The 277,238-nt window shown below is 53.8% G+C and overlaps 11 protein-coding genes across 39 annotated transcripts; 4 read left to right on the top strand and 7 right to left on the bottom strand.

The window, feature by feature from the left end:
• The first annotated feature begins 1,239 nt into the window (after positions 1-1,239).
• Positions 1,240-20,103, top strand: KDM8 (lysine demethylase 8). Of its 7 annotated transcripts, none has more exons than XM_066275781.1 (8): positions 1,240-1,282; positions 5,358-5,873; positions 8,539-8,705; positions 9,864-9,996; positions 13,130-13,174; positions 17,899-18,048; positions 18,746-18,838; positions 18,923-20,101. In XM_066275781.1, exons 2-8 carry the CDS (start codon positions 5,388-5,390, stop codon positions 19,085-19,087), a joined length of 1,239 nt encoding a protein of 412 aa, XP_066131878.1. In that variant the 5' UTR covers positions 1,240-1,282; positions 5,358-5,387; the 3' UTR covers positions 19,088-20,101. The 7 variants fall into 7 exon arrangements, with proteins under 7 accessions (XP_066131878.1, XP_066131879.1, XP_066131881.1 ...); XM_066275782.1 differs by having other exon boundaries at positions 1,243-1,282; positions 5,361-5,873; XM_066275784.1 differs by lacking the exon at positions 1,240-1,282 and adding an exon at positions 1,378-1,449 and having other exon boundaries at positions 18,785-18,838; positions 18,923-20,103.
• A 4,320-nt stretch (positions 20,104-24,423) lies between these two features.
• Positions 24,424-57,846, bottom strand: NSMCE1 (NSE1 homolog, SMC5-SMC6 complex component). 4 transcript variants are annotated; one of them, XM_066275795.1, is made up of 8 exons: positions 57,755-57,846; positions 49,164-49,309; positions 33,165-33,286; positions 32,119-32,196; positions 30,754-30,900; positions 26,498-26,614; positions 25,183-25,303; positions 24,424-24,780 (listed from the first exon to the last, which is right to left on the bottom strand). In XM_066275795.1, the coding sequence occupies exons 2-8, from the start codon at positions 49,297-49,299 to the stop codon at positions 24,701-24,703; spliced, it is 801 nt and encodes a 266-aa protein (XP_066131892.1). In that variant the 5' UTR covers positions 49,300-49,309; positions 57,755-57,846; the 3' UTR covers positions 24,424-24,700. The 4 variants fall into 4 exon arrangements, with proteins under 4 accessions (XP_066131892.1, XP_066131893.1, XP_066131891.1 ...); XM_066275796.1 differs by having other exon boundaries at positions 57,763-57,813; XM_066275794.1 differs by having other exon boundaries at positions 57,662-57,808.
• A 26,642-nt stretch (positions 57,847-84,488) lies between these two features.
• On the top strand, positions 84,489-129,672 carry LOC136334897 (interleukin-4 receptor subunit alpha-like). Of its 6 annotated transcripts, none has more exons than XM_066275756.1 (10): positions 84,489-84,627; positions 111,766-111,853; positions 113,814-113,952; positions 115,685-115,839; positions 117,365-117,519; positions 118,376-118,532; positions 122,910-123,009; positions 124,752-124,830; positions 126,239-126,288; positions 127,111-129,672. In XM_066275756.1, exons 2-10 carry the CDS (start codon positions 111,784-111,786, stop codon positions 128,645-128,647), a joined length of 2,442 nt encoding a protein of 813 aa, XP_066131853.1. In that variant the 5' UTR covers positions 84,489-84,627; positions 111,766-111,783; the 3' UTR covers positions 128,648-129,672. The 6 variants fall into 6 exon arrangements, with proteins under 6 accessions (XP_066131853.1, XP_066131855.1, XP_066131852.1 ...); XM_066275758.1 differs by having other exon boundaries at positions 84,537-84,627; positions 111,763-111,853; XM_066275755.1 differs by lacking the exon at positions 84,489-84,627 and adding an exon at positions 84,813-84,928.
• A 6,073-nt stretch (positions 129,673-135,745) lies between these two features.
• Positions 135,746-136,671, bottom strand: AHSP (alpha hemoglobin stabilizing protein). 2 transcript variants are annotated; one of them, XM_066275806.1, is made up of 3 exons: positions 136,515-136,671; positions 136,319-136,397; positions 135,746-136,110 (listed from the first exon to the last, which is right to left on the bottom strand). In XM_066275806.1, the coding sequence occupies exons 2-3, from the start codon at positions 136,391-136,393 to the stop codon at positions 135,907-135,909; spliced, it is 279 nt and encodes a 92-aa protein (XP_066131903.1). In that variant the 5' UTR covers positions 136,394-136,397; positions 136,515-136,671; the 3' UTR covers positions 135,746-135,906. The 2 variants fall into 2 exon arrangements, with proteins under 2 accessions (XP_066131903.1, XP_066131905.1); XM_066275808.1 differs by having other exon boundaries at positions 136,566-136,661.
• An 8,522-nt stretch (positions 136,672-145,193) lies between these two features.
• Positions 145,194-157,545, top strand: RUSF1 (RUS family member 1). Its single transcript, XM_066275772.1, has 13 exons — positions 145,194-145,524; positions 145,718-145,832; positions 147,326-147,371; positions 149,000-149,032; positions 149,124-149,229; positions 151,701-151,802; positions 154,641-154,711; positions 154,829-155,013; positions 155,094-155,157; positions 155,930-156,000; positions 156,615-156,758; positions 156,863-156,937; positions 157,408-157,545. The coding sequence occupies exons 1-13, from the start codon at positions 145,231-145,233 to the stop codon at positions 157,503-157,505; spliced, it is 1,404 nt and encodes a 467-aa protein (XP_066131869.1). The 5' UTR covers positions 145,194-145,230; the 3' UTR covers positions 157,506-157,545.
• A 23-nt stretch (positions 157,546-157,568) lies between these two features.
• On the bottom strand, positions 157,569-163,549 carry SLC5A2 (solute carrier family 5 member 2). 4 transcript variants are annotated; one of them, XM_066275762.1, is made up of 14 exons: positions 163,393-163,548; positions 162,760-162,831; positions 162,579-162,683; positions 161,535-161,699; positions 161,116-161,221; positions 160,795-160,875; positions 160,419-160,489; positions 159,969-160,104; positions 159,647-159,754; positions 159,386-159,536; positions 159,091-159,259; positions 158,798-159,013; positions 158,090-158,222; positions 157,569-158,003 (listed from the first exon to the last, which is right to left on the bottom strand). In XM_066275762.1, exons 1-14 carry the CDS (start codon positions 163,516-163,518, stop codon positions 157,777-157,779), a joined length of 1,866 nt encoding a protein of 621 aa, XP_066131859.1. In that variant the 5' UTR covers positions 163,519-163,548; the 3' UTR covers positions 157,569-157,776. The 4 variants fall into 4 exon arrangements, with proteins under 4 accessions (XP_066131859.1, XP_066131857.1, XP_066131860.1 ...); XM_066275760.1 differs by having other exon boundaries at positions 160,419-160,648; positions 163,393-163,547; XM_066275763.1 differs by lacking the exon at positions 161,535-161,699 and having other exon boundaries at positions 160,419-160,648.
• A 3,903-nt stretch (positions 163,550-167,452) lies between these two features.
• On the bottom strand, positions 167,453-172,662 carry TGFB1I1 (transforming growth factor beta 1 induced transcript 1). Of its 2 annotated transcripts, none has more exons than XM_066275773.1 (11): positions 172,578-172,662; positions 171,259-171,374; positions 171,106-171,158; positions 170,861-171,003; positions 170,609-170,696; positions 170,393-170,498; positions 170,086-170,280; positions 169,083-169,256; positions 168,715-168,796; positions 168,315-168,463; positions 167,453-168,108 (listed from the first exon to the last, which is right to left on the bottom strand). In XM_066275773.1, the coding sequence occupies exons 1-11, from the start codon at positions 172,588-172,590 to the stop codon at positions 167,842-167,844; spliced, it is 1,386 nt and encodes a 461-aa protein (XP_066131870.1). In that variant the 5' UTR covers positions 172,591-172,662; the 3' UTR covers positions 167,453-167,841. The 2 variants fall into 2 exon arrangements, with proteins under 2 accessions (XP_066131870.1, XP_066131871.1); XM_066275774.1 differs by having other exon boundaries at positions 167,851-168,083.
• A 3,544-nt stretch (positions 172,663-176,206) lies between these two features.
• Positions 176,207-184,878, bottom strand: ARMC5 (armadillo repeat containing 5). 2 transcript variants are annotated; one of them, XM_066275749.1, is made up of 6 exons: positions 182,393-184,878; positions 180,713-180,820; positions 179,827-180,613; positions 178,097-178,593; positions 177,353-177,485; positions 176,207-177,252 (listed from the first exon to the last, which is right to left on the bottom strand). In XM_066275749.1, exons 1-6 carry the CDS (start codon positions 182,868-182,870, stop codon positions 176,442-176,444), a joined length of 2,814 nt encoding a protein of 937 aa, XP_066131846.1. In that variant the 5' UTR covers positions 182,871-184,878; the 3' UTR covers positions 176,207-176,441. The 2 variants fall into 2 exon arrangements, with proteins under 2 accessions (XP_066131846.1, XP_066131847.1); XM_066275750.1 differs by having other exon boundaries at positions 176,618-177,142.
• A 6,953-nt stretch (positions 184,879-191,831) lies between these two features.
• On the top strand, positions 191,832-192,639 carry COX6A2 (cytochrome c oxidase subunit 6A2). The gene is made up of 3 exons (XM_066275805.1): positions 191,832-191,990; positions 192,165-192,301; positions 192,512-192,639. Exons 1-3 carry the CDS (start codon positions 191,918-191,920, stop codon positions 192,587-192,589), a joined length of 288 nt encoding a protein of 95 aa, XP_066131902.1. The 5' UTR covers positions 191,832-191,917; the 3' UTR covers positions 192,590-192,639.
• Positions 192,527-220,604, bottom strand: ITGAD (integrin subunit alpha D). Of its 8 annotated transcripts, none has more exons than XM_066275734.1 (30): positions 220,490-220,604; positions 218,387-218,492; positions 217,368-217,471; positions 217,183-217,253; positions 216,949-217,063; positions 214,258-214,388; positions 213,380-213,525; positions 212,755-212,908; positions 212,461-212,611; positions 212,237-212,310; positions 210,956-211,085; positions 210,692-210,834; positions 210,377-210,517; positions 210,071-210,280; positions 209,339-209,469; positions 209,059-209,216; positions 207,932-208,086; positions 207,563-207,694; positions 206,755-206,828; positions 206,395-206,623; positions 199,672-199,785; positions 199,481-199,560; positions 199,292-199,375; positions 195,569-195,644; positions 195,298-195,405; positions 195,113-195,190; positions 194,806-194,919; positions 194,559-194,660; positions 194,187-194,297; positions 192,527-193,672 (listed from the first exon to the last, which is right to left on the bottom strand). In XM_066275734.1, the coding sequence occupies exons 1-30, from the start codon at positions 220,518-220,520 to the stop codon at positions 193,574-193,576; spliced, it is 3,552 nt and encodes a 1,183-aa protein (XP_066131831.1). In that variant the 5' UTR covers positions 220,521-220,604; the 3' UTR covers positions 192,527-193,573. The 8 variants fall into 8 exon arrangements, with proteins under 8 accessions (XP_066131831.1, XP_066131832.1, XP_066131833.1 ...); XM_066275735.1 differs by having other exon boundaries at positions 199,672-199,782; XM_066275736.1 differs by having other exon boundaries at positions 206,395-206,536.
• A 17,533-nt stretch (positions 220,605-238,137) lies between these two features.
• On the bottom strand, positions 238,138-258,616 carry ITGAX (integrin subunit alpha X). 2 transcript variants are annotated; one of them, XM_066275745.1, is made up of 30 exons: positions 258,385-258,616; positions 257,702-257,807; positions 256,772-256,875; positions 256,400-256,470; positions 256,149-256,263; positions 254,312-254,442; positions 254,043-254,188; positions 253,639-253,792; positions 253,186-253,336; positions 252,322-252,395; positions 252,020-252,149; positions 251,755-251,897; positions 251,440-251,580; positions 251,134-251,343; positions 247,735-247,865; positions 247,478-247,635; positions 247,186-247,340; positions 246,349-246,480; positions 246,187-246,260; positions 245,837-245,978; positions 242,916-243,032; positions 242,746-242,825; positions 242,572-242,655; positions 241,496-241,574; positions 241,279-241,386; positions 241,082-241,165; positions 240,768-240,881; positions 240,514-240,615; positions 240,131-240,241; positions 238,138-239,072 (listed from the first exon to the last, which is right to left on the bottom strand). In XM_066275745.1, exons 1-30 carry the CDS (start codon positions 258,419-258,421, stop codon positions 238,974-238,976), a joined length of 3,483 nt encoding a protein of 1,160 aa, XP_066131842.1. In that variant the 5' UTR covers positions 258,422-258,616; the 3' UTR covers positions 238,138-238,973. The 2 variants fall into 2 exon arrangements, with proteins under 2 accessions (XP_066131842.1, XP_066131843.1); XM_066275746.1 differs by having other exon boundaries at positions 254,043-254,173.
• Between the last annotated feature and the right edge of the window lie 18,622 nt (positions 258,617-277,238).

Below are 277,238 nucleotides of genomic sequence, written 5' to 3'. Positions count from 1 at the left end.
CTGTCTCTCCCTGTTTCCGGCTTCAGAAAAATACGGAAAAAAAAAAAAAAAAAGGAAAAGGAAGACTAATCTGTAAATGTCTGTACTCGATCGATGCAGAGTCGATCCATGGCGTGTGATGCGACGTATTTGTATTTGACATGACGATTTGTCAAGGATCAGTACAGTGCAGCAAGACACGGTTATGAGACGCACGCGCTCTACCCAGGAGACCTTGAGAGAGCACACAATATACCAAGCGTGCAAATGGCTTTGTGTACTTCTTACTGAAACACGACACGGCACATACGACATTGTGGACTCACGATTATTTCCTTCTCAGTGAATATTCAATCAGAGACAGGTAAGCACAATTCATGTTTTATTAATTCATTATCTATTTAATAATTTCCAAATACGTATAATTTTATTTACAAGTATTTTCCTGAAATTTAAGTTTTAAAGTGGAAATCTAACCTCAAGCCATATCTATTAATAATGCATTTTGATTAAACAGTTGCATAAAATACTTTTTTTAATTAGAAAATGATAAATATACCCAAATATCACTCCAAATTAGTGGTTTTGTTTCATATTTAGTTTTACTAAATGAGTACTTTTTTCTTACAGTTATTATTAAAAATTAATAGGCATGTAAGCATAATTACAATATAAAATATTACAAATGTTTTTATTATGCATTTATATTATACTGTATTATTGTTGCAATGAAATGTTTCTTTTATTTACGGTATTGTTTTCTTCAACTTATTTTTGTCGTCCTCTTCACTGTAAAAAAGTTGGTCACGTTATTAATAACCTTAACAGTGAGGCTTAGATAAAAAGGATGACTGTGAAGCCATCTATTGATTAAGCTGTCCTCGCTGCGACAGGCAGGCGGGAGCCACGTGGGAGGAAAGATCTGAAGCCCGCCCACCCAGCGGGGCCTCCGACCACCGGCCTTTTCCCGGGCTGTCCCCCGGCAGGGACATCGATAGCCCTGTGCAAGCCGCTGACAACTCGGAAGAGGGCGCCATCGTGTAGGGACGGAGAGGAACGTGTTGTCGCCTGCCCCCCGGCGACACAACACGCTGCAAACGCCAGGACGGTCAGCTTGACCGCTGTAGAGGGCGGGCTCCTTACACGCGGAGGGGAGAACTGCGCAGGCGTCCTATTAAGGGACGAATCACGAAAGGGGGCCTAGCGCATGCGCCTTGGAAAGCCTGTAAAAAAAAAAAAAAATGAGCCTGTACATGCGCTCTGAGAATGCCGGTGAGCGGCTCTCTAACTGCCAGAGCCTCAGGTAAGGGCCAGGACCTGTGCGTGAGTAGCAAGTTTATTTCAGAATTTCGTTCTGCGCATGCGTTCAGTGAGGCTATTGTGCGCCTGCGCAGTGCTGCCCGGATGCGCTTTGATGCGGTTCTAGTGCGCCTCCGCTGTATTTGGTTTCTTCCCGCGCTGTCCTGGCAGGTAGCTCCCGCGCCAATCGACCTTTTTTCTTCCGCCTGAAACTGGGTCGACTGGAAACCCGTCAGTCGTGGGGTTCTGAGTGGCCCCCGGGGAGGCACCAGGAAGGGCAGGGACGTGGAGGGTGGGTGTGGCAGGTGCAGCGGCGGGAGGGAGCAGGTGGGCCATGCGTGGACGCTGGAGCACGACAGGGCTTTCCCACCCGGTAGGAGTTACCCCGCAGGGGTATCGCGTGGTGCCCCCAGGGTGCAAAGAATCGTGAGTCACCATGTTTAGGGGTAACTGTCCCCTGAGGAAGGGGAGAAGGGTTGGGACCACACCGGCAGACACGGGGACCGCGGTGAACGAACACTGGCTGTTTTATTGATGGCTGGGTGGGTGGTGCCCTCCAGGAGAATGGGAAGATAATGCGCGAAAGCTGAATGGCGTGTAGGTGACAGATCATGTAGGGCAGAACCGCAGGACACCCGTGGATTTGGGGCTTTCCTGGTGCTGGGTGCTGATTGTCGGGAGGTGAGGTGAGGGTCACGAATCTCCAGGGCTTGAGGCCTTTGCGTGGTCCCTCGGTTCCGCCTCCTGGGAAAGTAGCCAGGGAGTCGAAACATAACTTAGGTCAAGAGGTTATCTTTGTCCTGCCAGAGGTCCACACCAGTGACCACTAGTCAGGTTCAGGCTACTGTCTCTTCTACGGGGGGACGGCTGGGGTGGGGTGGGGTCTGTGGAAAGGCGGCTGTTCCTGATTATCCAGGGGAAAGGCTTGGTCTCAGGAATGTATGGGGGGGGGGGGGGTTCTAAAGTTCGGATTTAGAACTAAATATAAAGTCATAAAGACCTTCAGTTTCAAAAGGTACCTAGTGCCAGTGAGTTAAGCTTTCGGGAAGGTTTTACAGAGCTCTCTAGAAAGCTCTCATTTTTGCAGCTTTTGTGGGATACTGCCATAATAAAATTGAAGAAATTACAAAACTCTCTGGGCAGCCTGTCCCCAGAAAGCCAGGTAGAGCTGGTATATGCTGCGCTATGTGCTGGCCGCAGCGTGGAAGGCAGTCTGGGGACCAGCTGTTCCGGGTCAGCTGTGTCACAAGGCTGGCTGGACACTCTCTGGGATACACGGTGATTCTCCAAGAAGCCGTTTCACCCAACCAGTGTAGAGACTACTCTGAGAAGTGCTTTCGATTCTTAAAGATAATTGAAGAGAATTCTAGGATGACCAGTAGCTTCCTAGAAGGATTTATCTTATATTTGACAGAAATCCATTTGGGCTCTTTACTAACAGCTAACCAATAGCCAGCTTACACTGTGCACTCTGGATGGTGTTTAATGTGACCAGTGAGAAGCCTTCTATAACAGTGGTCCCCAACCCCCCGGGCCGCGGACCAGTACCAGTACGCAGAGAAAGAATAAGTAACTTACATTATTTCCGTTTTATTTATATTTAAGTCTGAGCAATGTTTTATTTTTTTAAAAATGACCAGATTCCCTCTGTTACATCCGTCTTAAGACTCACTCTTGACGCTTGTCTCGTAAGTTCGACAATTATATACATATTTTAAAATATCACAGTTTTTACGCCGGTCGCATAATTTTATTTTGTGCATTTATCCGTCCCACCCTAAAGGCCGGTCCATGAAAATATTTTCTGACATTAAACCAGTCTGTGGCCCAAAAAAGGTTGGGGACCATTGTTCTATAAGGTTCACAATAAGCTGATTTATAAAGCCAAGGACAAGGGGCACTCAGGGGCTAGCTCCTAACTTCATCTTGACCCCCTTTCCAAGATTATCATTTCATATACCAACAAACAGACCTTTATGTGAGAAGGCAAGACACAGGCCACTGAGAAAAGCTATTTTATGCAGCCTGTATCTGACCTTCCCCTAAAAGCTGTAATGAGGCCAATAAATGTGGCCAATGTGGCAGTCTGGAAGGCCTGTTTATAAAGCCAGGATGCAAAACCAGTCGGGCAGTTTCTATAGCTGACAGCTCTTCCCCCACCCACTTTAGAAAAGCCTTCTGTGACCAATAAGGTCTTTTAAGGCCAATACCTGTCAAGCTGTAGGAGACTGACTCTTTAAGTGGAAAGACAAGGCCACTCCAACTTTTTCTTGTGGCCTATAATTAGGTTGACCATGTGGCTCAATTTGCCTAGAATAATCCCAGTTTATGACTTGTCCTGAAATTATATATAATCATAATTTTGAGCAATAGAACGTATTCACGTGTTAATACTGTTAATCTAAGGAAGGAGCTGCTATCTATATACACTGCTCACAAAAATTAAGGGATCAGGGAACGTGCAGATACTCCAGTGCTTTCAGCCTTTTGTAGAGTGCATTTTCACCAATGAAATAAAAGATGGTTTAGCATCTCATTTGCATAATCAAACAACTTTCTTTGACTTATCGTTTGCTTTTCTGATGTTCTTGTTTCATAAAAGAAAAAAATCAAATGCTTCTTTTATTGCTTCATATTCATTTTGAAATAGCCCCTAATTTTTGTGAGCAGCGTATAATGCTCAGGCTAATGCCACCAAAGGCACCTTCTGAATAGGTTTTATGTACAGTGTGTCCGTAAAGTCATGGTGCATTTTTGACCGCTCGCAGGAAAGCAACAAAAGATGATAGAAATGTGAAATCTGCACCAAATAAAAGGAAAACTCTGCTAGTTTCATACCTGTTCAGTGCAGTTCAATGTGGGCTCATGCACAGATTTTTTAGGGCTCCTCAGGTAGCTATCCCGTATAGCCTCTACAGACTCGTCACTGACTGATGGCCTACCAGAACAGGGTTTCTCCACCAAACTGCCGGTTTCCTTCAACTGCTTATCCCACCGAGTAATGTTATGCCTATGTGGTGGCGCTTCGTTATAAACGCGCCGATATTCACGTTGCACTTTGGTCACGGATTCGAATTTAGCGAGCCACAGAACACACTGAACTTTCCTCTGTACCATCCACATCTCGACTGGCATGGCCGTGGGCTGCTGCGCTGTATACACGGTGTTATGTCATCATCTGCACATGCGCACATGCTGCCACATCATCCTACAGAAACTGGAAGGGTTTCCCTTTTATTTGGTGCAGATTTCACATTTCTATCGTCTTTTGTTGCTTTCCTGTGACCAGTCAAAAGTGCACCATGATTTTACAGACACACTGTATTATAAGTTTCTTCCTGAGAAGTTGAGATCTCGCTTTTTCAATAGCCTTGATTGAGTGTCTCTGTGAGCAAGGCTGTTTATAGGTTCCAAAGGAATGTAGAGAAATGTTCTTGCCTTGGACGAGCTCTCAAGCTCTATACTAGAGAGACATGTAAGACATGTGACAACTGCTATAAAAGAAGCTGAAGGGCTGTTGGAACAGAGAACACTGTCTGAGAGAGCCTCGCAGGCTTCACCCAGGGCAGCATTGGGAGCATTGAATGTGGGCCTTGAAGGTTGGGTAAGTGTTGGCCGGAGAGGAGGGGTGTTGGAAGTATTCCAGACAAGGACCATGTGTGTTCCTCTCTGAGCAAATACTTATCCTCTGCCCGCGGCATGCCTGGTATTGTGCCAGGCCCTGAAGATAACGTGGTGACCCCAGACAGATGAGGACCCTGCCCTTACAAAGTTATGCCAACAGAGACGACTGTTGCTGAAGAATTGTCACGGGAGGGCTGTGTGTTACAAAGCATGAGTGCCAGAAGCTGTGGGAAGCCGTCGGGCCCCAAGTCTGCTTGGTCTCCCTGTCTGGGTGTATTTTACGTCTTAGTGGTTGACATTTTGGCCACTGGGTGTCATCACAGAGCTAGCTTTTTCATTTCTGTTTTATTTTTGCTTTATTTTATAAAATAAAAATTTTATTCTATAAAAATAAAATTGGAGGGGTTCAAGTGCCCGTCACGATGTTTTGCTATAAGTTCTGTTTACTCCTCCAGCAGCCCTCAGTCTGAGCTGGCAGAGGGCCGATGGCAGAGGACAGCGGCCAAGCAGGCACAGGGGCCCTGCGGGAGGCCCTGAGGGCGCTCCTGCCCCGGAGGAAGGAAGACCTGCGGCTGGACTTCGGGGACCGCGTGGAGAGGAGCGCGGTGACGCTGCTGCAGCGGGCCGCCAGCCTCTTCTACGGGGGCGCGCGGGCGGAGTGTCTGCGCACCAGCGAGGCGGTGCTGGACTACGCCTGGGAGCGGCTCAACAGCGGGCCGTGGCGGGACGTGGACAAGGACTGGCGCCGGCTCTACGCCTTCGGCTGCCTCCTGAAAGCCGTGTGTCTGTGTGAAGACCCCGGGGGCGCCGCCGGCGTGGCGGCAGCCCTGAAAGTCTGCGACATGGGCCTGCTGATGGGGGCGGCCGTCCTTGACGACGTCCTCACGAAAGTCGCCGCGGTCCTGCAGACGCACCTCCTCTCCGGGAAGCGGCCTGCCCGCGGCCCCAGCCAGGAGCCGCCCAGCGCAAAGGTATGTGGCGGGTTGTCAGCGACCACACCTGACACAATCCGGCAGCCCAGGTTCCCGAGAGGTAACAAGGTGCCCCTCCCCCGAGGTGAGGCGTATGCGTGCGGACCCCCAGCGGGAAATGGCATCTCCATGGACTGGTAAATGGACCAGCTCCATCCGATTTCTCAGTTATTTCTTCCGTTTTCTGCGGAAGCAGGGAGAGGGAGAGGGAGGCTGGCAGCCTCGTTCCCGAGAGAAATAGCTCAGAGGGGTCGTGCGGGTGACAGCTGCCACCAGCCAGCCCATTCCTTCAGCAGCTTCTTGGACAGCTGGTCGGAGCAGCGCCCACCTTTCTGGCTGCCACTGTCTCTGCCCTGCTGAGGTGGGGGGAGATACCACGGCCTTCCTTTCCCGGGACTGGCTGCTCAGGCCTCCGTTTAGATCGGCCACGGGTGCCTGCCGGCGTGGGAGTGCACGTGGCAAAGGGAACCCGAAGACACCGACGTGCTGTGCTGAGGAGGCTTTCAATCCCGTGCTGACACCCACCTCACTCACTGCCCCGGGCAAGTCTGTTCACGGAGGAAGCACATTGCTTACAGAAGTGTGCAAAAATCTTCTACCTTATCTCTGGTTTAAAAAAAATTAAAAACAGGCAGTCATTTTTAGCTATGAAATTTATTTATTTATTTATTTTGGTATTTTTCTGAAGTAAGAAGCAAAGAGGCAGAGAGACAGACTCCCGCATGCACTCGACCGGGATCTACCCAGCATGCCCACCAGGGGGTGATGCTCTGCCCATCTGGGGCGTTGCTCTGTTGTTACCAGAGCCACTCTAGCGCCTGAGGCAGAGGCCACAGAGCCATCCTCAGCGCCCGGGCCATCTTTGCTCCAACGGAGCCTTGGCTGCAGGAGGGGGGGGAGAGAGAGAGAGAGAGAGAGAGAGGAGAGGGGGAACTGTGGAGAAGCAGATGGGCGCTTCTCCTGTGTGCCCTGACTGGGAATTGAATCTGGGACTTCCACACGCCAGGCCAATGCTCTACCACTGAGCCAACCGGCCAGGGCCAGCTGTGAAACTATTGACTGGGAGTACACACTGTGCCCAGGGGTGCTGTGGAGCTAAGGACACGATAAGCTGATTGGCGTCACAGAGGGCAGGGCAGACATGCAGGTCAGAGGGCGAATAGCTGTCTCCTTGGGCCTGAGGGTTCCAGCACCTTTCCTGTGCTAAGTCTGTCCCGAAGGCATGTGGACGTGGCCTCCTGCCCAAGGCGGGACTCTTTTTTTTTTTTTTTTTTTTTTTCTGAAGCTGGAAACAGGGAGAGACAGACAGACTCCCGCATGCGCCCGACCGGGATCCACTCGCACGACCACCAGGGGCAACGCTCTGCCCACCAGGGGGCGATGCTCTGCCCCTCCGGGGCATCGCTCTGCTATGACCAGAGCCACTCTAGCGCCTGGGGCAGAGGCCAAGGAGCCATCCCCAGCGCCCGGGCCATCTTTGCTCCAATGGAGCCTTGGCTGCGGGAGGGGAAGAGAGAGACAGAGAGGAAGGAGGGGGTAGGGGTGGAGAAGCAAATGGGCGCTTCTCCTACATGCCCTGGCCGGGAATCGAACCCGGGTCCCCTGCATGCCAGGCCGACGCTCTACCGCTGAGCCAACTGGCCAGGGCCCAAGGCGGGACTCTTGGTGTGGGCAGTGTGGGGCGGTGGGCCAGCCTGCCTGGGCTCCCATTCCCACAGCACCCTCAGCTCACTGCCAGTGAGTCAGGCACGTGTCACAGCCTCTCCGTGCCCTCGCTGGTAAGAGGAGCTTTGCTCAGCAGCTTTACTGAGCACCAGCGGTGGCCGGGGGTGCCAGCTGCGAGGTGATGGTACGGAAGGGCCCAGACCCTGTCCTCCTGGCACGTACAGTGTCATGAGGCTGTGGAAGGTGGGGGCAGCTGCTTCACGAGGGCTATGGGGACGTAACTGCCTTCCACAGACGGAGGGCTGGGACAGGGAAGAGCGTAGGCGAGTGTGCGGCCCGGCACTTCGTCTGCAGGAAGGGGTGGCAGTGGCCACTGCTGCCGCTGCAGCAAACGTCAGGGACTGGTTTGGGGTCCCTCAGCGGGGACAGAGGATGCTGACACGTGCCCTGCGGTCATCCCGGGTACCCCACACATGAGAGCTTGTTTCCCGGTTGTTCGGCAGACGAGGAAACGGAAGCTCAGAGGCAGTCACTTACTCGGGTCGCCCGCTGAGAGGTGGCAAAGTGAATTATGCAGCCACTCCTGAGACCTTGCAGGGACTGGTGGCCACAGGGAAACCGCTTTAGATAAGTGACCGGGCGGAAGAGGCGGAGTTGCCGCCGTGGACGGGGTGTGTCTGGGAAGGTGGCAGAGGACCTAGGTACCGAGAAGGCGTGCTCCTCTGCGAGACGGAGGAGTGTGGACAGCGGGCTTTCCCCCACTGCTGAATTGCGTTACTTTTATCATTGAACCAACATTTGAAATGACCAGGTAAACAAAAAAGTACCTCCCGAGAAGCAAACGGTCGTAGTAGCAGTAGTCGTATCTAACGATGAGACGTCACAGTAAGTGTCGTGAGTGACCCTAAGCTCCCCCGCCAGCGGTGACCCCCTGGAGGAGAGTCTCCGTTTCTGTCTGTCCCCGGTGGTGGCCACTGTGTTTTGTTCTCATTCTAAACAGAAAGCCAGGAATGGCCCTGCTGCAGTTCCGGAGATGAGGTCCGAGGAAGCCGTGCCCCGGCTCCACCGCCCGTCCCTGCAGTGCTTCCGGGAGCGCTGCCTGGTCCCGCAGCGGCCTGTGGTCCTGGAGGGCGTGGCCGGCCACTGGCCCTGCATGAGCAAGTGGAGGTGGGTGGTCGTGGACGCCCAGTCCAGCACGCCAAACTCCACGCCCCGCCTTCCCCAGCCGAGCCCCTGGACGCTCACCGCCAGTCCCCGGGCTGGGGGGCCGAGGGCTGGACAGGAATCGGCAGTCCATGCTCTGGGGCTTCCCCTTTGGCTTGCCCTGAGCTGTTTCTGATGAGGACTTCAGGGGCCACACGGGGGGTCCTAGAAATTCCAGGCACCTATTCAGGGGCCCGGAGATGGCCCGTCCCCTCCCCCGGGGCCTGTGGCTCTGCCTCAGACTCGGCAGGACAGCTGCTGAGCCGCCCCCACGCGTGTTTGTGTTTCATCTCCAACACGACAGGCCTGCCGAGAAGGGCTGTCCGTCAGCCTGCCTGACGGCGGGAGCTGTGTGCAGGGGGCTCTGAGACAGGCGGGGTGCTGTGTGCAGGGGGCTCTGAGACAGGCGGGAGCTGTGTGCAGGGGGCTCTGAGACAGGCGGGGTCTGAGGGCGGGAGCCGTGTGCAGGGGGCTCTGAGACAGGCGGGGTCTGAGGGCGGGAGCCGTGTGCAGGGGGCTCTGAGACAGGCGGGAGCTGTGTGCAGGGGGCTCTGAGACAGGCGGGGTGCTGACGGCAGGAGCCGTGGTCCCTGCAGACCCTCAGTGTGTGTTTTCCTGGGCCCCGGGCGTGTTCCGTGTTGTACTCCATGCCAGGCGCCCACACAGGCACCTCCTGAGTTTCCTCTCTCTCTGTGGGACAGGCCTGGCCGTCACCACCATCTTGCAATGGGAACAAAGGCTCAGAGAGGCCACATGGAATTGTAAAGACCCGGTCTGTAACGGACAGGGTCTGGGGTCAGCACCAGGCCACCAGAGTTGAGACCCCAGGCGCCCGACCGCACTCTGTGCGCTGGCCATTTACTCAGCTCAGTGACAGGTGATCAGAGAGAGAAGGCGCCGGCCTGGGGGGAAATGGAGCCCCCGGCCCGACCTGTGGCGGACAGGATTTGCGGGATCTCTGCAGAGCCACAGGGCACTGGGCGGGCACGGGGCCTCCCCTCTGCGCTGCAGGTGCCCTGCCGTGGGAGACCGTGATGCCCACCGGAGGCTGGTCTGAAGCGTGTCGCATGCCCGCAGGCACCAGCAGTAGAGCTGGGATGACGGTGCGTCTCTTTCTAATAGTGTGGAGTACCTCCAAGAGATCGCCGGCTGCCGGACTGTCCCGGTGGAAGTTGGCTCCAGGTACACAGATGAGGAATGGTCCCAGAGACTCATGACGGTCAACGAGTTCATCAGCAAGTACATCCTGAACGAGGTCTGTCACGCTGACGCCTTTCTCCTAACCTTTGTCCAAGGGGCGCACGTTCCATTCGGGCAGATAACCTCCGTGCCCCACATGGAAGGTTTGCGGGTGGTCAGTCCTCGGACCCTGTCCATAGGTGGGCCAGAGCCAGGAAGGCAGGTGGGCGGGCGTGACGTGAGGGACTCGGTTCAAAAACTTTTGTTGTTGCTGTACATTTCGTACATTCTAAGATTGTGCAACAGTTAGCACTGTAGTTCCAGAACATTCTCACCACCCCGGAGGAAACCTCAGACTAAGTAAAAGCGCCCGCTACGCCCTTCTCCCCGCACGCCCAGCCCGCTGCTGATCTGCTCCTGTGTCCGTGCACTCGCCCATCCCGGACACTTCGTATAGATGGAATCAGACAGTACGCGGCCTCGGCGTCTGGCTCCTGTCAGCGGTGTCGTGTTTTCAGGGTCCGTCCATGTTGTGGCATTTGTCTTTCCTGCACTTCACTCTTTTTTATGGCTAAGTCTGCTCCACTGTGTGGATAGACCACACTTTGTTTACCCTTTCATCAGTTGATGGCCACTGAATGGTGTGCGCTTCTGGCTGGTACGGAAACGCCTGCCGTGAGCATTCACGCACAAGTTCCTGTGTGGACACACGTCTTTGTTTCTTTCAGGTACATACTAAGTGGAATTCCTGAGCCAACCGGCCAGGGCCTCCTTTTTTATTTTTTTATTTTTTTTATTTTTTATTTTTTGTGTGTGTGTGTATTTTTCTGAAGTTAGAAGAGGAGAGGCAGAGAGACAGACTCCCTCATGCATCCGACCGGGATCCACCCGGCATGCCCACCAGAGGGCGATGCTCTGCTGCAAGGGAGACATTCTAGCGCCTGGGGCAGAGGCCATCGAGCCATCCTCAGCGCCCGGGCCAACTTTGCTCCAATGGAGCCTTGGCTGCAGGAGGGGAAGAGAGAGATAGAGAGGAAGGAGAGGGGGAAGGGTGGAGAAGCAGATGGGCACTTCTGTGTGCCCTGGCCAGGAATCGAACCCAGGACTTCCACACTCCAGGCCAACCATCTACCACTGAGCCAACCGGCCAGGGCTCCGTTTTTATTTTTAAAAATCATCATGTGTGTACAACCTCTTTCTTCCCAAGAAGATATTAAATCATTTATTGATTACACATGATAATGGGTAATACAAAAGCTTCATTCCCATCTATAATTTTATTGGTACCATAACTCAATTTAGATATTGCATAGGACGTGCCAACAATCATTAATAACCAAACAAACTCCATGACTCTGTCTGCTTGGCTGGCCCTTTTAACAGGGAACTCCAGATCACAACACAGTAACTGCCAGTGCCAGTACACCAGGTTTCTGAAGACAATGGCTGCTGGGCCCCAGCTGGCTGTACATAAACTTCCCGTGGAACCGGGCATCACCCGGAGGGAATTCTCACCTCCCACTGTTGGGGTGACTCACCAAGATGGCTTCAGAGTGGACTCACTTTACAGAGCACATTTAGTGAAATACATTTATTCAGTGTCATGATTAAACTATTACATTTAATAATCAACAGTCTATGAACAAGAAAAAAATCTACATTAAAACTTTTTTTTGGAATGCTTCACACTTTCCACAGAAGAGAAACAAAAATAACCGATCATGCATTAGTCACAGATACAGTCCTCAAATGTTTTGCCCATTCACGAGTACTGTCTAAAACAGTGGGTTTCAGCCTTCTCCCGTGTGGAGTCCTATGAAAATAAGAGAATTGTTTCGAGGACCACTAAGGCAGAAGTCACCCTGAGCTTGAGCAAATTCAGCTGTGATCCCTGGGTCTGTCATCTTCCTGTAGCATCGGGGCGGTTCACTCTCGCGGACCAGTCCGCAGACGGGCGGTGGGAGAACACTGGTCTAAGCGTGACTTCTCTGGAGCCGCGGGCCGTCCACCACTGCTTGGCTGAGTTCACAGACCCATTGTAACCTGTGACCCCCAGGTCACTTCTCTGCCTCTCCTTTCCTGCTCAGCGTTGTTCCCGCCAGTAATTATGACGTCTGCCACCGCCTGGGCTCCTGCTGCTGCTGGAACTGCCACGACCACCTTGGTTTCGTGGTTTGGCAAAGTATTGGCTTCCACCACCATAGGGGCCGGAGCTTCTGCCACCAAACTTTCCTCTTACACGGGTCCAAACCTTGAAGATTGGTTGTTGTAATTGCCAAAATCATTGCAGCTTCTGCCATCTCCAGTGTTGCTTCCATCATTACCAAATCCATTGTCACCATCCCCACTGCCACCCACCCACCAGCACCACAGCTGCCACCAAAGCCACTCGGCCACTGAAGTCTCTGCCACCAAAGTTGTCGTTCCCACCAGCCTCCGAAGCTTCCAGAACCACATTGACCTCTGGCCAGACGAAGCACTGGCCACCTCTTGTTTAGATAGGGCTTTCCTTCCTCCATGGTGGCGGCCATCCACGGTCGTGGACACCCAATGTGGCATTCTGAGGGACACTCCTGTGTACAGAGTCATGGTGATCAAAGGTTACAAAGCAAAGCCTGTCTTTTCGCCACTGCCTCAGTCAGTCATACTGCTCAGACCCCAAGCCTCTGAGCACTTGGTGTGGATGTCATCACCACACAGCCTGTGTGCGTTCCCCACGGCTCACAATGGCTGCTCAGACTCCTCGGCGGTCTCAAAGCTCACACCTCTGATAAAGAGCGTCCGCAGTTATCTGGGATTTTCGGGAGGCTGGCCGAGACATGACAACCATGCGAGGGGAGACTCACTTGGCAGTGTCCACAGCACAAAGGAGTGGTCTAGCAGACACATCTGCCCCTCCGTTTCTGAGGAAGCTGAGCCCTGGGACAGGGTGACAAATCCTAGGCCACCTCGGTGGCAGAGGAGCACCCAGTCCTGAGTGTCCCCATCAGCCAGCCCTGCCCAGGAGGGGGTTGACCCCATTGGCCGCTGGGTGGGAGGAGGGGACCCGCAGGACAGAGGGGCAGGCCCTGGGGGTCCCGGGGCTGGGGCAGGAGTGGCAGGCGCTGAGAGCCAGCTGAGCAGCAGTAGCGCCTGGAGGGCGTCCTTCACCACTGATATCACCACTAACGGGCTTTTCGTTTGCCTCCGGTTTTCCTCTCGTGGATCAGCCGAGGGATGTCGGGTACCTGGCCCAGCACCAGCTCTTTGACCAGGTAAGTCAGGCCACGCGCCTCTGGCCTTCCTCTCCTCTCCCCTCCCCTCCCCTCCCCTCCCCTCCCCTCCTCACTTCCTGGGCTCGGACCTACCCCAGAGGGCAGCAAAGGGCGTAGCAGCCTTGTTTGCACCCACTGGTGCTGCCCCTGCACAGAGCAGGGGGGCCCTGTGCATCTCCCAGGTCAGCAGCAGGAGTGCAGGCCAGGCGTCAGGCCTGAGAGCCAGAGAGCTGAGCCCAGGGCCCCAGCATGGGGTAGGGCTGAGTCCGCAAGTGTCGGGTGACCTCTGGAGCATGCAGTTGAGTTCAGGAGGGAGCCCCAGGAAGCCAGGCTTGGGCAGCAGACTCTGACCTGACCCAGAGAGAGGAAGGCACTGCCCTCCATGCACCAGAGTTCCCTGGGCATGCCCTGGCCCCACCCTCACTGCCCAAGTCCAGCCCTCACCACCCCAGCCCCGCCCTCACCACCCCGGCCCCACCCTCACCACCCCTGACACCGCCCTGGCCCCGCCCTCACCACCCCTGACACCACCCCAGCCCCACCCTCACTGCCCTGGCCCCGCCCCAGTCCTGCCCTCACCACCCCTGACACCGCCCCAGCTCCACCCTCACCGCCCTGACCCGACCTGGCCCAGCCCTCACCACCCCTGACTCCGCCCTCATGTCTCCCAGGAGGCTGTCTCCCGCCCCTGGCCTGGTGCTCCTGGTGGGGCCTGTTCTGTTCTCTGGTACCCAGCCCTGGCTGGCTGGAGTACAGGCCCTCAGGACAGACTTGTTGAGGCTGGATGGGGAGGGGCTGGAGTGGAGCCCAGAGGAAGGGGGGCTCGGCAGGGCCCAGGGCACCCCCAGGGAGCGCATCTCGCACAGAGGCCCAGAGAGGCAGAGTGGACACCCGCGTGCTGGGCACAGCCACCAGCCTGAGAGGGTTTGTCCAGAATTGCGGAGCAAGGAAAGGCGAAGAGGGAGGCTAAGGCCAAACTGGGCGCGCCTGAGGGCCAGGCCGAGACCGGATTGATCTAGAAAACGTCACGAGCCCTGTGAGGCTTTAGCAGGGGTGCCAGTAGGCGTCGGTGTCTCCAAAAGACTCCAGTGGGACAGCGAGGGCCAGTGGGACGGCGAGGGCCAGTGGGACGGCGAGGGCCAGTGGGACGGCGAGGGCCAGTGGCCAGGGCGAGCAGACAGGGCCCAGGGAGCACAGGTGCTGCTCCAGCCCTCTGTCACAGATCAGTCCCTGCAAACGGAGTGCAGAGTATGGCCACTGCCAGCCATGCAAGCTCCCTCCCAGGGCCCAGGGGCAGGGCTCAAGGTCATGAGCATAGCCGCCAACATGGAGCCCCCAAAATGGCCGGGTGCGTGGACCGCCTGGCCACAGGCAGTGGGAGGGGTGTACGGCTGTGCCGAGGACGAGAATGCCACGAAAGCCCAGCCGTGGTGGTCTGTGGGCGCTGAGTGGTTCTCCGTCCCTTTTCTGCAGTCTCCATGTCGTCTGCGATGAGCACGTTCGCTCATCGTCATGAGAAGGGCTAGACGTTATTGTTAAATGGGAACAAAACGAGAGAACAAGGTCCTGTGCAGCAGGAGTCACTGCGCCCCGGGTTTTCCAAGCTGTCTAGTTAGGACACTGGAGCGGTCAGGAGGGCTCACCCGGGAAGGTCGGAGGGCTCACCCGGGAAGTACTTGACCAGTCCGGCTTCCTGTCCAGTCCCTCCCTGGTCCCACACTCCCTTCCTCCCTCAGTGCCCAGGGCGTGGCTGGGCCAGAACCACAGGTGCAGCAGGAATGGGCTTCTCCATCGGCTCCTGTGCACCAGTTGTCGGGCTCTGCCCTGGGGTACAGACTGGAGCAGTCAGAACACTGCCCTGCCCCAGGGGGCCTAAACCCAGCACATCAGATGGCGCCTTCCCGGAGGTGGTGGGCAGAGAGGGCTCCAGATCAGGGAGTCAAGGAAGGTGTCCCAAGAAGGTCACCACGTCTGAGCAGCAATCCCAAAGCTGCGCAGTGGCCAGCCATGTGAGCAGGCCGGAGAAGGGGCCGGCCGGCCGGTAACAGGCGTGAAAGTTCGCCTTCTGGGAGCGAGTGCACGAGGGGCGGGAAGCTGCCGGCGGTCAAGCAGTGGGCGGGCGGAGTGAGGAAGGGCAGTTTTCTGATTGTGATGGGAAGCTGCAGGGTGGCAGGCCCGCCCCTCTGGCCCCTTTCTGGAGGCGAAGGTCCTGTGGGCAGATGCAGTGGCCCAGAGGTGCAGGTGGCGCAAGGACGAGAGGTGTAAGGTGCACGTGGACGCCGGCCCCTGCACCTGGTGGGTGGACGGAGGTTGAGGGAAGGTGCAGTCAGGAAGGTGCCGAGGTTTGCGAGCAGCCAACTCGTCAGCTGAAGCAGAGGAGTCGGGAGAGACTGTGCTGTGGTCTCGGCCGAGCCAGAGACACTCGGGGCAAAGCCCAGGGAGGGCAGCTCTGGAAAGGAGGCGAGGCCAGGTGGGGCCAGTTGGGGTCAGGCCCACAGCCGGGCATGAGCTGGCCCGTCTGCCCCCTCACTGTGCCTGCTGCTGAGTGAGCGCCGCCCTCACTGTCTGTCCTGACGGGGATCCAGGTTCCGCTGGGGCTGGGTGGGCTTCTTTTCCTGGTCTCCCACATTAGGACTTCCAAGTCCTGCCTCCTGCTGTGTGGTCCCAAAGACCGGCCCCTCCCCTGACCTCAGTCACACTGGGCACAGCCTCCCGGGGCCCCTTGAAGCCACAGGTGAGCGTGGCTCCCTGCCCTGGAGTGGCCACCTTCCACGTGACTAGAATGAGAGGAAGCCGTTTTAAGAGTAGAAAGCAAAGTCTGCAGCTGTTTTAAAGGTGTTTTGGCAGGGCCACCAGTCTTTGCCTGGCATCCCAGAGGTGTTCCTGTTCAGAGCGCATTGGGGCAAAGTCTGAGCAGCCCAGCCCGCGGGCATCATGCCGGGGCAGAGGGGCCCCTGGCAGGCCTCTATTTTCTGGACCTCATCTGCCCACTTGAAGCTCGGGGCTCCAACTCAGTACTTCTCACCCAGAGATCTCACCGACTTTCCTCCCAGAGACCTCTGCTTTAGATTGTTTTGGCCGCTGCACTAGGTGGATTCAGCACTGAGTTGCTGGGTGGTTCTTCTGAGATCTCTGAATCCATGGCCAGTGTTCTGATTACATCAAACAGTCACCTTTCAGAAATCCTGATGATGTCATCAGGCGCCAGTCAGCTTCTCAGCCCCCCACGGGGCCAGATACGGGGTGATCCCAGAGGGAAACTGCTGTGGCAGGAGGGTCCCGGAGGACTTTAGAAATCTTGCACATAGCTCAAGGACCCCTGCCAGGACAGGGGACCCCAACCCGAAGCAGGGGACACAGCAACATTTCTGTGTCTTTACGGGCTGTTTGAGACGGTCTTCAAGTACTGAGCATTCCAGCCATTCGTAGTGCTCAGTACAGTTTTTTTCTTAATCTTTTTTTTCTTTTTTTTTTTTTAATTTAAGTGAGATGTGGGGGGGGGGGCAGACAGACAGGCTCCCAAGTGTGCCCCACCCAGCAAGCCCCTACAGGGCAATGCTCTGCCCATCTAGGGCTACTGCTCCGTTGCTTGGCAACCAAGCTATTTTTATTTTAGCGCCTGAGGTGAGGCCATGGAGCCATCCTCAGCACCCGGGGCCAACTTGCTCGAACCATTTGAGCCATGGCTGTGGAAGGAGAAGAGAAAGAAGGCAGAAGGGGAGGGGAGGAGAAGCAGATGGTCGCCTATCCCGTGTGCCCTGACTGGGAATCAAACCCAGCATGTCCATATGCCGGGCCAATGTGCTATCCATTGAGCCACTGGCCAGGGCCACCTTCAGTCTCAAAATGCGTCTTGTCAGACGCACTGACATCCGTGGGGCCCGGGGCAGGGGAGCCAGCAGCGCCTGCTCTCTGCAGCCCCCTGCGTCCTGTAAGCTCAGGTCCATCTGGGTCAGAGAAACACAGACGCCTCTGCTGACGCCGGCACTCGGTCGCGGTGCTGTCTGAATGCCTCAGCCGTGACGCACCAGCAGCCCTGCATGCGGGCGACCCTCCACCACATCCTGACCACCCCTGGGTGTTATCACTTCCTAAATCTTTGCTGTTTTTATAAGTGGGAAATAATGACATTTCACTTAGATTTCTTTGCTGATGGCACTAACCCCGCCTTTGTATCTAACTCATTTGTATTATCTCATTTTTGTCCTGGATAATGGGATCCTTGTTATTTTGTATGAAGTGTTATACATTAGCCCTAGTGTCCTAGTCTGTTGGTCTCTATAATTAATTCACTTAACAGGTGCCAGTTGTGACTGCATTACCATGAGTCAACCTGGAAAATCTTCCCCTTCAGAGATTGGATCGTTAATCCCATTTTTTTTGTTGTTTGTTCCTTTACTTGATTTTTAAAATCATCTTTTTAGAATATTACCACTGGTTTATCTTTAAGTACAAATACAAAGCACTGTTACCAGTTTTTTAGGGAAACAAAATGTGTGTAACAGGGAAACATCTGAAAAGTATAACGTTTCCCTAGTAATTATGTTGATTTTTTTTAACTGATTTTCAAGTTCCTGTACAGCAAACTGCGGACACGGTCGTGGTATCGCACAAGAGTACAGTGTCTTTGGCCCCTCTGTCAGAGAGCCCTTTGACCCCTGGGCTGGAGGGTCCCACCGTCGCTCTCGGCCTCCCTGGCCCGCTCTGACGCCTGATGCGCGCAGGTCCCGGAGCTGCGCGAGGACATCGGCATCCCCGACTACTGCTGCCTGGGCGACGGGGACGAGGAGCAGATCACCATCAACGCCTGGTTCGGGCCCGCGGGCACCGTCTCCCCTCTTCATCAGGACCCCCAGCAGAACTTCCTAGTCCAGGTGGGAGTCCTGGCCTCGGGAGAGGCGAACCCCCACGGGGCGTGGACCAGGCCTGGGGACGTGGGGCGGAGCTGCTGGGCTTGCGGCTCTTCAAGGAGCAGGCGCCCCGCCCCCGCAAGCAGGGCTGCCCCGCCCGCCCTCCATGGGAACCAGGCCTGCCTCTCCCTACCAGACCTCTCCAGACAGGAGCAGAGCCTCAGCCCCAAGTGGCTCTCCCGGGACCCAGAGGGCAAAGGGGGAGAGAGGTCTGTTGTGGAGCCGCCTCCGTTTCTCCTACGCAGCAGGCTGAGCAGAGAGCACGCGTCCAGCCAGGCGGGCCAGTCACAGGGGCCTCCTGCCCGGGGTGGACGCCGCTTGTCACCCGTCAGCTCTGTACCCTTGGCCGGCGTTCAGCCTTGCCGAGCCGCGTGCTCATCTGTGAAATGGGGCTATAGCCCCCTCCCTGTTGTGCGGGTCAAGTGCCACCCCCAACGCCCTTAGTGATGGTCACAGCCAGGTGCTTAGCCGCCCGGCTGCAGTAGCGGACTTGCTGGTTCATCATGTACCCGGAGGGAAAGCTGCAGGCGCTGAGCACGTGGGGGGATGGGCCCGCGGGGCAGGGGGGTGAGCGGGGAGGCAGCCTGCGGACGGGGCGGGTCCAGGGGCTCCGGAGGAGGTGGGCGGTGGCCAAGGGCCCACAGACGGGCGCTCTTTGCAGGTGCTCGGGCGGAAGTATATCCGGCTGTATTCCCCGCAGGAGTCCGAAGCCTTATACCCTCACGACACGCACCTTCTTCATAACACGAGCCAGGTAGGACGCAGGGCGACCCGGCCGCTTCCCCACCGGCACCTCACGTCTCTGGGGCGCAGGCCGGTGACCCCTTGCTTTCCTCAGGTGGACGTAGAGAGCCCCGACCTGGAGAAGTTCCCCAGGTTTGCCGAGGCCCCGTTCCTGTCCTGCGTCCTGGCCCCCGGGGAGATCCTCTTCATCCCGGTTAAATACTGGCACTACGTGCGCGCCCTGGACCTGAGCTTCTCGGTCAGCTTCTGGTGGTCGTAGCCAGATGAGACGGAGGGCCTGCGCTGTGCTGGCCTGGCGCTGGGTCCCGGCGTCCAGGGACAAGCTGCTGGGGCCTGTGCCCTGAAGAAGCCTGCACGGGGCCGAGCGCCGGGCCGGGTGTGTGCATAGGCCGGTGGGTGAGAGCCCTGAAGCACATTACAGGCCACACTGCGCGCCATGGCGTCACCAGGCCGGAAGTGTGGGAAGCAGCAGGCAGTGTGTGTGTGGCACAGCCTAGGTCCCCACCCATGTGATGCTGGCCAGTGGGTCTCTGTCTGGATACAGGGCGACACTGTCCTCACAAGGCTAAAGGGCGGAGCATGTGCAGGGCCTGCTGCTCCATGCACACGAGCTGCTGTCGCTCGTCCTAACAGCCCGATTGTGACACATGCCGTGACTGGGACTGTCTAGACACTGTGATCTGCAGACTCAGGAGAGAGGTGGGCACAGGACCTCGGGAGGGTCCTCGTCAGTGAGCTGGGGAGCTCGGACCTCAGCTGGGCAGTGGGAAGTCTGGGGACATTTCTGTTGCTGTCACTGCCGAGGTGTAACCTACTTTCAGAGAACCGCATGGGTGTCCTACACTTGACAGATACAGTATTGCCCACGCAGCCACCCAGGGAGCAGTTCCCAGAGCGAGAAGCAGCCGCACCAGCACCCAGAGCCCTGCCCCTCGGTCTCCGTCCTCCCGGGCCCTGCGCTGGGGAGGGGCCCAGACATCAGGCGTTCCTTATTCGTTTGCTTTGTTCATATAAAATGTGTTTGTTTGTGTAAAACGTGGTCTGTTGTTTGTATTTGCCCATTAAGACTTACAGGCGCTGACCGGTGGCGCAGTGGACAGAGCATCAGCCTGGGACACCGAGGTCCCAGGTTTAAAGCCCCAAGGTCGCCAACTGGAGTGAGAGCTCCTCCGGCTTGAGAGCAGGGTCGCTGGCTCGGCTGGAGCCCCCCTGGTCAAGGCACGTGTGAGAAGCAATCAATGAAAAATAAGTGATGCAACTATGAGTTGATGCTTCTCATTTCTCTCCCTTCCTGTCTCTCAAAAAAGACGTGGCAGGCACATCCCAGCGGCTGGCACCAGCTCGCCAGCAGTCACGATGAGTGACATTTATGCATCTTGTCGGGATTTGATGACATTCCCCACACCGTGACCGTGAGGTGTAATCTGTTCCAAACCAGTCATAAAAGAAATTTTAAAAGCTTAAAATAAACCTAGAAAAAAGTAAAATCTTAGTCATACTCAGAAATAGGCTGTCAAAACAAATCTACCAACGTAATTGTAACAACACTGTTTAAAACTCCTATGCCCGCTATGAGGGGCAGGGTGTCCTGTGCCCGCTGTGACGGGCGGGGTGTCCTGCCAGCAGCCTAGCATGACAGTCTCGGCAGGAACGACACCTTGCACATGAGGCACACCATTAGGTCTGGTGACCCCACTTCTAGAAGTCCTTCCTCAGGAAATACCAGGAAGCTGGTCTTGAGATCTACACCCACGGTGCCACCGTTTGTAATAGCAAGTGTTTGGGAAAAGCTCCCGCTGGGTGTCCTACAATTGACTTAATTCCGACTGTCTGTGAGGAGGGCCCGATCGCACAGGCCCAGGGCTCAGTCCCTCGAGGCCCCGAGGACAGAGTGGGACACCCCCGTCCTCGGCTGGGGGAGAGGCAGGGGCAGTGGCAGTCATCACGGTGCTGGAGGCTGCTGGGGGCTGCGTGGTAGGCTCACAGGGAGGGGGGAGAACGGACTGGGGGGCCGGGGTTGAGACCAGAGGCGGGTCTGGAAGGACTCGGAGCAGCCACGAGGGCCCGGAGGCACTGGGGCAGCTAGGTGCTCCGGGGACTGACAGAGGAGGCCAGCGTCGGCAAGGGCAGCTGTACGGGAAACAGGTGCACCGTGCATCGAGGCTGTGTGGGCACTGACCCCCAGGCCAGCCCAGATGAGTTGAAGCACAAACAAGGCAGGCACACTGGCTGCGAGACATAAAGGGTGCGTGTGCAGGCGGCGGGAGGAAGGCCAGGCTTGGGCCGCCTCCCTGCCCCCCACCGTACCTGCTGGGCTGGCCCTGGTTTGAGCCGTCCTTTCTCCTCCTGCAGGTCTGCGTTCCCCCAGGGGGGACGACCCAGCAGGTCAGCACCAGGGGAGACTGACGCCCCGGGCCCCCCTGGGTAACTCGAGGGCGGATGGGAAGGCCCTGGTGGGAGCTCCAACTGGCTGCTAACCGAACAGGCCAAGGAGCCTGACCTTGACCACAAAGGCCGTGGGGCTTCAGGGTGTGAGCGGAGACTGGGAACTGGGCTGGGGCAGGCGGCTGGGGAGCCGATCCGGGCAAGCTCGGGTGGGCGGTGGGCACGGAGGACAGGCCAACCCAGAGCTGTTTAGAACACGGAGTCGAGGCCTCTGAGCAGCCGCTCGTGAGTTTGTTGACTCCCCTGGCTGGCATCATTAGTAGTCATTCACCGGAGTGTTCACATGAAGAATTTCCAGCAACACCTCTGAAGGGAGTGAGGCCGAAACAGGAGCGCCCGTGACCCTTGCGGGCTGCAGAGCAGTTACATGCTGGTCCCCAGGGCCCAGCCTTCCCGGCGGCCCCGCCCCCACCTGGGGCCGCTGTGAGAACCGCAGTTCACCCGGAATGTGGTGTGACACCAAAGCCGGGGCCAGAGGAAAGCTCCTTAACACACGACACTCCGAGGCTCCGAGGCTCCGATGTTGCTGCTGGTCTGGCCAGAGGGCAGGCTTGATCCTCCTGGAATGTGTACTGAGGTCAGCTGGGAAGGAAAGCGCCAGAAAGCTGCTCCCGAGCCACTGCCCACCCAGCAGAGACACACAGAGCCAGCAGAGGGCACTGCCCTCTTGGTGGGGGACCCGGGGAGATGGGCAATAAAATGACTGCAGGGAAGACAACAGAACAGGGCCACAAGTTAAAACCACAACAGAGGAAGGCGGTTGGTGGGGACATAACTTTCGGATCGTTGAGTAAATCTGAATGACCAGGAATCCAGAATGAGCCATGAGATTTGAGGAAGGGGCTCCAAGCACAGGTGCAAGAGTCCTGAGGCAGGGAAGCCCGGGCCTTGGGGGAGGCGGAGCCAGTGCAGGGAGGGGCAGAGGGAGCCGGGAGAATGAGGGGCAGGGGCAGGGGTGGGCTGCTGAGCCAGGGAGCCGGGGCATGTGGGGGCGAGCTGCTGGGTGAGAAGAGCCCAGACGGGGGACAGGAAACCCCAAACGCGGTGTCGGTCCAGCCAGTGACCCCTGGAGTGGCTGACGGGGCATCAGAGGGAGACAGCCGTGCAGGGAGCTGTCTCACAATGGCCGCAGGGCCAGGCAAGGACTTTGGGGTTTGGGGTAAGAGTTTTGGGTGGGCTGAGCCAACAAGTCCTCAGGAAGTGCACGTTGCTATCAGCACAGGGGAGACTGGTGGCAGGAGGGCCAGTGTCCCCCAGGGGCAAAGGTGCCCAGAACTCCCTGGGTCACAGGGCTCAGCTGCACCTGCAGAGGAAACCCTGCCCCTTTTAACTGTTAGGCCACCTGCCGGCACACAGGGGCTGCCCCGCCGTGGATCGGGGGTGTTTGCTCTTAGCCCCTTGGCATCTTTCCTCCCATCTCCACTGGTGCGCTGGGAGACACTCCCTTCATCCGAGGGCACGCTGGTGACGACGCCAAGGGGTTCCTGACGCCGCAGGGCAGGGTCACTGACGGCAGGAGACAGTGGCTGAGGAACGGGCCCGCCACCCAGTCTTCTGGACCGGTTCTCCCGCAAGCTTCCTGTTCGCTTCCCAACAATCCTTTTCCAGGCTGACCGGGCTACTTCCTGTTGCCTGGCTGACACAAGACTGAACCCCTCTCCCGGTCGTGGGCAGCCAAAGGCCTTTACCGCGGGCTGGCACGTGCCTTCCGAGGGCTGGGCAGGACGCCGGGCCAGCTCACGGAGGCCCCAGCCTTCCCACGGCCTGGGGGGTTGGCATGAGGGCCCCAGAGGACCTGTGGCTGGAGGTGGACCTCCCCCCAGCAGACGTCACCACTCGCCATGTCCTGGAGGCCAGCTCCACTCCGGTTCATGGCGGCAACCCAGGCAGAGGGCCTCCCAGCCCTCCGGCACCCACAGTTCATGCAGCCTCTGCCTGGTATCAGCTCCTCACTTTGCTCCGGGAGAACCCCCTCCTCACCCTCAGCCACGCGGTTTGGGAGGGGCTGCCTACCCGGAGCTGGAGTGAGCCCAACGTGCTAACGCCAACTGGACCAGCCGATCCTTGCCTCCACAAGTATCCAGACTGGAGCTGTAAGCCACAGGGCATCTGCCAAGGAGGGGAGCCTAGAACGAGTCCGCCCGGCTCATACCGGCCCTGGGCATGGGCGTTGGAGGCCGGAGCCCCACAGCCATCCTGCTGCCAGGACGAGGGGCTGGATCCTCTGGGAGACCATCTGCAGGCCCCACACCCGAGACCAGCTCCGGGGAGACAGAGCAGGGGCAGAGGGAGGACGCTTAGTGACCGCATGGGAACCACTGGTCAAGCCTCTCTGGAAGCCCCTTCAGCCAAGTCCTTCCTTGTTTAAGCCACTGTGAGTGGGGCTTCCTGTCACAGCCTACAGGGTCCCAACACTGAAGCAGGAGACGGGGAATGAAAATAGTGTGCCGAGTGCGAGGCCCCAGGAAGTGCGGAGAAACGAGAGCTGGGAGTGGTGCCGGCCGGCCAGGACCCGAGGGGTCAACGGGGGACCCCGGCACGGGCAGGGGGACACATTGGAGGGGGCGGGCTCACTCAGCACTGAGGGGCGCTGCCTGTGAGGTGAGCAGGGGACAGGCCATGGAACACACGGGCTCAGCACCTGGCTCCGTGAGCCCTGGGCGCCTGACAAGTCATCGTTAGCGGATCACCGGGGTCTCTAGCAGGGCACACCAGGCTGGCTGGCACCGTGGGCAGGTCACGGTGGAAGGAAGATGGGGGTGGGTGGAGCTAGCAGCCCTGCTGGGCCATGGAGAGGCAGGACTGCCAGTCACAGAGCAGGACGGAAGAGCCCAGGAACGGCACACCTTCCACCCAGCCCGCCGGCCACATGCCCACTCGGGCCAGCTGCATCACGGCCCAGAGGGGAGTCCAGACTGTGGGAGGTCAAGGCCACCGGCCCTCACAAGGCCCAGTCGGACTGGCCAGTGCTGGTGGGACGAGGAACCAAAGCTGGAGACTGGCAACAAGGCCACTCTGCGCAGGAGCTCTGGCACCTTCCCGGGCTGGGACCAACCCAGGGCCCCGCTCACAGTGACCTCCAGGGGAGAAAGATGGCACGACGCCGAACCCCCCAGACGGCGCAGGACACAGACACGCGGAGGCTCCAGAGACCCCCCCGGCAAGTTTATTTCGAGCCTGCTGGTTGGTGAGGATACAGCACAGGGGAGGTGACTCGTGGGAGACGTGGGACCTGGCCTCTCTCTGCCACACGGCCCGCTGGTTGGTGAGGATACAGCACAGGGGAGGTGACTCGTGGGAGACGTGGGACCTGGCCTCTCTCTGCCACACGGCCTGCTGGTTGGTGAGGACACAGCACAGGGGAGGTGACTCGTGGGAGACGTGGGACCTGGCCTCTCTCTCTGCCACACGGCCCGCGGCACAGCCGCTAGTGCTGCCGGGAGCGCAGGGACTTCCTGCTGGACTTGGACACGCCGGTCTCAGGCTCCTTCTGCGGGTCGAAGACTTCTACACACAGAAGGGGCCGGGAGACACGAAATGCAGGGCTGGACGCACCCCTGACGCCCGTTCCCGCCCACAGCTGCCCTGGCGTGCCCGGGACCCGTCCTCTGTCTCACGCTCCTCACTAACCCTCCTTCCACCTGCGAGCACAGCGACCCCACGCACAGCCGCAAGGGAGCTGCGGATGCCACCTTCACGCCTCCTCCCCAGAGCTGCCGGGAGAAGGCTTGTTTCTATTGGGTTCCAGTGAGCCCTGAACTGTGCGAGCAAACCAGCCTTCACCCACACTTCCTCCAGAGCTGCCCGACGTGGGGTGCAGGCCGTGCCCCGAAGCCCTCAGGCTGCGCTCAGGCCTCCCTGCCCCCTCCCCCACAGGCCGGGACCCACCGGTGCTTCAGGGACACCAACCTGGGACCCTGTGAGGCCAGTAGTCGTTACAGTGGGGGCAGCGCGGCTCGGGATTTGACTGGAAATACTTGGCCACACAAGGTAAGTGCATCCTGATTCCACAGGTGTCACAGCTCTGACCCTGGAACGAGGAAGACGACAGCTGGGGGCTCCGTGCACAGCTCCACGCCCCCGCCTCACCAGGACACTGTCCAGCAGGCCACGTCCTTAGTCCTCCGTGTGCCAGACTAATAATGACAATAACTCCAAGGTCTCTAGTGCAGTGGCTTTTACTAGAGAGTCCAGACAGATGCAGCCCGACCCTCAAGGTCCGAACGGGCAGTGGCGGCCGGCAGGGCCTAGCAGAGCAGAAAGCCTGCCCTGAGCAGCGCCCGTGCACACTGTCCTTCCATCCTGTATGTGGGCACAAGGACAGAAACAACTTGTCGGAAGGCACTGGGCGCCCTATTTCAAATGCTTTAAAAAACACATGTACAGGACCTGGCCTGTTGGCTCAGTGGTAGAGCATCAACCCAGTGTGTGGAAGTCCCAGGTTCAATTCCCAGCCAGAGTACACAGGAGAAGTACCCATCTGCTTCTACACCCCTCCCCCTCTCCTTCCTCTCTCTCTCTCTCTCTCTTCCCCTCCCGCAGCCAAGGCTCCATTGGAGCAAAGTTGGCCCGGGCGCTGAGGATGGCTCCATGGCCTCTGCCTCAGGCACTAGAATGGCTCCAGTTGCAACGGAGCAACACCCCAGATGGGCAGAGCATCACGCCCTGGTGGGCATGCTGGGTGGATCCTCGTCGGGCACGTGCGAGAGTCTCTCTGCCTCCCCGCTTCTCACTTCAGAAAAATACCAAAAAAAAAAACCCACACACGTGCTCTCTGTCCTAGAAATCTCAGTTCTTGGGATTCGGCCAGAGGAAGCCCTCCCCAGGGAGCCGGTGGGAAGAGGCCAGCAGAGTGCGGTACCATCGCACAAAGACGGACGTGGAGACCTCCGGCCCTGGCTCAGCTACTGTGAAGCCCTACAGTCCACAGTGTAAGACCCAGGCCTAGAGGGTCAGCGACTGGCACAGAAAGTGGTCCCCACTCGTGTGCCATGACAGCACAGGTGCACGGCAGACTGACGGCTCCCAGGAAAGAGAGTCACGAGCCTGGGACAAGAGGCCCTCCCAGGAGGGAGCAGGTGCGTCCGTGTGGCCCTCCGAACACTTCCAAGGGCAGGCCCTCCTCCTGCTCGAGGCAGAGGCCACGGCAAGCTGAGGCCGGGCCCTCATGCGGTACCTGGATGAGCCCCCCACCTGGTACTTGGATGAGGCCCCCAGGAGGTACCTGGATGAGGAGGCCGTGGCAGATGTCGCAGATCTTCACAGCGTCGGGGTACGTCTCCCGGATGTGCTGCCCCATCTCCAGGATGGTGCGGCTGTGCAGGGTGAACTCCCCTTCCTTCTGCAGGGACACGGGACGGGCGGCACTCAGGCCACGGGCGGGCCAGGCCCTTTCCCGTGAGTCCCCCTCCTCTGCAGGGACACGGGACGGGCGGCACCCTCAGGCCACGGCGGGCCAGGCCCTTTCCCGTGAGTCCCCTCCCTCTGCAGGGACACGGGATGGGCGGCACTCAGGCCACGGGCGGGCCAGGCCCTTTCCCGTGAGTCCCCATCCCTCTGCAGTCCTCCGGGGGAGGCCAGAGCAGCACTGAGGCCTGGATGCCACCACCCACTGAGAGCGTACCCAGCCCCGGTCAGCAGGCGTCCACACAGCCCCTGGCCGAACGGCAGGCGTGCACCCGCACAGGCCCGAAGACAGCCGAGGACTCCCCGCCCCACACCTCTCACACCACACCTCTACTGCACAAGCGTGTCACAGACCGCCGGCAGCCCAGAGTGAGGCGCTGTCACAGCCCGCCTACAGCGTGGACACTGAGGCAGAAGGGAGGCAGCCACACCAGCCCCCACCCCATCCTAGAAGGCACAGTGAGCACCTCCCACACTGCTGCCCGCAGCCACCAGGGGTCACCCCAGAGCACTGCCGGCCTCATCACACACCCAGCCAGCAACATGGTCCAGACAGGGCAAGGACAGGTCCAGGTCACACCATGGTGGCACTGGTAGGGGGGCCTCCCAGTTCCCGGCACAGTCCTTATGCCATGTGACCTAAAATCCCCACAAGGCCAGGAAATGCGGGAAAACCCAAGGAAAGATAGGTCAGCTGCCCCGTCACCAGGTCACAGGAAAGCAGTGGGCTAAGGGAGAGCCCGTCCAAGGCAAATGTCACCAAAGCCCCTGTAAGCTTATTCTGATGCATAAAGTCAACCACTGAGCCGGGATGTGAGTCTGTCACCCATACCTGTCATTCAGGGAAGGGGGCACACCTGGCCAGCAGGGGCCACTGGAGCCTGAACCCTCCGAGTGGTCCCAAGAGCTCCCTCACTTACTTCCTATCTGCTGATGACCAGAGCAAGAGCCACTGCTCCCGTTCCGACACTGAGCCCCAGCCCACCCTGGCTGCTGCCCCTGACATGGCGTGCTGTGTAGCCAAGCCCGGGACGTGCATTCCCCCAGCCTGGGCCGCCCACAGCAGGCCCGAGACACCCAGAGGGAGAGACAGCCACACGGGCAGTGTCGGTGCCCACGAGCTGGCTGCAGGGTGGGCAGGGCGCCGTGCCTCTCGGGTGTGGGCGCAGTCCCAGGGCTGTTTCCTTCACAAAAGCTCCCACATCCGTAAGGGGGTGCGTGTCCTCAGCCGCCACCCACCGTCCCCTCCGAACTGCACCCGGCCCCGCCTGCCCTCTGTAACCCCTCCAGCAAGCCTATCTCTGCTGCGCAAGCCAGCCTGCCGCTCCCTGCCTCGACCCCGTTCCCGGGCTGAAGAGCCACCCCCGTGAGACCACTGTCCCCTCCAGTTCCCAGAGCGGTCTGGCCTTAGCTCCCTGAGCCCCCTCCGTCCCCCGAGAGCACAGGGCCTTTGCACAGGCTGCCCCTTCAGCCGGGGGGATCTTCCCCACACCCCTGCAGCGGCCTCCTGCACAGCCCTCAGCCGTCACTGCTCAGTGCAGGCAGGCCCTTGCTCAAGCTGGAGGAAGTCCTGTGAGCGCTCCTCGGTAAGCACGGTAGCGAGACGTCTACCTTCCCGTCCTCCCCGCCCCTGCGCCCGAGCGCGCGAGTGGTCTGGCTCACTGTCCCGTGCCCCCAGGACTCGGCCCGTGGTCAACATGCGAGACCAGGTAGAGCTGTTCCCGCAGACACAGCTCCGGCCACCTCTACCACACATCTGCTGCGTGCCCACAACCGCGCCCAGTGCTTCTCACTCACAACCCTGCTCAGTCCTGGGGGCCCGTCCCAGGGAGGGGCCGGTGGGGCGCCCGGGCCCTCTGGGCCCTCCAAGGAAGACCACACAACTGGGGCCTCGTGACACTGCCTGGTGTCTGACCCCGCAGCCACCTCAGCACCTGCCCGCCTGGACAAAGCTGCCCAGGGCCTAGGAGGAGGCCCCCACCCGGGCACCAGCCTCCGTCACCGTGAACCAGGTGCGTGGGGGCAATGTGTCCACACGTGTGAGTCTTTGGAAGATCCCACTTCCGGCAGGCTGAGGGCCACAGAATCGCAGTCCCTCCGAGCACAGTGCTGCTCTGGCAAGGCTGGTCTGGGGGCCGGCCAGCGCCCACCCCAGGCCCCCAGCTGTCCCTCCGAAATGCCACCGAACTCACGGTGACCCTCCCCACGCCAACCAGGTCTAAGAGCATCGTTTGCCACTAACTGGAGGACTCCTGACAGCAGTCAACACCCGTCTCCTGACGGGAAAGGTGCCAAGGAGCGGCAGGTGGAACGGCGGGGGCCCCTGGGGACCCCACTGTCCCCACCAGGCCCGTTCCCTCGTGCATGTGCACGCCAGGCTCAGTAAGCAGGAGGACACCCCAGGGCCACATGTTCATCTGCAGCGCCCGCACCAACCCCGACTGCGCAGGCCCGACCCTCCTCTCTCCGAAGCCCGAAGCCACCCTGGAGGAGGCAGCCCAGCGGCCCCGTCTCATGGAGAAGAAACAGCAGACGGGAGCCCCGACCAGCCCTGAGTCCCGCAGGCCCCGGGGCGCGTTCCTTCCTGCTGGCCCGCCTCCCTGAGCAGCAGAGGGCCAGGCACAGGGTGAGTGCAACAACAGCGGTGGCACATGTCCCGGCGGCCAGGACAAGCCGGGCCAGGGCTGCACACGTGGGCGAACTCCCAGCGCCGGATGGGGAGCGGTCAGCCTCGCAGTGAGGTCACAGGACTCGAGTGTGTTTCAGTGTGACCATCAGTACTTCCGGGATCACTTTCTCTAAGTTTTCGGTCAATCCTGTCCCTCTGGAGCTGCGCCCCTCTGCCCAGTCTCCCGCCAGCATTTGCTGGGCGCCCACAGGCGTGACAAGGCCCTGCGGGAGGACGGCGCGGCCCCTGCCTGGAAGAGCTTGGTCCGCGGCCAGCAGAGCCGAGCTGTCCTGCACGTTCCATCCAGCCCAGTCCCCCTGAGAGGAAGAAAACCTGTGGCTATGACGGAGGGTGAGCCGCCGTCACGGGGCCAGGGCCTCAACATGGCCCCGCCACGTGCTGGGTGGGAGACATCACCCAGACCACGGAGCTGGGCTTTGTTCAGACAGCTGGAAACAGCTGAGGGGTTCCCGATGGTCACAGGGTGGCCAGGAGGACCCCAGGACAGGCACACACCAGGGGCTCCTGCCACCCGTGACCTCCCGGCCGCCTTCCTCCCTCAGGATCTGACCACAACTCAAGAGCACGGTCACTGTGACCACCAGCAGCACGCTCTCCCCAAATGGGAAGTGAAGAACCGTGTCGGCCCCACACCCCATGCTCAGGCCCAGGTCTGACCGCCACGTGGGGACACAAGGGCCAACCTGCGCAGACCCACAGACACGGGCATCGGGGGTGGCACTCGGGAAACCGGCGGAGCTGAGCCCGTCGGCTCAGGTTTCTCAGAAACATGTTCTCTCCACGCCTATTGTGGGAAAGAACAGGAACATCTGTTCTGCTCCGGTCAGAACAAGACACGGGGTGTCAGGAAGCTTGAGCCTGTAGTCCAGTCCTCCCACAGACTTCCACACGCCTCTCAAGTCTGTCCGCCCGTCCCCGAGAACAATGACTACGGGGGCACTTCCTCTGGGAGCCCGTCTCGGGCACCTGACACACACCCCCCCGTGCCCGTCCTTCCCGCCTGAGGTAGACACTGCGACTTCCCTCAGAGACACAGAACACGGGGTCACCCAGACCAGACCGTGACCCATGCCCAGGTGTGGCACTGCGGCTGTGCTCCTAACCACTGCACAGCACCGCCCCACAGTCCAGGGACCAGGGCTCAGACCCAGGCTCCTACAAACCTGGGCACGAACCCTGGCTCTGTCACTGGATGGGGCCCTGGACAGGTCACACGAGTGATCAGGAAGCTGCCCATCCCGCTCACAGGGTCCCTGTGGGCATCAAGGCAGATAAGGGCCTGAAAGGCTCGACGCACAGCAGGTGGACACACTCCGGTTCGGGAGGAAGAACCGTTGTCACTGAAACGCACGCCCAGCAGCGGGGCAGACGGACAGATGGACTACCTCGATCAGCCACTTATTCTGCACGAACTTCTGCAGCACCTGCTCCGCCTCCTTCTTCCGCATTCTCTTGCCTTTAAGTTGATCGACCAGGTTCAGAATATTCGTGGAAGAGGCAAAGCCCGTTTCGGAGTCAACAATCAGCTCCAGCTGGAAGAAACGGCAGGACCACGCTCACCCACCGAGCCGGCACACACAAGCCTGACGCAGGAGGGCCGACTCTGGCGGGCAGAGCGGGCAGTGAACCACTCCTAGCACAGGCAGGACTGTCCGCTGCTACGACCCTGCAGGAAGTAACTTCATCACAGGCATCAAAAGCCACAGACATGGTCACTCCTAACTCAAAGTCCCAAATAACGGCTCTCAGTGCCCCCAGATCCAGGAAGGTCACCTCACCTCTTGTGCCCCTGCCTCCTTGAAGAGGGAGCAGCTGGGAAATGGATGAGTGAGTGGATGACACAGCACCCCTCCTGCTCAGAGGAGGCCAGGCCGCAGCCAGAGGGGCAGGAGAGTGGGCCGGGCCGGGCAGACAGGGAGCCCGGAGCCACAGTGGCACCGGGGGCCCAGCGAGGACAGGCTGACGGGCACGTGGCCCCGAGCCCCCCCAGGAGACAGGCTTCCTGAACACACCAGGTGTGCTTGTGCTCCCGCATCACACAGCCAGGGGCCCAGCGAGGACAGGCTGACGGGCACGTGGCCCCGAGTCCCCGGGAGACAGGCTTCCTAAACACACCAGGTGTGCTTGTGCTCCCGCATCACACAGCCGGGGGCCCGAGCCAGCCTGCAGTCGGACCAGGCCAGCCCTCCCTCCAGGCAGCCTCTGGACCTTCCGCCCACCCCAGGGCGGCTGGGAGTTCTGGGAGAGGCGCCGGACAGCTCCCTGCAAAGGGCTTTCGTGGGCAGCAGCGGTGACCCTCCAAGACTGCAATTTCCATTTATAATGATAAAGGCAAGTTTCCCATAAGAAACTCGGCTGATGGGAGTTTGTAACGCCGGTGGCCAAGGCCAGGCAGGTTCTCACTGGATTCAGGCAGATGGTAGAGAAACTGCAGAGCCGGAAAGCACTGGGGCATTCCCATCTATTGGAGGCTCGCAGAGCCAGGTGAGCGAATAAACAACAAAAGGGAAGGAGCTAACAAAGGACAACCTGCTATTTGCAGGAAGGGCAAGGGAGCAGGGAAAACCACACCTCGCAGTGGCGGGAGAGCCATCGGGGAGCATCATGCCCAGGGAAGCGCCCACAGCCGTACATAGGCTGTGCACGCACGCCTCTGCCACGTGCTCACGCACTGAGCAAGCAAAGTGCTTGCAGCTGCTAACCCGTGAGCAAGCCTAACACAGCTGCCCCACAGAGTCACTAGTACTCACAGCCTTTCTAAACAGATCCAGTTCATTCTCTGCAAAATCGGAGGCCATTTTGGAGATTGGAGTCGTTGCAAGATTCACCTAAAAAACAAGTGAGCGTTGGTGAACTCACCTGTCGGCTCTCCCTCCCTCCATCCTCGGCCCTCACTGAGTGGGCACCTCTCTCCAGGCCCTGTGGCCATGGCAACGGATTTCTAAGCAGTCTTATGTACTGACTTAAATCTTTAGCTCAGTCAACATGTCTAAATCTCAGAAATTTGAGAACTTCCAAAGGTTGTACAAAAGTTTCCAAACTCAGATCAACTTGGAAAACTTGCCTGCACGCTCACGGAGCTTCAGATGCTCACGGAGCTGGGAGGCAGTGGAGGAGTCCGCGCACCGTTTACCCAGCACTTCCGGTCATCCGACTCCATAGCCCTTTCCCCGGTACGGTACCGTAAGGCTGGGGGACCCTGGGCGGGCGTCCCTCTCTGTGTGGGCCTGGCTGGCCCGAGCCTGGTCTCCTCTGTCTGGCCTACGGCAGCTCCCTAGCCTGGGGCTGAGGCCAGGGGCTGGGGGCCTCGTCAGCTTCCCCACCTCTGCTCCACCTCACTCCCTAGAGCTGGGAGGGAAACTGCGAAAACAGGCGGCTCCAAACCGGGCCCAGCCGTTCTTCCCCCCACACATTTTCTTTCCACTGCTTCTCTGTCTTGTTCCAAAGGAAAAGCATTTAATCCCTTTGACGCTAATATTCCATATATTTGAAAACTTCTTGGAGAAAACTGTCAACAAACAAAGCCACCGTGCCTAGCGGGCAGTGGTGAGCGCGGAGTGCCAGAGTCCAGGTGCAGCTCTGGTCACCCCAACCCTGTTGATGGCGGAGGCCACTACACAGACTGCAACCACAGCGGCCCACGCAGGGAGACCGGCACGCGGGGCTCAGAGCCTGTCTCCCTGTCTCCGAGCCCTTGCGGAGGCGGGTAACCCCCTTCTTCCCAACCTGGCACTAGGCTGTCCCGGGCCCAGATCCTCACCAACGCCAGCAGAGGCTCCGGCTGGCTGGCACTTACCAGCGCATAAATGGGTCTCCCATCATCTTCGGTGACTCCTTTCTTTATCTCGATATACAAGGACTCCAAGACACTGTTAATGGTGGTGATGAAGTCCTCCAACTTCTCCTCGGGAGCGTTGGCTGGAAATAAACAGGCAAAATTGGTGGCGGGGGGTGGGGAGACATGCTTCATCAAACACGTGTAACTTGTTTTAACTCGTTTCAGTCGTTCAACCTAAACAAGACAGCAAAGCCAGCGGTGGGCAAAGGCCCCATCCTCTTGGGCAAACGCGGCTTCTTCCTTCCCGGACTGTTCAGAGACAGAGCGCGCTGTGGGGCAGAAAGGCTCCGATCCGTCTGCTCCGCTGGGCCGCCCCCGCCTGCACTCCCAGCCGCTCCCTCCGCACCGCGCACGCGCTCTGGGTGCACACGCTCCCGGGGCGCAGACCCTGCACCGAGCTCCCGCTGCGCTCACAGCACGACCTAGCTCCCCCACCTCGTCCTAGCTCCCCGGGAAAAGGCTCTGGCCGGGACGCCCACACAAACATGTCAGGTGTACTTCCTTCCCTTCCTCCCGTGACTGACATCCAAACGTTTCTCAGACACGCACAGCCCGGCATGCTGGGCCCTGGCGGGCCAGCCAGGGTAGGAACAGCCGCTCACTCAGTGCTGCCAACAGGAGGGGGACTGTTCCAGCATCCTTCACAAGCTGCTCGTGCATCTGGCCAACAGCCCTGGGAGACAGGCACTAGCATGCCCCTCCTAGACGCAGGGGGCGCTGGTGCCCCGGCACCAGGCACATGAGCAGCAGCCTCGCTGCCTGTGCGCAGTCCGGCCTCCACGGCACCAACAGGGGCACAGGGCCCAGAGACCACAGGGACGCCACAGCCACCGCCACTGCCGGGGTCCCCCGTCCATCAGAGCAGGGGATGTGCAGAACCTAGGGTGGGGTCACCCAACCCAGTGCTGTAGGGGCCTGGGGTGAATGGACAGCCCAGAGCCCGGGAGGGAGGAAGAGCCAGGAAGGAGGATGGGGCTGCAGTCCCAGCAGGAGCCAGGGCACAGGGCCCCGCGGGCCAGGGGGGCACGTGACCTCCTGTGGGCAATGAGGAGCCTTTCAGAGCTGGAAGCAGAGGAGGGTCAAAGTCACCTGCTGTCTTGGTGCCCTTTGTACTGATACTTTTTAACCAAGCATAGGTATTACTGTTTTCCCTTATTTAAATAATTAACTGATTTCAAAAGATTTCTGCCTTTAAAAAAATCACTGAAAAAAACAGCAGAAAAACATAAATATGATACCATGTATGTTAAAAACAATCATAAAACCAACAAAACGATCCTGCAGGAAAGGCCTAGCAGGTTACCCACAAAGTTGATAACCAAGGGGGTCATCCCGGGGCTCTTAAACTCTGTGTCTGACTTCTCACAGAGAAGGGCATTTCTAAAGTCCTTGTATACCTAAAGATTATTAGAGGTTGAAGAATAGATGATGCCCTGGCTGGTTGGCTCAGTGGTAGAGTGTCCACCAGGGTGTGGATGTCCCAGGTTGGATTCCCAGTCAGGGCACACAGGAGAAGCAACCATCTGTTTCTCTACCCCTCCCCCTTCTCTTTCTCTTTTTTTCTCTTCCTCCACCTCCCACAGCCACGGTTCAATTGGTTCAAACACATCATCCCCAGGCACTGAGGATGGCTCCATGGAGCCTCAGCCTCAGGCACTAAAAATAGCTCGGTTTGGAGCATGGCCCCAGACAGGCAGAGCATCGACCCCAGACGCGGGTTGCTGGGTGGATGGATCCTAGTCAGAGCCCATGTGGGAGTCTATCTCCCCTCCTCTCGCTTGGAAAAGGGCAAAGAAGACCACACTGGTGGCAGTGGAAAGCACGGCCACGTCAGCCACATAAGAGGACAAACAGGAATTGTGACAGCAGTACGACAGCTGTTGACAGACTGTGATCAGAGAGTGAGACGCGACCATGTTTCCTGCCTCTGTGCCTTTGCTCACATGTCCTTCCTTTCTGAAATGCCTCCTCCTCTCACTCCTATTTCTGCCTTCTAGTCATGGAAACCAACTCAAATGGCACCTTTTTCCACGAGAGGTTCCTGCTGCCCCCAGTGCAGAGCGTTCACCCCTTCTTCCTTTTCTGCAGCCCAGACCCTCCGCCGTGTGTGGGCCTGGCCGTGCACCTGCAATCACCCGGCTCTGGGAACCTCTCACTCACTCACTCCCTGACGGCGCTCTCCGCAGGCCGGACCCACTCCTGTCCAGCCTACACGACAGTGGCAGGCCCCATCTCCCTCTGAAAGTGACAGCTGACATTTTCCACTGAAAGGCGCTCCTGGGTGTCATCCAGAAAAAGGTCCTCTGGGGGCAGATCAAAGCATTCTGACGGCGGACTTTCCAGACCCTCGCTGGCACGGAGACAGAGACTCGCTCTCTGCCCCTCACCACCACCTCCCGCCCTCCGTGCGTCCCCTCCACACCCCTGGTTAGCTGTCCCGCCTCCTATTTCAGAAACACGTTCTTACAGTGACTTTCATTGAAGGAAAACCCACTTGCGATGCCTGTCCTCATCACAGAAACCAGCCCTGTGCTCAGTCACGCACCCGAGTCTCACCCTCTGACACCTCCCTCTCCACTGCTGACAACACAGGTGTTTGTCAGACCCTGGCTGTAAGGTCTGTTTAAATCGTCACCTGAGAATAAACTCTTATTCAGCGTCACTCCCCCCCAATTGAATTTCCTGGCGGCCACAGCAGCAGCGCGGTGCCGGGCAGCGGTGCAGGGGCTCCGGCCCGTCCTGCTCCCCACCCGGTGGGACCTGGCACGACTCCCCCTCCCTCTCCTCCCTGAAGGTCACCCATCGCCTCTCCCACTTCACGGAGTCTAGGACAGGTCCCTCCAACCCGCCTCCACTGCCACCCCTGCTCCAGCCCTCAAGCGCGGCCCTCCCGCGTCCGGGCCATGTCCCCCAGACAGGCCTCCCCGACCAGGCCGGGTGCAGCCCCTGCTGTCCTCCAGTTCCCAGGCCGCCTTCCCCAGCGCACCGCACTCCAGTCACCACACCCAGCTGCCCCACCACGGAGGTCATCTGGTGACACACAGCAGCCTGGCGGCCATGTTCATCCCTAACCAGACCTGTGTTTATTGTAGCTTTTTAAACTGTCTTCCCCCTAAGTGTGACTTTGTTGGGAGAATCCTCCCAGAGGGTGGGGAGCTGACAGGGCAGACATGGGTCTCAGGAGTGGGCCCAGAACCTATGCACAGCTCCTCAGACACTGTCAGTCTGAGGGGGGCCCAGGGGACCGCTGGCGGTGTCCCTGCCCAGCCGCGTCCGTCCAAGGGATGCTGGCTCTGGCCAGGACATGCAGCTATGCTTCTTGAGCCCTCGTACCCTCAGCTCCTGCCAGCCCCCAGCCTGGCCCCTGGCCCCTAGCCATCCGTCAGTCTTTTGTGCCCTTCCCCAAGGGCCTCCCAACACGGGCCTTTTAAGTTGCCCATAGCTGGGGTCTTTCACTTGCTAACAGGACCCCTAACATGCCCAGTAAGTGTGGCGGTTACACCCGACTGGTGCTTCCAGTCCTGCCTTCGTACCAGCTAAGCTCACTGCTCAGCGCCCCTCCCTGCCCTGTTCCCGCAGCTCACGCTGAGGGGCCACAGTCTGCTCATCTGCAGGGGCGCCTGGGCTGACGGAGTCCGAGGGGCCACAGTCTGCTCATCTACAGGGGCGCCTGGGCTGACGGAGTCCGAGGGCCCACAGTCTGCTCATCTGCAGGGACGCCTGGGCTGACGGAGTCCGAGGGCCCACAGTCTGCTCATCTGCAGGGACGCCTGGGCTGATGGAGTCCGAGGGCCCACAGTCTGCTCATCTGCAGGGGCGCCTGGGCTGACGGAGTCCGAGGGCCCACAGTCTGCTCATCTGCAGGGGCGCCTGGGCTGACGGAGTCCGAGGGCCCACAGTCTGCTCATCTGCAGGGACGCCTGGGCTGACGGAGTCCGAGGGCCCACAGTCTGCTCATCTGCAGGGACGCCTGGGCTGACGGAGTCCGAGGGGCCACAGTCTGCTCATCTGCAGGGGCGCCTGGGCTGACGGAGTCCGAGGGGCCACAGTCTGCTCATCTGCAGGGGCGCCTGGGCTGACGGAGTCCGAGGGCCCACAGTCTGCTCATCTGCAGGGGCGCCTGGGCTGACGGAGTCCGAGGGGCCACAGTCTGCTCATCTACAGGGGCGCCTGGGCTGACGGAGTCCGAGGGGCCACAGTCTGCTCATCTACAGGGGCGCCTGGGCTGACGGAGTCCGAGGGGCCGTCGGGCCCCAATATCCTCTCTCTCAGCCCACCCTCAAGACAAAGGGCACGAGATGCAGACCAGATCCCACTACTCCGAGGCAAAGCCTCGTTTCCGGTCTTGCTGCTATCACTTTAAGGACTTTAGAGAACTAATTAGCAACATCACTGCTCCCTTCAGAATCCCAAACCAACTGAGAAGGAGAAAGTTCAGTATCAAAATATCAGGGTTTTTGCAGGTGGAGCTGGATCAGAGGGTGGTCCCTCGAGCCCACCGACCGGCAGTCAGAGACCCGGAGGACCAGCCACTGGGAGGGAGGAGCAAGGCCCGGCTCCTCACACGTGCTCTCGGAGCAGAGACACCGGCCACGACACTTGTGTTCTCCCTCCTGAGCAGCTGTGTCCGTGAACGTCCCGCGGGCTGTGCTGTCCTGTTGTCAGGCTGACACTGACAGGTTTCAGGCCGGCGAATGCGCAGCTGCGGTCCACCTTCGCATGCGCCAGGCACTGCTCATGAGCCTGGCTCAGCTCATCGCTGCAGGAGCAGCGACTCTGTAAGGCGAGTTATTAGCATCCTCTTTACACACAAGAGGCTTGGAGCAGCTGAGTAACCTCTCCAGCATGCCCACAGCTTGGAAATGGAGCCCAGGCCCGCCTGACTCGGGCCGATCCCACGCTCCTGGACTGAGCCCCGGCCTCTGGAGAACAGAACCAATGTTAGAGAACATTCCCTCCCTCCACCAGCTCCACCAGGTCCCCGGGCACCCGGCACTGCGGCTTCAGAGCCACAAAGGACTCAGACAACAGAGCAAGACGGACGTGTGTGGGCAGTTCCCGGTGAAGTCCCAGAGGCAGCGCTAAGGACAGAGGGCTGCGCTCAGAGGACACACCAGGAGCGGGCCCAGGCCCACATCCACCATTGCTGAGGCCGAGGCAGGAGGTGCGGCCCTGGTCACCCGGCCAGGCCACAGGAGGCCAGCACACGCTGCTGCAGGAGGAGCTGCACCGAAGGCGAAAGGCCCAGGCAGGGACAGAACAGCACTTTCTCCGGAAGGAAAGGCCTTTCCGCCGGGGCAGTTGGACAACTGGACTCAGGGCCGTCGGCAGCGGGGGCAGCACTGAACACAACGGGACACCTCTCCGAGTAACGAGGAACGGGACTGGTTCAATCCATTCGGAGAGGTTTTTCTTCTGGCCACCCCTGTACATATTATCTCCTTTTTTTCAAATAAAATTTTAATTTAACCAATGAACCCCACCTCACTAACCAGGGTCCCTGCTTCCCAGCAGGTTCTAGAACCGAGGGCTCACTGGGTTCTCGGGCAGCAGGCAACAGGAAGTCCGCCGCCCTAACTTCTGAAGAACAATAGTCTTGTTCCAAACGAGGCATCACAGATAGGAAATGCTAATTTTAGGGAGAGGAAATGACAGCAAAGAATAAGACCCCAGGGGACCAAACCCCCTGTGGGCCAACTTCCCCTGTGACAGCCCTCCCATCTGACTGGCCAGCGGGGTGGTCCTGCTGGGTGTGGCGCTGACAGTGGGCAGGGACCCTGGACCAGACAGGGAGCTCGAGCACATCAGGCCTGAGAAAGCTGGCCCCTGGGCTGGGAGTGGCTGGCGGGCAGGGACAGTGGGCCACAGAGGTGGGGGGCCGATTCCCAGCCTGTGGCGTTCACATCCATTTCCAGGGGAGCAGGACTCCCTCGGAATTCAGGTGTGTGAATGAGGAGATGGGAGTGGCAATGGCCGGTCCGAGCATGGCCAAGTGCCGAGGGAGAGGATGGCTGTCTTTTATGCGGCACACACTCAGATGAGCAGTTCTCCACGTGGGCACAGCCGTCACTGTGTGTCACAGCCCTGCGCCCGCAGGGCATCAGACCCTCAGGAGCCGCTGCGGGTGGGCCTGAACACCTCACCGTCTGTTTCCCACAAGAGGACACCGGGGATCACTGGTGAGGCTAAGGACCTACCCGAGAGCACAGGGCCAGTAAGTGACAGAGCAGGGCAGGAAGTCCGACATCTGGCCTCAGTTTGGTGCAGTGACAAAAGGATGAGAGCACACATTTAAGAATAGAAAACTCCTACTTAGATATGCTGTGCTGCATCCTTAGATGCTGCAGATACTTCAGTGAGAAAGTCTACTCGTCGGCCTTTCTGCACATGACGTGCACACAGCTCTTTCCACAGTACTTGGCACAGTCCCTGCATCTCAGCCTCCTGCCCTAACGCCCCCAACGCTGCTGGAGTGGTGACAGGGACACACGCCGACTGTCCCTGCACGGGCAGGACACAGACCGATCGCCGACCCTCTCGCGGGCATCTGCCGGTCAGTACTCCGTGAGCAGCAGAGCAGCACCAGCTCCAGCTCGAAGGCCCGCGGGCGAGGTCAGGTTCTCAGGTCCAGTTGAGTCACCGCAGAAACGACACGCTCTCAGCAGAACTTCACTGCTGGTGCTGTTACTGCGCATTTCCTGTTTGCCTTGTTCTCTGAAAACAGGTGGTCCATCCACCTTGAGAGGAGTGGAGCCCCCCACTCCCCCCGCCACTCGGAACCTCAGGCCGCTGTTGAAGGGGCCCTGCGGGGACCGCCACCCAGCCTGCCACCAGCGCAGCTCGCTCTGTCCGTGCTGTCTGCATTCCTCCTCCTGAGAGCTCACCCGGACAGAGCTGAGACCACACACCCGGCGAGCAGGCGCCCTGATGTAGATGACGTAGGCGCAGTGGGAGGTGGGGAGGCAGAGACACTCAGCTTCCAGCAAAACAAGCCTGAGCTCAGGATTGTTACGAGAAATCTCTTGGTTGTTTTGTTTTCTTAAATAGAGCAGTTAATTTTTAAAAATTGGAAATGTGATGAGACAAACAGAGTACCTGAAAGCTAGATACTATGGACCGTCCACTAACTTTCAAAGTCCAGTGTAGGCCGGAGCCCCTGCCGGAACAAGACACGGTAACGAATGAGGCCACTCTGTCCCTGGCCCACCAGGTATGTGGCCGTGGCTTCTCACACAGGCGGGACTGTACACAGCTCACAGGAACACCTGTCACAATCATTCCGAGAGCCGATGACACAGAGGGACACGGGCTGACCACAGATAACATGTACAGAGCCCCGACCCACAGTCTGCACCAACCAGCCCAAGAACCAACCCCATTTTCTACAGCAGCCAGCCCGGAAGCCAGCCTGCCCCTGGGATCACACTGTAGGACTAAACAATAACCCCGTGACAATCAGCTCAACGCGACCAACACTTGATTAATAACTGATAACTTCCCTAAAGTGTATCACTACTTCCAACGTAGGACCAACCAGAGACAGCCAAATATGCTCCTTGACCAATCACAGATGTCCTGTTTCTGGTTGACCTGCAGCTTCCCCAACAGCCTCCAATCAGGGCCCAGAGAAGCCTCCCATTCCTTCCAGACAAAGCTTCCCCACTCCTCTGCCCGCCTTCCCGTCTGCCGTCTGTCCGCCCACACACAAGTGCAGGGGGCTGCCCCCCGCGGACGCAGGCTCTGCACAGCAGCCTTTGCCTGTTCTCACTTGGTCTTCCTTACTTCCATGGTTTCCACGTGCAGGACACGGCTCAGTGTCCTGTTCCCAGCAGGGCGTGGGAAGGCTGTGACTGGTGAGAGCAGGTCAGGATGCTGTCAGGGAGAGGACTCCAGCCTCCTCCCCGGCTCCCTACACTGCGCCCCACCACCTCGCCCTGGGTGCGGACAGCTTCCAACAGTCGTGGCATCCACTCTGGCCTCCTGCACTGTCCTCCCCGTGCCAGCAGAGCAGGGCCGGGTCCCAACCCCCCCCCCCCCACACACACACACACACACACACACACACGCCGCTGGTGGCTCGCGCCAGCCTCAGCCACACTCCCTCCCGTGTGCGTCCTGCAGCAGCCCCGACATGCAGGTCACCCTGGCTTTGTCGCTCACATCTCCGCACATGCGCTGGTGATTTCCTGCCCCTCGGAAATGCCAAGCCCACTGAGACACTCCCAGAGCCAGAATGGCAGCTCTATGGTCTAGTGATTCCTACTGTACTGTTTACCAACATGATGGATCTTCTGACAGTCACACCCTGACCCTCGCCCTCACCACCACCCTCGGGACTGCACCTAGATGACACGAGGAGGGACACTGAAGGGACAGAAGTGGCACATGCTAAGCATGTGCCAGGAAGTATCCAGCCAGGTGCTGGACAGAAGTGCCTTGATTAATCCTCACAACTTTCCTGTGATAAAGGTAAGATTTCCTTTATAAAACAGAAAGTAAAAGAACCTTCCCAAACCCATGATTTGAACCTGTGTCTTTAAGAAATGGCTTCTGGGCCCCGGCCGCTTGGCTCAGTGGTAGAGTGTGGGCCCAGCCTGCAGAAGTCCCAGGTTCAATTCCCAGCCAGGACACACAGGAGAAGTGCCCATCTGCTTCTCCACCCCTCCCCTTCTCCTTCCTCTCTCTCTCTCTCTCTCTTCCCCTCCCGCAGCCAAGGCTCCGTTGCAGCAAAGTTGGCCCAGGCGCTGAGGACTGCTCCATGGCCTCCGCCTCAGGCGCTAGAATGGCTCCAGTTGCAATGGAGCAGCGCCCCATATGGGCAGAGCATTGCCCCCTGGTAGGCATGCTGGGTGGATCCTGGTCAGGCACATGTGGGAGTCTGTCTCTCTGCCTCCCCACTTATAACTTCAGAAAAATACAAAAAATAAATAAATAAAAGATGGCTTCCCTGTTCCTGCCAATTCCTTACTCCTGAAGAATCCCTCCCCAGTCCCCCCACCTGCCCACACGTAACCTCGGGGCAGGGAGAGGGCCTGCCCACTGGGCTCTGGCTGCACAGTCATCAAGAGCAGGCTGGGGCTGGGGCACATCTTGTCCTTCATGAGTCAGAAACATGAAAGCAGCAACATTTGCTTCATCAGGACTACAGAGCTTCCTGAACCCGAAGATTGCTGCCTCAGCTTGTAACAACTTCCTTCTGTTGTGAAATTTCGTATGTTGAAAAATCCAAGTTATATTGTTTTTTTGTATGTGGCAGAGACAGAGAGAGTCAGAGAGAGGGAGAGATAGGGACAGACGGACAGGAAGGGAGAGAGATGAGAAGCATCAATTCTTCGTTGCAGCTCCTTAGTTGTTCATTGATTGCTTTCTCATATGTGCCTTGACCATGGACCTTCAGCAGACCGAGTAACCCCTTGCTGGAGCCAGCGACCCTGAGTCCAAGCTGGTGAGCTTTGCTCAAACCAGATGAGCCCGCACTCAAGCTGGCGACCTCGGGGTCTCGAACCTGGATCTTCCGCATTCCAGTCTGATGCTCTATCCACTGCGCCACCACCTGGTCAGGCCCAAGTTACATTTTAGATGTCACTTGTCAAGCTAACTCAATGCCACTTTTCAGTTATGATCAAAGACCTAACCCCCTGATTAAGTGAAACGGTGAGCAGGCCCAGACAGGGGTAAGCTTATTGGCTGTTCATCACAGCCAAAGAGGAGAACTGTACAATGAAACCATTAAAAATTATTTGGAGGCAGCTTCTAATTATCACTGAGTCCTCTCTGGAAAGAGAAGGTACTTACAGATACAACTGCAGGAAAAGATGTCAACAACGCCAGTGGCTCACCATGCCTGCATGCAGCCTGCGGGCGCGGGAGTCCTGAGGTGTGCGCCACGACAGCGCAAGCACAGGGCACGCAAGTCCCCGTGGGGACACAGGCGAGGGCGGAGGCAGGTGAAGGTCTGGCTGAGCGGAAAACGTCCGTCCTTCAAGCCCCAGCGTTCCTCTGAGGTTGTGTTCACTCATCTATTCTCGGTACAGGTTTTTAAGGTACCTGTTTCTGTGCCCAACCATCATGTTATATATTCAAATCTTAATTTTTTAATCCAAAATTTTAGAGATTTTACCTAATTTGTTCTGAGAACAATAGATAATTTTAAAGCCCACTAAAAGTTAAAATGAAACATCACATCACATGTCAGGGCTAGAGTGTGGAAGAGTACCTCAGAGCAAGTTGGCAACCACTAAAGAATGTGTGAATTTAGGGGAGAAACACCAACAGACACTACAGCTAGTGAGTAGCCATGGAGTGTCATAGCCTGCAACCTCACCAAACTCACGGATCAGTTCTGGTCGCTTTTGTGAAGACTCCACCAGACTCTCTACATAGATCACGGGCCCTGGTCAGTTGGCTCAGCAGTAGAGTATCGACCAGCATGTGGATGTCCCATGTTCAATTCCCAATCAGGGCACACAGGAGAGGTGACCATTTGCTTCTCCACCCCTCCCCCTTCTCTTTCTCTCTCTCCCTCCCATGTCCATGGCTCAACTGGTTTAAGTGCATCGTCCCCGGGTGCTGAGGATGGCTCCATGGAGCCTCAGGCACTAAAAACAGCTCAGCTGCCAGCAGCACCAGATGGGCAGAGCATCGGCCCCAGACAGGGGCTGCCAGGTGGATCCTAGTCGGGGTGTATGTGGGAGTTTGTATCTCCCCTCCTCTCACTTAAAAAAAAAAAAATCACATCTGTGACTACAAAGTTCTACTTCTTCCTTTCCAGTCTGGAGGCCTTTTTTTGTTTCTTGCTGAGTGTACAGGCTGAACAGAAGTGTGAGAGTGGACGTTCCGGTTTGCTCCCACTACTGGGGAAGCAGTGGGTCTTTCACAATTAAGCGTGATGTTTACAAAGATCCCCTGTATCAGAGGAAGGTCCCTTCTTTTCCTACTTTGCAAAGGGTTTTAATCAGAGAGCTACTGGCTTTTTAAACTCCATGCAGGTAGTTGTTGCTCTGTCTCTTGCACTGAGTCCAAAGGTCCTGTTCATCTTGCTTACTCCCTGCTCCTGAGGGTCTCCTTAGTTTTCTGAGAAACACCTGCTTCATCAGGCAGGCAGATGCAAGCAGAGTGTTTTCCTGGTATCGGTGAGCCCTTCTAGCAAATTATTGAGCCTGGAGGGAGTCGCAGAAGTACTGGTGGCCCAGGACGTGTGACTGGCATCGGAAGCAGCTGGTCTTGCAGGCGGAGTCCTTCTAGCTGTAGGAGCTGATACTGCAGCAAGACAGACAGCGCCTCCTTCTAGCTTAGGATCTGATACTGCAGCAAGACAGACAGCGCCTCCTTCTAGCTTAGGATCTGATACTGCAGCAAGACAGACAGCGCCTCCTTCTAGCTTAGGATCTGATACTGCAGCAAGACAGACAGCGCCTCCTTCTAGCTGTAGGATCTGATACTGCAGTAAGACAGACAGCGCCTCCTTCTAGCTTAGGATCTGATACTGCAGTAAGACAGACAGCGCCTCTTTCTAGCTGTAGGATCTGATACTGCAGCAAGACAGACAGCGCCTCCTTCTAGCTGTAGGATCTGATACTGCAGTAAGACAGACAGTGCCTCCTTCTAGCTTAGGATCCGATACTGCAGCAAGACAGACAGCGCCTCCTTCTAGCTTAGGATCCGATACTGCAGCAAGACAGACAGCGCCGGGCCTGATCCAAGCTGCTCGACCTCCAGCTGCTGCCCAGAGAACGGGAGAGAGGTGGTGTGAGAGAAGACAGCATGTGTTTGGAGCCAAGAGAGGGAAAAACCCTCACTCCCTAGCTGTCAGAAGACCACTGCCCTTCACTGACTAACGTCTAGTGTTTCATATTGTGGGGAAAACAGCTGTGTCAGGCTTGCTCGCTGGTTTCCCGGCTGCAAGCACTTTGCACGGTTAGTGCGGGAGCACGTGGCAGAAAGCCAGGTGTGTGTCTCTGTGAAAAGCTACGGGTGCTGCCCCTCGGGGTGACTCTCCCAGATGGCTCTCCCGCCACTGCGAGGTGCGGTTCCCTGACTCCCTCCCTGGTCACCGTGAGGGGCGGCGTTCCTGATCCCTGCCCTCCACTGCGAAAAGCTGCTTTTCCTTTGCTTCTTCCCCCGCCCGTCTCTGCGAGCTTCCAGTAAACGGGAATGGCCCGACGTTTCCTGGCTCCGCAGTTCCTGTACTGCTGCCCGCATCCAGTGCAAACCCGCCTGGTCTCGGCCTCCAGCATTACACGTATATTCTGTCGACTTTTCGTTATTTCAGACAGAAGGTAAATTGGTCCCTGTTACTCTCAGTCCAAAGTGGAAATCCTCACATCCAAGTCTTCTTTTTTTTTTAATTTTTTTTTATTTATTCATTTGAGAGAGAGAGAAGGGAGGAGCAGGAAGCATCAACTCCCATATGTGCCTTGACCCGGCGAGCCCAGGGTTTCAAACCGGCGACCTCGGCGTTCCAGCTTATCCAATGCACCACCACCAGCCGGGCTAATCTTAACCACCATCCCCGAGGCCTCCTGTACCCACTGCTGTCGGGGCCTTGCTGGAGTCATCTCATTCTGCATCTGTGTGACACACAAGACCCAAAATGAAGCATTCATTCTCTGTGTGCCACCAGTCAGTCCCTAGCTCAGAGGCCGGTACCCAGGAGAGCCTCAGGAAGTTGTGCTGGACGACCCCACACATGCACACAAGCCCTGGCACAGCATCTAGGGGCACTAAGGACTCGGGTCCCAGTGCCATTCAGAAAGGCCAAGCCCAAGGCTTTCCACCAGGACGTAAGAACAAAATCTCAATTCTTCCCTAGCCAGAAGATTCGGGAAACCTGTTTTCCCCTAATGACAGAAAAAGAGTCCAAACCAGAGCCAAGAACAGGAAGTGCTTTGATAAACTGGACAAACCCCACAGGAAACTGAAACTAGAGGAACTTGCGGTTTCAATTATTCCTTTGTTTTCAATTCTCTGAGAAGTTAACTATGTTTCTAGTTGGTAAAAAGGTGCCTCTACTGGGCATCTCTTCAGATAAAAGACTGATCATATTGGGTTTTATAAGTATTTACTTAATGTTGGATCATTTCTTTTCATCATTCTTTGTTTAAAATCTCTCAGATAAGAATAATGCTTGTGAACAACGTTTTTTTAAATGAAGGAGAGGAGAAAACAAACTACAGTTCTACCCTAATTACCCAAGCCGCAACCATACCTTGATGTGCAGACATGGTACATAAAGTGTGAGAAGAGTCAATTCCTAGACACGTTCTAGAGGACTTTCCTAAATTAGATCATAACAACTTTAAAGGTCAAATAAAGGCAAAAACACTTTCAATCTTAGTACTACGGCATCGTTTGCTTCTTTGCAGTGAGTGTGAAACTCCCCCGCCAATAGTACAGCTCACATCCCGGACATGGTGCGAGATGTTGACGAGAGAAAGAATGAATTGCTATGCAGGTACAAGATTAGGAAAAGCCTGCTATGCCATTACTGGAGAATACTGTGGGCGGGGCCGGGTTAAAGCCCCATTGTGTTTTTAAAGAGCAAGAGAAGCTAGCTTGACAGGTATACTATTCCCTTCCCAGGAAGGAGGCTCTCACCGGAGACCCTGCCCCCGCAGAGCAGGCAATTAGAGCAGCTCCGTTCTCACAAAGGAGAGTTCCCTAACACTATGTCACTTCCTGCTTCAGATCCTTCTGGAGGTCTGCCCGTCTGCAGAGTTGAGAGAAAGGAAAGGAAACCCCCACGGCATACACACTGTGGGTTTTCCAGGGTCAGTAAGCCTACACACCAAAACCCTGTGCTCTTCCCACACACCATGGATTCTGGCCTAGGGTTTCCTGAGGTACGTTATTGCAGGTTGATTAAGTTTGGTTACATGGGATTGGCAGAAATAAACAGGTTCCCTTACTGTGGAACCTGCCAAGCCTGTGTCTGGGGGCGTGCACCAAGCTCCCAGGACTTCCCAGAGACTCCTCACAGGAGCGGGGGCTTGTCCCCGCTTCCCTCCCCTGCACACTGTGCAGGAAGCCGCTCTGCGCTCTCTCCCTGCGGACGCCCCCCGCCCCCCAGGCCCTGCTCCAGCCCCCACAGGCCAACGCTGCTCTCCCCCAACGGGGCCCCGTTCCCCATCCCTCGCCCGGTACCCGAGCCCTCCCATACCTCTCCTCACCCATGGTTTGGGTCTCCTCTGTTTTTTCCACTCTCTTTTTGAAAATTAAAAATACAGAGGAAAAAAGACAAAACTATAGAACTGAAAAACCTGTATTCCCACTCACCAGAGTGACAACCATTAGACTAAACTAAGTCGCATGTTTGCTTCACATCCTTTCTTATCAATGAAAGGACCAAACAGGACCCAGACGCGCGTCCTCTGATTCCGGTGACAAACCTGTCGCTCTCCTCCTTTCCCCAGAGGCAAGTTCCCGTGAGTGGGCTGCACCTCCTGCTAGTCCACTCTGATACCTTTACATCAGGGGTCTCAAACTCGCGGCCCGCCCACCAATTTTGTGCGGCCCGCAGACTGGCCCGCAGACTAATCCATGAAGTTTGATTAGTCTGCGGGCCGCACAAAATTGGTGGGCAGGCCGTGAGTTTGAGACCCCTGCTTTACATGCAGGTGTGTGTATTTATGAACAATAAAAATCATTCAGTTTCACAAAAACAACACAATGACATCATAAACGATACACTTGTTTTTCGTTCAACAAGATTTACCCATACTGACCCTCAGCAAGGCCTGCCAACACTGACTGTATGGATCTAGCGACACGGACCCACTGCTCCCCAGCTGCCGAGAATCCAGCGCACAGGTCCTGTCTCCGAGCGCTTCACAGTGTTACCAAACTGAGCCCTGCCGGCAGCCCGCTGCGATGTGCCAAATAGCTGCGGCCGCACAGGGCAGGAAGGGCACCTTCTCCAACCGGCCCAGTTCCCGACTCCAGTTCCCGACTCCGCCCGCGGCCCTCTGCAGGCTGCGCTGACTCCCAGCAGCCACCGGGCTCTGTCCCTGCGCCAGGAGCTCTGGAGGTCTGTCTCTCAACGCCCTGAACCCCTGTGTGCCAAGTACAACCAATTACCCTACTTCGGGGGTGAAGAAACTCCAGCTGGAGGAGGTGCCGGGCCCTGGGGGACCCCTGACTCTGCTGCTCTGGAGGCCAAGTCTTCCCTCACCCAGAGCTGAAGGTAAGACTCGCTAGAGAAAAAGAGCGTCAAAGACGAGAAAGACGGGCTGATGGGAGACCGCGGGACAGCCGAACGCCCAGGTCTGGGGCACGGATGGGCTGGCTACGTGGCGTTATGCCCCGGTCACTAAGCCCCTGACCACACGGTGCCACAGCGTCCAGGGCATGGATGGGCTGGCTATGCGGCGTTATGCCCCGGTCACTAGCCCCTGCCCACACAGTGCCACAGCGTCCGGGGCACGGATGGGCTGGCTACGTGGCGTTATGCCCCGGTCACTAAGCCCCTGACCACACGGTGCCACAGCGTCCAGGGCACGGATGGGCTGGCTACGTGGCGTTATGCCCCGGTCACTAGCCCCTGACCACACGGGGCCACAGCATCCAGGGCACGGATGGGCTGGCTACGTGGCATTATGCCCCGGTCACTAGCCCCTGACCACACGGGGCCACAGCGTCCGGGGCACGGATGGGCTGGCTACGTGGCGTTATGCCCCGGTCACTAGCCCCTGACCACACGGGGCCACAGCATCCAGGGCACGGATGGGCTGGCTACGCGGCTTTATGCCCCGGTCACTAGCCCCTGACCACACGGGGCCACAGCATCCAGGGCACGGATGGGCTGGCTACGTGGCATTATGCCCTGGTCACTAGCCCCTGACCACACGGGGCCACAGCATCCAGGGCACGGATGGGCTGGCTACGTGGCATTATGCCCCGGTCAGTAGCCCCTGCCCACACAGGGCCACAGCGTCCCGGGCCCAGGGAGACAACACTCACAGCCGTGGACCTCGTGGCAGTGCTTCTGCAGGCGCTTGATGTCCCACTCCTCCAGCGCCCCGTGGGTCATCAGCAGCTGGAGGAACCGCCGGTGGACGTCCGTCATGGCCCCCGCTCTCCTCGCACTCCCCTGCATGGCGACGGGCCTGAAACACAAGGGCGGGAGTCACGTCACCTTCCAGCACGCAAAGCACCGGGCTGGACTTGCTGTCAATCTGCAATAACAAACAGAAATTCGTTATGGTTTTTAAAACCAAGGTCACCGTGCTGAATGGTACGGACATGGAAAGGACATGAGTCAGGGGCTAGTCAGGTGGCAGCGTGCAGCGGGGAGCGGTGTGGGCTCTGGAGCCAGCAGGACACCTGCGTCCACACCCGGCGACCTCGGAGAGCGGGAGGCCGGGCAGCGTCACCGCCATGCGCTTCAGCTGCTGACCCGTAAGTCAGAGCTCTGATAGAAACGTCCTCCGCACACTTACCATGAGGATTAAATAATACACATAAAAGCCTGATAACAGAATAAACACTAAGTGTTAGCTACTGGCCTGGCCAGACAACTCAGTTGGTTAGAGCACCATCCCAATACACCAAGGTTGTGGGTTCAACCCCCGGCCAGGGCACATACCAGACTCAAACCATGTATTCATAAATAAAGTAGAACAAATCAATCCCCCCCCCCCTTACTACCCCAATCCCTTCTTCTCTCTCTAAAATCAATTTAAAAAGTAAGTGTTGCCTGACCAGGCGGTGGCGCAGTGGATAGAGCGTAGGACTGGGATGCAGAGGACCTGGGTTCGGGACCTCGAGGTCGCCAGCTTGAGCATGGGCTCATATGGCTTGAGCAAAAGCCCACCAGCTTGAACCCAAGGTCGCTGGCTCCAGCAAGGGGTTACTCGGTCTGCTGAAGGCCCGCGGTCAAGGCACATATGAGAAAGCAATCAATGAACAACTAAGGTGTCGCAATGCGCAATGAAAAACTAATGATTGATGCTTCTCATCTCTCTCCGTTCCTGTCTGTCCCTGTCTATCCCTCTCTCTGACTCACTCTCTGTCTCTGTAAAAAATAAATAAAAATTAAAAAAAAAAAAAAGTAAGTGTTAGCTATTTTCACTATCAGCTTCTGGCTCTGAAACTTGGCTCAGCTTGATGGCCTAGAATAAATACATTTAACTGAAGCCCGATTTTCTCACTAAAAAATTAGAATAACATTCACTGCTTAGAGAACTGCTAGTAAATACTTAACAAATGTCAGTTTCCCTCTCTTCTCCCCAGTCACTAATAAAACTGACACCTCAGACAGCGGGGTATTTTTTACTCTCCTGCTCACTACTGAAACGTGATCTTCCCGCTAACCACGAACATCAGCCCCAATAAAAGTGCCAGACCAGCCCGGATCCGAACGTCTGCTCCCGCCCCAGAGCTCTACGGGCTGTGCGAGCCTGGGTTCAGAACCAGACGGGGCTGGGAGACCAGTCCTTGCCAGGCCTGCCTGATCTTAGGAATCACCTACCCTGTCTAATTAAAAATAAAATTCAAAAAATAAAAAAGTCCCTGACCTGTTTCCTGGAGGTTCTGACTGCAGAGGGCCCTGAAATTCTGAGGGGGTTTTTGTTTTTTTTTTTTAATTTTTTGTTGTTTTTTTTTAAGACTTTATTCAATTTTTAGAGAGGAGAGAGAGGGAAACAATGAGAGAGAAAGAGAAGGGGGAGGAGCAGGAAGCATCAACTCCCATATGTGCCTTGACCAGGTAAGCCTGGGGTTTCGAACTAGCGACCTCAGTGTTCCAAATCTATGCTTTACCCCACTGCGCCACCACAGGTCAGGCCTGAAATTCTGAGGTTTTAACATTCACTTCAGGTTATGCCATGATCCAACAAGAAAACTGCTGGTACCTAGGCAAATGGAGCCCAGAAACACTGAGCTAACACGGTTAACCCCCCAAGCCTCAATCTTTTATAGAATGGGGATAACAACACCCATGTTTAAGGCATAAGGTAAGTTTTCAGTGAGATCTGACTACCAAAGGTTGGCTACTGTTCTTTTCAACAGCACCACCAACTGGACCTCGGGGCCGGCAAGGTTCACGGTCTCAGGATCAGTTTCTCTGACTGCCGACTCGATTTCCCCGAGAATATCTCACCAGCCTCAAATCCTAACCGGGACTCCTCCTTGTCTCAGCATCCCCAGCCTGTTTTCTCCCGAGTCCGCTCTGCAACTCCTCTGCTTTAGGCGGTCCAGGCCACGCAGTCACACCCACACCACGGACCTGAGCGTCAAACTCTGGTCCTCCTCTTCCTCAACCAGACCTGGCCCGGTTTGCGTCCCACTCCTGTGATGGGCACCTCCCTTCGCCCACTCCACTGCTACGCTCCGAATGCTCGATATTTGCCAGCGATTGTTCGGGGTACAGGGACAGAATGTGTCGTGTATGGGGCTAAAGACTTGAAACGTTTATCCTAGAAACTCTGGAGACGACGGCTGTCCAAACTAAGGCTCTTTAAGTAGATAATATAGCTAGGCCGCTAGACCAGATTTTTAAAATTGTCAAATTGAATAATGAATACAATCTAGCTATATGGTTTTTATAAGAGCTGCTTCTAAAACATAAGACCATTAAAATTAAAAGTAAAAGGATAAAAAATGTACGGTATACTCTGTGAACTAACCAAAAAAGAGCTGGTGTAGCTATGTTAACACGACACAAGATAGACTCCAGGGCACAAAGCCCGGCCAGAGATCAAAGAAGGTCACCAGAAAGTGAAAAGCAGGGTTCAATTCCCTCTTAAATGTTAGGAGCCTTAGCAACAGAGACTCAAAACAGTTAAGGCCAAAATGATCCGAACTACAAAGATAAAGATACAAACCTAGAACCAGAGTGGGAGATTTTTAACAGGTCCCTATCAATAACTAATCAAATGAATTAAAAATCAGTAAGGTTAGGAAAGATTTGCACCACACAGCAAAAAGTTTAATCTGATGGGCATGCATAAAACACTACCCTGCTACAGAACACAGAATCTTCACACACACCCAGGGCAATTCTGCACATGGCCGCACACAAGGCCAGAAAACAAGTCTTACAAAAAGTAACAGAGAGCTCTTGCACAGACCACGTTCTCCGACCACAATGCATAAAGCTGAAAACCAGAAACAAAAGGTAACGGGAAAAACTCTGCTTAGAATTTAAGAAATAGGGGCCCTGGCCGCGTGGCTCAGCAGGAGAGCATCGGCCTGGCGTGTGGAAGTCCCAGGTTCGGTTCCCGGTCAGGGCACACAGAGGAGAAGCAAGCATCTGCTTCTCTACTCCCTCCCCGCCTCTCTCTCCTTCTCTCCCCACCTCACCGCCACCCCCAGCATCCATGAATCCAATTGTTCGAGCAAGTTGGCCCCAGGTGCTGAGGATGGTTCCATGACCTCCCTTAGATGCTAAAATAGCTCTGTTGCTGAACAACACAGCAGCGGCCCCAGATGGGCAGAGCATCACCCAATAGGCTTGTCGGGTGGACCCAGTCAGGATTTATGCAGGAGTCTATCTCTCTGCCTACCCTCCTCTCACTTAATTAAAAAAAAAAAGAAGAATTTAAGAAATACATTTCTAATCTGTTACCAAAAAAGAATTATTAATGGAAATTAGAAAATAACAAAATATTATACATAAAAACGGGAGAAGGCACTTAAAACAGTAGAGGGCAATTAACAGCATGAAATGTTTCTGTATTTTAAAAGGGGGAGGTGTGAGAGGCATGCATCTAAAGAAGCCATAAAAAGAACAGCAAATTAAATCGAAAGAAAATAAAAGAACAGAAAGTAATGAAATAAAAATAAATGTACACCAGAGCAGATCAAGACCAAAATTATCCTTTGAAAAAAACATAATACAAGTGACAAACCTCTGACAAGATTTTCTAAAACAGAACTTAGAAATAAACATTTAGAATGAAAAAGGAAAACTAATTAGAGATAAAACATTTTTAAAAGATATTACAAACACCTTACAGCAATTCAAAGTTGTAAAAATGTGCAAAATCACAAAAATAATTCATTCAAAAGTGACTAAAGAATTATTTGAAAACCTAAAAGGTTTTATAACCATTGAAGAGAAGACATTTTACGGGAAATCCATCTTCCCATAAAGAAACTGAAGTCCCCATGGATTTCTCAGGAAGTCCTACCAAACATTCCAGGAACAAATAATTTCAAATGTAACACAAACGGTCCCAAAGCCTGAAAAAGAGCAACCTTCCCCAGTCATCTGAGAAGGCTGACACGGGTGGGGCGCTGAGCCCTGACAAAGTCTTCGAGAGAAAGGAAACCAAATGCTGGCATCTCTCAGGAGCACGGCTGCTCTCGTCCCTCCTGGAAAAGATGTTAACAAACCACAACTAGCCGTGTAAAAGGGGGGTGCAGCGTGACCAAGGTGGGCTTACCCAGCAATAATTAACATCTGAAAATCAATGGTTATGTGTCATTTTCTCAATAACGCTGGGGGGAGGGGTCAATGTAAGCCACTGTCTTAACAGAATAAAGAAGAAAAGGCATACAATCATCTTACCATTGAGGAAATTCAACATTTATTCAGACTAAAAACTCTTAAACTTCAAATAGAAGGAAACTCCTTTAGCTACTAAATCACATCTACAAAAACCTACAGTAAACGTAATACTGAAGGACAAAATGTTGAAAGCAATCACTTTAAAATCCACATTAACCCAATGCGACTAAATAAATCAATTCCAGTCAAATTCCCAACAGGATCCATTGTCTGTGTGTGATCTGACAAGAGGATTCTACAAGTTACAAGGAAAACATAAAGGCAAAATAGCAAAGACATTCTTGGAGAAGATAAAGGCAGGAGGACTTGTCCTGCCAGGTACCAACTTATTATAAAGCTAGGGCAGTGGTTCTCACCCTTCCTAATGCCGTGACCCCGCAATACAGTTCCTCATGTTGCGGTGACCCCAAACCAAAAAATAATTTTGGTGGCTACTTCTATGATTCGGAATGTAAATACCTGATATGCATTATGTATTCTCATTGCTTTAGGCGACCCCTGTATTTTGGTCGTTCGACCCCCCTGCCGGGGTCACGACCCACAGGTTGAGAACCGCTGAGCTAGGGTAATGAATAAAATGTGATAATGGTATAGAAATAGACAGATAAGATCAATGGAACAAAACAGTGCACTGGTTTTCAAGTGCGGTCCGCAGACCAGGGCCATGTGCAAAAGAGTTAACCATCCTGATGTTGTATGAAGATTAGAGACTCAATGATTTTAGTCAAATTTGTTTATGCTCAGGGTGATTTCTGCCTTAGCAATCCCCGAAATAATTCCCCTATTTTCACCTGTCCCCCTCTGTAAAAAGGTTGCAAACCAGTGAAATAGAGGACTCAGAAACAATGTACACATGTATGGATACTTGACATGTTGGAGACATGAAAGGCAAGATCAAAGTAAACTTTTCAATAAAAGGTGCCAAACAACTGATTATCCATACGTGGGGGGAAAGTTAGACCCTTACCTCACACTGTGCACAGAAATCTACTGCTAGAGATTACGGTCATAAGTAAAGAAAAATACTATGAAACTTTAGGATGACAATATAGCAGAATATCTTTATGATCCAAAAGTAGGGAAGGATTTCTTCAAAAGATTCAAAAAGGCGCCTGACCAGGTGGTGGTGCAGTGGATAGAGCGTTGGACTGGGATGCGGAGGACCCAGGTTCGAGATCCCGAGGTCGCCAGCTTGAGCACAGGCTCATTTGGTTTAAGCAAAAGCTCACCAGCTTGGACCCAAAGTCGCTGGCTCAAGCAAGGGGTTACTCAGTCTGCTGAAGGCCCACGGTCAAGGCACATATGAGAAAGCAATCAATGAACAACTAAGGTGTCGCAACGAAAAACTGATGATTGATGCTTCTCATTTCTCTCCGTTCCTGTCTGTCTGTCCCTATCTATTCCTCTCTCTGACTCTCTGTCTCTGTAGTAAAAAAAAAAAAAAAAAAAAAAGGATTCAAAAAGGCCTGACCAGGATAGAGTGTCAGCCTGGGACACTGAGGACCAAGGCTGGAAACCATGAAGTCGCTGGCTTGAAGCCCAAAGTCACTGGCTTGGCTGAAGCGCCCCTCCCCCCGCCCCATCCAGGTGCATATTAGAAAGCAATCAATGAATAACTAAGGTTCCACAACTATGAGTTGATGCCTCTCATTTCTCTCCCTTCCTGACTGTCCCGGCCTGTCCCTCTCCCCCCTCCAAAAACGAAAAGATACAAAAAGTACAAACCATGAAGGAATATAATGATATATTCAACCTTGTTAAAATTAAAGAGCTCTGTTCCCCCAAAACACCAGCAAAAAAAGAGAAGACAAGCTCCAAACTAGAAGGTATCTGAGGCATATTTAAGCCACAAGACATTTGTATTCAGAACATACGGGGGTGGGCAAAAGTAGTCTTACAATTGTTCGTATGGAAAAAGACACACAGGTTACGATTACTATTGTAACATAGCTTTATTAACTCTGTGTTTTGGGTACTCACAGCTGTAAACCTACTTCTGCCCACCCCTGTATAAAGACCTCTCACAAATAAGGGGAAGACAACCAGAAGAGAAAAAGGAGCAACAAACAAATTTTACAAAAAGGATGCACAAATGATGAATACATAAAAAAAAAATGCTCAACCTCTAGGTCATCAGGCAAAACCACAGTGATCAGCATCTCAACCATCGCCATAGGTGAAAATCCTTAGTGGCTGAGACTGGCACTCTGACCCACCACTGGTGGAGGATAGATATCCTTAGAAATCTGTTAGATATACGCCTCAGAGAAACTTTTCCACAGTTGCCCCAGAAAAGACATTTATAACAGCACCATGTAATAGCAAAAACCTGGCAAGGGTATAAATGACCATCGACTGAAGAATGCCTACATAAAGCGTTCAAAGCAAGGAAGATGAAGAATAGCTACTCAAATCAACATGGATACATCTAACACACATTATACGCAAAAGTCAAGTCACACAAAATATACATTAGGATCCCATTTATAGAAAATTCAAAACCTAGCAAAACCACGCACTGCAATCATTAGAGATGCAACAGTAAAAACTACAAAGAAAAACAAGGGCATGAGTAACAATATTCAGGGCAGTGGTTATATTTGGTGAGGGGAGAGAAAGATTTCTTGAGGATATGAAAGTGTTCTATTTCTTAAGTTGGTGGTTCGTTTAATTTTCATTCTTCAAACACATTTTTACACGTTTTATAGGTATATTACATGTCTTAATAGAGAAAAAGATTATGTTAATAAGTAACAGCCAAAACAAATGGAAAGAAGAACGATGTATAGAACGGTTATACTAGAATGCTGTAATCTGGGGAAAGAGGGAGGAAATGGGGGTGAAAGAGCTGCAGACGGGCTTGCTGATGCAGGGAAATCAGTGGAACTCCACGAAGACTGGGGCGGGAAGGCTAACCATGGAGACATGTCCTGCCTAGCCAAATAATTTTTAAAATAGAAATGCTTGTGGAATAAGCAAGTTTCGATCATCACCATCTGTGCCACGTGCTAGACATAGTGTTAGTGCTTCTCGTGTAAGGGTCTCATGACTCCTCACCAGAACCTTACCAGGAAAGCATAACTGACTCCATTTTACAGACCAGGAGACTGAGGCTGAGAGGGCACAAGATGACACACACAGTGAACGATGGACATAGGTACGGGGTGACAATACAATAACAGAGTTCGGGAATGGTGGCATCCCCGCCACCCCGGGTCAGTGAGAAATACCAGTCAACACTAAAATTATGATCCCGGTCTCTTTATCTGCAATTCTCAAATCTTTTTTTTTTTCCTAAAAATCAAATCTTTTAAGGCTTGAACACTGATCTGATGAGGTGAGGCTATTCATGGTTCTCCATGATCCTGCTAATGTAATGACGCATACATTTAGCTGCGAAAATATAAATGTATTGGACGACAGACGCTGCCCCAGACCCCGCTGGAATGGACGGCAGACCATAGAAGACACTGCTCACAAACATTAGGGGATATTTTATGGCTTCAAATTCATTTTGAAATATCCCCTAATGTTTGTGAGCAGTGTGCTGGCACCACGTCTCCTCCCGAAAACCCGAAAATTCTGCATTCTGCACACAGCTAGCCTCGGGGCATGAAAGGAAGGCGCTGCGGCATCTTGCAAACACGTTCCTTGCACAAGACAGAGCGGAGCAGACGGCAGGGCGAGAACAAGGCAGGGGTGCTCGGCCAAGGCCGGCTTTACGTATTCAGTTCATGGATCATGTTGTATTTTGCTTTTTTACCTTAAAATATGACGTTTTTAAAATGTTTTTGTGAGGGAGCGGGAGGCAGGACTGCTCCACTTGCCTCTATAGCCCCTCTCGGAGCCTCAGTGTCCCCAGCAGGAAACGAGGAACGCCTGGGTCCCCCCGCCCCCAGCGCCACACTCGGCACAGGACGCGACCGACCACCGGCCCGACCCCCACCTTCCGCCTCCCTTCGCCTCGCCTCGCTTCTCTGGACGGCCCCGTCCCTTCCCGGGCAGCCTCGCCCGCGCGCGCCGCGCCCCAATTACCCACCACCGCACCCAAGCGCGAGCGACACGGCCGGCGGCGTTGGCAGAACACAGGCTTCGGCCCCTCCTTCCGGGCGGGGGTAAACGCGGATGCGGAGCTCCCATTGGTGGGCGTGCGTGATCGCCCCGCCCCCCGGGTGACGCACTTCCTGCTCTTCGGTCGCGCCGCATTGCCAAGTATCACGTGAGCCCGACGGTTATGTCCGGTGTTCCGCGCTTTCCGCGCGGCTCTGGGCACCTTAGTGGGAGAGAGCGTCGGTATATCGCCCTCCGCGTCCGGCCCAGCAGCGACAGCCTGCGACCCAAGGGGAGGAAGAGCGGGAGTGCAGCGTGCCCCGCCCCACCGGCCGCGACTCCGCGGGCACGGGCTAGTAGTGCCCTGCGCCTGGCCTCAGTTTCCTCACCCGTAGAACTGGTAGTGTAAGCTCCTGGCCCAGAATGAGGGCTCTGTTATCATATGTCCTGACTAGGATGTTGGCTTCCTGGGCAAGTCACTGAAAGGCGCTGTGCCTCAGTTTCATCTCTTAAAGAGGAACAATAGTCCCAATGGAACAGGTGTGATTGTGATGTTTACAAGAGGACACACCCGGATGTGCTGATGGAATGAATGTTCACTACTGTCCTACCCAGGAATTGTTCTGAGCAGTCAATGCAGTTATTAATAGAAATGAGTGGATGGACTGGTTTGAGCCTCCAGGCACTCTTACGAAGAGGTGGCTAATTACGGAACAGCGGAAAGTGCAAGGATCAGTCCCTGTGAGGATAGTTTCCAACCCCTACTTGACCAGTTTCCACTCCTGTGGCCTCGAACCTCAGTTTCCTCAACGGCTGAGTGTGAAATGCAGTAGAGTGTGGAGTGGTTAAAAGCTGAGCTCCGGAATTGAACCACCTGGATTGGAATCCCGGTTCTTAAACTCGATATCTGGGTGACCCAGGACAAAGGACTGCAGCGCTCCCTGGCCGCTGGCTCATCTGTTAAGCAGGGATAATAAGAGCACTTTGTTGATAGGATTGTGAAGACTAAATGAGTTAAGACTGCAAACCACTTAGAAGAATGTCTTGCACAAAGTATTTCCTTATAAGTGTGAGCTACCATTACTAATAAACTGCTTTAAGGGCAGTCAAATAAGGGAAGAACAGCTCTAAGGAGGACCATCTGTGTTTTGCTTGCTCTGCCCAATTTTGTACATGTTTCGGTTCATTATCAATGTTTAAAGTTGAGGGATTTCCCATAAAACTCTGAGGTCACACTTGTTCAGAGCATAGTAGAAACTACTCCTTTGTAATGAAATGTGTACTTTCCTTGTATGTAAAAAATAAAAACTGAGGCTTGTGAACAGAAAACACCAGGAACATTGATGTTGCAGGATCAAAGGCCAAGGAGAAGGTAGAAAGAGAAGAAAGGAATTCGGGACTGAGTGGTGTCAGAGGCAAATATGTCCGAGACACTTGAGAAGCAGGGTGTGGTCAGTATTGTCAGTACTCTGAAGAGGTCAAGAAAGACCCTCAGTTTCCCAATCTGCGCTTCCCAAACATCATCCCTCCTAAAAGTGATCAGCACTCCTTCATTCCATGCATCACTGCTCTTGGGGGCTGATGCCACCTTGGTTAAGAATGTGATGGTCAACTGACCAGACTATTGCACAGTGGATAGAGCACGAACCTGGGATGCTGAGGACCCAGGTTCGAGACCCCGAGGTCACCAGACTGAATGTGGGATCATAGACACGACCTCATGGTCACTGGCTTGAGCCTGAAGGTCGCTGGCTTGAGCAAGGAGGCACTGGCTCTGCTAGATCTCCCCCCACCCCCTCTCAAGGCACATAAGAGAAAGCAATCAATGAACAACTAAGGTGCAGGAACTATGAAACAATGCTTCTCATCTCTCTCCCTTTCTGTCTGCCTGTCTCTCTCCAAAAAAAAAAAAAAATTGTAATGGTTAATAAGAGCCCACAGAGAGGTAAGAGGTAAGGAAGCTACATCAGCCCCCAAGAGCAGTGATGCATGGAATGAAGGAGTGCTGATCACTTTTAGGAGGGATGATGTTTGGGAAGCGCAGATTGGGAAACTGAGGGAGCAATCAATAGATTTATAAAAAGGAGCCAGGAGAGGGTGGGGTCAAGGATTACTCTTACCCTGGAGACAAAGAGACACTTCTGAAACAGGAGGACAGGAGGTGGACAAGTCTAGCTAAAGGCTCACCGCTGATGTTTTCGATTTTCTCCATAAAATAACAAACTATCATTCTGCTGAATAAAGGAGCTGGGGAGATGCTGGGCGATTTGAGGAGGGTCAGAAGCTTGAAACAGATGTCGAAGGAAATGCAAAATGGAGCTTCCAGCTAAGGTTGAAACCATAAACCTGTGGAGAGGACAGTCGCTTACCCGATTTCCCCCACAAGCTCCCACCCCTGTGCCCAAGACCTCAGAGCAGAAGCTCAGTACGGGTTCACCTGGGATGGATTGTGGTTGGCCACGTTCAGCTGGCTCTAGAAGGCAAAGCTGCTGGATAGCATTGGCAGGAGGGTGGGCCCTTTGTGTGACATGGGTGGCAGAGATAAGGTGGGGAAGTGCGTGGAGATCCCAGCAACCAGAGGTCCCAGTGAGGTGGGTTGGGCTCAGTAGGAGAAGGCAGTGAGTGAAGACTGGAATTGGCGACAGTCCAACCTCAGCATGACTACACCCTGGGATAACAACCTATTCTCCAAGGGGCTCAGTGAGATTCTATTAGGACCTTTAATATGTCGGACACCAGACTGCCCGCTACAAGATAATTCTAACAGTTCGAGTGTTCTTCTGACAGGTGACTCTAAAATTGACAAAGGCTACATGGACATAAATTTTTTGTACATGGGAAGGTGGCCAAGGCCTTGGCTAGAGAGGAACCTTGGGCCTAAATTATAGGCTAAGGGGTTCTTTCACCTGAAGACCCCTGGCATTCGGAGAGGAAGTGATGAGATCGGTTTGTATTTTACAAAAAGAACATCAGCATATCAGTTCTTTTCAAACGTACTTGAAACATTTACCGAAATTGACTATGTACTGGCCACAGAGGAAGCTTCAATAAATTCTGAAGAATCTATAGGTCATATCCACGAACCACAATGAAGTAAAATTAAAAATCAATGACAAAAAGAGAGCAAAAAAGAACCCCGTACAATTCATAGAATATACCTTAAATTAGTAACTGCAGTTACTTCTGAAGAGAAGCCAGGAAGACAGGATGGTTGGTTTATCTTGTATATCTATGACTTACGAAAAATAAAAATTATAAGCATATGTTCTAGTTTTATTTTTTTAAGCTGGTCGTTCGTCATATTTTTATACTTTTTGTATGTTGACAGATTTTATAGTACATTTTTTAAAGAAAACATACATTTGGAACCTGGAAAATACATATCATTTAAAAAGAAAAAAATATGTCAATTATAAAATATTTAGACGTGAATAAAAATAAAAGTAACATAACAAAACCTGTGGGCTCCAAAAAAAACAAACAAACAATAATTAAAGGGGAATTTATAGCCTTCAGTGTACTTATTACAAAACAAAAATCAAAATTTAATTTGTATTCAATTTAAGAGAGAGAAAATAAATAAACCCAGAAAAAAAAACAGAAGGAAGGAGATATTAATAAAGCAAAAAAGCAGAAATGAGTAAAACAAGAAACAAAAGATAACAAAGTTGATGACAGGGAACCAGAAGCTCACACTTTTTTGGATTTGTTACAGTTTCAGTTTGATCCAGTAGAGGCAATGGACGGGTGGGTACATGACAGAAGCAGAGAGGGACAGTGGTTCCCTTCAACTCATCCGTCCTCCGAGAAGCTTGGTGACAGGCCCGAAAGTGATCTTTAAAAATGATTCCTGGGTAAAGTCTAGGGGAGATTCAGACACTGGATTGAGAAATACACTACTCAAAGCAGTGTACACCAGTCTTTCTAATGGGCAACGTCACTGGCTCTTCAAGAGCCTGGGCATAGACTGTTTGACCTGGTGATTCCACTTCTGGGAACCCATCTGTGAAGATCATCAGAGATGCTCATAAAGGTAAACGTGCAAAACAGTGCATCACAGCCTGACCAGGCGGTGGCGCAGTGCAGGGGTCCCCAACCTTTTTTGGGCCACGGACCGGTTTAATGTCAGAAAATATTTTCACAGACCGGCCTTTAGGGTGGGACAGATAAATGTATCAAGTGACCGAGACAAGCGTCAAGAGTGAGTCTTAGATGAATATAACAGAGGGAATCTGATCATGTTTCAAAAATAAAACATCATTCAGACTTAAATATAAATAAAACAGAAATAATGTAAGTTATTTATTCTTTCTCTGCGGGCCGGTACCAAATGGCCCACGGACCAGTACCAGTCCACAGCCCAGGGGTTGGGGACCACTGGCACAGTGGATAGAGCATCAGACTGGGATGCGGAGGACCCAGGATCAAGACCTTGAGGTCACCAGCTTGAGCGCAGGCTCATCTGGTTTGAGTAAAGCTCACCAGCTTGGACCCAAGGTCGCTGGCTCAAGCAAGGGGTTACTCGGTCTGCTGAAGGCCCATGGTCAAGGCACATATGAGAAGGCAATCAATGAACTACTAAGGTATCACAACGAAAAACTAATGATTGATGCTTCTCATCTCTCTCTGTTCCTGTCTGTTTGTCCCTACCTATCCCTCTCTCTGACTCTCTCTGTCTCTGTAAAAAAAAAATTTAAAAAAATTAAAATTAAAAAAAAATGCATCACAGCCTCGATTCTTTCAGGGGAAATGAATGGCAACAGCTCAGATGTCACCAAATACTGACAAAGGAAATGGTCGAAATAAGTAAAAATTCTGCAGAATCTTATGTAGCTTGAAAATCACGTTTTCAAATAATACTTGAGATCATAAAAAAAAAAAAAGGACATAACCCAGAATATTTTAAGAGAGAGAGAAAACTAGAAGACTATATACCAAAATATTATTGGTGGATATTCCTGATTGGAGAGATTATAGGTAAATTTTTCCTTGTCACTTTTCTTTCTTTTTTTTTTTTTTTTGCATTTTTCTGAAGCTGGAAATGGGGAGAGAGTCAGACAGACTCCTGCATGTGCCCAACTGGGATCCAACTGGGATCCACCCGGCACGCCCACCAGAGAGTGATGCTCTGCCCATCTGGGGCATTGCTCTGTTGCAACCTAAGCCATTCTAGCGCCTGAGTCAGAGGCCACAGAGCCATCCTCAGCGCTGGGGCCAACCTTGCTCCAATGGAGCCTTGGCTGCAGGAGGGGAAGAGAGAGACAGAGAGGAAGGAGAGGGGGAGGGGTGGAGAAGCAGATGGGCGCTTCTCCTGTGTGTCCTGGCTGGGAATCGAACCCCGGACTCCCGCACACCAGGCCGACGCTCTACCACTGAGCCAACCGGCCAGGGCTCCTTGTCACTTTTTTATGTTTTTCAACATTTACCAGATGCATGTCTTATTTTGTAATCATAAGAAATATTATTTTTTCAAAATAAATTGACTCTGTGCTCATAAAGATTTTAGATAGAATGGAATTGATGCTATATAAAATTGGGCTATGCTGACGACCACGTTTATCCAGCCTCATCAGAAAATTGTTATACATTGTGAATTCTCTATATAACTAGACTATCCCTTTAAGTACCACCATTTTTTAAAGTTTTTCTATTTTCTATATCAATAATTCTAAAATAGATATTTATCTGATGTCTTCAACAATGACTTGATGGGTACAAGAATGCCTTTGAGGACAATTCCTATATCTCAGGCTTTTTGCCTTCACACCCCAAGACTGTCATGAGTTTTTAACTGTTAATTATAGTGTTAGCTTCTCGTGGCATTTTTTTCTCCTTCCCTCTGTCAAGCTACCAGCAGTCCTGATCTCTCCTTGCAATTGCCTTCTTTTAACAACCTCTGGCCTGAGCAAGTAAATAGCCACTCTTATTGAAAAATGAGAAAAAAAGGAAGGAAGGTAGGAAGGAAGGGAGAAAGAGAATGGGGGAGGGGAAAAGAAGGAAAAGAAAACGAGCTAAGTATCAGTCAAATGCACACATTTTAGTGTATAGAATGAAACCTTTTCACTTCTCAGGACTCGGTTTTGCCTGCTTCTGTGGTTCTCAACTAGTTTCTGAAGAGATAGTGAAGTTACCAGAGAAGAGATTGCAAGAGAAGATACAAGGTCATGGTGATGTCCTAACGGACTTACAGAAAACTGATCAAAGATTGAATTCAGGGCAACTTAAACCCCCAGTGCAGTGGGGTCCCAAGTAGGCCTGTCAGGAACTCTTGAATTACAGTGATGATTCTTATCGCACAAGGAGCATCTGCACGTGTGTGTGTGTGTGTGTGTGTGTGAGAGAGAGAGAGAGAGAGAGAGAGAGAGAGAGAGAGAGAAGGACAGACAGACAGGAAGGGAGAGAAATGAGAGGCATCAGTTCTTTGTTGCAGCACCTTGGTTGTTCATTGATTGCTTTCTCATATGTGCCTTGACGAGGGGTCTACAGCAGAGCGAGTGACCCCTTGCTCAAGCCAGCGATCTTGGGCTCAAGCTGGTGAGCCTTGCTCAAACCAGATGAGCCCATGCTCAAGCTGGCGACCTTGGGGTTTCAAACTTGGGTCCTCCATGTCCCAGTCCCACACTCTATCCACCGCACCACCGCCTGGTCAGTATCTGCTCTTCTGAGGGTAGTCTGTGAACCAGCAGCGTCAGATGAGTTGAAGACCCCACCCTGACCTTCTGCAGCAGAATCTGCATTTTAACAAGATTTCCAGACCTTCCGCATGCACATGTCAGTTTGAGAAGTCCCGCTCTCCAACACACTTAAGTTTATTCCTATATCTGATATCCCATACCCTTCAAGGTTATTCCAACAAAAACACTGTCTCTCTCTCATTCGGAGCAGGTTATAAATCATTTTCACTTTACAGGTGTTTCTTTTTAAATGGACAAAAATGGGAGAGTCTCTCTTCTCTGTGGTCTTCTTTACTGGTCCAGCAGATGCCTGAGGCACTTTTTTATTGAGCTGGTAATAATTAACTTCTTCAGGAACAATAGACAAATACTTCCAAAGTGCTGCTTCTCCCTCTTCCCACACTGTGATGTTAAATATTAGGATTGGGAGTGGGGTGGGATGGGAAGAAGAAACACTAAACACCCACATGTAGTATCTATCAGGAGTCAAGAGCTCACTGAACTTGGCTATTGTTCTGATGTTTCAAAAGTATCTTACTCTTTGGCATTTAATAAAGTTTTTGAATTTATGATAATCCATCATACCATGCTTGAAGAAATATAGATATGGCCTGACCAGGCGGTGGCGCAGTGGATAGAGCGTTGGACTGGGATGCGGAAGGACCCAGGTTCGAGACCCCGAGGTCGCCAGCTTGAGCGTGGGCCCATCTGGTTTGAGCAAAAGCTTACCAGCTTGGACCCAATGTTGCTGGCTTGAGCAAGGGGTTGCTCGGTCTGCTGAAGGCCCACGGTCAAGGCACATATGAGAAAGCAATCAATGAACAACTAAGGTGTCTCAATGCACAACGAAAAACTAATGATTGATGCTTCTCATCTCTCCATTCTTGTCTGTCCCTGTCTATCCCTCTCTCTGACTCTCTCTCTGTAAATATATATATATATATAGAGAGAGAGAGAGAGAAAGAGAGAGAGATAGATAGATAGATATGCCACCATCATCATAAAAACAGAAGGGCAATCATATTTTAGAATCTCTTTTCATGAATACCCACTTGAAAATGGAATTGGAAACCAAGGTTGAACAGAAAGTATCTAGTTGACTCATCAAATTTTTCATTTTCATTCCATATTTGCATTCACCCTAACAAATAATTATTATCAAGAACTTTATAAGTGTACGGTAGTGTGATCGGATACAAAGATGAATCTTAATAGTCCCTATAATCAGGTTGCTCTCAGCTGATAAGGAAAAAATAAGACAGATGCATGTTAGTAAATATAAAAAGAAAAAACTGCTAAATGCTGTTAGAGTTTGTCAGTTAAGCAACGTTAGGGGCAAGAAACTGACTCGGGTAATTTGAGCAAAAAAATAAAGTCTATTGGAAGAGTATTGGATGTATATTATTCGAGACAGTCTAGGTTATGGTGCCGAAATAAACATCCTCCAAGTCGTTATTTCTGCGTCCTGCTACAAATCGCATGTGAGTCCACAGACTCGGCTCTGCACTCAGGGACTCCGCCTGCAGAGGACCCACGATCCTGTAGCCACATCACTCCAAACACAAACCCACGATCCCTCAGTAACCACACAGGGGTCTCTTAGAGATTGGAGGTTTCCATGGGGGGTTTTCACTGCCTCAGCCTCAGAGTGACACGTGTCGTCTGTCAGAACTAGTCACAAAGGTCCGACCTCCCTGCAAGGGGCAGAGAAAGGTAAAGCGACAGATGTAATAATCGGGGAGCGGACTATCTCCGGCCCAGGACGGTTCAGAGACTCAGAGGAAACGCTGAAGAATCAGCGCTTGCCCGAACAGGGAGCAGAGCCGCCGGGAGACCTGGCGGCAGGACCCCAGCTCGGCAGTCATCCATTAGCAGCTCTCGGTCTCCCATCTCAGGAGCTGCACTGGAGGGACAGAGCCGCTGATTGGCCCGCTCGGGTTTTATGTCCCACCCAGGAGAGAGGGAAATAGATAACTTGATTGACAGTTTCCACCAGAAAGTGGTAGGAATCATTTAGCCACACAAAGTTGGTGGGCAAAAACACCTCCGTGCTGCAGACTGGTCACAATGCCCACGCGCCCAGAGTTGACACACTGGAGAAGGTTTTATAGAAGAGGTGCCGTTTAAGAAGACCCTTGCAGGATGGGCTAAATTTGATGTGAATGAAAGCTCATCTAAGCGGAAAGGGCAATATAAGGAAAGTGTGGATCCAGAAGAGCGGCGGTCGTCTGCAGGGAAGTGAAGACTAGTTGACTTGGACTAGAAATGACTTTAGTTACTTCTGCACCCCAACTTACCCCGCCCATCTTGGCTCCGCCTGGCGTCAGCTCAGGGGCCTCAGTGGCGGAAGGTCTCTGTTCCCAGTCCCCTGGCTGGACTCCAGCGCCCCCACAGCTTCGGGTCCTTGGCCTTCTATGTCGGCTGAGATTCTCTGTTCCACTCCACGTGGCCTCCCCTGTGGTCAGGCCACACTTCCTTTCCGCGTGGTGGTCTCCGCGCGGTTGATACGCTTATCCGGTGGCTTAGGGCTCCTGAGAGGGTGCAAACGCAGGGTCTCTGGCCAGACGGCACCGTCGTGTCCTCTGCGTTCCAGGAATTAGACTATTCCCCAGGCCCAGGGTAGACGTGGGGGGAGGGGGGCTGCACAAGACTGTGAATCCTGGGCAATGGGGTTCATATGGGGCCATCTTTGGATACCAGGTACTGCGGAGGACATACCTGCGCTTGGACCTCGGAGGCCCAGGCTCCCCGTGAGGTCTGCGGTAGGAAGCGGGTGACGTTCCAGGAAAAACGAGTGGAGAGCTGAGAGGCTCAGGCCGTTAAACGCCTGCCCAGGGAGGACTCTGATGCTGTCACGGGGGTGGGGAGGAGTGAGCAGGGAGCTTTCTCTCCCTGGGTCTCTTTCCAGGTTCTTGGCCAGAACTGAACCGCATCACTGCCCCTTGCTGTAAGGGAGCCCAGGCGCGGTGGGTGAGGGCTGGTTGGGCTCCAGCTCCCTCACGGGTTTGGGAGTCTGTTGAAGGGAAGCCTCCAGGCAGAGCTGTGGCCGCCTAGGTGAAGCGGGCAGGAAGATGGGTACAACGGGGCTGGTTCGGCTCTATACTAGGGGTCAGGAACCTTTTTGGCTGAGAGAGCCATGAACGCCACATATTTTAAAATGTAATTCCGTGAGAGCCATACAACGACCCATGTACGTTACGCATTATCCAATAAAAATTTGGTGTTGTCCCGGAGGACAGCTGTGATTGGTTCCAGCCACCTGCAACCATGAACATGAACGGTAGGAAATGAATGAATTGTAATACATGAGAATGTTTTATATTTTTATTATTTTTTTATTAAAGATTTGTCTGCAAGCCAGATGCAGCCATCAAAAGAGCCACATCTGGCTCGCGGGCCATAGGTTCCCGACCCCTGCTCTATACAGAGGCTGCCACCAGCAGCGACAAGCAGGCCAGGGTGGCACCAGCAGCGACAAGCAGGCCAGGGTGGCACTTTGGTTCAGCTGGGAGGGCACTGGGGCCTGGACCGGGCAGAAGCAGCAGGGAGAGGGAAACAGGATGGACCTGGTAACGAATACTAGACGTGGAGCGAGCAGAGCGTGGCCGCTCGTGGCCGTCCTTCATGAGAGAGCAAAGGGGAAAGAGGAAGAAAGAGAGGCTGGGACAGAGGGCGAAGTGCAAGATGACAACATCCTGTCCAACTTGCTTAAATGGATGGCGACACCATTAACGGAGGCTGAGGACACAGAGAGCAGAAGGAAGTTTGGAGAAAGATGACGACGTTGGTCTCAGGCCTTTGGAGTTTGAGGGGTCTGAGAGATAGTGGGAGGGGGATAGTGGAGCGCGGGCAGGGCTGCGTGAACAGACTGGAGGCTGTTAACACTGAGCTGTAGTCGCAGCCACACCATCAGGAGACGCCTCGGCTTGTCCAGCGTCCGGAGCATGCTCACTTCTGATGACTCATTCAAGTTTCTTCTCGGGAAGAGGGATAGGGCAGAACGTAGATCCAGGGGGAGTGTCCGCCGACTTTATATATGTATACATGTTGAAGCTTTGATAATGGACTGGAAAAGAGGCCTGCACCTGACCAGGCGGTGCCGCAGTGGACAGAGCATTGGACTGGGACATGAAGGACCCAGGTTCAAAACCCTGAGGTCACCAGCTTGAGCGCGGGCTCACCAGCTTGAGCACAGGGTCGCTGGCTTGAAGCCCAAGGTCACAGGCTTGAGCCCAAGATGGCTGGCTTGAGCAAGGGGTCACTGGCTCAGCTGCAGGCCCCCCCCCGTCAAGGCACATATGAGAAAGCAATCAATGACCAACAAAGGTGCCACAGTGAAGAATTGATACTTCTCATCTCTCTCCCTTCCTGTCTTTCTGTCCCTCTCTGTCCCCCCCCCCTCTCTATCCCTGTCACAAAGAAAAAGAAGAAGAGGAAGGCCTGTGTGTTCAGTGACCTGCCATTGCTGACCTCAGAAAGTGCGTAAGTATGATGAAACATGGTCAGGGTCACAGGCACCTGGTGACACCAAGAGAAAGCACAGAAGCCCCAGAAAGTATAGGGGCACAGAGATATTTTTTAGTGACAGGCAGCCAATGATATTCTTAAAATGTATTATCCCCCCACTCGCCACTTTTTAGTTAGTGTTTGACCAGCCACAGGACCAGCAAACCGGAAAGTGTTCCACTTAGTCTCACGTGAACGTGACAGGGAGGCGCACACCAGGTAACCGGGCAACATCCTGCATCGCCACGGGACCGGTAGTGCTTGTGGTAAAAATAAGCTGTGCATTCGTCTTTCCCACGAAATTTTCTCTAGCCACAAAATTAACCAGAAATCAGAGAAACACAACCCCTTCCCCCCACCCCTTTTCTCAGCAACAGAAAGACAAGAGTCTCTGATACAAGAGAATGAATAACGCACCAAAAGTCAGTGAAACAAGGCTAGAGGACATGAAATGGTGTCTTTGCCTGCCCGCCGACCACCCCTGGGTTGCGGGAGGCCCCTAGGAAATGAACCGGGCTGTGGGGTGGGCCTGAGGATTTTGGACTATTCACCAGTGAGGGATTCCCCTCTCCCTTCCCTTCTGCACTTTTGCCACGTGCTCATCCACTTTCCTATAAGCAAACTGAAGTACTGCCCATGAGGCCGACACACATACTAGTAGACCAAAAAGCATTGCCCCATCTGTGACCTCAGCCAGCCCTCTGGCTACTGTGAGTCTGGATGGGAGGGTGGGGGCCGGAGAGTGGGGGGCACGCATCGGAAGTCCACTCAGCTGGGCCTCAGGAGCTCCGGATTTCCATCCTGGCTCTGCTGGCACTGTTGGTTTCTTTCGGGAGTTAATGAGTATGATTTTCCGTCATAACGTATTCAGCGAAGTACTTTCAGCCGCCGATACCAGAATACCCAAGTAAATGCGGCCTTTCTAATAAGGACATTCCAGATATCACTTAACAACGTGTTCTACAGTAGAAGGTCCCAGGGTTGGGGCAGCGGCTCAACAACGTTGTAGAGGCCCCTGACCCTTTCCCTCGTTCTGCTCTGCCACCTGCAGTATGCTGACTTTTATCTGCAGTTCTGCCCTCATGGTCACGAGGTGGCTGCCACAGCTCCAACCATCACCTCTCCCATGACAATGTCCAAACTCTCTTTCTATATCTCTCTGTCTTTTTATCAGGGAGGAACTCTTTCCCAGAAGACATTTGCACACTTCCATTCAAGTCTTATCGGTACAAGATGGGGCCCCCTGCCCATGCCCCAGCTGCAAGCAAGGAAGGGAAGGTGAGTACATTGCATTTTAAGTCTCCACAGTGCAAAAAAGGCGTTGGAATGACTGTTCGGTAGGCAACCAGACACCCACTGCAGGTAACAAAAATGAGAATAGAAGGGAATAATGGCAGCTAACGTTCACTGAGCTCTCAGGACATGTCAGGCAGTGCTCTAAGCTAAGCTATTAACATGCATTACCTGGGTACATCCCAACCACACTACTGCAAAAGACTGGCACTTTGCAGGAAATACATATGTTTACAGGCAAGGAAACTGAGGCTCAGAGAGGTTTAAAACACTTGCTATGATCATAAAATGAGAAAGCCCACTCTCGGCCTTTTGGAGACCAAGGTCAGCGAGACAGTCCTTGACCTCAAAAGACCCACAGTTTAGAGGAAGGCCGGGGTGGGGGGCAGGTAAATCAGTGCAGATCGGTGAGGTAAACACGATAGGGGTGTGACAGGGTGTGGGTTAGTAGGAAATTGGCTGGCCTCAGCATCCCTTGGCCCTCCCCGAGACAAGCAAGACTGACATCGTGTTTTCAATGAAAGTTCCCAGGGGCCTCGGGGTGGGGAGAGCTCCCCAGACCGGAAGGAGGGGTGCAAACATTTTCAGGCTGTGTGACAAGGCAGTGCTGCCTCACGGTGCCCAGGGAGGGGAGGACCCCTCTGGGAATGAATGTGTGATGTTCTGAGGGGAGTTTCAGCCACTGGTGCCCAAGCTGGGCGGGGGCAGCGAGGACACCCATCACAGAGGCCGGCAGAACCGGACGCAGGTGCTCAGATCGGAGCCCAGAGAGCTCTCCGTACGTGTCTGCGCTGCGTTGACTACTGCTCTACCCTGTCTTTCCCCCCGGGAGGCAGGGAGAGACTCCCGACAACCACTGAGTAATTCCTTATACTCTGGGACATGCAAGCTTGGCATCAGGCCTAATTTTATTTGGAACAACAAATTCCTCTGGCGTTTTGTACATCCGGGGGGGCGGGGAACAGGCTGGCTTGACAGCTGCATGCCCAGAGAGTTGGAAGTGCAGAAAAAGGAATCACTGCCCCTGTCATAAGGAGAAGGAATCCAGGGAAGTCTGCACAGATGAGGTGCAGCTTAAGCAGGGTACTGAAGGATGAATAGGAGTTCGCCAGGTAACGAAAGGAAAAAGTTCTTTGCAAAGGCAGAAAAAGGTACGAAAGACCTGGCTGCTCCTCAGAACGGTGAGTATCCTGGGCATTGGGCAAAGGCACAGAGGGCGGGATGGGCTGCTGAAGAAGACACTGGGTTTATCTTGAGTTCCAAGGCGGGGGGTAAGTAAAACCCACACGCGGAAATCAGTCCGAATTGCAGGCTTACAAATACAGAAATGAGTTGGAATAAAAGCTTCCGAACTTACACTTTCAAGTAGCAGAATATTTTCTCATTCATGAGTCACTTTATACATTGAAATGGACTGTAACTCCAAGGATAAATCAGGCATACTAGGAATAAATTTTTCCCTGACCACAATTGTCTTGGATGCAGAAAACATGATTTTGATCATTAATTAAGTTAAGCCTGACCTTGGGTGCCCAGCAACTTGGATGGCAGAAATCTAATCAGTGCCACTCTGGGACCCTCTCCCACCCAGGGTGCAGTGAAAATCTAGGGTTTCATCCAGCCAGGTGGTGGGGGAGGACCTGCGGTTTTAGTCCACACGGGTGACCTCCAGAACGTGGACGGCCCTGCTGTCACCGCGAGCTGGCTCCCTGATGCAGGACACGGGTCCTTCCCCTGGTCCAGCTTCTCTGGGGACAGCAGGCAGCCATTTCCTCTGGGCTGGACACAGGCCACAGCTACTCGCCAGGACCTCCAGCTGGTCCCAGCCCCAGAGCAGGGCAATCAGCCCAGCTCAGCCCACTTCTAGGGGCCCCCATTTCCTCCAGGCCCCCCCAGATTACAGTTCCAGTCTCCACCCGCTCGGAAGCAATGCTTTTCAAACTGAAGGCCACGACCTATCAATAGTTTATAAAATCAATTCAGTGGGTCATGACCTAGAATGATGGACTTTTTATGTCTATTATTTATTATTATGTACAATTCGAAGGGGGAGATGACTCACTACTTTTTAGTCAATGATTTGTTTGTTTTGGTCATGCTTACATTTTTTTTTTCAACTAGCTAACACTTTTTGATTTTTTTTTTTTTTTTTTTGCCAAACATCTAATTAAATTCTATGATTAGTGTATATATTTTTAATTTTAGATTACGGTATAATTTACATACAGTGAGGTTCGCCAGTTTTATTGTACAGTTCTATGAGTTTCAACAAACACCGTCAAATGTTACACCATGGGAAAGTTCACATAAATGAAACACTTGTATTTGAATAGTTCCTTCAATCCAAAAGATTCTCACTTGCCCTGGCCCCTGGCCACCACTGATGTCTTTTCTCTCCCTACACTGTGTCATATAAACAAGGTCATACAGTGTGTCACATTCTGAGTCTGGCTGCTGTCATAATGCATAGTGCTTTAGAGATTCTTCCGCAGTGTTGTGTGTAGCAGGAGATTTCTTTTTTAATTGCTAGGTCGTGTTCCAACATGGCAGTTTACTGCTTATCCATTCACCAGCTGGGGGACAACTGGATCATTTGCACTCTTTATCAGTTACCAGTAAAGTAGCCATAGACATTTGCAGACAGGTTTTTGTATGAACTGAAGTTTTCACTTCTCTAGTGTAAATACCTAGAAAAGTGGGCGGTGGAGTAAAAATGTGTTTTATGTTGGTAAGAAAACTGCCAAAGTATTTTCCAAATGACTGCGCCATTTTTGCATTCCCAGCAGCAGTTGTGAGAATTCCAGTTGTTTCTGTCCTCACCATCGGTTGGTATTGTCTACGTATTTAAATATTTTTGAGCCATTCTAATATGTGTCAGGGTATCTCCCTGTGGTGTTATCTTGCACTTCCCTGATGACTAATGATGTTGATCATCTTTTCATGTGCCTATTTGCTATATATGTCTATATTTATTTGTGAAATGCCTGTTCAAGTCTGTTGCTCATTTTTAAAAACTAGTTGTTTTCTTATTGAGTTTTGAGAGCTCTTTATATATTATGGATAGAAGACCTTTATCAGATACATAATTTGTAAATATTTTTCACAGTCTATGACTTACCTTTTTATTTCCTTAGAAACATCTTTTAAAGAGCAGAAGTGTTTGATTTTGCTGAAGTGTTCACCCATTTTTCATCCATACCCACATGAAGGTTTTAAAACAGCTTTATTGAGATATAGAACATGCAATTCATCCTTTTAAAGGGTACAATTCAATTTGTTTAGTATATTCACAGGTTTGTGCAGCCTTCGCCACAATCCATTTTCAAACATCTTTGTTCCCCAAGAAGAAGCTCTGCACCCCTCACCCATCAGCTACTCTTCCGATCCCATCTTCAGCCCTGAGCAACACTCACCTACTTCCTGTCTCCATAGATTCACCTGTTGCGGGCACTTCAGATAAATATGACCACACGACCTGTGACCCTTTGTGCGCAGTTTCTTCCGCACAGCATGATGTTTTCAAGGCTCCGTATCAGTATTTCATGTTTTAAATTCCCAAATAATATTTCCCTGTATGGACATGCCACACTTCATTTGTCCACTAAGTTGATGAACATGTGAGCCATTTCCACTTGTTGGCTACTATGAATAATGCTGTTGTAAGCATTCACGTACCCGTTCTTACATGCATATATGTTTTCCTTTCTACCAAGGAGTAGAATTGCTGGATCTTATGGTAACCATATGTTTAAACCATTTGAAGGACTGCCAGACTGTTTTCCAAAGGGGCAATATCATTGCACAACCCCATCAGCGGTGTCTGAGGCTTCCAGTTTCTCTACACTCTCACCGATGTTTTCTACTTTGTCTTCTTCTTTTTTCCTTGAGAAGCTGGGAGGCAGAGAGACAGACTTCTGCAGGCACCCTGACTGGGATCCACCCAGCAAGGCCCCTACAGGGTGATGCTCTGCCTATCTGGAGCCGTTGCTCCGTTGCTCACCAACTGAGCTATTTTAGTGCCTGTGGTGAGGCCATGGAGCCATCCTCAGTACCCCAGGCCAACTTGCTCAAACCATTCGAGCCATGGCTGCGGGAGGAGAAGAGAGTGAAAGAGACAGAAGGGGGAGGGGAAGGGGGAGGGGGTGGAGAAACAGATGAGCATTTCTCCTGTGCGCCCTGACCAGAAATTGAACCCAGGACTTCCACACCCTAGGCTGATGCTCTGCCATTGAGCCAACCAACCAGGACCTATTTTCTGTCTTCTGATAATAGCCATGCTAGTGGATGTGAAGTGATGCTGATGTCTTTCCTTTCCCTGATGCTGCTGCTGAGTGTCTTTTCATGAGTTTCTGGGACACTTTTATGTCATTGTCAGATTCTCTACCCAATTTGAAATTTGCTTGTTTTTATTGCTGTTACTGAATTGCAATTGTTTGCATATTCTCGACACAATTCTCTTATCAGATATCTGATTTGCAAAAATTTTCTTCCATTCTGTGGATTGCCTTCACTTTCTGGGTGGTGTCCTTTGAAGCACAAAAGTGTTTCAATTTGATGATGTTTCAAGTTCAGCTATTTGTTTCTTTTGTTGTGTGTGCTTTTGTGTCATAGCTAAGACACCATTGCTTATTCCAAATTCAGGAAGATTTACACCTGTATTTTCTTCTTTTAAGAATTTTGTAGTTTAGCTCTTCCATTTAGGTTCTTGTCTGTTTTGGGTTCATTTTTGTACATGATGTGGGGTAAGGATCCAACTTCATTCTTTTGCATATGGATATGCAGTTATCCTAGCACCGTTGTTTTTTTCTTTCTTTCTCCAGCACCATTTATGGAAGACAAAATCTTTCCTCAATGAATTGTTTTGACATGCCTTAACATTTTATCATATTTGCCTTATATCTGTCAATCTTCCCATTCCTCTATTTATCCACCAATATATCTTATTTTTTTATGCACTTCAAAAAGTGAGTGGGCTGCAGATACTGGAATAATTCCTCCTCACACTTCAGCATGCATATCAATGGCATTTCAGTATTTGTTCACAATATGAATGTAGAATTCACATACAATAAAGTGCGCCAATCTTAAGGGTACCACTTGATGAGTTTTGACAAATGCGCTCACCTGTGCAATGCAAATCCCTTATCAAGATATAGAACATCAACCCCACCCCAGAAGTTCCCTCACATGCAGTTATTTTTAATGTATTTATTTTTAACAAGTGCATGTGCCCATGTAACCACCGCCCCAGTCAGGATATAGAACATTTCCGTCTCCTAAGGAAGCTCTCGTTCACTGCTTTGCAGGTCGCCTTGGCCCACCTCACCGCGCCCCACGCCGCCACAGCTCTCGTCTCTCCCACTACAGCTGAGCTTCGCTGTTATTGAACTTCACATAAGTGAAATTACATGATGTGTACTCTTTTGAGATCAGCTTATTTTGCCCTTGACCAACATTTAAAAAAAAAAATAGCCCTGGCCGGTTGGCTCAGTGGTAGAGCATCGGCCTGGCGTGCAGAGGTCCCGGGTTCGATTCCCGGCCAGGGCACACAGGAGAGGCGCCCATCTGCTTCTCCACCCCTCTCCCTCTCCTTCCTCTCTGTCTCTCTCTTCCCCTCCCGCAGCCGAGGTTCCATTGGAGCAAAAAGATGGCCCGGGCGCGCTGGGGATGGCTCCTTGGCCTCTGCCCCAGGCGCTAGAGTGGCTCTGGTCGCGACAGAGCGATGCCCCAGATGGGCAGAGCATCGCCCCCTGGTGGGCGTGCCGGGTGGATCCCGGTCGGGCGCAGGCAGGAGTCTGTCTGACTGCCTCCCCGTTTCCAATTTCAGAAAAATACAAAAAAAAAAAGAAAAAGATTAAAATAAATAAATAAATAATAGAACAGAATTAAAAAAATTAGAATGAATGGCATGTTGCAGGGTGAAATATTGCTTTGCTGATTGTGTGTGTGTGTGTGTGTGTGTGTGTGTGATTGTGCTTGGCCAAAATAGAAAATGCATTTCATACTGTGGGTTGTAATAAAAAAAATAATTCAATGTTCCTGTTCTTTTCTTCCTTGCTTGTCTTGTCCCTCTCCCTGCCCCCTCAGCGTCCCTGATCTCATATCGGTTACCCCCATGATTGGTCTCTCCATCAGACCTTTGTGAGTCCTGTCCCTTCCCTGGGATCGCTCCCCCCCTGGTCTCACTCCCCCTCAGACTGGTGAGCTCCTACTCACCCATCAGACGCCCTTGCGGTTGGCCTTTTCTCTAGAAAACTCTCTGTTCCTGTCCTTCCCTTTTAGAACTCGTATCATGTCATACCCAATCACTTGGTCACCCTTTCCTCCAGCTGACCACAGGTCCTTGGGGACAGGACCATGTCTTATGCACCTTTGCAGTCCCCAGCTCCTAGGATGTTGTGATCCACAATAAGCATCAATAAATATTCACTGAATGAATGAATAAACCCTAGGGTTCTGGGTGACAGAGTTTTAAATAAATCAGCCCAATTCTTCCCCAAGGCCTTATTCCTGCTAATTTTCATCCTGTACGTCTCTGATTTTTTTTTAACCATCATGTTTTACGACCTCCTTAATCACCCTGAGACGTTAATCTTTCAGTTGTCTTCTCTCCGTGCCCAATGTTAGACCTTCCATCATTGTTTCTTCCTTCCAGACGTGCTGAGGCGGACAGCCCTCATTGTGAAGGTGACAGTATAGTCTCTGCTGGGCTCCCCGCCCCCCAGCCTTGCCAAAGTGATATTAATTCTGTGACAGTGGCTGTGGGAGGAGGTATGTAAGGTGTGTGTGCATAAGCGTATGGAGAGGTCTTCACCAAAATGTCACAGTGGCTACCTCCGAGACTTCAGACAATTTCCAATTAATTTTTTGTACTTTTCTGTATGACTGAACTTTCTGAGAACTTCATCCACTACTGACTGCTATAATAATGCTGCCTCCCCCCACCCCACCCCTCCCCCTCTCCCCACCCCTCCCCCTCTCCCCACCCCTCCCCCTCTCCCCACCCCACCCCTCCCCCTCTCCCCACCCCACCCCCATAGCCTGAGACAGGAAACACTTACTGCTCACAGTGGTTGGCCAGGTGACCCTGCATCTTGGCTGGGCTCTTTCATGTCTGGGCATAGACTGGCTGGTCTAGACTGCACTTGGGACGGTGGAAGTGACTCTTTTCTACACTATTTCTTATCCTGTAGGTGATCCCAGACTGGAGATAGCCTCATGACAATGGCAGAAATGCAAATAAGCCCAGTCACGAAAGTGACCGTCAAGCTTCTGCTCCCTCACAGCCGCTGACGCCCCATCGGCCAGAACAAATCATGCGGCTGAGCTTGGAGGCCAAGTGAGCGACACTTAGAAGTTACATGCACAGAGGGGTCAAGAATTGAGACCATGGTTGCAATCTCCTTCAGACATGTTCTATCTTAATATTCAGAAAAAAGCAGTAAAGCTGGTTTCAAGCAAGATGGCTGCCAGAGCTCCAGCCCTACATCCTGAGAAACGCCCGTGGAAAGGGGCGGAGACCATCTCAGCAGCCCCGCAAAAATCTCAAAGCATCTCATTGGCTCCGATGGATCACATGCCCACCTCTGACCAAATCACTAAGAGAAAGGGACCACAGTGTTCTGATTGGCCACTCCTGAGTCACCTGCACACTTTTGGAGTTGAGTGGAGTCAGTTCTGCCGGATTTATCTGGACTGAGAGCTGGAGATGGTGGTTCTTCAGAGGATTATCAAGGATGCTGCCAAGCAGGCTGACTTTGCTAGCAGGCCCCAGAAGTCCCCGAGACAAGGATGGCTGCGCACTTCATCTGCATGGGAGATGACCGCAGCAGACACTGAGAGAGTGGGGAGTGGAAGGAGGCAGAGAAGCCGGTGCAGGTGCATGCAGGAGCAGGGCAAACCAGCACTCAGTCTCTCTGGGTCCTCTGGGAAATGGCTGAACGTGTCCCAGAGCCCCCCTCCCATCCCACACTCCCCGAGAAGGGAGGAAATGAGCCTTTATCCCCCGGTTCCATCGTCAGTGCAGAGACCTGCTCTTGTAGGCACCAGCCCCGCATCCACGCTCTGCTCGGGGGCAGGTGCTGATGAGGGTGAGGGGGTATGGGGTGGGGCATCGACAGTGTCTGCTACAGTGGGAGAAACAGGTCACAATGCCAACCAGCTGTGAGGACACTGGCTCATTTTGGTCTGGGTCTTTAAGAAAAGGAAACCCACAGGTGCAGCCCCTGGATAGACTCCCAGAGAAGAAGTGTAGCAGAGTAAGAGCACAGGTTGAGGAGTAGGGCAGAGATGAGGGCTGGTCCAGCGCTCTCACGTGCGAGCTGCGAGACCTGGGGCAAGTTACTTAACCTCTCTGTGCTTCAGTTTCCTCACCGGTAAAATGGAAATATACAGGGTGGTTTGAAGATTAGATGAGACAACTGATTCTATAGCAGTGGGTACATGGTGACCAAAGATCTAACTATATGGAGAGATATTCTGTTTACAAATAGACAAACTCAATATGGTTAGGATGCCAATTTTTCCCAACTTGATCTACAGATCCAAGATGTCCCCAATAAAATCTCAAGTTATTTTGTGAATACTGACAAACTGATTCTAAGGTTTCTGTGGAAAGACAGAAGACCCAACGCAGCCATCACAATACTGCTAATGAAGAAGAACAAAGTTGAAGGACCAGCATTACACAACTTCAAGACTTACAAAGTTGCAGTAATCACACAGCACGGTATTGGCGAAAGAGCAGACACACAGGTCAGTGAGCAGAGTAGAAGCCCAGGAAAAGACCCACACAAGTCTAGTCAACTGATCTTTGAGAAAGCAGCAAAGGCAAGTCTATGGAGAAAAGATAACCTTTTCAACAAATGGAGTGTTGGAACAATTGGATATCCATTTAAAAAAAAAAAGAGAGAGAGAAGAAAAAAAGAATCTAGGAATAGATCTTCTAACTTTCACCAAAATAACTCTAAAGAGATCGTAGACTTACATGTACAATGAAAAACTATACATTTCTAGAAGACACTATGGGAGGAAATCTAGGATCTAGGTTTGGCAAGGAGTTTTTAGGTCAAGATTAAAAGCATGATCCATGAAAGAAAAACTTTGCTAACTTGGACTTAATTAAAATTTAAAACTTCTGCTTTGAAAAGAAAAACACTTAAGAGAATGAAAAGATAAGCCAAAGCCTTGGAGAAAATCTTTGCAAAAAACATATCCAATAAAAGACTTATATCCAGGCCCTGGCCGGTTGGCTCAGTGGTAGAGCGTCGGCCTGGCGTGCGGGGGACCCGGGTTCGATTCCCTGCCAGGGCACATAGGAGAAGCGCCCATTTGCTTCTCCACCCCCACCCCCTCCTTCCTCTCTGTCTCTCTCTTCCCCTCCCGCAGCCAAGGCTCCATTGGAGCAAAGATGGCCCGGGCGCTGGGGATGGCTCCTTGGCCTCTGTCCCAGGCGCTAGAGTGGCTCTGGTCGCGGCAGAGCGACGCCCTGGAGGGGAAGAGCATTGCCCCCTGGTGGGCAGAGCTTCACCCCTGGTGGGCGTGCTGGGTGGATCCTGGTCGGGCGCATGCGGGAGTCTGTCTGACTGCCTCCTCGTTTCCCGCTTCGGAAAAATACAAAAAAAAAAAAAAAAAAAAAAGACTTATATATCCAGATTCTACAAAGAATCTTAAAAACTCAACAAGAAGAAAACAAACAACCCCATTTTTAAAATGGGCAAATGATGTCAACAGATAAAAAAGAAAATATACAGATGGCAAATAAGCATATAAAAAGATGCTCAACATAACATGTCTTTAAGAGAATTGCAAAGTAAAACAAGTGTGAGCCTTAGCTGGATAGCTCTGTTGCTTAGAGCATTGTCCCAAAGCGCAAAGGTTGCTGGTTCGGTCCCCAGTCAGGGCACACACAGGAACAGATTGATGTTCCTGTTTCTTTCTCCCTCTCTCTCTCTTTCCCTCTCTCTCTCTCTCTCTCTCCCCCATCCTCCCTCGCTAAAATCAATAAATTTGGGGGGGGGGGTTTTGTAAGATATACATCTGCTAGACTGGCTAGGATTCTAAAAGCTAACAATACCAAATACTAGTGAGGATGCAACAAGGACTCTTGCTCATTGCTGGCGGGACTGGAAATGGTGCAACCACTTTGGAATACAGTTTGGGTTTCTTGCAAAACCAAACGTGTTCTTAACATACGATCCAGCAATCATACTTGGTATTTACCCATGGGAGTGGGAAACATGTCCACACAAAATCCTGTACACGAGTGTTTATAGCAGCTTTATTCATAATCAGCAAAAACTGAAAGCCCTCTAGGAATCCTTCAGTGAGTGGCTGAACAAATGAACTGTGGTGCTCCCAGGAAGGGACTATTATTTGACACTGAAAAGAAATGAGGTATCAAGTCATAAAAAGAAAGGAGGCGCCCTAAAAGCTTATGACTAAGTGAAAGAAACCAGTCTTAAGAGGCTATACTGTCTGATTCCAGCTATATGACATCCTGACACAGGCAGACATCTGGGCATAGTAAGAAGATCAGTGTGGTCTGGGATTCGGGGGGAGGGGAGGAAAGGTGAAGCCTGGGGGTTGTAGGAGGTGAAACTCTTCTTTTGTTGCCATACTGGTGAACACGAGGCGTTACACGTGTGTACAAGAGAAAGAGTGAACCTTAAGGTAAACTACAGACTTTAGTTAATAACAATGTATAAATTTGATTCACTAATTGTAGCAAACGTACCACATTAACACAAAACAGTAGTAACAAGAGAAATTGTGGACAGGGGTGGGGTATATATGGGAACTATCTGTATTATCAACTTTTCTGTAAATCTACACTTATAAAATTTTTAAATTAATTTTTATTAATTATTTTAAACCCTGAAGAATAAGGTTAAAAACAAGGGCGTGTGCTATGACATCATGTGAGCTGCGCCTGGATTGAGGCAATACGTGGGAAGCCCCTGAATCCAGGGCCTGAGATTTTATCACGTGGGGGCCTCCAGGCCCCTCTCCAAGGCCCGACACAGAGCAGCCCTGACCAAGTTCGGGCAGCCCGGGAGGGTCCTGGGTACGAGAGGACAGCTTCACATGTATTATCTCTTGGGCCTCAGGACTATGTTGTTTGCTTTAACTCCTTGTTGACATAATTTCAGACTCAGAGAAAAGTTGCAAGGAAAGCACGAAGAATTGCGCATCCCCCACCATTCCCCGTCTTCGTCTTCACAGCTGACCGCATAGGTCTTGTCCTGTCTTCAGCTCCCGCCCCCTTTCCCACCCCCGCAAGCGGGCGGAAGGAACGGGTTCTGATCTGGCTTCCTTCTCATCAACATTCTGATAAGAAAGCAATGCTCACCGATTGGGCGCCTCATACGTGCCAGGGACTGTCCCTGGCACGTGTCACGTGTTCCATCCCAGCCTCCTCACACAGCCCTCTGAGGGGTGGTCCATCGTACCTCGCTTTGCAAATGTGGAAGCGGGGGCACAGGGGACTGACCGGCTTTGCCCCAAGTCCCACAGCCAACAAGCGGAGGAGTTGGTGCGGACGCAGGCAGGCTGGCGGTGAGTGAGGAAAGAGCAGAGAGTGATGTAAAGATGCAGAAAACAGGCTGGGAGCTCCGCTTGGGGACAGTCAACCGGTGGAGCAGATGAGATTGGGCGCCAGCTCTGGGACACCAGGACTGGAGGGAAGAGAGGACGTCCCCTCTTTACAAAGGGACGCCTGCGACACTCATTCTGGACTACCCGGACTCAAATTCTGACCGCGTGCGTGTGTGAATGATGAGTGTGAGTGTGACTGCGACTATGTGAGGCAGCATGAGTGTGTAAGGCAGTGGTGTGTGTGCCAGTGTATGAGTTTGAGCCCATGTGTGGCTGTGAATGTGTGTGGGTTTGTGAGTGTAGGTGTGAACACGCAGGGTGAGTGTGAGTGACTATGAACATGTGTGGTATGTAAAGACCTGAGTATGATGAATGTGAACATAGGGGCGAATCGTGTCATGTGTATGAGTGTGAGTGTGTGAGGATATATGAGTGTACAAGCACTAGTGCATGTGTGAGTGCGCGTGGATATATGAGTGTACAAGCACTAGTGCATGTGTGTGTGCGCGAGGATATATGAGTGTACAAGCACTAGTGCATGTGTGCGTGCGCGAGGATATATGAGTGTACAAGCACTAGTGCATGTGTGCGTGCGCGTGGATATATGAGTGTACAAGCACTAGTGCATGTGTGCGTGCGCGTGGATATACGAGTGTACAAGCACTAGTGCATGTGTGCGTGCGCGTGGATATACGAGTGTACAAGCACTAGTGCATGTGTGCGTGCGCGTGGATATACGAGTGTACAAGCACTAGTGCATGTGTGCGTGCGCGTGGATATACGAGTGTACAAGCACTAGTGCATGTGTGCGTGCGCGAGGATATACGAGTGTACAAGCACTAGTGCATGTGTGCGTGCGCGTGGATATACGAGTGTACAAGCACTAGTGCATGTGTGCGTGCGCGTGGATATACGAGTGTACAAGCACTAGTGCATGTGTGCGTGCACGAGGATATACGAGTGTACAAGCACTAGTGCATGTGTGCGTGCGCGAGGATATATGAGTATACAAGCACTAGTGCATGTGTGAGTGCGCGAGGATATATGAGTATACAAGCACTACTGCATGTGTGAGGATGTTGTGAATGTGTGAGTGTGAAGGTGTTTGGGCAGGAGACTCTGGGGGTGTGAGTGAGTGTATGTGGTTGAGTGTGACCGCGTGTGGCTTTTCCAGGCAGGAACAAACCCTTCTACTTGATACAACCTGCTGGAGCTGTCGGGCACGGTCCTGGTAAAACTCACGTCCACAAATCTTGACCCAACCAGGGATTATTCATGATCGTGTACTCCTCAGCTTCAAATGCTCAACACCATAAAACAGCCTGAATGTCAATGCAGGGGCTAACGGCCAGGGCACAGGAGTGATCACCAGCCAAACCACTCTGAGTTCAGCCCAGAGGTGGGATTTTGCACCAATACCTAATTTTTGCAAAAAAATTGTTCGGGCAGAACCAATACCTAATTTTTTGTTGAGTCAGAAGACCAGTGGTCAAAATGGTACTTGTCATCAGGGTTCTCTCTAAGGTGGGCGCTGGAGTAGCAGCCCAATGTGGACATCACAAATTTACGTTCGTCTGTGCAACAGCGTATTCTAAGCGCCCATAGTAATGTTCATTCCATCCATAGGTGAAAAAATTTGATGGAACTATGCTGGTAATATTTATTTATTCATTTCATAAAACTCATTATACCTTTGATGAAATACTACATTTTAATTCCCTCGTGTTTGTTACTTCAGTAAACAAACACACAACGTAAAGAGAAGAAATGCCAAACAACCAGGGGGGTGACAACTTGTATTGTTTTTGTGTCAGGTATTATTTGATATTTTTTCATTAATATTTTAAAACTCTTTCTTATAATCTAGTGTTGTGTGCCTCTTTTATTGTTCTTATTTAAGTATTAAATGCATGAAATAATAAACTACCTTTCAGTAAATCTTTTTCTATACTTCAAGTTATCATTAGGGCCCTGGCCAGTTGGCTCAGTGGTAGAGCGTCCGCCTGGCGTGCAGAAGTCCCGGGTTCGATTCCCGGCCAGGGCACACAGGAGAAGTGCCCATCTGCTCCTCCACCCCACCCCCTCTCCTTCCTTTCTGTCTCTCTCTTCCCCTCGCGCAGCCGAGGCTCCATTGGAGCAAAGATGGCCCGGGTGCTGCGGATGGCTCCTTGGCCTCTGTCCCAGGCGCTAGAGTGGCTCTGGTAGCAACAGAGAGACGCCCCGGAGGGGCAGAGCATCGCCCCCTGGTGGGCGTGCCGGGTGGATCCTGGTCCGGCGCATGCGGGAGTCTGTCTGACTGTCTCTCCCCGTTTCCAGCTTCAGAAAAATACCAAAAAAAAAAAAAAATTATCATTAGGGCAGAGAAATGCTTGTTAAATTGTTTGAATCCCACCACTGGTAGTAAGAGTCTCCTCGTAGGGAGTTGTGAGGATTAAATGAGTTCACACAAGCCCTAGTGCAGGCCTATTAGATGGACTAGCTATTGATCGAAGGGTTGTTTTACTGTCTAAACTTTTCTGGAGCCTAACATAGTGGGTGCTCAGTAAATATCATATTTGCGGGAGGAAAGAACACACATTGGCACTTAGCTGCTGCTGGGCTTGGGGGGGGGGGGGGCGGAGAAGAGATCAAGTTGCAGTGGGAGGGGCGCAGGGACCAGCCAGAGCGAGTCGGGGCCTCCTCCGGAGAAGGGCTTTCATTGCGAGAGCACCGGGCAACTACTGCGGGTTCTCCGCGGGGCGTGACCTCGGGCTGCTGCGGGGGGAGACCGCGATCAGGGGCGCCCCCAGGAAAGGTCAGCGGCCGGGCCTGGAGGGAGCAGAGGAACAGGAACAGGGAAGCTGGACCGGAGGCCCTGGGCGGGCGGGGGGGTGCCTGCACATCTGGGGGCGGACGCGGGGGGCGGTGCCTGCACATCTGGGGGCGGACGCGGGGGGCGGTGCCTGCGCATCTGGGGCGGGCGCGGGGCGGGCACTGGAAGTCAGGAGAAGTGGGTCCCGCCCCAGGAAAGCCCCGCGCAGCGCCACCGGCCTACCCGGCCGAGGTCCCCACTTACCACTCGGGCGCCTGCTGGGCGAGTGGACCGGAGCCCGCAGGTAAGATGCGAGGCCCGCGCGGGGCGGAGGCGGGGGTTCTCCCTGGACACGCAGCGGGTGTCTGGGAAGTGCTGGGCCGCCGGCGGGGCCAGGTGGCAGGGACCTAGGACGCCCCGACACGCGCACGGGGTGCAGCCAGCTCAGTGCACAGCACCCAGGGGCAGCCGCGGCACAGAGCTGGGAAGGAAGGCTGGCCCGGGTGTCCAGAAGGCCGGCGCCCCCAAACTGGTACTGTCTCAGACATCCACGGGGACGGCCTCTGTGGGGCTTGAGAATGTGGAAAGTGTGGGGTGACACAGGTCTTGGGCCACGCGGAGCCCTTCTGTGGGCCGGCCCGCGTACAGGGATTTGGTGAGGATGGTGGGGAAGGAAAGGGTGGGACAGTTCTGAAAAACTGTCTAGTTGTTTACGAGGTCAAAGAATCTGGGGAAATAAGTCCCGTTTCACTTTTGGCCTCTTTATTTGAATATTGTTGAATGGACCCAGTACTCGTGAGCATTTCGCTGGGGCTTATTTATCTGCAGGCTCCGTTCTGAACACTGAGTGTATTATTCTGAGTTAATTAAATCTCAGAAAAACCTTCCTCGTCCTGCTGGGCATCAGGGCCGTTTTCCAGATCAGGGCACGCTGGCACAGGAAGCTGAAACAACTTGCCCAGGGTGAGGCCCACCCGGAAAGTGTGGGTCAGGACGGGCACCAGGCTGTCTGACGCTGGAACCTCCTGTCCTCCACCTGCCAGTGGTAGTTGTCAAACTACCCTATAGACGAGTTCTCCCGGCATCTGAGTGAACTGCAGATTCCCGGTTCCCCTTCCTTGAGATTCAGATTCAATAAGCTCAGAATCTGGATTTAAAACAAAGCCAAAATTTATATTTCCTGTAATCAGGAGAGACTTGGGGACCAGCAGACTGGTGGTCCATGTTGGGGTTCACGGATCGCCCCCTGGCCAACACTAATCCCGCTCGACTCCTAGTCTCTGCCTGTCCCCAGTCCTCTGTGAGCTGTGACCCCCTGCAGCTCCTCCCCGAGGGGTGGCCTCTTAGAAGCTGGAGCATTTGCTGGGACATCAGCACTTTTATTAACATCCTGAAGTCTGATGGGGAAACTGAGGCTCGGGTGTCCATTTGGCCAGGGTGGCGCACAGTCAGGGGACTCCGGAGTCCTGCAGAGGCCCCTGAACTCAGCTAGTCCGTCCACCCTGTGATTACAGAGGAGGGTGCTGAGCTGCGGACTGGGGGGGTGACCAGCCCAGCCATCGCCTCCCTCACTAGCGCGCACAGGGCCCCCTGCGCTCTGCCCCGGTGCTGTTCAGGGCACTGGTGTTTGGCCTGAAGGAGGCCTCCCTCTGGGGAGAGGGGGCACACTCGGGGTGATCAACTCTTCATGGGGCAGTGAGACGGGCTTCCCGGAGCAGGGGCCCCTGAGCCAGCCTTGGAGGGGCTGCAGAGGAGCTGGCAGGTGGAGAAGGGGAGGGAAAGGTAAGCTGAGCAGGGAACAGCGTGGGCGGAGGCTGGGAAGTGAGGAAAGCGTGGCGTGCGGCGCCTGGGGAGTGGGAGAGTCAGAGAGGACGGACAGAAAGGTGGGCTTGGCCACGTGGGAGAATGTCTCCAATGCCGTGCTGAGGAGCAGGCCAGTGCATTGTACCTTCGCCCGAGCGATAAGCGTCCCAATGCAGATTCCTGGGCCTTCGGAGCGGAATCTGGAGGGAGGCCATGGGAAGGCAGCAGGGGGGAAACCACTGTCAGTTGCCCTGGTTACAACACACCCGTTTCCCAGCAGGTCTGGGATGACCTGAGGATTTCCACATTCTGGGCGGTGACTCAGTACCGATGTGTTTTGTACTGCACGACCCCGGGTCTGCAGAAAGCCCTGGTGGGGCTGGGGGGGTGCCCCCTAAGGCAGTGGTTTTTAATCTCCGACTGGTCCACGAAAGAGTTAACCATCCTCGTCCAGAAGAGAGGAGTTGTGTGAACTGGCCCTTGGAAGAGTGTGGACCTGAGAACCCAGCAGTGGCTGGAGGGTCCCGCAGGAGCCAGCACCTGACTGGCCGTATCCGCGTTGCTTTGTTGTGTGACTTCCAGCCAGTTTCTCTGCCTCTCTGAGCTAGAGGCACAGAGGAGGGCGCGGGCTTGAAGACGGGGCCCCAGGTTCACATGTGAGCTGTGGCTTCCTCGCTGTGACCTGGAGGCAGTTGCTAACCTCTCTGAGCCTCAGTGTGCCTGTCAGTAAAGTGGGTAGTGGGGGGTCATGAGATAATTTTTATAGGCACCTTGCCGGTGGCTCAGTGACTGCAGTTTCTCTCCCCATTTAGGACAGAGTCCCTTGTCCATACCCAGCACCTGGCTTCCTCACTCATTTCTTCTTCACATATTTATTGAGCACCTACCTACACGTGCCAGGCACTGTGCCCGGCGCTACTGACAGAGCACTGGACAAAGTCCCTGCCCTCTGGAGTTTAAATTCTAGTTGAGAAGGCGAGAAGCCCGCAAACAAATGTATACCGGCAGAGCGACACCCAGATCAGTAATTCCGAAATCCCTCTGAAAACCAGCAGCTTTTCACAACCCAGTCGGGAGCAGCGCCTGTCGTGAGTGAACCAGGTGATGGTCAGGCTCTTTGGGTCTTTATTTCTCCTCCTGGGCTGTCCTGCAGAGATTCTCATATGACGATTGCAGGGGCTGCTCAGGTCACGTGGGGGTGGGGTGCTTCCAGCTGGCATTTGGTACGAGATGGCCTTGTACAGTCTGAGTGCATCTGGGTTCAGAAACATGCCCGAGCCCTGGCCAGTTGGCTCAGCGGTAGAGCGTCGGCCTGGCGTGTGGGGGACCAGGGTTCAATTCCCGGCCAGGGCACACAGGAGAAGCGCCCATTTGCTTCTTCACCCCCCACCTCCTCCTTCCTCTCTGTCTCTCTCTTCCCCTCCCGCAGCCAAGGCTCCATTGGAGCAAAGATGGCCCGGGCGCTGGGGATGGCTCCTTGGCCTCTGCCCCAGGCGCTAGAGTGGCTCTGGTTGCGGCAGAGCTACGCCCCGGAGGGGCAGAGCATCGCCCTCTGGTGGGCGTGCCGGGTGGAATTGGGCGCATGCGGGAGTCTGTCTGACTGTCTCTCCCCGTTTCCAGCTTCAGGAAAAAAAATACAACAACAACAAAAAAGAAACACGCCCGACCCCCGGGTATCACACAAGAGATCGTGGACGAGCAGTGTCCCGTCGAGTGGTGACAGTGCAGGAGGACAGTGAAGCCCGGTGCGGGGCAGGTCAGGGCCCCTCCGAAGGACGTTAGAAGTACAAGGGGCGGAGGCCTGGAGGCACCGGCCAGGCAGAGGGGCCCCAGCAGAGATCTTGTCCACCCCGCCCACCTCGCTTCCGCTGCTCACAGGCGCTGCGTGCGCAGGTCTGTCTCTGCGCGTGTCAGCCTTTCCAAGAAGTGGTGATGGCTCTGAGGTTTCAGGTTTGGCTCCGCCTGACTCATCCTCCCGCTTGAGGCCACCACAGGCCTCGTTACCGCCTCGAGGTTGCTCAAGAAATCCAGGCTCTTGGCTAAAGCATGCCTGGGCGCTGTGACTTGCTGGGCCATCACCAGCCGGGCCAGCATCCGAGTGCCCTTCTCCTCCCTTCCGGGAAGGACGGAGGATGTGGGTCGGGGTGAGGGGAGGGGCGCGTGGCCCTCCGGGGTTTGATGGAACAGACTTCCTGAGGGGAGGGTGCGCAGTTCTGAGCAGAGGATTTATTAAGGGACTAACAGCCTACAGCCTGCAGAGCAGCTTACAAGTGAAAAGTATCATAACTTGTTTTGAGTGCCAGCGCCCGGCTCGCGGCTTACATTCACTCAGCAAACATGCCAGGGGCTGGGACACAGCGGCCAAGTGAGGGCCCTTGCGGAGCTGATAGTCTGGTGGAGGAGGTGACTCCTAGGAGGTGGCTCTTGAGCTAAGACCTGAAGTAAAAAGACATGTGGTTATCTGGGAAAAGAGTGTTCCTGGCAGAGACCGGCAAGTGCAAAGGCCCTGAGGTGGGAACAGGCTTGGTGCGTTTGACCCACAACAAGGAAGCTGATGCAGTTGGATGGAATTTAGCAAGGCCGAGAGGGGCAGGAACGTGGTCAGGGAGGTAAACAGGAGCCAGATACCCGCATTACCTCATTCGACTTGTAGAATAACCCTGCAAGGTAGGAACTGCTCTTACGCAACTTTTACAGATGAAGAAACTGGCACAGAATGGTTTAGTAACTTGTCCAGGGTCACACAGCTGGAAGGTGGCAGAGCAGGGCTGTGAACCTGGCAGCTCCAGAGCCCTCAGTCTTCAGTGTTTCAACACATAACAGAAACGGGGCTTGTTACTACTACGGCCATTGCTGATGTGCCGCCTGCTGTGGGTCATCCCAGCAACCCTGTGGGTGTGGTCAGGCCAGGATTGGCCTTACAGATGATCCAATACTGTGTGAATCATTTACAGATTGTTTTACCAATGAGCGCCTTCCCCAGGGTCAGATGGTGAGGACGCGGAGGGGAACAGGTCCAGTGGAGGCCCGACCGCAAGCTGGGCACTGTGCTGGGGGAGGTACTGTGCTGGGGTACTGTGCTGGGGGAGGTACTGTGCTGGGGGCGGTACTGTGCTGGGGGCGGCACTGTGCTGGGGGAGGCACTGTGCTGGGGGCGGTACTGTGCTGGGGGAGGTACTGTGCTGGGGGGGTACTGTGTTGGGGGCGGTACTGTGCTGGGGGAGGTACTGTGCTGGGGGTGGTACTGTGTTGGGGGTGGTACTGTGTTGGGGGAGGTACTGTGTTGGGGGAGGCACTGTGCTGGGGGAGGCACTGTGCTGGGGGCGGTACTGTGTTGGGGGAGGTGCTGTGCTAGGGGAGGCGCTGTGCTGGGGGAGATACTGTGTTGGGGGCGGTACTGTGCTGGGGGAGGTACTGTGTTGGGGGAGGCCCTGTGCTGGGGGAGGTACTGTGTTGGGGGCGGTACTGTGTTGGCGGAGGTACTGTGTTGGGGGAGGTACTGTGCTGGGGGAGGTGCTGTGCTGGGGGAGGCACTGTGCTGGGGGAGGCGCTGTGCTGGGGGAGGCGCTGTGCTGGGGGAGGCACTGTGCTGGGGGAGGCGGGCAGATGAATGGGTGGGAAGTAAGGGGCGTGGTCACGGTCACAGCCCCTGAGAGCCGTTCTGGGGAACGCAAGTGGGCCTGAGGCCCTCCTGGGGCAGCCTTTTCAGAAGAGGAAGTGGGGCTTCTCGGAGAGGAGACCCCAGCTCTGGGCTGGCAGCGACCGAGCCCACAGAGCCACAGCCTCCTGACGGTCTCGCCGTAACGAAGGAGCACAGGCTTTCCAGGAGAGGCAACCCAGCTGGACCGCTCTGACTGCGCAGGCTCTTTCCTGGGGTTCAGCCAGATTCGCTTTCCAGGAGCTTTCACTTGCTGGCTCTGGTTCTGCCCCGCGGACGCAGTAACCCTCGCCCTCCAACAACAGCCCAGTGTTCCTCTTTTTCAGAATACACAGCCATGGTTCTTTTAATCATTCTTCCTGGCTCAGGGAGTTATAGAGTTCAGTCTAGCTCTGGACATGATCCAGTTGGTTAGAGTCTCAAATAAAACGCATTACTACTTCTGCAAAACCTGCTTAGTCAGAGAGGAGGGAGACCATCACTTCCTTAGATCTAGAGCCTATATCTCTGTTAATGCAACCTGCAATCATACTTTGTAGTTGCCACATCCCCCTGGGGGATAATATTGGGTTTATCAGTTAAAACCTCCAGGTTTCTCTTCTGCATGAGCTACTATCAAAGTTTCTTCCATTCTGAGATTCTTTGTTTGAAGTTAACAATTATTATCAGTCTTTCTTAATTTTTAATAGATCTACTTCAGGCTAAATGGCTATATATTTTTTTATCTGAGTACTGTTTTGACTTTATTCCACAGGTCTTGGCACACAATGTTATTCCTTGCTAATATAGTTTCAGTTTCTCTTTCTTCTAAAAGTGTATGTGCTATTAAATTTTTTTAAGTGGATGGAATTTTTTTTTTATTTTTTACTGTTGCTTTCTAAATGTATTGCATTATGGTCAATATTTGTGGTTTCTAAGATATCAAGATGGAGAATTTGTTGAGATTTTCTTCTTAAGATTTTCCGGTTAATTTTTCTGTGTGGTTCTCTTGCATTTGAAAGGAGGTATGTTTTCTATTGGATATAAAGTTTTAGAAATCTGTTTATTAGACAAGTTTGCTAACTATAGCATTTATATTGTCTGTGTTCTTGTCTATCTGATTCTTCTCCCCCTAGGATAGAGGGTCAGTTCTTTTGTCCTTGACCTTCTCTTGTTTTTTGTTTTTGTTTTGCTTTCTTTTCAAAGCTGTTATTAGGTGCATCTAAGTAAAATATATGAGTAGAAAAAGGATTCGTGATTTTTATAACTTATTGGTCAATTGCTCCTTTTATTGTGAAGTTTGGGTTCAGGGCAGCTTTTAAAACCAGAGCCCCCTTATGTAAAGTAGCGTACCTTAATTCCACGGTTTTATGTAGAGACACCAAAGCAGGATACAGAAGAATTTTTAGGAGGAGATTTATTAATAAGCCAGCTGCATATCACTTACACAGGGTATAGCTGACCCAAATCGTGCAGTGTTGAATATAGCTCTAAGGCTGGTTATATACCCTTAACTGCATACAGGTTGGGGGAAAAGGAGGAGGAGCATGATACAATCATTAACAAGCTTATAACATTTGTCTATGTTGGAATCCATGGGAGTCCGATAGACCAGAGTAACAGGCTTTATTGAAAGGAAGAAAGGAACCCTGCCAGGCACTCCTCCTGGGGGAGAAGAGCACCGGTTACAGACTAGGGGCGAGTTATATAGTGTTTGGGAGAGCCTGAGCGGATACTGAGGCAAAAGTCCTGGTATGTCCAGAATGCTCCTCCTTGGGGGGCTTCAAGCATGTGGGTGTTGAACCAAAAGTCCTGGTATGTCCGGAGCCCCTCCTTGGGGCGGGTTGTCAACTTTTTGGAATTCCTTTGTCTCAGGGGCAATAGTCCAGTAAGGGTAAGGTCTGACAGATAAGCGGAACAGCAAGAGGGCAGTTTGGAATTCACGTATCTATCAGTCTAGATCAGTGATAGTCAACCTGGTCCCTACCGCCCACTAGTGGGCGTTCCAGCTTTCATGGTGGGCGGTAGCAGAGCAACCAAAGTATAAATAAAAAGATAGATTTAACTATACTAAGTTGTTTTATAAAGATTTATTCTGACAAACTTAGTGAAAATCCAACATAAAGTACTTGGTAAGTAATTATTATTATACGCTTTAACTTGATGTAACTCTGCTTTATAAATTTTATAAAGTAAAGTGACTTCCCTACTTTATAAATCACCATTACTGTGGAACCGGTGGGCGGTTAGAAAATTTTACTACTAACAAGAGATACAAAAGTGGGCGGTAGGTATAAAAAGGTTGACTACCCCTGGTCTAGAGGATCTATAAAAAGACATTAAAACTTTCAAGGTAACACAATAGAGATGTCACTTTACATATCAAAGACATTCACAAATCTTTTAGTGTCTATCTCCCCTCCCTTTGCCTAGAGGTATATGTCACGCTCAGGATTCCAGGAAGGGAGGGAGAGTTAAAATCAGTGTAGGGTATGTAAATATTGTCTCTTATAAAAAGGGAAAGGAAGTTTTCCAGATAACCTTTATTCTATAGTTAAACTGAATGACCCAGTCATGCTTGCAAGGCAGAAAGCTTCTGCATTCTTCTCCCTCCATTCTCTAAAGAAAGGACGGGGCAAGAAGCCTGACTTTTCCTGCAATTCTTTGGTACCTTACCACACCCCTTTAAATCTAGAACTCCCCTCACCCAATTTCTTAGCCAGTCTCAAAGTTAGCACATTGTCCTCCCCTGAGGTGGTGAGGTTGCAGTTAATTGGCTTGCTAATTCTCTCGCTTAATGGCTTCCTGGCCTCCTCTTTGAAATGTAGAAATGTCAGGGAAACCTTCCATTGCTGGGAAGAGACCTGACAATAGGAGGAGTTTTAAATCACAGTAAGTGTTTGTAAAAGCCTAATTGCAGGCCCAGAGGCTCCGTCTTCTGATAGCAGATCAGCCCCCCCCCCACCCCCATTCCAAGGGCAGTGCAAACCAGTAAGGGGGGTGGGGGCTGACTGGCTTGAAATCTCCGCCTGCCTGGTGGGCCGAGACCTTGTGAACTAGCACAGGCCTCCTTTAGACGGCTGAGCCCCGAGATAAACAGTTTGGAGAAGCTGTGGCACCTCTCCAGCCCACACAGGAAGAAGGATGACCTTGTTGTACCCACAGAGGCAGCGATGTCAGCCGCCTTTTCCAAGACCCCTGACTACACTGTAAATACCTTACTCCAGCCCTCCCCCGGGGCTGGGCCGGGCCGATACAGTTTGTCTGTCTCAGCCGCCTGCACCCAGGCTTTTCGAATACATTTTCCTTCTGGAACACACCAGCCTTGTGCTTTTGGTCCGGCTCTCCCGGTGCCCATCCATAGACCGGGAAGGGGCGTGGCCGGTCAGCTCTCATACGGGATCAGGTGGTCCAGCTGGAGTCCCTCCGGGTCAGACCTAGCCAGGGGTTTATACCAACCTGCCTGTTGCCAAGAGAAGCTGAAAGGAGGCTCTCCCCCCTCCCCAGTGGACCGGCCCCCTGCGGCTTCCACCTAACGTTTATTGGTGTAAAACAGCCACCTTTCTCTCTTTAATATGTTGATGCCTTGACTTCTTCTGTTTTATTCAGTATTAATCTCCCTGTAAAGCCAGTAGCCATGGCCACCATCACAGCCACCAGGCCCATGCAGGTTCACATTTGATTCTGACAGACGGTAATGAAACAACAAAGCCAAGAACTGGTGGGCCATCATCTTTATCCTAGCTTGTACCCGGTGGCAAGAAACACACACAGTGGGAAAACACTTCCCTTTCCATTCAGGGCTCTCAAAGCCACTGACTCGTCCAAGTTTCCTAGAATCAAAGGTTTCTACTTCACCAGTCTTATTCACCTCTGTAAAGCCAGCAGCCAAGGCCAGGACCACTATCAAAGCAGCCCGGCCAGTGCAGGTTCGCATTGGATTCGGACAGTCGGTAAAGAAACAACGGAGCCACAAACTGGTGGGCCATAGTCTTTAATCCTAGCTTGCACCCGGCGGGCAAGTAAAAATACACACTGGGCTCCAAAACCCAGTCACATCCAGTGCTCACAAAGCTACTGACTTATCCGAGTTTCCTAGAATCAAAGGTTTCTAGCTCACCAGACTTATTCTCCTGTTCCCCATCTCCTTCCTTATCCCAAATACAAACTCTACACAAACTGGCATCTCACTCAGCACTCCGCCATCTTGGCTGCTTCTCCTGGCCTCCTCCACGTGGCCTCCTTCCGCTGCTGGCTCTACTCTCTCATGCTAATCATCCCAGGAACCAAGAGGGCAAACTTCCGTTTTGCCCCCACTTTATACTGTAGCTTCACAACCTCTAATCCAATATACAAAGTAGGGAAGTCTCCAACCCAAAGTCACCTTCTGAGGCATGATTGGATTGCACCACCCCACATCAAAAAGGGTAGGAAAGGCTTAATCCCAAAACCAAGCCCCAGGCTACAAGAATTCCGCCTGCCTTTTTAGCCCACCCCAACACACATTAATATCACCTGGGCGACGGCCTCTTTAACAAAGTGAGCATAATACATTTTATCTGCCCAACAACCTCTGTTCTCCATCTCCTTCTCTCTGCACAAACTCTGCACAAACTGGCTTCTCCTCCAGCACTCCACCATCTTGGCTGCTTCTTCTCTCCTCCACGTGGTCTTTCTCTGCTTTCTTAGGACATAATCACTCTTCTCCCCGGAACAACATGATCTCTCTTCTTTTTAAAACTTTTTGGTGCCAAAGCCCTCCCCCAACACATATTAACATAATCACATCCATCCCAAGTGCAAAGCCAGTAGCCAGGGCCACCATGTAGAGCCAGTAGCCACGGCCAGGGCCAGCATCAGAGCAGCCCAGCCCATGCAGGTTCGCATTGGATTCGGACAGTCGGTAAAGAAACCATGGAGCCAAAAACTGGTGGGCCATAGCCTTTAATCCTAGCTTGCACCCGGCGGGCAAGTAAAAATACACACTGGGCTCCAAGACCCAGTCACACTCAGTGCTCACAGAGCCACTGACTTATCCAAGTTTCCTAGAATCAAAGGTTTCTAGCTCACTAGCCTTATTCTCCTCAGTTCCCCATCTCCTTCCTTATCCCAGATACAAACTCTACACAAACTGGCATCTCACTCAGCACTCCGCCATCTTGGCTGCTTCTCCTGGCCTACTCCACGTGGCCTCCTTCTGCTGCTGGCTCTACTTTCTCCTCTAATCATCCCAGGAACCAAGCGTCCAAGCTCCCACTTCGTCCCCATTTTATAGTGTAGCAATCCAAACTCTTAATCCAATATACAAAACAGGGAAGTCTCTAATACAAAGTCACTTCTCTGAGGCATGATTGGATTGTACTGCCCTACATCAAAAAGGGTGGGAAAGGGTTAATCCCAAAACCAAGCCCCAGGCTACAATGATCCTGTCTGCCTCCAACACACATTAGTATCACCTGGGCGAGGGCATCTTTAACAAAGTGAGCATAATACATTTTATCCGCCCAACACACCATCACAGCCGCCTGGCCCATTCAGGTTCACATTGGATTCGGACAGTCGGTAAAGAAACAACGGAGCCAAAAACTGGTAGGCCATCATCTTTAATCCTAGCTTGCACCCGGTGGGCAAGTAAAACACACACTGGGATCCAAAACCCACTCACATTCAGTGCTCACAAAGCTACTGACTTATCAGAGTTTCCTAGAATCAAAGGTTTCTAGCTCACCAGACTTATTCTCCTCTGTTCACCATCTCCTTCCTTCTCCCTGCATAAGCTCTGCATTAACTGGCTTCTCACTCAACACTCTGCCATCTTGGCTTCTTCTCCTTGCCTCCTCCACGTGGCCTTTCTCTGCTCTCTGCTCTCTCTTCTCTCTCCTCTAATGATAATCTCAGGAACCAAGAGCACAAACTCCCGTTCTGCCCCCATTTTATAGTGTAGAAATCAAAACCTTTAATCCAATATACAAAATAGGGAAGTCTCTAATACAAAGTCACTTATCTGATGCATGATGGGATTGTACCACTCCATATCAAAAAGGGTAGGAAAGGCTTAGTCCTAAAACGAAGCCCCAGGCTACAAGAATCCTGCCTGCCCACAGCCTGCCCCCAACACACATTAATATTACCTGGGCGATGGCTTCCATGTGGGCAGCGCCATCTTTAACAAAGTGAGCGTAATATATTTTATCTGCCCAACACCAAGCAAGAAGGGCAACTAATATTATCACCTGGGTGACGGGCTTCCACGTGGGCAGCACCATATTTAACAAAGTGGGCATAATATATTTTATCTGCACAACACAAAGCCACTGACTTACCTAGAGTTTACTAGAATCAAAGGTTTTTACCTCACCAGCCTTATTCACCTCTGTTCTCCATCTCCTTCTCTCTGCACGAACTGGCTTCTCCTTCACTCCGCCATCTTGGCTGCTTCTCCTCTCCTCCATGTGGCCTTTCTCTGCTCTCCCTCAGCATGGGCTCCTCTGCCCCATTTTATAGTATAGAAATCAAAACCTTTAATCCAGTATACAAACAAGGAAGTCTCTGATACAAAGTCACTTATCTGAGGCATAATGGGAGTCCTTATGAGAGTGCACCACCCACATCATGCAACAGTCAAGGTGTGGGGAAAAAAGCTTAGCGTTGAAAAGATCTTAGTATTAAAAGGGTGGGAAAGGCTTAGTCTTAAAACTAAGCCTTACACTATAAGGACCTTCCTGCTTACAGCCTGTCCCTCACACCCAATGCAAACTATAAGCGAGCAAACATATATATCATATTTACAAACTTATTTGACCAACACCATGGTGAGCACAAGGTAATAGGCAACGGAAGGCAGGGAACGTTTGGGGTGCTGGTGCTTGGGGAAGGTGTGGGGGGTCTCGCCTGTTGGTGCTTCTACTCGTTGGGGTCCCCTGGCATCTCAGGACACTTACCCAACCACCCAAGAGGACAACGCGGTGATTGTAAGCCAAAGAAGGACCACAAATGTGGAGTATTTTTTTTAATTAAATTTTTTTTTTTTTTTTACAGAGACAGAGAGAGAGTCAGAGAGAGAGAGATAGACAGGGACAGACAGAGATGAGAAGCATCAATCATTAGTTTTTCGTTGTGCGTTGCAACACCTTAGTTGTTCATTGATTGCTTTCTCATATGTACCTTGACCGCAGGCCTTCAGCAGACCGAGTAACCCCTTGCTCGAGCCAGCGACCTTGGGCTCAAGCTGGTGAGCTTTTGCTCAAACCAGATGAGACTGCATTCAAACTGGCGACCTCGGGGTCTCGAACCTGGGTCTTCCGCATCCCAGTCCGATGCTCTATCCACTGCGCCACCGCCTGGTCAGGCTTTTTTAAAAGATTTTATTTATTCATTTTATAGAGGAGAGAGAGAGAGAGAGAGAGAAGTGGGGGAGAAGCAGGAAGCATCAACTCCCATATGTGCCTTGACCAGGCAAGCCCAGGGTTTTGAACCAGCAACCTCAGTGTTCCAGGTCGATGCTTTATCCTCTGCGCTCCCACAGGTCAGGATATTCTTTCTTGTTTTTAATTTACTTGAGAGAGAGAATGAGAGAGAGAGAGACAGGAACACTGATCTGTTCCTGTATGTGCCCTGGCCAGGAATTGAAAACCTGGAACCTCTGCACTTCAGGATGAAGCTCTAACCAGCCAGGGCACATGGAGTGTGTTTTTTAAATATTGAACTCTTTTCCAACCCTTATAAATCAAGATAACTTACAAAGAAATCTGGATTTCTGGCTTCTTTTGGAAAATGAAAAGACCTTCATTGTCCTGCGGGGGAAACCTCGGAAGCAGTGTGGAGCCGCCCCGTGGGACGGCAGGTGCTCACCGCTCGTCCCTCTGTGCTCACCGAGGCCACGCGCCCGAGTTCTCTAGGTCTTTGCGTTTACTCTGGAGGAGGTGACTCTGCCCTGAAGCAGGGGGCCCAGGGCCGGGAGCAGCTGAGCAGAGGGCAGGTCCCTGGGGGACCTGAAGTAGCACCGGGCATGCACGGAGGGCCTTTGGGGTCCTTTCGGTCCCTGGGGGACCTGAAGTAGCACCGGGCATGCACGGAGGGCCTTTGGGGTCCTTTCGGTCCCTGGGGGACCTGAAGTAGCACCTGGCGTGCACGGGGGCCTTTGGGGTCCTTTCAGCCCTGAGGACAGACGCTTCTGAGACCTCTGTTGACACACCCAGTACCCTGGATTGCACACTCCGATCTCTTCCCTCTCATCTGTCTTTTTTCTTTCCCTTTTTATTGCAACATACATGCAGACAAGCTCGCCGCTTCACTCATGTTCACAAAGTGAACACGTACATGTATGACCCAGTCCAGAAACAAAGCGTGGCCAGCCCCCAGAAGGCTCCAGCCTGCCGCCACCTCCAAGGACGCCGTCCTGACTTCTGCCCCGGGACCGCTCTGTCTCCGTTTTACTCGGTATAAATGGAGTCAGTGTCGCCCTTCTGTCGCTCAGCTCGTGCCAGAGACCTGTGTGTGCTGGTGCGGCCGCCCGTGCCGGACACCTGTGTGTGCTGGTGCGGCCGCCGGCGTTGACTCAGTGTCTCCGTGCTCTTACTTAGTGCTCAAGGCGAGCTTTTGTCACCTGCTCCATCTGCACTGTCTGAGGCCTCCTCCGCAGCCCTGGTCTCTCCGCCTCCCTGCCACCACCCCACGAAGCAGATGGTTCTGCCCTTACTTCACAGATGAGGAGACTGAGGCTCTGAGGGGACCCCAAGCTTGCCAAGGTCCCCCAGACAGTCAAGGGTGGGACCCGCACACTTAGGCCCAGAATTATGCGCTGTGTCTTAGATGCCCCGGAGTCCCTGCCAACATGAGTGGCCCCACACACCTGGGTCCCTGACTGCCAGGCAGGATTTGGGGTGAGACAACAGGAAGAACTAGAGGGAGCGCCTCCCTCGCCACCAACCCCCACGGCCTGTCTACAGGCAGGAACTGGGAGCGCTTCTCTTTGCTGACGTGTTAGTTGCTTTGGGTTGGCTCAGGGGCAAAGTCCTGGTCACTGTCGAGACAAGTTCACTGCTGAGGACTGGGCAAACAGGATGGAGGCAAGTCATAGCTTGGTCACTTCCTGCCCCGTCACCTGGGGACCCTTTCTGAACCCGTCTGAGCCTTGGTTCCCCCGCCGTGTGCCGGGGGACTGTTTGGCCAGGTCTTTCCCAGGGGGCTTGTTGAAGGAGCCAGCAGAGACGTGTGTAACAGACCAGGTTTGCGGCTGCTTCCTCTGTGCCAGGCGCTGTGCCGTGGACTCCAGAGCCAGGAGGTCTAGGTTCAAATCCCAGCCCCACCACTTACTCGCTGTGCATCCTCAGGCAGGTTTCTGAACCCTCCTGGGCCCTGGTTTCCCCATGCCGATGCGGGGATGATAATAACAGTCAGCACTTGCCACATTCTTTGGTCAGGAGGGGTAGAGCCCGTGGGCAGAAGAGCCATTAGAGACCATGGCTTCCCTAATGGCTTGGGGAACCGGGTCACACAGAGGCAGCTGTGGTGACTTGTGCACACTTCAGGCAGAAGGCCCACTAGGAACTGTGACTATCGCTGAGACTGACAGAATCTATCATCTTGGGGCCGGACGTCATGCGCCCGCCTGCTCTTCAGGGAAATGAGTAATAATCACGGCAATGCCCCAGTTACCAGCTCCCTGGAGGTGGCGGTCCCCAGCTGCCCACCGGTGCCTGCCTTAGGGCATTCAGGAGACTCCGAGCCAGAACTGGTCAGTGTTTATCCGGCAGTGAGAGCCGGAAACTCCCAGCCGTCCGGGCCCCTGCACTCGGCTGGGGGAGGGTGTCCATTCATTCCTGCACTCGGTTGGTCTCTGTGGACCCCTCCTCTGTGCAGGGCTCTGTCCTGGGCTCTGGGGCTACAGCGTGGAGGTGCGGACACAGGCTCTGGCCTGCGGGAGCCGGCGCTCCTGCGGGCGTTTGGTCAGTGACGGGCGTGCACACGGGTGCTGTGCTGCGGGCATGAGAGCGGGCAGAGAGGGAAAGCAGGAGTGAGTGGGGCTGGCAGATGGTGGAAGGGTCGGCTGCTGCTTCTGAGCAGGTGGTGTCGGACCTGGGTCCTCAGGTTAGCCTCCTCCCAGGGGCCTCCCGTGCCTTCTGCAGATGGCTGTGGCTTCCAGAGTCCTAGGTGGGGCTGCCTGGGTACCTCCCGAGGGGCCCCATTGGCCGCTTGGACTCAACGCGTCCACAACCAGCACTTGTGTACGCATTGCCGTGGCCACTGGCACAAGACGCCAGCCTGTCCCCAAGATGGTGCCTCCCTCCAGGGTGTCTGGCTGGCCGTATCCCATGAAGGAGGTCACAGTCTCCAGCCCCTCCTGTCTCTCTCAGACAAAGTTGTGTCCCTGCACAACCCCAGGCCTTCAGCCATAGCTGGTGACCCTCAAACCTGTCTCCAGCCCGAGCCTTCCCCTTGAGCCTCGGCCACTAGGACACATGGCTTCCCAATGGCTCCCGGGGCCCATGGCTGTGTGCACTCACAGTGTCTGCAGTGTGGCGGAGTGTGTGGTTCCCTCGGCAATCCCGCTTCCCTTCCCCGCACCGCTATCCGCCCAGGGCCACCTGCCCACTCCCCGCTGCCCACCCCCAGCCATCATGGCAGAGCCCTGCTGTGTCCACTGCGAATGGGGCTGGCACCTGCCCCTCCTCCAGCTCCATCAGCATCTCCCGGTCGCCCTGTGGTCGTCCGAACACACGGCCAGTGGGACTCCTAGAAGGTAGTGCCTCTCCTGTCTGATGCCCTGAAGTGGCGCCCACTGCCGGGGGTGGAGTCACAGCGCTGACCGGGGGGTGGAGTCACAGCGCTGACCGGGGGGTGGAGTCACAACGCTGACCGGGGGGTGGAGTCACAGCGCTGACGGGGGTGGGGTCACAGCGCTGACCGGGGGTGGAGTCACAGGCTGACCGGGGGTGGAGTCACAGGCTGACCAGGGGTGGAATCACAGGCTGACCGGGGGTGGAGTCACAGCGCTGGCCGGGGATGGAGTCACAGCGCTGACCCGGGATGGAGTCACAGCGCTGACCGGGGGGTAGAGTCACAGCGCTGACCGGGGGGTGGAGTCACAGGCTGACCGGTGGTGGAGTCACAGCGCTGACCGGAGGGTGGAGTCACAGCGCTGACGGGGGGTGGAGTCACAGCGCTGACCGGGGGGTGGAGTCACAGCGCTGACCGGGGGGTGCAGTCACAGCGCTGACCAGGGGGTGCAGTCACAGCACTGACCGGGGGTGGAGTCACAGTGCTGACGGGGGGGGGGGGGGGGGGGGGAGTCACAGCGCTGACCCGACCCGGGGTGGAGTCACAGCGCTGACCGGGGGTGGAGTCACAGCGCTGATCGGGGGTGGAGTCACAACGCTGACCGTGCTGGTGGACAGTGTTGTCCTCTGGGCCAGCGGCCCTCTCCTGTTGATGCCCTGCAGTGGCGCCTTGCTGCCGGGGGTGGAGTCACAGCTCTGACCGGGGGTGGAGTCACAGCGCTGACCAGGGGTGGAGTCACAGCACTGACCGTGCTGGTGGACAGTGTCGTCTTCTGGGCCGGCCACCCTCTCCTGCCCGTGGCTGCAGCCAAGGGTCCGACTGGTGGTGGGAGTTGGCTGTGCCCTTCCTCCTCCCGGTTGGTCACTCACTCCTCACCTGTCCCTCCTTTTCTTCCCTTCCTCTCTTGGGACCGTTCAGGGTCTGTAAAGTAGGTTTGGTAATTGTACTCATCTCAGGGTGCTGGTGGGGTTTAAAGCATCCGGAACAGCGCCTGGCTCTACGGGAGCACTGTGGACGTGTGACAATAAGGATAAACTGAGGTCACCTGATTACGTGCTGAGTGCCTGCCGAGTGCCAGGCACTGGGCTCCGTGTCAGGTCACCTGGACAGACACGTCCCCGCCCTCAGGGAGGCACCCATTAATCTTCCCCTTCACACCCCCCACCCCACCCCAAGGTAATTCTTGTTCATCCGCCCCTGGGACACCTGACCCTCAGGGGCCAGCGTGCATCCTCACCCACAGCTGCCGCTTATGTTTCCTGATGGTGGTGCTCCCACCGCCCTCAGCGGGCCTGTCTCTCACACTCACCCTCCCATGGCCCACGCCATCCGGGGACATGGCCACCCCACCCGTTCAGGGGCTCGGGGCTCTTTAATTTTCCATTCCTCTCGCCTAGCCCCCAATTCCATCCTGACAGCAAGTGCTTTTGGCTCCGCCTTCAGACGGGTCTAGAACCCACCCACTCTCACCAGCACTTCCCCACAGCCCTGTGTGGGCCCAGCACCCCCTCACTGGTCCCTGCTTCTGCCCGTGACCCCATAGGCCTTTCACACCACACAGCCAGAGGGATGGTTTGAAAAGTCTCATGATGTCAAGTCTCTGCTCAAACCTCCAGTAACTTCTCATTCAAATGTTTGTCAAAGGAAAGAAGGAAGAAAGGAATGAATGAATGAATGAATGAATGGAGATGCTTTACGCATCTGTAGTACCTGGCACCCAGTAGGGGCTCAGTAAACAGCCGCAACAAGAATGCACAAGGGCGTGAGCGAGTGGGTGAGGCCCTGGAGCACACAGTAGGGACACGGGAGCCTGCCGGGCACTGCTGGGCACTGCTGGCTGAGGCTACTGATTCTTGTTCCTGGTGGCAGCAGAACCAGCCTGCCACCACCCCTTCCTATGTTCGAGGGGCTGGTGGTGGGGCAGGCAGGCTGATCCCAAGCCATTTCCAGGCACGGGCCTAGCCTGCCCCACCGTCCCGGGCGGGGCTGCGGATGTGGCTGCTGGTTCTGGGAACCCCAGCCAGGCAGCGTTCCATTCCGGGAAGGCTGCTGCTTCAGGAAGCAGCGTGACCCTGTGTCCTGGTGCTGCCGGCGCCAGCCCCCCATCCTCCCCCCCCCCCCTTGCTATACCAGCCCAGCTGTCTGGAGGACAGAGCACGCTCCAGGCTGGCCTACGATTGTGCCATTTTAGGGATCAGTGCCCCCCTCCCCCAGGAGGCCACCGCAGCCGGCTGTGTCGCTGCTTCCTCTCCACATGCCTCTTATCACAGGACCGGCTGCATCCTGTCTGCCGAGCCAGCCCCCTGAAGCTGGTCTGTGGCCAGGAGTGAAAAGAGCAAGAGGCCTGCACTGTCTGAGCTCAGGAAGAGCCTCCTCAGTCGCTTCGATTGCTGCTGGCTTCTGACATTTCAGGGTTCGCCACTCACCTCCCCCCAAATACAAAGAGCGGGTTCAATGTGCTTCCCTGCCACAGGAGTGCGTTCCCATTCCAGGCGCTCCTGCTCTCTTCCTGGCTCAGGCTGTGACCACAGGCAAGTGCTCTCACCTCTCTGAGCCTCGGTCTCCTCATCTGTAAAATGGGGTTTTTGTTTGTTTGTTTGTTTGTATTTCTCTGAAGCTGGAAACGGGGAGGCAGTCAGACAGACTCCTGCATGCGCCCATCCGGGATCCACCCAGCATGCCCACCAGGGGGCGATGCTCTGTCCATCTGGGGCGTCGCTCTGTTGCAACCAGAGCCATTCTAGTGCCTGAGGCAGAGGTCATGGAGCCAGCCTCAGCACCCGGGCCAACTTTGCTCCAATGGAGCCCTGGCTGCGGGAGGGGAAGAGAGAGACAGAGAGGAAGGAGAGGGGGAAGGGTGGAGAAGCAGATGGGTGCTTCTCCTGTGTGCCCTGGCTGGGAATCGAACCCAGGACTCTGCATGCCAGGCTGACATTCTACCACTGAGCCAACTGGCCAGGGCCTAAAATGGGGGTTTTAATGGTGCCTCCCTCACAGGGCATTTCTGAGAACCGAACTGATTGATACATTGTAAGCACTGAGAACGATGCCAGGCACCATAAGCACTGTATTTGCATAGCTGTGATGATGGGCAAAGCCTGGTACGTGCCCATGTTTAAAAATAGGTGACTGAACTTGTTACTGTGGATTTGAGCTGACCATCCAATGGCTATCTACTGAGCACGTGCTTTGTGTGTATCGGGCACTGTTCAGGCTCTGGGGACAAAGCAGTGACGACAGGAGACAGCTCTGCCCTGCTGGGGCTTGCATTCTCAGGTACACATGGAGACAGAGAAATAATTTAAATGTTACAAGTTATCTTTCGCACTCCCACCCCCAGGAACTGGTAGCAGAATGAGAGGCGCTATTTCCCTTGGTGGCAGCACAGAATACTCTGGTGAACCATTTATGCCCTTAGCCTTTTTTTTTTTTTTTTAATTCAGTGAGTGGAGAGGAGGCACAGACACAGGTTCCCGCATGTGCCCCAACTGGGCTCCACCTAACAAGCCCACTAGGGGACAAGGCTCTGCCCGTCTGGGGCCCTTGTTCCGTTGCTCAGCAACAGAGCTCTTCTTACTCCTGAGGAGCCATCCTCAGCACCCAAGGCCAACTCACTCCAATCGAGCCATGGCTGCAGGATGGGAGAGATAGAGAAAGAGAGAGAGGGAGAGAGAAGGGAGAGGGAGAGGGGGTGGAGAAGCAGATGGGCACCTCTCCTGTGTGCCCTGACCAGGAATCAAACCTGGGACGTCCACATGCTGGGCTGACGCTCTACCACTGAGCCAACCAGCCAGGGTGCCTATTTTTCTTAAAGACATGTTTGTCTTATTGATTTTTTAAGACCTTTTAATATATGAAGGCCATTAGTCCTCCATCATCTAGTTTTTTTATTTCTTTTTTTTTTTTAATGGCTTTTTTTTTTTTCAGAGACAGAGAGAGAGTCAGAGAGAGGGAGAGAAAGACGGGAACAGAGAGAGATGAGAAGCATCAATCATTAGTTTTCGTTGCGACACCTTAGTTGTTCATTGATTGCTTTCTCGTATGTGCCTTGACCACAGGCCTTCAGCAGATGGAGTAACCCCTTGCTCGAGCCAGCAACCTTGGGTCCAAGCTGGTGAACTTTGCTCAAACCAGATGAGCCCGCACTCAAGCTGGCGACCTCAGGTCTCGAACCTGGGTCCTCTGCATCCCAGTCCAACGCTCTATCCACTGCACCACCGCTTGGTCAGGCTTATGGCATGTTTTGACCTAAGGAAACTGAAAAGTTTTTGCAGTCAGATCTTTCTATCTTTGCCATCTACATCCTGAAATTCACATTCACACGTGTAACCTCAGTGATATGATTAGAGACAGTGATAAGCATATGACAGAAATAAACAGGGAGCTGTGATAAGAAGCAAGAGGGGAGCCCTGGTTAGATGATGGGGTTTCTGGGTGTAAAGGCTGCCCAGGACAAAGGGGCCGGGAGTGAGTCCGAGGGCTCAGAGGCCCCTGGGACTGAAGACTTGTGGGGGAGGGAGAGGGGATAGGAGGGACAGCGGGTGGGTGGCAGGGGACCTGAGGTGTTTTTCTTTTCTTAAACTTTTCATTTTAAGGTAATTGTGGAGTCACAGGCGGTGGTAAGACATAATAGAGAGAGTCCCTGCACTCTCAGTTTGCCCCCAGGGGGACACCTGACAAGGCTAGGGCGGATGGCCATAGCCAGGATGTGGACTTCCATACAGCCCCCTGGTCTTGTTCAGGTCGCCCATTCCCTGCTGTGCTCGTTCGTGTGCGCGCAGGTCTTCAGCTCTGTGCAGGTTATCACGTGCACGGCTTGGTGTCTCCACCTCCGTGGTCCAGAGAGACCGGTTCTGTCATCACAGGGATCTGTCCCATGTTGTTTTTTAACTTTATTTTATTTTTTTAGGTGAAAGGAGGGGAGATGGTGAGGCAGACTCCCACATGAGCCCTGACCGGTTTTGACCCCACCTGGGATCCACCCAGCAACCCCACCTGGGGCAAATGCTCGAGTACCAAGCTATTTTTAGTGCCTGGGGACAAGATGCTTGGACCAACCGAGCTATCCTCAGCTCCTGGGGCCACACTCAAACCAACTGAACCATTGGCTGTGGGAGGGGAATAGGGAGAGAAGGGGGAGAGGGAGGGAAGAGAAGCAGATGGTTGCTTCTCCTGTGTGCCCTGACCAGGTATCACACCTGGGATGTCCATGTGCCTGGCTGATGCTCTGTCCACTGAGCCACCGGCCAGGGCCCTGTGTTGCTTTTTATAGCTACACTGACCTCCCTTCCTGTCTGCCCCCGCTTTACCCCCGGCCCCCACTAACCTGTGCCTCATTTCCACGTGCTGTCATTTAGAGCAGTGGTCCCTAACCTTTTTTGGGCCACGGACCAGTTTAATGTCAGAAAATATTTTCAAGGACCGGCCTTTAGGATGGGGCGGATAAATGTATCGTGTGACCGAGACAAGCGTCAAGAGTGAGTCTTAGACGGATGTAACAGAGGGAATCTGTTCATTTTTTAAAAATAAGCCATTGTTCAGACTTAAATATAAATAAAATAGAAATAATTAAGTTATTTATTCTTTCTCTGTGGACCGGTACCAAATGGCCCACGGACCGGTACCGGTCCACAGCCCGGGGGTTGGGGACCACTGATTTAGAATTTTCCATAAATGGAATCGCACAGGGCACCCTTTTGGGTTGGCTGTTTTCACGCCCGGGCTTGGGTTGTGTCCTGTGTCAGGGTGCTCCTCTCAGATGGGCCGTGACCCCCGGGAATCTGTGGTCGCTGGGTGGAGACGCCCTTCAGGAGCCAGAGGAGGATGTGCACGGGCAATTCCCGGCCTGGTTTTTTATTTGCAAATGCCTCTGCCTGCAGTGTGGAGAAGACGGGGGACTCGTGTCTGTGGCCACTGCGGACTGCCCCTGGTCCCCATCCCACTGTTCGCCCAGCCTCAGACTGGGCTCAGAAAAGCCTGCTGCAGCCCTGCCCAAGGACCCTCAACGTCTGCTCCCTGCCTGGAGGAGGGGCCTTTGACCTGGAGTCCTCACTGGGCTCCGGGGGGCTGTGAGCCCCTCCAGTGGAATGCGGACTTAAGTGTTTGCACTTGTCTAGAGAGAGGGCTTGGAGTTTGCACCAGTTGCTCAGATTGGCCTGTGAAGACTGGCTGCAGAATGACAGACAGACAGACAGAAGTGAAGGGCTGAGGCACTGGAGCCTGGCGCCCTGCTCAGACCCCAGGACTGTCACAGCGGTGCCACCACAGGCCAGTCCTAAACCCTTCAGTGCCTTTGTTTCCTCATCTGAAAATGGGGGAAACAACAGTTCCTGCTTCACGGGGCTGTTTGGAGTATTGGATGAATGAACGTGACTAAAATGTGCAGAGGGGGATCGGCAGGTGGTAAATATCGCATGTTAGGTGAGTGGAGGCTGCAGGATGTAGGAGGGTGGGGCCTCTGAGCCACAGACCTTCTAGGCTCCTGGGATTTGGGACCCTCTCTGTAGGAAGGCGGGGCCTCTGAGGCACAGACCCTCCAGGCCCCTGGGATTTGGGACCCTCTCTGTAGGAGGGCGGGGCCTCTGAGCCACAGACCCTCCAGGCCTCTGGGATTTGGGACCCTCGCTGTAGGAGGGTGGGGCCTCTGAGGCACAGACCCTCCAGGCCCCTGGGATTTGGGACCCTCTCTGTAGGAGGGCGGGGCCTCTGAGGCACAGACCCTCCAGGCCCCTAGGATTTGGGACCCTCTCTGTAGGAGGGTGGGGCCTCTGAAGCCCAGACCCTCTAGGCCCCTGGGATTTGGGACCCTCTCTGCGTCAGGCATCATCCTCTCAACAAGCTTCAAGTCAGCAGGAATTCTTCCAAAGGGATGCACAGGTGTGGTTGGGCGCTGTCACCTCTCTCATTCTGGATTTCACGTCTCTGTTAACATGGCTTTAGCTGGTGTTTTGTTTGTTTGTTTAGTTGATGCTTGGCCTCTGGCTCATCGGGATTTGTAGACAATACAGATACTCAGCTTTTTCTGCTGCTCAGTCAGGCTTTCTGGTCCTGTGCTTGGGCAGCGAATGTTTGAAGTTGACAAGCAGGATGGCCCACTTTTTCCTGGCTCCTGTCATTTATCTCGTGGGTTCAGCCTGTGGTTCTGGGAGAAGAGGTTGAAGGCATTGGGGTGTACCTTGGGCTCAGAAGCCGGGAGGCTGGGTTCTGGCTCTAGCTCTGCCCTCTCATTGGCTGTGGGATGTGATGGGCAAGTTATTTGGCCTCTGGCACCAGTTCCCTTGCGTGGGAAGTGGGAGTAACAACTCATCTTGCAGGGTTCTTGGCAGATTCGATAAGGTAGTGCTCCTACTGCACTTAGGAAAGGGTCAAGCACAGTGTGAGTGCTTGGAAAGCAGGGTTTTATCTACATAAATCCTCGGCTCGACATAAGGAAGCTGTTTGCGACAGTCAGTCTCTGGTCAGCCAGGACCGGGGATGAGCATCCCGTCTGTAGAGGAGTGCAAGCAGACTCTGGGCTGCACCATGTCGGAGATGGGTACGTGCAGGGCACCCTTGTCCAGATCAGCAGTTGAGCTAGGCAGGCGACCCCTGAGACCCCTCCCAACTCTAACAGGTCCGGGGTGAACTTGAAATTGTTTTCTTTTGCCACATGCTTGGCTGGGGTCACTTGTAATTATTGCTTTTAATTCCTTTACTTTGTCCTTCGTTCCCTTTGTCCAACGTTCTGGTTGCATCTGTGCCATGGTTTCCTGTGAAGCCAGCTGGTGTGTGCGTGTGTGTTTGTGTGCATGTGCACGCACTCACCTGGAAGTGTCCTCCAGATCAAATCAAAAGTAGCACCTCTGACTGCCGTCGGTGGGATGCATTAATCCACCCTTATCATGATAGCCCTGCTGTGTGACCTTAGACAGGCATCTTGGCCTCTCTGTTCCTCTTTATTAAAAACCAGGCCTAGTGTGACACCTTTGCCGTCTCCGCCACAGGATGCTGTGGGCACCTGTGAACTTGTGAGAGGGAAAGTTACCGGGACTTTGCAGAGGAAACCAGCGTGACAGACCCACCACCGCACTGCCACCGCCCCTCCTTCCTTGATCGTCCCTGTGACTTTGCAAGGCAGGCGAGAAGGGGCTCTTTTCAGCTCCATGGTGAGCCCATTAGGGGCCTCACGTCATGTCCAGAATGGCTTAATTCGACAGACATCAGCTGAGCACGTGCTGTGTGCCAGCCGCTGACGTGGGCACCAGAACTCGGCATGCACAAGGGAACCGCTGGCCCTCGGGACGGCAGACACATGCAAGGCCGGTCCCCCACACGCTCCGTGCCTTTCGCCCCCATGGCGTGTTGCAGGGTGCCGGCCAGTGTCCTCAGAGACTGCGCTCAGTTTAGGTCTGTCTGGCGCTTCCGCTGGACCTGTGAGCCTGGGGCGGGAACGCCGGAGACGCAGTGTCCTGTCCTCTGGGGGCGTAGTCCCAGAAAGCGTGTGGCCTTGATCTGTCCCGTTCCTGGCGATGTTAGCTTTGACCCCTCGGTTAAGGTGGTGTCTGCCAGGCTTCTGCGTATGAAGTTATGTACAGCTGTGTATATACAGAATATACAGTTATAATGTTAAGTGTTTAGACTCATTAATTAGTAAACACTCAACATAAGGTCCGTGGGGAGGTAGAGGCCGCCGTGGTGGAAGAGCTGTCCCCCCTACTCACGCTCTGTCACTGCAGACCCCTGCACCCTTGTTCTAGCCCCCAGGGTGACAGCTGGTTTATATATTTATTGTGATGCTTCAGTTGTGCACATTTGGGCCGGTGGGCCGCGATTCGAGCTGACTCCTGTGTCTTTCTGTCGCGTCCTCCGCATTCTTGGACCGGTCTTTGCTTTCTGGCCCAGGAAGGAGTCCAGGCCTGTTGTACTTGCCCTGCTCCTGGAGTCAGCCGTTCCTCTAGGGGGCGCTGGCTCCTCCCAAAGCAGAATGGTATTTAGAAGCCGAGACCAGGGAGTGGGGACCGCAGGTAATCGGAGACACTGCCCCTTCCTGGACTGGTAGAGGCTCTATTGAGGCAAGTAGCACAGTGGAAACAGGGTCAGTGGAGTAGGTGGCCGTCGTGCATCAGAGTTTATTTCCTGACTTTGAGGGTTGCGTGGTCCTGTAGGAGAATGTCCTTGTTTCCCTAACATAAGGAGAAGGGTTAAAACCCAGAGCTGCATGCTCAGCAGGACACCGTGGCCCGAAGCTTTGGGTCTGCGTTCTGTGGCGTGGAACGATGTTAAGGATACAGTGAGTTAAAAGTGTAAGTTTTCATGTGTAGACAGTGCGGCTAATTTGGTGAGTAAAATTCATATTTATCTCCCTAAATTCATAGCAGCTTCTGAAAGAACAGATATCAATGTGTGAGTGGGGTTATTGTGGGGCCTTGTGATTTGAGGGTTTGAATTGTGTTTCCTCTTTGGGTGTCTGTGCCTTCTAATTTTATTCCCCAATCCTGTCTTGTGAGATGTTGTTCTTTCAAAAAGGGCGGTTCGCGATTCTACTGTAATAACTGCAAAGCAGCAAGGGTCATCGCTGGGGTTGGGGGTCGGGGGTCGGGGTGGGGGCAGGGACGGGGAGCAGTAACAGCGCTGAGTAACAGGCGAGCACACAGCCACGGCGCCCTGTAAGGGACACTCACTCAGCTCCAGTGTGTGGGGCTGACGGGGAGCAGTAACAGCGCTGCGTAACAGGTGAGCACACAGCCGCAGGGTCCTGTAAGGGACACTCACTCAGCTCCAGTGTGCGGGGCTGACGGGGAGCAGTAACAGCGCTGCGTAAGAGGTGAGCACACAGCCGCGGGGCCCTGTAAGGGACACTCACTCAGCTCCAGTGTGTGGGGCTGACAGGGAACAGTAACAGCGCTGCGTAACAGGCGAGCACACAGCCGCGGGGCCCTGTAAGGGACACTCACTCAGCTCCAGTGTGCGGGGCCCTGTAAGGGACACTCACTCAGCTCCAGTGTGTGGGGCCAGCCGTCTGGGCGTGGCTGATCTCGTGGGCCCGCTCATGCATCTGAGGCCAGCGGGCAGCCCTGCTGCCGTGTGAGCTCACTCACAGGATGGGCAGCCTCCTGTTGCCTGGTGCAGAGGGGACTGCAGGGACTCGCCCGTCACCATCCCCCAACAGGCTAGCCCGGCGTGTCCTCAGGCAGTGGTCGTGCCAGAGCAGACCTCCGCATGCCCCACTTTGGCTGATGTCCTGCTGGCCAACGCTAGTCCGTGGTGTGTCCAGAGTGCAAGGGCGGGAAGACGCCCTGCCCAGAGCGGTGGGCGTGGGGGCACCACAAGGCTACGTGGACACAGGTGTGAAGAACTGAGGCTGTCACTGTAGTCAGTGTGACACGCTCATCAGCATTGTCAGGGGCCGCCTAACTCTTCATTGCCTGGGTTTACCACCCTTGACTTCCCCGACTCTGGACCGTTGGGTTAGCATCTCCAAACGATTTCAAGGAATGGTAAATCCTTCAGGGGTTTAAACATACACACACACACACACACACAGATGAAGGTTGGTTATTTGGTAAGTGTGGGGTTAAGTGAAGAAAAATAAATTTCTTATTGCAGGACATATCAGAACCTTTACATGCAAATGTGCATTATGAACTAACAAAAGTCTGAGGGATGCTCCCTCCAACTTAGCAGGCCATGGGATTCTTTCCAGGAAGCATATCTGGGGACTGGTGTTCTGTGGCTCTCACTCTGGGCTTTGTCCATCGGGCTGTGTTTTGTGGTTATCAACAGATCTCTGGTGAATGTGAAAGGCTCATTGTTGGCAGAGACACAAATGGTGGCCAGGGCTGGGGGACGGTTGTGTCTGGAGTGAGTTCTGAAGGTTGTACTAGGGTGACAGGGATGATGCGGACCCTGAGTTGGCACTAACCTGGCTCACTCTCTCTCAGCAGGTGCCTTCGGATCTCCCAATGGGGCAGCTTGGCTCTGGGCTCACGCTCCCTGTGAGCTGCCTGATCCTGGTATGGGCGGCAGGCTCTGGTAAGTCACCATCTCTCCTTCATTTGTTCGTTCATTGATTCATTCATTCATTCATTCAAACATATATTCCTGGCCTTGAAGAGATTACATTGTAGTGGGAGGAGACAGCTTATGACAGATGGTCCTAATTATTAGTAAATTTTGTTTATTACTCAATGAGAGGAGGGGAGGCAGAGACAGACTCCTGAATGCACCCCGACCAGGATCCATCCAGTGAGCCCACTAGGGGGCAATGCTATGCCCATCTGGGGCGTTGCTCCGTTGCTCAGCAACCGAGCTCTTCTTAGCACCTGAGGCAGAGGCCATGGGGCCCTCCTCAGCACCTGGGGCCAACTCACTTCAACTGAGCCATGGCTGCAGGAGGAGGGGGAGAGAGAGAGAGAGATGAGAGAGGGAGGGGTGGAGAAGCAGATGGGCAGATGGGCGCTTCTCCTGTGTGCCCTGACCATGAATTGAACCCGGGACTCTTGCATGCCAGGCTAACGCTCTACCACTGAGCCAACCAGCCAGGGCCTATAAGTAAATTCTAAGGACTGTTAGGTGATAGAACAGTCGGTGTAGAATAGTGGGGAGGACTGGGAAGGCTGGGTCGAGTGGAGGATTTAAAATACGTGCTCAGGGAAGTCCTCACGGAGTGACAGGCAGTCAGGCAGAGACTTGAAGGAAGGGGGCGCCGGGCAGTGAGTGTCTGGGTAGGAGGATCTCAGAGGACCCAGGAGCCCGGAGCCTGCCTGGGCTGTTGTAGGGACCACAGGGGGCTGGGATGCCGGCAGAGGGGGTGACCGAGTTAGAAAGGACCTTAGGAGGGTCGAAGCAGAGGAGCAACCTGACCTGTCACATTAAAAGGAACCCCTTGGTCTGTAAGTATAAGGTGGTGGCCGGGAGGCCGGGAAGGAGGCTCCGCAGCAGCTGGGCAGCTTGGCCCAGCCGGGGTGACCAGAGGGAGCTGGCTTTGGGTCTGTTGGGAGGGAGATTTGAAGACAGACTGGAATTGGGGGGGGGAGAGAGAGGTGTCAGGGATCACTCTGAGGTTTCTGACCTGAGCGGCCAGGAGGGACACAGTTGTCATTTCGGAGATGGGGGCAGGGAATCAGACAAGGAGAGTCTGAGGTATTTATTAGATCTCTATGAGTCTGCTCAGCATGGTGAGTCTTTTACCCAGAGGACAAGTGCAGACTGATGGCAACAGTGATTGGGCCAGTGCGGGCCACTGGGGCATGGCGCCCCCTGCCAGTCAGAGCTGGGCACTCAGAGCTGCTGGGTGGTCAGTGCTGGGGGTCAGAGCTGGGTGGTGAGAGACGGGCGCTCAGAGCTGGGCAGTCAGTGCCGGGCGGTGGCTCTCAGACAAATTGGCAGACCCTCTAGACATCCTGCCGGTTTCAAGAGCAGCTCTGCCACTGCCCGGCTGGAAGAAGTGCCCAGTCCCTCACCCCCTCACCCCGCCTTTGATATTGGCCCAACCCGATAAGAAGCCAGAGGACAAGGGCACCTGGGTGACAAGACCTTGGGGGCCAGCCTCCTGAGCTCAGAGAGGGGTGAGAATCGAGGGGGGCGGGGAGCGGGCGCATGGAGAACAGCCACCCCTCCCCCCACACCCCGCTGCAGGACAGACGGCCCCTGGGCAGTAGTCGTCCTTAGACTGGCATGCATGTTGCTTTACCTTGACCAAGGGCCGGTCACTGAGCTGCATAGCATAAAGGTGCACTTGGGGGATCCCCGGTAATGGACCCTGCACCCCGCCATTTCTTCAGCTTCAGGAGTCACCTCAGTGCCAGCTGGGAGGCCCCAAGAGCCCAGTTCCGGCCCAGTTCTGTGAAGACGGGCACATGATGTGCCCGTGACTGTGGTGTCCTTGTTCTGGGAGGGCCCTCAGGCGTGTTCGGGCTGGTTTCCGACTCTCCGGGCAGCGCCTGTCCCCGCTGCCGGGCTCCGGCTGCTCAGGGTGCTCCTTGTCCCCCAGGGAGTGTGGAGGTCCTGCGTCAGCCCACCTGCTTCTCCGACTACATCAGCACCTCCACCTGTGAGTGGGGGATGAGCGGCCCCACCAACTGCAGTGCCGAGCTCCGCCTGACCTACCAGCTGGAGTTTATATTCTCTGAGTAAGCCCATGCGGCTGGGGGGGGTGGTCTCGCTGGTCCGGGGGTGCCCTGGAGTGCCCGGTGCTAAATGTGGTTCGCTGCGGCTATTGGGCAGGGGGTGGGAGCGGGGCGCCCTAGGGCGCGGCGTGCGTGAGATGCAGGGAGTGCGCTGTGGTCCTCTGAGCACTGTCACCGAGGCGTGTGGCAAGTGGATGTGGGTGGAATACTGGACCACACCAGCGGTTCTCAAACATTCAGTCTCGGGACTCTTGCATGTTTGAAAATTAGTGAGGACCCCAAACGCTTTTGTCTAGGTAGCTTATAGCTATTGATATTTACACTATTAGGAATTAAAACAGAAAATTTAAATCTCAACACACAAGCCATCAGAGCAAAGGCATCATAACATGCCATGTAGCTTCTAGAAAACTCTGCTATATGCTTGTGAGAGAAAGAGAGTAAAGTGGAAGATAGCATCTTAGTGTGATAATGAAAACAGGTTGAGCTGGGGGGTGCCCAGTCCACGCTTGGAGACCCACTGCACTAGACCACTGTTTGGGGTGCAGTGTTAGTGGTGGAGTTCACCATGGAATGTGGCTAATCCGTGTACACGGGGTACCGTTACAGGTGTGCCCAGGACGCGGTCAGGTACACAGGGCACGCAGGGTCAGGCACACTGAGGTACAGGACAGACACACCAGGACGTAGGCACACCACAGAGGTGGCATCCCATGATGCACTGGGGTGGGCGGGCTGTGCTTCTGTGGGCAATACGTGGGCCTAGCCCGGAGATGGGAAACTATGGCCCCTGAGCCACAGCGGGCCCACCACCCGTCTGCCTAGGCCCTAGGGACAGTTTTGTTGGTCGCAGCCAGGCGCATTCACTTACATATTGTCTGTGGCTGCTTTTGTGCCAGGTCAGCAGAGTTGTGTGGTTGGGACAGACATGGTGTGGCTCTCAAATCCCAAAATATTTACTCTCCGGCCCTTTACAGAAAACGTTTGCTGCCCCCAGGCCTGGCCCCTGAGACGCGGGGTTGGCAGTTTCGGGAGGCACGTCAGGATCGTGCTGTGGTGCCCAGGGCGTGTGCCCCAGCCCTCTGTGCGCTGGGTCAAGCTGTGCCCCCAGAGGTGTTATAGAGCAGTGGTCCCCAACCCCCGGGCCACGGACCGGTACCAGTCTGTAGGCCATTTGGTACCGGTCCGCAGAGAAAGAATAAATAACTTACATTATTTCCGTTTTATTTATATTTAAGTGTGAACAATGTTTTATTTTTAAAAAATGACCAGATTCCCTCTGTTACATCCGTCTAAGACTCACTCTTGATGCTTGTCGCGGTCACATGATACATTTATCCATCCCACCCTAAAGGCTGGTCCGTGAAAATATATATTTTCTGACATTAAACCAGTCCATGGCCCAAAAAAGGTTGGGGACCACTGTTATAGAGCACACACGTGTGTCGTTACAGATTCCTTATGCCACGGGTTCTCCCCTTCCCCTGGCTTTTCGGGATACGCTGAGTCCTTGGACCACGGCCATGGCCACAAGTGTATGAGTCCCTGTGGCCAGCAGGGACAGCAGCCCTGGTCCACTGTCCCCACCACACACCCTGGCCTCTCTGCTTCCATGTCCGCTGACCTGGTCCTTGAGGCAGGGTGGCCAGGGAACTGGAAGAGCATGCGGTTCCTTGCGGCGTGTACGGGGACACCCATGCGTGCAGGCCTGCCTAACGCAGCGCCCTGTCTACAGAAACCTCACGTGTGTCCCTGAGAACAGAGAAAGCACGGTGTGCCTGTGCGAAATGCTGATGGATGTCGGCATGGCCTCTGGGGACACCTATCAGCTGGACCTGTGGGCTGGGACGCAGCTGCTGTGGAACGGCTCCTTTACGCCCAGCGACCACGGTGAGTGTGGCAGGGCGGGGCCCTGGGGTGGGTGGGGCTCTGAGTGGGTGGGGCTGGACTCTGGGGGAGCAGGACCCAGGCAGTCTCTTGCCTTTTCTTAAACTGGGTGAGGTTCTTGCCCTAATCTGGGCCTTAGTCCTCCCATCTTTTTTTTTTTTTTTTTTTTTTGTAGTTTTCTGACGCTGGAAACGGGGAGAGACAGACAGACAGACTCCCGCATGCGCCCGACCGGGATCCACCCGGCACGCCCACCAGGGGCGAGGCTCTGCCCCTCCGGGGCGTCGCTCTGCTGCGACCAGAGCCACTCTAGCGCCTGGGGCAGAGGCCAAGGAGCCATCCTCAGCGCCCGGGCCATCTTTGCTCCAATGGAGCCTTGGCTGCGGGAGGGGAAGAGAGAGACAGAGAGGAAGGAGAAGGGGGAGGGGTGGAGAAGCAGATGGGTGCCTCTCCTATGTGCCCTGGCCAGGAATCGAACCCGGGTCCCCCGCATGCCAGGCCGACGCTCTACCGCTGAGCCAACCGGCCAGGGCAGTCCTCCCATCTTTGAAATGGGGTGGGGCTCAGCAGGCCCCCGTGAGCTCAGATATTTGTACCCTCAGAATTTCCGTGCCCTACTGGGGCATTGGGAGCGGGCCTGTCTGACAGAAGGCAGGCCTGCTGCAAACCTGAGACGGAACCTGGTGTTGTCCCTCCGCTCTCTGCCGACTGCGCAGCTGCTGCGGCTTCAGACAGTCTGGTGGTGGAAGGCTGACCTTGTCCTGCTAGCGAGTCCTGCAGGCGTTCCCTGGGAGCTTGCTGGGATGTAGGGACAGGACTTGAAAACACCATTTATTGCTGTGTGTCCTTGGGCAAGTCACATTACCTCTCTGAGCCTGTTTCCAGAAGAGTATTACTAACCCCATTTTGAATTGAATAATCTGTAGTACAGAGAAGGCAAGTAAACTGCCTAAGGCCACACAGCTGCTGGGCAGCATTGACAGTCTCTGCAATCTCGCAGAGCTTACAGGGGCCCCCCTTACCCCCACCCGATCAGCAGTTCCTGAAGGGCCTGCCCACCCCGCTGGTGGTTGGGAGTTATTTAAATTGACTCATGAACAAACCCTTGAATTAAAAGAATTCTTACCTGCATATGCTGATTTGAATGCATATTATATACTTGTGACCTCGTTCACTGGTGTGATTGCTTAAAAGGAGTAAATTTTTAAACACATGGATCAGAATCAAGAAAAATACTTAGTAAATAATATAGCGCACAGATGTTGACCGAAAGTGTGAAGGACGAAAGTGAAAACGCCAAGGTTGGGTCACTGTGGCTCGTACATTTGGGTTCACTGGAGAAAGGTAGGTAGCCGCTTTGGCACCCAGGGGCAGTGTAGCAACATTAGGATGAGTTTATGATTGTCGTTCGGTTATGACTCTGAATCGGCTACGTGGCACCTAACCAGTGTGTACGGAGGTGTTGGTGACTAAAACCCTCAAAGGCCTAGGGTCCGCCCAGCCCTCACCAGGCACTGCTTCTCCGCAGTGAAACCCCCCGCCCCCGGAAACCTCAGCGTCCTTCTTTCCAAAATCTCCCGCACGTGGCAGCTGACCTGGAGCAACCCGCTGCCATCTGATAATGTCCTGTACTCTGAGCTCCACTACCTGGTCAACATTTCAAACGACGGTGACCCCACAGAGGTGAGTGGGCGCTGCAGGGGTTCTGCACCTCCTCTTAGGACTCGGTGGTGTAGACCCAGGCCCTGGGGTGGGAGACAGAGGGGCGGTCCAGGCGGACAGCAACTCCGGGGACCTAGAGTCCTGGCTTCTGCCCTGGCTCTGGGCGGGGCCAGTCCCTCCACCCCTCATCTTATGCCCAGTGTGCAGTGAAGGGACATTGTTTCCCGGCCTGTTCCTCATCTGTAAAGAAAGGATCTGGGCCACGTTTCTGTTTCTCAGGGGCTGGGAGGGACACTGATTTCGGGAACACAATTCAGTGACCACGTCCCACAGTGAGACAGTCACTCTGTGTCATCTCCCCCGACCGACAGGTCAAGGAAGGTGTCTCAGTTGAGCCGACAGATTGACTAGTCCTTCGTTGTAACAGAGGAGGCCGCGGGCTCAGAGGCTGCCCCCTGGGAAGCAGGGTCAGCCATAATTCAACGCCCTTGCTGGGTTCCCACTGTTCTTGCTTTTATGTGACACCCGTGGCATCTGACACTTGCTTTCCAGCCACAGCAGAGAGAGCGGGTTCCTTGTCCAGTGAGTGTATGGACACTTGTCACAGGCAGAGCTATCTGTCCAGTCAGTAACAGTGGCCACAGACGGTGAGGGCGTGGCCCATCTATTTCAGCTGCAGGTAGAGATGGAGGTCACCTCCTGCCACAATGTGTCCCCTCAGACACTCTCACCGGAGCACCCAATCTGGAGGAGTAACCAAATACCCAGGCTGGTGGCTCTTACTCACTGTGGGGCCAGCTAAGGACAACAGGCAGAGTGGGAGCTGGCACGCCCCTCCCCCCAGCTGGTGCAGTAATGTCTTCCTCTCCTCTGCCAGTTCAGCGTCCACAATGTGACCTACAAGGAACCCATCCTCTACATCCCAGCCAGCACCCTAAAGCCTGGGACTTCCTACAGCGCACGGGTGAAGGCCTGGGTTCCGAGCTACGACAGCTACTGGAGTGAGTGGAGCCCCAGTGTCAAGTGGTTTAACTGTGAGTATCTATCATGAGTCCCGGGCAGTCAGCGTCTCCCCTCCCCACGTTGACTCTGTGGCCAGACATTCCCCTGGCGGAGCTCTGGGTTCCCATATCACATAATACCTCTGACCGCAGGTAACTGAGGACAGACTGACACGGTGTACTGGCCGGTAGGGAGGCCAGGCTGCAGTGACACAGCCCACATGGTCCGGCCTTAACACTGTCCACATGGATTTCTTGCTCGTGTAACAGTCTGACATGCCCTTTTCTGGCCTGTGGGTGGTTTTCCTCCTGCTGGCTCTGCCATTCTCTAGGACAAAGATGATTAACCATCTTGTATCATGAACCCTTTTGGCAGTCTGGTGAAGCCTGCGGGTCCCATTCAGAATAATATTTTTAAATGTATAAAGTACATAGAATTACAGGGGAAACTAATTTTATTGAAAATGCAATTCTAAAAACAAAAATTGTTTTAAGACGAGGGAAGTGAAAGAGAGAGAGAAGCATAAACTTGTTACACCCACTAATTGCTTCTCATACATGCCCTGACCGGGGCTCGAACTGGTGATGTCAGGATGGAGCCAGCAACCCTGGGATTAAGCTGGTGACCCCGGGATCAAATCAGCGACCCCAGGATCAAACTCGGCACTCCGGGATGATGCTCTGTCCACTGTACCACCAAGCAGGGCTAAAAGTAATTTTAAATATATTTATTGTCTAGTAGTATATACTTCTTTATTAACACATTAAAAAACAAGATCTAGCCCTTGCTGGAAGCTCAGTTGGTTAGAGCATTGTCCCGATAGGCCATGGTTACAGGTTTGATCCTCAGTCAGGGCACATATAAGAATCAACCAATAAATGCTTAAATAAGTGGAACAAAAAATTGATGTTTCTCTCTCTCCCTCTCCTCTCTCACTCTCAAATCAGTAAATTAAAAAGAAAACAGCCAAGATTTAGCTGTAGTTCTCGTAAACAGTACAATTTCAAAGTAGATGAGCGTAAACGATACTTTGTGATCTGGCAGCTGAAATGTGATGTGAGAATAGCTATGGTTTCTGTTGGGAGCCCAGTGACTGATGCTGTTCTTCCTGTAGTTTGCTCTCTCCATTCTAATGGGAGGAAATGCAAGGTGTCAGAAGTTAGTGAAAATGAAGACGTCATTTCTTTCCCATCCAAGTTTCTAGACCTCTGAACTTTGTCTGCTACCTTGTTGGAGATCCATGGACCCCAAGTTAAGAAACTCTAGGGCCCGACCACCATCTACATCCAGCCAGCAGAAAGAGAATGAAAACCTTTTAAAAGCGTTAACCAAGGAATGATACACATCACTTTCTCTCAAGTTCTATTGGTGAAACTGGTCACATGGCCACACAGAGCTGCAAGGGGTTCTGGGAAATGTAGTCCCTGGCTTGGTAGCTGCATTCCCAAAACAACTCTTTGTGACTTTATCACATGTGGCTTTTACAATAGAGATATTGAATTATCTCACATGAAGTGTAGTCTTACAAGTGGACCTTCCCAGGTTTATACAGCAGCTCAGTGATGTCACCCTGGATCCTTGTCTTCCTTTCTTCTGCCATCCTTAGCATGGTAGTGTTTTAGGGATGTGTCACCACATGGCCCCAAGCTGGCTACTGCACACACCCTCAGGCCCCAAGGACCAAAGGGAACACACCTCGTGCATCTCTTTTATCAGGAAGCAAAGTATCTTTCCGGAGCCTCCCTAGCACACTTCCCCTTGCATCTCATTGGCCAGGACTGTCCCGTGGCCTCTCCCAACAGCACGGAGGCTGGGAACTCGCCTGTCTGGAAGGGGACTAGGACAATCGGGATTGGCCCAAACCTTCGGGTGGGCACATTGCTACCAGGGGAGAAGAGGGGGAGATAGGTGGGGAGGCTGCCTCAGGCACCCTCTGCACAGTAGGGGAGTGGGGGGTGTTGTGTGCATTCACTGAAAGGCTTCTTCAGAGCGCAGGGCACAGTGGTGCCTGGAGGGTGCTCCAGCCCCGCCCACCACACGGCCCTCTCAGCATCGCTCACCTTGCTCCATGGATGTCTCTTCGCTCACCTGCCTCCCACGCTGGGCTGGGAGCTCTGTGGGTAGTGTCTACCCGGTCTGTGTCTCCCGTGCCCAGAACAGGGCCAGGCACAGTGTAAGTCCTCGGGAAACTGTTGTGGGATTGATCTGATCCTACCATTGACCTGGGGAAGGGAAGGGAAAGGAAGAGAAATAGCTTGTGTGGAACATACTGTTGTAAAGTACCCAATCCACAATTCCGCGGGTTTTCATAGAGGCACATAGTCCAAATAAGTTTTTGAAAAGTTTTATTAAAAGGAGGAAATTTATTAAATATGCAGGCCGCATATAGCATACACGGGGTCAGACCCAAATCATGCGTCTCATTAATAGTCTAGGGGTTGGTTATATACCGTTAATTATACATGGGCAGGGAAATGACATGACATCACGGTGTAAGCCTATACCGTTTGTTTTCTCCTGTACAGGTCTGGGGAAAGGATGATGGGAGGGGGATGGGGCACAATTCATTAGCAAGTGCATAACATCCGTCTATAGCAGGGGTCCCCAAACTTTTTACACAGGGGGCCAGTTCACTGTCCCTCAGACCGTTGGAGGGCCGGACTATAAAAAAAAAACTATGAACAAATCCCTATGCACACTGCACATATCTTCTTTTAAAGTAAAAAAACAAAACAGGCCTGACCTGTGGTGGCGCAGTGGATAAAGCATTAACCTGGAACGCTGAGGTCGCTGGTTCAAAACCCTGGGCTTGCCTGGTCAAGGCACATATGGGAGTTGATGCTTCCTGCTCCTCCCTTCTCTCTTTCTTTCTCTCTCTCTCTCCTCTCTAAAATGAATAAATAAAGTCTTTTATTAAAAAAATGGGAATAAATACAATATTTAAAATAAAGAACAAGTAAATTTAAATCAACAAACTGACCAGTATTTCAATGGGAACTATGCTCCACTCACTGACCACCAATGAAAGAGGTGCCCCTTCCAGAAGTGCAGCAGGGGCCAGATAAATGACCTCAGGGGGCCACATGCGGCCCATGGGCTGTAGTTTGGGGACCCCTGGTCTATAGGATTCATAAAATGACATTTCTACACATTAAAACTTACAAGGCAACATAATGGTAAAAATGTCACTTTACATACTAAAAGACATTCCTATAACTTTCTAGTGTTCATTTGCTATTCCTTTGTCCAGAGATACATACATTAACTACATGCTTTCAGGAGGGGAGAGGTAGTTTCCATAGGGACAAATACCTGTAAATGGCCCTTTAGTATAAGAAAAAGTTTAATTTAATCTTTTCTCTCCCTATACCTGGCTAAGCTATTCACCCATTTCCCCACAGGTATGGGGGAAGGTCAGAGAATCCAAGTCTCCTTTCTCTTTCTGCATTTACAACACAATGTCATCAGCCATCTTGGTTTTATGCTAATCACACAAGTACAGAGATCATTTACAAAATTTCTCTGTACACCCAGCCCAAATTAATAAAATGTTCTTTAAGCTTCCTAAAATATTAATTCTGTAACCTTGGTACCTTACAACAATACAATGTGCTGGACGCTTGCTTGTTAGTTCCACAGATATTTATTGAGCTCCTACTATGTGCCTGGTCCCGTGCTAGACCCTGGGGAGTCAGCAGTGAACACAGCAGATAGAAGCCCCTGCTCTTGAGGAACTGGCATCTGGAGGGGGAGACAGAAAATAAACGAGTAAATCAGATCCAGATCCAGATGGCAGGAAGTCTGGGAAGAAAATAAAGCGGGGTGAGGGGTGGAGCGGTGGAGGGGCTGCAGTAGAGAGGGGAGAGGGGGAAGTGGAGCAGGTGACAGTGACAGGGAAGGAGGAGGAGCCATCTGTGCGGAGCCGATAGCGGCACCCACTCCTGGGCACACAGGCACCGTTCTGCACGCAGTAGATACTAAGTTGTGTATCCCCACGGCAACCCTCTGAGAGCAGTACTGTCAGTGACCCCACTGCACCGCTGCGGGAACCATGGCACAGAGAGGGTGAGGGATGTCCTGGGTCACCAGTGAGGATGCGACAGAGTCAGGCTCTGAACTCGGGTAGTCTAGGTCCAAGGTCACTGTGCTTGACCTCTGTGCTTCAGGAAAGAGAGCAGCAAATTCAAGATCCTAAGATGGCACTGAGCCGTGGAGGAGCAGGGGACAGCGAGGAGGCCTGTGTGGCGAGGGCTCTATGCAGGGGAGGGGAGGGCGGGGCGAGCCAGGAGGGCATTGGTGGCCACATCGCGCAGAGTCTGAGAGGCCACCTTCCCGAGGCACGGGTCCAGCTCTGGGAAATGGGGACCAGGCACAGTGCGCTCACCGCTGCCCTCCCCTCCCCCTTCCAGACTACAAGTGGCCCTGGGAGAAGCACCTCCCACTCGCCGTCAGCATCTCCTGCTTTGTCATCTCGGTCATCTGCCTGTCCTGCTATTTCAGCGTCCTCAAGTGAGTCCTGGGCCAGCCCCTGTGGGGTGCGGAGTGGGCAGGGACCCTCTTCTCACCTGTCAGCATGCCGTCCTTTGTCCACAACAAGTGTTTACTGAGCGGCTACTACGTGCCAGGCACCAAAGCAACAGCTGAAACAAAACTGACAAGGACCCTGCGCTCCTTCTGGGAGACAGAGGTCAGGTCACAAACAACCACGGTCGTTTTCCACAGTGATCCATGCGCTAAAGGAGATAGACCAGGTGAAGGGCAGAAATGTTCCAGGGTGCTGTTTCAGGTGGGGAGGCCAGGGCAGGCTCCTCGGAGGAGGTGATATTCGAGCTGAGACCTGAGTGTGGGGAGGAGCGGGCCAAGGTAGAGCTGGGGGACGGAACTTCCTTTGGCAGAGGGAGATGAGTCAGGCCCAGGGTCCAGACAGCTGGAAGCATGTGACCGTAGCCCGAGGAATTCTAGACGACTGGTCTGACAGAGTCAGGAGACCTGGGTTCGGATCCTGCCCTTGGCGCTTGGTAGCTGTGTGACCAACAGCCTTGGGTTCCTCCTCTCCAGGCTGAGACATAGTGAGAACACATCTCCTCAGTCCTGAGCTCCTAAGGGAGTCTTGGGTCGCAGTGGGTTGGAGGTGGGAGGAGCCCGGTTTCCGGTGAGTTCGAGCCTTAGCAAACACGTCTCAGAGCCTCAGTCCTCCCATCTCTGAAATGGGACTAGCAAGCTCTACCTCACCGTGTGTATCAGTGATGGCTGAGGATCGACATGAGGGAGTGTTCCCCGCCCTTCGCTGGGCACGCGTTGTGTGTGCAGGGATTGCAGGTTCTCCTCTCCACGTCTTGTCACTGACACCTCTTAGGCACCCGGGACCGGTCTTTCCCCTTCTCTGAGCCTCAGTTTCCCCATCGCCTGTTCTTCGCAGCCCTACTTGACGTGTCCCAGAACACCAGCCTCCTTGCTGTTCTTTGAGCGCACCAAGCAAGTTCCCTCTGAGCCTCTGCACTCTCTGTGCTCCCTCCCTGGAGAGCCCTCTCCCACCTTCAGTTATCACTCAGATCACCTCCTCAGGGAGGCCTTCCTAGATCACACTCTCCATTCCTCTCTATTCCCTTATCATCTTTATTTTTATTGATGGCACTGAATGCCGTAATCAGTGATGTCAGGTATTCATTTCTGTATCTGCTTGTCTGTCTGTCTCTTCTAGAAGGTCAGTTCTGTGAGGGCAGGGCTTTGGTCTGTCTTGTTCACTGCACAGTGAGTGGTCCATAGTAGGTGATCAGTAAAGACATGTTGACTGAGGAGTCAGCGGAGGCTGAGCCAGGGGTAATCTGAGGACGTTCCCTCTCAGAGCTGGCACTCCGTTGCTCCAGCTGACCCAGGGAGAGGGAAGGAACTATTTCTCTCTGGGTTTCCTCAGCTTCTTGGGCCATCCCCGGCCTCTCCCTGCTCCTTGCTCTCAGCTGCTCCAGTGAGGGGGCTGTCGATGGCAACAATCAGAATTCTCTGCAGCTTGAGTCTCTTCTACTTCTCTGGGCTCGTCCCCACCGAGGACAGAGGTGGCGAGTCAGGAACTAACACAACCTGGCTCTCTGCCTGCCAGGTGTACTTTACCTCTCTGAGCCTCGGTCTGCTCGTCTGCGAATGGGGTTGGAGTGAGACTTCCCAAATCATCAATGTGGTCTCTGACCCCGAGTAAGTATTGGCGAATACGATTGATTTTATGGGAGGAGAGACCAGCACCTTTTCTTTTTCAGGATTAAGAAGGGATGGTGGGACCAGATTCCCAACCCAGCCCACAGCCCGCTCATGGCCATTGTCGTCCAGGAGCCTCAGGTATGAGAGGGCTGGTTCCGATGCTCTGGGCTACACTTATCAGGAAATAGGATTCGCGAGGTCTGGGATGTTAAAGCCATTCACTGGCTTTGGAACTGCGCCTGAGCAGTCAGGGAGGTCTCAGGGGGCTGATTCAGCTGCTCAAGGTGGTCATGAGGAGCCCCGCGGCTTCCCCGACCTCCCCAAGGCTTTCAGAGCCACTTTTTCAGCTTTGGGTAGGATCCTCTCAGGTTGCTGACTTGCTTTGTTCCTCCTCTGGGAGGAGATGACCCTGAGGTCCGCTACATGTCACATGCTGGGAGGCACCTGTACCATGGCAGAAAGCCAGGAGGAGAAGGAGAGGGGACATGTGCCTGTGTCTTCCTCCTCTGAGCAGGAAACTGCCGCCAAAGCACCACCCAGTCTGTCATTTCTCATTGGCCAAAATCGTATCACATGCTCTTCCTTGAACCAATTACCTGTAAGGAGTGGGAATACCATGAGACCAACCAGGTGGCCACCCCTGAGCTAGGGGTAGGGCCAGTTTCCCCACTGCCACCACGTGGTTGGCCTGAGCTAGATCCGTTCTCTAGGAAAGAGGGAATGTGGGATGCCGGTAGTGTAGACTCTAGAACCTCTGAGTGTTCTCAGTTCTCCAGGGACCCTGTGGCAGGCTCTGGAGTCTGCTGGTGCTGGCTTCGAACCCTGGCTCTGCCACATACTTGCAGAGTGGACTTGCGCAACTTCTCTGAACCTCAGTTTTCTCCTGTGGGTTACACTGGTACTTAAATAACAGGGCTGGCATTGGAATTCACCGAGTCAATACATGTAAAGTGTATATGACAGGGTCCTGCACATAGTGTCGTTTATGTATCAGTCAGCTTTTGCTATGTAACAAATTTCCAGAAACCGAGTTGAAACACCACCCTTTTCTGTAGCTCTTGCTTCTGCAGGGCGGCTCAGCTGTGAGGTGGGTGGGGGGATCTGGGCAGGGCAGGGCAGGTCTCTTCTGGGCCATCTCGTCCCCAGTGGCTTCACCCACAGGTCTCCTCTGGGGCAATGGTGGTGACTAAGCCATGTGTCTCTCATCCTCCGGCAGGCTGGTGCAGCTGGCACAGTCACCTGTGCCACATTCTATTGGCCATAGCAAGTCACATGACCAGGCCAGATTCAGGGTGGGCGGAGCTACAGATGACCGGCCTTGTTTGCCACCAGCCACAGCAACTTAATATTCGGGTGGTCTCACTAATTCCCAGGAAACTGGGGCTCAGGTTGCTGAGTGGCCGGACCGAGCTCAGCCCCGTGTGATGTCGAGGCTGACAGCCTTCCCAGGGCGTGGAGACGTGCGGTGCTTCCTACTGAGCGCGCTGTGCCCCAGGCCAGCCACAGTGGCCTTCGCACTGTTTCAGTGGCTGTCTGTGTATTTCAGGTGCCACCATGGCGGAAGAGGCCTGGAGGCCAGGAACCAGCCAAGAGTCCGTACGTATATGAACTTCGGCCATGGCCTGTGTGGATTTGGAAGGGGACGGAACCAGGGCAGTGGGCCCCATGCTGAGAGTAGGGTCACTTGGCCCCTCTATGTCTGCTTTCTCTTCCTCCGTATTCTACACATAGCTGGTGACACTGGGTTTCAGGGAGTGGCAGGAGGAGGCGTGGCCGAGCCCCTGAGTTTCCCTAAGTGGGTGTGGCCTCTGCAGACCCCATTGGGACCGCACAGTCTGGCCTGAGGGAGGCTGGTAGAGTTGACTACCAGGGAAGCTGCTACAGTTGTTAAAACGCTGACACAGTTGCATACTGGTTGGCAAATACCGCCATCCCGAACCCTTGGGAATGCCACTGTCACCTTGGCCTCCTTCGCTCCTCCCTCTGGGCTTCCTGGGCCTGCCCACAATCCAGCAACTAAAGGGTTTACACCTGACACAGCAGGGGACTCAGGACGATGTCCTAGGACCTCAGAGCCATTCTAGTTGGTCAATACTTATGCGGTATGTTGGTAAGTATTTTAAATACCATCTTCCCTGGCAAAGACTTTTCCTTATTTTATAGACTGAGTTTGTATTAAGAGCTAGGTTGTGTGCTGGTCCCCAGACACCCCAGAAGAAGGCACAGGCCCTGCCTACAAGGAGCCCCAGGGTAGTAGGGGGTAGATGGGGAGATTACTGATCATGAAGTCAGGAGGCATGTCTGCAGTAGGCAGACCTCGTCGGTCCAGGGCGACTTCAGGCTGGGTTTTGAAGGATGAATAGGAGTTTTTCTAGTGAAGAAACTGAACCCTGACCACACTTCTCTTTGCTTGTGCAGGCACTGGAAGACTTGTCTCACTAAGCTCCTGCCCTGTTTACTGGAGCCTGGCGTGGGACAGGAAGGCACCTCTTCCAAGGCTGCCAGAAAGGGCCCTTTCCAGGGTCCTGGAAAGCCAGCATGGTGCCCTGTGGAGGTCGGCAGGACAGTCCTCCAGCCAGAGAGCATCAGCGTGGTGAAGTGTGTGGAGCTGTTGGAGGCCCGGGGGGAGAGCGAGGAGGAGGAGGTGGAGGAAGGTGAAGGGAGCTTCTGCCCATCTCCCGAGAGCAGCGGGGGCGGCTTCCAGGAGAGCAGGGCGGACATCGCAGCCCGGATGACAGAGAGCCTGTTCCTGGACCTTCTTGGGGGTGACAACGGGGACTTCTGGCCACAGGGCCCGGGGAAGTCCTGCCTCCTTCCACCTGCAGATAGTGTGAGTGCCCCGATGCCCTGGGCTGAGTTACCAAGTGAGGAGCCCGTGGAGACATCAGTTCAGGCCAGGGGGCAGCCTTTTTACCCAGAGCCGGCCCCTCCCGCCACTCTGACGCAGAGCGCAGCCTGCCTGGCCGTCACAGAGACGCCGGCCGTCATCACAGACAACCCCTCTTACCGCAGCCTCAGCAGCTCCTTGAGCCGGTCCTCGGGTCCCACAGAGCCGGACGCAGACCCAGAGCTGGCGGAGCCCCGGGGGGAAGGGGACCCCGGCACCCTCTCTGCCCCCCAGCCCTCTGAGCCGGAGACCTGGGAGCAGGTCCTGCGCAGGAGCATCCTCCAGCACGGGGCAGCCCCGGCCCCCGCCCCCGCCGGCGGCTACCGGGAGTTTGTGCGCGCGGTGCAGCAGGGCAGCGCCCCGGGCGCAGGCTCCTCCGGCTTCAGCCCGTCTGGAGACGCTGGGTACAGGGCCTTCTCCAGCCTGCTCACCAGCGGCGACATCTGCCCAGGGCCATCTGGGGCTGAGGTCAGCAGTGGGGAGGGGTCCTACAGGCCCTTCCAGAGCCTCGCTTCTGGCTGCCCTGGGGTCCCTGGCCCCCTGTTCACCTTTGGACTGGACACGGAGCCTCCTCACAGCCCCCAGAACTCACTCCTCCTGGGCAGCTCCCCGGAGCGCCCGGGTTTGGAGCCAGTGGCAAAGGGAGAGGACAGCCAGAAGCCTCTGCTCTCCCTGGAGCAGGCCACAGACCCCCTCAGGGACGACCTGGGCAGTGGCATTGTCTACTCAGCCCTCACCTGCCACCTGTGTGGCCACCTGAAACAGTGTCACGGTCAGGAGGAGCGTGGGGAGGCCCACGTTGTGGCCAGCCCCTGCTGTGGCTGCTGTTGTGGAGACAGGTCCGAGCCCCCAGTGAGCCCCCCGAGGGCCCCAGACCCCCTGCCAGGAGGGGTTCCACTGGAGGCCAGCCTCCCTCCAGCCTCTCTGGCACCCTTCGGTGTCTTAAAGGGGGGGACGTCTTCCCTGTCCTTCCAGCCTGGCCCCAGCAGTGCTCAGAGCTCAAGCCAGACTCCCAAAATGGCAGCGGCCATGCTCTCCACGGGGCCCATGTGCACGAGTGCTCCCTAGTGCGTGCCCTCGTGCTGCTGTGTGCCTCCCAGGCCTGGGAGGGCCTCGCCAGGAAGGCGGCCCAGCTGGCAGACTTCCGAAAGACTCGAGAACCCCGGTGTGAAGTGAGGTTGTCTGACACTGGGGTACAGAGACGGGACCCGCCCCCCCCCCCCGTTCTCAACACTGACTAGACTGAAGGGTCAGCACGTGCCATGGGAGGGGAGGGTGCCAGGCAGCTGTGCCCAGAGCAGTCTCCTGCAGGGATCTGGAGGGTCCTGGGCACCTTGGCTTATAAACGAGCCATTGGCCACTTCCTCAGTCCACAGCTTCTCCAGCGTGCTGTCCCTGCCGGGCCCGCCCAAGGCATGCTTTGTCCACCTGGTCACCCGGTTGCCCATGTCGTCCCAGTCCTGGGACTAGCTGCAGCCAGGTCACTGGATGGGATGCTGAGCCTAGAAACTAACTAAGCCTGGGGAGGCCTTGGGCAACTGATGGGAAATTGCGGTCATCTGCCCAGAGGTGCCCATTCATTCAGCAGAGCTCCATTAGGTGGATGCCAGAAGCAGGATCTGGGCTGTGGAGGGGTGCTCAGTCAAGTGGGGGTAACACAAGTACATGAGAAATGGTGGTCACCAAGCAGTGACAGTTTGCTGTCAGATTTCTATACAACTGTAAGGCGGGGCCCTGGTTAAGTCTGGGATCCCCAGAATAAACACACCCAGCTTGGGGCCGGTGTCTGTATACCGTTGCTGTCAGCCATAGAGAGACCGTAAGGAGAGCTTTGCACCTGTGATCACTGAGCTGCGCATTCCAGACGCCAACACCAGGCACACTGAGCTGGCACGCTGGTCTGGCCCTGAGGATGAGCAATGTTAGTGTGCCTCTCAAAGACTGTGTTCAACGTTTGTTTTAAACCTGATACTTGTATTTGCTGAGGAGGTTGGAATGGGAGGCAGTGGAGTTTTATATAAATCAAAGTTTTTTATCTCCTTTTTTTCTTCTTCTTTTCATTTTAACTGCCAAAATAAACATACTGGCAGGCATGGCTCTGAGTACTTTATCCCTGTTAACTCACCCTCTCATCCAGAGCAACTGAAGCGAAAGAAGTTCAGTAACTTGCTGTCCCTGCTTGGGTCCCCCTGCGACAAGGATTCAAGTGCAATTAGTTGATTTTGGAGGTGATGCCAGGAACCCCTGCCTGGGAAGTCGGGCAGCGATGCGGGGAAGGCGGGCAGGAGGCAATAAAGGTGTGTTATCAAACAGAGTGCCAGCGTGGGCAGCTGCCACCGGAGCCTGCCAAGAGCTTTGGGAAGCCGGAGCAGCGCATGCCTGGAGGTGTCCCTGCAGAGGGCCGTGGGGGGAGCTGGGTTGCTTATCCGCCAACTCCCGTCAGTCACTGGTGCAGGGGCGCTTCCAGGGGCACCGGCAGCTGCTGCTACACTTTGCCAAAGTCACACAGCTAGTTAGTGACAGGCCCATGGCTGAACCCAGGCAGTGTCTGTCACCCAGGCTCTCTGTGTGTGATTCCTTTGGACATCGAGGCATATAGTGTGGGCCTGGGATGGGCAGGCAAGGAATCTTAACCTCCTGTGTCTGTGATCACTGTGTGTCTCTGAGTAGCTGCCCTGACTGCCACACTTGCAAAATGAGGGGGCTTGGCTGTTTGAGGTTCCTTCAGGCTCTGGCATTCTACACAATGCACTAGAGATGATGGGGCATTCCCTGCCTCACACGCTGCCTGATGTTTGTTCAAACAGTCTCCATGGTGCTGAGCCTTTAGCTGCTGAGTCACTTCCCGCCCCACACATGGTTTACAGATGGGGAAGCTTAGCTCTGGAGAGGAAAATGGACTTGCTAAGATCAACAGTGAGTGGCCCAGCCCGAACCAGCCCTCTGGGCTTTTTGGCTTTAAAAGCTTTTTATAATAAAATACAATAATTTAAGTAAAAGTAACTATTTAGTGCCAAGCAATATGCTAAGTGCTATATATCCACTATGTCAGCTCTTGCAGACAAGTCCAATTATTATCCCAATTTTAAAGAAGAGGAAGCAGTCCCAGAGAGGGTAAAGGTTAGCTTGAGGCTGACCACACAGCTAGGAATTCCTGGAGCCAGTCCTGACCACACAGCTCCCAGCGCCCACGGAATGCCATCTCCTGTACATTATGGCATCTACTCCAATGTCAGCTCTAATCCACTGTGCCTGAGTACCGTCTCAGAGAATTCAGTTTTAAAAAGTGTTGGAGGAGATACATTTGTGTGAGGGGTAGAGGGGCAGTTGGGTTGGAAGTCCAGCAGAATGGAGGCCGGAGTCATTGGTCTCTCCTCGGGATCTTGTAAGAAAAAAGACCTGAATTGTCAGCTGAGGCTGATATTACGGAATCAGCTGGGCTTGGGAAGCTGGAATGGAGAATTAGAGACACCTCCCATCCCTGACCCGGATTTAAACCCACCCTCCCAGGCTCAGGGCAGCTGGAGAAAGGCCACTGTTGCTCTCCCAGCCCCCTTCTCCCGCTTACCGCTGGGAAAGAGGAAGCAGAGGCAAGAAGCCCAGCGCAGGAAAGCCCCATGCCCCAGCAGTATTTGCTGAGCACTGCTGGGCGCTGAGGAGACTGTGAGACGAGGTCTCTTCCCTAATGAACCATACAGTTCAGTGCGGGAGACAGGCATTAAACCGGCAAAAGGAAAAAATGCCAACACTGATGGGTGCTGTAAAGAAAATAGGGTCTGAGACACGGGGAGTTAAAGGGAGGTCTTGAAGGAGGCGACCTGAGCTGAGCCCTCAGTGCCTAGAAGAAGCCAGGCTGGACAAGGGGAATGCATTCTAGGTGGAGGGTAGGACAAAGGCCCGGAGGCTCAAGGAGCCTGGCGTGTTCACAGCACAGAAAGATCAGCTACAGCGCAGGAAACCAGGACAGTGGTGGAAGATGAGGTTGGCCATAAGGCGGTGTGAGTGAGGAATTTATATGTTGGCTGAAATGCACATTAGCCCCACCCACTGAGGAACATGGTCCAATAGTCACCAGTCTCTCTTGAATCTCCCCAATTCCAAAACAACCTGCAGGAGCCAATGAGAGGAAATGGAGCCACCGGAAGTGTCCCTCCAATAGGACTCCCTCTCACCTTGTAGAAGTGGAGGACTAAGGTTCCCCCTGACACCAGTGCCTAGTAGAGCTATTAAAATCTCATCGCTGATGTTCTTCTCACTTAGGAATAAAGTGACTCCACCAGGACTTGATTTGCACTGGGGGATGGCAGGATGGCTTCCAGGGCCTTTCTTGGAATTTCTTTGACAAAAGACTTTCTAAAATCCCCTTAAAATCTGGTCTTTGTCCTCCCAAGCCGGGATCTCCAAATTAGGCACAAAACCACACGGGTCTTTGGGGTGTGAAGCCCTAGACCCCTTCTTTGCTTCCTATGCCCCCTTTATCCTGCTTGTACCTTTGTTTTTCTTTTTTTCATTTACAAAAAAGGAAGGAGTCTGACTAGATAGCTCAGTTAGTTAGAGCATGTGCCTGCCAAGGTTGCTGGTTCAATCCCCAGAATCAACCAATGAATGCATAAATAAGTGAAACAACAAATGTTTCTCTCTCTCTTCTTTCCTCTTTCTCTAAAATCAAATAAAGATGTGACTTTAAAAAAATAAAAGTAAAAGAGGAAGGATAATAAAATCTGTGTCATAGGGCTGTCTTAAAGATAGTCTTCACCACTTTTAGGTTTACTCCAACCTGGCTGGGGCACAGGTGACGGAAGAGTCAGAAGGTACAAACAGTTTAGAAATCTAAATTTTCAGCCCTGGCCATTGCACCGGGCTTCCTCCTAACGTACCTATAAATAAGGTGACCAATCATCCTCCTTTAGGGAGGACAGACATTCTTTTGTAAGTTCCATCCTCCCTCAAAAAGTGTCCTCCTACATGTCCTCCTTTTTGATATCGGAAGACTAATCTGTAAATGTCCGTATTCAATCATGCAGAGTCAATCCATTGCGTGTGATGTGATGTATTTGTATCTAAATGAGTACTTTTTTCTTAGAATTATTATTAAAAATTAATAGGCATGTAAGCATAATTACAATATAAAATATTACAAATGTCTTTATTATGCATTGCTCATATTATAGTGTATTTCTGTTGCAATGAATAAAATGTTTCTTTTATTTACGATATTGTTTTCTTCAATTTGTTTTTGTCCTTCTCATTGTAAAAAAGTTGGTCACCTTACTATAAGTCTCTGATGGCTTCCACTGATGATAGTTACACCTGATATGTGAGTCCTCTGCTGTCTGGCTTGTGCCTACTCCTTCCTGGGTCCCCACTCCCCCACACTAGGCCTGGCCAATCACGCCTTCCTTCAACTATTACTCCCTGAGGCCCTGGCTGGTTGGCTCAGTGGTAGAGCATCAGCCTGGCGTGCAGGAGTCCTGGGTTCGATTCCTGGCCAGGGCACACAGGAGAAGCGCCCATCTGCTTCTCCACCCCTCCCCCTCTCCTTCCTCTCTGTCTCTCTCTTCCTCTCCCGCAGCTGAGGCTCCATTGGAGCAAAGATGGCCTGGGCGCTGAGGATGGCTCTGTGGCCTCTGCCTCAGGCACTAGGATGGCTCTGGATGCAACAGAGCGACCCCTCAGAGGGGCAGAGCATCGCCCCCTGGAGGGTATGCCTGGTGGATCCTGGTCGGGCGCATGCGGGAGTCTGACTGCCTCCCCATTTCCAGCTTCAGAAAAATGCAAAAAAAACCCAAAACCCACAAAAAAACGATTACTCCCTGAGAGGTGACTGTGTAAACACAAATGTATTTCTCAAATTATGAGCATGGTTAACGTTTTATTTTAGATTATAGTAAGGAAATCAGGAAAAAAGAGAAAGCGAACATGATTTAAAGAACAAATGTAGGAAGTGATTTCATAACAAGACAAATGAGTGTCCAGGACAGCGCTGTGCACCAGAACTTGACTATGGAAACAGCGCACCGTCCAGCACAGCGGCCATCAGCCCCGTCTGGCTTACTGAGCATTTGAAACGTGGCTGTGACTGAGGAAATGATTTTTAAATTTTACTGAATTAACCTTAAACAGCCTCCTGTGACCAGGGAATATAGTATCGACCAGAGCAGGGCTAATAGATCACTCAGGGCAGCACCATGCTCATAATTTGAGAAATACATTTGTGTTTACACAGTCACCTCTCAGGGAGTAATCGTTTTTTTGTGGGTTTTTTTTTTTTTTTTTTGCATTTTTCCGAATGCAACTCATTTTCTGAGCACAACTCAATTGTCTCAGCATGGCGGGGACAGGAACAGATCCAGAAGGATGGAGGAAGAGAGAAGAGCAACAACGGATGGCGCGGAAGGTCCACTTCAAGAGCCACGGGGCGGGGTCCAGCGATCCGGTGCGCGGGATTCAGGCCTGCGGCCGCCGGAGCTGCCAGTGGGCGGGGCGTGTGGGCGGGGCGTGTGGGCGGGGCGTGTGGGCGGGGCGTGTGGGCGGGGCGTGTGGGCGGGGCGTGTGGGCGGGGCGTGTGGGCGGGGCGTGTGGGGGCGTGTGGGCGGGGCGTGTGGGCGGGGCGTGTGGGCGGGGCGTGGTGCGGGCTGCGGAGTTTCCCGGTGCCCCCTCGAGGCTGGGAGGAGGTGGAGCGCGCCTTAGAGGGTCTTAGCTGACCCGGGCAGGCCCCCCAGAACCATTGATTTCGGGATCCCTCTGCTCCGACCCCGCACATCCCCAGCGTCGAAATTACAAAGATTTAGCCTGAGTACTGGGTACGTCTGCTTTCGCTTGATTTCTTTTTTTTAACAAAAAGCCTACTTGTTGCTTTTTTCTGATTACTAAATTCGCACGTGCCAGCCTTCTCCGATTCAGAGAAAACCTACAGGTATAAATAGGAAAGTGAAAACCACCGGAAATCCCATCCCCCGCCCCAGCACCTGGCACCATGTGGGCGTCACAAATGAATGTTTCTGACAGTGTATCCGCTTACATCCTGTTGAATAACTTTTCTGATATTATTTTCCTACGAAAGTTATTAATTAAAAATAAACCCAGAGGTTTTTGAGCCCCCACTGCAAGGGAGGCATGACCTCACGGCTCCTCTCAGCCGTGGGACAGCTGTGTGGGACTTGCCCGTGATGCACCCTGACTCCGACCCGCCCCCCATATTCTCACACCCCTGTAAACAGGTGAGAACACGAGACTCAGAGAAGCAAGGGCTCTACGCTCATCCTGCCTGTTTAACCTGCCTTTGCCGAGGGAGCTGGGGGACCCATGGGCAAGCTACTTGATCTCTCTGAGCCTCAATTTCCTCCCCATCAAAGATAAGAGCAGTGCCCCCCCCCCCCGCAGCCCACAGTGGGGGGTGAGGAGCAGACGTCACGATGGGTGAAGGCCAGGCGGTGCCAGCTGCTCTGGTGATTAACTTGCTCAAGCTACCTGCCAGCAGCAGCACAGCGCCGGGACTTCTTCAAACTCTCACCCTTTTCCCTAAAATAAGGAAGCTGGGGTCTGGAGGTCAAAGAGAGAGGATGTCTAGCCGGGGGATGATAAAAGGTTGGGCTGCACAGAAGGCGAAGCAAGGATACCTGCCTCCGGTTCTGGGATTTGGGCCAGAGCAGTGACCGAGCAGAAGGTTTTCCCTCCTGAAGAATAAGGGATGTATGAAAGCGTTTCCCAAATCCCTTACAACTCTAAATCACAGCAATACTCCAGGGAAAGTATTGGGTGGTGTGGTCTTTAGAGTCAGAAGATTCCAGAACTTTGTTCAAGCTGGGGCTAAGGGCAGGAGGTTGGGCAGTGGAGGCAGCTGTGCTCTTGCCTGATTCTAGCTAGCAGAGAATGAACAAGACTGGGAGACCTCCTCCCAACAAACTGTCTTCTAGCCGAGCGTGTCACAGGAACACCATTTCTGGAGAATTCCTATCTCCCTCTTTTTTTTCAACATCCCCTTCCTCCAGCACTGTCTCTTTAGCACCTGTGGCCCTGGTCCCTCTTTTAGGCTATTTTATTTAGTACTTGTTAGTGGTTACCTAAGTCTCCAAGGTCCTACCTAGGAAGCAGGACTGAAGGAAAAGGAGTCAACGTCCCCCACAGGTCAAGGGCAGACAACCAAAGGAGAGCCAGGAAGACCCACAAAACCAGTGTTTGTCCTTTATTGAGGTGTCAGGGTAGAGGAACACCCAGAGGGAGCAGAGCCCAAGGACTCAGGAAGACGGAGGCGGGAACTCAGGGCTTCTCGGAGCTGCAGGCCTCACCGCCTGGGCGAGGAGAAACGCCGTGGGAGGTCTGAGTGCTCACTGGGACTTCAGGAAGGCCCTGTATTTGTCCAGGAAAGGGGCAGACAGGTTGTTCAGCTCTTGCCGAAGTTCCTGCAGAGTTCTGTCCTGCTCTTGCGGCTCGCCTGTCACCTGCGGCTTGTAGTAGTTGATGTACAAGTTCACCCAGTCATTCACCACAGTCACCATGGCTTCTTCAGAGATGAGAGGCTCCGTGAAGACCTGGGGGGTGGGGGGAGGGGGGTGGAACGTGGTCAGCAATGTGAGTCAGGATTAGTCCACAGACTTCAACATCCATCCGCCTTTCTCCGACGACGACGACGTCAAGTTGTTTCGACTCCTCCATTACCCTCCCAGCTCCAAATGATTCTCTCTTCTCACCCACCCCTCCCACCAGACGGTCCTTTGAAAGCCGAGTGCCTGGGCTTACCTGCTGATTCAGCAGCACATTGAATTCCTTCATTCCTTTGGAAATGAGATCTTTATTCGCCTGAAGAAGGGCCATCTGCCTGTTAAGAGAAAGAAAAGTGAAGTCTCCTTGTCCTTCATCCCTCGGTATCTTCCTCAGTTCCTGCATTCTTCCTCGAGAGTCCTGGGGTCCCACAGGGTCCCCTCCTCTCCAATACCTTTCAGATCCTGCCCTGCTCTGAAGTCACGTTTCTCGCAGGCTGGCTCACCTCCTGGTCCAACAGTGCTGTGACGTCTTCCTACGCTTCTCAGGGTATGTGTACCCAAGCTAGATGTAGGCAAGGAGTCAAGTGTCAGCCTGGGAGGGAAACGCCCTGCACCTCGGTCCTGAGGGTGGGTGATAGCTCAACCAGGGGAGGGGAAGGAGGGAGAGGCTTCCCTGAGGTTAGAAAGATAGCAAGGCCATGAAATAACAGATAAGCGGACAGACCCAGAAAACCAAGCCAGGGCGAGATCCGTGCCCTCTGCCCCCTATCCCAGTATCCAGGCTCCAAATGCTGACAAAACCAATATTGACTGAGCCTCCTGTTACATGGCAGGCACTTTTAAATCATCACAACAATGTGATGGCAATTATTCTCCCAATTCATATGTTAGTGGCAACTTACATCATATTTATCATTGATGCCAGGCACTGTGTCAAGCATCCGTTAAGGTATTTATCCTTATTTAAAAAAATCCTACTGGGTACTAGTAACGTCACAATTTGCAGATGAGCCATCTGTAAGACTTGGGGGCTGGACTCTACCAGGCTGTGCTCTGCAAGAATGGAGACATGATTGTCTTGTTCTCTACATATCATTAGGTACTCAACAAAGTAGAAATACCCTTTCTAAGTGCATCCTCTCTCTCAGGAGCACACCCAGGCATTTCTTCCCTCTAAGGGGCCCCATGAGACTTGCAACCAAGGGAGCCACGAGCAGCGGCAGCTCATCCCAGGCTACCCCCTGAACGGGTCTCCAAGGCCCCTTTCCTCTGACTTCCCAGTGGGCCAGAGCGGCACCCCTAGACTCTCCTGTTGCTTCTCCTGCCTCAGCCCCTCCTTGTTTCACTGTCCCCAACTTTAATAAATGTACTCACAAAATCAAAAACAAAAAAGGAAATGTTCCTTTTATTATTTTTAAATATTTTCCAAATGTTTTTCCATTTTTAGTAGGTGTTTTTCAAATTCCAGACCAGCACATACTAATTGAGATCAATGAAATATTACAAAAAGTGCACGCTGAGAAGGGTGATTATTTTAGCTCCCTCCCTCTATAACAGGGGTCAGGAACCTTTTAGGCTGAGAGAGCCATGAATGCCACAATTTTTTTAAATTTTATTTATTCATTTCAGGTGGGGGGAGAGAGAGAGAGAGAGAGAAGGAGGGAGGAGCAGGAAGCATCAACTCCCATATGTGCCTTGACCAGGCAAGCCCAGGGTTTCGAACCGGTGACCTCAGCATTCCAGGTTGACGCTTTATCCACTACGCCACCACAGGTCAGGCAAACGCCACATGTTTTAAACTGTAATTCTGTGAGAGCATACAACAACCCATGTACGTTATACATTATCCAATAAAAATTTGGTGTTGTCCCGGAGGACAGCTGTGATTGGCTCCAGCAACCCGCAATCATAAATATGAGCGGTAGGAAATGAATGAATTATAATACATGAGAATGTTTTATATTCTTAACATTATTTTTTTTATTAAAGATTTGTCTGCAAGCCAGATGCAGCAATCAAAAGAGCCACATCTGGCTCGTGAGCCATAGGTTCCGGCCACTGCTCTACAAAGTAACCATCATTAAAGATATGTGTGTTTCCTGCTACATGTTTCTGCTGTCAAAAACCAACATTCAGTCCTGGCCGGAGAGTTTGGTTGATTGGAGCATCATCCTGAAGTGTGGGGGTTGCATGCTCAGTCCCTGGTCAGAGCACATACAGGACCAGATCAATGTTCTTGTCTCTCTATCTCTATCTCTCTGTCTGTCTCTCTCTCACTCTCCCCCCCCTTCTTCTCTCTAAAATCGATAAAATAGCCTGACCAGGTGACAGCACAGTGGATAGAGCATCAGCCTGGGATGCTGAGGACCCAGTTTCTAAACTCCAACGTCGCCAGCTTGAGCGCGGGCTCACCAGCTGTGCGTGGGATCATAGACATGACCCCAAGATCGCTGGCTTGAGCAAGGGATCACTGGCTCTGCTGGAGCCCGTGGTTAAGGTACATATGAGAAAACAATCAATGAACAACTAAAGTGATGCAACTATGAATTGATGCTTCTCATCCTTCTCCCTTCCTGTCTGTCTGTCCCCCCACCACCCCCTCTAGCAAAAAAAACCCAAAACATATTCAATGCACATAAAGTCCTGTACAAGGAAGTTACCATACCAGTTTGTAATAATGAAAATTTAGAGTCAACCTGGAGGTCCATGAACATGGAGAATCTAAAGAAATTGTAGCACATTGATACTAAGGCATGACATGCAGCTATTAAAATAAATGAGGCAATACATAAGTGCTGATATGAAAAGATCTGTAAGACAATGTTAAATGAACTATAATTAGAGCAGGCTATCCCAGATTGCAAGTATGGGAGCATGGAAATGGGAATTAAATATAAAACTCTGTGTGTTTGTGTGCGTGCGTGTGCATGCACGTGCGTGTAAGTGTGTAGAACAGCAAACAATATTGGCTTCAGGAGATTGGCTGGCATTTGTTGAGAAATGTACAGGGCTAAAGGTCAAGGGAGAATTTGACCTTACCTCTCTATATTATTGTTTGAATTATTTTATAGCAAGAATGTATCCTATCTTTTTTGTGATTCTTAAAGAGAATGCAAAATAAAAAAGAAAGAAAATATAGTGTAGTTCTAAAATCATTTGCCTCGGGTCTAACTCCTGTCTCAGTGCCTCTGAGAGTGGCAGCTGCTTGCCAGATATTTGTTGAATGAAGAAATGAATGAATGCTTTTGCCATTTTTGGTTCTGTAACTTTGAAGTTGCTTCTATACAAGTCTCAGTTTTGTCTGTAAAGGAATAATAAAATGATACCTACCTGACAAAGCCTGTTTAGAAAATAAATCGATCCGTTCCACAAATAGCATTTGGTACCTACTTTGTGCCAGGCACCGGTACCAGGCACGGAGAATATATCAGCGCCAAAGACAACGTCGCCATCTTCCCAGAGTTTACGTTCTGGTGGGGGAGTGAGAGGGTGACGGACACCCAGTGAGGTCTGAGAGGCGGGCAGGGCGCATCCACAGAGCTCTGGGGGCCATGACAAAGTTTGAGTTTTATTTTCAAGTGTGAAGAAGAGCCATTGAGGCTATTGTCAATAAGGGAAGAAATAAGATTTGGAGAGAATGTAGGAAAAAAGGAACCCTCAAAAAAAGAAAAAAAACCCAAAACTCTTCATACACCGCTGGTGGGAATGTAAACTGGTACAGCCACTAGGGAAGACGGCGTGGAGTTTCCTCAGACAGTTAAGACCAGAGCTACCGAATGACACAGTTTCCCTCTTCTGGGTTTCTACACGAAACTTTTGAAAACATGTATTCGTAAAAATACATGTACCTCTATGTCCATTACGGCATTATTCGTGGTGGCCAAGACACGGAGACAACCAGAGTGTCCTTTAATAGATGATTGGATAAAGATGTGGTGCATATACACAGTGATACACTACTCAGCCACAAGAAACGATGACATTGCCATTTACAACAACATGGTCGGACCTTGCAAGTATCACACTAAGTGAAATAAGTCAGATGGGAAAGAATGGTAACCATATGGTTTCACTCATAAGTGGGATATAAAACAGAAAATAACAAATGAACAAAGAGAATAAAGAAACCCATAAACACAGATGGGGAAGGATTAAGAGGGAACAGGGTCAAATATATGGTGACGGAAGGAGACTAGACTTTGGGGGCTGAGCACACAATGCAACATACAGATGATGTATCATAGGATTGTACACTTGAAACTCATATGTTATTAACAAATGTCGCCCCAATAAATTTTATTTTAACAAAGAAAAGTCATTGTAGGATTTGGAGGAGAATGTTGCAAACTTCTTCCATAAAAGTAATAGGTACCCACTGAGAGTTTTTGTTTGTTTTTAGTTGTTGAGAGAGAGAGAGAGAAGTAAAAAAATGAGAAGCATCAACTTGTAGTTGCTTCACTTTAGTTGTGCATTGATTACTTCTTTTACTTGCCTTGACCAGAAATTGAACCAGTGACCTCGGGCTCAAACCCCTTGCTCAAGCCTGTGACCTTGGGCTCAAAAGATCTCGGCCCGCGCTCAAGTGGACAGCCTCAGTGTCCCAGGTCAATGCTCTATCCACTGTGCCATCACCGGTCAGGCACCGCTGGAAGGTTTTAAGCAGGGGAGTTTTAAGCTGTGTGGAAATTGGACTGTAATGCATGTGGACCATGTGTGGGTTCAGAACAAGTCACCCCAAGGTATGTCGGGTGAATGCAGATTGTTTTGAGCTAGAGGCTTAAGAGGAACTTTTGCCCCAACTTAACTACCTAGTGGGGACCCTACCCATAATAAGAGATTATCGACGATAAAAAATTTTAACCTACTTAGAGGGAAGAAGAAACTTCTGATTACTAAACACTTGTCCTTTTCATTTATACTACAACAATGATTTGACCCTTACCTCATCCTTACTCAGAACGTCATAGATATACATTGTGGATGGAAAAGGGGCGCTGTGATAAATCACAGACTCCCAACTGGGTGGGTCATGGTGGGTCGTCCAGCTCCATGCATAGAACAGTTCATCTTTGCCTTAGGTGAACTCTGTCCATTTTTTCTGTGCATTGAGACTAAACACACTTTAAAAATGACTCTTTCATCCTTTTTTTTTTTTTTAATTTTGAGAGTACATTTATTAACGCTGGGGAGCAGTGAAACAAGGTAGGGCTTAAGATAGAAGAAGCAACAGGAGAGAGTCGAGGCGGGACCGCTTTGGCCGCTAGAAATGTTATGGGGAAGCAGCGAGCCAAAGCGGGGCTGCTGGTGGCTCACTGGAGAGTCAGAGGAGAGGGGGCCCTGGAGACAGGCTCGGGGGGTGAGCCCGGGACGAGCTTTCGCTGCTCACTGCCCCTCGGTTGCAAGTCTCCTGGGGACCCTTAGAGTTTAGAAGAAAGGAAATTCATTCGAAAAAGAGAGTTGAGTGGGCGTGCCCTCCTTAATTCCAAATGTATAAAAAAAAGTTGCAAACTGTCATACTGAAGAGCATTTTTCTCAGCCTGTTGAGATCTTGTACCTTCTGTTTGGCTCAAATAAATTATTATAAGAAGTCTCTACAGGTTTGGATGTTCTTATGTTGACGCTCATTTAATCCTCATCTCAACCCAATACGGTAGGTACTAGTATTATTCCCATTTTACAGACGAAGAAATGGAAGGACAGAGAGGGAAGAAACTTGCCCAACATCTCACAGAGACTAGGTGACAGGCCCTGGATCGAGGCTGAGGCCCCCGAGGGGATTCACTCACAGAGGCTGGTCTCAGAGTTCCATACACTCACAGAAGCTAATTCATTCTAAACGTGGCACGTTTGTAACCCTTCCATTTTTTTTCACTCCAACGAGCAACTCGAATTCTCAAAAAAGGAAGATGAAGTCCCCTGGGTCTATCTCAGCCCAGAGAGACGCTGTCTAGGTCTGAGATAAGATGAGGTGGGGTGGGAGGGTGTTGTTCCCGGCTGAGGTCCCAGAGGAGGGTGATAGCGTGAGAGAATCAGAAGTTTCTAGCAGGAAGTCAAACTGGTAGGCAGTGGGTATCCAAGAATGCCAGTATGGGGGAGGAAGAAACTTTCCGCTGCCCTCAGGTTCTTCCTGCTGGTCTCATCATCAAATAGACATGAGGCAAAGAAGTGAGAGAAAATAACCAGATTTAATACATACGTATGTATGGGAACCCAACATCTAGCAGAGGTTCAGAGACCCCGACATGCTGGAGAAATTCAGAGATAGAAGAGGGGACCCAGGTACGTAAGAAATGTTGAGCTCGGGAAGTAGTTGGGAGCCCTGGGGGTTCAAAGGGTCACTGCAGGAGGATAAGAGCAGTTGTTTATTAAGTAAAAGTTTATCCTACCATATAGGTTGGTTGAAAAGGCTATTGATGATAATCTCTCTCTCTCTCTCTCTCTCTCTCTCTCTCTCTCTTTGTATTTTTCTGAAGTGAGAAGTGGGGAGGCAGACAGACAAACTCCCGCATGTGCCTGACTGGGATCCCCTGGCATGCCCACCAGGGGGCGATGCTCTGCCCATCTGGGGCGTTGCTCCGCTGAAGCGAGAGCCATTCTAGCACCTGAGGTGGAGGCCATGGAGCCATCCTCAGTGCCTGGGCCAACTTTGCTCCAATGGAGCCTTGGCAGAAGGAGGGGAAGAAAGAGATTGAGAGGAAGGAGAGGGGGAGGGATGGAGTAGCAGATGGGTGCCTCTCCTGTGTGCCTTGGCCAGGAATTGAACCTGGGACTTCCACACGCCAGGCTGATGCTCTACCACTGAGCCAACCAGCCAGGGCCAATAATCTCTTATTATAGGCAAGACACCTAATTCAAGTTCTAGGTAGTTAAAAGGAGGGGCATAAATTTCTCTTGAGCCTGAAGCTAAAACTGCCGTTAACTCCAAACAGCCCACATAGCGCATACTCCAGAAGGACATCTCGGGCTGACTCCCGAACCTCCTCGCCAGGCTAAGGAATCGGGGTATTCCTTTCTGATGAAAAGAGGGCGCTCTTGGAAAATTTCTACACTGGAGTCCATACATTGCACTAAATGAGAAGGAGGAAGGGAGAAAGGAAAAGAGAAAAAAAAAAGGTGAGTTGGGAGGGAGAGAAAAAGTGTTTATCCTCTCCCCCAACAAACACACAGAACTTTTTGCCTATTTCTCTTGCTTTCTGACACTATTCACTGCAGTCCCTTGATCTTCTCACTCCTCAGATGTCCTCAGGATCCTTTCAGAAACAACAGAAATTCCAGTTTTGGGGAAGGCTGAAGGGCAGAGAATTTGTAGTGAATGCCAGAGCCACCAGAAGAAAGACAAAAACAAACAGAAAGGGAAGCTTAACAAGGCCTCCTTTGGGGTCATCTGGTCCAACTTCTCATCATGCATGCATTTATTTATCATTTATTTATTTATTTATTCATTCAGTGAGAGGAGAGGAAGCAGAGATAGACTCCTGAATATGCCTGAAAAGGATTCACCCAGCAAGCCCACTAGAGGCCGATGTTCTGCCCATCTGGGTCATGCTTTGTTGCTCAGCAACAGAGCTCTTCTTAGAGCCTGAGACCAAGGCCATGGAGCTATCCTCAGTGCCCAGACTTAACTGGCTCCAATGGAGCCATGGCTTCAGGAACGAGAGAGAGAGAGAGAGAGAGAGAGAGAGAGAGAGAGAGAGAGAAGGGGGAGGGGTGGAGAAGCAGATGCACACTCTGTGTGCCCTGACCAGGAATCAAACTTGGGACATGCACACGCCAGGCCCATGCTCTACCACTGAGCCAACCTGCCAGGGCCTCATTTATTTTGGAAGTACCTACTAGGTGTTAGTTACTGCAGATAGGAGTAAAATGTAGCCCTGGCCTTACAAGAAAGAAGGCACCTGAGGCCCAGAGAGAGACACTAACTTTCCCAAAGTCACACAGCTCAAAACTCTGTGGCCACACTGGGTCTCCAATGCCACAGTTCCCTAGGGACGCTCTTTCCTTCTCCCCAAAACCGAAAGGGTCACAGGAATGCTGGCATCTCCACGACTTGACGGGTCAGAGGGCCTCTATTGCTCCTGTGGCTCAGCTACGAAATGCTACAAAGAACAAGGGCCAGGACCAGCCCAGAAGTGTCAAAGGCAGGGCGGTGAGGTCAGACAGGCATTGCCTAGACCAGTGGTTCTCAAAGTGTGCGCCAGGGGGCACTGGTGTGCCCTAGAAGATTTCCAGGTGCACCCTATGGTATTCCAGAGAAATATGTGCTTGTTGGGGACCAAAAAACCAACAGGGTTTTGGAGTTTAGATTTTGGGGGGACAGAGGTGTGGGGAATTGGCTGTAAGCTGACAGTCTGCCCAAACCCCCACCTCACTTGCCTGATTAGGTTGCAAAAGGCTGTTAAGCTGTGGTGCTGGATTGTTTACACTACCCCCCATGTTCCCCAGAAAGACTGGAGGCAAGTTTCTCCTATCCTTTGTTTGGTGTAAAGTTAAGATGATATGTATGGTGGGGGTTTTCTGCACTCAACACAATTAAGAGTAAAAAGAGAGGGATTCTTCAATGTATTGACGAGGAAATGAGAGTTTGCCTTTCAAATATATGCCCAAACATTGAAGAAATCGCTAGGACACATCAGGCTCATGTTTCTCATAAACACAAGAATGAAAAAACTTAACACATTCATGCCAGGACCCGCTGAATTTACTAAATCTTACTAAGAATGCATCTGTATATATAAAAAGATAACTTTTTTGTTGTTTTTTTATTTTTTAACCCCTCTTTTTTACGAATTCTAAAAAGCATAACTTAAAAAATGTAACATAAAAATGTTTTTTAATGTCAGAATAAATTCAATTTTGTTGTATTTATTTCATTTAATTACCATAAAAGCACGCTTGGACTTTATATTATTTTCTTTAATATGTGACTTAATTATTATAACATATTTCTCAGAAACTTGTATATAGTGCGCCTACAATTATTCGCAGGATTTTAAATGCACCCTGACTTCAAAAGGTTTGAGACCCACTGGCCTATAGACCCTGAGCTCCACTCCAGGGCCGATTGCCCTTTCGCGAAGGAAGATTGGCCCCCTGCAGCCGCCGTAGCCCAGCTGAACTATCTTTTGCCCACGTGTGTGGTCCAGTTGGACTGACGGAAGTGATCGGAAAATGGCTGGACGAGCAGCTATAGCAGCTCCGCTCTGCTCCGAGCAGTTCGGCTCCCAGGAGGCCCGGAGCTGCTACGCCGCTGCCGACGGGAGCCTGCAGTGGGAGACCTGGAGGCGGCGCTGGTGGGACTTCTCCGCGGCCGTGAAACCCGAAGAACCAGATGGGGGCGGAGGGGCACCTCCCGCGACCGCCTCGCCCCCTCTCTCGCGTCTCCTGACGGTGTTCCTGCCGCAGGGCTTCCCGGACAGCGTCAGCCCGGACTATCTGCCCTACCAGCTGTGGGATTCCGTGCAGGTCAGCGAGGCGGCCTATAGCCCGGGGCGGGGGGCAGCGCCGGCCGGCTCTCCCTCCCGTGTATGGACCGCAGACTGAGGCCCAGAGCGGAGCTGTGACAAGGCCCAGGTCACACACCAAGGAGGGCTGACACGGGAACTTAGACCGCCGTGCTCCTGCACCCACTACTCAGATCATTTTTTTCCTCCTCCAGGCCTTTGCTTCCAGCCTCTCCGGCGCCCTGGCCACCCACGCCGTCTTGCTGGGCATCGGAGTGGGAAACCCAGAGGCCTCTGTTTCAGCTGCCACGGCCACCTGGCTGGTGAAAGGTGAGCTGGGCCCCGGAGCTTGGCCCGTCGCCGCTCTCAGCCCTGCATCGCTGGCCTCCTCTTTTTCCTGCGGCTGAGAAACCCACCCCTCTCCCAGTGTTCTGGGCTCTGGCTCTGGGCTGTGATATGTATGTTTATGGACTTGGGCCCGATTAGATCCCGGAGCTAAGTCTCCCTCGTGCCGAGAACAGTGCCTTATATCCAGCTAAAGGAAAGACAAAATTCAGCGGAGTAACTGTTTTAAGATTTTCATTGGCCCTATTCAGTGATTAATTAGCCTCCCACCGCTGGAATACCCCCATCCCATGTACCAGCCTTGCAGCACTGTTCAGTCCCTAGTCACCAGGAGCCCGGATCCCTGACCTAACCGGCCCCTCCCCTTTCCCGCTAGGCTCTTTGTGGAAGACCAGGGTGTGGGAAATTGGTTAGTACTAGAAAAAAAAAAAAAATTAAATTATAGTTGGTCCTAATAGAGGAGGTTCTGGGAAGAATGAAAGGCCTTTTAGGCTCTCGGGGATGCTAACAGGTGCTAGAAATAACTGTAGTAATCCTATATTAAATGTGTAGACCGCTTTCTGAGAAACCACTCATAAAAAGTAGAAGCTGCAGTTCGGTGCCGTGGTGAAGGGGAGAGGGAACGGGAGATGCTGGCGTTCGGGTCTGGAGCGCCCTTGGCTCTCCTCACTGCCCTCTGCATTTCCCTGCCCTTCCCAGGGAGGGTTTGAGTTAGAGCCTCAGTAAGGCTCATGCTGCTCCTAGCATCTGCCCGGACACACCTCTGATGAGCCTCCCTGGACCTTTTGGGTAATGAGGAGGCTTCTGCCTGTACCCTTACCACTAAGGCTGAGCTGACTGGCCCAACGTGAGTTACCTCCGGAAAGAAGCTCTCTGATTGCGCATGTCAGTGGAGAAGCAGTAGTGACCTGTGGCTTCTCGTCCTAGTTCGCACAGACAATGTATATTATGTGCCAGTTTTTAAATGTACCGACTCAGTCTCCACGGTAGCTCTGAGATAGGTATTGTCCTTACCTTCGAACCTGCAACCTTGGCATATCAGGACAGTGTTCTAAACCATGGAGCTACCCAGCCAGAACTCATCTAGGCATGTCTGACCCATCATACAGCTATGTCTGTCTAGAACAGCGGTTCTCAACCTGTGGGTCGCGACCCCAGCGGGGTCGCCTAAAGCCATTGGAAAATACATAATGCATATCAGGTATTTACATTCCGAATCATAACTGTAGCAAAATTACAGTTATGAAGTAGCCACCAAAATTATTTTTTGGTTTGGGGTCACTGCAACATGAGGAACTGTATTGCGGGGTCACGGCATTAGAAAGGTTGAGAACCACTGGTCTAGAACTTAAACCACAACAGACTGAGCTCCCGAGGACAGTGACCCAGGTGAATCGGCCATCTTGGTGGCAGGGCCTGTGAAGCCCTGTGGTCCCTCAGACTCTTCCTCATTCTGTGCCAATGCCTCTCTTCCCCAGATTCAACTGGCATGCTGGGCCGCATCGTCTTTGCCTGGTGGAAGGGGTGAGTTTGTCTTCCAGGCCGGAGACTTCTGGCCCCTCCAGTACAGCGGTCATGTCTATCTCAACGCTGGCTGTACTTTCAGCTCCTGTCCCCTGCCAGTTTCCAGGGTAGAACAGTTAGAGCATTAGAACTAGGGAGTTTTTAGGTGGAGTACCCAGTACAGGTGGCTCGCCCAGGGTCACCTAGCAGTGAAGACACAGAGCCATGGCTATGGCCGGAAGTGCCTGCAAGAGCACTGACGGGCCACTCGCTGCCCATCATGGGAAACGCAGAGCCACAGCGCTCCGAGCGTCCTCCGTTTGCTTGTGGGAGGAGAGGCCTGAGCAGCCGGTGCTGAGCCCACACGGAGCGACTGGACTGCAGAGACACTTAGCCGGATTCTGCCGAACCGGGTGGGGGGTGGGCTTGAGCAGGCCGTCAGGGTCCCTGTCTCATGGGACCAACGTCACCATGCATCTAGAAGGGCTTGAGGATCTCGTGCTGCCTGCTTCCTCGTCAGGTCAGTACTGGGCCACCTCAGGAGTGCTGAGTGTGCGCTGTTAATGGCCACTGCGAGGTGCAGTGAGACAGTTTATGCGAAGTGCTTAGTGCATGGCGTGGCACGTACTATGGGCTCCGTGAGCACCAGCTGCTATTAACTAACTGTGCCTCACAAGCTCTCTACATATCATCCCTAATCCTTGCAGCCACGGTTTAGAGTAGGATTGCATGTGCACATTTTACGGATGTGAAGCAAGCCATGAAGAAGGAAGTGACTCCCCAGGTCCCACAGCTCGTAACTGGTGAGGTGGGTTTTGAACCTAAAGCCTGCACTCCTTCTGCGGTACCGGCTGCTTTCTTGGGCTGAGTCCTCGACCTGGCCCTTGTGTTCCAGTCCTGCCTTTGCCATATATTCCCCCAGGACTTCCCCACGTGAGTCCCATTCCGCACCCAGGGCTGTTCCTTTCCCTCCAGGAGATTTCCAGTCAAGCAAGGGTCAGGGCCAATGCTGCAGATTCCGAGCTGTGCTGGGGACTGCAGCCCCTCCTGCCCCTGGGGCAGTGGTCTCCAGTGTTTCTGCACGGATCAGGGTGGCACTGCCGGGCAGAAGAGGTGGCCGTTGTGACGCTGTGTAGCAGAAGTATCCTAGGCCTGGGTGTCAGAACCTGGCTCTTTCTCGTGGCCTGTCCCCTCTACTCTATGCGATCTGGGGGAAGTCATAGCCCTTCTCTGAGCTTGTTGTCCATAAAATGCTGGGGTTACACTAAATGCAGCGTTTCCCAGTCTACAGTATGTGGACTTCTTGCCGGGAGCCCTGCAGGCAAGACGAAGGGGAGGGGGGACGGCAGAGGCGCCCAGGATGGCCTCCCTGAGCAGAGGGCCAGAGGGTGGGGAGCGCCGCAAGACAGTTCATTCCTCGGTGTGTCGTGGGTTAGTAAGGGGAAACACTGACTGACCACTAAAGGTCCTCCCAGCTGATGGTAGCACTCCAGGCAGCAGTGACAGGGTGTCAGGACCGATGTCTGGCTGGGGTGTGGGTCTTCTTGAGCCCTTGGGACCTTACCTTAGCTTAAGGATGGCCTGCACGGCCCATAGGACATGTTTTCTTCTTAAACCCAAATTGCAAACCAATCTCTCCTCCCCAACAGGAGCAAACTGGACTGTAACGCCAAGCAGTGGAGGTGAGGAGCTGGGACTGAGGGGAGGGAGGGGCGTCTTCTATTACGAAGGCCTCTCACCTCTGACCCCTCACCTCTGATGCCTTTCCCCCAGGCTTATTGCCGACATCCTCAACGATGTCGCCATGTTCCTCGAGATCATGGCCCCTGTATACCCAGTCTGTTTCACCATGACCGTCTGCATGAGCAACCTGGCTAAGGTACCCCCCTCTGGGACACCCCTGTACCCAAGATCCCTGCCTTAGTGGTGCTGTGTGTGGGCTCACTTGGGCCCTCAAGGAGCCCAGCCTGGGCTCTGTGTTCAAGGCACTCCTAGAAGAGTGCAAACGCTCAGATGTTTCTGCTCAGCCCCAACCATGCTTTCTGGTCCTTCCACCAGACAGCTTCTGGTGGCCCAGATCCTCTGGAGCCCTGAGGTCTAGGGCCCCGGCACTGGTGAGGGGGCACTGAGCTGGGAGGTGGGGGGTACCCCAGCATCAGTGTCCTGGGACCTGCTCCCTCGCACCTTCCATTCTTTCAGTAGAATGTTTATTGAGTGACCACTACAGGTTTGGCACGGAATAGAGGCCCTCCTATTTTTGAAAGAAAGCCACAGAAAATTAAATAATACAGATCCTCCAGATGAGAAGTGTGAGAGCAGGGGGTTCAGGGAATCTGGCCCAGTAAGGACGTGGAGGAGGTCCTCCCCCGAAAGTGAGTGTGGGTGCGGGGTGGCTGTTCTAAGCAGAAGGAACCGTGTGGATGGGTCAAGGTCCAGCGGCAAGGCCGGGCGCAGCCGGGACGCGAGGAGAGGGCCGGCGGGGCGAAGCGAGCTCCTCACCTCTGCCAGGCTGCTCACCCTGGCGGTTCCTTTGGGGGCTTCGCCCAGGGGAGGACCCTGAAGCCTCGCAAGGTTCGCTGAACAGTTCGGCCTGTCTCCGCCTCCGGGTTAAGTGTCTGGCACAGACCAAAGACTTAAGAGGACATTAGGGTCCATCCCGAAGGCCCGTCTCTCCGGCCAGCATCCCCTGGAGGGCGGTTTCTCCACAGGGCACCACTGACATGCTCTCTGTGGCGGGGGAGTTTAGCTGCCCTGACCCTCACTAAATGCCATGGGCATCCCCGCCCGGGACAAACCCCCAGAGGGGGTCCCTGCTGCAGCGGTGGACCAAGGGTGGTGACCAAAGCCCGCCTCGGGCCTCGGTGTCCATAGGAGGGACTAGAGCAGGGCCATGAACTGCCTCCACCCCGCCCCTGCCCCCCAACCCTGTCTAGAGTTCTGGTCTCGGTGACCAGCTCCTCTGTCCCCAGGTACACCAGCCAGCAGTCTGGCTGTCATCCACGCCTTCTCCTCCCGCACACCTGCCACCCTCAGGAAATGTGCACTCAATTCTTATTCTCCCTCCTGAAGCTCCAGTCTGTCTCTCCTCCATCTCCATGTGGCCGGTGCTGTCTTGCTGCTGAAAAAGCAGCTGCTTCCTGGGTGGTTTCCCTGTTTCCAGTCTCACCCCCTGCAGTCCTCAGAGCGGCCCAATAACGCTTTTACAAGTGGAAATCGAATCAGGTCACTTTCTGGCCCGTTGCTCTTAGGTTAAAGACTTCAACAGGCTTTCAGAGTTCCTTCCGTGTGTTCAGGTCCCTACACTTCCTCTACCTGCGTAACTTATTTCTTTTGTGTGTCTCTCTGTGTTTGTGTGAGAGAGAAAGACAGGAAGGGAGAGAGATGAGAAGCATCAGTTCGTAGTTGCGGCACCTTAGTTGTTCATTGATTGCTTTCTCATATGTGCCTTGACCGGGGGTCTGTAGCTGAGCCAGTGACCCCTTGCTCAAGCCAGCGACCTTGGGCTTTAAGCCAGTGATCTTTGGGCTCAAGCCAGCGACCATGGGGTCGTGTCTATGATCCCACACTCAAGCTGGCGACCTCAGAGTTTCAAACCTGGGTGCTCACTGTCCCTGGTCGATGCTCTATCCACTGTGCCACTGCCCGATCAGGCAACAGCTTGTTTCTTTAACGTCTGTGAGTGTGTGAGCTTCCTGAGACAGGGACTGAGCCCGAATTAAAGCATACCACTGAAATCGTGCCTGACACCTAAAAGAGCTTTGATGACTAGGAGGTGGATGGAGGTGGCGGGGGCCCTCATCAGTCGGCTTTACATCTCAGAGGGAGAGATCCAGGTTCCCTTTGGAGGTCAGGGCCACCCACGGTGGTTCGGAACTGGTCTGGAAGGCTCGGTTCGGCCTCCTCCAGGCCAAGAGGAGAGTGGGGTCAGCTACAGGCGGGCAGAATGCAAGCATGAAGTTGGAAACCAGCCTGGGCCCGGAAGCTCGGCAAGGGGGGGTGCAGCCCAAGGAGCAGACGGAGGGCAGGGCAGCTCTGGGCTGAGAATGGCCGTTGGGCCTCCCCCGTGGGGGAGGAAGTCGAGTCTCCTGGGGCTGGGTCCGTGGGGTGCAGGGGCAGGCGGAACTTCAGTTCTCTCTCGGCGTGAGACCGGAGGCGGGCCTGGCGGAGGCGCATAGTGAGCATCTAGTGAGCATCGGTTCCGAGGCGGCCTTGGGGCTCTCGCTGGGGGGGCTGCCCGCGGCCTGGTTTCCTCCAGCTGCTTGGAGCTGAGGACAGGGCTCGCCCACAGAAGTGCCTGTCCCCACAGCCCGCAGCCACCCTGCCTGTCTCTCTCCCCTTTTCCCCGCGCAGTGCATTGTGAGCGTGGCCGGTGGCGCTACTCGGGCCGCCCTGACCGTGCACCAGGCCCGGCGCAACAACATGGCCGACGTGGCGGCCAAGGATGGCAGCCAGGTGAGCAGGTGGGTTGCAGGGATGGCGTGCGGGAGCAGGGGGTGCATCGGACCAGGTCCCAGTCTGAGGTGGGGGCAGCAGCACCCAGTGCTCCCGGGGGTCGGCGTGGGAGACACACCGAAGGAAATGTCGGTGCCCCTGCTCTGACTTCAGGATAGGGGGTCAGGAGTGAGGGCGCGGGCTCTGGTGGCAGGGAGTCCAAGCTGGTTCCCTTTGCCCGGCCCTCACCCTCGCCCTGCCGTAGCCTCACGATCGGGGTGGATGTCTGATCATGTGAGTTCATGATAGAGTACGTGGGGAGTCAGAAGTGCTCAGCGTGCAAGGTGGCTGGGTTCACGGCCTGGCCGGAGGCATCCACTCAGCAGTTTAGCAGGCCCGGCCCGGCCCTCGCCTGACCACGGGAGACGGGCTGAACCCTTCAGGTTTGGGGGCCCCCTACCCCCATGCTGAGTGTTTATATACATTGCATTATTTTTTTAAAGATTGTATTTATTAATTTTTAGGGAGAGGAGAGAGAGAGGCTGAGGGGGGAGGAGCAGGAAGCATTGGCTCGTAGTTGCTTCTCATTTGTGCCTTGACCGGGCAAGCCCGGGGTTTCAAACCGGTGACCTCAGCATTGCAGGTCGACGCTCTATCCACTGCGCCACCACAGGTCAGGCGCACTGAGTTATTCAACTAACACCAGCCCTAGGAGGAGTGCTGTTGTTATCCCTGTTTACAGAGGGGAAAGTGAGGTCCAGAGGTGTCAGAAAGGGGACGTAGTTTTCTTTGACACTGAAGCAATTTAGAAACCTCTCTTCTCACCTGACCTGTGGTGGCGCTGAGGTCGCTGGTTTCAAACCCCAGGCTTGCCTAGTCCAGGCACATATGAGAAACAACTAAGTTGATGCTTCCTGCTTCTCCCCCTTCTCTCTTCTCTCTCTAAAATCAATAAATAAAATCCTTGAAATAATTTTTATTTAAAAGATAAAGAAACCTCTCCTCTCCAGTTCTACTTTTTTGTCTTTCTCTTATATTTGTTTTGCTCAACTTCTAAATATAATTTTTTTCTTTTTAATTTGATTTTTAGAGAGAGATAGATGGACATCAAGTTGTTGTTCACTTATTTATGTGTTCATTAGACGATTCTCGTATGTGCCCTGACCAGGGATAGAACCCACAACCTTGGCATATCGGGATGATGCTCCAGTCACCTGAGCTACCCAGTCAGGGCCTAGAACTTCTTTTTTTTTTTAATGAAAACTAACTCTTTTCAATAATAGTAATACAAGCTGTATTTCTTCAATAATAGTAACACAGGCCCTGGCCGGTTGGCTCAGTGGTAGAGTGTCGGCCTGGCATGCAGGAGTCCCGGGTTCGATTCCCGGCCAGGGCACACAGGAGAAGCACCCACCTGCTTCTCCACCCCTCCCCCTCTCCTTCCTCTCTGTCTCTCTCTTCCCCTCCCGTAGCTAAGGCTCCATTGGAGCAAAAATGGCCCAGGTGCTGAGGATGGCTCTGTGGCCTCTGCCTCAGGTGCTAGAATGGCTCTGGTTGCAACAGAGCGTTGCCCCCTGGTGGGCGTGCCAGGTGGATCCCGGTCAGGCACATGTCAGAGTCTGTCTGACTGCCTCCCCATTTCCAGCTTCAGAAAAATACAAAAAAAAAAAAAAAGTAACACAGCTGTAAAATTCACCATGTATTTTATTTGTATGAGCTCATCGAGTCCCTGTCGCTCCCTGTGCAGGAGAGACTCATTGTTGCCATTCTTCCCCTGAGGAAATGAGGCGTGGAGCAGCTCAGTCTCCCTAGAGCCCCTTGGAAAGGTCCCTTGGACACATCCGTTCTCTCAGGAACTGGTTGGACTAGTTCTTCCCCATTATCTCTCCCTGGGTTCTTAGGGACAAGGAAATAAGTACAACCCATGCCTTGATCGTCAGGGTCTCCCAGTTGTGCCTGCGTCCCCCATCAGCGCTTTTCCTAACCCTCAGCCCTCCCCCACCCCTGAGCTGTACTTCCCAAGGCTCCAGGGCTTCCTCGGTCCCCAGAGGCAGTTACCCGGCACGGGGCAACCTGGGACATGTCCCTCCCGCAGCGGACACCTGCTTCCTGCTGATGGTGCCTTGTGACCACTCGCTGTGGCTGCTGGATAGGGCGGTTCCCACCTAGGGAAGAGCAGGCCCCTCTGCTCTGAGCTCCCAAGGTTCCCGGTCCTTAGTTAGCTGTCGTGCCCACAGCCTATCCAGGATGGCTGGGCAAGAAAAGCTCTCCATCCTCAGGCCCCTCCGTGCCAGGGGCAACTCTCCCGGGGTCCCCAGTAGTCAGGGCCACCAGTCCAGACTCCTCGTCCCTATGACGAGCTGGCCGCAGGCGGCCTGGGGTCCTTTCTCCTAGGGTGAGCTCAGCCAGGCCATCAGGGTACTTAATAGCATTCATTCTCGAGTAAGAGGGTTAGATCTCGTGCCTTTCTTCCTAGGTCATTCCTTGACCCCTTTGCAAAAGTGTCTGTTGGTAACTGCATACCCAAGGGACCAGGGGGAAGTCAGCCTTTTTTAACCACCAAAGAAATGCCAATCTGTGGACATTGACTTGCCTAAGCATAGGGCTGCTCAGATGACTTGCAAAACGAAGGAGACATGTTTCGAGGGCATCGTATCTGCCTGGGCAGAGAAGCAGCAAGTATCTTTTAAATGACAGCACACTCACTAAAAATGTTAAAAATTGACTAAGCACCCCGATCAGTACAGGGAGCTGTGGGGGATTTCTGGGGCAGAGAGGACTGTCGGGAAAGGGACTTCAGGATGGCCAGTCTGGCCCGGAGGGGGCCCTCCAACTCCCAACCCCTCTGCTGTTTTCCAGGAGACGCTGGTAAACCTGGTGGGGCTCCTGGTCAGCCTCTTGATACTTCCCCTGGTGTCAGATTGCCCCAGGTAAGCCGAGAGCCAGCGCAGAGGGACAGAGGTGCCCGCTGGGCGGGGCCCCAGCTCTGCCCCGCCCCTGCCGAGCCCCAGCTCTGCCCCGCCCCTGCCGAGCCCCTCTCGTTCCAGACTCAACCTCGGGTGTTTCTTCTTCTTCACTGCCCTCCACATCTACGCCAACTACCGGGCAGTCCGGGCCCTTGTCTTAGAGACCTTGAACAGAGGCCGGCTCTGGCTGGTCCTGAAGCACTTTCTTCAGAAGGGGGAGGTACTGGACCCCACTTCAGCCAATCGGATGGAGCCATTGTGGACAGGTGACTCAACCCCTTGGTCTCAAGTACTTTGTCTCTCAGTCTGTCCCCCAGCCTGGGCTCCTGACTCCCACTTCCCACAGGTGTCTGGCCGTCTCGGACTCTGTCCCTGTCCTTGGGGGTCCCCCTGCATCGCTTGGTCTCCAGGTACGTAGCAGGGTCTCCCACTCATCACTCCTCCCCATACGTGCGCCTTATTCGTTGGCCTGGCCCCACCCCTGCTCCTGTTCTCACGTCCACTGAACTGACCTGAGGACAGCGTCACGCATGAGCACAGTGGGGCATCAGCACGGAGCAGGCATGGAGAACATTTGTTGGAGGAAGAACGGGTGGGCGGGGCAGATGGATGTGTAGATGCAGAAGGAAGGGAAGGCGGCCGTGGAGTGCGTGGGCAGTGTCTAAGGGACAGCTGGGAAGTGGGTGAAGGACAGATGAAGAGTGGACAGGATGGGCCCTGGCCAGTTGGCTCAGTGGTAGAGCATCAGCCTGGCATGCAGGAGTCCCGGGTTCGATTCCCAGCCAAGGCACACAGGAGAAGCGCCCATCTGCTTCTCCACCCCTCCCCCTCTCCTTCCTCTCTGTCTCTCTCTTCCCCTCCTGCAGTCGAGGCTCCATTGGAGCAAAGTTGGCCCAGGCACTGAGGATGGTTCTATGGCTTCTGCCTCAGGCGCTAGAGTGGCTCTGGTTGCAACAGAGCAACATCCCAGATGGGCAGAGCATCGCCCCCTGGTGGGCATGCAAGGTGGATCCCGGTCGGGCACATGTGGGAGTCTGTCTGACTGCCTCCCTGTTTCCAACTTCAGAAAAATACAAAAAAAAAAAAAAAGTGGACAGGATGGGTAGCAGGCGGCAGTGCGGCTGACCGGGAGTTGCTCCTGCCTTTGCCTTCCCCTCCCCCACTGTGCTCTCTTCCCTGCAGTGTCTTTGAGCTGCAGCAGCTGGCCGAGGGACACCAGGAACCTTACCTTCTTCACTGGGACCCGTCACGAAGTAAGTACTGGGTCCTCCCACCCCAAGCTGTGCCCTCCTGGGCTCTCATTCCTTCGGCTCCAGGGCCACACGCCCTGGACAAGCCTGGACGGTCTGGAGTCTAGCTGGTGTCCGGGGGAGCTCTAGACTGAGACGTGATGCACTCAGATTATAGCTGCATGCCCGGTGAGGCTCACTCTGCCCCTCTGGGAAATGGGCTAACAAGACCTGCCTTGTTACCTGCAGCGTTTGTATGAGGATCAAGTAGGATGACTGTAAAAGCACTTGGTACATTGCAGCACACTTTCTCCAAGACTGGGACCTTTAATCTCGGGACTGCCTGTCCCTCTCAGTCACTTGAGGAAAAGTACTCGAGTTTACTGGTCTGCTGGATGTATGTTAAGAGGTGCTTTCTCTCACCAGCCATTAAAAACATGCAAAATAAACCTGCCCCCGTGAGCTGCTGTGATGTTGCATTTGGAAACTGGGCATTTCCGTTTGGCCAGAGCACTGGGGGGCAGCAGCAGATGGCGCTGGGAAGGAAAGGGTGAGAGGTGGTCTTCCATGCTCCGCCAAGGGCAGGAGTGTTTGGGGAGGTGGCCCTCCCTGGTACCAGTCTGTCCCTGGGTCTCCAGACAAGGTACAGGTTGTGCTGGGCCAGACGGCAGGCCCTGAGGCCATCCTGAGGGCTGCCACACACGCGCTGGTGCTTGCCGCCCTGCGGGAAGGCGGGCCCCTCCCAGGAGAGCTGCAGGGACTGAGGGACCGAGTCCAGGCCGGTAAGAGCCCCTCAGTCCTGACGGTTGGTGGCTCCGGGGGTGGGGTGGGGAGAGGATGTTCAGCTTGGGGAACCGAGAGCCCCTGGTTCTGCACCCCCATCCAGGTCCTAAGGAAGAGAGCTGGGTCGTCAAGGAGACACACCAAGTGTTGGACAGGCTATTCCCGACATTCTTGAAAGGTAACATTCAGGTTCCTTGGCCCCGGGGGCCTTCTCCTCCCTGGGCTCTGCCTGTCCCCTTTTCCTCCGCCTGGGAAGCGGTAGGTCCGGTTCAGCTTCAGTCTGGGCCTGTTTCCCTGTCTGCAGGGTGGAGAGGTTGGGGTGGTCCCTGGGGCTGTCAGTGTTGTCTCTGTAAGTAACCCCACTGGGTAGAGAAGAACCGGGAGGGAGGGGCGGCTCAAATGACTGATGCTGATCTTTTATTCAGCCCCTATTCCATGTGCTAGCTCAGTGACTTCCTGCTGCAACCGGATGAGGTTTCAGCTTCACGTTAGGCCAGGGATCACCCAGCAGAGGCACGGGAAGGCTGAGCGGGTCCTAAAGCCTGTCCCCAGCCTGCGCCGCTCCTTACCCCTCTGTCCAGGGTCAGCCCAGGCCCCTCCCCACAGTCCCCGTAGCACCAACCCCCCCACCCTATGGCCTCTCCCCAGGACTGCAGGATGGGGGCTGGAAGACCGAAAAGCACCAGCTGGAGGTGGATGAGTGGAGGGCCACGTGGCCCCGGTCTCCAGAAAAGAAGGTTTTGTGAGCAGCGCAGATGCAGAGCCAGATCCCACGGCGCCCGAAGCAAGAACACGTTGGCTACAGCAGCATGGGGGAGGGCAGCTTTATTTCTGTGTGCCGGGACTCCTGTGGCGGACTGGGTCCCAGGCAGACGTGGTAGAGGAGGGAAGGGGACTATGGCCTTCCTCCTCCCATCGGGCCCCTCTCCCTCTCACCATAGCCGGCTCCCCCATCCCTGCTCCTTGTGAGTCTGAGCCCGGCCCTGGCTGTGAATCACGGTCCCAGCGTGGTGGGCCTCAGGCATAAAAGCCCCAGAGGAACGTAGCCACGGCCATCATGAGCAGGGCGTTGAAGTTGACCACACGAGCCCAGCTCGGGTCCTCACTGATGTCCTCCAGCTGCCTGGCTGCCTCAGCCGCCTCCTCCTGGGTAGGGGGTGGGGCGCCGCCCGCCCCACCTTTGCTCATGCCACAGAACCAGAGCAGGCACCGGCGGAACAGTCCTGGAGCCGGGGGCCGGGGCTCTGGAAAAAATGGAAGCCCTGCAGTGAGTCTGCGGGAACCTGGCGCGCCCTGCTCCCTGGCCCCGCCTCCTGGGGCAGCGCCTCACCCTCCACCTCCACTGCGTGCTCGGGGCGCCCATTCTGGACTGGAGGTGAGGCTGGGCCTTCCCGCTCATCGCCAGCGTCCAGGTCCTCCCGCTCCTCCTTGCTGTGCCGGAGACTGAAAACCAGCCGGTGGAGCTGGGGGGGAGGGGAGCAGGGGCCAAGTGGGAGTTCGGTTCCCCCACGCCAGACCCTAATGTCTCTTGTTCGCACCTGCACTTCCGAGCCTCCCTCTGTCCAGCCTGTGCACCTAGCTGAGGCTCGGCTCCCTCAAACATGACCCGTGGCTTCCCTTTGGCCTCAGGCTGACCCCAAGCGTCTCAGCTGGGTGTGGAAAGCTCTGTCCTGCAGCAGAACAAGACCGGACCCTTTTGTGGGCTGTCAGGGTAGTGCTGTCTCCCGCAGCCACCAGACATAACCTGTTTTGGGCTCCTAAGGCCATGCCAAGGTTCTGGGGGGACTTGAATCACTTCCCTCATGATCTTCAAGCCGTCTCCCCCATCCCACTTCAAATAAAGGTCATTAAATAAAAACATTGTTTCTTTGCAAATGCAACTTAAACTGGACTCCCAGCCTGCCCCCACCAGCCCTCAGTATAGAAAATCGGGTGCTCTCCACTGGTGTTCCCTGGAAGCCACTGGCAGACGGGGTACAGAGGGCTGCACTGGCCCACATGGTGCCTGTTGAATGCTTGGCCAGAGGCTGACACTTACGTGCTTGCGCGGGATGGGTGCTGTGCACAGTGAGACCACAAGGGTGAGGAGGCCAGAGCAGACGAAGAGCACGATGGCGAAATAGAGGTAATGCACCCCGCAGAGGAGCGCGGGGCATGCGGACGGGTGAACGCAGCTGCCGGAGCCGAAGGAAAACTCGGGAATAAGGCGCGCCAAACCCATCAGCAGGCCCCCAATCAGTCCCCAGAAGGCTCCCTGTGGGGGTGAGAGAGCGTCAGCCTTCTCCGATGTCCGAGCCCTGCAGCAAGCTCACAACGTGCAGGTGCCCTCACCTTCTCGTTGACGCGAGGCACGAAGAGCGCCAGCACGAAGACTGCGGACACGGGCGGCGCCAGGTAGCTGGACACTGCCTGGATGTAGTCGAAGAGCTGCCCACCCTGTGCCGCCTGCACCACGGGGAGCCAGGCCACCGACACTGCCACGATGAACACCACCCAGAGCCTGCGGTGGGGGGCCGTCAGACCTCGCCGAGGACGCTCGTCTCCCCAGCCCACCAGTCAGGGCTCCCTGCCCGCCTCCCGGGCTGATTCGTGGAGATGGGGGGGCGTCGGGGGACTCAGACCGCACCGTCCTACGAGCAGCAGCTCGCTGTCACCTGCGCGAGGCCGCAGGCGCGTGTAGATGTCCATGGTGAAGAGGGTGCTGCTGCTGTTGAAGATGGAGGCCAGCGAGGACATCAGCGCGGCCAGCATGACCGCCAGCATGAGTCCGCGCAGACCTGTGACCAGGGGGAGCAGTGAGTCCCGGAAGGCTGCGGGCTTGGCGAAGGGTGACTCCTCCTGAGAGCAGTCTCCCGTGGGCAGAGGGCAACCTGGGGCCCGTCCTCACCATTGGGCATGAGCTTCACGACAAGCCGCGGGTAGGCGATGTTGGAGCAGCCCACCTCAGTGCCGCACACGCGCTTACACACCTCAGGCACCACGCACGCCACTTCGTCTGGGGGAAAGGACACGACACGGCTAGGATGGGGCCTGGTCTGGGGGTTCTAATGGGAGCGAGGTGGGGCCCCTGGCAGGAGGTGGGACTAGATGGCTGAATTCCCAAATCTTGGGACTGTAACAGATATGAGAAAGCAGGCACTTCGATCCTTACACAAGAAAGGGTCTGGATGGGGCACAGGGCTTACCCGGGGCGGGGGTGACTCTGTTACCTGGATAAAGAATGCGGCTGATCATTCCTGGCATGACCATGAGGAACATAGGCATCAGCTTCAAGTAGCCGCACAGGATGCAGCCCGCCTTGATGTGGGTCAGGTTCTTCCCCGCCAGGCAGCGCTGCACAATGACCTGTGACAAGGGGACTTCAACTACCTGCGGCCAGTCCCGGACACCCGGCGCCTTCAGGCCTTGCCTCAACTCCCTGCTCTAATCCAGGCCCTGCCTGGCCCAGCGCTCGGCAGTTCCGCTCCATACACAGCCCCTGTTGATTGGATCCGGCTTTCTCGGGTTTAGCTACATCCTGGCTGGGTTCCCGCCCCCTCAGACCACGCCCTCGACCCAGCTCCCCTGCACGGCTTCAGGCTCCACCCACCTTGGCCCCGCCCACATCGGTTCTGGCTGCACCCCAGCCTTACTTGCCACCCAAGCTCTGACCCCCGCACCTGGTCGCTGCACCAGTACCAGCCTGAGACGATGGTAAGTCCCAGGAGCAGCGCAGGCCACGGTAAGTCTCCTGTGACAGGATCCCGGAGCAGATGGTAGGAGTCGGGCCGGGGTTGGTAGCAGGAGCTGGAGATGTTGCCCACAGCTGGGTCCTCGGACACCGTCAGCGACGTCACTGCCCCCAAGTACTTGTCGAAAAGCCCTGAATACCCGCCCACCTCGTGGAAGGCTGTGCGGGCAGGACCGTCAGGGGACCCGGCCCCCACGCCACGTCCCTCCCTAGGACCCACATTCCTGAGCCGCGGGATGTCCCAGCTCCCAGAGGGAGAGCCCTGCGACCCTCGACCTCCGCGCCCCTCCCCCATCGGGGCATACCGTAACCCATGAGGATGAAGGCCCCCCCAAGAATGACGAAGGTCTGCACGGTATCCGTGTACATCAGCGCTGCCAGCCCTCCTGCAACGGGCCGGGATCAGTGGGGACAGCCCAGACAGTCTGCTCCTAGTACCGACCGTGTTATTCGAATATGGAAAAGGTGCCCCTTTCCGGAGAACAGATTTCAAAACGATAGCCCATTCTCCAGACTCATGCACTCGGGAAACTGAAGGCTGGACTTGGTGAACAGAATATGGCTGAGCGACGCTCCTGTCACATCTACTGAGCCCACTTCCTTCCCTAAGCCCCAGCTACGGCCACCTGTCACAGTGTAGACCATGGTGATGCCCAGGAGCGCGATGACAGAGGCATAGATGTTCCAGCCCAGAGCCTGTTGAATGAATACCGCCCCGGAGAACATGTCCACCTTGGGGGAGAAGGAGCGAGCGCGCAGGTCAGAACCCAGAGGCCAGGGAAGAGACCCTGTTCCACCTCTTACCCAGAGACCACAATAGTATGTTGGCCACGTCTTAAAGTTCCCCTCACTTTTCGATGGTCTGGCCTGCCCAGGCCCCACCCACTGTGGCTGCGGCCCCAAACACCCAAGCCTTCCAGCCCCTGCCTCGGTCAGGACCCGACTTCTTGGTCCCTCCCACCCGCTCCAAGGCTTTCTAAAGACCCTTCATTCTCTCCGTGGTCCCGCCCTCCAGGGCCCAGTCCCGCCCGCCGCGCGTGCGCACCGAAATCTTGGTGAAGATGTATAGAAAAAGTGAGAGCACGGACAGGTAGAGGCGAATACGGTGGCCACCGAAGCGCTTGCGTAGGTACTGCGGCATGGTAATGACGCCCGCGGTCAGGTACACCGGCGCGAAGAGCCAGCCGAGTAACAGCACCACAAACAGCGCCTGCGGGGACCGCGCGACAGCTGCGACCCCTGTCTGAGATCCTGCCGTGAGCACGGCCTCCCCGCCCCCCTCCCCAAAGGGTGTGAAAGACCCTCTGTCCATGAAGGTGCTTCTCTAAAGGCAAGGTCACATCTGGGCCCAGAGGACACAAATGCAGCGGATGTCCCTGAGCCCTGGGCATGAAGGGACATGGTCTTCACACTTTCTTGGGCCCTTAACTAGATAGAGCCCTCCTTGCCTCCCAGGCCTTGACCCCAGGCCAGTCCCTCCCAAGATGGTCCCTACCCTCTATCCCCAAGCACATGCTTCCAAGCACAGACCCCTCAGCCTGCCCCTAGCCTCTCCCAGGAAGGGCTGCTTCCTCTCTGCTCTGCTCTCCACCCAAGGAAACCATCAAGACTCAGCTCAGAGGCCTCCTCCTCCAGGGAGCCCTGAGCTCAAAGCACTGATCTCCCCAGCTCTCCGAGGCGGTCTCAGTCCCAGAGTTTTGTCTCCCTCCCACTTCCGCAAGGAGCTCTAATTTGGCCCAGAGATCCTCATAGGTCACAACGGCAGAGAGCATCAGAACAAGCAGGTCACTACCTTTGAGGCTGTTCAGCCCACTTCAGAGAGGAGAAAATCAAGACCACAGAAGGGAGTGGCTGGTCCCAACTCCCACAGCAAGCCAGGAGCAGGACCTACTCCTACCCTGAAGGCAGTCATCTCCTACATCCCTCAGCCTGCATGCTGGACCTGTGACCCTCACTTGAAGCCCAACCTCACACCATCGGGAAGTTCCACCTCCCGTCTCACTTTCCCCGCTGCCTGGAGCCTCTTTGGGTGTAACCCTCCCAGGGCTTCCCAAAGGGGTGGGGGTTACTGGCGAAAAGGGGGCCTCACATTCCACTCAAATCCAGCCACAGCCAAGCCGCTTGCAGCGCCAGTTCCTGCCAGGCCCACGAAGTGGCCACTGCCGATGTTGCTGGCGAAGAGAGAGGCCCCGACCTGGGCGCCCAGAGGCGTGGGTGAGTCAGGCCGCTCCTCCGGGCCCCCTCCCACTCCACGACCCGGCCTCTCTCACCGGCCACCACACCATGCTTCGTCCCGCCAGGAAGTAGCCACCCACAGTGCCTCTGTTGGTTCTGCACATGGACTGGGGAGACAGGAGTTGGGGGAGACCTGAGTTCAGGGTACGTCTTTGAACCTCAATTGCCTCCTCAACACATTCCTCAGCCTTGTTTCAGGCTGAAGATTAACTAGGGCTCGGCTCCCTGACGGTTCACAGCCAACCCCGGCGACCTCTTCCCAGACACCCAGAGCCACCCAGGCCCAATCTGGTGTCCAACCACCCAAGCCTGAGTGTGGCTAGATGCAGCCTGACTTTCCTGGGGACCTTGGATCAGGTCGATGGGCTTCTTCTGGTCAGCCATGATATAGATAGGGGCACAGAGGCTGTCCCCAAGGAAAATACTAGCCCAATTCAAAGGTAGGAAGACAAAGAATGAGTGTTGACTAGACCTCCCCGAGGCTATCGCTTCCGTGTGGGGCGGAGGAACGGGAGAGACTTGGTTGCCCCCCTTCCCACAGCCCCCCCCCCCCGGTTTCTCCCTCAAAGATCTAGGCATCCTGCCCTTAGCGCCACCCGCAGTCTCCCCGAGGTTCTCCGCCATCCCCAGGAAACCTGGCCCCCAGCAACACCCCCTCAACTTCTCACCCACAAGCCGACACCAATGACCAGCAGGAAGTAAGCGGCAATGACCAGGATGTCAGCAGGGTTGTCGATTAAGACCCTCTGCTCCCCCGGCCCTGGCGCCAGGCCTGCCTCTGCGTGCTCCTCCATTCTGTCCAGGATCTGCCCCTCAAGGGGACTAGCCCCTGGGCTCTCCCGAGAGAGGGATTAATGGTTACCTCAGGTGCAGCCAGCTGACGAATCGCCTGGCGCTTGTCCCCCCTCCCCGGCTTGGTTTAGCTGAATCAGGCTGCATCAAGGCTGAAGGCTGGTCCTGGGAAGGTGGATCCTTTCCGGGTCAGGAACGCTCCTTCTAAGGCCTTAGCCCATACCCCCTCCTCGGTGCCTCAAGCTCATAATCACTTCACACACACCCCTAAAAATGCCTACTTTTCAGCCTTGACCTAGGGAGACTGGCTGAGCCAGCCCCCCTGGTTCTGACTGACCCAGAGGGAGGGATCACTTTCAAAATCTGACATTGTCACTCCCTGCTCAGAAACCCTCCATACCTCCCCATTATACTCAGAGGGTAGAAGCTCCCTGGCCTGATGGCCAAGGCTTGCCATGCCCCAAGCCCCGCCCACCCTTTCTCTCGCTCCCGTACCACATCTAGAGTTTCTTCCCATTTCCTTCCTACTCCTTTGCCCCACCCAGATCGTATATTTTTATACCCCTAAACTGTTGCAGAAGTTGTGCCTTATGCTTAGAGTGCCTCCCAAACAGCCAACTCCTACTCAGCCTTCAGTGCCCAGTTTGTGTTACCCCTTCAGGAAAGACTTCTTCGACTTTTCTTTTTTTTTTTTTTGCATTTTTCTGAAGCTGGAAACAGGGAGAGACAGTCAGACAGACTCCCGCATGCGCCCGACCGGGATCCACCCGGCATGCCCACCATGGGGCGAAGCTCTGCCCACCAGGGGGCGATGCTCTGCCCATCCTGGGCATCGCCATGTTGCGACCAGAGCCACTCTAGCGCATGAGGCAGAGGCCACAGAGCCATCCCCAGCGCCCGGGCCATCTTTGCTCCAATGGAGCCTTAGCTGCGGGAGGGGAAGAGAGAGACAGAGAGGAAGGCGCGGCAGAGGGGTGGAGAAGCAAATGGACGCTTCTCCTGTGTGCCCTGGTCGGGAATCGAACCCGGGTCCTCTGCACGCTAGGTTCGACTTTTCTGATACAGTTCCAAGCACATTGCGTGGCCCTTGTCTGAGTTTGGCTCTGTTGCCCCCACAGGCTAGGGCCTCCCCAAGAGCTGGAAATGATCTGATTCACCCCTGGAATTCTGTTGCTTAGCACAGGGCTGGATACAAGAAGGGAGAGAGGGTTGATGGACAGCTGTACCTCTCACTTCTAGAACTGACCAGGGTTGGATGTCTGACTGTGGTAGGTGGGTTCACCCCTGAGATGGGGTAGAGAGAACACTATTCTAGGGGAATATAATGAGTTCTATGTAAGGAGGGCCTTAAAAAGCAGACCCCACAATAAGACCTGGAGAGCAAGGGCTTTCCTGGGGAGGTGATCCCAATAAGGACCGTGAAGGAGAGAGGAAGTGAGACAAAGAAAGAAGTAAAGCCAATAAAAGGTGTGTCCACTGACAGGTGACGACTGTGAATAACTGGACTCCAGCTCCAGTGGGGATCCCCTGAGACTCTTTGGGGAACACATCTTAGAACTGACCCCTCAAGCAGCCAGGAAGCTGGGCTGTTTCTTCACCAATTCCTGTCTCTCCGTACTTGGATATTACAGAACCCCCTCCCTGCCCACCTCAGCCCCACGGGGTACAGGAGCACACTCCTCGCCCCAGAGAGCACCCTCCGATGGAAACTTGGGGAGCAGCTGGGGAGACCGGGTGTACAGGACTTCCCAGGTGGGCCCAGCAGGTGTGGGTGCAGCTCCCAGTGTCTGCCTCAGGGGCAGTGAACTTGGAAGTGCCCAGAGAAACGCAGGGCCAGTCTCAGAGGACACATCGGGGCCTTCAAAGCCCTCCATGGTGTGGCACCTCTTGCCTCTTTGATCTTACCTCCTGCTCCTCTCCCCCGTTGTTACTCTAATCCAGCCACACTGGCCTTTCCTTTCTTCCACTACGCCAAGCTCTTTCTACCCCCTGGCCTCGGCCTGTGTCCTCTGCCTGGAATGGTCTCCTCAGACACTTCACATGGTGGCTCTTTCTCAACGGAGACTCACCCTAGGCATACATTTTCAGAGACCTTCTCTGACTATCTGGTTAAAGTAATTCCTTCTCCACCTTCTGTTAGTTCTCCGTAGTTCTCCTCATTTTCCTGCAGTGCCTCGCTTCCTCATTCCTTCCTTCATTAACAGACATTTGTTGAGCACTTACCACATACCAGATACCATTCTAGACACTGGAGAGACAGCGTCATCTGACAAATACGCCATCTGACAAGCTCGCAGGAGCTTGCATTCCAGTTTCAAAAAAACATAAGCCCTGGCCGGTTGGCTCAGTGGTAGAGTGCCCGCCAGGGGTGTGAATGTTCCCGGTTGGATTTCCGGTCAGGGCACACAGAAGAAGAGACCATCTGCTTCTCTACCCCTCCCCCTCCCTGCTCTCTCTCTCTCTCTCTCTCTCTCTGTTCCCCTCCCGCAGCCATGGCTCCAGTTGGCCTCTGGGGCTGGGGATGGCTCCCTGCCCTCTGCCTCAGGTGTCAAAAAAAAAAAAAAATCCCTGTTGCTGAGCAACGGAGCTGCAGCCCCAGATGGGCACAGCATTGCCCCCTAGTGGGCTTGCCAGGTGGATCCCAGTCAGGGCCCATGCTGGAGTCTGTCTCTCTACCTCCCTTCCTCTCACTAAAAACAAACAAGCAACAAGTAAACGTGTTTGCAACAGTGATGAGTGCTATGGACTAGGGAGATACTGGAAGTAGAAACAAGGGGGTAGAAGCAACTTCACCTAGGCTTCATCACACCCATCACCTGTCTCCCCTACTAGACCTCAGCTCCAGGAGGGCAAGGAACATGTCTGCTCGGTTCTGTATGGTCTCCTGGCACCTGGTATGGAGCCTGGCACAGTAAGCATTCAATAAACACGGCAAATGAATGAATTGAGATTGGCGATGGCCCATTTGGGCATCCTCAAGACAAGGAGGTGGATACAAGCCAGGTGGACAGTGCTGATCGGGGAGAATATGTGGAGGGGAAATAGGAGGCCTGGGAGGACCCAGGGGGAGGAGCCTCAGAGGAAGGACGGGGTCTGCCTGAAGCAAGCGCAGGGCACGCCTCACCTGTCTCGCCCAAACACGCTCTGTCTGCCAGCTCCTCCTTAAGCTGGAAGGGGCTCTGAGGGTCCACCTTTTCCATCCTCAAGACCCCAATAATTTGGACCCAGGAGTCCATGCCCCCTCCCTAGGGAACTGCAGAGGCCAAGGTGAAGGTTCTGGGCTCAGAAAGGCCCCTGGGATTTGGCGATTCAGATGGAACCTGAACTTCTCCACACCTAAAACCCCCTGGCCTCACCCTTCTCTGCTGGGGCCTGGCTAAGATGTCACCTCCTTCAGGAAGCCTTTGATTCCCAGTTAGAAGCTTCTTCTGGCTCCTCCTGCCCCTAGTGCTTCCCTCAGTCACTCTCCTGGCCACACCTAGTGTCACCCTCTGCCTAGTAAGAGGAAGTGCCTTAGTGTCCAGATCCAAAGCGTGGGCATACATTGGCACTTCTGGACGGAGTCCCATCTCTGAAGGTCTTATAGGGACGGGGAAAAAATCTGGAAACCAGACAAGATGGTGAGGGTCAGGGAATTAAGAAGGGAACAGATTGCTTATTTCAAAATATAGAGCGCTGAAGGGGGATGGGGAGAGTCGGGAAGGCTCGACGGGGCCAGCTTCAACTCTTGCGCTGGCGCAGCCCCTATCTGCACAGTCCTGCTCTGGTCGCGGTCCTTGACTGCGTCGGGCTCATCTGACACGCGAAGGCTGAGGCTGCAGGTCCGGCTCCAGCCACAGGGCGGTGGCCTAGAACCAGCTGCAGAAAGAACCAGCCCAAAGGGCGGGGCGTCGCGACGCAAGGCTGTCCAGGGCAGAGACACAGCAGCACCCGTGCGACGTGGACTGTGTGTTTATATAGGTAGAAAAAAAGTGCACAGAGCAGTGGGGGAGCCGGGAGAGGCCCGTCCTGGCCTGGCCTCTGATCAGTCGGAATTGCAAGGGCCTTCCGGCAGGCGGGGCTCCCGCAAGGGTGGGAATCAGGTGAAGGACGCAGGAGGGATCAGGGCTCGCTAGTTAGTGCACGTCCCACTTCGGGGGGGTGTGGCCTTAGGGTCGGCCGGGCCTTTTCTGAACTTGCCCACGGAGAACGCAGAGGAAGGTACCTTAGGGACTGGTCTCTCCAGCGGGCGGTGCTCACAGGGTGCGGCGGGGGAAAGCCCCAGGTCCGAGAACAAGGCCCTGGGGTCTGGGGAGCCCTGGGTGTTCCGGCAGGGCGGCGGGGACTCAGCCGAAGAGCTTGAGGAAGCAGGGCTGGCAGTAGGGCTTGCCGGCGCGCTCCTGGAAGGAGCCCTTGGTGAGCGGGCGCAGGCAGAAGGTGCAGGTGAAGTGGTCCGGGTGGAAGCGGCGGCCCAGGGCCGACACGCAGCGGCCGGTCACCGGGAGGCCACACGTGGCGCACAGCGATCCGCGCCGCGCGTGGAAATGGTTCTCGCACAGCGGGCGGCCCTCGTGCTCGAAAAAGCTGCCTGCTGAGAAGGGCGCGAAGCATTCCTGGGGAAGGGCAGCCACGACAGGATGGGTCAGCGGCCGAACCCCCCACCAGATGACTCGCTCTAGGAGCCGAGCGACCCCTCTCCGCCCGGGACCCCACAGTCCCGCCCTGAGGAAGCCCCGCCTCCTGCCCTGCATAGCGACCCGCCAGGGGCGCCCGGTCCCGCCACGCTGGCCCCGCCCGAGGCCCGCCCCACCGAGCGCACCCTGCAGACGAAGCAGTCCGGGTGCCACAGAGCGCTGAGCGCCGAGATGTAGTTATCCAGGATCGGGCCCTGGCAGCCCTGGCAGCGCGGGGCGAACAGCTGCAGGAAGTCCCGGCGGCAGTAGGGGCGGCCCTCGCGCTCGTGAAAACCTAGGGGAGAAACCGAGTGGGTTGGGGAAAAATGGTGCCCGGCCGCACCCAGGACCTACAAGGTGTGAAACTGTGGGGCGGGGCAGAGCGGAAGGGGAGGGAAAGGGAGTCCGTGGGAGGGAGGGGCTGAGGCCAGAAGAGAGCAGGAGAAAATTCATGGCCCCAAGGACGAAGATTTTAGGGGCTGGGCCAAGGGGTGTGGGGCGGATGTCAAACGGACCCATGGCTTTCAAAGTGGGACTCCAGCTCACCCTCATCTCCGAAGGGCTCCCCGCAACTGACGCAGCAGAAGTGCTCTGGGTGCCAGTGGGTGCCCAGGGCAGTAACCATCTTCTGTAGGAAACGAACACTCAGTGTGACCCTCCAACCTGTCTTTCCCTCCCTGTCCCACCCTGAACCCAGGGGAGTGGGGTAACCTATGAACTTAGGCAAGGGAGACCTAAGGAGGAACTCAGGAGTCAGAAAGAGGGAGAAGTTCGAAGGGCTGTGGAAGGGGCCCTGGGGCAGGGCTGAGGGGGTGGGGAGGTGGGGGATTGCGGAGGGAGGGAGGTGATGAAGCCCATTCCAGAGGCTCCTTGGGTGAGACAGCGCTGGAACTCGGGGGCCAGGCTGGGCTCACGTGTCGAATGGGTTGATTGCAGAGGCCACAGCGTGGGGAGAAGCGCTCAAAGTAGCACTCAGGGCAGAAGGGGGCTCCATCCTTCTCGAAGAAACTGCTGCCTCCCAGGGCGGTGGAACAGCCACTACAAACGAAGTGCTCAGGGTGCCACGCGCGCCCCAGCGCGGTCACCACCTGCAAGTTGAGGGTGAGGTTGGAGTCAGAGCAGCCCTTGGGCTCCCAAGTCCCCAAAGAGCTAAGGTTTGCATGGCTCTTCTCCAGTCTCATCTCTGAGAGACGAGGATGAAGAATCTAATGTTTAAGTAACTCAGTCTGTAAGCGATGGGGAGTCAACCCGGGTCTTCTGGCACAGTGCCCAGGGCCCACAATACTTTTTAGGAGCCCACGAGAATGTTGTAATTTCTTTAAAATCAGAAGAGAAAAATGATTTCATATATAACATTAATATATTCATCTTTACATTAGCCATCATAAAATACAAATTTTAATTTTTTTAGGGAGGAAGGGACCTATGAGGTCATAATGGCACCTGCTTTGCTCAGATTGGAAATTCTGGGCACTTTATCTACCAGGAGCAGGATCTCTGCCCACCACTGGGCACAATTATTGTCCATAATATCTGCTCAGTCAATAAGCCAAGAACCTGAGCTCCCAAACCAGGCTCTGGTGGAAGAGAAACAGTCTTGTGGATGGAGCCTACCAGGCTTTTGTTAAGATTAAACGGGGGGAGGAGGGGGGGGGCTTGTACAGGAGCCGGTAGCCTGGCTGTGTGCCTGGCACACAGGAGGGCCACAATCAAGGGGTAACTGGGTTGGAATTCTCACCCTGCCACTTACTTGCTGCGTGACTCAGAGACAGCTTCAGTTTCCTCCATCATAAGACATTAATAACAATAAAACCCACTTTCCAGAGTTATCTACTAAAAGGAAACAGCACAAAGGCTGGCTGTCAGTGAAGATGGGTCCATGGGTCTCTACCTTCCCACTCAGAGAGCTCCACTTACTTGCCCAGCAATGGGTTTATTGCAGGAGCCACAGAGGCCCTTGGCCTGGGTGGGAATGCCCCGGCGGCTGAGGTCGGACTGCAGCAGCCCCAGCATGGTGTCTAGGCTGCCCTTGCTAGTCGGCCCTGATGGGGGTGGGGAGTCCTCATTCACGGAGCTTGGCACTGGCGGCTGGGTTGGCCCAGAAGCTGGAAGCTACAACAGGGAGGACATGAATTGGGTCAGCAAAGGCAGCAGATGTGGAAAGGTCTAAAATGGGTTAGGGGAGTCACAAAACCACACTGGCCCACCCCCCTGCCTGACTCACGTGGTTCTGGACTCGGAAGTCAGAAAGCGAGGCCATCAGTCTGTCCAGCTCCAGGGTGGCCGAGGTGGCCGAAGGTTTTGGGAGAACAGGAGATGGGCTGGGAGGGCTGTGAAGAACCCAACTTCAGAAAACTCCCAGAGAACCACTCCCTCCAGTAACTCAGGCATCCAAGATTGGTCACCTCGCTCCCAGCCCTGGCCACTGTGCCAAACTCACAGGCTGGGCCTTTTCTTGTCCTCAGATTGGTCCTCCTTCTGCTCCCCAGCAGTTTCCTTGCTAGATGGGAACTGAGACATTATTTCATCTGCAGAGAGGAGAGAAGGGCATTGGACATAGGGCCATGCTCTACCTGCTCTCCCACTTAAGGCTTTGTGTCCTTTTAGCTGCCACTCTGGGAAATCTACACCCCTTCATCTCTGCCCTGCCCTGCCCCCATCCCAACAAGGCCTATCTCAGTAACCCTGGTACCTGTGATGTTGAACTGAGTAGCATTAAGTTCCTGAAGCAACCGGTCTAGCTCACAGAGCCCTGTGCCCAAGACACCGCTGGAAGAGGAGAATGGAGGAGCCGCAGGGGCTGCAGGCTTTGGGGACTGAGGCTTGCATACCGTACTGGGAAACAGGGAGGGAGCTTGGGTTCAGGGGGGCGAAATCCAAGCATCCTCACCTGAGTCTCAATTGGCTTCTCCACCCCCCAGTTCCCAAGCTCCTTACCTGTACAAATGGTCCTTGTCCCCAGAGGCTCCTGAAGACTCCCCAGACCCCACCTACAGAGTGACGGACATGTGTGTGGGATGACAGACCCAGATTCCCCTAGCCTTGGCCAGAATAGGGGTGGTTGCCTCAGCCCTCTGCATCTGATCTCACCTGTGGCTGGTGGCCATAGGGCAGGGCTGATGTGAGGAGCTCTGGGGGCCGCTCTTTTGGAGCCCCTGACCTTGGCATGTGTGAGGTGGTGGTCTCCAGGTCAGAGAGCAGGGCATCTGCAGGGAGAGGCAGTCGGGGTGAGAGGTTGAGAGGTCAAGGGTAGGGCAGAGATAGGGCCTTAAGCTCTCAGAGGAGAGAAGTTCGAAGTGGGCAGTATTTGAGGGCAGAAGCTAGTACTGAGAGCAGAGGTCAAGAATCAGAAGGAAACACAAGGCCAGACCAAGGCGGAAACGTGGAAGGGCAGCAGGAATATCTATGGCCAGAACATCCCAAATGGCTCATCCTGGGAGTCATACACAAACCCAGCCGCCTGATTTTTTTATTCTCAAAATCTTCCCTAATGCAGTCAAAATTGGCTCTTTACTGGAGCCAAATTTGGCTCCACCCCAAATTGCTCAATTGGCTACATGCCTGGCACCCAGCTCTCTGATTGGATGTCTTTTGCCACGCCCACCAATTCCTCCAGGAGCCGAACAGGCCCCCTCAGCTCTGGCCCACCTCCAGGCCCCGCTGGGTCCCACTCTATGCACCTCATTGGTGAGTCTGCACGGACTTGCTTTCTGATTGGCTTATTCTCCAGAGTACCGGTCAGTGCCCGTTACCCCTACGGAACAGCACCCCCTATTGCAGGGTGCTGGAACCCCTTCTGTCTCATAGTTGGAGGGCACAGCCTTCCAGCCCCAGTTCCAACAGACAGGGAGTAAAAAACGCCTCCTCCCTACCCGGCCATCGCTACCATCCCCACCCCACCCTCATCCTTTTTCCCTTCCAGAACATAGAATTCTTCATCTCTGAGCCCCATGGTGGAACCCTGAACCTCTCCCCGGCATCTACCTGATCCCTACCGAACTTAGGCACCCTTAACTCTTTACTTCCCAAAATCCTGGGGAAAGCTCGTTCCCCCCCTCCACCCCCGAACTTGATGTCAAGCCTCTCTGTGTACCTTCCCAGCCCCGGACACAAGACCCCTTTAACCCCTTCCATCTTAGAGCTCCTGAGCCCAGGAGCCCACGGACGGGCGCAGCATCTCCCTGCCTATCCGTCCGCGGCCAACGATGGAGGGGCAGAGCGAGGAGAGAAGGGAGGGAGCGCCGGCCCGGGAAAGGCAGGAAGGGAGAGGCAGGAAGGGGGACGTGGAGTCGGAAAGGAGCCGCGGGCAAAGACCAGAAGTGAGAAGACAGGAGGCGGGATGAGGAGATGCGGGTGAGAGCCAGGGGATGGTGACGGGCTGGGTCCAAGGGGACCCGGGCCCCACTCACCCAGGTCCTCCATGGTGGGGCGCAGGCGGACCACGCTGGGCTTGCAGGGCGGGGGCCGTGTCCGGTGGGGGCGGAGGGCGGTGTGTGTGTGGGGGGGGGGGGGGACGTCCGGGAGCAGGAGGCCCAGGCGTGACCATGTAAGGAAGCCGGGATCCGTTGGGATGGGGCTGGAGGGAAAGGTGGAGGGTGGGGGGAGTCGGGGGCAATAAACGGGAGAATCCTGGGTGGGGGCGTGTAGGGAGGGAGGGCTACGGTCCACGCAGGCCCAGCCCGCCAGCTTGCGGGGAGGCAGCCACACCCAGCCTTGGCCTCAGCTGCAGGGAGCCCCAGGCGGCCACAGTCAGTCGGAGAAGTGGCTCTTCCAGACCATGCCTGGGAGCCTCCGCCCAGTGAGGCTCAGACACAGACGTGGGCTCCCGAGCAAACACGTCTCAAAGTTAGCACCCCGAGTCTCAGAGTCCTCTCCAGCCCAGGCCCTTCCTGAGAGACTTGCTCCAGACAGAATTTTGGGATTGGGGGCAGAAATGATGTTCTTAAGAATCAGTCAGATCCGAGGTTCAGAGACTTCCCTTGGAGACTTTGACAACATGAACAGGGATCTGAAAAGGCACAATACTAAATATCAATACAACGAACTCTCAGAGACAGGGACAGACACAATGAACCCTTCCACGGATTCTAAAGCAGGACCTTTTCTCCAAGGCTTGAAAACAGATGTGCAGACACAGTTAAACTGAAACCCAGCCACAAGCCCCATACATAGACTCAGAAAACCCTCCCAGGCAGCCGGATCCCAGCCAGCCTTCAAGACAAAGCCCTTCTCCAACAGTGAGGTTCCCAGACTTGTTCCAAAAGGGCCCTTTCCCAAGATTCTGATGAACACAGAGAAGCAAGAAAGACACAGACGCCAGCCAGCCACAAAGGAGCGAGAAGCCTTCATTGGACCGAGACCCTGAGAAATCAAGACTGAAACGAGGCAAGCTACCAAGGGGTATGGGCAGACACTACAGTGCTGCAGCTGCTGGACTGTGGGTCCTGGTGCAGACCTGTGTCCAGACATGAGCATTCCAGTCTTAAACACTTAGCTGGCCCCGTGAGCTGATGTGCCCACCACCGGGCCATGAAAAAGTGGGTTTACTCGCGTTGCCTGTACAAGATAGATTTCATCTACTGTTGTAATTGTATGACAAAGCATCACGGTAACTTATTTCATACAAAATGATGGTTTTGTTGAGTGCAAAGAAAGAGTATTAAATATTTAACACAGGCTTTGACTTACATGTGTAATTTTTAATTAGAATGTAACTTCTTACAGTGCACATCACTTTTGGGATGTGGAATTGAGATATACAATGTTCTGTTGTAAACGAAGCAGATATTTAAAACAAGGCTAACAAGGGTAGCTTACAATCCTTGTTTTAAAACTGTAAATCAGAGAAAAATGATAAGAACTAATAGTGCCATAGATGGCTCTCAATTGTGTAGTTATATTTACTAATAGCATCTCTTGTAATATAGCCCTGATGTTGAACTAAGATGCGTACAAGAACTGATCTTAATTTCATATTTTTCCTGTAAGGCAATAAAGGGGGGAAGAAACAACAACAACAAAAAAACAGTAGCAAATCAGAAAAACTTGGGGGGCTTTTTAAAAATAGTGACACCCGCCTGACCTGTGGTGGCACAGTGGATAAAGCGTCGACCTGGAAATGCTGAGGTCGCCGGTTCAAAACCCTGGGCTTGCCTGGTCAAGGCACATATGGGAGTTGATGCTTCCAGCTCCTCCCCCGTCTCTCTCTGCTCTCTGTCTCTCTCTCCTCTCTGTCTCTCTCTCTCCCTCTCCTCTCTAAAATGAATAAATAAATAAATAAAAATTAAAAACAATATATTTAAAAAAAAATAGTGACACCCAAGTCACCCTCCCCTCAGTCCAATTTGATCAGAAAGGGCTCAGGCACCAACATTTTAAAATATCTTTAAGAAGCTCCCTGGGTGGTCCTAATAGAGACCTGGACAAACACTCCCAGAGGCAGGGACAGCAGTGTCAGCATTAGCTCCCCAGAGCAGGCACTCTCCTCAAAGTCCGGTGGCCACCCGAATGGTCAGTGACCTGGGAGCCAGGTGACGGGGGCCCTGCCTTGGTCACCAAAACAATAGGAGCTCTTCCCTCCCCTCAGTGCCAGCCCAGGGCTGAGGCTCCCTTTGAGCATGACCAAGACAGGGCCACAGGGACTCCAGGAACATAGCGGGTCTTCCTGCAGGCAAACAGCAAGAGGACACTTAGCCCAAGAGATGAAAATGGGACCCAGATATTGAAAGCCCGAGATGGGCGATGGACACTCAGAAAATAGTAACGCCGCCTGACCAGGTGGTGGCACAGTGGATAGAGCGTCGGACTGGGATGTGGAAGAACCAGGTTTGAGACCCTGAGGTCGCCAGCTTGAGCGCGGGCTCATCTGGTTTGAGCAAAAAGCTCACTAGCTTGGACCCAAGGTCGCTGGCTTAAGCAAGGGGTTACTCGGTCTGCTGTAGCCCCACGGTCAAGGTACATATGAGAAAGCAATCAATGAACAACTAAGGTGCCGCAACGAAAAACTGATGATTGATGCTTCTCATCTCTCTCCGTTCCTGTCTGTCTGTCCCTCTCTGACTCTCCTCTGTCCCTGTAAAAAAAAAAAAAAAAAAAGTAACACCAAGGCCTTGGCCATGTGTCACCAAACTCACAGCATCCCCCCAGCACACGATCCCACCCCTGTCCACGGTCTGCACCCAGCAGTGTGGCTGTCCGAGCACTGATGTCACATCCCCCCAGCACACGCTCCCACCCCCGTCCAAGGTCTGCACCCAGCAGTGTGGCTGTCCGAGCACTGATGTCACATCCCCCCAGCACACGCTCCCACCCCTGTCCACGGTCTGCACCCAGCAGTGTGGCTGTCCGAGCACTGATGTCACATCCCCCCAGCACACGCTCCCACCCGTCCACGGTCTGCACCCAGCAGGGTGGCTGTCCGAGCACTGATGTCACATCCCCCCAGCACACGCTCCCACCCCTGTCCACGGTCTGCACCCAGCAGGGTGGCTGTCCCAGCACTGATGTCACATCCCCCCAGCACACGCTCCCACCCCTGTCCAAGGTCTGCACCCAGCAGTGTGGCTGTCCGAGCACTGATGTCACATCCCCCCAGCACACGCTCCCACCCCTGTCCACGGTCTGCACCCAGCAGTGTGGCTCTCCGAGCACTGATGTCACATCCCCCCAGCACACGCTCCCACCCGTCCACGGTCTGCACCCAGCAGTGTGGCTGTCCGAGCACTGATGTCACATCCCCCCCAGCACACGCTCCCACCCGTCCACGGTCTGCACCCAGCAGGGTGGCTGTCCGAGCACCTGATGTCACAGGAGCAGGAAGCAGGCTTCCCTTGGGGCCCAAAACCAAATCCTGGGCAAAGTCTGGGAACTCACCCCCTCCCAGGGCTCCAGGAGCCACTGCATATTACCTGTCCAACTCCTACATGCCGGAGGGGTCCTGTACGGAGACATAGGCCCTGCACAAGACCCTACTTGACGGGTGAAGGAGGGAGGAGACTCCCACCAGAAAGCAAGCAGAGACACCACACAATAGGGGTAAACAACTCCAAAGTTTTAATCCCAACTCCAGGAGGCCGGGTGAGGCTAGGGGCTTGCAGGCCCGGGTCTTCTCCATCTTGTGCTCACACCTGAGTCTTCGGTCCATCATCCCAGGTCGAGCTGCATCCGTTCCTGGGTCCTAGGGGGCGACTCCTTCTGATTAGCCTCCTCCCCTGCCACTCAGAGGGAGGCCTCCTTCAGAGCTAATTCATTCTTGGGTCTCCTGAGAGGAGCTATCAACAGTCCAGGCTGGGACCCCTGCTTCCCAATTCAACTCCCATCAGCACAGCCAGCAGAGCCTCAGTCAGGGGGCCGGCCTCTTCGCCTGCTGCCTCCACAAGCCCCACCAAGGCCAGGGCCCGTTTCCGTGGGCACTGCCCTGGCCCCAGGGTCCACCGGGCACAGTGGGCAGCCAGCCGGGGCCGGCCCAGGCGGAACACCTCCCCCACCGACTCGGGGCCCCCCTGGGGTCCCAGGTGGACACGGCCCACGGCCTCTTCCAGCTCCTGCTCCAGCTCGGGCAGCAGGAAGCGGCCAGCAGCCTCCAGTGCCTCCTCAGCCTCGGAGCCCAGCAGGGGCTGGCCAGGTGGGGGAACGGGCCCCAAGGCTGCCCCACAGCCCCGGCAGCCGTGCAAGTGATGCAGGACAGGCCAGGCTGCGCTGGGTGATAGGCCTCGAAGAGGTACCAGGTCCATCTGGGCTTCGGCAAAGCTGCCAGCTAGTAGGGCCCGGAAGAAAGGGGAGGCTGTGGAGGAGGCCGCTCGCTGTGCAGGGAGCCGCAGCCCAGAGTCCAGGAGGAAGTGTAGGTCGGGGGCCGGGAGGGGGGCTGGGCCCAGCAGAGGTTCGTAGAGGCAAGGGGAAGGGGGGCCAAGATCCAAGGGGCTCGCAGCAGGAGACACCAGGCCAGACACCAGGCCGTGGAGGCAGGAAAGGGAGTCTGCAGCAAAGAAGAGGAAGAGCGGATGTGGCACCGGCCGGGAGAGTGCCGACAGGAGGAGACGGAGGCCGCCCTGGTCCAGAAGCAGCCGGCGCCACAGTGAGGGCTTCCTTTGGGGAGAGAGAGAATCCTTCAGAAGGGGGAAGAGTGGGCGCTGGGGAATGGCAACCCCGCCCGCTGACGCCTGCGAGACGCCCATAAGCCCCTCACCGGCAGATGAAGGGCAGGGTCAGCGCACAGGCCACGCGGTCCTCGGGACTGCCAGAGAGCAGCAGGTGAGTGAGGGCACCCACTCCGAAGGGCGACTCGGCCTGCACAGTCAGGTTCTGCAGCAGCATCTCACCTGTAGGGGTGGGCAGCGGGCTCAGCGTGGGAGCTGGCGCCCAGACGGGGGAGGGCGGGGGAAGACAGGGCTTGGGGCCCCTGGATGCAAGGTGGGTACGACTGCGGGGCAGTGAGGCACAGGAGAGGGTGACTGCAGGCGCTGGACCGAGGGGTGGAGATGCCGGGAATGGGAAGTGGGTTGGCCGGGGATAAGTCCAGGCCCTCGAGAGCTAACAGGACACAGGGGACAGGGCAGTCCCTGGTAGTGCTGGAAACGGTGGTGGGGCCCAGAGAGGCTTGGTGCCTGAGCCAGGGTTCACAAGTCAGTGACAATGCAGAGTCAAGGGCAGACTGGGGAAGGAAGTGCCCATAGGCCCAATTCTAAGTTGTTGGGGCCAAACCTGGTTTGGGGGTACATGAGCCCCAAGGCTTGAGCTAAGTGTGGAGCAGAACTCCGCAGGCTGGGGCAGTGGAGCTGATGCAGGTGACTGAGCCCTCCCTCTCTGCCCGTTCCTGGGGGCTGTTTGGACGGTGGGCCGCGAGGACGAGGAGAGAGGGCGGGACGGGAGGCCAGGGTCTGGGCTCCCTGCAGCAGCAGTGAGACGCAGGGGCCGAGACGCAGGGACGCACCCAGCTCCCGGTGCCGGCTGCGCAGGCCTGTGGGCCGCGTGCGCAGCGCGGGCCAGTCGTCCGGGGCGACGCCGAGCACCAGCCAGGCGCGCAGGAGCGCAGCGCCGTAGCTGCGCACGAAGGCCTCGAGGCAGGCGGGGTTGCAGGTGAGGCGTGCCAGGATGCGCAGCGCCCGCGGGTTCGGGGGGCCTGGCGCGCCGGTCACGTAGGCCAGCAGACCGCACAGGGCCGGGCCCGTCACCAGCGCGCCGCTCGGGTCCGGGGCCTGCGAGAAGCGTGAGAGCAGCAGCAGGGCGGGCCCCTCGCGGCCCCATGGCTCCTCGGCGGCGGCGGCGGGGCTGCGGCCTGGCGTGCGCAGGGCGCGGGGCGTCCGCACGGCCGGGCTCCGGGCCGGGCTGGCGGGCTCCGCGGGCTCAGGGACAGGACAGCGCTCCGGGGACCAGTCCGGAGAGATGTCTCCAGGACCCACGGCATAGCCCTCTGATATCAGCCATGACCTGCGCAGGGGAGAAAGAGAGACTGAGCCTGCACCAGGGCCAGGGAGCAAAGGGAGGGGACAGAAGCAGGGGAGAGCCAGAGGGGAGGGGGGAAACCCCCACCTCAGTCAGCAATGAGTGATGCCTGTTATAAGTCAAGCCCCACTTTAGGTGCTGGGGAGAAGCAACGAACAAAACCTCCTGTCTTCTTAGAGTTTATATTCTAGTAAGAGGAAACAGACAACAAAATAAACAAGGGAACCAGAAGGTATGTTAGTGTGGCGTTAGTGAAGCGATACACGTGGAGAAAAATGAAAAGGAATAGAAAAGAGCCGGCGGAAGAAGTAGTTGACACTTGAAAGCACAGTAGTGACAGTAGCCCCGGCTAAGAAGGTAATATCTAATCGACGCATGTAGGAGGAAGATGGTCTCCAGTGGTCGGCAAACTCGTTAGTCAACAGAGCCAAATATCAACAGTACGACGATTGAAATTTCTTCTGAGAGCCAAATTTTTTAGACTTAAACTATATAGGTAGGTACATTAATTATCGAGGTAGCGCCCGCACGTGGTATTCTGTGGAAGAGTCACAGTCAAGAGGCCAAAGAGCCGCATGTGGCGCACGAGCCACAGTTTGCCGACCAGGGGTCCAGACGCAACAGCAACCAAAGAGGCCCTTGGTGGTGGGTACTTATCTGTCATGTTAAAAAAAACTAGCTAGGAGGAGTGTGCAAGCATGTACTGGGCACTAGGGGGCGCAGTAGGAAATGAAGTCAGAGCCTTCAGAAGACTGCTGACATTGGAGCACTGTTTAGTGCCAGGTAAGCTGCAAAGCACCCCCATTTAATCTTTACAACAACTCTATGGAGTAGGTATGCATTATTATGCTCCATTTTAAATACAAGGAATTAGAGGCTCGGAGAAGTTAACTTTCCCTTGATAACACAGCTTGTAAGTGGTGGTACCAAAATAAGAACTTAGACTCCAGAACATACTATCTCAACCAGTGTGCACACTGCCGTCCAGTGAACCTGTCCCCACAGCAAAGTTCAAAGGTGCTGGGGTGGAGCCAAGGTCGGAGGCGGACCCAGGGGAGAGAAGGTGTATTTAATGGGGACCGGGAAGTGGTCATGTTCGGGGAAAATGAAGAATCAGGAGCCGGAGTCAATAAAAGTCTAACTAAGACAGAATGGGGAGGGGGGGTAGTGAAGAGAGGCAGAGCACCCCCCCACCCCAAAGCTCAGGTGGGGACTCACCTAAGGCTTCGGAAGCTTCCAGCCTCTACCCGCTCGGGGGTCTGCTCCTCAGGGAAGTCCCAGGAAGCAGCTTCTCTCCCCTCTTCTTCCTCGTCACCAGCCTCACCGCACAGCTGCCCAGCCAAGAGAGGCACAAGTCCCAGAGCCTGCAGCCGGCCCAGGGCCCCTGTGTCGTAGAGGAAGCCCACAAGGGCAGACACGACACGGGGGTGCCAGGTGCTGGCGCGCGGGTCCCTCAACAGGCCCATCAGCAGCTCCAAACCGCCAGCGTCCCGCAGCCGGGCCCGGTTGATGGCCTCCCGGCAGAGTAGGCAAACAGCCCGCACCAGGGGCTGCTGGGAGGCTGGGCCAGCCCCACTGGGGCCCCGGCGCCGCTGGAGCTCCCCCAGTAGCACCTCCACACCGCCGGCATTGCCCAGTGCAGGCCGTACCAGGCCCTGGGCGCACAGATTGGCAAGGATCAGGATCGCTGCCTCACGTACTGCCTTTTTGGGGTGGGAGGCCAGGCTGACCAGTGGGCCTAGTCCCCCACCCAGACTTAGTTGCTCAGCACAGGCCCGAGAGCAGCCTCGACTCAGCTCCAGGAGGGCACGGACCAGGGCCAAGGTCAGCGCAGGGTCTGGGGCAGCGGCCAGAAGCTCAGCCAGGGGGCGCACTGCTCCCTGCTGTGCCAGGGCCAGCCGGTGCTGGGGTGAGTCTGCCAGGTTGCGGAGGGCCCGGACCACACTCTGCAGGCACTGTGAGTCCTGGCAGGCCGTCAGACTCTCGATGAGGAGGGGAACAGCACCTGAGGGGCGAAGGGGAGGACAAAGAGTGAGCAAAGACAGATGCCCAGCCCCCCACCCACCCCCAGCCCTAGCTACCTCCACCCGCACAGACTTCTCACCGGCAGAATGGATGTCCCCACAGCTCTCGGGTTCCATGGCTAAGTTGCCCAGAGCACGGGCTGTTCGGTTCTGGATGCTGTCTGTCTTCACACACTGAAGAATAGTCACTGCAAGAGAATTTGGCCTCTTGAGGGTTCTACCCCTTCATGTCTCTCTCATTAACCACCTCAAGAATGTGGCCTGAGACGGTGAGGGAAGGCCTCCAGAAGAAACTAACACTTGTTGGGTCTGGAAGGTTCCATAGGTAGGTATTTGCTAGAAGGAGGATAGGCTGTTAAGGGCATTTCAGGTATGTAAGCAGCCTTTGTAAAGGTCCAGAGGTGAAACCCAGTGTCTGCTATGACCTCAAGGAATCAGGGCTTGAATATGAGGGCACGGGAAGCCACATGGGACTTTAACAATGAGAGTTATGTGATAGGATCTGGCAGCCAGGGGGAGAAAGTATTATAGGGGAAAAGAAAAAGGCAGGGGAAGCAGCAAGGAGTTGGTTGCAATAGTCCAGATGAGAAAGGACAGTGGTTTGAACCAAATCAGCCACCAGCACAGCCCAGTACATGGGCACATGATAGAAGAGGGAAAAAAAATGGGTAGATGGAGGATATTTTTTAAAAGGCAGACTAGTGACTGAATGATGGGGGTTAAATACGAATAATAAAACGTTTAATTTATTGAGGACTAATTAATGTGCCAGCCCTCTTGTCAAACCCATTTGGGTGCAGATGCACTTTCTGAAAAATTTGAATATATTAATGTTTCATTTTATCCAAAAATTTTGTCAAAACTGGCATAATTTTGCCTGACCTATGGTGGCACAGTGGTTAAAGTGTTGACCTGGAATGCTGAGGTTGCTGGTTCAAAACAGCTGGCTTGCCTGGTCCAGGCACAATAGGGAATTGATGCTTCCTGCTCCTCCCCCCTTCTCTCTCTCTCTCTTTCTCTATCTCCCTCCCTCTCACTCTCTCTCCTCCTCCGCTCTAAAATGAATAAAATTTTTATTTTATACAGGCTATGTGTAAACCGTGTTCACAACGTTGCCACTAGGAGGCGCCAGCTTAGCTGGGAAAACAGAAAAGCTTCCCATCTTTTGTTAGGATTTGTTCTTAACTGTGCTAGTTTTTAATAACTCAAAGTACCCAGTTCATGCTTACAGTGTCTGTGTTCTCTATCTGTATTTCATATTCTCATAACTCCAGTTGTGCGAGATAGTTATTGTCATCCCATGTTACAACAAGGAATCCTAACCTCGGAGGGGTCTAGCTGACTGCAGAGCCCACTTTATTGACCACGAAATCGTCTGAGCTCTAGCTCATCAAATGACCGCCCTGCACAGATCTGGACATTCAGAAGACAATGTCTGCTATGAATCTCATAAATGGAGGGTAAAAATCATCTGAAAGTCACCAAATAGCCCCTTCGGCCTCATCAGCCCAGCTGCGAAATTGGTGCCGGACAACCAATACCCAGGCAATGGCTTTAATTAGGGATCTAGGAGGGCTCGGGTATAACCTATAAACAGAACTGTAACGTAACAAGGCGTGAAGGCTTGAGAGGTATGGGCGCCGCGCTGTTATAAAGCTGTTTTCCAGGATACAACACAAAGAACTCAAGACACTACCCAGGCCCAGAACAGTTTGGAGCGTGCGTGGAATCCTTCTAGGAAATGAGGGCGGAGCACTTACCCAAAGGGAGAATGCCTCCGAGTCTGCGCACTTCAGCCCGGCACGCCCCTTCCGTACAGCAGTTGGCTAGGATGCTGAGGGCCAAGTCCAGGGTCTTGCGCAGGCGCGCAGGCGGCGAGGGCGACGACGAGGACGCAGCGGCAGGGGCGGGGCCCGACGGGGGGGCGGGGCCAGCAGTAGCCGCAGACTCGACCGACGAAGGGGCGGAGCCAGAGCCAGCCTGGGACGGGGCGGGGCCCGCTGCAGACGCTCGTCGTAGCAGCGCGAGAAGTGGGAGGAGCCCGCCGCGTGCCCGGAAGCGCTCGATTCCCCCCGCTGCCTTGACGTGGCGCGTGCGGAGGGCTAAGAGCGCACGGCCCAAGGGTGTCTCGTTGGTAGCTGTGTCCTTTACCCCACCTAGACCCTCCCCGGCCGCCGCCGTGAGCTGCGCGAGGCAAAATGAGAGCGAGTCCGTAGGGGTTGGTTTCGCAGCCGCCATCTTGGCTCAGGCCTAAGGCTCCGCCCCCTCTCGCCGCTGATCCAAGGGAGCGGAACTGGAAGAGAGGGACGTAGCCAGGCACCGCCTCTCTGACGCTTTTTAAATAGCGCCACCGCAGTCGTCGAGTAAATCGGAAGTTGTAGTTCTCAATCCCGGTGCTCTGACTCTTGCACAGTCGCAGAAAGCACTTCGAGGGTACTAGTTATCTAATCTGTGCGCGAGCCCAGGAGGCGCGTGTGGTGCATGCTGGGATATGTAGTCCACGCCTAGCTTATTATGCCTAAAATTTCGGAGGAATGGGAAGATCCCCAGGGGGACTCCGAGTTTGCTGGTGCACCTGGAGATCGCAGACATTGTGGCCAGAGAATCTCAGTATCGTGCTGCATTAGGTGGCGCTGCTAGTCCGCCCCCAGGATATCTTCGGCCGCGAACACCTCTTTCTTCGGTCTCGTTTTGCCGCCCCCCAGCGAAGCGGGCACCGAAGTCTGCGCAGGGGTACTCAGAATCCCGAGCCAGGTTTAAGCGTCAAATCCTTCAGCAGCGGCCGCAGATAGGGAGCTCTTGATTGGGTAAATGAGAGGGTTAAACCTACCGCAACCGTTCGCCGCCACTTTCTATAGCGGCACGAGCTAGTGGATTTATTTCCATTTCCCTTCACATGCGGCACTGGATCTGGGGAGGAGGAAGGTCCTGCCAGGACCAACTGTCCTGCAGTCTCCAAAGTCTTTGAGTGCCAGGAATATGAACTGACTGCAGCCTACCTTCCTGGTCTTACCAAAGCAGCCACGCAGGTGACACGCCCTACTACCGTCGGGAGTGTGGCAAGAGCTTCCGGCGTGGCTTCAGATCTGGTTAAGCACCCTTGGGTACACGCTGGCGAGAAGCGATCCCCTTACCCTGAGTGTAGCTGTTGGCGTCAGCCTCAACTCCAATCTCATCCAACACCGTCGCTCCCACTCAGGCCTCCGACGCCACAGTGCCCAGAGTGCGAGGGGATTTTTGGCCGCCGCTAGGGCCTGGTTAAACACCAATGGGTGCACACCGGGGAGAAGCCCTATACCTGTGCCGAGTGTGGTAAGACATTAAGCGTTAGCTCCAACCTGATCCAGCACCAGCGCATGCACGTTAGCGAGAAACTGTGCCCGGTGCGGTGACAGCGTTGGTGCAGCTCTTATCTGCTCAAGCGCCAACATTCACACTGTGAATATGGCAAGACCCTCAGTGACAGCTGACTGCCTAAGTCACCAGCGCACCGAAAATGGAGAGTGGCCCTTCAGGTGTCCTGATTGTGGCCAGGGCTTTAGTGAGCACAGCCAGGTCACTGAGCACTGGGGCATCCACTTGGGTGACCAGCCCGACCCCTGCCCAGAGTGTGGCAAAACCTTCTGCCACAGCTCCAAGCTCTTTAAACATCAGAGCTCACACGCGGGTGGGGCGAGAAGCCCTCGAAGTGCCCCATTTGTGGCAGGCGTTTTGTAGACGGTTCAAATCTGCTGCAGCACCAGTACGCTCACGTGGACCAGAAGCCTTATGCTTGCAGCAAGTGTGGTGACAGCCTCAGCCAGAACTCCCGCCTGCTGCTCCGCCAGGTGGCCCACAGCAGCTATAAGCCCTGTGACTCCCCACAGTGTGGCAAGGTCTTTGCTCACAGCTCCATCTTGGACCGGCATCAAGGGACACACCAGGGTAGCAGCCCCTGCCAGTATACCTGGCTTTGGTTTCAGCCCAGACTTCAGCAGTTTGGTCCAGTCCTCAAGGAGCCTGATATAACCAGCATCTCTGAGGAAACCGCTTTTCTGCTGTCGTTGGGCTGTTGATTTGTGGATTGAATCAGGGAACCCAAGGCTGGAGGGATCAGAGCAATAGAGCTGGGACCACTGCCTTCCAAGAACCTTCCCAGGAGAGAGGGCTTAGGCCTGTTCTGTGAAGCCCCTGAGAGAAAACAGCAACACCAGCGGAGGGAGAGCTGTTGAATGGCAGGAGCTGTCCAGCACCGACCCCCCCCCCCCCCCCCCCCCCCCCCCCCCCCCCCCCCCCCGCTGCTCCCAGGCGTAGGACACCTTTGACAGCTGCCGACCAGATCCCTGCGCAGGCCTAGGGAATGATGGAGCTAATGACACCAAGACGAACAACTCCGTCACCCCAGAGGAATGGGACCAGAGGCCAGGCATGCCCTGTGAGGAGTGCGGGGCAGGGGGGTGAGTCCCGCCCTGCACAGGGTACCCTAAAGAAGGCTGTGTTCTGGCAGAAGGGTCTGAGCACTTAAACCATTACGTGAGTCCTGGGGTGGATGACCCTTTTGAAAGAGAATCACCATCTTTACAGGGTGAAGTGAGGGCTGGTGGGACCCAGGGTCAAAGCAAAGGGCCAGGAGACCTGTCTGTTGAGTTCAGGGGAGGCTTTGTGGCATTTCTAGGCAGAGTCAGCAGGCCAAGGATTGTCCTCTGCCCCTTCCCCTTGTTCAGTCTCTTCCCGTGAAGACTCCTCAGGCTCATCTCTGCTCTCTCAGTAGAGGGAAACAGGGTGAAGATTCATTTGTGCCCAGACATTGGGGACTGAACATAGCCCTTTTGCCTGGACATTGGGGAGGGCCGCCCAGACAAACATCTGCATTGCTAAATGTTAGAGCATCTAGGAGCCAGGTGGAGGTCTTCCCAAGGCACTGCACACTCTGTGCTCAGAGCAGAGTCCACAGTGTGAGGCCCTGCTCCTTCCTCCTCATCGCTGCCTCGTTCCTGGGAGAAGCACAGGCTGTAGCCTTTTTGAGGTCGAGGGAGACCTACTGCCCACCCGGTGGGACTGTCCTTCCACGAGGAGCCCCATGCATCTGGCGCCCTGGCCCAGGTTTTGCCTTCTTCTACCAGACTTGCGTCTAGAACTGGACCCACAGAGAATGGGCACCGAGGAGAAGTGATGTGAAGTAACCCCTCTCTCAGCTTCTAGCACTGAGCATTTAGGCTTGTTTCTTCCCAGCTGTGTGACCTGGGGAAGAGCTACCTCTTCGGAGCTCTAGCGTCTTCACCTGTAAAACAGGGATGGCTGTCGCGCACAGTTGTGGCGAGGATTCCATGGGATCATCTACGTGAAACACGGGGCGTGGGCATGACTCAATAACCCTCAGCTCTCCTCTCCTCCTCCCTCAAGCCGGGAGCCCTTCGACTTGTGGTGTCAGCCTACAAGCATCCTGCAGCTCACCAGCCAGCTCGTCCCCAAGGCTACAGAAGTGAGCGAGACAGCACCGGTTCTGGGGCAGCTCAGTGTCGAGCAGGAGATGGACTCAGAACCAGTAACAACACAGAGTGCATGGAGCTGGAAGTGGAGAAAAGGCCTCATGCAGGGCAAGTTTGGGAGGCTTCATCAAAGTGACATCCAGCCTGACCTGTGGTGGCGCAGTGGATAAAGCGTCGACCTGGAAATGCTGAGGTCGCCGGTTCGAAACCCTGGGCTTGCCTAGTCAAGGCACATATGGGAGTTGATGCTTCCAGCTCCTCCCCCCTTCTCTCTCTCTGTCTCTCTCCTCTCTAAAATTGAATAAATAAAATTTAAAAAAAAATGTAAAAAAAAAACAAAAAAAAAAACAAAGTGACATCCAATGGATGCCGCTTGTCCCCTCAAACTGGGAGCAACCAGTGGCCCGGGAACGGGGCCGGTCATGAAGGGAAAAGTCCTTGCCCTGTTCCCCACCAACAGTACTCCACAGAAGCCCAGCCAGGGCCTGAGTCGGCGGCCTGAGCCAGGACAGGCACAGTGGGCTCTCCGTAAACAGCTGCTGTGATCAGGTCCTGCTCTACTGCCGACTGGTGGCTCTGGGGTCTCAGCTCCCGCAGAGCCATCGTGCGCATCTCGCGACGTCTGTCACTGCACAGTGATATCAGATACGTGGCGGAGGTGCGTGTGGAGCAGGATTTGTTTGCAAAACCCCTTTCAGAGAACGAGAAGCTAATTCCCCACATTGAGGCAAGCATTCTCGGGCCCTGCCTCCTCTCAGATTGTGGAAGTAGGTCCTGCCCAGAGCAGGGAGTCTGGCCAGACCTGGAAACAGAACGGACTGGCTTCATCCAACAGGCGTTAGCCAGTCCTCGCTGTGCCCTGAGCTGGCAGGAGAGGCGCCGCCCTGCCCAGGTACACACCCAGCGGTCAGGCCGTGGCGCTCACGCACATGGAACACACAGCGTGTGTGTGTTCACACAATTGAGCCAACACTGAAATCGGGAGCTGTCATGGCACCGTCTAGATTCCCCGTTTGGTGGGGTTGGTTGGTTGGTTGGGTTTTGGTGGAGAGGGGAGGGTCAGAAAACTCAGCAACCCTGGGTCTTTACAGCAACAACTTGTTGTCCAGGGCTGAGGAGTGGCTGCCCTGGGCATGGACAGTCCCCGCCACTTCATTTGTGGTACTTGCCTGAGCCTCCAGAAACGTATTTGGGGGCTACAATCCCCGTTCTACACCGCCACGAGCTTCACACAGTGGAGCTAGGGTCCCTTTCCCCTTGACCCTCTCTTAGCCCACCCCACGTTGGATTGCTCTGTCCCAGCTGTCCCCAGTGACTGGCCTGCTCTCCTTTCCTGCACTTCCTGTTCCCCCGCACACAAGCCCTCCCCCTGGAATATCGCCCTCTAATTAACGGGCCAGGGTAACTGCACCTGTGTGCCTTAGTCACAGGTACAGTTCTGGTCCCTGGCCCTGGGAGCCTCAAGAAGATAGTCCTCGGTAGACGCCCCTCCCAGGGCCACTGTGGGAAGCACACAAGCGTGGAAGGGCTCTGTAAACACAGAGGCCTGGACAGACTGGCTGGGAGTCAGTGACATCGTCCCCTCTCGGCTAGACAGCTCCTGCCTAGTGCAGTGAAATTGATTCCACTACAATTCAGTTTTGTTTCCGATCTCACCCAGCCCTGGGGCCCAGGTTCCCCTCGGAGCCTGGCGGGCCACACAGAGGCTCCTGCTGTGTAGTGCTGTGTCCCTGGTCTGGCAGCTGGAGTCCTGTCCTGTTCACTTGTACGCTCAACTGCAGTGTGGCAAGTACTTTGGAAGGGGTGCAGGGATGCTGGAGCAGCACTCCCACCCAAGCCAAACCCTCTGCCTTTCCTCCCTTCCCTAGACATACTCCGGGAAGACAGACTCATTCACAGCACCCCACACAGGGCAGGCACAGAGAGCCTTGGAGAGGGTCTGATCACTGCCTGCATGGGCTCAGCTTCTCCCTGGGATCTGGTTCCACTTCCCAAGGGTGTGGCAGAAGAGAGGGAGCATGTCCTATGAAAGGCCGAGAAGGATGAATTAGCTTGGGGCAGACACGCCTAATTCCTACCCTAGTCCAGCCTCAGGGCTGAAGGCCCTAGGACTGTTAGCTGCAGGGTGTGGGAGTGAGTGGGCCCCTGGGCGGGGGTCGAGACTAGGGGAACATCTGGGAGCAGGTTGGCGGGAGGAGGTGGCCAGATTTAAGACCTGCAAAAGGGGACTCAGAGATTCCCTAACCCCAGCTACCCACTGAGGGTAGGAGGGAGGAGAGGAAGAGGCAGGAAGTCAGGACCATGACAGCCCCCCCAGCATCATAGGAGGTCCCCGCTGCCCCTTACCTCCTGGCTGATTTGGGTCCCGGTGGTGGGGAAGATCTCTGGGAATGTCTGAGGTCGGTCCTGGCTTAGGGGCCGGAACGCAAAGCTGGAGAGTCTCTGGTTCCTGGGAAGCGGCCACAGAGCCTGCCTCTCCTCACCCCCACCTCCCGCCCCTGCTTCCCCACACGTGCAGTTCCAGGTCACAGGCATGTTGCCCCTCCCCTTCCTTGACCACAGACCCACATCACACCTTGGGCAGCAGTTCCTGAAAGTAGAAAGGGAGGAGGGAAGAGACAGAGGCTCCATCTGGGGCCATGCTGGAAAAGCTCCATTAATCGTGAAAGGGTGACCCCCTCTGCAGTCCCTCATCCAGCATCCCTTACTTTCTACCATTCCAATAAATGGTGATTATTTCTCACTGGTAGACTTATGTAGTGAGTATTTTAGCATTTTAATAGACCAAGACAGTCAATATCTTTTTGCCTTCACCTGGGAAAACAACCAATATATGTGAACTGTTATGCCCCAGGATGGCCGCAAAGTCCCACTTACTTTTCTCAGATATTACAAGTGAACTTAGATGACCTTACTTTTCCAAGGAAGTCTACACTGACTCAGTATGTAGTTAGTTGATCGCTTCTGCTTCTATGTTCTGAAACTCTGCCCGACTCTCAACATTTTTTACTTATTGCAACAATTGCCTCAAGGGGGCATCAGGTCTCTAGACAAACTTCATTTTTGCCTAACTTAAGGTAAAATATCTTGGCCATTTAATATCAAAGGATGGACGATTAATAAATCCTGAACAAATCAAAGGAATTTTAGCTTTCTCTCTTCAAAAAACAAACAATTAGGAGAGGATTTTTAGGACTAACAGGTTATTGCAGCAATTGGGTACCAAATTTTTCACTTGTCGCTCAAACCTTCATGTGTTCTACTCATAATCAGATCAACCTGACCCAACTGAAAGGACTCCAGAAGGTGAAAAAGTCCTAATTACTTTAAAAACCAATCTAAATCAAGCTCCAGTTCTTGGACACCCTATTATTTGCTATTCTTTATTTTTATATATAAGGATAGTGGAAACACTAGAAAAGTAATCACCAAAAACACTGTGAAAACCATTGGCCTGGTACTGTAGTCAACAACTAGATTCTGTAGCAAAAGGGTTGTCCCCATGCATGAGAGCCATCCACAGTGGCCTTATTGGGGGAGCTACTGAAGAAAGTGTCATGGAAGCCCCCTTAACTATCTGCGTCCCATATTCATTTGAGACCCTCTTAAATTCTCACCACACTCAGCATTCCTCAATCAGCAGATTAGTCTCGTACGAAGTATTGCTGCTTCCTATGTCCAATGTTACTTTAGCTCAGTGGAGTATTTTTCTTTTTTCTTTTTTTTTTTGTATTTTTCTGAAGCTGGAAACGGGGAGGCAGTCAGACAGACTCCTGCATGCGCCCGAACTGGATCCACCCAGCATGCCCACCAGGGGGCGATGCTCTGCCCATCTGGGGTGATGCTCTGTTGCGACCAGAGCCATTCTAGCGCCTGAGGCAGAGGCCACAGAGCCATCCTCAGCGCCTGGGCCAACTTTGCTCCAATGGAGCCTTGGCTGTGGGAGGGGAAGAGACAGAGAGGAAGGAGAGGGGGAGGGGTGGAGAAGCAGATGGGCGCCTCTCCTGTGTGCCCTGGCCGGGAATCGAACCCGGGACTTCTGCACGCCAGGCCGATGCTCTACCACTGAGCCAACTGGCCAGGGTCCAGTGGAGTATTTTTAACACTGCTACTTTGCTACTTTCTCCACTGCAGGAGGGGAAGAGAGAGAAAAAGAGAGAGAGAGAGAAGGGGGAAGGGTGGAGAAGCAGATGGTTGTTCTTCCTGTGTGCCCTGACCGGGTATTGAACCCAGAACTCCGCACACTGGGCCACCACTGAGCCAACGACCAGAGCTGGACTATAGTTCTGAAAAGACATTTCTATGTGGTTAACCAAAGTAGCCTGGTTCGAGCGTTCATTAAATACATCTGTTTAGAACACCTGCTTCATGACAGGTTCTGCTCTGGTACTGGAGACAGAGCGGAGAGCAAGGCAGATGTCAGCCCTGCCCTGTCTTTCTAGTGACCTGCTTAGATACATAAGGGTTCATACAGGCCTTCCTGGGCTTTTTTCTATTTCTTCCAAGTAATCAGATTTTTTCAGATCGAAACAACATACTTAGTAGCAGACCCTTGTCAAATTTGTGGCTGCCCAGTATCTTTTGAATACTCTTCCTATATTTGGAGATTTTCTTCAAGATACGGTTCCTGCCTCCCTAAGGCGGAAACCAAAACTCAACCACCCAGACTTTCTTGAAAGGAGAGCACATGCAGTGGCCCAGGTGTTGCCAATTGGAGCCCAGGTGATTCTCTGATTTAGAAGACAGCAAATCCCGGAGGCAAGCTTCATGAACCCATTTTCAGGAGGGGGTGACAGTGGAAGAATCCAGCTCCCCAGGGCCTGCCTCGATGAACTTTTAGGCATCCCGTGTCCAGTGGTGTGAACTGTGATGGTGTCTCACAGCAGCTGGCCTACAGAATGGTTTGGGTCTGGCTGTGCACAATATTGGCCCCTCTGGCCATACCAGACCTACTATGAGCTATCTGAGATTCTCACCTGTTTATCTTTTAAAAACTCGAGTTCTAGCCTGACCAGGCAGTGGCAAAGTGGATAAAGAGTCGGACTGGGACGCGGAGGACCCAGGTTTGAGACCTCGAGGTCGCCAGCTTGAGAGTGGGCTCATCTGGTTTGAGCAAGGCTCACCAGCTTGAGCCCAAGGTCATTGGCTCGAGCAAGGGGTCACTCGGTCTGCTGTAGCTCCCTAGTCAAGGCACATATGAGAAAACAATCAATGAACAACTAAAGAACCGCAACGAATAATTGATGTTTCTCATCTCTCTCCCTTTCTGTCTCTCCCTCTCTCTTTGACTCTCTCTGTCTCTGCCACAAAAACAAAACAAAACTAGAGTTCTAGTCTTTGCAAAGAACTCTGACAGATACATATACAGAGCTACTGTTGTGTGCCAGACTCTAAGCTGGTAGATCGTATGCTACTTTATTTAAACTTCATAAACATGCTTTAAAGTACAAATTATGATACATTTTATATATATGTATTTTAAAAACTGAGATTCAAAAGGACACTTCATTCATTCTGCAAATATTTATTAAAGGCCTACTATGTGCCAACCACTGGGGATAGAGTATTGAACAAAGCAGTTCCCTGCAACTATAAAAAGAATGGCATATTGTACTTTACATGTCCCCTTACCAAAATCAGAGGCACGTACAGCAGCTGTCCGAGAGAAGGACCTCAGGCCAGTCAGGCTTCATGTTAAATATAGAAAACCCCTAAAAATAGCCGTCCAATCACCAACAGTTGATTGGCTGCAAAAGAGGAGAAGGTAACCCAGGCCTCCGCGAAGGAGAGCGAAAGGACAGTGCTGTTCTCCCCGCGATGGCTTTGCCCTTGAGGTCCTTGAGTCGGGGCTTGGCGAGTGCGGCCAAGGGAGACCACGGCGGGGCAGGAGGTGAGTGGGGTCGCGCCTGACCCTGTGGCTTCTTGACCTTGCGCATCCGTCCCCTTCCCGCCTCCAAGGCCTGCCCGGGACCTGGGGACACCCCTCCCCAGCGGCTGATTCCCCAACCCTGGTCCCTCTGCGGCCCTAACGGCCTCTCTGTCGCCCTGCCTGTACCCGCTGCAGCCGGCACCTGGCGCCTCCTGACCTTCGTGCTGGCGCTCCCGGGCGTGGCCCTCTGCTCGCTCAACTGCTGGCTGCACGCGGGCCACCATGAGCGCCCCGAGTTCATTCCCTACCACCACCTCCGCATCCGCACCAAGGTACGGGGTGCGGGCGGGGTGCCAGCGCGGGGGTGGGGTGAGGGCGCGGGGGGCGGCGCTCAGATGCGGGTGCGAGGCGCGGGGTGCGGTCTGGGCGCGGGCGGGGCTCGAGAGCGGGGTTTGGGCGCGGGGGCGCGGGCACTGGCTGCGGTCTGGGCGCGGGGCTCGGGGGCCCGGACTGACAACGCGCTCCCGGTCCTCTCTCCACAGCCCTACTCTTGGGGGGACGGCAACCACACTCTTTTCCACAATCCCCACGTCAACCCTCTGCCCACCGGCTACGAATAGCACTGAGGCCCGGGTGGAGGCCGAGGCTCAATAAACACGTGGAAGCTGTGTGTCCCAGGCTCGGTGAGGACCGCGGGAGGGGCGGGGCGAGGAGGGGCGGGACGAGCTGGCTCCGCGGAGCCCCGCCCCGGCGCGCATGCGCACTAATAGGCCTCCCCGAGTCCTTATCTGGCAGGGCCTGGGGTCACATCTTTCAGTCTTGCTAATAATTAGGTCTCTAGGCTCTAAACGGCTTTCACAATGAATCTGGGAATTCCGACTAACTGGAAAGAACCCTCATTTCAAACATAGGATCTACAGCTCCGCGTGTGAGCCTGCGTGACCTAATTCCGAGTGTGGGATCTTTCAGTCGCTCTCCTTGAGCCCCTTTATTGGGAAATCAGACGCTCCTCTCGGGAAGCCTGGCCGTCCTGGGATCCCATGCGAGGGGGGCATTGGTTCACACCAGCTCTGGACATTTCATTCACCCAGGTCCGCTCAGTGTCCATTGCCTAGGGGTCTGAAGCCTGCGGTGAATTACCGACACACACGTAAAAAAACCTTTTGGCTCTTCCCCTGGCTCTCCTCACAGCACCACGAAGAGAAGCCGATTCCAGGCCGCAGAGAGAGAGAACATTCTCTCCAGCCACAAACAGGTCCCCAGCCCTTCCTAGAACAGCACTCCGCCCTGCAGAGAGCTCGGCCACACGCACACGAGGACAATCGATTAGGAAAAGCCTCGTTTAATGCGACAATTATCCTCATACACAGAAATATCCATGCTGGCCTCATGCCTGCTTTGGTTAAAAGTGAGTTGCCGCTGAAGAAGTTTGGCTGATATGTAAAAACCTAAACATCTTTCCAGGCCGTGGGAAGGTGGCGTATCAGCGAGGGAGTTCCTCAGGCCAGTCCAGATCTACGCAGAGCTCGTTCCCACAGAAGCAGGTAGACAAGGCTAAGGCTAGACCAGCCCGTGGGGGCGGGGATACACGAGGAAGTGGATTGTTAGGACGTCGGCAAATCGGGGACCTCCCCGCTGAGTGTGGCAGTGTCTTCTGGCTTGTCGCCCAGCATTTCTCTGTACTGGCGTTTGAAGAAGCCAAGCTATGACGGGAAGTAAATCAGAAAATCTGGGTAAGGGGGCGGGCGGGAAAGCTGAGGGTGAGGAAGAAGCTGGGTGAGGGGGCAGGCGGGAAAGCTGAGGGTGAGGAAGAAGCTGAGAGAGCACAAGGGAACTGAGCTGACTCGTGTCTGTGGGCCAGAACACTGTGTGGGCAACAGTGACCGCGCTCTGGGTGTCTGCTGTGCCCCGTGGACAGCGGTTATCCACCTGATCGAGGGCAGGTTCCGGGGTCAGACAGGCGCGCGGACATACCCTGGCCGCATTTCTGTCTTGTCTCAACTACCCTGTGATGCAGGCGTTATGAGTTCAAAACCAGGGAACAACCCCAGAGAGGATGAGCAGCAGCTCACCCGACGTTCAACAGCAAGACAGGGCGAAAACGCGCACCCTCTGGGTGCCTGATCCCTGGCCCGAGTTCTTCCCGCTGCACCTCCCGTTGGTGGGAGGGCGTGGGCTGGAGGCTGGCGGTGTCCAGTGTGGGATGAAAACACTCACCCTGTAGAGTGTCGCTGTGATGAGGACCAGCAGCAGCAGTCCGCCCGCAGAGCTGCCCGCGATGAGGGGGACGGGATCATAAACCTCATACTCTTCTAGCACCATCTCCGTCTGGTTTGGGGATCAGAAAGTATTGGGCCTCTTTTCCCAGACCCCACCTAGTTTCTCCAGCTTTTAACTGTTCCCTTGCTCCCCCAGGCAGGGCTCCAAGAAGTGAGATGCAGAAGCACTCATGAGTTTAGGGACAACGGTCCCACCCAGGAACCTTCGCCCCCTCCCCCTCCAGGCCTGCGAGCCCCCCACCCAGCATCTCAGACTGAGCATCAGAAACCCTCTTACCAGCCTGGCTACCGCCTACCACACAGTCACTACCTGGGCTCTCAAAAATGCCTCCTGTCCCGGGAGCTGGGAATACACAGCTCTGTCGAACGTGATTTCAGCCACACTCACGACCGATACCTTCTTCTGCAATGTCTGCAAGAGAGGGCGAGGCAGCTGGGAAACTAGCTGTGGGGCAAGCTTAGGGTCAGAGAAGTGGCCTAGCTCGGTGCAGGGCGGGCACAGGCCGCGGGGGCACCGCCTGAGTGTGGGGGAGGGGCCCGCTGTCGGGCCCACACACCTGGCTGACCCAGCCGAAGCTGAGGTTGCCCCTCAGGATGAAGTCGAGTTCCTCCCGGATGCCGAAGGAGGGGACATCACAGCGGAACCTCTGGCAGTCGGCCACGGAGCAGTCCTGGGGGCAGGAGAGCAATGAGGTGAAGGAGGGTCTTCACTTCGGAAAGACGAGAGAAAATACAGTGTCGGCTTTGGGCTGAGGAGTGGGTTAACAATTGCAGGACATCCGTGGACCTCGGCACTCTAGCACTGCGTTTCCCCGTGTCCCCCAGTGAGCAGCGGGCCCTCGCGGCGGCCCGGCCCTTTCTCACCAGCACAGGGGTCCGTGCGATCGGAGTCTGGAAGTCAGGATGCTGGGGAGCTTCCCTCTCTGACACACAGGAGACACTCTAGTGAGAGAGAGAAATAGTCACGGAGTGATAAGAGTGTCACTGGTAAGAGGGTGTGAAACACTGTGGGACCAGACCCTGGAGGCTGAGGGAAGCCAGGCAGACACCTGCGAGGGGGCCGCCACAGCCACATCCCACACGGCGACCCCGTTCAGCACAACGGGGACCCAGAAGTGAATGCTGACGGCCAGGTCTCGCTGACTCAGGTTATTCACCTGCAGGAAAGGGAAACAACGTTACTGGGGTCCCCAGAGCACCCCAAGTCTCACTTCTTTCTCTCCTGGCTCTAGCCCCCCGTTCCTCTCCCTCTTTCTCCACCATCTCTCAGTGTTAGTAGCCCCACGGGCGGGCCGACGTGAATATTCCCTGGGCTCTCACGCGATACTGATGCTCAGCTTTCCTGCTCTTCTCATCGGACGTTGAAAAGTTGAGGTACTTGGTGGATTCTTCCTTCCTGGAGAGAGAGGGCTTGTTGGTGGAAAACAGCCCTGGGCCCGTCCTCAGCTGCGCCCCAGCCTGCCGCCAAGGGCTCTTCCAGGCCCAGCAGACGACCCAGGGAAACGACGGCGGTCCCCACAGCCTCTGCAGCCTCAGCTGCAGCCCCTCCCCGCTGTCCTTTGCCCAGTTCACCCAGAACTACGTGCTGCTCATCACTCAGTACACTGGCTCTGTCATGGCCCTGTGACTTGGCTCAAGCTCTGTCTTCTGCTTGAAGTGTCTTTACACACTCGTTTTGGAAAATATCACTTAAAGGCCCAACTTAAATATCACCTCCCATAACAGTTAAACATTTCCCAGAGGGGAAATGTGTTCATGCGCCCTCTGTAGATTTGCTTACTCTAGTCCAGCGAGTTTCAACTGGTATGCCACAGGAATTTTTTAAACATGCAACACCTGACTATTTAGTCAGGGGCACTGACCTCTTTTCCCTTAGATGGTCAAATTAAAAAATGACCACAGCCAACTCAATGATATCCATCTGGTGTGAATGAATCAAAAGTGTACCTTTTTTTTTGTCCTATCAGCAAAAAATATATTTTTTGTCATGCTACAGGATTTTAGTAAGTAGGTTATGTGTGCCATGAGATGAAAACAATTGAAAATCACTGCTCTAGTGGATACGTGGTTGGCTGCAGGTTAGGCCTGCACAGGTGGCTGTAAGAACACATAAGCCTACGGAGACTTGAAGGAAAGGTGGCCAGAACACGCACAACAATGGAGCGTGAGCCCCTCCACGATGGGAATGAAGAAAACTATCCTGGGGCCGTTAAATAAATGTGATGGAAGGTGGCACGTGAACACAAGCCCGTGGAGTGGACATGACTGGTTCTGGCTGCGGGTGGCTTTCCATCAATCCATTCATCCATCCTTCCTTCCTTCCTTCCTTCCATCCATCCATCCATCCATCCATCCATCCATCCATCCTTCCATCCATCCATCCTTCCATCCATCCATCCATTGATCCTTTCATCCATCCATCCATTCATCCATCCATCCATTGATCCTTTCATCCATCCATCCTTCCTTCCATCCATCCATCCATCCATCCATCCATCCATCCATCCATCCATCCATCTGTTCATCTATCCATGGCCTCCTTTACTAAATATTTACCCTCTGCCAGGCTGTATGTACTAAATATTTACCCTCTGCCAGGCTGTATGCTTGGCTCTAGAGAGTCAACAGTTAACAAGTCATCAACATTTCTTTCCAGACCCCACAGTTTCCCCACAGATGGGGCTGTCAGCTTGATGATTAAGAACATAGGAGCCAAACCACCTGGGTTCACACCTAGGTCCACCACTTCCTACTTGAGAAATTTAAGGCAAGCTACCTAACCTCTCTGGAGCCCCGTAGGTTTTTACACTTTAAAATAAGCACACTGATGATAATGCCAACCTCGACCAGAGCTGTGACGAGCTGTGTAGCAGTGCCGTACGTGATAGAATTTATTTTTCCCTTCAGTGCTGTTTGTCTTCCTCTCTGCTCCCTGCCCCAGACCTTTTCTTTCTGTGCTGCGGTTTTCTCACCTTCAGATCTTCGAGTGCTAAGTCTCTTTTCATATATGAGTAAATCACTCAGCCTTCCCAGTCCTTAGTGAGGTATGTAGTATGCCCATTGGCACAAGCTCCGGACCTTGTAGGTTTGATTCCTGGTTCTGCCACTTACAGCTGAATGACAGGGCAAGTTATTTAACCTCTTGGTTTCTTTGTTGGTAAAAAAAAAAAAAAAGGGGGTGGTGGTGGTGGTGGTGGTGGTAACAGTACTCTATCACAGAGGTGTTAGAAGGATTAAATGAACTTAAATACGTGTCAAGTGCTTAATGCCTGGTGCATCGTAAGTATGTAACTGTGAGCTCTTATTACAAGCTGTAGCATTTCCCCGTGGATAGAAGGGGAAGAGGACATGTGCAGTTCGGAAGGGCATCGACACCTCCCCTAGAAATGTATACATCAGGAGCAAACTGTCCCGTGGCAACATTGTAAGTTTCTGACCCATTCTCTAAGCCTCCGGCTCAGCCAGGTCAGTGGAGTTCCTTGCCCGAGTTCCTTGCCCGGCTTCCAGCCCGGCCCCCCCGACTCCCCGACCGCCTGCCCTGACTCCCCTGCCGCCCTCAGAGCCCAGAGCAGCATCCCCGCCTGCCTGCCTTGCAGCCCGCCTTGGCCTTAGGCCCTTGACGACCTTCCCAACACTTGATCACATCTCTGCTCTCCTCTCAGTTTTGTGAAACTTGACCTTTTCTTTCCTTTCTGTGGTGCAAGACCATATCCTGTTGGGCACAAGTTCCCACTTGAGAGTGCTTAGAAAAGCCTCCGCCTCAATCTAGCAGCTGAGCTTCTGCACGTGTGTGTTTAGCACAGAGGGTAGGATTGGCTTCGTGCCAAAGGAGGGCTGCGTCTCAGAGAGAGAGGAGGGAGGACACAGTAGCAGCAAGGTCTGTGTGTGTCCCGCCAGCAGGCCAATTCGTCAGTGAAAAAGCAAGGATCATGGCACAGGCACACCTCAGACACATGTGGGTCCATATCCTTACCACCTCTATAAAGCAAGTATTGCAATACAGCGAGTCAAAGGAATATTCCGGTGTCCCAGTGCATGTCAAAGTCCTATTTACTTTATACTGTGGTCTATTAAGTGTGCAATAGCATTACGTCTAAAAGCTAATCATACCTTAATTTAAAAATAGCATTATTGGTCCTGACTCAGTGGATGGAGCATCATCCCAATGTACCAGGGTCGCAGGTTCGATCCCCAGTCAGGACACACACAAGAAGCAATCAATGAGTGCACAACTAAATGGAACTAAGAGGAACAGTGAGTTGATGCTTCTCTCTCTCTCTCTCTCTCTCTCCCTCCCTCCCTCCCTTCCTCTATTTCCCTTCCTCTCTCAAATTAATGAAAAAAAATTTTTTTAATTTTAAAAATGGCCCTGGCCAGTTGGCTCAGGGGATTGAGTGTTGGCCCAGCATATGGACATTCTGGGTTTGATTCCCAGTCAGGGCACCCAAGAGAAGTGGCCATCTGCTGCTCTTCTCCTGCGTCTTCCCCTTCTTTCCCTCTTTCCCTCCCATAGCCAGTGGTTCAGTTGGTTTGAGTGTTGGCCCCGGGCACTGAGGATAGTTCGGTTGGTCCAAGCCCGTTAGCCTCAGGTGCCAAAAATAGCTTGGTTGATTCAAGCATCGGCCCAAGACAGGGTTGCTGGGTGGATCTCAGTCAGGATGCATGTGGGAGTCGGTCTCACTATCTCCCTTCCTCTCACTTAAAAAATTTTTTCAATGAAATAATATACATATATAACTTTATTGCTAAAAAATGCTAACTATCATCTGAACCTATTGAAAAAAATGGCACAGACCGACTTGCTTGACGTGAGGTTGTCACAAACCTTCCAGTTGTAAAAAACACAGTATCTGGGACATGCAAAGTGCAACCAAACAAGAGCTGTCTGTGTATGGTGTTACGGCAGAAACAGATGGCTGGTCACAGTATGTACGTGTGAGGAAGCAGAGGGGCCAGTTTAGATACCCATCCTCAAAAGAGCAGGCTGGGTTTCAGGGGGAGGCACTGGTCAGAGGTCCAAGGGAAGGGCCAGGGGTTAATCACCTGCTGATCACTGTGTAGACGGCGTATTTCACTGGGAGCTCCAACTGGAAGGCAGTCCTGTTCGACGTAGGCTTATTGTTCTCACTGGAGAGAGGGGGGAGCCCAGTTGGGAAGGAACCCGGGGAGGAGTCCCTGGGTGGTACAGGAGATGCGAGGGTGAAGGAGGCACCACACCTGGCCTGGACTCACCTGCTGACATCGGCCCGCAGAAGCAACTTGTCTCCCAGGTTGGCCTTGTAGGAGACATCGAATGTGACTATGAAGGTACTCTGAGGGAAGGAGAAAGAAGGGGTGGGAACGGGGAAGGTCAGGGCAGAGCGGCAAGGGAGTGGGTCAGGACAAGGGAGAAGAGAGACGAAGATTTGGAGGTAAGAACAGACCTCACTGCCCTCCCGGAAGATGGGGTGGTTGATGCTGCAGCTGCTGCTCCTCAGGTCCTCAGTCCTGGGGGGCACTGCCTCACATGCCAGGTGCAGTGGGCGCCAATGGGGCTGCTTCCAGAGGAGGAGAATGAGTTCAAAGCTGTTACCCGCGTGTGTGTATGGGCCCGATACATAACAGTGCTGTATGGGCTCGATACATAACAGTGCTGTATGGGCTCGATACATAACAGTGCTGTATGGGCCCGATACATAACAGTGCTGTATGGGCCCGATACATAACAGTGCTGTATGGGCCCGATACATAACAGTGCTGTATGGGCCCGATACATAACAGTGCTGGCACAATGGAGCAGTGGGGGAGAGGATGGGCTTTTCAATAAGTGGTCCTGGGAAAACTGACCGTACAAAACACAGACAACAACAGTATCGGATCCCTACTTCACTCCGTTCATTAAAATAAAGTCCAACTAAATTAAAGACTTAAATGTCAAAAGGCCAAATTATAAAGCTTTTAGAAAATAATATAGGGGAATAATTTTTTTTTATTACCTTGGAAGAGAGAAATACTCCTTAAATACTAAGATCCACACATAAAAACACTAAAGATAGTCAAGATGGCGGAGTAGGCAAACGCCGTGTCACCTCCTTCCGCAACTATATGTAAATTGCAACGAAACGACAGAGAAACCATCGCTGAGAACCAGCTAAAATTAGCTGGATAGCCAGGCCAGGTAGCTCAGTGGGTTACAGCACAGTCTCAGTATGCCAAGGTGGCAGGTTCGATCCCTGGTCGGGGTACATACAAGAGTGAACCAATGAGTCCATAAATAAGTGGAACAACAAATCAATGTTTCTCTCTCTCTAAAAATCAATTTTAAAAAAGACTAGCTGAATAGAAGTCCTATAACTAAGGATATGCAGAAGAAGCCGTGTGGAGACGGGCAGGGGGAGCTGAGACATGAAACGGGCTGCTCCCACACCCACGTGTGGTGGTTAAAAATCAGGAGGGATGCCTGATTGGTGGTGGCACAGCAGACAGAGCATCAACCCAGAACACTGTCATCCCTGGTTTGAAACCCCCAGGTCACCAGCTTGAGTGTAGGCTCATGGCCTCAGCATGGGTTTGCCAGCCTGAGTGTGGGGTTGCTGGCTTGAGTGTGAGATCATCCACATGACCCTATGGTCACTACCTTGAGCCCAAAAGTTGCTGGCTTGGAGCCCAAGGTCACTGACTTGAGCAAGGGGGGCACTAGCTCAGCTTGAGCCCCCCAGTCAAGGCACATATGAGAAGCAATCATTGAACAACTAAAGTGAAGTGACTACGAGTTGATACTTCTCATCTCTATTCTTCTTCCCTTTGCCTTCTCTAAATAAATAAATAGGCCCTGGCCGGTTGGCTCGGTGGTGGAGTGTCGGCCTGGCGTGCGGGAGTCCCAGGTTCGATTCCGGCCAGGGCACACAGGAGAGGTGCCCATCTGCTTCTCCACCCATCCCCCTCTCCTTCCTCTCTGTCTCTCTCTTTCCCTCCCGCAGCAGGGGCTCCATTGGAGCAAGGTTGGCCTGGGCGCTGAGGATGGCTCTGTGGCCTCTGCCTCAGGTGCTGGAATGGCTCTGGTTGCAACAGAGCGATGCCCCAGATGGGTGGAGCATCGCCCCCTGGTGGGCGTGCCGGGTGGATCCCGGTCGGGTGCATGCGGGAGTCTGTCTGACTGCCTCCCCGTTTCCAACTTCAGAAAAATACAAAATAATAATAATAATAACAATAATAAATAAATAAATCAGGAAGGCTAGCTTGACTGTGGAGCTTCCCTCTGAGGAGCAAGGTGTCCCAGCCCCATACCAGGCCCCCCACCTTAGACTTCCAGAGCCAGGAAGAGAAGAGGTCCCCATAACTTCAGGCGATGAAACACAGCCAGGATTGTGGCTGAGTGAGATGGGGAACTGCTGGAGTCCCGGGTATTCCTCTTAAAGCACCTGCATGCAGACTTTTTTGCTAATAGACTCACTTGTTCTGACCTTCCAGTACCAGGGCAGCCACTAAGCAGCACCAGGGACACTCGAAGAAGAACTGAACTGTCTGGGTTTAGCACAAGGACTAGAGGGGCAGCTTTCTTCCAGACAGAAGCCGTTATTCCTTAGGGGAGCCCTCCCCCTCCCCCAGCCAGCACGAGCAGGCGGGTGCCAAGCCTGAATCTCCATCAGCCTGACTAACACCGTTCACCCTGCCCTGGTGATTGCCTGAAACCTCCACCCCACCCAATTTGGGGGCCCGCTCAAGCCATTTTCAGTGGTTTTTCCACACAAACAGCCTCTCTTGGCACAGATTTTGGACCTTCCTAAAATCTCTCAACCAACCAGCATCTGTCCTGGGCATGCCCTGTACCCCTTGCTAAGCAGCCCCAATGCTGGCACTGGTTGTGGCCAGCCTCCATTCACAGCTTAGCCTCTACAAGGCACCTCCAAGCCCAGCACCATCGGCAACCATCTGCAGATCACTTTGTAAATTATACCTAGTGGTCCTGGGCAGGGCACAAGCAGCAGCTGACCTGGGCTTGCACCTGAGACACTCCCAAGGGGCCCCAGAGGCAATGTGCCCAGTGGCTAGCTTCAGACCACACCAGATACCACCTAGCCACCTCCACAGACAGCACACCCAAGGGGCAGACTGGGCAGGCACCAGAGTCCCACTAAAGTGTGTCCTCCTCTGTGGGGTCAGCCCCAACACAACCGGGCCTCTGCTATAGTCAGGGCCAGTCCTCACAGCCAGCCAACCTGAGAGTCAACCCTCCCCCCATTGACATGTCAGCAGTAATCAATGCTCAACTATTACAGGAGGGCACACACAACCCACACAAGAGAAACCCTGGAACACCCAGATCAGGTGTCCCGGGAGACTGCATCACTTGGTCCCACAAAATACTTACTACATAAGCCCGCTCTACCAAGACTGGGAGACACAGTAGGTCTACCTAATATATAGAAACAAACACAGGGAGACAGCTAAAATCGGGAGACAAAGGAACATGTCCCAAATGAAAGAATAGAACAAAACTCCAGAAAAAGAACTAAAGAAAATGGAGACAAGCAATCCATCAGATGCAGAGTTCAAACACTAATTAAAAGGATGGTTAATGAAATTAGGGAAGAGTAGATAAACTTAGTGAGTTGTTTTTGTTTTTGTTTTTTAGGTGAGAGGAGGGGAAATCGTAAGCAAACTCCTGCATGTGCCCCAATCAAGATCCACCTGGCAACCTAGTCTGGGCCAATGCTTGAGTACTGAGCTATTTTAAGTGCCAGAGGCTGATGTGCTTGGAAACTGAGCTATCCTCAGCACCCAGGGCCACACTTGATCCAACTGAGCCACTGGCTGCAAGAGGGGAAGAGGGAGAGAAGGGTATGGAGAGGCAGATGGTTGCTTCTCCTGTGTGTCTTAACCAGGAATCGAACCCAGGACATCCATATACCAGGCTGACACTCTATCCACTGAGCCAACAGCCAGGGCCTTAGTGAAAACTTTAACAAAGAGATAGAAAACATAAAAACAGAGACAGAAAACATAAAAAAGAAGCAGCGAGAAATGAAGAATATCATAATTGAGATAAAGACTACCTCAGAAAGAATCAATAGTAGATTAGATGGAACAGAGGATCAAATCAGCAATTTGGAAGATAAAATAGCAGAAAACATTCACACAGCAAAAGAAAAAGGAATTCAAAAAAGTGAGGATAGTTTAAGGGGCCTCTGGGACAACATCAAGCGTACTAACATTCACATCATAAGGGTGTCAGAAGGAGAAGAGGGAGACCAAGAAATTGAAAACCTATTTGAGGAAATAATGATGAAAAACTTCCTTAACATGGCAAAGAATAATAATAAAAAAAAGGATATACAAGTTCAGGAAGCACAGAGAGTCCCAAACTAGATGAACCCAAAGAGGCCCACAGTAAGATACATCATGATTAAAATGCCAAAGGTTAAAGACCAAAAGAGAATCTTAAAAGCAGCAAGAGAAAAGCAGTTAGTTAGCTACACAGGAGCTCCCATAAGACTATCAGTTGATTTCTCAGCAGAAACTTTTCAGGCCACAAAGGATTGGCATGAAATATTCAACATAATAAAAAAATAAAATAAAATAAAAAGGACCTACAATCAAAATTACTCTACTCAGCAAGGCAATCATTTAGAACCAAAAGACAGATAAAAAACTTTCCAAACAAACAAAAAAAAAATCTAAAGGAGTTTATCATCACCAAACCAGTATTACAAGAAATGTTAAAGAGTCTTCTAAAAGAATGAGGAAGAGGAGTAGAGGAAGACAACAACAAGAAGAAGAAAGAGAAACAAAAATTATGAATAATAAGGTGGCAATAACTACATACTTATCAATAATTACTTTAAATGTAAATAGATTAAAAACTCTAATCAAAAGACATGGGGTAACTGGATGGATAAGAAAACAAGACCCATATATACACTGTCTATCAGAAACCCGCCTCAGGACAACAGACATGCAGACATTAAAAGAAAAGTGATGGAAAAAGATATTTTATACAAATGGAATGTAAAAAAAAAAAAATGCTGGAGTAGCAATATATACCAGACTTTAAAACAAAGGCTTTAACAAGAGACAAAGAAGGACCAGCAATTCCACTTATGGGCATTTATTCAAAGAAACCCAACACTGATTTGAAAAGACATATGTATCCCTATGTTCACTGCAACAGTGTTTACAATGGCCAATATATGGAAGCAACCTAAGTATCAATTGATGGATGAATGGATAAAGAAATGGTACAGCTCTGGCTGGTTGCTCAGTGGTTAGAGCGTTGGCTCAGCATAGGAACATCTGTGTTTGATTCTTGGTCAGAGCACACAGGAGAAACAATCATCTGCTTCTCCACTCCTTCTTCTCCTCCTTCTTTCCTTCTTCCCCTCCCACAGCCAGTGGTTCTATTGGTTCAAGCCTTGGCCCTGGGCTGAGGATAGCTCAGTTGGTCCTAATGCATTAGATTCAGGTGCTAAAAATAGCTCAGTACTCAAGCATTGACCCCAGACAGGGTTACCAGGTGGATCCTGATTAGGGTACATGTGAGGGTACAGGGAGTCTATCACACTATCTCCCCTCCTCTCACTTAATAAAAAAGGAAGATATGTAAATTTTCAGTTATAAAGACAGTCATGGAGATGTAAAATATAGCATGAGGAATATAGTCAATAATATTGTAATCACTGTGTATGGTGTCAGATGGGTAGTAGATTCATTGAGGTGACTACTTCATAAATTATATAAATGTCTAATCAATATTTTATAAACCTGAAACTAATATAATATTGTATGTCAACTACGATTGAAAAATAAAAATTTAAAAAAAATTTTTATTTATTGATTTTAAAGAGAGAGGAAGTGAGAGAGAGAGAGAGAGAGAGAGAGAGAGAGAGAAACATTGATTTGTTGTTCCACTTATTTATACACTCACTGGTTGATTCTTGTATGTGCCCTGACCAGAGATTGAACCTGCCACCTTGATGTATGGGGACGATGCTCTAACCAACTGAGTTACCCAGACAGGGCCAGAAATTTAAAAAAAGATTTTAAAAGACACCAAAAGGAAGATTGATAAAAATCAACCACAATCAAATTAAGACGTCCTGTGGACTAAAAGACAGTCTAAAGGGACTGAAAAGACATACTACAAAGACACTTGTTGGAAAAGATACTTGAACACCTGTAACTGGAAAAGGACTAGTCACCAGAATATGTACAGAATTCTTAAAACCGAGTAAGAACAAGACAGGCAACTCAATAGAAGAATGAGAAAAAGACGTGGACAGGAACTTCCTAAAGGTAGAAATCCAAAGGACCAAGAAATATATGAAAAGCTGCTCAATGTTGTTAGAGAAATGCAAATCAAAACTGCAAGGAAATCATATGACAGAAAGTTAAAAAGATGGATGAAAATTAACAAGGTGGACAAGGCCAAGAGTCGACGTGAATGAGAGCCGTAAGAACTCTCATACACTGCCGACAGATGTGTAAATAGTTGCAAATGAATTGGCTTTACTTATGAAAATTCAAGAGACGCATGCCCAGGGATCGAACATCCCCACACGTGGCGTGTCCCTCCCACATACTCGCGCACAGGTACGCCAGAAGATGTGCTCAAGAAGAGTCATGGCCAGAATCGGGAAACGACTCAAATGACCGTCGGTTGTAGGGTGGGTGAATAAATTGTGGTATGGTCAAACGACAGAGCCGCTACAGAGCCATGGACTTACTCACAGCCACAAGAAACAACACGAACGAGTCTCACAAACATAATATTGATGAAAAAAAGAAAGAGCAAAGAAAAGGCAACGTGTCTGTTTATGGAAAGTTCAAATACTGGCAAAACTGAACAGTATTAGGGATGTACGGTGGGGTGGCAATAAAAACGATAAAGAAACACAGACAGTCGATTGGCCAGATTAGTGATTTCCTTTGGGGAGAGAGGGAAGCTATGATGAGGCTTCTTGGGGGGGTACGAGCAGTGTTTTATTTCTTGACCTGGATGCTGACTGCATAGCCATTCACTTGATAGTATTCATTAAACTATACATATGCTTTATGCACTTTTCTGTGAGTGTGCTTTATATTTGCTCATCGGGAAAATAAAAAGAACTTACTACACCCCAGGGCAGGGGAGAGGTCGCAGCCAACCAGAGCCCAAGGGAGCTAATTACCCGACTTCCTGACACTCGTCGGTAGGACAGCCCTTCCGGGTAGTAGAAGTTGACCACAGTTCCGTAGGAATCCTCGCCCTCGTTCCACACAGTCACCGTCACGTTGAGCTCCAGAGAACTGCCCACCACCAGGGTCTGTACGCTGGAGCGGGAAGGACAGCTCTTGGACAGAGTCCACTGGACAGAGACCGGAACTGGATCAGGGGCCGGAACTGGATCGGGGCCGGGGCTGGGGCAGAACCGTGGCAGTCATGAGCTGCGGGCTGACTGCATTCCAATCACCCCTTTGTGAGAGGGACGAAGGGGAACCCACCCTCACTTCTCATCCTGCGTCTGGGCAGGGAAGGGGGTAGAGCTCACCCTGAGAAGCTGAGGTTGACACTCAAGTCCCCTTCGCAGGGGCGATCAGGCCCGCAGTTCTTCTGAAAGGGGAGCTGCAGCAGGACAGGACTCTTCTCACCCACGCCTTAACCCGCTCCAAGCCCCGCCCCCGCCCCAGGGGCCCTGGTCCACACTGAGCATTACAGACCCACGCCCACACCAAGCCCCGCCCCCGCCCCGGGGGGGGGGGGGCCGGTCCACACTGAGCATTACAGACCCATGCCCACACCAAGCCCCGCCCCCGCCCCGGGGCGGGGGGGGGCCTCGTACACACTGAGCATTACAGACCCACGCCCACACCAAGCCCCGCCCCCGCCCCGGGGGGGGGGGGGCCCTGGTCCACACTGAGCATTACAGACCCACGCCCACACCAAGCCCCGCCCCCGCCCCGGGGGGGGGGGGGCCCTGGTCCACACTGAGCATTACAGACCCACGGGCACCGCCATGATGTAGCAGGCGGCCAGAGGAGAAGAGACAGGTGCTGAGCGTGGACTTCAAGGGAAAGGGGGACAGGACTGGGGCTTTGGGGACTAGGTAAGAGCTACAAGGTGCGCAGGAACGAGAAACGTCAGGAGGGACATGAGGAATGAGAACCAGGGTGCACGTTCGGAGGAAGGGGGGGGTGGCTGAGAGGCGAGCAGGGTCCCGGCGGGCGGGGTCTCGGGAACGGGGCGGCTGTGCTGGGCTTGATGGGGCTGCTGGACAGCTGGGAGCCACTGTAGCCCCTCATGCACCCCGAGCCCCGGTGAAGGTCAGCACCTCCCTGGGACCCCCCTGGAAGACTCACGGCCGCAGTGAAGAGGTCCTGCGAGCCCAGAGCCAGCACAGGGTGGAGGTTCTGGAAGGAGGGGACGGGCTCCCCCACCAGGGAGAAGTTGAGGCGCAGGACGATGGGGTTCACTACGTCTTCAACGCAGTCCTGAGGGACAAGGGGCTTTTAAGAGCCCTTTCTTCTTCCCCTGGGGCCTCTCTCTGCCGGCTGCCTTCCCGTGGCCGCACACTGTGTCCCAGCCGAGCATGGAGCCGGGTTCTCTGGCCCCCACTTCCCTCTCTCCCCAGCTCCGCGTCTCCCTCAGCAGGATTCGGGGACACCAGGGGCTCGTCCTGGGCTCCCTCGCCGTCCACCTCCCCCTGTCCCAGGACCCAGAGTCCTCACGGGTAAGAGCAGCTTCACGGTTTCACAGTGATCTCCCAGCCCCAGGGTTTGTCTCCGAGCCAGAGTCCAGTTCTTGGTCTCTTCAAAAACGGCGCGAGAAATCAGACGGCCTGGGTCCAACGCCAGATCGTACCGGACAGAGCTTCGGACGTCACCTGCAGCGGAGGACGAGGGCAGACGGGACGTGAAAGAGAAAGTCAAATGTCCGCTTTCCGTTCATTCATGCGGTATGTATTTGCTGAGCGGCTCCTACGGGCCACGAACAGTCCCAGGTGTGGGGACAGGTGGGCAGGAGAGGGCAGGTCGAGGTGGCCCCTGCCCTCACGAAGGCCAGTCTGGGAAGGGAGACAAGCACATGACACACACGTCCCGGCCTGATCAGCGCAAGGGGCAAGGGGCCCTCAGAACGACCGACCGAGGAGGGCTGGCTAACTCAGCGGGGCTTCGGAGACGCCCTCCCGAGTGGACCTTGTCCGAGCTCTGGTCTGAGGGTGAGCATACCCTCAGCACTGGCAGGCTCCTGAGGGTATGTACAGCACTGAAGACAGGGCCCGGGCCCTGGGAGGTGAAGACTGGGGAGGGGAGCGCCCCAGACCGTGGGGACAGGGGCTGAAACCGGAAGGGGGGAGGCCGGCACCTTTACAAAGGTGTAGGGAGAGAGGGGGGTGGGATGAGGAGAGGCGAGGGGGGCAGGAAGGGACCAATCACTGAGCCGGTGATGGCGGAGGGGACTCTGGTCTTGGTCAGTGCAGGAAGGAGGGAGTTGAGAGGCGTTCAGCAGAGGAGCAAGGAGGTCAGGCGAGCACGTTGGAAGTAATCACTCTGGTTGCTCTCGGGGAGGAGCAAGGACAGGTGTGGGGACAGCTCCCCTTGTAGGCAGGGAAAAGAGAGGCCTCAAGGAAGGCAGAGACGTGGACAGACGGAGAGACGTGGACAGACTCCACGCTGATCCTGGAGACGGACCTACAGGCCCGGCCGGGCCGCGGGGAGAGCAGGGACCCGGGTTGCCCACGCCCGCAGAAACGGCTGTGAAAGGAGATCTGGACTCCTGGGCCCATGCCCTCCGAGGACGAAGACGGGGCTCAGGGACCTTGGGAGGGAGGGTGGGAGTCCTGAAGGAAGCTCACCCAGCTGATCACGCGAGCTTTTCTGGATAGTCAAACAGACGGTGGCTGTCGCCGCGTCCTGGGGGGCGGGCACCTCTCCCACACACTGGTACACGGCCTTCACCACCTCGGAGGGGCTGAATCTGATGGCCACCGCCACGTTCAGCACTGGCAGGCTCCTGAGGGTATGGACAGGGCTGAGGACGGGGCTGGGCCCTGGGAGGATGACCGGGAGGGGCAGCTGGGTGAATGAGATACAGAGCCAGCCAGCGGAGCAGGCTGAGGGGCGGGGAGTTCTCACCTGAGCAGCAGCACGTGCCCCCGGGCCCCCACAGCCAGGTCTGCCAGTCCGTCCCGGGTGAGGTCCTGGCCCCCGCTCAGCGACTGCCCAAAGTGCTGGAGCCCAGGGGAGAGCTGGGAGCCCGCGATCCTCTGGGGTGGGGGGGAGTCAAGGGAGGTGATTGATGGACAGCTCTGACAGGAAAGGTTCGGGAGGGAGGCTGCAGGGAACTCGGATCCCAACGGAGTCATAAGAGAGAAGAGACGAAGGGGTCGGAATGGAGAGCGAGCAGAGTGAGGACCTCGGGGCGCCGGACAAAGACGGGAGCTTTCTCGGGAGGGTGCAGGCGGACGACAAATGCAGAGCAGAACCGTGGGAACGTAACAGACTTGTCTGTTCATCACTTGTATGTTTATTCATAATTATCGGATGAATGGCACTGCCACTGAGTAATATTTACAAGAAGCCCATGAAGTTGATTCATTATTGACCGTCTCACAGAAGGAAACTAAGGCTAACTCCATCGTTAGCCTAAAGCCACACACAGCTGGCCGGCCAGGCATCTGACAAGAGCCTGCAGTCTCTTAACTGTTAAGCTGCCCTCAACGGATTAAAGTCTTAGCTGAGCCTGGTGAGACTCAGGGTAATAAGCCACTAATGGAAGGGGGGACAGCCCCCGCTAAGGCCAGCGTCAGGAGGCGGGATCGGGTTGTTCGGAGACATAAAAAGGAGGCTGAAGACCGGGCGTCTCACCTGGCTGTGCGTGGGGCTGACGCCCCGCCTTGAAGTCCCATGGAATAGGTAGACAGCACCCTGGTTTTCCTCTTCTCCCGGGGCCCCGATGGCCACGTCCATCAGCCTGTCCCCATTCACATCCCCCAGCACTGTCAGGGCCGCCCCAAAGCGGCCCCAGGGGTGGCCTTGCTCCCCACGCAGAACAGCCTCACACTGCCACCTGGCCCTCTGCAGAACAAAACCAATGCCAGTCCCCGACCCGGGCCACGCCGCCACCCCACGCCCAGGCCCCACCCAGCCCAGGTCTCCTCGTCAGCCACTCACCCTTCGGGGCACGGGGCACACAGACACTCGGCCCCCATGGGTCGGCTCGTAGTAATGGGGAGCCCCGATGAGGACCAGGTCGGAGCTGCCATCTCTGTCCACGTCCACGGAGCAGAGGGAGGCCCCGAAGTACGAGCCGATCTGGAGGGCAGAGCCTGAAGTCACCCTGCCTGCCCCTGCTAGAGGGCACCCCCTCTGGGCCGGGCTCTGCCTCTCCCCAGGCACCAGGATCTCCCCCCATGAGCTCCGAACCCCTCCTTCCCCTCCCTCTCTGCCCCTGGAGACCCCGCCGCCCTCTGTTCCTCCACACCCAACCTGGGTCCCTCTGACTTCAGCCTTCATCTTCCATTGCCCGGACTTCTGGGTGAAGATGACAACCTTCCCGGTGTGCTGATGGCGGGGGGCCCCCAGGACCAAGCTCTGCACCCCCTTCCAAAGGGCCAGCTCAGTGGAGTAGCCTGAGGGGGCTTGGTCTCAGCATGATGGTTCCCCCCTGCCCCCCAGCTCCCCCCCCCCCGTTCCCGCCCCTCCCAGGAAGCTCATCTCCCACCTGTCCTCACAACCAAAGCCTCTTCTCACCCAGGTAGGAGTCCCTCATGTCCACATTCTCCTGGGACATGTTGATGAAGGTGGGGCTCGTATTTGGGGGGTACACGAAGGCCCCTCCAGACCAGCTGAAGCTCCCCACAGCCCCCAGAGCAGGTCCGTCCTGGGAAGAAAGGATTCCAGGGCTGAGCAGGGGGAGGGAGAGGGGGACAGCAATGCCAGAGCAATCCTCTCAATATCTGCCCACCCCACGGGGGCCCGGTCAGCTCCATTGTCTTTCACCCGCGGCCCCAGGGTTAGGGTTCCTCAAACCCAACTGTGAAGCCACCACCCTACTGGCAAACCAAGATGGCTCCCTGTCACCAAGCCACTTAGAATGGCATCTAGGAGCCATCCCAATCAAACCTGTGGAGTTACCCTCTGTTCCAAAACACAGCAAGCCTCTGGCCCGGACACCTCTCTCTCCTCTCTTTCTGGGACTCAACTCCTGTCTCTGGGAGAGTCAGCCTCAAGTCCCTCTTCTGCAAGGCTTCCTCGGTTCCCTTGGGGAGAGGCAGGCACTTCTTGCTCTGCCCAGACTGTTTACTTTTAAAACTTTTGATTGTGGATCATTTAGAAAAGACACAGATGTAGAAAGAAATATCTAATGAATCCATAAGTACCCATGACACAGCTTCAGGGGTCAATTCATGACCAACCTTGTTTCATTTCTGCATCCCCCCCACTCTCTCCCCAAACTATTTTGAGGCAAATTCCTCCAGCTATTTTGAACACACACCTACTTTGGACAAGGCATGTTGTGTTGTTATGTCTTTGGTCTACATGTCTGGCCCTCCCCACCTCCGTGGCCATCTCCTTCCATGGCGTCCTTAGCTCACTCTGCTCCAGCTGTGCTGGTCCTAGCTCTCTAGTGCAGTGACTCTGTTCCTGCCTCAGGACCTTTGCACTTGCCTTTTCCTCTATCTGGAGCAATCTCTCCCCAGATTTTTCCAGGGCTGAACCTTTCTTATCATTCAGCCTCAGCTGTTATTCCTCAGGCCTCCTCTGATCACCTCTCTTTATCCCGTCACTGAGCACGATCTAAAGGTCTTCCCCACTGGATAATTACTACATGAGAGAAGGAACCTTGGCTATCCTGTTCTCTGCCCTGTTCCTGGCACCTGCATACACTCCCTGAATGTCTCACCCAAACAGATGGTGAGCTTGAGGGTAGGGTCAGCTTTCTTGTTTACTTCTGGGTTCCAGCTGCCAATCAAGGGCCGGCTGGCCCAGGGTCTTGCCTGAGGCTTGCTGTCAAGCACATGCTCCACCCACCGTTGTGAGTACTGAACTGAAGCCTTCTTGTGACATCTCATACTGGAAGGAGCTACTTGTCCTCGACTGGGTTCCTGTGGGGGAAACAGGTCGCAGAGGTCATGAGACCACAAGGACTCGGGGCCTGGGTTCTGGGGAGCAAGTCTGGGTGAGCTGTGAATGGGGCCGGACCTTCAGGACCTCGGCACAATCCAATTCCAAGACCTAATCTCTGCCCCATTTACCCTCGACAGCAAAGATCTTCTCCTGCAGCTGCTTCTGGATGCTGCCAAGGGCGGCAAAGTTGTCCACCTTGAACACGTGGTCCTGCGAGGGGACGGAGCCAATGGTGTTCAGCTCCTGCCTGGCGGTGCGCTCCTGGAAGGTATCTCCCACCTGCAGCGGAGAGGCAGCTGAGATGGAGCAGCCCAGCAGGCTTTCTGCGGGAGGGCGGGGCGAGGTGCAGGCTGAGTCTGGGGGAGGCACAAGGAAGAGGAGGAGGACCGGAGGGGAGGAGGGGGAGGGGGAGAAGGAGGTACCCCGATGGCGTAGCGAATGATGCCGGCTTTCTCAGCCTGGGGGATGACGTCCCTGTACTCCAGGGGGTCTCTGTATTTCTGTCCGTCTGTGATAACAATGAGGATCTTCTTGGCACTTTTGCGGGCCCCGTTCTTACTGTGAAACAGCTCTTTCCTGAGAGGGTAGAAAAGGAGATGTGACTCGGCTGAGACGGGATTGCTTCCGGAAAGAAATGGTTTGCAGTACGAGAGGCTCATCTGGAGAGACGGGGAGTCCTGGTGACCCCAGACTGTCGGACATGTGAAGAAACTGATTCAGCCCTTTCTGGAAACCATACTGACTCTAATTTGCGAGACCAATAATAAAGATACTCATATTCTTTGTTCCTAAATTCCACCCGCTACGGATCCTCATTCCCAAGAGGTGGTATGATTCTGAGTGGACGCTCTGGACTCAGACACCCTTGGGCAAGTGACTTTATCTCTCGGAGCCTCTGCTTCTCTCCAGGTACGATGAGGATACCAGATGTGCCACAGCTGGCCTCCAGCGGTGGCCCACAGTGAGCCACACCTGATTACCTTCCCACCGGCCAGGGAGGCTCCGGGCCTGGCCTGGGCCCCCAGGGGCCGCAGGAGGGGAGCTTACACCACAGTCTGGATGCCGGTGGCTGTGAAAGTCAGTCCCTTCAGCTGGACGATGGGGTCCAACAGGCTCCGAGGGCTCGGGCTGGCCCGGAACTTGGCGAAGGTGAAGTGGGCCGCCAGGAGGTTGGAGTACTGCATCAGCGAGAACTGCCGGGGGGCGGGGGCGGGGGCGGGGCTGGGATCAGCAGGGCTCATTTCTGTGTTTAATGAGCTTTTTGTTTCAGAACAATTTTGGGTTGACAAGCCACGGTCTATGTGTTTCTGAGGCTCAGCAAATATGCGCTGAAACCCAGAAGAAAAGAAAATGACCCAAAAAGAAAACCGGAAAATTGAAATCAAAGAAGGCTTCTTTTGTAGTTTACAGAGAATAACCTTGCTAACCACGTAATCGTTCAAGCTAAATTTAAAAAAAATTATAACACATGATACCAATCTTTAGGCTACATTTCCTCACTTCTCAAGAATATGAATACACACATATACGAATGACCGGTTTAAAATAAAGTAATAAAATGAAGACGTCGTGAGTTACATGGAAAACAGCAGAGAATCATCAATTACTTGGCCAAGTTACCTTCAGTCAAATTTCACAGCAAAATTATCTTATAGTGTTTTTGATGCTTTTAAGCAGCAAAAGCATTCTATTTTCTGTGGCCTGCGGGAACCTATTAAGTGCAATGGGGGAGCCGGCAGGGTTCAGGGCTCAGACTGGCCCTGCCCTGGGACCACATCTTTCCCCGGGACCCTGGCTTCGTGGTGGCGCGGGCCCACTGAGCCAACAAGCCCAGCAGGGCTCTCACCCCCTCCCAGGTTGTCCCGCCCCGAAGCAGACCCTCCCCCATCCCGCCCCCCAGGCCCGGGGGGGGTCCCCGTCTTCACCAGGGTGTCGGTGCCCTCAAACTGGTCCATTACAGCTCTCACAAAGTCCTTCATCTGCTTAAAGTCGTTTTGGCCGATGCTGGCAGAGCCGTCAATCAGGAAGACAATGTCCATCTCTTGATTCGGACACTCTGCGGAGAGGGAGGAAAGAATCGGGGAGGCACGGGTGGGTCCCAGCCATCTCCGGGGACCCGGAGCCTTCCCACGCCACAGAGCCAGGGCTTGCTCTCGGCGCAGGGCTCAGTTCCCACCTGCTTCCCTCGCCCTCCGCAGGGGAGACCCAAATCGGTGGGCCCAGGCCCCTGTCCCCTCGGCAGAGTCCCCGTCGCGCCCCTCCTCCCACAAGGCCTGGAAAGGGGAAGGAGGAAGTCGAAGACAGAGGCCCAGTGGGTTCCTCAGCCATTTAGTTAACAAAATTTTCACTAGTTATTGAATACACCACGCTCTGCAGTGAAACAGGGCACAGGAACTTAGCCAAGGAGCTCAGGGTGTGCAGCCTGCAGCCAGCGTGCCTGGTGCCAGCCAGCTCCACCACCCAGGCGGGGCAGAGTCAGGCAAGTTAGGTAACTTCACTGGGCTGCAGTGTCCCCATCTGTAAAATGGGGATATTCATAGTGCCTACCACGTGGGATTATTGCAAGGGTAAAAAGAATTCATATGAATACAAAGTGTTTAAGACAGGGCATGCCCCCCCCCCCAGTAAGGGGTAGCACCACATGCCGGGCATCGTTCTAGGCCCGAGGAAGGACACATTTGCAGTAGATGCTGGGCGTGCCACCAAGAGCTCGTCCCCACCAGGGCAGAAGCACTCATCTGGCTGTCCCTGGCTCCCAGTTGAGTCTCTTCCCAGGAATCACCCGCGTCAAAAGGGAGCTGCCTTGCCCACAGTCCCGCCTCCTATGCTGGGGACACCCTGGATCGGGGCCACCTGGATCCGGCCACACTCCACTCCGCTCCGAGAGCTCTAAGCTCGGTCCTCCAGGCTGAGACCTCTGTTCCGACACTGCAGTACAGCCTCCCCCACTGCCCAGCCTTGCTCTCTCGCCCTCTCACAGGGATTGCTTTCAGGAGCATTCCCAAAGGAGCCTCAGAGTTCGTTCCCAGGGAAACGTGACAGAAGATGGTCTCTTTAAAAAGAAAGACACCCTCCCTGCCTTTGTGAAGTCCACACTGTAACAGAAAGCCACGCCATAGGCACATGAGCGCAGGAGCACGAGACCTGCCGATTGTTCCCGATTGTTCCCAGACTCGTGGGGGGAGGGGCTCGCAAGCCCCAGCTGTTACCTCCGCCAGCGCCCCACATCCGGTGCTGCTCCCAGGGTGGCGGGAGGTCAAGCCCCCCAACTGTGGGTGAGCTGAGCTGCCGCAGCTTCGCCCCCGCCCGCCCACCCAGCCAGCTGGTGCCCAGGAGACCAGGGAGGTCCTGTCCCTCCCCCCTAGTCCTCCTGGAAGATAGAAAACTCAGGTACCCGCTGGGCAGGCTCAGAGGCCCTCAGCTGCCCCCCTTCTGGCCGTGATCCCTCACAGCTGGGTAGCTGCTGTCACCGCGCCTTGCACTTGTGCCCACTTTTTTTATAGCTTCATCACAAAACCACCGCTCACACCCTCTCTCAGGCCAAGCAAGCTCATCGTGTCGATGTGGTTTCTGTTTCTCACTTCTGTTACTGTATCCACGGGGCTTCCCCCTGCAGACACCTGGCCCTAGCTGGGCGTGTTCTGGAAAAGGGCCGCTTACGCTGGAACTCCTCCACCTCCTGACAAGTGGTTACTCGCCCGTTTTCTCGTCTGTGAATGGGGGTCACCCTGCCCACCACCCAGGATCTTGTGAGGGTGCAGCATGGTCCGGCAGCCAGCACTGCCTGGCACGCGTCCCTCCAGTCCAGGCAAACCTGCCTCGTTACGCGCCATGTCCCCCTGTCATCAGGCATCCCCCCTCATGAGCCCTGGATACATCTAGAAGACATTTACCTTCTGGTGTTTAAATGCCACCTTCCCTACCCTGGCTGCACAGACACCCCAGGCAGGGCATGGTGCCCCCAGAATCCTGATCACCACCCTACTCCGCTCTCTCTGTTCCCTCTGCAGCCTCTGCTCTCCCAATTTGGTTGGGGGTGGGGTGGGGGGTAGATTTCTGCCGCTGCTTCACCTTTGGCTAAAAGTCCACCATGCCTGTCACCATGGCTTCTCTGGTCCAACACATTGTTCTCAGTCAGCACCTGGGGTGGCCCTCACTTGTGCCTATTTATTGTCTGTGGCCTCAGAGGGGGCCGTTGATAGCTTCGCCCTGGTCCACACGGTCCTCACGTGCATCAGTCACAGTGACTATCACATGTTATATTTAGCTCCATTTTACCAAGAAGGAGACTGAGGCCCAGGGAGCGAAGCTTCAGGGCCAAGGACACAGAGGCTGCGCTTGCGCAGAGAGGCACCCCCGCCCTGCGCCCAGGCACCTTTCTCTGTGGGAGACCTCCGGGCGGGCAACACTGGGCTGCACACTTGCCACGGCCCTATGATTTACTCCCCTAGGAAGGGACAGAGTTCATCTGCGGGTGCCTGGCAGCCAGCAGGCTGAGGCCTCAGGGAGGACCACCCCACCCGCCAGCGCAGAGGCGGAGCCCCGGCTTCACGCTCCGCCCACTTCTCGGTGCCCACAGGTGCTCCGCCCAGAATCGCTGTCTCTAAGAGACCTACCTGGCAGCGCAGCGGGGACCCTCCGGATGATCTGCAGCTGGGAGCCCAACAGGAGGCAGGAACCTTTTACGTACACGTTCTCCCCACAGGCTCGGTGCGCCGTGGGGCCGCAGGCCTGGGTGCAGAGGCCTGTGTAGGCAGTGTGGCCCCAGAACACTCCCCTCTGCTCCCCCAGCCCCAGCCTCCTCTGGTCCCCGGGCCCTCCTGACCCTCCTGTGACCCAGGGAAACTCACCAACAGCCAGGAGCGGTTCATCGCGGCCACTAAGGACAGGCCCAGGGACATGTTCACAGCCTCTGGGGGGACTGCAAGGGCAGACACACAGGGTCACACTCACAGGCACCCCCCCCCATGTGCAGGGAGAGGGAACTCCGGGTGCAGGTGAGCTTAGGGCCCGGTTCCCAGGGCAGGTCACTCACCGTGCAGCGGGACAGGCCGACACAGGCCGGTGGCGACATCACAGTCATACAGCCCGCCTGTTTGGTTGGCTGCCACCACCTCCAGGGGGGCTCCCACCACGAGTCTGGAGGCACAACCATGACATGCAGTGGCAGGCAGGGTGGCGGCGCAGGGCACTCCGGGGTGTGCAGAACTCCGGGGTTTGCTCTTGGCATTTGGGAGACCATTCATAAACCAGGGCCCGAGGTTAACCCACAAGCACGGAGAACCATGCTGGACTCTTGTGTGTGCTCGTGTGTGCATGCGCACGAATATACGAATATACATGCGTTTATGCATACAAATGGTTTGAGTTTTGTTTTGTTGTGTTTTTTTTTCACTTTCACCAAAAATAAAACCATTCAAGGCCCTGGCCAGTTGGCTCAGTGGTAGAGCGTCGGCCTGGCGTGCAGGAGTCCTGGGTTTGATTCTCGGCCAGGGCACACAGGAGAAGCGCCCATCTGCTGCTCCACCCCTCCCCCTCTCCTTCCTCTCTGTCTCTCTCTTTCCCTCCCGCAGCCAGGGCTCCATTGGAGCGAAGTTGGCCCAGGTGCTGAGGATGGCTCTGTGGCCTCTGCCTCAGGCGCTAGAATGGCTCTGGTTGCAACAGAGCGACGTCCCGGATGGGCAGAGCATCGCCCCCTGGTGGGCATGCCGGGTGGATCCCGGTCGGGCGCATGCGGGAGAGTATCTGACTACCTCCCCGTTTCCAACTTCAGAATAATACAAAAAAAGAAGAAAAAAACCATTCAAAACAAGCCAGTATTTCCCAACTCTGGGACAGCGCATTCTGTCTCCAGGTCACCAGCCTGAGAAATAGATCACCCAAGTTAAACAGGAAATTCTCCTGAAGCTTTCAAAACAAATAGACGACTCTGTAATTAATTAGACAAAAAATGTAAACGACTTAAATTGGACAATTTAAAACAACTATATCGGGATCCATAGCTGTATCTATAGTCATATCAATGCAATGGTGATGGGAGTCGGGGCAACCTACCTAGATCTGCCAAACTGGGCCACACTCTGCCCAAAGCCTGCTCTGTCCTCTCGGAAGACCATGGGCTCTTCCACGTCCAAGTTGAATCCGTGATAAGAAGCCAGAACTGAGGAATGTGGGGGTGGGGCAGGAAAGCCGGTCAGAGAAGCCCCACTTCCTGGACCCCGGACTGCTCACCTCGGTGCCCACCCTACTCCGGCCCTGGCTTCTCAGCTGCCCAGCTGTTTTTTTCCTGATTTGCCAGCTGTGTGTTTCTGGTTCCTCTCCCTCCTTTAAAAATAATCAAAGCACAATGCAACGAACAACAGTCCAGAAAAATGGCCTGACCTGCGGTGGCGCAGTAGGTAAAAGTGTCGACTTCGCATACTGAGGTCACTGGTTCGAAACCCTGGGCTTGCTTGGTCAAGGCACATGGGAGTTGATGCTTTCTGCTCCTCCCCCCCCTTCTCTCTTTCTCTCTCTCTCTCTCTCCCCCCCCCCCCCGTCTCTGGCTCTTCTCTCTAAAAAATGAATAAATAAAATTTTTAAAAAATGGCTAAAAAAATAGTCCAGAGAAACGTCCCTTCAAGGACCCACAAGAGGGAATCTATAATCTGAAATGAGCCCTGTCACCTTCTGGTATATTAGATAAGGAATGTCTTTTAAAGATCCAATGACCACAGGTTTACTGTCTAAATGGGGGCCCTCTGAGAGTCAAAGGGACACCATCAATAGTTACACCAGGGATATTGGGACTGCACTCCCCCGGGCAAGCCAGGGCATAGAGTCACCCCTTCAAAGACAGTTCCTGCTTCATCTCCTCATTATACAGAGGCCCTCGGGTCCAGATTGGAGAGCACACTTAGAATTCCGTGATTATTTGAAATTCTGTGTCTCCCATGTCCCTCTGCCTTGGTGGCAGGCTCCAAGGGGGCAAGGGCTGCTTCTGTCTTTCCTGGGGGCCTGGTGCCCGCCTGGCCTTTGGCAGGGGACTGATTCCTATTTGTTGAGTGACCCAGAACTGCACAGTCGATGGCACAGCCAGGAGTCTAGCCCTCTCCCCTGGTCCTTAACTGGTCACCGTCTCTTCCTTAAGCTCGAAAGCTTTGGGGAAGCCCACATCTCACGGGCCCTGCCCTGCCCTGCCCTGCCCTGCCACCCAGCCACTGCCACCCGGTCCCTCCAGAACCCAAGTGCTCTCTGGACTGCAGAGTCGACTCAAAGCCCAAGACAAGGGAAGCTGTATGGAGGCCAAGCTCCACACTGGGCAGTGACAGGGAGGGCCGTCACCTAAACCCAGGGTCCAGGAAGAGGCCAGATGTTCAGGGTCCTGGGAGCCTGCTACGGCCACACGCAAGGGAGCCTCATGTCCTACATCTTTCTGTCAAAGAATAACTCTGCTGCTGAGCTTGAAAGCAGCCCTCGTGATCAGACTAGTAGATGGGGTCTCGGTCTCAATGCCTCGGAGGCCAGGCGGGTGACATCAGTGAGTCCAGTGGGTGGATGTGAGAACCAGAGAATGACGGACACTTACAGACTGTGGTCCTTCCAAAGGGGGCAGCCACCACTGGGCTCTAGAACCCGAAGCTGTGAGACCTTCCCATTTCTCAAGAGAAACTGGAAATCTGGATTTCTGTGTGAGATCTGATTTCTAAGGGACACACACTAATTTTTAAATGACACGTGGTTGTGGTCCTGATATCATGTCAACTTCCAAAGTATTCTCTTGGCAGCCATGGGACAGCCGAGCCGAAGTCAAGGCTTGGGGGCAATGCAGGACCAAGCAGGTGGTATCCAACCTCCTCCCCTCTCTGGTGGCTCCCGGAGCCTTCCCCTCCCGGGGTGATGGGGCTGACTCCTCTCAGCCCATAGTGCCCACACTGGGCCCCGCAGGAGGGAGAGGGGGTGCAGTGCCAGCTCATCTTCTGTCCAAACCTAACCCACCAGCCCGGCTTCCCTCCTCAGATGCCAAGCCATTCCCCGTTCACATCAGACCATGGACATCGGGCCCCTCCCTGGTCTTTGGCTCTTTGAGAGCTATCTGAGCCGACCACCAGCCCCAGCCTGCCTCACTAGATAAAGACCCCCATCCAGGCTTCTCCCAGCGCCGAGGGCCCCGCTCACCGCCCAGGAGAAGCACCGCTCCGAGGGCCATCGCCGAGCAGCGCACGGAAGGAGAAGTCTAGGGCTGAGCAGCAGAGCTCCGTGAGATGCTTGGTATCGGGGGAAGAGTTAAAATAACTACTCAGGGCCTTGAAGTGGCGGGGGCAGGGCCCATGGAGGAAGTCCTTGGTTAGTCGTAGGACGGAGAGGCGGGGGCAAAAAGCCAAAGACACCCTTGCAGAAAATCCCCCACACTTCCCCCACCAGCACCTCCAAGGCTCTGGCTCCAGCCTCCGGGGTCCTGGCCTTCCAGAAGACCGCCCCCCCCCAGCCCTCGTGGCCCAATTGGTACCGGGAGTAGCTTTCTGGTAGGTCCCAGGTAGCCTCCGAAAGCAGGCGACATTTGAGTGGAAGGGGTGGTGCAGATAGCTGTGTGAGCCCTACTGCGTGGATGGGAACCTGGAGGGGGCGAACCACCCCTTAGGTAGCAAGGGGGTGCGGGAGAGGGTGGAGGGACACAGAGGAGGGTGTTATTTTTGTTTGTTTGTTTTTTACAGGGACAGAGAGAGAGAGTCAGAGAGAGGGATAGACAGACAGGAACGGAGAGATGAGAAGCATCAATCATCAGTTTTTTGTTGGGACACCTTAGTTGTTCATTGATTGTTTTCTCATATGTGCCTTGACCGCAGGCCTTCAGCAGACCGAGTAACCCCTTGCTGGAGCCAGCAATCTTGGGTCCAAGCTGGTGAGCTTTTTGCTCAAGCCAGATGAGCCTGCGCTCAAGCTGGTGACCTCGGGGTCTCGAACCTGGGTCCTCCGCATCCCAGTCCGATGCTCTGTCCGCTGCGCCACCACCTGGTCAGGATAGAGGGTGTTATTATTATTATTATTTTTAAAAGATTTTATTTATTTATTATAGAGAGGGGAGGGGGGGAGGAGCAGGAAGCATCAACTCCCATATGTGCCTTGACCAGGCAAGCCCAGGGTTTTGAACCGGCAACCTCAGGGTTTCCAGGTTGACGCTTTATCCACTGCGCCACCACAGGTCAGGCTAGAGGGTGTTATTTTTAAAGGCAGACCCCACTTGCCTTGGCCGGGTAGTTCAGTTGCTTCGAGTGTTGTCTCCACACTCCAAGGTTGCGGGTCGATCCCTGGTCAGGTGGCACACAAGAATCAACCAAGGAGCACATGACTCAGTGGAACAACAAATCGATGCTTCTCTCGTCTCTCTAAAAATCTATTTAAAAAATAAATAAATAAAAGCAGACCCCCTTGAGAGGAGAATGGCTAACCAAACTGGTAAAATCAGACAATGGACTTACTAGTGAGCACAGGTAACGGATTCACGTTAACAACACGGACGGATCTCGACACGATCATTAAATGAACGAGGCCAGACACCGGAGCGCGTCAGGCGGGATTCTCTCTCCAGATGTCGTCCACGAAGACAGAAATCAGAAGAGCGATGGCCTCTGCTGGGGTGGGGAGGAAACCTCAAGTATTTTTTAAATCTAACATTCAGCGCTGGCTATGTTAACATTTGTTAAATCAGGGAGGGGTAGATAAATAATAAGCAGTGGCTATTTTTTTTCTCTGTAATTATCTGCATGTTTTAAGTATCACACAGGTAAGCACAAATAAATGTTTTGTAAAAATGTGAATAAAGGTCCGATATATAAAAGCCCAGCAGCCTGACCTGTGGTGGCACAGTGGATAAAGCGTCAACCTGGAAATGCTGAGGTCGCCGGTTCGAAACCCTGGGCTTGCCTGGTCAAGGCACATATGGGAGTTGATGCTTCCAGCTCCTCCCCCTTCTCTCTCTCTGTCTCTCCTCTCTAAAATGAATGAATGAATAAATAAATAAATAAATAAATAAATAAGCCCAGCAGTAGACTTAAAAGGTTAAACTGTATGACAAACCCCTAACTATGGCATATTACTTTTAAGAATATATGACAGCTATTTCTAACACGTAGAATGTAGATATAAAAGTGTAGACAATATAAAATAGTGTTGTAAACAAAAATTTTAGCTCAGTTTTCTCGCGCTGATACTTCAGTCAGATGCTGGGAAGGGCACCAGGCACTGACCGCGGTCTCACAGGGAACGGGCGGAGGACCCCCTCGGCTGCCTCTGCGCTCCTACTTCCTGCAAAGTCTATTGTTACAGAGAAAACCACAGCCACCACCACCCCCCCTCCCAGATCGCATCGCTCACTCTAAACGCCCACTATACCCAACCTGGAGTTAACACCTGGTTTAATCGCAGCTTCCGCCTCTCCCACAAATGTCGTCTTAATGAACTAGTCTGGAATTTTCTGGTCTTCGCCCCCCCCCCCCCCCTTGCCTTCTCTTCCACTCAAAAGCAGTCCCGGTCTAAAAATAATCCTTTCTTTCAGCTCCGTGCCTCCACACACACCCTCACCCAGTCCTCCAACCTCTGCCCTCCACAGCCTGAGCCTGCCTGCTCTCCGGGTGTGAGTCTGCCTCTGTTTCACTTGTAGGCACATTTGCTTCATCGGGTTCCACATATGAGTGAAATCACATGGTACCTGTCTTTCTCTGAATGGCTCCAGGTCAACAGCTGGTGACTGGGGGGTGGGGGGGTGGGAGGGGATGAATGGTGATGGACAGAGACTTGACGTGGGGTGGTGGACACACCGTCCAGTGTGCAGATGATGTGTTGTGGTATTGTGCACCTGAAACCTGTATAATTTTGTTATGAAAAGAGAAAAAAAAATCCTCTTTTCTTGTGCTAATAACTCCCCTGCTACACCTTTCTTCCTATTAAAAAAAAACAAAACAAAAAACCCTTCGATTTTGTACAACCCTCCAAGCACCCTTCTAGTTGCTGGATGGGCTGCTGCCTGATTCATGAATCACTTCACAAAGCCAGTTAGAGCTTCAGACGTGCTTGGTTGAACTGTGTTCTGTAACCAGACCCAGGCCAGGTTGATCAACAGCTCTCTCCCTCTTGTGCCAAGGGCTCTGTGGCAAATAGCACCCTGTCATCAGTCCTGCAGATCGGTGAACTTGACTCTGTGTCTAGGACCTCAAAGTAAATTTTTCCTAAATCCCCAAATGGAAAGAGATCTTCATGTCCTCCAACTTCAACATACCTCACCTCATAGGCACTATCTTGAATGATAACCCATTGCTCACATGATCTTTCATTTCGGACAACTTCCCTGCACACGCCAGGCCAGAGGCGAACTAACATTCTGCTGATCTCAGCAACTGTAAAGATTTCCACCTTTTGTTTCAATTGTTCAGCAAAAGATTTTTGTTTCCCAGGCATTTTTAAAGAATAAAGGCAAACTGAAAACAAGCCCCCCTCTCCTAGGCTGGCTGCTGAAGGTGCTGAGGCTCTGACCCCTCTAGAAGTGGCTGTAAGTGAACGTTCCCCAAACCTGGTGTCCACAGGGCACTTAATGGGGGTTCCACACTTCGGAGAACCAGCAACTTTCTAAAATAATTTTTTTTAGAGAGAGGAGGGGTGTAGATCAAATAAGTTTGCAAATATGATGTCTATGTTTGCTCGCTTATAGTTTGCATTGGGTGTGGGGGACAGGCTGTAAGCAGGAAGGTCCTTATAGCCTAAGGCTTAGTTTTAAGACTAAGCCTTTCCCACCCTTTTAATACTAAGATCTTTTCAACATCCTTCTACTACTAACATCCTTCTCAACACTAAGCTTTTCCCCACACCATTGACTGTTGCGTGATGTGGGGTGGTGCACTCTTATGAGGAATCTCATTTATGCCTCAGATAAGTGGCTTTGTATCAGAGACTTTCTTATTTGTATATTGGCTTAAAGGATTTAATTTCTACACTATAAAATAAGGTAGACCAGGGACTCTCTCTCTTGGTTCCTAAAATTAGCATTGCAGAGGAGAGGCAGCCAAGATGGTGAAGTGCTGAAGGAGAAGCCAGTTTGGACAGAGTTTGTGCAGAGAGAAGGAGATGGGGAACAGAGGTGAATAAGGCTGGTGAAGTAGAAACTTTTGATTCTAGGAATACTTGGGTGAGTCAGTGGCTTTGGGAGCCCTGAATGGAAAGGGAAGTGTTTTCCCATTGTGTGTGTTTCTCGCCCGCCAGGTGCGAGTTAGGATTAAAGCTAATGGCCCACCAGTTCTTGGCTCCGTTGTTTCATTACCGTCTGTCCAAATCAAATGCAAACCTGCATGGGCCAGGCAGCTGTGATGGTGGCTGTGGCTACTGGCTTTACAAGGAGAGATTAGAGAGACAGACTCCCACATGTGCCTGGACCATGATCCACCTGGCAAGCCCCATCTGGGGCCTATGCTCAAATCAACTGATGCTCAAATCAGCCGACCAATCGAGGCCCTGGCTGCGGGAAGGGAATAGGGAGAGACAGGAGAGAAGCAGGGGAAGCGAAACAGATGGTTGCTTCTCACGTGTGCCCTGACCAGGGATTGAACCTGGTACGTCTGCATGCCAGGCCGACACTCCTATCCACTGAACCAAACGGTCAGGGTCTCTAAATATTTTTAAAGCTTGTGATACTGTCATTTATAAAAAGCAATATATATCTTGACTTTGTCCTGTTTCTGGCACAGAGCTCCTAAAACTCTTGTAATTTCCTAAGTGATAAGATCCTAACTGCAGAACCAACTCAAACTGGTCCTATCCTGTTTCTAACAAGTCGATACTAAGTTGCTTTTCAGAGACAACAGACCGAAACCGCAAGTCATGCCGCTGAAGCCTGCAAAACGGAGAGAACTTTGACCTCCCGCTGCACCAGAACGAAGGTCCCCCTCACCCCAAGGAACCCAAGGACCAGCACGTGACCAGAACTTGAACACTGGAACCCTATTAGAAGCAAAGGGTCCATTGCCAGGAAGATCCCTTTACCCTAAATGGCCAAGTTCCAAAGTTCTTCAATCAAAACTCACTCTGCCAGTTTCCCTAATCCCTGAAATCTCCACTGAACTCTGGATCAGGGGAGACAGGTTTGAACCTTGCCGCCTCTCTCCTTGCTGGTGAACTTAGTAATAAAAGCTTCCTCTGTTTTGTTTTTTTCTTTTTCTCAAAAGCCAGTGTCACAGTATTGGCTCCTTCGCTCTGTGACTAGAGCAGCAAATGTATTTCTTGTTGTGTTAATGAGGTGACCCTTAGAAAGCACCCAAGGATGAGAGCTGGTTGTCAGTAGAGCCAACCGTGCGATTTTTAAAGGGTTGGAACTTTCAATCCTACCCACCCTCTCCCCAACCTCCCGGGGAGGAGGGGCTGGTCAATCACCAACGGTTAATGACTTAATCAGTCGCGCCTGAGTGATGAAACCTCCATAAAACCCAAAAGAACGGCTGGGGCTCAGCCAGCATCCCGGCTGGGGACCGCATGCAGATTTACGGAGGGCGGCACGCGCGGAGGGCACGGAAGCTCAGGCCCTTTTCCGCAAGCCTTCCGTTCCACGTGGCCGTCCCCGAGTTCTACTGAACTGCGAATCCACAGCAATATGTCTCTCTGGGTTCTGGCAGGCATCTTAGTAAAGGAACCAAACCCAAGGAAGGAAGGGGGGGGGGTCACTGGAACCTTCAGTCCTTTTTTTTTTTTTAATTTTTTTTTAGAGAGGAAGGGGGAGAGAGAGAGAGGAGAGAGAGAGAGAGAGAGAAGGGGGAGGAGCAGGGAGAGAGAGAGAGAGAAGGGGGAGGAGCAGGAAACATCAACTCCCATATGTGCCTTGACCAGGCAAGTCAGGGTTTTGAACCGGCAACTTCAGTGTTTCCAGGTTGACGCTTTATCCACTGCGCCACCACAGGTCAGGCTGGAACCTTCAGTCCTAGAGCCAGGAAGTCACAAGCACAGGCGAAGCAACCGAGGCTTGCGAGCGCCATCTGAAGTGGGGGTGCCGGGGCGATCCTGTAGGACTGAGCCCTTACGCCGGAGGACCCGGCGCTCCGCCTGGCAGGGACTGTCGGAGGGGGTGGAACTGTAGAACACCCACCTGGTGCCGAAGACTGGCTTGGGCGTAGGGAGGAAAAGCTCCCCTCCACAAACACACAGCCCGTTGGAATTTTGGTGCTTAGAACCATTCAAGTTATAGCATAAAAAAATACTTAAGCAAACCGTTGGATAATCTTTTCAAACCAGTGCGAAGGAGGGAATTACTGCAAACTTTCACCAGAATCGCCCCTGCCTGCCTCAGTCACGAGAAGCAGGAGTACAGCCCCTCACAACTTCATTTCCACATCCAGGTGGGGTTTTTTGTTTGTTTTATTTTTGTTTTTTTGTTTCGTCTACTCTTTCTTTTGATTAAGCAAAAATATTCTAACTCAAAATGACAGGTCAATGGGATGGCAGCGTGCGTTGACAGCTGTGGATGATAGTTCTAGATTCTCAGATAAAACAGGAAACTGTTAAAGTTATGGAGAAGAGTCTCAGGTTGCTTTCCGAGTTTCATCAGAACGGTAAGTCAATGAATGTTTGAAGAGGGCAGTCTGAGTGCTGAGATTCAAGGAGAGTAAGTAGCCAATGGATTCCTAGTCCAGTCTGTAATCGCCTTTGACCAGAGGCTCGATGCTCCCAGTATCCGCCCTGGCAAGGTGACTCTCTGGATAAAGTGTCCACCTGGTGTGCTGAGGTTGAGCGTGACCCCCGTCAGGGCACGTATGGGAGGCGATCATGAGTGAGGGCACAGCTGTATGGAACAACTAGGTAGAACAAAGAGTTGATGCTTCTCTCTCTCTGTCTCTTTCCCTCCCTTGTTCTTTCTCTCAAATCAATGGAAAAGTTAAAACAACCACAACAAGATATCCCAATAGCTTTTCCTTAATATTGAAAATTGTGATATTTTGGCCCTATAAAGACAGGTTTAAACTATTTGAGATGCTAAAAAATATATTGCTGAGATGTGAAGCTTGAATAAACTATTTAGGATTTTAAAACGAAGCACAGGGTCACCAGCTTGAGCGTAGGATCATAGACATGATCCCAAGGTCACTGGCTTGAGCCCAAAGGTCGCTGGCTTGAGCAAGGGGTCACTGGCTCAGCTAGAGCCCCATGGTCAAGGTACATATGAGAAAAAAATCAATGAACAACTAACGTGCCGCAACTATGAGTTGATGCTTTTCAGTTCTCTCCCTTCTTGTCTCTCTCTCTCTCTCTCTCTCTCTCTCTCGCCAAAAAAAAAAAAAAAAAAAAAAAGAGAGAGAGAGAGAAAAGATTTTAAAACTAGATTTAAGGTTATCATCAGAATCTGATAAAATGCTTTGACTCTCATTAGTCATTTTTAAGTCCCATGTGATTTGAATGGAATTCTACCTAGCAGTAACAAAGTATGAAGTATTGGTACCCTCAACAATGTGAATGAATCTCAGAATGATTCTCCTACATGAAAGAAGCCAGACAGAAAGACAGCAGATACTGTATGATTCCATTCTTAGAAAGTCTTGAAAGATGCAAACTAGCAGAAAGGTCAGTGACTGCCTGAGAATGGGGGAAGGAGGAACTAAAAGGAGGCCCAAGGATGGGGAAGCTGGACGTCCACGTGCAAAGGAGTGAAGCTGGACCCTTGTCATATATCATGTACAAAAATGAACTCGTGTATCAAAGGCCTCAACATAAATGCTAAACTATAAAACCCTTTTAAGAGAAATTAGGAGAAACTGGATTCACAAAAAATTCATGAAATTAGATTTGGCAAAAAGCACCAGCAACAAAAGAAAAAAATATATAAATTGAACTACATCAAAATGAACTCTGTGCATCAAAAGACACAGTCAACAGAGTGAAAATATAGAATGGGAGAAAATATTTGCAAATCATAGATCTGATAAGGGGGTTACTATCCAGAATACACAAAGAACTCCTACTACTCAACAATAAAATTTTAAAAATAGGCAAAGGATATATTTTCAAAAAAAAAAGATTTCAAAACTAGATTTAAGGACATATATATATCTCCAAACATATACAAATGGCTAAGAAGCACATGAAAAAATGCTCAACATCACTAACCATTAGGGAAATGCAAATAAAAAACCCCTTATAGGGCCTGACCTGTGGTGGCACAGTGGATAAAGCATCGACCTGGAAATGCTGAGGTCGCCAGTTCGAAACCCTGGGCTTGCCTGGTCAAGGCACATATGGGAGTTGATGCTTCCAGCTCCTCCTCCCTTCTCTCTCTCTGTCTCTCTCTCCTCTCTAAAAATGAATAAATAAAATAAAATAAAATAAATTTTAAAAAAAACCTTATACCCATTAAGATGGATATTATATCTTTTTTTTTCTGTATTTTTCTGAAGCCAGAAACGAGGAGAGACAGTCAGACAGACTCCCGCATGCGCCCGACCGGGATCCACCCAACACGCCCACCAGGGGGCGATGCTCTGCCCCTCCGGGGCGTCACTCCGTTGTGACCAGAGCCACTCCAGCGCCTGGGGCAGAGGCCAAGGAGCCGTCCCCAGCGCCCAGGCCATCCCCGCTCCAATGGAGCCTCGGCTGCGGGAGCGGAAGAGAGAGACAGAGAGGAAGGAGAGGGGGAGGGGTGGAGAAGCAGATGGGCGCTTCTCCTGTGTGCCCTGGCCGGGAACTGAACCTGGGACCTCCGCGCGCCAGGCCGACGCTCCACCACTGAGCCAAACGTATATCTTTTTTAAAAAAACCCAGCACACACACAGACACACAGACACAGACACACACACAATAATAGTAAATAACAAGTGTTGGCAAAGATATGGAGAAATCAGAGTGCATGGATACTGTTGGTAAAAATGTGAAGGTGAAGGGATTAAGCAAAAAAAAAAAGCACAGACAATAATATGGGGAAAAAGGGGTGGGGGAGGTAGAGGAGGGTAAAGGGGGATAAATGCTGATGGAAAGAGACTTGGTTTTGAGGGGTGAACACACAATACAATACGCAGATGATGTATGATAGAATTGGACAGCTGAAACCTACATAACTTTATTAACCAATATCACCCCAATAAATTCAATTATATAGAAATTAAAAAGGAGGACATGGAGGAATTGGAACCTGTGGGCATTGTTGGTAAAAACGTAAAATGGTGCAGCAGCTATGTGTGGAGATTCCTCGAACAATTACACATCGAATTACCACATGACCTAGCAGTTCCTCTCCTAGGTCCGGGCCCCAAAAACGTTGAAAGCAGGATCCTGAAGAGATCTCTGTACGCCCATGTTATTCACAACAGCTAAAATGTAGAAGCAGCCCACGTGTCCATCCATGGAGAAATAAAATGTTAAGGTATGAATGTAACATTTGTAAAAATATAACTGTAAATATAGATAATGGAACAGTATTCAACTTTAAAAAGAAAATTTTGACCCATTGCTCAACATGGCTGACCCTTAGCAACATTATGCTAAGTGAAATGTATCACAGGAAGACAGAGCTATGATTCCACATAGAGGAGGTACCTAGCGCAGTGGAACTCCTAGAGACGGGGGGATGGTGGTCGCCAGGGCCGAAAGGGCGGGGAAAAAGGGGGTTGTTTTGAATGAGTATAGGGGTTCAGTTTTACATGATGAAAAAGTTCTGGAGTGGATGGTGGTGATGGTTGTACAACAATGGGAACGTATTAGACACTACTGAACTGTTCACTTAAATTGGTTAAGAAAATAAATTTCACGTATTGTGTATGTTGGGTGGGGGGGAGGCGGGAGAGAGACAGACAGACAGACAGCAAGACAGAAGGGAGAGAGATGAGAAGCATCAACTTGTTGCAACGCCTTAGTTGGTCATTGATTGCTTTCTCATATGTGCCTTGACCAGGGGGCTACAGCAGAGCCAGTGACTCCTCGCTCAAGCCATCGACCCTGGGAGTCAAGCCAGTGACCTTTGGGCTCAAGCCAGTGACCATGGGATCATGTCTATGATCCCATGCTCAAGCCAGAGACCCACGCTCAAAATATTGAGGCTACACTGATGCTGGATGAGCCCATGCTCAAGCTGGTGACCTCAGGGTTTTGAACCTGGTACCTTAGCATTCCAGGTGGGCACTCTATCCACTGCGCCACCACCAGTCAGGCTCATGTATTGACATTATGTATTTTACAATTTAACATAAAAATAAAATCTCAAGTAACCGTATTTCTCCCTGACATTACTACCAGAAGCAGTCTCTCACCTGTTTTCCCATACAGCAACTGCAAAGATGAACACCAGTGGCCATAATCTGGTCAGATTCACAATTCTTTCTCTTTGCTTCAGCACTAAATCAAGGTTGAAATTGCATGAACTGCCTCCATTCTCTGCAGCTAAAATGTACGTGGACCAGCCTTTTCGGGTCAGGGCTCCACCAGCAGCCAGCTCAGCCCTCTCCTGCCACTTACGGGATGAACATTCATTACAAACAACTGAATCTCATTCTTTGTTACTCGGCTGTTCAGCAATAAAGAAAAATCCATCGGCACACTGCCCAAAAGCCTAGAGTTGATTCAGACTTCCTACCTCAGCGACTTAATCCAAGTGTAAACTAGCATGTCTACTCCGCCATACACAAGTCAGTCATTGCTGCTCCACTCTGTACCTTTGACATCACACGATGTCCAAGCTGTTTCTTTTTTTTATTTTTTCCCTTCTTTTCCAGGTGAGAAGAGGGGAAATACACTCCCACATGAGCCCCAACCAGGATCCACCTGGGAATCCCCATCTGGGGCTGATGCTCTGCCCATCTGGGGCCATACTTGCAACCAAGCTATTTTTAGCACCTGAAGGAGAGGCTCCATGGAGCCATTCTTAGTACCCTGGGCTGATATTCTCGAACCAATAGAGCTATGCCTGCTGGAGAGGAAGGTGAGGGGAGAGCTGGAGAAGCAGATGGTCACTTCTCCTATGTGCCCTGACCGGGAATCAAACCTGGGACATCCACACACAGGGCCAACGCTCTACCACTGAGCCAACCAGCCAGGGCCCAAGCTATTTCTTAGAAAAGGAACTCTTCCCACAGCTTATTCTCCCAACAGAACATCTGCCAGACACGGTGGGGAGCCCATCCAATAGCCAACAGCCTGCCACCGTCTTCCTGGCCACCACAGCTACCTCAACCATTAAGCCTGCAAACGCAGATGCTCCATCTCAGAGCTCCATGTCATCAGGGAATGTGGTTTAATTCAGTCCAGGTCAGTGGGACCTATGGGTGTATCTGAGGAGCTATGGGAAAGACACTCCTCCTTGATACAGAATGATGGGAGGAGACACGGGGCTGGTTCTCAACCATGGCAGTTCCCTGGGTGAAATCTGAAACCCAGCTCCCTTCTACACACACACACACACACACACACACACACACACACACACACACGGAGAAAAGGAGAAACTGAAGAAAGAGGCCACTCCAGATTGGTAGGTGGCAGGTTTAACAAGTCAGGGGACTAACATCTGAAGTCACAAGGGGTAGTTCTCTGCCCCCACAGGCAGAATCTTAACAGCTTATAGGGAGGCCTTAACGGGGCTCGGTCACATGCTCCATTCAGGTGGTGTCAACAACACAGGTCTCTCTCAAGGCTGAGTCCTTGAATGAAGAGTACTAGTCCTAGCTTGTTCCTCCCCAGTGTCCTGCTTCGGGGCCTTCTGACCCTCTCCATATCCTGTGGGGACACTCACTGTGTCAATCCTGACAAGCTGGAGAAGAGCAGCGACCCACCTACCCAACAACTGGATTGATTTATTCGCCAGGTATACAACTGGGCCCACTGTGGAAAAGTCCTCCCGGGCCCAACCTCGGACTGGACCCCAGAGGAACAGGGGCAGTCTGAAGTCACAGAGACAGTGGTTTCATAGGAATTTGCATGGGAAGGGCGCCCCCTTCTGGAAGAATCACATCTGCGGCCTGATTCGTGGTTGGGGGCAGCTTAGGAGCTTGACCTGGTTGCACCTGCCAAACTGTCTGTCGCTCAGGGGAGGCAGCCCGGCGGAAGGATATGCCAGACCGGGACCCTCCATCCCAGGGATAAGCGTCTCCACAGGTCCAGCTCGCAGCAGGGAGACTGAGTGGTTCCCCCTCACCCGGGGGCAAAGTAACTCCTCTCTCCTAGTGGGACATCCCAGTGCACATTCTGGTAGGGAACACCTTTTCCCAGGCAGGACGGGGCTTGGTGCTCTCAGCCACAGGGCACATGGAACCGCTGTGAGAGTTGGAGCAATGGCTGTCTCCAGCAACTTCCATACCTTTCCGGGGTTGGGATTCTCCACTGTTGTGGACCGTTAATGGCAAAAAGCCATTATAGATTCGAGGCTTGGCAGGGGGCTAAGTTCTACCCCCTCCATCTCCATATTTGGCTTTGATGCTGAGTGTTTGCACCCACTCCACTTCCTTCCTTGGGTTGCAGGAAGCAATATACATACCCTTCCTCTGACTCTGTTTGTTTCAGATGTTTGTAGATTTCACTAATGTATCCTGTTTTTGCCTTGGGAGAGTTCCTGTCTTAGCCTTTGATGTGCAACTTTGTATCAGGGTCCTTGATTTGCATAGGTCCATATAATAAAGCGAACTGGGGCTGTGAGGCACTCAGATGCTGCCAGGCAGTTTGAGGAGTCCTCCCGGTCCCATTGGTTTTGTTCTGACAAAGTGTGTTTCCTTAATTCCGCACCGTTATTTGGAAGCTGCGCTGGTCCGCGGCACTCCACAGTGGTCCCCAGTCCAGTTTCTGGGGCAACAGGCTCTACTGCTTGATTACTCAAATGTATTAAACCCTAGGATAGTTTTGTTTGTTTGTTTGTTCTTGTTTTGTAACAGAGACAGAGAGAGGGACAGATAGCGACAGACAGGCAGGAAGGGGGAGAGATAGAAGCATCAATTCTTTGTTGTGGCTCCTTAGTCTCCTTAGTTGTTCATTGATTGCTCAAGCCAGCGACCTTGGGCTCAAGCCGGCGACCTCAGGGTTTCGAACCTGGGTCCTCTGCATTCTAGTCCGACGCTCTATCCACTGTGCCACTGCCTGGTCAGGCAGCCTGGGATAGTTCTTCAGTCTACCCAGCCACCTTGGTTTTTAACTATTAGTGATTTAATTGGATGCTTTACTCTTCCATTATTCCTTTCTGCCAACCCTGATGCTTGGGGGTCCCCGGGGACGTAGAATTTCCACCCAGCGTCTTGTTCTTTTGCCGACTCTTGCATATTATGACCTTTGAAATGTGACCCTGGAGCACTGTCTGTTCGAAGAGGGTATCCACACATGGCACTTAATTAACCCCTTCGTGGTGGCAGCCTGGTTTGCATGGTGACGAGGAAGGATGAAGGGTCCACACAGGCCAAGCTGTATTGAGAACCCTCACTCGGGGGGAATGGGCCGGTACAATCACACCTGCCAACCCCTCCCCTTGTTCAGAAACCACAGGACATGCTGACCCTTGAACTAACCAGCTCTCCTCATTTCAAGGGCAATCCAGCACCCTCGGCAGTACCCTCCCCACCCGGGTGCTGGGTGGGTGGCCGCGCTTCCTCTGCACCCAGTCTGCTGGAGCTGCGGCAGAGTCATTGCTCGGCTTATCCCTGAGCGAGGGCGGCAGCCTCCTGTTGTCCGGAGTCGGGTCCTTACAAGCTGGGGCGTGACAGGCAGAGAGGACTGCCTCAGACTCTCGCAGGTGAACCCAAATGTCTTTCCACAAATCTTCACCCGACCAAGGGTTATTTATGATGGTGTACCCCTCAGCTCCCTACAGTCCACGCCATAAAACAGCCCAAATGTCAGTGCAAAGGGCTAACGGCCAGGGCTCACGGGTGATCACCAGGCAAACCACTCTGAGTTCAGCCAGTTCGCACCAACTCGGCAGAACCGATACCTAATTTTTGGTTGAGTTCTGCAAACCGGCTGTTAAGATGGCACTTGTCATCAGGGTTCTCTCTAAGGTGGGCACGTGGGCAGCCACCCAATGTGGAAATCACAAATTTACATTCCTTACTTTTTTTTTTAACGTTCATCTGCGCAACTGCGTATTCTAAGCGCCTGTAGTCATGTTCGTTCTGCCCATGGGTGAAAAAAAATTGCAAGTGAGGATGCCTAGCAAGAAGCAATATGGAAGTATCTTAAATAACAGTTTTATTGTGGGGTGTTTTTTTTGTCAAATATTATTGAATATTTTTTCATTAATATTTTAAAACTCTTATAACAAAACCTAGTTTTGTGTGCCTCTTTTATTGTTCTTATTTTAGTACTAAATGCATAAAACAATAGACTACCTTTCAGTCCCGGCTCTAGAAGGGACAGAAACCGGATATATCCCCTTGAACGCCTTTTTTATACTTAAAACAGTCATTAGGGCAGAGAACCGGTTGTTGAATTATTTGAACCCCGCCTCTGGTTCAGCCCACTGGCCGCTCTGGTCAGTTCCCGCTTCCCTCCAGGTGGTGTCAGTGTTGGGCCGAGGAGCAGCTGTGGTCGGTGCGGACTGGCTGCCCGGACTAGACCCACCACGTGCCTGGCATGGGCGGGGACTGCCTCACACCCTCTCCACGGGCTGCCCCGTTGCCGCGGGAAGGGGGCGGGGCATTTGGAGGATGCGCACCCTCTACCTGGCGGAGTAGCACCTGCGTGTCCGGAGACAGTGGGCTGGTGGGCAGGGGGCTCCTCTGCTGCAGATAGGAGTGCCACTTAGTCCAAGTGGGAGTTTGAGCCATGGCAGAGGTGGTCAGTGAGTGTATTTTCAACCCACCCGGGACAAGGAAGGAAGTTCTTTCCTCCGTGATACTCTGTTCCTTCCTGAGAGGCTCTGCGTGGGGAGCGCTGCGGGGGGTATATCTGGTCCCTGCCCCTTGCAGAGCCGGGACGCGAGCCCTAGGGGTGCTCTGTCCTGTAGTCTCCGCCACAGAGCACAGCCCACACCTTCCAGAGTCATGGACACAGCGAACTCAAACGGCAGCCCCCCTTAGGGGGTGCCCAGTGCTCCGATCGGCTTCGGTGGTATTCCTGCCTTCCCAAAGGCACTGGCTGCTGTGACCTCCAGTCCACCTGGGCTTGTCCGTTACCAGCAGTGTAAGGGATGGGGGCACTGTGCCACGTGGGGAACAGAAGTCCTCCGACCCCCCAGTCCCTGCTCAGGCCTCCACCTCCTTCAGGTTCTGAGAGGTTTCAGAGCCTTGCGCTCCCCCCCCCCCCTCCCATCAACCACAGCTTCTGGGACAACGTGCGTCTTAAACTCACCAAACACTTCCTGGTGATGCCGGGGCTCTGGCTTCCTGCAGGCCCTCTGCCCACCCTCCCTGTCTCCAGAGTCCCAGCAGAGCCCGCAGAGTGCCCTGGGCAGGGGCGGTCTCCACGCGTCCGCGCCGGGACATCAGTGCCCTGAGCCCAAGGGACTGATGTGCAGAAAGGAGGAGGCGGGGAGCAGGTCTCGGGTCGGCCTCCCACGACCTCCCTACCGCGGGGCTGTGCGGTAGCTGGGGACAGCGCTGGAGCGTCCGTTGCTGCCCCTCTCCTGTGAAGGCGAACTGATCTTGTGACACAGTGGCCTGGGGAATACTGGACATCTTGTGTGAAGTCTTTGTTTTTTAATGGAATTTACTGGGGTGACATTGGTTAATAAAACGACATAGGCTTCAGGTGTACGGCTCTATTATACACCATCTGTATATTGCACTGTGTTCACCATACAAGTCTCCCTCCCTCACCATCTCTCCCCTCTCTACTCTCTTCTCCTCCCCGCCCCCTTTCCTTTCCCTCTGCTACTCGCCACACTGTTGTCTCTGTCCGGGAGGTTTCTTGTTTTGTTCTGAAAATGCTTAATCCCTTCACCATTTCCACCCAGTCCCACAGCCCCTTCCCCCTCTGACAGCCATCCGCCAGCTCTCTGTGTCTGAGTCTGTCTCCATAGTGCTGGTTAGTTCATTCTGTTCAATGGATTCCACAGACGAGTGAGATCACAGGGTACTTGTCTTTCTCTTCCTGGCTCATGTCACTCAGCATATACTCTCCGGGTCCACCCGTGCTGCCGCAGAGGGTAAGACTTCCTTCTTTTGTACGGCCGAGTAGTATTCCCTCGTGGGAACGGACCACAACTTTTGTATCCACTCGTCCACCAAGGGGCACTTGGGCTGCTTCCAGATCTTGGCTATTGTAACTAAAGCTTCAAGGAACATAGGGGGTTGCATACATTCTTTTCATTCTTTTTTTTTTAATTTAGACATCAATGTTAATGGGGTGACATTGATCAATAAGAGGACATAGGTTCAGGTGAACATCTCTACAGCATTTGAACTGTTGATTGTGTTGTGTGCCCATCACCCAAAGTCAGATCATTTTCCGCCACCGTATATTTGTCCTTCTTTACTCCCCCCGCCTCTTCCATCTCCCCCTCTCCCTGGAACCACTTCCCTTTTATATATAACCTGGCGTCTCAGCTTTGCATACCTTCTTTCAAATTTGTGCATTGGGTTTCTTCGGGTAAACTTCCAAAGTGGAATTGCAGGGTCGTAAGGCAGTTCCATTTTCAATTTCTGAGGTGACTCCACACTGCTTCCCACGGTGGCTGCAGCAATCTGCATTCCCACCAGCAGTGCAGGAGGGTCCCTTTTCTCCACACCTTCGCCAGCACTTGTTCCTTGATTTATTGATGACAGCTGTTCTGACAGGTATGAGGTGATATCTCCTTGTGGTTTTCATTTGCATTTCTCTGATGACTAGTGACATTGAGCAACTTTTCACATGTCGACCGGCCGTCTGTGTGTGCCCTTTGGAGAGTGTCTGTTCAGACCCTTTGCCAGTTTTTGGTGTTGAGTTGCATGAGTTCTTTAAACATGTTGGGTATTAAATGGGAGAACGGATATGCCATCGTCTGGCTCCCTCTATTTCTTGCTCTTATTTTCCTCTCTAAAACCTAGCACTTTAGGAGACCAGGCCAGACCACCAGTGGTTTGTGGAATGCATTTTGAGAAATAACATTCTAAAGCCAAATACTCATACTGTCTAGTCAGGAACCCTACCTGAGGCTGTTGTATGATAACTGGCCCTTCTCAAGACCCCAAAGCTTCAAAATACAAAAGAAGTTTGGACTCTAAGGTGGTGGGAGGGGAAGAGATTGCTGGGTGGAGGCAAAGGGTCCCTTTCTGACATTCCCTCAAATCACGTGACCAACTGCTTCCCCCTTCTTTTTTCCTAATTAAAACACCCCCATGGGCCGAGCACCTGTGGTGGCAGCTGTCTCCAGGGCAGGGACGTGCTGACTCCCAGTCCAGTGCCAGGCACCACTGTGAGCTTTATGCCAAGACCGAGTGGCATAATAAATAGTGAGACTGTCCTTATCGGAGGTAGCAGGTTCCTGATATAGGACTTGCAAGTGTCCCCCAACCACTAACCATATGCAAACAATGTTCGCACATCTCAGGATTTGTAAGGAACATCTGTGTTTTGGCTCACTCCCAGGACCGCTCCAGCAGGAAGGGTAGCCACTGAAGGCTGTCCCTGCTCGCCCCCCCACACACACACACAGCCTGGTCAGTTTCCCATCAGTGACATCTCTGGGAAGGGAGTGAGAATTTGAAGAGGTCAGCTTACCCCCAATAAGGGATGTTTCTAACCCCTAATCTGCTCACCTGTCGTGTCCTGGCCCCAGGCGTCCAGGCTGGCCAGGGTCGCCCACGATTAGGGGATACCATGGGCGTCCTTTCTAGAACTCACATCCGTAAACGGCATTCATTTTAGACCTTTGATATGTTTCCCAAATAAAGGTACATACATCTTTTTGTGCAATGTGTTCATTCTTTAATGCAAATGCTTAAAGTGCTCAGTTTTTGTAATCCTGTTCCTGCGTTGATTCATTTGATCTCTTCAGAGCCTCGAAAAGCGGAAGGCGGCCTGAGCCTCTTTGATCTGTGGGAGCCCCTGAGGCTGGGGGTTCAGAGCGGCGCTGGGCCGTGTCCCTCCTGGGGGCGGCAGCCACTCCCGAAGCCCCGTTCACAAATTCTAACTCGGAGGCATTTCATCCCCAACTGCGTTTGGGGACTCGGGGCTGAGCCCCCCAAGACAAAGCTAAGAGCTGGTTCCGACAGTATTTACTAGAAATGAGGACAGAGAGACACAGAACGTCTCCTGCTGTGCGCTCCGAAGCCGTCTGCTGAAAATAGAACCGGTTCCTGTCGTCGCGCTGAAGAGCTCAGAGGCTAACCTGGGACTCCTGGGGAGCCTCTGGAGACGGACGGTGAGGACAAGTGGCTGGTTCCACACTGTGCTTTAGAAAGACCACTGGGGGCTAGTGGAGGAAGGAGAGTGGACGGAGCCTGAGGCTCTGACTGTAGGTAGAAATTTTGGGTCGCGTGCTCTGGGGATGCACAGCAAGCATCCTGTCCTGGTGTTTCCAGCTGGGGCCTTGACGAGACACACGGCCCTTCTCAGGCAGGACACTGGTGCAAATGAGCCGCATCCTCCCACGGAGAGACGAGACGGCAGCCAGCCGGGCCCCCGCCGCCCCCACGGGGAACACTTGTCGCCCCTCAAGCCTCAGCTGAGTGAGAGGAACGGGCCAGGAAACCTCTCAGGACAGAGCAGGTCCAAAAATAATAATAATAGTAAAAGACTGGTAGGGAGTTTCTTATTGCCCAACGTGGGCGTCTGGTTTCCGGTTCTCTGGGGCGGTCTGTCCATTGGCCTCCTCCATCAACTCCTTGTACTGACGCTTGAAGAAGCCAGCCTGCAGGGGAGGGAGGGGAGGGGTCAGGGGGTCCAGGGGGGAGGGGCGGAGGCGATGGGGAGGGAGGGGAGGAGTCAGGGGGTCCAGGGGGGTAGGGGCGGAGGCGATGGGGAGAGAGGGGAGGAGTCAGGGAGTCCAGGGGGAGGGGCGGAGGCCATGGGGAGGGAGGGGAGGAGTCAGGGGGTCCAGGGGGAGAGGGGCGGAGGCGATGGGGAGGGAGGGGAGGAATCAGGGGGCCCAGGGGGAGGGGCAGAGGCGATGGGGAGGGAGGGGAGGAGTCAGGGGGTCCAGGGGGAGAGGGGCGGAGGCAGGGGGTCCAGGGGGAGAGGGGCAGAGGCGATGGGGAGGGAGGGGAGGAGTCAGGGGGTGCAGGGGGGAGGGGCAGAGGCGATGGGGAGGGAGAGGAGGAGCCAGGGGGTCCAGGGGGAGAGGGGCGGAGGCGATGGGGAGGGAGGGGAGGAGTCAGGGGGCCCAGGGGGGAGGAGCGGAGGTGATGGGGAGGGAGGGGAGGAGTCAGGGGGTCCAGGGGGGAGGGGCGGAGGCGAAGGGGAGGGAGGGGAGGAGTCAGGGGGCCCAGGGGGAGGGGCAGAGGCAATGGGGAGGGAGGGGTCGCCGTGTCGGGACCCCTTCCCGTGTTCCAGCAGCGCAGTAAGAACAGCATACACAGCGTGGCGTTCGATGTCACTGCCGTTCTGTGAGCTGGGCGGGGCTACCTTCAGAGGAGGCACGGCCAACAGACACAGAAGGAGCCCGGGGTGGAGTCCACATCAAACCCAAGGCAGAGCTTTCTTATGCTACAGCTTGCTGTCAAGGGACACGCGTGGAAAGGCAGGGAAGAGCGGAAGAGAAAGGGAGAGAGGCCACGGGAGGCCTGAGAACCAGACAGGAGAGCACAAGCAAGGGGGACAGTGGGGGACTGCTGATGTCCCGGGGGCAGGAGACCTCTCTCATGCGGTGACTTAGCCAGAATGTGTGCCCGAGTCCAAGGTGAGTTCTTCCTTCCCTGTAAAGGGTGGGACCGAAGGCAGGGGGTGTCGAGAGGAGGACAGAGCACGGACCTTGTACAGGCCGGCGGTGATGAGGGCCAGCAGCAGCAGCCCGCCCACGGAGCTGCCCGCGATGACGGGCACGAGGTTGCGGGCCTCCAGCTTCTCCAGCGCTGTCGCCATCTGCGGTGGAGGGGACCTCGTCAGAAAGCACTGGGCCTGCGGTTGCCCCAGACTCTTTCCAGGTTCTCCAACCTTCACCTTCCTCCCCTGCTCCCCCAGGTAGGGCTCCAAGGAGTGAGATGCAGAAGCACTCATGGGTTTAGGGACAACAGTCCCACCCAAGAACCTTGGCCCCCTCCCCCTCCAGGCCTGTGAGCCCCCCACCCAGCGTCTCAGACTGAGCATCAGAAGCCTCTTACCAGCCTGGCTACCGCCTACCACACAGTTACTACCTGGGCTCTCAAAAATGCCTCCTGTCCGGGGAGCTGGGAATACACAGCTCTGTCGAACGTGATTTCAGCCACACTCACAACCGATACCTTCTTCTGCAATGTCTGCAAGAGAGGGTGAGGCAGCTGGGAAACGAGCTGTGGGGCAAGCTCAGGGTCAGAGAAGTGGCCTAGCTCGGTGCAGGGCGGGCACAGGCCACAGGCCGCGGGGGCACCGCCTGAGTGTGGGGGAGGGGCCCGCTGTCGGGCCTACACACCTGGCTGACCCAGCCGAAGCTGAGGTTGCCCCTCAGGATGAAGTCGAGTTCCTCCCGGATGCCGAAGGAGGGGACATCACAGCGGAACCTCTGGCAGTCGGCCACGGAGCAGTCCTGGGGGCAGAGAAGTAGCATCAGCCGGAGAGAGACGGGTTTGAAGGCAGAAGACACCGTTAAACTGTCTGACTTCAGGGGAGCAGCCATAGCTGAATTCAGGGGAGCTGTTCCGCAGACAGCCCTCTGAATGTCACGCAGGTTCCTGAATGAAATTTCTCTGACGTGTGCCTTAAAGCGAGAACAGCCGGAGTCCTCACCAGCACAGGATTCTTCCGAATGCGGGGCAGGAAGTCGGCCTCTGCGGGCACCGTTCTCTCTGAAGAGCACCGGATAGATGGGTTCTAGGGAGACACGGAGAGCAGGCGTCTCAGTGGGGACGTGGGGGACCCGTGAGGGACACAGAAAATCCAGGTAAAGGGCGTTGGTGGAGGAGCCGTGCCCCAGCCTCGGGTACCTGGGGGTGGAAGATCTCCAGCTCCGTCCACACGGGCACACGGTTCAGCCCCACGGGCACCGAGAAGGTGAGGCTGACGGGCAGGTCCCTCTGCCCCAGGTTGATCACCTGCAGAGAGGGCTGTGAGGGCAAAGGCCACGCCGATCCCCACGCCCCCCCCCCATCGATGGCTCCTGGGCCAGCGCCCCAGCCTCGCTTCTGAGTTTCCAGCACTTGCCTGGTATCTATGCTGGGCCACGCTGCTGCCCTTCTCACCCGAGGCCGAGAAGTTGAGGTACTTGGTGGACTCTTCATGGCTGGGGAGAGAAGGTGCACGGGTGGGCATGAGGTTCCACGGGGCCTCCCGAGGGGCTCTGGCTGGGAGCAGGGCAGGGCAGTGGTCAGTGGGGCCTCGGGGCATCCTGTGGCGGACTTCAGGGGGGGCAATGGGACATTTAGGAAGCAGGGCTGGGCTTGAAGCTGGGTGCTAGGTGCTTGCAGAAGCTGCCCACAGAGGAAGCTGGCCAGGTAGGGCTGGGCAGTGAGGGGGACAGTGAACATTAAAAGGCTCTCTGACTCCCTGGGGAGTGGAGGCCGGCCTCCCCCTCTCTGTGCCTCAGTTTTCCTCTCAGGTCTTCCTGGGCACGGAGGGTGCTGGCTGGGCTTGAGGGACCCGGTGAACATCTGGGGAGACTCAGGCTGACACTGGACAGATGTCTACTGGTCACTGCCCCTGTCCGGTCTCCCACAGCCTTCCTTGGGGCCCTTCTTCCCTGTTTCTTTGGCTTTTCCGGGCCTGGGGATTAGAGATGGGTTGGGGGAAGCCCACAGCAGACGCTCTCCTGCATCTCAGTGTAACACCCCTCTTCAGGCCTGGAGACCCTGCGGCTGACCTGGCCCCTCACATGGGCATCGCACGCAGCCTCTGCCTCTCCCTGCTCCTCGGGTACCTGTCCTTTCCCCATTACCACCTCACTCTGAAGTCACATCCCTGCTCTGCTCAGGGACTGCCCCAAAATGCCCCTGTCTCACCCCAGGGGCCCATCTGAGTGCCCCTTCCCACATCTGCAGAGGACAGCTGGGCTGTAGGACCACCCATGCCGAGGCAGGGCGCTGACCCCAGCAGCATGCTCCAGCGGACCAGCTCCGAGCCGCTCTGGCCAGGCTGCGGAGATCCCCCCTCCCCCACCCCGTGGGCCAGTGTGAGTGAGGGGAGGCGGCTCTGGGCAGGAGCGGGACGCGGGGGCACACAGTTGCTCTGAGCCCCATCAAAGAGCCATGGAGAAGAGCTGTCTCCAGGTCTTGGCGTGGCACCTGCTGATCACGGTGTAGGCAGCATACTTCACCGGGAGCTCCAGCTGGAAGGTGGTCTTGCTGGTCCGGGGGGTGTTGTTCTCACTGGAGAAAGGGGAGGAGCCAGTTGGCAAGTGCCCCCGAAGGGGAGGCTGGGCGCCAGGGGGCGCTGCCCGGAGCTGGGCCCCGGCTCACCTGCTCGCATTGGCCGTTAGGAGCAGCCGGTCTCCCAGCTGGGCCTTCGGGGAGACGTCAAAGGTGGCGGTGAAGGTGATCTGAGCAAGAGGCAGGCGGGAGGGTTAGGGGACAAGGGATCACCGGGCAGCGAGACCAGCGGGGGCAGGGGAGGAGGAGAGACAGCTGACCTGCGCGCCCTGGCGGAAGATGAGGGGTCGGAGGCCGCAGCGGGTCCTCTGGGTGTCCTCGCTGCCCGAGGGGTCGCTGTCACAGGTCAAGTGCAGGGAGCGCGACGGCCCCTGGCTCTAAGCAGGGCAAGTTGAATCAGGTAGGTGCGCGTTTGTTAGTGTTACAAAGAAACTCCGTCACGTGGTGACAGTTTCCTGGAATCCACGCTTAGGTTATGGGTTTTTTGGTTTGTTTGCTTGTTTGTTTTTTTAACCCTTAGACACTATCTGGGCTAGCTTCTTCCTATTGTAGGAATCCCAGATTTATTAAAGTTGTCCCCCTTTTTATTTATTGTTATTATTTTTTCCAGGGCTTATTTTTTAAAAATTGATTGATTGATTGATTGGATTTTAGAGAGATAGAGGGGGGAGGGGGAAGGGAAGCATCCATTTGCTGTTCCACTCAGTTGTGAGTTCATCAGTTGCTTCCTGTGTGTGCCCTGACAGGGGATCGAACCTGCAACCTTGTCGTTTCGGGATGACACTCTTAACCAACTGAGCCAACTGGTCAGGTCCTTATTTATTTTTTTTAAAGGCTTTTTATTATGGAAATTTTTACACATACTCAAAAGTATAGACTAGATAAATCCACCATCATTCAGCTATAATACCAACATTTTTCTACTTTTTTTATATTCAGCTGCTCTCCACTTTTTTTTTCCTGAATGATTTAAAGCACATTCCAAATATCACATCCTTTCATCTAGAAATACGTCAGTGTATACCACTAACAGATAAGGGTATTTTTTAACATAACCTCAAGGCTCAACAAATCACGCCCAGCAAAATTTGCAATAACTCCTTACTGTTAGCTAGTAGCCAGATCATGTTCTGTCATCCCAGATTGTTTCCAAAAAAATGTTATTTTATAGCTCATTAAAAAAAAAAAAAAAATCCGCCTGACCAGGCAGTGGTGCAGTGGATAGAGCATCAGATTGGGATGCGGAGGACCCAGGTTCGAGACCCCGAGGTCACCAGCTCAAGCGCAGGCTCATCTGGTTTGAGCAAAGCTCACCAGCATGCACCCAAGGTCGCTGGCTCAAGCAAGGGGTTACTCAGTCTGCTGTAGCCCCATGGTCAAGGAACATATGAGAAAGCAATCAATGAACAACTAAGATGTTGCAACGAAAAACTAATGATTGATGCTTCTCATCTCTCTCCATTCCTGTCTGTCTGTCCCTATCTATCCCTCTCTCTGACTCTCTCTCTGTCTTTGTTAAAAAAAATAAAGAACATTAATAAATAATAATGTTTCATTAAACTGTCAGAACAACCAGTGACAGGAGGCAGACACTGAGAACTATTTGAGGTTATTAAAAAAAAAATCCAACCAAGGTCCACATATTGCACCTGGTTGATAGGTACACAGGTACTTTCGGTGATAGGACACTCACCCCTCCTGCAGCTGCACCTTGCCATTTCTAGTGCGTCCCTTCAAATGTTAATCAAAACATGACCCCACTGGGAATACTAAGAGAGACATAAGAGACCAACCAACCAAATGTAATGTGTAGACCTAGTTTAGATGCTGGTTCAGACAGAGCAGGTATAAAACAATATTTTTGAGACAATTAAGGAAACCTCATTATGGTCTAAATACCCAGGAATCATTCATTTTTTGGGGTGTGATAATGGCATTGGGTCATATAGGATGTGGGGACTGTCCAAACTATAGGGTGAAACAGGGAGAAGTCACATGATGTCTGGGATTTATCGTTCTCCTTCTCTCTCTTTCTCTCTCTCTCTCTCTCTCTCTCTCTCTCTTCTGATTTGAGAGAAAGACACAGAAAGAGAGAGGGGGGGAGGAAAGAGATGAGAAGCATCAATTCATAGTTGCGGCACTTTAGTTGTTCATTGATTGCTTCTCATATTTGCCTTGACCAGGGAGACTCAAGCCGAGCCAGTGACCCCTTGCTCAAGCCAGCAACCTTGGCTGAGCCAAGTGGCCCCGCACTCAAGCTGGTGACCCCACACTCAAGCTGGCTAGCCCATGCTCAAGCCCACGATCTCCAGGTTTTGAACCAAGGACCTCAGCGCCCCAGGTCAACCCCCCCTCCACTGCACTACCACTAGTCAGGCAGCTTATATCTTAAAATACTTCAGGAAGGGGGGGGGAGTCAGATGAAATAAATGTAACAAAAATGTTGATAAGTTTTGAATCCGGGTGATAAGTTTTTGAGAGGTTTGTTGATCTACTCTCTACTTTTATAAATGTTTCATATATTTTATGAAATTTTTGTTAAAAATCTGTTTCACTTTGACTTCCATGATCCTAGTTCTGTCTTCTAGAACAGGGACTGCCATACGACAGCCCACCACCAATGTTTACAAATAAAGTTTTATTGGAACCCAGCCATGCTCATCCCTTGACATATCATCGGTGGCTGCTTCTGCTCTGTAGCAGCAGGAGCTGAGTACATGTGATGGACACTGTGTGGCCCACAGAGCTGAAATACTTCTTTTCTAGCCCTTTGTAGAAAAAGTATGCCACAACCTGGTCCAGAGTAACCAATACATTAAACTCTTTCTTCTAAAACATTTGAAGGCTGAAATATGTTTTCCTTTAAAGGAAAAATACGGATACGGCGTGGAGTACAAAGAAATTTAAGGCAGGGTTCTCTCTCTCCCCACATTCGCAGGCTCCTGGGAACTCAACCCTAGTCATCGGTGTCCTTAAAACGCGACGCCCGGAATTGAGTACACCATGAGCTGAGGCCAGGCCAAGTAGCACGGCCGTCCCCATCCACCGTGACCAGCCCAGACCTCTTGGTCCACCAGACGCTGCCAAGCAGTGGCAGTCCCAGCCTGAGCGTTGAAGCCGGCACAGCGGTCTCTGCTGATCCCCGGCCACTAGCCACGTCCTTCCCCGGAGAGAGCAATACCTGGCTCCTCGCCACGCCGCGATAAGACAGCCCTGGCGGGTAGGAGAAGGTGACCGTGGGTCCGTAAGAGTCCTCGCCCTCATTCCACACTTTCACCTCCATGTTCAGCTCCAGGTGACTCCCCACCACCAGGGTCTTCAGGCTGGGCATTGGGGGAGAGGGTAGGAGGTGATTCTGGGACCAGGGCTAGAAACAGGGAGGGGACAGGCAGGAGGACGTGGGGGGGGGGGGACACGGGATGTCTGCTTTCTGAGCGCCGGGTGGAGACGCCAGGGAGTGCTGGGAAGACGCTCTAGGTCCCAGGAGGGGGGCTGGGAGACCAGGACAGGTCCACGGAGGTGGAAGCTCACCCTGAGAAGCCGAAAGAGATGCCAAGGTCGTCCTGACAGACGTGGTCGGCTCCACAGTTCTTCTCAAAGGGGAGCTGAGAGAGAAGGCACAGTGGGCGTTTTCCCAGAGCCTGGAGTCCGCGCCTCCACCCCACCCCCCAGGACCCCACCCCCAGGACTCACGGAGGCCGTGAAGTATCTGGGAGCATCCTCCGCCAGCACAGGCTGGAGGTTTCCAAAGGAAGGGATGGGCTCGCCCACCAGGGAGAAGTTGAGACGCAAGGTGACGGGGGTCACAAAATCCTCCACGCAGGCCTAGGACAGTGACGAGGCGGGCGGCTGTGGACAGCACTCCCTCCCAGCCCCTCGCTGTGCCCCGTCTCCTCCTCTGTGAAATGGGGCAGCAACGATACTGCTGGTACTGGTTACACACTCCCTGCTGAGGCTCTGCCCAGGACGCTCCGCTGTGGTTGTCCTCTGCTGTGGTTGTCCTCTGCCTCGAGGTCCCCTCCCCCCGCCTCCACAGGCTCCGTCTCCTCAGGACCTTCTCACACCGCCCCTGCCCGAGATGCCTCTGCTCTCTCCCTGGCTCTACCGTTCGTAGCAGTCACCATCCCTGACCCCTCTGATCTAGGAACGTGATGGTTTCTGCTCTCTCCCCAGCGCTCCCTCTGGCCATGGACTGCTTCGTCTCTGCTGCGTCCCTGCGCCTAGGGCAGGGTCTGTCTCGGAGGCATGGTGACACAGGAAGCCCCTCCCACTGCTCCGTAGCGCTCTGGAGCAGCCCTGCTCCGAAACCCAGCTGTCTGGTTTCCAGCGGTTGCCGCCCATCCATCCATCCATCCATCCACTCACTGATCCACTCACTCGTTTGGCTAACAAATGTTAGGCCTCTCCGGCCCACAAGGCGCTGTGCTGGGGCTGAGCCAGCGTGAGGACCAGAACCCGCCTCATTCTCTGCCAGCCTGGCCCCCTACCGGCTTCCGGACGCCCTCTGGCCCCAGGACCCGCACCCCTCACCGGCAGGAGCAGCTCCACAGTCTCGCAGTGCCGTCTCAGCCCGAGAACTCTGGCGCGGGTCAGAGTCCGAGCGTTCGACTCCTTGAAGATAGCACGGGCGTTCAGGCGGCCGGGGTCAAGGGTCAAGTCAAAGGTCACAGAGCTTCGGAGGTCACCTAGACAGGAAAGTAAGAAAGGGCGAGGGCTGAGAGAACTGGGAACTCTCCAGGTGGGCAAGGGGCCAGGCAGGAGACGGGAGTCCCGAACTGGAGGACTCCGGGGCCCAGGCTGCCCTCCGTCAGAGAGGACTCACGCAGCCGGTTCTGGGGACTTTCATAAACGAGAAGGCAGACGCTGGCCTCCCCCAGATCCTGGACAGAGGACGCATGCTCCCGACACTCGAACATAGACCTCTTGATCTCTGTGCGTGCGATGTGGATGTTCACCCACACCCTGAGCACAGGTCTGGTCCTGTGGGAAGAATGCTGAGCTGAAGACCAGCCCTTGGTCCCAGGAGGAGGCTGGGGTCCCAGGTGGACCTCGGGGCCAGATGGGGAGGGCTGTTCTCACCTGAGCAGCAGCACGTGCCCCCGGGCCCCCACGGCCAGGTCTGCCAGTCCGTCCCGGGTGAGGTCCTGGCCCCCGCTCAGCGACTGCCCGAAGTGCTGGAGCCCAGGGGAGAGCTGGGAGCCCGCGATCCTCTGGGGGGGGGGGGATGAGAGAAACAAGTTGGAAATCAGCAACGAGAGGAACAGGGAGGTAGGGATGTGGGAGACAGAAAGAGTCAGTAGTGAAAAGATGTCACCAAGAAGTGCCTAAAAAGAAGGCTTGGAAGGCTGCAATGATTAGAGGAAAGGAGAGATTCTTGACATCATGGAAGAGTAGAAATTGAAAGACTGCCCCGGTGACCTGAATTTCATGTATCCATTCGTTTAGTCTTAGGTTCCGATTCTGGCTTCTCCAATTATGAGCCATGAGGACTTGAGCGTGGGTTCAATCTTTCTGTGCCTCGGTTTTCTCACCTTTCACACGGGGGTAACAATACCTCAGAGGTCAGTTGTAAGTAGCCAATAAACTAATTCATCTAGTTCTTAAAACAACACCTGGAATGTGGTCACACTAGTCGATTACTGATGATGACGGGTCTTAGTACTGAAAGGGACCCAGCTGCGAAAAGGCCGACTCCAGATCTGAAATCAGACCCCCCACCCCCATGCCCAAGGCCCCTTTTGCCCCCTGTCTCTTCAGAGAACAAGGAGGGATCAAGTTGGGAGGGGGCGTGGCCACACCTGTACACAGTGCTGCACTCCGGGACCCTGCCTCCCCTGGAAATCCCTTCTCCTATAATGAACACTCTTGGAGAACGTGCCCTATAAACTCCAGGCCCTGTTGGGACTGGCAGACATTAAAATACTAATAAGCCCTGGCCAGTTGGCTCAGTGGTAGAGCGTCGGCCTGGTGTGCAAGAGTTCTGGGTTCGATTCCCGGCGAGGGCACACAGGAGAAGCACCCATCTGCTTCTCCACCCCTCCCCCTCTCCTTCCTCTCTGTCTCTCTCTTCCTCTCTCACAGCCAAGGCTCCATTGGAGCAAAGTTGGCCCGGGCGCTGAGGATGGCTCTGTGGCCTCTGCCTCAGGTGCTAGAATGGCTCTGGTCACAACAGAGCATCACCCCAGATGGGCAGAGCATTGCCCCCTGGTGGGCATGCTGGGTGGATCCCAGTCGGGCGCATGCGGAGTCTGTCTGACTGCCTCCCTGTTTCCAACTTCAGAAAAATACAAAAAAAAAAAAAAGTAATACTAATAAAATGCAAGAGAAAGGTACCAATTACTCAGGGCATACAGAGAGGAAGAGGGGGTAGGAATAGCACAGACAGTCCAGTGGCCGTGCCCTCCGGAGAGTGACCTCAGCCCCATATCCTCACGTTGCGAAGGCCACACTTTCCCAGTCCAGTGTGTGGTGGGATTTGTCTCCGAACACGGAGGAAAAGTCATGCTTGGCCAGGGATCTGGAAAGACCTCTTCCTGGAGTCAGGCCCTCGTGGGTTTTAGCCCAAGTAACACTGGCAGTCAAGGGTCCACAGAGATGCCTCTCAGCCGCTGCGGCAAGGCAAGACTAGAGGAGTTGGCGTGAGCCCAGTGGAGTTTTGTGACAGCAGACGGGCTGTCATGACTCCCAATGAAGCCTTTCACCCTCTTCTTCAAGTTCCAAGTCCTTTAAGGCCCCTTCAGCTGTTAAACTGCATCCACAGTAATTGGTTAGACCGCAGCACCCATCATACACGTGTGCTGTGTGTGCACCGCACGCATGTACGTGTACTAACTCATCGACTCCGCACGGCGGCGGCCCAACGAGGTGGGTTTGCTGTTGCCACCTTGGTGCGGAGGAGGACACAGAGAGGTGAGTAATGGCCCAGGTCACACAGCTGGGAAGCGACGGAACTTCAGGGGTCTCCTTTGACCTCTTTTTTTTTTTTCTAACAATTTTTTGAGATATAATTCGCACACCATTACAACTTACCCTTTTAAAGTATACAACTCGATGTTTTTTAGGATGGTCACCGAGTGATGAAATCATCAACAGATCAATTTTAGAACATTCCCATCACCCGAAAAGAGAAACCTCACACCCCTTAGCAGTCACCCCTCTGTTCCTCATTTCCCTCCGCCCCCAGACCCTGCCCACTGCTACTCTGTGGATTTCTGGGTCCCTGGATTTGCCTCTTCCGGAGAGCTAGGATGAAGGGAATCACAAACTGTGTGTTCTCTCGGGCTGGCTTCTCTCACTCAGCACACTGTTTTCAAGGTGTATTCGGATGGTAACATGAGTTGGTCCTGCCTTTTCATTTTTTACGGCCAAGTAATATGGCATTGTACGACTCTACCACATTTTATTTATCTGGTCATTAGCTGATAAACACTTAGGTTGTTTCCACCTTTTGGTTATTATGAATAAATGCGACTATGAACACTAGGGTGTGACTTTTTATGTGAACATACGTTTTCAGTTCTCGTGGGTGACTGCTGAGTGGGTCTCACGGTAACTCCACGTTTAACCGTTTGAGGAGCTGCCAGACTGTTTCCCAAAGCAGGGGCACCATGTCACGTTCCCACCACTGGTACCTGAGGGCTCCAACTGCCCCGTGTCCTCACCAACACCTGTAATTATCTGTCTTCCTCATCCTAGCCATCCCAGTGGGTGGGAAGTGGTACCCGTTGTGGCGCTGAGTGATGACTGACGGCTAATGCTGTTCCGTGTCTTCCCACGTGCAGAGAGGTCCACGGTATGTCCTCTTGGGAGAAATGGTTAATCAGTTCCTTCGCCTATGTTCTAATTAGGGCTCCCTTGACATCTGCCAAGGGATTCAGTCCTCCCTTCCCGAGGAAAACTGCCCCATTGGGTGGAAGGCTCCTGCCTGGATGGGCATTTGGCAGGATTACTGCGGGCAGCAGGGAGTGAAGCCACGTGGCATCTGGGGAGGTGAAGTGAGTTGACAGACAGGCGGAGCAACCAGACCTGAACTGATTGGCCTCAGGGAGCCACCAAGAGACGAGCAGAGGGTGAGAAGTCAGGACACGGGAGCCTCCCTCATCACCATTCCTGGTCGATTATACACCTCAGACAAGTCAAGCCACTTCCGTCCTCCAGCCCCCAGATCTCGTCTCTATACTGCGCTGGCTCCCGCCAGGTCCGGCCTGGGTACCTTGTAAAGCTGCTGGGGGATTAAAAACCCTGGAAGGAGAACCCACTCAAGTACCCAGTCTCTGGACGAGGCAGAGAACATACCAGCCAATGTTTCCGTTTCTCAAATGCCACAGATTTTGTTCACTGCCTGTGAGACACCCAGTGGGGGCAAAGGAGGTTCCATGCGGTAACAGGATTTTGTAGGTGGCAGTGTAGCCGACAAGGAGGAGCACGAGGGAGGCTCATGAGGCTCTTGGAGTGACAAGGACAGTGATGGGGTCTCACCTGGCTGTGCATGGGGCTGACTCCCCATTCTGAGGCCCCATGGAATAGGTAGACAGCACCCCAGTTTTCCTCTTCTCCCGGGGCCCCGATGGCCACGTCCGTCAGCCTGTCCCCATTCACGTCCCCCAGCACTGTCAGGGCCGCCCCAAAGCGGCCCCAGGGGTGGCCTTGCTCCCCACGCAGAACAGCCTCACACTGCCACCTGGCCCTCTGCAGAACAAAACCAATGCCAGTCCCCGACCCGGGCCACGCCGCCACCCCACGCCCAGGCCCCACCCAGCCCAGGTCTCCTCGTCAGCCACTCACCCCCCGGGGCATGGGGCACACAGACACCCGGCCCCCATGGGTCGGCTCATAGTAATGGGGAGCCCCGATGAGGACCAGGTCGGAGCTGCCATCTCTGTCCACGTCCACGGAGCAGAGGGAGGCCCCGAAGTACGAGCCGATCTGGAGGGCAGAGCCTGAAGTCACCCTGCCTGCCCCTGCTAGAGGGCACCCCCTCTGGGCCGGGCCCCGCCTCTCCCCAGGCACCAGGATCTCCCCCCATGAGCTCCGAACCCCTCCTTCCCCTCCCTCTCCGCCCCTGGAGACCCCGCCACCCTCTGTTCCTCCACACCCAACCTGGGTCCCTCTGACTTCAGCCTTCATCTTCCATTGCCCGGACGTCTGGGTGAAGATGACAACCTTCCCGGTGTGCTGATGGCGGGGGGCCCCCAGGACCAAGCTCTGCACCCCCTTCCAAAGGGCCAGCTCAGTGGAGTAACCTGAGGGGGCTTGGTCTCAGCACGGTGGCTTCCCCCCTGCCCCCCTGCTCCCCCCCCCCCGTTCCCGCCCCTCCCAGGAAGCTCATCTCCCACCTGTCCTCACAACCAAAGCCTCTTCTCACCCAGGTAGGAGTCCCTCATGTCCACATTCTCCTGGGACATGTTGATGAAGGTGGGGCTCGTATTTGGGGGGTACACGAAGGCCCCTCCAGACCAGCTGAAGCTCCCCACAGCCCCCAGAGCAGGTCCGTCCTGGGAAGAAAAGATTCTGGGTCCGGGGCTGAGCAGGGGGAGGGAGAGGGGACAGTAATTCCAAAGCAATCCCTGCCCCCAACTCCACCCACTCACTTGACACCCACCCTCGCCCTCCTCCTCCCTGCTTTCCCGCATCCTGTATTGGTGGGCCGCAGGGGACCCCACTCACAGGTGTGAACACGGCGCTGAAGCCCTCTTGGGACATCTCCAACTCAAAGGCACTACTCCTTACGGTCTGTGTACCTAAAGCAGGGGTCCCCAAACTTTTTACACAGGGGCCAGTTCACTGTCCCTCAGACCATTGGAGGGCTGCCACATACAGTGCTCCTCTCACTGACCACCAATGAAAGAGGTGCCCTTTCCGGAAGTGTGGCAGGGGGCCAGATAAATGGCCTCAGGGGGCCGTATGTGGCCCGTGGGTCGAGGTTTGGGGATGCCTGACCTAAAGGAAGCCATGATACCTGTTTCCAGGGGGAGACAGGCTTGGCCAGGTCTGAGGATAGCTCAGCTTTAAAAGATGAATACCTGGCCCTGGCCAGTTAGCTCAGTGGTAGAGCGTTGGCCCGGTGTGTGAAAGTCCTGGGTTCAATTCCTGGTCAGGGCACACAGGAGAGGTGCTCATCTGCTTCTCCACCCTTCCCCCTCTCCTTCCTCTCTATCTCTCTCTTCCCCTCCCACAGCCAAGGCTCCCTTGGAGCAAAGTTGGCCCGGGTGCTGAGGATGGCTCCATAGTCTCCACCTCAGGTGCTAGAATGGTTCCAGTTGCAACAGAGCAACGCCCCAGATGGGCAGAGCATCGCCCCCTGGTGGGCTTGCTGGGTGGATCCCAGTCGGGCGCATGCAGGAGTCTGTCTATCTGCCTTCTCGCTTCTCACTTCAGAAAAATACAAAAGACAGAGAGAGACACACACACACACACACACACAAATACCCAAGGGAGGGGCTGGTGCCCGTGTCCTGGAGGTCCAGGTTCAAGAAGGAAAGGCCTTTAGCGAAGGAGCTTCGGAAGTGGGCGGTTCCATCGCTGACTTACCCTCAATGGCAAAGATCTTCTCTTTCAGCTGGTTCTGAATCTCTCTCAAAGCATCAAAGTTTTCCACTTTAAATATGTGTTCCTGGGAGGGCCTCGAGGCAATGTCGTTTAATTCTTTCCAGGAATGCGCTTTTTGAAAAGCCGATCCCACCTGTCCCCAAGCAAAGCCACCAACACCACGAAGACAGTCACAACTCCAGCGTGCCTACCGCGCTCGGAGGGGTGCTGTCCCCCAATAACACTGCGAGGCCGAAACCGTTATACCCAGTGCACGGGTGAGAAAAAAACGGGGGTTCAGGAAACACCAAGGACTTCAGGGAAAAGGATCGGGGTCCCCAGGCTAAAACAGAGATTGCATCTTAAATGCAGTGGAGGCTCAGAGGGCTGGCGTTTCTGTCCTTGAACGGGCAGCTGCCCAGGCGGAAGCCATGGGAAGGCACCCCCACATCCTACCCCGACAGCGTAGCGGATGACGCCGGCCGCCTCCGCCTCGGGGATGACGTCCTCATAGCGCAGGGGGTCCCCTTTCTTCTGCCCGTCGGTGATGACGATGAGGATTTTGGAGGCGTCCTTTCGGGCCCCATTTGTGGCAGTGAAGACTTGGTTTCTGTCGGGGAAGAAGGGGGTTCAGAGGCCCCTGAGCAGAGCCGCCGCCAGCCCCTGACGCCCTGCGGTGGGGATGAGGAGGTGACCCGTCCTCCGGGAGGCCTGGTCCCACCCAGAGCCCCCAGCTTGGGGGGGGGGGGGGAACCACAGGGGGGGATTCCAGTCCCTTCTGCCCCTTTTTCACGGAGACAGGTGAGTCCCGGAGGAGGACCAGCCGCTCCGGGGGAGGACGGGGAGCAGGCAGCGCTCACATGACCATCCTGATGGCGGTGGCCGTGTGAGTGAACCCTCGCAGCTGACGCACGGAGTCCAACAGGCTGAGCGGGTCTGAGTGGTCCATGAAGTCTTTGAAAGTGAAGTGGACCCGGAAGGTGCTGGAGAACTGCATCAGGGAGAACTGGGAGGGCGGGCGGGGGGGGGGGGGCTGGCACCCAAGCCGCGGTCGGGACAACCCCCCGCAGCCCCCTGGCCCTGCCCACGCGCTCCCTGCCCACGCACTTCCCCTCCCCCGAGGGCACACCTGGGCGTCCGGTCGCTGGAACTGGCTCATCACAGCCCTCACGAAGCTCAGCATCTTGGCGAAATTGATGTAGGAGATGCTGCCTGAGCCATCGATCAGGAAGACGATGTCCTGCTCCTGCCTTGGGCACTCTGGGGAAGGAGGTGGCACCAGTCCTCTGAGAGACACTCCCAGAGCCCAGGACCTAGCCGTCCTGGTGACAAGAGCTCACAGCCCCCCTGAGACGCTTCGGTCTCCTAACGTCTCTACAGTGGCTCCATCTGTGACTCCGAAGCTCACACCCGCGCGGCCAGCCTGGTTGATGAGAGCGAACTTCCGCGGACCCAGCCGGGCAGAAGCCGCTCCGGGTCTACACCCGGAGTCCGCACCTCTCCCCCAGACCCACCACACATCTCCTCCCAGCATCTCCGCTCCACTCCAGCCCCTGGCCGGGGCCTCTCCTTGTCGGTCAGTGCTGAGCTAGACTTTTGTCAAAAAAAAAAAAAAAAAAAAAAAAATATATATATATATATATATATATATATATATTTTTTTTTTTTTTTTTTTTTTTTTTTTACAGAGACAGAGAGAGAGTCAGAGAGAGGGATAGATAGATAGGAACAGACAGACAGGAACAGAGAGAGATGAGAAGCATCAATCATTAGTTTTTCGTTGCGCATTGCAACACCTTAGTTGTTCATTGATTCCTTTCTCATATGTGCCTTGACCGCGGGCCTTCAGCAGACCGAGTAACCCCTTGCTGGAGCCAGCAACCTTGGGTCCAAGCTGGTGAATTTTGCTCAAACCAGATGAGCCCATGCTCAAGCTCAAGCTGGCGACCTCGGGGTCTCGAACCTGAGTCTTCCGCATCCCAGTCCGACGCTTTATCCACTGTGCCACCGCCTGGTCAGGCAACTTTTGTCAAATATTTTTAATGTCACACTTGGCAGTAGCCACACACGGGTGCTATTCTGTTCTCCGCGTAAACACAGACCCCCCAGTGCCCTCCCAGGGGAATACAGCGGTGTCTTTCCTCAGAGGAGGGAGCTCTCCTAGTTCTGGGCTTCCCCTCCCGGCCCCAGGGCCTCCCTGCGCAGAGAGTGGCGGCCTGGAGGCTCTGGGGGGCCCAGGTGCGTGGGGGGCGGGGGAAGCTCTGAACGGGAGGGGCGGATGGCAGCGCCCCCCATGGGCGGATGTCAGTCTCCCGGAGGGCTGGTGTGTGAATGTGAAACCAGGGTGTGACCTTGGTCCAGCGTGTGAATGTGAAACCAGGGTGTGTGTGACCTTGGTCCGCTGTGGGCTGGGTCTGAAACACTCATGGCTGCACCTCATCTTCCGTTCCCATGGGCTCCAGGGAAGCCAGGCCCTGTGCTCCCCAGCTTACCGTGTGCACGTGTGCGTGCAAACACACACACACACATACACACACGCACACATCACAGACGTACGCACTCAGACTGCCTGCCCTCATCGCCCTTGCCCAACCTGCCGCACACACCAATCGGTTCTATAATCGGTTCTCTGTACCCTAGGGCACATTGGGTGAAGATCAATCCCATTCTCCCTAAAAATAATAGCAACTGGCATTAACGGAGCCCTCACCACACGCCGGGTGCCTTGCCAAACCCTGGCCGTGGAGCATCTAGTGTTCCTCTCGGTGGCGGGTGTGCTATTAGGACCCATCTGACAGACGCAGAAACTGAGGCCCAGTGAGGACGAGGTCCTAGGAAAGGGCCTGCAGCGAGGCCGTTGCGGCAGGTGTGAGAGCCAGGCAGTGCTCCCCAGCCTGTGCTTGGAGCCACCACCCAATCCAGTGTGTGTGCGGGCTCCTCGGAAGACCCAGCGGCCCCACACTCACCCTGCAGGGTGGCTGGGAGCCTCTGGTCCGGCCGGGAGCTAGCGGCCAGCAGGAAGCAGAACCCGGTCAAGTACATGTTCTCCTTGCATGCGTGGTGCACAGTGGGGCCGCAGGCCTGGGGACCGAGGGGGTGGTGGGAGGGGCTGCCCTGCTCCATCCCACCCTCCCACCCCCCACGAAAGCCCCCGCCCCAGCACCCCCAGGTCCCCGCTCCTTCCCTCAGAACGCTCCTGTGACCCAGGGCGGCTCACCAGCAGCCGAGGGGGGTTGACAGCAGCCGTCAGGGACAGGCCCAGGGACATGTTCACAGCCTCGGGGGGCACTGAGAGGACAGAGATGTGCATGGTCACCCTCAGGACAGGGGAGGCCGTGTACAGTCGGGCAGGGGTCACCTCATCCCCGGGTGACTGGGAGGTCTGACGCATAAAGGGGGCTTGCTGGTCTTGATGGAGCTACAGGGGTGGCGGGGTGCGAGGAGCAGAGGCTTCCGGGGGTCTGGAAGCCCGACTGAGGGCAGGGGTCTGCAGACAGAGCTGAAGCTAGGAAGTGGGTCCACTGTGCTCCCCATAGACCCCACCGAGCCTGAGAGCCTGGACCTGGGCTCGGGAGGGGCGGCCACTCACCCTGCAGGGGGACGGGCTCGCAGCTGGCCCTGCTGTAGTCACACCGGTAGAGGCCTCCTGTCTGGTTGGGAGTCTTTATCTCCTGAGGGGCCCCAACCACCACCCTGGGGGGGGAGGGACAAAGAATACTGCTGTGATGAGTGTGCACACTATAGTCAGAGAAAGACACGGGCCGTGTGATTGCACTTACACGTGGAACCTAAAGGACAAGACACACACACACACACGTGACAGAAACAGACTCACGGATACAGAGAACAGACTGAGGGCTGGGGGTGGGGGTATGGGTGAGAAAGGGGAAGGCAGCGAGACACTACAAAATAGTCCTGGGATGTCAAAAACAGGTTAGGAAATACAGTCAATAATATTGTAGGAAGTATGGATGGTGCCGGGCGGATCCTGGACTTATCAGGGGATCACTTCGTACACTATGTAAGTGTCTAACCCCCGAGGATGTACACCCAAAACTAACAGATCATTAAAAAAAAGAAGTGTGGACACGAGAGCCAGACTGCCACCCAGCCAGGGTGCTTCTGCTCCGAAGCTCAGTTTCCTCATCTGTCAAGGAGAGATTAATAACCATTTCAGCTCTGCGTGATAGAGACCCTTGTCTGTTTTATGCTCTGTGGATGCCTGGCTCCCGAGACATACAGTAGGTGCTCAATCATTGTGGAATAACAGGCTCCTGTCGCGTAAGGCTGTGAGGACTAAATCAACGCACACAGAAAGGGAGCCTGGCACGGCGCCTGCACCTAGTCTGTGCTCCGTAATCGTTGGCTGCGACCATGGAGACAGCATGACCACATCGCCTCTGTCTGACTCCTCATCACCTTGAGGGAACCGCCTTATTGGACAGACAGGAAAGTCTGTGCGTCCAGAAAGGGGAGGGGGAAGGACAGAGCCCAAGGCCAGTCCCCACCGGGTCCTCACCAGGAGTCGCCGTACTGGACCACGCTCTGCCCGAACCCAGCACTGTCCACGCGGAAGGTTGTCGGCCGGTTGGTGTCCAAGTTGAAGCAGAGAGAGGAGGCGCAGGCTGGGAAAGAGGGTGCAGAGAGGAGCTCTGGAGAAGGGGCTTCCTCCTGCTCATCTCCCCAGGCCGACTCCCGCCGTCCCCTCCGAGCCCCGTGCCCAGGAGGCCCCTGCTCTTCTGGACTCCGACGCAGGGGCTTCCCCCCAGCCTTTGCTTCTCTCTCAGATGGCCCAGTGACAGCTCTTCCCCCAACAGCCTCCTGGCAAGCTTCAATTCCCCATTTCTGCCAAGCAACGCCCCAGCCCCAAAGACACTCCTTCCCCCTGCGCCCACCCTAGAGCTCCTAAGAGGGAGAATCCAGGAGAACGCGGGGCCGGAGGAGGACTGTGAACGGAGAACAGTTAACTTGTTCCGCCTACTGGACACATCTGGATTGCCAGGCAACTGACCTCTCTCCCCGCACCCCTCAAACTCCCCCCAAGTTGGTCCTTCAATCTCCTCCTCTCTCTCACAAACTCCAGATCTCGACCCCTAGATTCCTCTCCTAATGTCTGAGTCCAAAAATATGTACACGCTCAGATCTCTCCCTACCTGGACCGCAACCCCATCCCCCATCCCCTTCACTGGGGACCCCGGTTACCCATCAACAGGAGAAGACATGTCCTGGTCCTGGTCATGACTGGTCAGCAGGCCGGGGGGCTGCCAGGGAACAGCTGGGTGTTCCGAGACGCCAAGGGAGCAAGTGAGCAGCGAAGGAGGTGGTGAGGAGGCTGGTGGGCAAGAGGGAAGTTGTCAAAATGACTCAGACGAGCAGAGCGGGAACATGACTCGAATGAGCAGAGACCGGGGCTGAGGCAGCCCACACACTCCCAGCCAAGAGCCTTTCTAACCAGAGACGATGTGACTTGCTTCTCTCCGCTCCCAACCCAGACTTGTGTCGACGCCAATCCGCCAATCGCTGGCCCTGCCCCGCCTCTCCCAATTTGTCTAATTGTATGGGCTGAAGGTTCCCCTTGATCTTGAAACTTTGGCTAGCCCCGGGGAGAGGGCAGGGGCTGATGTCAGGGCGGGGTTAGAACCCTGACGGAGACTCTGGTGGGAGCCCTCCACTTCCGGCCTGGAAGTCACTGGGCCAAGGAGTCAAAGCACCGGAGCCCTAGAGAAAAAGAGAGAGTGGGCATTCACTCATCTATTCAACCAGTCTAACTGGAGGCTGGCTGTGCACGCCCTCTGTTAGCAGAGGAAGAACACACAAACCACAAGCCCCCAGCGCTGGGGTCCGTGGCAAAGGCAGATGTGTCAACAGCAACACTTCACCGTGAAGGAAACGCTATGAGCACCGACCACCTCACCCAGGCTGGCAGGGGCGGACCCGGGAAGGCGTCCAGGAGGAAGTCACACTTGAGCTAAGTCTTGGAGGCCCTTGGCTACAGGGGAGGGTGTTTCAGAAGGGGTGACCAAATGTGGAAGAGGCATGAGACAGGAGGGACTTGGGGGAAACCAGTGATGGAAACCGGAGAGGGAAGGTGGGAGGTAGCAAGAGATGAGATCAGTGCCTGGGGGCGGGCAGGGAGGGAGGCAGGCCCAGGACTGCAAAACCCCCTGGAGGCATGTGGTTTTATCATGAGGGCCGAGGGAAGCACTGATCCGTAACTTTGTATTTTAGGAAGCTAGAAGAGCCAGCTTGCTCAGTGGTTAGAGCATGGGCCCAGCGTGGCGATGTCCTGGGTTTGATCCCCAGTCAGGGCACACAGGAGAGGTGACCATCTGCTTCTTTTCTCCTCCCTCTCCCCCTTCTCTCTCTCTTCGTTCCCACAGCCAGTAGCTCAGTTGACTTGAGCATTGGCCCCAGATGGGGGTTGCCAGGTGGATCCTGTTCGGGGCGCATGCAGGAGTCTGTCTGTCTATCTCCCCTCCTCTCACTTGAGAGAGAGAGAGAGAGAGAGAGAGAGAGAGAGAGAAGCTGTATGAGGCATGGCTTCATTGGGAAAGAGCTGGAGACAGGTCAGTCAGGAGGGAAATGGTAGAGTCCTACGGAGTCAGCTCATGGCCACAGGGACGAACCGGAAGGTGACCGGTCACCAAGGGGAGGACGGCGGCGATGGTCTCTGAGCTCGAGAGCACCAGAGGGAGGGGGGGCGTGCTGGACGCGGCCAACTTTGGTTTTTGAGAAAACCAAAACGTAGCGTTTACAGAGCTGGAAACCTTTCAACCTCTCTATGCCTCAGTTTCCTCGTCTGCAAAATCAGGGTGATAATAAAGTATGCAGCTTCCACTGTTGCCGGGAGGGTCGGGTTAAAAAGTGTGGAATGCTGGAAAGAGGGTGTAAGAGCTTCGATCCGCGCCCGTGGCCACCGTCGCGCTGTGACCATGGTAGCATCCAGGCAGAGTGGCCCAGAGGGCTCCAGGGTGTGGGGTCGGACCTCAGGAGAGAAGTGCGAGTCGAGTCGGAGCTGAGGTTCGAGACCCGCAGCAGGGGCGCTGGAAGAGCTCCTGGTGGGAGTGTGAAGAGGGGGAGAAGGACGCGCCTGGGACGAGCCCCAGGGAAAGGTCCCGCATGCGCCAGCGGCCACGGAGAAGGAAGGAGGCGGTGAACAGAGAGAAGCCGGGAGCCACAGGGGCATCGTGGGAGGGAGGGAGGGCAGCCCAGAGGGAAGGAGTGTGAGCAGTGTCCCGGGCCCACGGACCTCAAGTGAGGTCAGAAAGGAGGAAGTCCCTGGCTCTGGAGACAGCAGAGACTGTCAGGGACCCTGGCCGCGCCTGCGTAGTGGAGGTCGGGGGTCCCCGTTGGCGAGGAACGTGGGCAGTGGGGTCCCCGGTGGCGAGGAACGTGGGCAGTGGGGTCCCCGGTGGCGAGGAACGTGGGCAGTGGGGTCCCCGGTGGCGAGGAACGTGGGCAGTGGGGTCCCCGGTGGCGAGGAACGTGGGCAGTGGTCCCCGGTGGCGAGGAACGTGGGCAGTGGTCCCCGGTGGCGAGGAACGTGGGCAGTGGGGTCCCCGGTGGCGAGGAACGTGGGCAGTGGGGTCCCCGGTGGCGAGGAACGTGGGCAGTGGGGTCCCCGGTGGCGAGGAACGTGGGCAGTGGGGTCCCCGGTGGCGAGGAACGTGGGCAGTGGGGTCCCCGGTGGCGAGGAACGTGGGCAGTGGGGTCCCCGGTGGCGAGGAACGTGGGCACTGGGGTCCCCGGTGGCGAGGAACGTGGGCAGTGGGGTCCCCATTGGCGAGGAACGTGGGCAGTGGTCCCCGGTGGCGAGGAACGTGGGCAGTGGGGTCCCCGGTGGCGAGGAACGTGGGCAGTGGTCCCCGGTGGTGAGGAACGTGGGCAGTGGTCCCCGGTGGCGAGGAACGTGGGCAGTGGGGTCCCCGGTGGTGAGGAACGTGGGCAGTGGTCCCCGGTGGCGAGGAACGTGGGCAGTGGGGTCCCCGTTGGTGAGGAACGTGGGCAGTGGGGCCCCCTAGGGGGTAGCAGCCCTGAAGCCCCCGACACAGCGTGGCTGGGGAGAGGCCTGAGATTCTCCGAGGTGAAGAAAATCTGAGAGAGTGTGTGTGTGGGGGTTAATTCTAAGAAGAAAATGATGACAGAAAAACCCAATAAAGAGAAAGAAGAAGTGGCCCAGAGTCTGGAGGGGATAAATGATGAACCAGCAATGACCCACCCGGAAGTCTGAGGGGCGCGGGGCTGGTCTGCTGTCTGCGGGACAATGCCAGCACCCGAGCGGCCTCCAGCATGAAGGGGCCTTGAACCCCGGCCTCTCCACTGCTCTTTCCTCACTCTTGGGGGGTGAAGGAGAAACAGGACAAGCAAGAACACCAGACAAGTAAGACTTCATCCACTCTCTCAAGCTGCCCAACGTACTTCCATGACACCTCAGAGGAAAACCAGGGTAAGACATCTGTGCTTTTGCAAGGATAACTTGGATCATAAAAGAATAGGACAGGACGTATCCTTAATCCACCCTGCCCGCTTTACGGGGGAGGGCACCGAGACACCAGCCAGGACCCTAGGGTGTCTGAACCTCGGAGCCCCATTCCAGTGAATCCTGCCGAAAGCGTCCAGAACAAGGGTGGCAGCTGGGGCAGATGGTGTCAGCATGGACGGGCAGACACCCAAGTCACCCATCTCCTCAGTCCAGCGGGGTCACGAGTCAGTCACCTCCAGCTCTGTCCTTCCGGTACCCCTTCCCCGCCCCCGGTGCTCAGAGCCAGGGGGAGCCTGTGGCAGGAGCTCCGAGGCCCAGAGTAGGTCTGGGGAAGTTCGGGGAGCAGCCCACCCTCCCCACGGTGGGCATTCCTGACCTAGTAAGTTTCTGCCAGAGGTTTCTGCCTGAGGAAGATTCCAGCAGGGTGGAGGGCGGGAGGGGCTGCCTTTGACCTGCCCCCCATCAGGGCTAGGGGCGGGGCGGGGGGAGTGGGGGTGAAGAAATGAGGACAGAAGCCTGTTTCATTCAGAGCTAAGTGGGACGGGGTAATTTGGCACCGTCTCCTGGGTGGTCTGGAGGGCGGCAACCCTTGGATTTCTCAGGCCGTCTGCACCCCGCACCCACCCACCGGGCCTGGGTGGATTTTCCCAAAAGTTACAGCCCTTCCTCTTGCTACCTGTCATCTGTCTCACTTCTCTGGCTTTAAAGGATGATTCCCCCAACTCACCCCAAACAGAATATTTATTTTAATTCTATAATGCAGAAACACACACGCGCACACACACACGCACACGCACACGCACGCACAGGTCCTCAGAAGAGCCCCCCCCCCCTCCCGAAAAGCTGCAGTGCCTCCTGCACCCCGGAGCCCTGGGCGTGGAGCTCCGCTGTCACGTGGGATGGGAACGCAGTGGGCTTTCCATCAGCAGCTGGGACCCTGGGACGCTGGGACGTGGCAGGGAGACGCAGGTACAGGGCAGCTGACACGTGGAGGGCGGGGCAAAGGAGCGGCCGTCAGTCGCGTGTACTCACTGTGCGCTTTCTGTCCGCCAGCTCCTTGAATCCTCACCATAGCCCTCTGAGGTGGGAGGGCTGCTCTCATCCCATTTTACAGAGGTAGCATTGAGGCACAGAGAAGTTGAGTCGTCTGCCTCAGGTTGCCCAGCTAGCCCGAGGTGAGGGCGCCTTACGCACACCACTAATGATCTTACACTCCCTCTTCTCTACTCTTCCACCATCTGTTGCCTGCGCTGCCGCCGCTGCCGCAGCCACTAAAAGCCAGGACGAGGGGTGGGGTGGGGTGGAGGGGGGGACTCTTTCTTAGTGAAGGGTAAAAGGTGACATCCTCTTGATGAGGCTTCATTGAGAACAGATATTCATCTGTCCTTGTCGCTCCAGGGATGGGCATTATTGGACCTGGAGTAGACACATGAGGGACCACACATGTCTGCTGGGCATGCTGATGGACGGGCGACAGGAGGGTAGAAGGGTTTGTGTATGGACACATGACGGGTGGGTGGGTGGGTTGGGGGAGGAGTCTGCACAGATTTGAAGTGAATGGGCCCAGAGCTCAGCCCAGATCCCCCTGAGGCCTACTCAGCAACTGCATACATCAGAACTGCTGCCTCAGATCGAGGCAGATGCAGCCTTTCTAAGGGGCAAATTCACTCAAATTGGGCAAATTTAAAGATAAAATAGAACTTTTTAAAAGTTGAAGAAGGCCCTGGCCGGTTTGCTCAGTGGTAGAGCGTCAGCCTGGTGTGCAGGAGTCCTGGGTTTGATTCCCAACCAGGGCACACAGGAGAAGCGCCCACCTGCTTCTCCCCCCACCCCCCTCGCTTCTCTCTCTCTCTCTCTTTTCCTCCCCTCCCACAGCCATGGCTCTATTGGAGTGAGTTGGCCCTGGATGCTGAGGATGGCTCTATGGCCTCCATCACAGGTGCTAAAAAATGGCTCTGGTTGCAAGGGAGCAATGCCCCAGATGGCCAGAGCATTGCCCCCTAGTGGGCTTGCCAGGTAGATCCTAGTCGAGGCGCATGCGGGAGGGAGTCTGTCTCTGCCTCCCCTCCTCTCACTGAATAAAAAAATAGATAAATAAAAGTTGACTAAAAGACTGCCACAAATAAGTCCAATGGAGGAAAGTAGAGAGATGTTGGGAAACACAGACCCGGGGTTGAGTAGTGGAGACGAGAGGCAGAAGCAGCCTACGGCCTCTATATGCAGGCGGTCCCAGACCCCAGACCCCCGCGGGAGCTCAAGCCTGTTCTTGCTCAAACTCCCATGGCTGCCAAGTGGCTTGCCCAGAAGGAGAACCTACCACTTAATTTGTATTTAATGTCTATGAAATAGAGTAAGAGGAGAAAGGGGGGAGTGAAGACAAGTCGCTGGGAAACAGGGAAGGAGGGAGGGAGGGAGAAGAGGAAAGAGAGTCGAGACAAAGTGGTCCGAGTGAGGAAGGGGTCTGAAGTGTCAGTGACAGGCCTTCCCTCCATCTGGGTTTCCCTCGGAGGGGACCCTCAGACCTTCTGCCCGAAGGCTCGGTGACACTGCCCTCAGCTCCCAGCCTTCCATGCTGCCCACCGAGTGGAGCAGGCAGATCGAGGCTGGAGCCCGAGCCCCGGGAGTCTGCCTGGCCTTGCACAAGCTAACGCACACCCCCTAATCGTTGGTCCTCTTCTGAGAAATGGGAACAATAATATCCACCCCCACTGGGCAGGCGTGGAGGATTTCGTGAGAACTGGATTGGAGAACTGAAGGATAGGACTTCCTAGGCCCCTGTCTGAATTAGAGTCTGGTCAGGACATGCCACAAAATAGCCTGGACCCGTGAACAATGGGGCAGTTCCACCTGACCCGCAACACGGAAGCCAGGACGCCTTTTGTAAGGCCAGTAGCCACGGCCACCATCACAGCCGCTTGGCCTGTGCAGGTTCGCATTTGATTCGGACTGATGGTAATGAAACAATGGAGCCAAAAACTGGTGGGCCATTAGCTTTAATCCTAGCTTGCACCTGGCGAGCAAGAAATACACACAGTGGGATAACACTTCCCTTTCCATTCAGGGCTCCCAGAGCCACTGACTCATCCGAGTTTCCTAGAATCAAAGGTTTCTACCTCACCAGCCTTATTCACCTCTGTTCCCCATCTCCTTCTCTCTGCACAAACTCTGCACAAACTGGCTTCTCCTTCAGCACTCCACATCTTGGCTGCTTCTCCTCTCCTCCACGTGGTCTTTCTCTGCTCTCCTCCAGCATGGGCTCCTCTGCCCATTTTATGGTATAGAAATCAAAACCTTTAATCCAATTTACAAATAAGGAAGTCTCTGATACAAAGTCACTTATCTGAGGCATAAATGGGATTCCTCATAAAAGCGCACCACCGGCCCTGGCCGGTTGGCTCAGTGGTAGAGCGTCGGCCTGGCATGCAGGAGTCCCGGGTTCGATTCCCGGCCAGGGCACACAGGAGAGGCGCCCATCTGCTTCTCCACCCCTCCCCCTCTCCTTCCTCTCTGTCTCTCTCTTCCCCTCCCGCAGCCGAGGCTCCATTGGAGCAAAGATGGCCTGGGCGCTGGGGATGGCTCTGTGGCCTCTGCCTCAGGTGCTGGAGTGGCTCTGGATGCAACAGAGCGATGCCTCAGAGGGGCAAAGCATCGCCCCCTGGCGGGCATGCCGGGTGGATCCCAGTCGGGCACATGCGGGAGTCTGTCTGACTGCCTCCCTGTTTCCAGCTTCAGAAAAATGAAAAAAACACACAAAAACGCACCCCCCCCCCCACCATACAACAGTCAAGGGTGTGGGGAAAAGCTTAGTTTTAAAACTACGCCTTAGAGGCTATAACGACTTTGCCAGCTTACAGCTTATCTCCCACACCCAAAGCGAGCAAACATATATATCATATTTACAAACTTATTTGACCAACACCCTTGAACCTGAAAAGACTGCCTGCCGCTTTCTGCCTACTCCACTCTGCTTGTGATTCAGAATAAAACAATCCTAAAAGAAACCGTAAGTGCAAGGAAGGACCTCAGTTTCTAGTTTTATTTTCCCAATGATTACTTTGATATTTCTCTCAAATGCCAAATAGTATAACCTTTTTTTTTTTTTTAAAGAATTTCCTTTGATGGTGCCTTAAATACAGGGTAACTGCACGGTCCAGTTTACAGGTGCCATCCCAGCATACGGATCACGGGAACCCCTCTCACGCTCTGAGGCTGCCCCGCCCTGGCCCGGCACTCAGTGAGGCTGCCCCACCCCAGCTCCGCACACAGTGAGCTGCAGCAGGAGCCTGTGTTTTAGCCACGTGGGGAAGTCTGAAAGCTGCCGTGGACTTCCTGACCGTTCACCGCTCTCCCACTACACCCGGACACCCACTGCCCCTTCTCAAGTCTGTGCAAGATGTAACTGCTTCTGAAAAGCTGCCAGCTCCCTTAAACACACACTCACACACATTTCTATAAATGCAGAGGAGGCTCCCTTGTTGCTATATACTTGGGATGTTTGTTCCTTAGCAAGTATCCATTGACGGCCTACTTACTGGTGCCAAACATTGTAGCCAGGACAAGGAAACACAGAAACTCCATGGTGTTATCAGATAGTGTTGAGGGTTATAAAGAAAACAAAATTACGCAATGGACTAGTGTTCCTTAAAATGGCAATAATGGAACATGTTATCTGACCATGTTAAGGATTATAAAGAAAACAAAATGAAACCTCAGGCCAGAGTTCATTAGATTGGTTATCACCAGGGGTCTGGTTTCCTAGGAACAGAGTCGGAGGCAGAAATGTGGGGGCTAGCCGTTTATTGGGAAGGCTGTTAGGAGGAGGGGGTGGGGCAGCAGGAAGTGACATCACAGTGGGACTGGAATGGAGCTGGCATCAGCCTGTTCCCAGGGGGACTGGCGGCCCAAGTACAGCGTGGAGCGGGTCCTGCCTTGAGGCCAGGGTCCGGTCCCAAGAGCTTGCTGTGTTGGTCAGTCACTGAGCGCTGGCCGGCTTCGATTCCCTCCCACACCCTGGGACAGATGCTGCTCCTGTTCAGCCAAGGATGGTTCCCCAGAGAAGGGGGCCGTGGTGAGCCTTTAGCAGCCAATACAACAACGGAGAACTTGGTGTTAATCCAAGAGAGGGGCCGGGGAGGGGCACAGACAGGACCCAGTGACTCCCCGGTGGAGGCGGGGGTGCTGAGAAACACGGTTTCCTGTGGCAGGGGGTGAGGCATCGCTTCTCTTCGCCAGAGGGTAGGGAGCTGGAGGGAGTGCCCCTCAAGCCGAGATGTGATCCAGGTGAAGCAGGAGAGGAAGTAAGTTCTGGGCAGAGGGGACAGCGTGGGCAAAGGCTGGGAAATGGGGGGAAATGTAGGGGACCACGGATAACATTCTGCTGTGTCCCCAACCAGTCATGCTTAGGCCTGGCATCCACTGTAGTTACCAATCACACTGCCTTTCACTTTCAAAAGGGTCCTGGTTGGTGGCCCTAAAAATGGTGCATTGGAGAACCAAGGTTGAGAGGGAAGGGCAGGAGCAGAAGTGGAAGGCAGAGGTAGGCCGGGGCCAGGTCACGCGGGGCCTCAAAGATCACCTCCAGCCCGGCAGCCGGTCCTCAGACGCGGCTCTGCCGTCAGGAGTGAACTGAAGAGCCGGTCCGGGCTGCCAGGGCGCTCTGCCTGGCAGCGGCCTCCTGAGGCTGCACACTCCCGATCTCCAAGAGAAGCCATAAATCTGGATTTCGCTCACAATTCTCCCAACTACCCCAAACAGAGGAGCACGTAAGCCCAGCGTGCTGAAGAAAACGTGCAGGCGGGCTCAGCTCAGAGGCTGCCGGGTTGGAAGCTCGTTGCTGAACCGTAAGGGATGAGGAAGGAAGGGTTGCAAAACTAACCCGAAGCGTGCGGGCTGTCCCTGGGGAAGGGGGCCCGCTCACCGTCAGGACACACGTCCCGGGGTGACCTCCGAGACAGAGGGCGGGGCGGGGCCTGCCTAGCACCCTCCTTCTGCGTCTGCCGGAGACGCAGGTCAGTTCATTTCTCCCGCAGCTCCTCCTGCCACCAGGAGAGAAGGGACAGGGGGACGGGACCCTCCCCAGGTGCCCTCAGGGCCTGAGGATAAATCGTTGAAGACCGAACCCAGTGGATGGGTCAGGAAGGTCCTACCGAGGGAGACAGCCTATCTGAAGCCTGTGACCGTCCCCGGCGCAGAGAGAGGGGGTCGCTCTTGGCCCCTCCATCTTGTGTGCCAGCCATACTGTGGGCTGTGAGAGGGAGGAGCGGGCTGAAACGCCAGGAACTGGGCTAGCAACACCACCAAGACTCCTGCACGGTTCCCCGCAAGTTTCGTGTCTTGGACCAAGAAGGAAAACAGGGAAGCTGCTGTAGCCGAGGCTGGGAACACCACCGGCTGAAACGGGATCAGGGGTTGTTCCTGTCCCTGGCCCGGGCGTCAGAACGCGGGCTCTCCTCCCTCCCCGCTCCGGCAGTCTTGGGTTCGCCCTCCGCCCTCCGGGAGGCGCAAAGCGGGGCACCACCGTGCCTCTGCTCCAGCCCGCGCAGAGGGGCCCAGGGGGAACGGAGGGCACGCCTTCTCTCAGAGGATGGGGCTCTAAACCGCCTCACTGACCACCCATATCCTGTAAGCAGGAGCCTAGCCCTACGGCCATTCCTAGCTGCGAAGGACCCTGGGGAACGTCCTCCCTAACGGGGCGTCTGGTTTCGTTATCCACGGAGCACAAGTCACTCCGAATACAACAAACTGAAACAATGTACCATTTCTCACAGTTCAGCGAGGTGACCGCCTGGGCAGTTCTTCTGTTGGGTTTGCCTGGGCTGGAAGGTCCGTGGTGGCCTCGCACACGCGGTTGTGCTGGCGGTCAGCTGGGGACCTGGGTCACCTCCCCATGCGGCTGCCCAAGCGCCAGTAGGTTAGCAACCATCAACTGGCGTGCTGCAGGGATTTTTAAAACATGCAATGCCTGACTACTTAGGGGCACTGACCTATTTTCCCTTAGATTTTCAAATAAAAAAATGACAACAGCTCACACAACAATTACTATCCACTATGAATGAATGAAAATTATACCTATTTTTTTTGTCAAATCAGCAAAAATTTTATATTTTTTTGTTGTGCTGCAAAATTTTAGTAATTAGATTACAAGTGCCGCGAGACATGAAGGGTTGACAGTCGCCGGGCTAAGCGAAGGGATATATTTGCTCTAAAGCAAAGATTTTTACTTTTTGGAAAAAAGTAAAAACCAGGGCACACTTGCCTGGCCTATGGTGGCACAGTGGATAAGGCAGTGTGACCTGGAACGCTGAGGTCGCCAGTTCGAAACCCTGGGCTTGCCCGGTCAAGGCACATACAACAAGCAATCAATGAACAACTGAAGCGAATGAAGCTCAACTATGAGTTGATACTTCTCACTCTGCCCCCTGCCCCACCCCCGCTCCCGCCTCTCCTCTCTCTATAAAAATCAATAACTAAAATCTTAAAAAAACAAAAAACAAAAAACCACTTTCCTGGGTGTGGTTGCTTATCAGCGAGATTTGCAGCCTTATTAGTGTGATTATCTGGGGGGTAATTTGTCACTAAAATTGATTGACTTTCCTTCTTTTAAAATTGGAATCCATTGGGACAACCATTGGTTAACAAAATCACACAGGTAAACACGATGGACTGTCTACCCTATTATCACGCCCCCATGCGCCTCTCACCCTGAACTCAACACCAGCTCCCAATTCAAAGCCCGTGTGGACTCTGAGCCTCAGGACCTTAATTGCCTCGCCAAGGGCAGGTGCCTACAGGCTCAGGCCTCCTTTCCTGGACCAGTTAAGAACTTCTGGGAATAATGAGGTCTTTATCTTGCAACTTAAAAAAAAAAAAGAAAAAGAAAAACATCTTTCACGAATATGAAAGTCAGGAGGACACTGTGGAACAGTTGAAAGAAGATGTGGGTTGTGGCACTCCCGAGACTACAAAGGGCTGTGGTCTCCTTAGCCGCCCTTTGGTGACACTTGATAGTACTTTGAACAAAACTGAAACTCCTCACTCTGGCTTACAAAACCATCTGCCCCAGCGCCTGCCCGCACCTCGCAGCCTCACCTGGGCTGCTGACTTGAGCCAGGTGTCTCTACCTGGGCAGATTGACACCATCACTTTTCCTCTCTCAGCTGGATCTGACGTTCATGTAAGCCACGGTTTTCTTGTATTTCAGTGAACCTCAGAAAATTGCCATTTTTGTCACACACACACAAAAAAAAAACCCCACAGAAAAACAAAAAGAAAAAACCACGTCAGCAATTTCATATGGCTCACCCAATACTTTAACAGCTAAAGACAGACACTCTCCACCCATAGCTCCGTCCTGAGGCTGCAAGACCAGTCCCGACCGCCGTCAGGACAGAAAAGGGAAACGCTTTGGAACCAGACAGAGCCAGGTTTGAATCCCAGCTCTGTTCCCTTTCACCTGTATGACCTTGGGCAACTGGTGTGACCTCTAAGCCTTGGTTTCCTCATGAGTGAAATTCAGATGCTGTTGAACAGCAAGTCGAAGCCACTTAGCAGGACTGGCGTGAGGATTAGACAGGATACCAAAGTCCTGGTTACTGCGCTGACAATAATATGGGGTATGAGCACGGCGGGGGGGGTTCTCCCCGAGGAAGGAGGATTACCTAGAAACAGCTATACAAACTACCTTGCCGGTGGTGTTGGTGCCCTGCCCGGATCCCTGTGGGCCTTGCCCGGGGCTATACTCACCTGTCAGACCTCCCACTGGAAGTACCTGGATCCCTCTCTTTGGCCACCAGAACCAGTTCTGCCCACAGCCAAGGCAGGCCAGAAGCACCAGGGAATGAACACCCATCCCCTCCCGCCTAGAGCAGCTCTCGGCCAATAACTATGTGGAATTGGTGTATACACCGTCCAGGTCCCTGTCTCCTTGGACGGGACACAGTAGGGGTGCCCGCTCTACTCTCTCTCCCACAACCCACCCCCCATGGGGTTAGGTTCCAGGGGCTCACGGTGGTGCTTACCCCCCTTCACCCTCTTCTCCCTCTCCACCCCCCTGCCCTGCTGGTCGTCACCATGCTGTTGTCTGTGTCTGTGAGGTTTTTATTTTTTTTGCTTCATCCCTTCACCATTTTCACCCAACTCCCCAACATCCTCCCCTCTGACAGTGGTTAGTCTGTTTTCTATAACTATGAGTTTATTTCCATTCTGTTTATTTTGTTCATTAGATTCCACAGTGGGTGAGATCCTATGGTGCTTGTCTCTCTCTGACTGGCTTATTTCGCTTGGCGTAATGCTCTCCAGGTCTGTTCACGCCGTCACAAAGGAAAAGATTTCCTTCTTATTTCTGGCTGAGTGGTATTCCATTGTGTAGATGTGCCACCACTTTATTCACTTATCTATTGATGAACACTTAGGCTATTTCCAAACCTTGGCTATTATAAATAACACTGCAATGGACATAGGGGTGCATAGATTCTTTCAAATTAGTGTGGTGGATGTCTTTGAATATATATGCAGTAGTGGAATTGCTGGGTCATTAGCCAACTCCATTTTTAATTTTTTGAGGAAACTCCATTCTGTTTTAAACAGGGACTACACCAATCCGCATTCCCACCAACAGAGCACAAGGGCTCCCTTTTCTCTACATCTTCACCAGCACTTGTTGTTTGTTGCTTTTTGATGATAGCCATTCTGACAGGTGTGAGGTGACATCTCATTGTAGTTTTAATTTGCATTTCTCTGATGATTAGTGACATTGAGCATTATTTCGTATGTCTACCAGCCATCTATATATCCTCTTTAGAGAAGTGCCTATTCAGGTTCTTTACCCGTTTTTTAATTAGATTTTTTTGGTGCAAAGTTGTATAAGTTCTTTATAAATTTTGGATATTAACCCCTTATCGAATGTATCATTGGTGAATATGTTCTCCCATTCAGTGGGTTGTCCTTTCAATTTGTTGATGGTTTCTTTTGCTGTGCAAAAATTTTTACTTTGATGTAGTTCCTTTTGTTTATTTTTTGCTTATTTGTTTCCCTTGCATGAGAAGACATATTAGAAAAAATACTCCAATGAGAAATGTCAGAGATTTTAATATCTATCATTTCTTCTAGGATTTTTTTGGTTTTGATTCTTACATTTATGTCTTTAATCCAATTTTAGATTATTCTTGTGTATATTCTAAAAAGGTGATCTAGTTTCCTTTTTTTTATGTATCTGTCCAATTTTCCCAACATTATTTATTGAATAGACAGTCTTTACCCCATTCTAATTTCTTGCCTTCTCTGTCCAGTATTGATTTATCTAAAGGTGTGAGTTTAATTCTAAACTCTCTATTCTGTTCTATTGATCTATCTGTCTGTTTTTATGCCAGTACCATATTCTTTTGATTACTATGGTTTGTGGTATAGTTTGATATCAGGAACCATGATTCCTCCAACTTTGTTCTTCTTTCTCAAGATTGCTGTGGCTATTCAAGGTCTTTCGTGGTTCCATAAAGGTGTTGGAATGTTTGTCCTAGTTCTGTAAAATAAGCCATTGGTATCTTGATAGGAATTGCATTGAATCAATAGATCACTTTGGGTAGTATGGACATTTTAATGATGTTAATTCTTTCTATCCATGAACATGGCATATGTTTCCACTTCTTTGCATTTTCTTCAATTCCTTTCTTCAGTGTCTTATAATTTTCTGAATACAAGTATTTTATATCCCTGTTAAATACATTGCTAAGTTTGTTTGTTTTTTAATTTTTCCTTGACTTGAGAGAGAGAAAGAGAGAGGAAGGGAGACAGAGGAAGAGAGCAAGAAGCATCAACTCGTTCCACTTAGTTCCATTTAGTTGTGCACTCATTGTTTGCTTCTCATATGCGTACTGACTGGGGATTGAACTCACAACCTTGATGCACCAGGATGATAATCTATCCACTGAGTCACTGGGCCAGGGCTGATATTTTATTTTTTGGATGCAATGTAAATGGGATACAATTCTTAGTTTCCCTTTCTGATAGTTCATTATTGGTGTATAAAATGCAACTAATTTCTGGATATATATTTTGTATCCTGCTACTTCACTGAATTTATTTATCAGTTCTAGTAGTTTTTGGGTTTTTTTTTGGTGAAATCCTTAGGATTCTCTATCTACAGTATCATGCCATATGCAAATAATGAGTTTTATTTCTTCCTTTCCAATTTGGATACCTTTTATATCTTCTTCTTGTTTGATTGCTGTGGCTAGAACTTTCAATACTATGTTGAATAAGAGTGATGAAAGTGAACACCCCTGTCTTGTTCCTGATCTTCAGTTATTTTGACTTTGGCCCTGGCCAGTTGACTCAGTGGTAGAACATCGGCCTGGTGTGTGGAAGTTCTGGGTTCCATTCCCAGTCAGGGCACACAGAAGAAGAAACCATCTGCTTCTCCACCCCTCCCCCACTTCCACCCCTCTCTCTCTTGCTCTCCCACAGCCATGGCTCAACTGATTTGAGCACATTGGCTTTGGGTGCTAAGGATGGCTCTGTGGAGCCTCTGCCTCAAGCACTAAAAATAGCTTAGTTGCAAGCATGGCCCCAGATGGGCAAAGCTTCAGCCGCAGATGGTGGTCACTGTGTGGATCCCAGATGGTGACTCATGAGGGAGTCTGTCTATCTCCATTCCTCTCACTTAAAATTTTTTTAAAGTTTTTTATTTTTGCCTATTGAGTATGATGTTGGCCGTTGGTTTGTTATATTTGGCTTTTATTGCATTGAAGTATGTTCCTTCTATCCCCACTTTGCTGAGAAAAAAAGAATTTTTTTTAGAAAGAGAGAGAAAGACAGACAGACAGGAAGGGAGAAAGATGATAAGCATAAACTCACAGTTGTGACACCTTAGTTGTTCATGGATTACTTTCTCATATGTGCCTTGACCAGGGGGCTCCAGCTGAGCCAGTGACCCCTTGCTCAGGCCAGCAACTTTGGGATTCAAGCCAGCGATCTTTGGGCTCAAGCCATAGACATGACCCCACACTCAAGCTGGTGAGCCTGTGCTCAAGCCAGTGACCTCTGAGTTTTGAACCTGGGTCCTCAGCATCCCAGGCCCATGCTCTATCTACTGCACCACAGCCTGGTCAGGCTGCTGAGAATTTTTAACATAAATTGGTGCTGGATTTATCCACTGCTGTTTCTGAATCTACTGATATGATCATGTAGTTTTTGTCCTTCATTTTGTTTGTGTGGTATATAATGTTTATTGATTTGTGGATATTGTACCAACCTTGCACCCCTGGAATAAAGCCTACTTTATTGGTGTATGATCATGGTGTATGATCTCTTTAATGTATTGCTGGATTCAGTTTGCTAATATTTTCTTGAGGATTTTAGCATCTATGTTCATCAATGATATTGGTCTACAGTTTTCTTTCTTTGTAGTTTCTTTATCTGGTTTTAGAATTAAGATAATGCTGGCCTGTAAAATAAGCTTGAGAATCTTTCTTCTTCTTGAATTTCTTGAAATAGTTTGAGAAAAATAGACATTCATTTTTATTTGAATGTTTGGCCAAATTCATCTGTGAAGTCCAGGACTTTTGTTTGTTGGGAGTTTTTTTTATTATTATTATTATATAATTAGTTCCATTTCATTAGTTGTAATCTGTCTATTCCAATTTTCTGATTCTTCCTGATTTAGTTCTGGAAGATATGTTTCCAGGAATTTATCCACTTCTTCCAGATTGTCCAATTTGTTGGCATATAGTTGTTCATAATATTTTCTTAAAATCCTCTGTATTTCTTTGGAGTTGGTTACAAAGGCAATCTCAGTCCTGTGGGTGCTCCCCCCTGGGTCCTGACAGAGCAGGGGGCCAGACGCAGAGCACCTCTGCTCTTCAGTTGTGAAGTATGTCTCTGCCACTCTCTCTACCCATGAGGGGAGGGAAATCGTATCTGGGAGTCTGGGAGACCACACTTTGTATTTTTGTGTCTCTGTCCTAGTGTGGGCTGTGTAGGTGACCATGGGAACACCGGTGGTGACCCCACACTCTGCCACTTTGGTTCAGTATCACACCAATCTCTCCGCTCCTCCCAGCAGAAGAAGACTCCGTCACTTGGGTTTCTTCTCTCTCCCTAGCCAATTGTGAATTGTCATATCTTCTACCCCCATTTTTTACCCTTCCCACTTTTAGTCACCTGGGTATGCAAATCTTTCACGCAAGTCTGTGAGCCCAGCTGGGATTCCTTCACTGAGTTATAGCTGTTCAATTTGTTGAAATTTCAAGGGGAGAGGACAGGGTATCTCTCACACTGCCATTACTCTGACATCATTTTGGTCTTGTTTTCTTATTCATTCAACTACCCTATGTCTTGATTGGAACAGTCAAGCCACTTACATTTAAAATGATTATTGATAGGTACATATTTATTGCCATTTTATTCTTTATAACTAAGTGCCTCTGGGGTTTTTTTCCCCTCTCTCTTTTTCTGCTTCTTAAAGAGGACTTTTTAACATTTCTTATAATATTGGTTTGGTGGTAACACACTCCTTTAGCTTTTTCTTGTCTGGGAAGCTCTTCATTTCTCCTTCAATTTTAAATGATAGCTTTGCTGGTTAAAGTAGTCTTGGTTGTATAGGTCCTTGCTTTTAATCACATTGAATATTTCATGCCAGACCCTTCTGGCCTGAAATGTTTCTTTTGAGAAACCAGCCAACAGTCTTATGGGAGCTCCCTTGTGGGTAACTGTATTTCTCTTGCTGCTTTTAAGATTATCTTATTGTCTTTAACCTTTACCATTTTAATTATGATATGTCTTGGTGTGGGCCTCTTTGAGTTCATCCTCTTTGGGACTCTCTGTAATTCCTGGATTTTGTATGGTTGTTGTTTTTTTTCTTTCACCAGGTTAGGGAAGTTTTCCATTATTAGTTCTTCAAATATGTTCTTGATTCTTTGCTCTCTCTCTCTCTTCTCTTGGTACCCATATAATGTGGACATTGTTATGCTTCATGTCCCAAAGGTGCCTTAAAATATACTGTCTTAATTTTTTTTTCTGCAATAATTTGGTGTTTTCTGCAACCTTGTCTTCCAAATTGCTGGCTTGATCCTCCACTTCCTCCAACCTACTGTTTATTCCTTCTAGCATATTCTTCATTTCAGAAGACTGGTTCTTTTTTATGATTTTTATGTACTTTTTTTTTTTATGCTTGCTATCACTTTGTTGAAGCTCTAAGTTCCCTGAGAATCTTTATAGGCATTTTTAAAATTCTATATCCGGTAATTTGCTTGCCACCATTTCATTTAGCTCTTTTTCTGAATATTTCTCCTGTTCTTTCATTTGGAGCATGTTCCTTTGTCTCCCCATTCTGGCTGTCTCTCTGTGTTTGTTTCTATGTATTAGGTAGATCTGCTATGACTCCCCGTCTTGGCCGGGTGGCCTTATGGGGTAGATGTCCTGTGGGACATCGGTGGCACAGTCTCCTTGCAGATCCCCTGATCTGGGTGCTCCAGGACAGCCCCTGTGTGGACTACGTGGGCCCTCCTGTTGTAATTGAGTCTTGATTGCTAATGGCTCAATCAGGAGTGGGATAAAATCCTAGGCAATCTAACTGTGAGGCTCAACCCTGACCAAGGGTGTGAGCTGCTCTGCAGGTGCTGACCACACAAAGCAGAATTCTTCTTTGCAGGGCTTGATGCCTGCTGCGACCTCCCTTTGGAAATGCCGCTGCCAAACCTATTGGATCCTTCTCTGATGTTGACTGAAGCTGGCCACGGGCTGTGTTGGTTCCGGGTCTCTGGAAAGGGACGCTGGTGCAGACCAGTGTCACACACGGCCTGTGGCTGGCCCTGGAGGCCAGTGTCACACACGGCCTGTGGCTGGCCCTGGATAACTTTTACGGAGCTACCAGCAACCCACAGTTTGTGGCTGCTTCTGCTGGGCCTGCGCACACACAGGAAAGCCCGAGCTGTACATACATACACCAAGGCTAGCTCTTACCAACACCAAGCCTGGGGGTAGGTCAGCAAAAGTCCCAAGGCACCCTGAGATCTGCCTCCAGCTGCCTTCACCTGCCAGCTGCCTACTCGGCTCAGCCACTGAAAAAGCCTCTGGCTATGCCCTCAGTAGGGCATAAGCTCCACAGGGTGGAGCAAAAGGGAGTCCAGAGGGTTGGGGCTATTGCTTTCCCCGGATTGATGCCACGCATAGACAGGAGTGCTCTACTCAAAGAAGATGGCATCTGCGGTGTGAGAAAATGATTCAGGGATCCTAGTGACTGTCCCTTCAGCTCTCTCCCCAGAGTCACAAACCCATCTCCTCTAACATGGCTCTAGTGCACTCATCCTTACCTCTGCTGAAGCCCAGGGTGAGTGGCTGCAAATGACATTTTGTGTATCGGCCCTTTGGGAGGGTTCCTGTGTCTCTAGCAGACTCCCCCCACTGCTCCCTGATTTTCATAGCCGGATTTATGTGGGCACCTCTTCCCAGCTCTGGTGCTCTGGGCTGGGGAGCCCAGCTTGGGGCTGAGACTCCAGGATCCCCATGGCCACCCTTGCAGCTGAAATATCCCTCCAGAATCTCAGCCTCTACCCCGTCTCAGAGCTGCAGCCCATAGAAG

The sequence above is a fragment of the Saccopteryx bilineata genome, chromosome 4 (genome assembly GCF_036850765.1).
Source record: "Saccopteryx bilineata isolate mSacBil1 chromosome 4, mSacBil1_pri_phased_curated, whole genome shotgun sequence".
NCBI lineage: Eukaryota > Metazoa > Chordata > Mammalia > Chiroptera > Emballonuridae > Saccopteryx > Saccopteryx bilineata.
This window is presented reverse-complemented; position numbering and strand designations above follow the sequence as displayed.

Bases quoted from the DNA above. Each gene is read 5' to 3' on its own strand.
- KDM8 (XM_066275781.1), top strand. From the start codon at position 5,388: ATGGCAGAGGACAGCGGCCAAGCAGGCACAGGGGCCCTGCGGGAGGCC. The intron at 5,874-8,538 runs GTATGTGGCGGG...CATTCTAAACAG, and splicing joins AGGAGCCGCCCAGCGCAAAG to AAAGCCAGGAATGGCCCTGC. The intron at 13,175-17,898 runs GTAAGTCAGGCC...TGATGCGCGCAG, and splicing joins AGCACCAGCTCTTTGACCAG to GTCCCGGAGCTGCGCGAGGA.
- LOC136334897 (XM_066275756.1), top strand. From the start codon at position 111,784: ATGGGGCAGCTTGGCTCTGGGCTCACGCTCCCTGTGAGCTGCCTGATC. The intron at 111,854-113,813 runs GTAAGTCACCAT...CTTGTCCCCCAG, and splicing joins GGTATGGGCGGCAGGCTCTG to GGAGTGTGGAGGTCCTGCGT. The intron at 126,289-127,110 runs GTACGTATATGA...TTGCTTGTGCAG, and splicing joins CAGGAACCAGCCAAGAGTCC to GCACTGGAAGACTTGTCTCA.
- NSMCE1 (XM_066275795.1), bottom strand. From the start codon at position 49,299: ATGCAGGGGAGTGCGAGGAGAGCGGGGGCCATGACGGACGTCCACCGG. The intron at 32,197-33,164 runs GTAAGTGCCAGC...CTTGTTTTTTAG, and splicing joins GGAGACCCATTTATGCGCTG to GTGAATCTTGCAACGACTCC. The intron at 25,304-26,497 runs GTACCTCCTGGG...TCCTCGTTCCAG, and splicing joins GCCACGGCCTCCTCATCCAG to GGTCAGAGCTGTGACACCTG.
- ITGAD (XM_066275734.1), bottom strand. From the start codon at position 220,520: ATGGCCCTCGGAGCGGTGCTTCTCCTGGGCG. The intron at 212,612-212,754 runs GTACCTCCTTCT...TCTCCGCTGCAG, and splicing joins TCATTCGCTACGCCATCGGG to GTGGGAGATACCTTCCAGGA. The intron at 195,645-199,291 runs GTGATTAACCCC...CTCTCTCTCCAG, and splicing joins GTCTACACAGTGATCAGCAG to GAAGGAAGAATCCACCAAGT.
- ITGAX (XM_066275745.1), bottom strand. From the start codon at position 258,421: ATGACCAGGACCAGGACATGTCTTCTCCTGTTGATGG. The intron at 252,396-253,185 runs GTAAGTCAGCGA...CCCCTGCTTTAG, and splicing joins GAAGATCTTTGCCATTGAGG to GTACACAGACCGTAAGGAGT. The intron at 245,979-246,186 runs GTGAGCTTCCAC...CCCAATGCCCAG, and splicing joins ATCTCTTTCGGCTTCTCAGG to CCTGAAGACCCTGGTGGTGG.
- TGFB1I1 (XM_066275773.1), bottom strand. The intron at 170,697-170,860 runs GTACCAGGGTTA...TCCTCTCTGCAG, and splicing joins TACTCAGTTCAACATCACAG to ATGAAATAATGTCTCAGTTC. The intron at 169,257-170,085 runs GTAAGTGGAGCT...CTCAACTTGCAG, and splicing joins ATAAACCCATTGCTGGGCAA to GTGGTGACCGCGCTGGGGCG.
- ARMC5 (XM_066275749.1), bottom strand. From the start codon at position 182,870: ATGGCGGCTGCGAAACCAACCCCTACGGACTCGCTCTCATTTTGCCTC. The intron at 180,821-182,392 runs GTAAGTGCTCCG...ATTCTCTTGCAG, and splicing joins CGGAGGCATTCTCCCTTTGG to TGACTATTCTTCAGTGTGTG. The intron at 177,486-178,096 runs GTGCGTCCCTGC...CCACCCCTACAG, and splicing joins CAGCCGGCACCGGGAGCTGG to GTGAGATGCTGCTGCAGAAC.
- AHSP (XM_066275806.1), bottom strand. From the start codon at position 136,393: ATGGCCCTTCTTCAGGCGAATAAAGATCTCATTTCCAAAGGAATGAAG. The intron at 136,111-136,318 runs GTAAGCCCAGGC...CCCACCCCCCAG, and splicing joins ATGTGCTGCTGAATCAGCAG to GTCTTCACGGAGCCTCTCAT.
- SLC5A2 (XM_066275760.1), bottom strand. From the start codon at position 163,518: ATGGAGGAGCACGCAGAGGCAGGCCTGGCGCCAGGGCCGGGGGAGCAG. The intron at 160,649-160,794 runs GTATGCCCCGAT...CTGCCCGCACAG, and splicing joins CTTCATCCTCATGGGTTACG to CCTTCCACGAGGTGGGCGGG. The intron at 159,537-159,646 runs GTGAGGACGGGC...CCCTGGTCACAG, and splicing joins CGTGAAGCTCATGCCCAATG to GTCTGCGCGGACTCATGCTG.
- COX6A2 (XM_066275805.1), top strand. From the start codon at position 191,918: ATGGCTTTGCCCTTGAGGTCCTTGAGTCGGGGCTTGGCGAGTGCGGCC. The intron at 191,991-192,164 runs GTGAGTGGGGTC...TACCCGCTGCAG, and splicing joins AGACCACGGCGGGGCAGGAG to CCGGCACCTGGCGCCTCCTG. The intron at 192,302-192,511 runs GTACGGGGTGCG...CTCTCTCCACAG, and splicing joins ACCTCCGCATCCGCACCAAG to CCCTACTCTTGGGGGGACGG.
- RUSF1 (XM_066275772.1), top strand. From the start codon at position 145,231: ATGGCTGGACGAGCAGCTATAGCAGCTCCGCTCTGCTCCGAGCAGTTC. The intron at 149,033-149,123 runs GTGAGGAGCTGG...CCTTTCCCCCAG, and splicing joins TGTAACGCCAAGCAGTGGAG to GCTTATTGCCGACATCCTCA. The intron at 155,014-155,093 runs GTGACTCAACCC...CACTTCCCACAG, and splicing joins GATGGAGCCATTGTGGACAG to GTGTCTGGCCGTCTCGGACT.